Source organism: Loxodonta africana, chromosome 21 (genome assembly GCF_030014295.1).
Source record: "Loxodonta africana isolate mLoxAfr1 chromosome 21, mLoxAfr1.hap2, whole genome shotgun sequence".
Taxonomy (NCBI): Eukaryota; Metazoa; Chordata; class Mammalia; order Proboscidea; family Elephantidae; genus Loxodonta; species Loxodonta africana.
In genome coordinates, this window is record NC_087362.1 from 22,877,969 (window position 1) to 23,166,326 (window position 288,358).

Consider the following 288,358-nt stretch of genomic DNA (forward strand, 5'->3'; position numbering starts at 1 on the left):
AATACAGAGGGATCAATATAGAATGGGGACAGCTAGGAAAAGCATTAAGAGGTGCCTCCGTGTGTGTGTGTGTGTGTGTGTGTGTGTGTGTGTGTGTGTGTGTGTGTGCGCCCGCGCCTGTGTGTAGTGGGAGGGTTATGGAGGTGGGGGGCGGGGTGGGCAGGGAAGGGTGATGAGATACGATCAAAGCCTCTGAAATCATAGTTGTGAATCTGACATTCAACAAAATTAGGCAAACTATTTTATGGACATAACTACTCAAGCTTTAAAAAGAGAAGGTAAAGACAAAGAGATATTTGACAAATTAAGTAATTAAGAACTTGTCACCCTAATAGACTGAGAATCTGTTTTAAGAAAAGCTTTTAGATTCACAGAGAGTTTTCATGAAACATTAGCATCTTTGGAAGTGGTCAGGAAAGATAACGACCTCACACAGTTTTCTTGGTGCTGCTGTGAAAAACAGCTAACAGTGGCCCAAAGCCATCAGCTCCTCAGTATATGTTTGCGGACAATGGATGGGCTTGGAAGCCACGCTGACGCAGAAATTCATGTTTTCATCAGGTGAGTACAGGCTTTTTCTTTTTTTGATTAGATTCTTTATATTTCTACTCACAATGGAAAGTTCAACCAAGTATTAAGTATAGTTCTGTTTAACCTTTTAAGTTCCTCTTCGGACGAATAAATAGCTGGAAGAGCTAGATTATTTCTCTCAAACCTCACAATAACCTTGTAAGTGACATAAACACTACTGTTGTCATTTTAGAAAAGAGAAAATAAAGTCACAATGAGCGGCTGATAGAGGGGGCTGTAAACCCAGGACTGTCCGATTTCCATGCCTGTGGGCTTTCACCTACACCACACTGCTTTCTCCATAAACGAAGTGTGGTGAAGCCAGAGTTAGGACCCTTGAACCTTGACTCAAACTGTGGTTCCATTCCTCCATGTCGCCGCCCCTCCAACATGAGACAGTGGCAGCCATACAAGTCAGTAGGAGGCAATTTGCTTGCCAAACTGAAATACAGGCAGGCGTAGCATAGTGCTAGGTGATAGTATATTACCCTCATGCCCAACAATATAAGAAGTCTCAAAACTCAAAGATTAAAGCAGTTACAAGAAGTTGTACAGGTTGAAAAGTAACGTGATGTACGAGGCATGATCATGATAAAATGGAATATTCCAACACTTTCTTGAATATCTCCATAATATGTCATATTCTTGGGCAGCTTTCTCTCTACGTAAAGTTGCTGCGCACTATTTGTCTTGGTCAGCTTCCTGCAGCTGAAAGGAAAACCAATCATCTTTTTGAGGTGTGCAAGAAGCTGGCATTTGATTTTCATTGCAGTCATTTGATTTCCCAAGGTAATCGACTCAACGGCAGTGGGACTGAGTGGGCTAAGGTATTAACATCATAGGAAATCACTTTTCTCTCCTGAATATTATATGTGTGCTGAAGTAGACTTAAAATTATAGTACGGACGGTAACAATATAGACAGAAATAGGACCTACACTGAATATATACACATATAAAAACAAAAACCAAACCCGATTCCGACTCATAGCAACCCTATAGGACAGAGTAGAACTGCCCCATAGGGTTTCCAAGGAGCACCTGGTAGATTCGAACTTCTGACCCTTTGGTTAGCAGCTGTAGCACTTAACACTATGCCCCCAGGGTTTCCATATAGGCATACAGAATGCGAAAATCAGCAAATGGCTTATGCGACCTACAAGGAATTTGGTAAATGTGGTTGATGAGTGAAGAGGAAACTATGGTTGCTGCATCACGCCAAGGAAGGATTCCTGTAAAAGATGGAAGTGAAAGAGCTTGTTGACTAAGCAAAGCATTGAAGACATGGCGGGTAACCTGAGCGCGATGGCTAGAAGGAAGGCGGAAGCAATTTTGCTAATTAATTCACTTATTAGTAATCATATATTGAACACATATGACTGTGGCCCCCCACTGTGCTGGTCTGTGGAGGCATAAACACAAGTCAGGTCAGTCTCTGTCTCTAAGTGGGAACAGGCATAGGAACTCTTAAGTTCCTCTCTCTCAGTATTAAATATTAATCAGACAGCCATGTCTACGTGCCAAACAGCATGTACAGACAGGATGTACAATGAGCAACTCTGTTGTTTGAACTCTGCATGTTCCAGTCATGTGATCCCTTATCAGAGTTTATTTCTCCCCAGGTAACTGTGCAATGGAAACCCTGGTGGTGTAGTGGTTAAGTGCTATGGCTGCTAACCAAGAGGTCAGCAGTTTGAATCTGCCAGGTGTTCCTTGGAAACTCTGTGGGGCAGGTCTACTCTGTCCTGTAGGGTCACTATGAGTCGGAATCGACTGCAGAGCAGTGGGTTTGGTTTTTGGTTTTTTTTGAATTTTGCAAAGTTGGTCATGTTGGATGCTCTTTCAGTTATACCATTTGTCATTTTATAGAGATATTCAAGATTAATTCTAGGTAGGCAGGTTTTTAGGTAAGAAAGGAGGATCAATTTCTCATACTTACATATTTCAGGCGGTAACACATTTTACAACAGTGAGTCAAACTGGACAAAGTGTGGAAGTAGTGTTGAGGAAAGTATATTAAGACTTTGATATTATTTCTACCAAAACAGTGACCTAGTACTTTTATACTAGGCTCTGATTATGTGGACTGGTACCAATTTACATGAATGATTCTTTTTATAGCTTAAACATTAGTTTTGCATTCTCAGAAAACGGCATTGGGACTGTCTAAGTCAGCTTTGGAGATAAACATCAAAATGAAAAACTAAATTTTTCTATTATACTTTAATATTAGTTCTTTTTCTCTTTGGAATCTGTATTTTTACAAATGCTGTCATATTTCTGGGCATATATCTTCTTATATTTTTACCCAGTATATCTACTGAAATTTCCAAATGGAAAATCATGAAACTTGATTTTTCAGGAGGCATCTTTCACTCAATTGATCAATTTCAGACTGCAGAAGTTAGTAAAAATCTTCAGTTCCTTCATCTTTGGCCTTAGTGGTTGGTGTATAAATTTGAGTAACAATCTTATTAACTGGTCTCCCTTGTAGGCATATGCATACTATCCTACCACTGATAGTACTGTACTTCAGTACAGATCTTGGAATATTCTTTTTGGTGATGAATGCAATGCCATTCCTCTTCAATTTGTCATTTCCGGCATAGTAGACCATATGATTTTCCAATTTAAAATGGCCAATACCAGTCCGTTTCAGCTCACTAATGCCTACAATGGGGCCCTGGTGGAGCACTGCTTAAGAGCTGGGATGCTAACCAAAAAGTGAGCAGTCCAAATCCACCAGCCGCTTCTTGGAAACCCTATGGGGCAGTTCTACTCTGTCGTTTAGGATTGCTGTGAGTCAGAATCGACTCAACAGAAATGAGTTAAAGCAGTTAAAAAAAAAAAAAAGTACAAGAAATTACACCCATGGTGAGGAGGATGTGGGTATTCATAAATTTGCCGTGCCAATATAAAAATCACACCAAAAAATAATACTTAGAGCATTCCTTAAATTCTATTTGTACCTAGAAATGTCCACCTGAAAGAACTGTCAGCACCTACCTTCAACAACCCCAAGGAGTGACTGATGGATTTGAACTGCCGACATTTTGGTTAGCAGTCGAGCTCTTAACCACTGAATGCCAAGGCTCCTTAACAGCTTTATTGAGATATAATTCACATACCATACAATTCACCTACTTTAAGTGTTCAATCCATCGGCTTTTAGTATGTTCACAGAGTTGTGCATCCATCACCACAATTTTAAAATATTTTCATTACTCCAAAAATTAACCCTGGTTTCTTTAGTATCACCCTCCAATTCCACCACCCTTCCTATAAGCAACTACTAATCTACTTTCTGTCTATTTCAAACATTTCATATAAATGGAATCATACATTATGTTAGTCCTTTGCGACTGGCTTCTTTCACTTCACATAAGGTTCAAGTTTCATACATGCTGCAGCGTGTTGTCAGTACTTCATTTATTTTTATTACCTAATAATATTACATTATATCCCTGTATTAACTTTTTTAAATAATTTTTATTATGCTTTAAGTGAAAGTTTACAAATCAAGTCAGTCTGTTACATATAAGCTTATATACACCTTACTACATACTCCCATTTACTCTCCCTCTAATGAGTCAGCCCGCTCCCTCCTTCCCGTGTCCTTTCGTGACCGTTTCGCCACTTTCTAACCCTCTCTACCCTCCCATCTCTCCTCCAGACAGGAGATGCCAACACAGTCTCAAGTGTCCACCTGATACAAGTAGCTCACTCTTCATCAGCATCTCTCTCCAACCCATTGTCCAGTCCCTTCCATGTCTGATGAGTTGTCTTCGGGAATGGTTCCTGTCCTGGGCCAACAGAAGGTTTGGTGACCATGATCCCTGGGATTCTTCTAGTCTCAGTCAGACCATTAAGTCTGGTCTTTTTATGAGAATTTGGGGTCTGCATCCCACTGTTCTCCTGCTCCCTCAGGGGTTCTCTGTTGTGCTCCCTGTCAGGGCATTCATCGGTTGTGGCTGGGCACCATCTAGATCTTCTGGTCTCAGGCTGATGTAAGTCTCTAGTTCATGTGGCCCTTTCTGTCTCTTGGGCTCATAATTATCTTGTGACCTTGGTGTTCTTCATTCTCCTTTGATCCAGGTGGGTTGAGACCAATTGATGCATCTTAGATGGCTGCTTGTTAGCATTTAAGACCCCAGACGCAAAGGCTGTAATCTTTACAGAAGCAGATTGCCACATTTATCTCCTGCAGGGCAGCCGGTCGGTTCCAACCACCAACCTTTCAGTTAGCATCTGACCACTTAACTACTGTGCCACCAACCCAAAAAACCAAACCCATTACCGTTGAGTTGATTCCAACTCATAGCAACCCTATAGGACAGAGTAGAACTGCCCTATAGAGTTTCCAAGGAGTGCCTGGTGGATTTGAACTGCTGACCTTTTGCAGCCATTAGCAGCCAAAGCTCTTAACCACTATGCCACCAGGGTTTCCACCAGGACTCCCTATTTTGTTTGACAGGCCTCTTTTTTTTGAATACTAGTTATTATTGGGATTCCTGTTTGTCAGTTCTTTTCTTCTCTTTCTTACATTGTATGTTCTAATACTGACTTCTATTGTGAATAATAATTTCAAAAGTTTTAGTTATAAGTGATTTGAATACACCGTAATATGTTATAAATTTCTTGTCCCTTTTGCTGTACTATTATTTGGTTGTTTGTGTTTTATAGGTGTTGGTGTGTTAAACAACTTGTTTGCTGTAGGAGGTCATGATGGTCCTTTAGTATGAAAAAATGTTGAAGTGTATGATCCCACCACCAATGGATGAAGGCAGGTGGCAGATATGAACATGTTGGGAGACTTCAGTTAACTTATAATTTCTACTGATGACTACTTTTTATTGATGAATAGAGACTAATTAATTAGAGTAAAAAACCAATAACGTTGTAGTTGAGTCAATTCCGATTCATAGTGACCCTATAAGACAAAGTAGAACTGCCCCATAGAGTTTCCAAAGAGCAGCTGGTGGATTTGAACTGCCATCCTTTTGGTTTGCAGCTGTAGCTCACTGTAGCTCTTAACCACTGTGCCACCAGGGCTTCATTTAGGGTAATTCAATTTGATACTTGAATTTGTTCATTCTTAGCACACACATTTTTGAGTGCCTACTGTGTGTCATATACTTGAGATCACAGTTAGATAAGCTATGATCCCAGCTCTCAGGGCGTTTAGTCTAGTGGAGTAAATAACATGCCAGGTTAAAAAACTAGCTATTATCTGAATCTGGACAGGAAAGCCTGAGAAAGGTAGACCTGGTTTACACCATTCAAGATCTGCAGAAAATGGAAGAACTAAAGCAACAACAACAAAAAGATCTTAAGAAATCTCAACCAATATCAGGGGGAGCTCTGGAGCTGGGATACCCAATCACAGTAGTCCTAAACTAGGGTGAACGACTGGGCCTTTATTACAACTGCATCAACTAGTCACTGAACTCCACCTGGTCCCTGAAAAGAAGGAGTGGTCTGGGGAGAGGTGACTCTCTGCCAACACTTGGCAGGTGGAGGAATGCCCATTTCAGTCCCAAAGAGGGGAATCTGGGTGGTGCACTACGCATTCACCACCTGACATGACTCACATTCCTGCATGCACCTCCTGAATACTGAGGCCCCAGGGCCTCAAAGAATAGGTCCCATCTCTTTTCACTTAATGGGGCTTCTCTATCCTAATTTGTTACAAAGAATGTGTGCCAGCCACATGAGGCAGTTGGATGAATGAGTAGAGGTCACTTTTAACCTGACAAGAAGGGTACCTCCCTCAAGAGGGTCGTTCCTTAAGGAGACGGTATCTGAAGTGATGGGGAGGGATGGGCACGTGTGATTAAAACAAGTTTAAATGCCAATTTGAGCAAAGGCATGGAGGAGACAAATAACAGCAGAAACTACAAAGGACCTTCATCCTCAAAAGGGGCCCTTGTCCAAAGTTGCAAAAGGCACCCTGTTTCCTTAACTGAAAGTTTATATATTATTAAACTTTCTGAACCCCTGTACACAGTAGTTTAGTGTTGAGAGAAGGCGTGAGATGAGGCTAGACAAGAATAGAAGTGTGTTGACTCTTCCCTGACAGCAATCTTGGTGCTTACTGTTCAAACTGTCCAGCACAGAAACGGCAACACCTGGAAGGTCTCTAGGCCCGTGTGCTCTGTTAGGCCAGTGCCTTAACAGCCACAGGGGAGCACATTTAATGGCTCTGAGGTCCGTGCTGTCACCTTCTGTCTTAAGCTGGGTTCTCTAGAGAAAGAAAACCGGTAAAGTGTATAAATATATAGAGAGATTTATATTAAGGAAATGACTCAGGAGGTTGTAGAGGCTGGAATGTCCCAAGTCCATGGGTCAGGCTGGAGGCTTCTCCTGATTCACACAGCTGAAGGGGCAGGCAAATCCAAAACCAGCAAGCCAGATAGCAGGGCTCTGGCTCACAGACTGTGAACACCATCGAATCCCAAGACTGGCAGGCAAGATGGCAGGTAAGCTGCTAGCTAAGGTCTCAAGAACTGGATGGATGTCAGACAAACAGCAGCCAGCTACAGGATCCAGTGCAAATAAAAGCCCCGGAGCCTTACCAGAAAGTCTAACTATATTGGATGCAGGTCACACCCCAAGGAAACTCCCTTTCAACTGATCAGCTACTCACAGCAGATCCCATTGTGGAGGTGATCACATTACATCAAATCCCATTTAGGGGTGATCACATCATTATACAACTGCCAAACTACATCATAACTGCCAAACCACTGAGAATCATGGCTCAGCCAAGTTGACACGCAACCTTAACAATCACACTTCTCAACCTGCTGTTATGGCTTTAGAAACAATAAGACCTTAACAGTAAAACAGATCAACTACCTATTAAAAATGTGAGAGAAAGGTAGAAATTTACAAACTGTCAGTTCTACAGAAACTGTTCCAACTATTGCAAAGTGTTTTTTTTCCTCATATGCCATTCACAATCTGGTGATAAAAAATGTACAGTTGTACACAATACAGGTGAGGTCAGCACAACTGGACTAAACCAAAAGCAAAGAAGTTTCCTGAATAAAATGAATGCTTTGAAGGGCAGCATAGCAGGAGTGGGGGTTTGGGGACCACAGTTTCAGGGGACATCCAAGTCTATTGGCATAATAAAATCTATTAAGAAACCATTCTGCATCCCACTTTGAAGAGTGGCGTCTGGGGTCTTAAACGCTAGCCAGCAGCCATCTAAGATGCATCAGTTGGTCTCAACCCATCTGGACCAAAGGATAATGAAGAACACCAAGGACACAAGGTAATTACAAGCCCAAGAGACAGTAAGGGCCACATAAACCAGAAACTACATCAGCCTGAGACCAGAAGAACTAGATGGTGTCCAGCTACAACCAATGACTGCCCTGACAGGGAACACCACAGAGAACCCCTGAGGGAGCAGCAGAGCAGTGGGATGCAGACCCCAAGTTCTCATAAAAAGACCAGACTTAATGGTCTGACTGAGACTAGAAGGACCCTGGTGGTCATGGCCCCCAGACCTGCTGTTGGCTCAGGAGAGGAACCATTCCCAAAACCAACTCTTCAGACAGGGATTGGACTGGACAATGGGATGGAGGGATGCTGGTAAGAAGTGAGCTTCTTGGATCAGGTGGACACTTGAGACTATGTTGCCATCTCCTGCCTGGAGGGGAGATGAGAAGGTAGAGGGGGTTAGAAGCTGGGGAAATGGACATGAGGGAGGGAGTAGGCTCTCTCATTAGGGGGAGAGAATAATTTTTTTTTTTTTTTTTTTTTAGCAAGGGTCAGGGTAGCAAGGTGTACCTTTTGTGTGAGAGACTGACTTGATTTGTAAACTTTCACTTAAAGCACGATAAAATTTTTTTAAAAAATGTACAGTTGTTCTTCAAAGGTTATACAGTGGTGAAGAAAAACAAAGGGCACGCAATACATAAAATCCTAGAGATGAAGGTTTTGGAAAAAAGAAACTTTTAGGTTAAATATCTTAAAAAAAAAAAATTTTTTTTATCTACCATCTGTTACTTCAAAGTGACCAAGGTTCTTGGGAGAATAAGAAGAGAATTCTTCAGGGATCAATGAAGTTTGGTTACAAGCATCGCTGTGAGTCGGGATCGTCTGGACGGCAAAGGGTTTGGTTTTTGTGTTTTTGATTTAATGATAAAGGCACCCAAAAGTCTTGGAGCTCTGTCCAAGCTTCTGTGAAGTTATTTAATTTTAACAATGGTATCATTTTCTAAATTTCCCTGAGCTTCGCTTCCTCCTCTACCAAAGGAATAATAGCGAGTGCTTCTCTGGGTTGTTGCCGGGGTTACATTGCATTTGCAATCCTCCAACTTCCATATACAGGGGTTTATTAAAAGACACTAGGGCTCGGGGAGCAAAGGTAGCCTTCAGAATGATGTAAATCCAGGATAAACCAGACAGAGGTGGCCGCCTATAAACACAGAAAAAAACATTTCAAAACTCATTGACACTATTTTCATCCCAGGTTTTAGCTAAGTGGGGGCCACGGAGGTCACATCTTAGAGTAATCCTGGACTCCACCGTGCTACTTACTACTCACTTCCCCAGGCAGCGCGGGCGCGAGCAGGTCCCTTACCAGAAAGTGCAGTTGCCATGGCGACTGTTCGCCCTTGGCGCAGGGCTGACGACAGGGTCCGCCTCCTCACGCCGTCCTCGCCCTGGCGCTTCCCCGCCTCCAGGAGCCCTACAGCGTCGGCCATTGGCTGTGCGCCGGGGTCTCACTATCCTCACTCCATTCGCGGAGCCAATGGGAGAGGCCGTCAGAGGTTCGAGTCACACGTTGAGGGCAACAGCTTAGACCAATCACAGTGCCGTAAGGCCGGGGCCAACGTCCTCGTAGGCCAATAAGGGCAGGAGAAGCCTGCTCGCCTAACTCGGCTCCACCCACCAGCACGGAAAAGCAGGTTTTAAGGTCAAAGCACCTGACAAAATTCAGGTGCCGGTGGCTGTCAGTCCCCACGAAAAAGTCCAGGTGAGGCGGCCGGGCAAGTGTCTGTGCGCGAGGAAGAGGGAAGCGGGAGGGTTCGGAGCCTGTGCTCGGCGGGTGGGAGGGAGGCATGCTAGATGAGAAAGAAACGGATGAAAAGGGCTAAAACGCTTAAGTGACGAAATAGGACCCTTTAAGAGTTTACACTCATGGGGAGAAGAGGTATATTAGAAGACGGGCACAGCACAGTGATAGAATGGTGAAAGTTTTACAAAAACAAAATTACTACAGGGGAGATAACGTCATTTGCTATGTGCGTTTCGGGGAGTGGGGTTGGGGAGGACCTCTGAGAGAAGGTTGCTGCAGGATGGATAGGAGTTGGGTAGAAGGACGTTACCGGTGAGGGAAAGATGTTTTCATTGGCAGAGATAAACGAAGCAGCAGGAACAGTGAGCGGTCTAATATCATGAGAATGTGAAGTGCAAGCTGACGAGAGGCGAGGGGAACTCTGGCTGGGCGTCTCGGGAATCAGGGAGGAGCTTCGTCTTTATCCTCAGGGGAAACACTGCCGTGGACTTTGGGGTCTGAAGAAGGGGGTTAACTCTGCTGTTTAGATAGACAGGCATTGCTTCCTAGAGGTAACCAAAAAAAAAAAAAAATCGTTTTTTGGTGGTTTTCTAGAGGTACGTTTTGAGAAATACAATCTTGGAGGCAGGGCGACTAATGCAGGTGAGGGAACGTGTGCAATCTGGACTACCTAAGATAAAATGTCAAAGGACAGACACTGGCAGACAGTACACAAAGGGAATCCACAAATAACTACAGTTCTTATTTCTGAGGATCAGCTTAGCCAGAGCAGGTTGTCCAGACTTCTTTGATAGCTCCCAGTCTGTTAGGCTGCCCACAACAGAGAAAACGAAAAGTCACTTTTGGGAGAGTTTTTGTTTTTTTTCCCCTCCTCTGCTTTTCTCTTTAATTCCTATTTTTGACTTTGTTCAGTTGGCAACTCTCTATCCCCTTTTTCCCTTGTGTATGGAGACCAAGCTCCTGCATCTCAATTAAATGAAACATCTCTAAGTTATGTGAGAGTTTGAAGGCTTCTAATGGAGGAAGCAGAGATAGGGGACGGAGTGGGGGAGGGCGGCTCATTCTTTTTAACATTTCAGAACATTCTGCCTGAGATGACCAAGTAGATGATGATGCAGTTCAACAAGTTAGGAACTAAAGAAGGCAGAAATTATTAGGACAGGGATTGAGAGGAGCAGTTTTTCAATCGTTTGGACATGTTGAGTTTGACGTGCCTCTGAGCCGTCTAATTGGAGAAGGCCAGTAGACTGCTGGATAATCAGAATCTGGAGCTTAAGGGAGAGGGTTAGAAATAGAGATGGAGACACATCAGCATATTTTTAAAACAGAAAAGTGGTTAAGATCACTCAAGGAAATCTGGAATAGTTAGAGGGGAGTAAGGAGGGCACAGATAAGAAACTTTCTAGCCTCATTTCTCCAGTCTTCTCCAGGTCTATACCACAGACATACAGAATCATAAAGTGCTGTATCCTTTCTTATCTCCTGGTTGAGTTTTTGGACCTGCTCATCCTTTAGGTGAAACAATTACCATAGCCGTCCTAACATCACAAATCCTACTTTACCTCTTTTTAATCTGATCACCTCTCCCTCTTGCTTCAGGTCTCTGTTTAGATAGCATCCTCTAGAAACTTCTTCCTAGCCCACTGTGTTCTCATCCAGAAACCAAAACCTGTTGCCTTCAAGTCAATTCCAACTCATAGCGACCCTATAGGATAGAGTAGAACTGCCCTATACGGTTTCCAAGCAGCTGATGAATTTGAGCTGCCTGCCTTTTGGTTAGCAGCTGAGCTCTTAACCACTGCGCCTTCAGGGCTCCTGTGTTCTCATAAAACCCCATGCCATCGAGCCGATTCGGACTGACCTCAGAGGACAGAGTACACCTGCTCTATAGGGTTTCCAAGGAGCAGCTGGTGGATTTGAACTGCAGACCTTTTGTTTAGCAGCCATAACTCTTAACCACTGTGCCACCAGAGCTCCTTTTGCACTCTGTAATTCTCCCTTTAGTGCTTTTATCACATACTTTTGGTTTGGTTACTTTATATTCCTCATTAGAGTTTATGTTCTGTGAAGTCAGGGGTGAGGGTAGCAGACAGTGCAGTGGTGGTAGTAAGCACAAATTAAATAAATGTTGGAGTGAATACATGTGAATTTCAAGAACCAAGGAAGGAGAACATTTGAAGAAGAGAAGTGTCAAATCTTGCAGATGAGTGAAGTAAAATAAGCGGAGAGAATTTTTTTTTTTATTTGGCAGGTGATCCTTGGTGATTTTAGTAATACTAAATTCATTGCAGTGTTGGGAATAGAAACCCAATTGCAGTTGCAGTGAGTTGTGTGGTTGGGAGTTACGCAGTTAGAGACTTTGTGTAGATCTGTCCTTTGAGACAGAAGCTGGCTGGTTCAAAGAAAGAGAAATGGGATGGGGTTGGGGGGAGAGGTAATAAAGATTAGGGAAGCTTTTCTTAAGAAATGAAAATTCGAGTGCATTTTTAGACTTGAAGGGATAGGCTTGTGAAGAGGGAAAGATGAAAGTGAGAAAAGATAAGCGAAGGACGATATATTGATGAGGTAAGGCCAGATATGGGAGACATCAGTCTTAGAGGAGAGGATAAATGAACAAAGGGAGATCTTGAGGGTGGAGTGTCATGTGATGTAAAACTATAGCCTCCTTATGTAAGTCATTTCAGAATGAGTGGGACAGATGAATAAGGATGCAAAGTTAATCCAGAGACCTGAGGAAGTTGGCTAAGCTTCCCAGCATCCTCTCTGAGGAATGGGATGGGGGTCAGTAGGGGGATAGAGGGGAAAGGTGCATTTTAAGCACTATCGAGGACTCCCTGAGGCTTTGAAATATTTATTTTTAGAGTGGTCCATCATAATTCATAAATTAGATACAGCACTGAACATTTTTGAGAGGTGACATTATTTGTGTTTTTTTTAATTTGTAGACTATTAAGTTTATTTAATATGTTGCTAAAACATGCTTGTTAAAAAAAATTAAAATGGTACAGATGGTATAAAATAGAAAGTGAAATTTTTCTCCTGTCCTCCATAACCCTCGTCCTACACACATACACAAACACACACCTCTTAATCTCTTCCTAGGGGTCACCGCTCTAAATTGTTCCCTTTTTATCCCTCCATTTTTTTTTCTTTTTCAGTTTCAGTATGTGTCTGTACATGCCTGTGCCTGTAAGTGCATAAATAAAATATCCTTTCATAAAAACATAAGTGGGGCTGTTGCTTTACATATTATTCTACAACTTGCTATTGCACTTAACACTGTATCTTAGACATCTTTATATGTAGAACATACATTTTTCACATTCTTTTAAATGGCTGTATCATTATTTATATGGAAGGACTTTCCCTAATTTCCTCCCTTGTTGTTGGGCTTGCCTATTTAGGTTTTGTTTTTCTTTCCTTCTCTTTATTTTTGCTGTTACAAACAATGCCTCCTTTAGTCTTAGCATGCGTCTTTGTACACTTGAGAGGAAATTACTGGGTCATTCATTGTTAGTTGTGAATTTTCCCCGTTATGTAATTTTATCCCCCATCAGCAATGTGTGATGAAGCCTTTCTCCCCACAGCCATACCAGTACTGGATATTGGGCATTGCTAAACTTTCAAAGATTTGCTACTCAGGTAAAAAGAAATTCCTCTTTTAGGCTGCATTTCCTTGTTCTGTGAAGTTGAGTTTCTTACTTGTTTAGTGAGCATTTGCATTTATTTATCTGTGAACTGTCTGTGAATGACCTTTGTTGTTTTTTTATTGGGATTTTGTCCGTTTTCTCTAAAGCACACTGTGTAGCCTTTTTTTCATAAGCCCTTTGACATATTTTCCTAGTTTGTCATTTGAATTTTTATTTTGTTTATGGCTGTCTTTTTATTCCCCAGGTAGAAGTACTTAATTCTTATATAGCAAGTTTGGCATTTTTTCCTTATAGGTTCTTGTGGTTTTAAATGACACTTTTAAACTCAATTAGTATTCATTGAAATTAGAAGTTTCTTCCATGGAAACCACACTTAAAGTCCCTTTAAATTCAAAATTCATTATCCACCGTCATTCTTGTAGATAATGCTTTTAAAAGTATATGTGGCTTTTAAATCAAGATCCAGAAATGGAGGTGATGACATCTATGATTTTTTGTTTTAATCACATTTGGGATCTGAAAAATTGGTACTCCTCTAGTAGTTGTTATTTTTAAAATTATCAGAAGCTACATTCTTTTTTAACTATTGAAATGTCATTTTTACCTTATTTATTTATTTTTACAGAATTTTAAGGCTGCCCACAGAGATTTGGAAAATGGCAGCAAATGAAAATGTCAGCATCTTTAGTTCAGCATCCTTGGCTGTGGAGTACGTAGATTCACTCCTACCAGAGAATCCCCTGCAAGAACCATTTAAAAATGCTTGGAATTATATGTTGAATAATTACACAAAGTTCCAGATTGCGACATGGGGGTCCCTCATAGTTCATGAGGCTCTTTATTTCCTGTTCTGTTTACCTGGATTTTTGTTTCAATTTATACCTTACATGAAAAAGTACAAAATTCAGAAGGTGAGTGCCATGGACTTTAAAAGGAATATTATCATTAGTGTTGTTGAATATGTTTAAATGGAATATAACTTTGTTTTGAGAGATCTCTGGTGGTGTATTGGTTAAGAACTATGGCTGCAAACCAAAAGATTGGCAGTTCGAATCCACGAGGCACTCCTTAGAATCCCTATGAGGCAGTTCTACTCTGTCCTGTAGGGTCACTATGAGTCAGAATCAACTCAACAGCAATGAGTTTGGTTGGTTTTAAAGTTTTTTTCTTCAAGATATATTTTACATTATTATTCTCATCTTAAGTCTTTGAAATCTAGTATGTGTGTGTGTGTGACTCTTACATTCCATCTCAATTCAGACTAGCCATATATAAAATGTTTACAAGGTGTGGTTTGCTAGTGGCTACTGCATTGGACAGCACAACCCTATATCACCATTGATAATGTCTCAGAATAGTTTGTTAAATTGGACTTAAAGTAGATAAGATAGCTATCTAACTTGGGTTCATAAATTTTAGTCTTTAACCTAGCTAGAAGGAAAAAAAATGGGAATCTGTGGGTATTATTACAGTTTACCCAATCCCCTGGTATCCTAGCAAAGCTAAGTATATGTTAATACAATAAGACCCTGACCAGGGTTATGAAAGTTGTGTTTTCCCCCTAAATATATGGTGGGTAGTTGTGCAGCAGTCATGTCGTCCCTAATAAGGAGGTGATGCTCCTAGTTCCTAGGTATTTGATTCAATGCACTAAATATTTCTCAGGAGCCCAGTATGTATATGACAAGTGTTGAGGTATACAAAATGCCCCTTCTCGATTATAAACATAGGGAACACAGCAAACTCTGCTAGTGTGTATGCTAATGAGCTTGACATGATTTCCAGGAAAGCATCAGAATTCATTTATTATTTCTCAGCATTTGGTAAACCCATGATATTTCAAATGCTTCCTGTTTACCTTTCTAAAAATTCATGCCAAACTAAAACTCAGGGGCTCCAAGTGTTGCTAGAAAGTAGGCATATCAAGAGCGTTCATCACTGGAAAGTAATTTGCACTCACTGAGGAAACATCCGGGGGCCAGTCAGCGCGCACAGGCCCTCCTGTCAGTCTGTCAGCTTCACAGCCTCTCCCAGTGAGTCTCACTTTAAGCAAGTGCTGACACCGAGCCTCTACAGGGATGGTCCAGGAGGCGAGGTGATGTGGACTCTCAAGAGGAAGGAATAAAAAGAGTGGTGTCCCAAAGGAGAGTCTCTTGTCACTCTAAATTAAGGACACTGAAGTTCCAAAAATGATTTTTATGAAAAGGCCTGCTACAAAAAACAGTTCAGTTTGGATGTCTAATTTCTAATGTGTCTTTAGGCGGCCAGGTGTCACCTGTTGTTTATGTATAGGGCTGACTGGTTACATGACAAGGTAGACAGAAATGTCCTTTCCCTTCTTCCCTGTGCTTATGGGCGTTCCGTGCTGCAGAGGCCTCATTGGTCAGAGGGGGGACGACCTTGTTTCATTAAGAGTATGTGAGTGGCTTTAAAATAAAATGCGGCAAAAGAAAGGCGAAAACAGTATGCTAGTTGGTTACAACTGGTTGTTTAAAATCTGATATCAGAAGCATCAGAGATTGAAAAGCTGTGTAGTATGTATTTAAGTCTATGCTCAGCATATCTTTTGAGCTTCACGACCTTAAAGTCCATACTTTGAGTTTTTTTGATACTGAAATAAACTGTGGTGGTAAATCAGTACAAGTTTTCACAATGTAAAGGGATTTAGAAGTTGATGACCTTAATAAAGGGATTCCTTCATGTCAGAACCCAGTTATGTATAAAGAAGTAAAATATATTTAGGTGTGACTTTTTTATTATTCGCTGTCTTTAACTAATTTATGTATACTTCAAACAGTATACTACGATTTTACTATCTATAGTTGGTTACTTTCCATGATAATTCTGTAGCTGCGTGGGTATCAGGTCTAGCCAGGAGTTTCTGTAGGAAACAGTGCCTTCGTTAGCTCAAGCCTGAGTCTTCAGTTTATTTTGTTCCCAATCACAGACTGGAGGTCTGGAGGAGAGGCCTCAGATAATACTCGAAACAGAAGTAGAAGGACAATTATAAATATCTTGTCTAAACCCCTCATGTTATTGCCCAGGAAACTGAGTTATACTCATCACAGAGCTAGTTAACGGCTTAGTGGTGGCCTTGGGGTTGGAACCTGAGCCTCCAGATTGATTCCAAGTTCAATGTTTTCCTATTCCTGTCAGGAAAAATAATTCTTCATTTCAAAAATCAAACTGGGTCTAGAGACCTAGATTTTAGTTAGACCAAGTTCTGCTAAGAACTGCCAGTGTGATCCTGGGCAAGGTGGTGGACCTCTTTGGGCCTCTGTTGATGCACATTCCACATTTGGATGTTGTGGTTCAGTTAAAAAATTGATTTGGCAGCATTCTGAATTTTAAAAAGCACTTTTTTATTTTCCCATCACCAAAAAAGTCTAAGTATAGCCCTATAAGTTGAACAAATTTAGTTTTATTATATGGCTTGCTAAGCAAATCAGCATTCCGGTGAGGTTTTATGAACACTTCACCACATTGGTCTCACTTTTCACATTCTGACATTGATCTGTGAAGTCGATCATCTCTAGGCAGTAGCTCACCTTTTGGAATCACAGGACACGTCTCTGAAGTTCCTCAGCCCGAGAATTTATAATCCTGTCGCTGTATATGAACAAAAATGCACTTATAGGCAATCCTTGGGTTACGAACTTCCAGCTTACAAACAACTCGTGCTTAAGAACAGACTGCGTTTAAGCCTCTGATATTAGAAATTTGAGTTAAGTACAATGGTTGGTAATAACAAATGCAGGCACTACTTTGTGACACTCATGAAAATACTGCTTGGTTTGGAAGTGTTTCTTAAGTCTTTCATACGCATTGAAGGGTAAAATATATAGTATATATTAAGACAAACATTTGACTAGCTGATGGTGAATAAGAACCACATGTACCTGTTCTGACTTACCTACAAATTCATCTTAAAGAAAGAGTTAGGAACAAATCTCATTCATAACCCAGGATTTGCCTGTACTTTCTTGGAATGAGTGTCACAAAATGACCAGAAGCATCTGTTTACCTCTGTAATAAAGGCTTCCCATGTTAGTGTGTACGGCTCCTTCAGTAGCTGAGGGGGGCCTAAGTCTAATCTTACCATCACACATTCTTTCTTCTCTAAAACTTACAGTAAAAGATGTGAACGATCTGTGGGCAGCAAAGATTGGAGGGTTATTGATTCTGTAGTACTTCTTTGGTTTATATGAAAAGTCTTTATGCTTGGGTTTGTCTATTAAGTTTCTTCACCTTGTTAAAGTAGTCACAAGAGTTGTCAAGAATTTAGAAGAGAAGGTGGTTGTGATTCCTGGGCCTTAGAGTAACATAAAATTATAATCCCATATAAACATTAAATAAAAATCAGGAATCCACTTCTAATTGTCAAGCTAAACTACTGATAGCAGAGGTTAACATTAAAATTTTTGATTTCTCTCCACAGGATAAACCAGAGTCATTGGAAAATCAGTGGAAATGTTTTAAAGTGCTTCTGTTTAATCACTTTTGTATCCAGCTGCCTTTGATTTGCGGAACCTATTATTTCACAGAGTTTTTCAATATTCCTTATGACTGGGAAAAAATGCCAAGATGGTATGTACATTAAAATTTGGTTTTTATACTCAATCGTAGTTTATTGCTCAATTAAAATATAAACAGTAACCAATTGGTTATTACCATAACCAGTTACGATAACAGTGACAGTAAACCAATGACCAGTTGCCATCAAGTTAAGCTGACCCAACTCATGGCAGCCCCACATGTGTCAGAGTAGAACCGTGCTCCATAGGGTTTTCAATGGCTGCTTTTTCTGAAGTAGATTGCAAGTCTTTCTTCCAAGGTACCTCTGGGTGGACATGAACCACCAGCCTTTCAGTTAACACTGGCAATCTTAACTGTTTGTTTCACCCAGGGACTCCAATTAAAATATACATAATGTATATTTCTTTTTAATTTGATTAAGTTCTGTTTGATCTAAACTTTGGAAATAAATAAAACACGCATAGGTAAACCATAGTAGAAACTAAAAGTATTACCATTTTTATGTCTTTCTTTGTAAAATGTAATATTTTATTGGAAGGACAGTTTTTAGGATCGAAAGTTTCCATAGCGTCCTTTACACCATGACATACACATAGCATGCTTATATTGAACCGAAGATAACTGGTATAAAAAGATAGTGAGGAAAAACATTAAAGTCTAAAATGAATGAAAGAAATGAGAGAATATAAAAATTGTGCCTATAATGGGGGCAGTTCTACTCTGTCCTGCAGGGTCACTATAAGTCGGAATCAACTTGACGGCAGTGGGCAGTGGGTTATATAAACACAAATATATGTTATCCGAGTGCAAGTATTTGTAATCAAGTAATATTTGTATTCAGCTCTCTGTACCTGATATTACCTGAGTATAGACATACCAATTTATAAATACATATTTTTCCTATGTAATATATATTCAGCATATAATAGAATTTCTAGGTATGTGTGCATTTGTATAGAAAATAATTTTTTACCTATAGCACTTAAGTTATGTCTTTCACTTTGGTGGAAAAAGGATTTTACTATTTATTAATCTTAGTTCAAGCCCTTTATCAATATTATTTTTTTCCTGTAAGTTTTCAATTTTGTTTCTTAACTCTGATTTCATACCTGTGAATTTGTGTCCAAGTGAATTAGAATTGGTGTTATGTTCGGTCTGTGCCCTTCAGTTTGTATCAATGTAGCCATCTTGCATCTAGTAGTTTTGAGAAAAAGTTGATCGATATATGCAGTTAGTTCAGGCTGATAAGTGTGGGTATTTTGTTTTATGTAGTTTCTCAAGCCGTGATGTCACGTAAGAGTTTGAATTGTTTATGTAGAAATTATTTCATTCTCATTACTGTATTTTCACCTTAAAGGTACATGCTTCTGCTAAGATGCTTTGGCTGTGCCGTGATTGAGGATACCTGGCACTATTTCCTGCACAGACTCTTACACCACAAAAGAATATATAAATATATTCATAAAATTCATCATGAGTTTCAGGTATGTTAGAATTGTACTTAATACATTTTTTTTTATTAGACATAAAATGTCATTATTTTTACTGTGTAAGCATTTTTAAAAATAGTTAGTGATGTTTTTCTTTCTCCTTTGGCATGATTACTAGCAACATAACACATATGCACAGACAACCCAGTTCTATAGCTTTTCTTTAGTGTCTAAATTTCGTAGTAAATTGAGAACTGAAAAACAAAAAATTACATGAAATCGTTCAGTTTTCTCGTTTCTTTGGCCACAGTAGTATCCTGACACACACAGCTGGATATCTGACAATTTGATAGCAGCTGCAGTGATGCCTCAGTCATTCAGAAGGGCCCTAAATCAACCACCCTTTAATGGTGAAAGTTCTAAAACAGTTACCAGCTTATGTTTCACACATTTTCACTGCATTACTGACTGGTGCTAAAAGTGGTGATTTTAGATTTTATTTGAACTGCTTTGACTTGGCCTTGACAAATGGGCTGTGTCAGAATTTTCTGCGTTGATCCTGATTACCTGGTGTACTAACACTAAATCAAGCAGCCTTTTCTTCTTAGAGCAAATTCATTGGCAAAGATCAAAATCAGAATTCAAGTCAATTGTTAAATTTCTTATTTAAACCATCACAGAGAGTTATTAAGCTTTTATTAACAGCATCCTTATGCTGTTCCATGTTGGTGTATATGAAAGGCTATTTTTATTAAGAATTACTATTTTTATGTATGTATGGCTAGATATACTATTACATGTAGGAAGAAAATATTTTATAAAATTGTATGCATAAGTAAGTTTGAATGTATTAAGGAATTCTCACCTATTTGTTTTAGGCTCCATTTGGGATGGAAGCTGAATACGCACATCCTCTGGAAACCCTGATTCTTGGAACTGGATTTTTTATAGGAATCGTGCTTTTATGTGATCACGTAATTCTTCTTTGGGCATGGGTGACCGTTCGTTTGATAGAAACTATTGATGTCCATAGGTGAGTTATGGTTGCTAGTCAGGTGATTAGGTATCATAAAATATCTTTATTTTCAAAAAGATACTAATTGTTGGAAACCCTGGTGGCATAGTGGTTAGGAGCTACGGCTGCTAACCAAAAGGTCAGCAGTTCGAATCCACCAGGCACTCCTATGGGGGCAGTTCTACTCTGTCCTTTAGGGTCACTATGAGTCAGAATTGACTCGATGACAATGGGTTTAATCATTGGATAAAGTTCAAGTAATACAGATATTTTTATAATACAAGTAGACTTTTGCCCTATCTATCCTGTTACCGTTTTTATACTGCTGCAGTTGTTGTTGAGTGCCATCGAGTCAGTTCCAACTCGTAGTGACCCTATAGCAAGAGAATATATTTTTGCGTCATTTGGGCAAATAAAATTTTGATAGTTCCTGCCAGACTACCCTCTCAAAGGGTTCCTTCTACTTGCACTTCTACCATGAGAATGTTTTCCCTTTCCCAGCATCCTTCCAAACCTAGGTATTACACACTTGTAGATGTTTGTCAATAATAGGACAAAAAGAGCTTTCAGTTTTTACATCTCCATTTACTCAGTGATTAGTGAGGCTAACCATTTATTTGTATGTTTATTGACCAATATTACTTTTTCTTCTTTAAATTACCCCTTTATGTCCTTTGCCTGTTTTTCATTAGGTTATATGTCTTTTTCCTAATGGTTGTATAAGCTTTGTTTGTTTTATGTATATGTTGTAAGTATTTTCACCCTATCATTTGAATTTTAACTCTCGATGGTTTCTTCATGGTACTAACATTTTTAGTTTTCATGTAGTCAAATCTGTCAGTCGTTTCCTTTATGGCTTCTAGGTTTCATGCCTCCTTTAGAAAGGCCTTCCCTGAAAGATTAATGTTCAAATAAAAATATTTTTGTCATTTCTTAAAAATTTGGTTAAATACCAGAATTCAAGATTAGCAATTCCGTTATCCTTCTTTAATGAATCTAAAGCTGTCTCTTACTTGAAAAAAATATGGAAATGTTGAGCCTTCACTGAAGAAGAATATTTCTCATATCTTCTGCCCTGCAATTTTCTTTATTAATGACAAAAACACTCACTGGTAATATGTACATATTTCAGATGCTTCTTGTCTGTCTACTGGAAGATATTTTGTGGTACATTATTTATATATAATGACATTTTAAATGCCTAATAGCCTAATTTTTTTATTATTTTAAAATTATTAAATGCTCATGGCATCTGACTTGGGGCTTATGCCTGAAGGCATATTCTAAGAATTATTTTAAACCACTAAAGTAGCAAGATTAATGCTTCTCATCTTACCAAAAAAAAACCAAACCTAGTGCCATCGAGTCAATTCCGACTCAGAGTAGAACTGCCCCCATAGAGTTTCCAAGGAGCGCCTGGCGGATTCAAACTGCTGACCCTTTGGTTAGCAGCCATAGCACTTAACCACTACGCCACCAGGGTTTCCCTTCTCATCTTAGGCAGAGAATATTCTACAGATGAATTGTAACTAACTTATTAAACTCTCCTTTTCCTTCTACCTTTCATTCCATTTTTCATTCTTTTTCTCCCTCCCTCACCTCACCAAAAGGAGGGAAAGTTTGGGGTGATTCACACTGCTATTGTGCAGGCATCACTGGATATCAGATGTTAGATATTTTTTAGTCAGAAATAAAGGAAAATACTCCAAATGTGACTCTTTTCTGCCAGCTATAGAAAGCAAACTCATATTCTAATCAATCATGATATGTTTAATCTTGTTATGTCTTTTGTAAACATAACAGAAATAAAATGACTTGCAAAGTAGAGTGCTACTTGGATTAATCAGTAGGTGCTTATCAATGAAAATGTCACCTATTTGAGATATATTTATTTCCTTAATGATCTTTACCACTTTATTTCAGTGGTTATGATATTCCTCTCAACCCTTTAAACCTCATCCCTTTCTACGCTGGTTCACGGCATCATGATTTCCACCACATGAACTTCATTGGAAACTATGCTTCAACTTTTACATGGTGGGATAGAATTTTTGGAACAGACTCTCAGTTTAATGCCTACACTGAAAAGATGAAGAAATTGGAGAAAAAGACTGAGTAACCCTCTCTGTAAACCTTCTTGAAGATACACGTTTTTCGGGATTGAAACTAGTAGTAACATTGCTTCTGGGAGCAGAAATAAGCGCGTGTGTTGGCTACATAGTGATAAAAAGAACGTTAACAACCTTTATCTTCCTAGTGGGTACTTTTTCTACTTTACACACAAGTCCCATTTATGTACAAATAAAATGTACATTTAAATATGGTTTTTATAAGGAAATCTTAAAATGCCATTTTGTTAACCTTAAAAAAAGGTTTTAAGTACTGGAAGAAGTATTAATCTATCAGCTGGCCCCATGGTTAAGCGCTCGGCTACTACCTGAAAGGTCGGCAGTTCAAACCTACCAGCTGAGAAAGACGTGGCAATCTGCTTCCGTAGAGATTACAGCCTTGGAAACCTCATGGGGCAGTTCTACTCTGTCCTATAGGGTAATTATGAGTCATTATCAATTCGATGGCAGTGGGTCTGGTTTAATGCCATAGGTCAGAAGTTGAAACTGGTCTTTAATTCTTTTAAAAATGTAGTGCCCGTTTCAGAAGGCTCTTCATTGTGGTGTTGGCCTCATACTGAACTTTACACACTTTGTTGAATTTGCCTAAGGATCAAAATATCATGGGTTGAACCACAGAGACTAATACAGTGAGCAACTGAAGCTGTACTGAAGACTTTGCTGTAGCCTGGAGCTGACCATTTGAGGTAATTCTCCCTTTCTTTGGGGAGTTCTTTTTGATTCAGCGCACTACTGGCGTCTGTAAATTAGAGCTTTTTTGAACTGGTGTAAGTGGAATATTTTAGACTAAAGGTTCTCACAGTTACTTGAATTTTCTAAAACTCGAGGAGCTTTATTTCTGCTATTACACTTTCATTTTTGTATTTGAAGTTTTCATTGTACTTAAATCTGTATCTTGTAATTTTATGAACTGACTTGCTGTATTTGCACTTTGAGCTATGAAATAAATGTGATTTTTGTCTCATCTCGTTTCCATTTTTGAGCAGCATACCTTTCATTTTATTTTTTATATGAAAAATTACAGAAATCATGAAATTATTGTTTTATAGTAAAAGGAATATTCCTGCTTTAAAACTATTTCATTTGCTAAATTGGTTCCTGGAAGTTTCAAATGTAATTAGTAGGCTGCCTATTGTGAGAAAGTCCATTGACGTGATAAAGGAGAAGATACGAGCAGCTCTTTTCACTCCACAGGAAATTTGTTTTCTGCACAGATGAAAATACTGAGCTAAACATTTCTAGGGCTGATTAATCTCAAGTATCTAAATTCTAACTCAAATCAGGAGTTGATAATTAGTATTCCAACTCATGGTGACCTCATGTAGGTCAAGAGTAGAACTTTGCTTCAGAGGGTTTTTAGTGGCTGATTTTTTGGAAGTGTATTGCCAAGCCTGTCTTTCAAGGCACCTCAGTGTGGGCTCCAATCTTTTATCTTCTACCTTTCACTCCCTAATCATGGAATGCAGAGACATCTGAAGTGGCACAAACTGTTAACAAGCTCGGCTGTTAAGTGAAAGGTTGAAGGTTCGACTCCACACAGAGGATTCTCAGAAGAAAGGCCTGGCAGTCTACTTTCCCCCCAAAAAATCAGCTTGTTAAAACCCTATAGAGCGCAGTTCTATTTTGACGCACATGGGGTCACCCTGAGTCAGAGTCTACTCCATAGCAATTGGTACTGGTATTCAGCACTTAGGTAGAGAGTGACAGCTGCTGGACACTCAGCTAAACATGTGCTAACAATTTGGTACATTCGCATGCACTCTTCGTGCTAGTTAACACAGGGCAGGCAATTACTCTGTCACGGGCTCTCAGTGCATGCTGTCGTGTAATCTCGCTGACGTATATGACATGCCATTTCTCCGTTTCATAGTTGAAGGCTGAGAGGGATTAAGGTGCTCAAGATCACAGGGCTGGTCTTCAGAAGCTATCTCTAAAAATCACGGAATGCTTTCCAAAAATTTCCCCTCATTTTATTTACAACCTTTAGAAGTAAGTTATTTGAAAAGGAAGATGGTTCTGAACCAGTCTGGTTATTACCCAGACTGTAGTAATACTCATTCACAATCAGCTTAATACATAATAGATGTTAATAGAGTTTACTGGCAACACTTTTCCATTTAAAGTTATCTGGATTAAGCTTCTATCTTACGTCCTAGCACTTCACAATGAGTCCAAAAAAAAAAGGAACAAAGTTGAAGACTAGCATACAAAACCAAGATACATGATTGTGATTCTACTCTAGGAAATAAGTTCTTTCTTGGATTATCTATTTTGGATCATACTGAAGTAGTAGTTTGAAAGCTTAATATTGTCATCAAAAAATATGCTTATAGTTATCATGACAGTTAAATAGCATGTTTTCTACATATTCTGCTAAAGACATTTAGGCCTTTGGACATGATTTAAGAGAAAAAAAAATTTTTTTTTTAGGTCTGTGTTATTTAGTAAGAGATGCTCACCCCAACTGCCAATTCTCATGCTCTTAAATAAAACCCAAACCTATTAAATTCCATGTTCAAGTTCCACATCTCCATAGCTGAAGACAGTGTCTAAGCTCTTCATGAAGAGTCAGTAGTTGAGGATATTCATTTCTGAAGGTTTAGATCTTAATCTATTCTTCAAAAAGATTTGAATATTTTTAGCCAGTATTCAGAATGGTGATATGTTGTTGTTAGGTGCCATTGAGACAGTTCCGACTTATAGCGACCCCATGCACAACAGAACGAAACACTGCCCGGTCCTGAGCTATCCTTACAATCATTATGCTTGAGGTCATGGCTGCAGCCACTGTGTCAATCCACCTCGTTGAGGGTCTTCCTCTTTTCCACTGACCCTGTACTCTGCCAAGCATGATGTCCTTCTCCAGGGACTCATCCCTCCTGGCAACATGTCCAAAGTATGTAAGATACAGTCTCACCATCCTTGCTTCTAAGCAGCATTCTGGTTGTACTTCTTCTAAAACAGATTTGTTCGTTCTTTTGGCAGTCCATGGTATATTCAATATTCTTCGCCAACACCACAATTCGAAGGCGTCGATTCTTCTTTGGTCTTCCTTATTCATTGTCTAGCTTTCACATGCATATGATGTGATTGAAAATACCATGGCCTGGGTCAGGCGCACCTTAGTCTTCAGGCGACATCTTTGGTCTTCAACACTTTGAAGAGGTCCTTTGCAGCAGATTTACCCAATGCAATGTGTCTTTTGATTTCTTGACTGCTGCTTCCATGGCTGTTGATTGTGGATCCAAGAAAAATGAAATCCTTGACAACTTCGATCTTTTCTCCATTTAGCATGTTACTCAGTGGTCCAGTTGTGAGGATTTTTGTTTTCTTTATGTTGAGGTGCAATTCATACAGAAGGCTGCAGTCTTTGACCTTCATTAGTAAGTGCTTCAAGTCATCTTCACTTTCAGCAAGCAAGGTTGTGTCATCTGCATAATGCAGGTTGTTAATGAGTCTTCCTCCAATCCTGATGCCCTGTTCTTCTTCACATAGTCCAGCTTCTCGGATTAATTGCTCAGCATACAGATTGAATAGGTATGGTGAAAGAATACAACCCTGACGCACACCTTTCCTGACTTGAAACCAATCAGTATCCCCTTGTTCTGTCCAAACAACTGCCTCTTGATCTATGTAAAGGTTCCTCATGAGCACAATTAAGTGTTCTGGAATTCCCTTTCTTCACAGTGTTATCCATGGTTTGTTATGATCCACACAGTCAAATGCCTTTGCATAGTCAATAAAACACAGGTAAACATCCTTCTGGTATTCTCTGCTTTCAGCCAGGATCCATCTGACATCAGCAATGATATCCCTGGTTCCATGTTCTCTTCTGAAACCGGCCTGAATTTCTGGCAGTTTCCTGTCAATATACTGCTGCAGCCGTCTTTGAATGATCTTCAGCAAAATTTTGCTTGTGTGTGATATTAATGTTATTATTCTATAATTTCCATGTTCGGTTGGATCGCCTTTCTTGGGGATAGGCATAAATATGGAGCTTTTCCAGACAGGTGGCCAGGAAGCTGTCTTCCATATTTCTTGGCATAGACAAGTGAGCACCTCCACCACTGCATCTGTTTGTTGAAATATCTCACTTGATATTCCATCATTTCCTGGAGCCTTGTTTTTTGTTAATGCCTTTGGAGTAGCTTGGACTTCTTCCTTCAGTACCATCGGTTCCTGATCATATGCCACCTCTTGAAATGGTTGAACATCGACTAATTCTTTTTGGTACAATGACTCTGTGTATTCTTTCCAACTTCTTTTGATGCTTCCTGGGTCGTTTAAATATTTTCCCTATAGAATCCTTCACTATTGCAACTCGAGGCTTGAATTTTTCCTTCAGTTTTTTCAGCTTGAGAAACACCGAACGGGTTCTTCCCTTTTGGTTTTCCATCACCAGCCCTTTACACATGTCATTATAATATTTTGTCTTCTCGAGATGCCCTTCGAAATCTTCTGCTCAGTTCTTTCACTTCATCAATTCTTCCTTTTGCTTTAGCTGCTCAACGTCTGAGAGCAAGTTTCAGAGTCTCCTCTGACATCCATCTTGGTCTTTTCTTTCTTTCCTGTCTTTTCAATGACCTCTTGCTTTCTTCATGGATGATGTTCTTGATGCCATTCCACAACTCGTCTGGTCTTCGGTCACTAGCGTTCAATGCATCAAATCTATTCTTCAGATGGTCTCTAAATTCAGGCAGGATGTACTCAAGGTCACATTTTGGCTTTCGTGGACTTGCCCTGATTTTCTTCAGTTTCAGCTTGAACCTGCATATGAGCAATTAATTGATGGTCTGTTCCACAGTTGAACCCTGGCCTTGTTCTGACTGCTGATATTGAGCTTTTCCATCATCTGTTTCCACAGATGTAGTCAATTTGATTTCTATGTGTTCCACCTGGCGAGATCTATGTGTATAAACAAAAAAAAAAAAAAAAATGTGTATAGTCGCCGTTTATGTTGGTGAAAGAAGGTATTTGCAATGAAGAAGTCGTTGGTCTTGCAAAATTCTATCATTCGATCTCCGGCATTGTTTCCATCACCAAGGCCGTATTTTCCAACTACTGATCCTTCTTCTTTGTTTCCAACTTTCGCATTCCAATGGCCAGTAATTGTCAATGCATCTTGATTGCATGTTAGATCAATTTCAGACTGTGGCAGCTGATAAAAATCCTCTATTTCTTCATCTTTGGCCCTAGTGGTTGGTGTGTAAATTTGAATAATAGTCGTATTAACTGGCCTTCCTTGTAGGTGTATGCATATTATCCTATCACTGACAGCATTGTACTTCAGGATAGATCTTGAAATGTTCTTTTTGACGATGAATGCAACACCATTCCTCTTCGAGATGTCATTCCCAGCATAGTAGATTATATGATTGTCCAATTCAAAATGGCCAATACCAGTCCATTTCAGCTCATTACCCAGAACTAAAACCCAGTGCCGTCGAGTCGATTTCAGCTCACTAGTGCCTAGGATATCGATGTTTATGTGTTCCATTTCATATTTGATGATTTCCAATTTTCCTAGATTCATACTTTGTACATTCCAGGTTCTGATTATTAATGGATATTTGTAGCTGTTTCTTCTCATTTTGAGTTGTGCCACATCAGCGAATGAAGGTCCTGAGCTTTACTATATCCACGTCATTAAGGTCGGCTCTACTTTAAGGAGGCAGCTCTTCCCCAGTCATCTTTTGAGTGCCTTCCAACCTGGGGGGCTCATCTTCCAGCACTATATCAGACAATGTTCCACTGCTATTCATAAGGTTTTCACTGGCTAATGCTTTTCAGTAGACTGCTGTGTCCTTCCTCCTGGTCTGTCTTAGTCTGGAAGCTCAGCTGAAACTTGTCCTCCATGGGTGACCCTGCTGGTATCTGAATACCAGTGGCACAGCTTCCAGCATCACGGCAACACACAAGCCCCCACAGTACGACAAACTGACAGACACGTGGTGGAATGGTGATGTGCCCTGGTCAAATGAACGCCCTCTATGACTGGTAACCATCAAATGCTGACATTCTTATATAAAATCACTAGAGGGTCTTTGTAAAAAGACTTTAGGACATGTGCTTAGAACACTATTGTGTTCTGAATGTCTATAGAAAGAGAAAGCGTGAGGCTAGAGTCCAATATAGGAAATATTACCTTCAAACTTAAGCAATTTGCTCAAGGGACAGGTGCAGGCTCACTGTGCAATCACAAAGGAAGGGAGCTGGGACAAAATATGAACTGAGGATTACCAACCATACAGCTGCTCATGGGAGATTGAAACCAGCACTGTAGGGATGGTAGCCTCTTGCTCCATAGCTCAGGCATTATGATTGTGAGGATGGCACAGGACCAGTCACTATGTACAACAGAACTGCACCTAACAACAACAACCTATAACCAAAAGGTCAGCAGTTCGAATCCACCAGCCACTCCTTGGAAACCCTCTGAGGCAGTTCTACTCTGTCCTCTGGGGTCACTATGAGTCCGAATGGACTAGACAGCACACAACAACTTGTTTTGCTACCTCTCTTTAGTCAAATAGAAGCTCTGGTGGTGCAACGGTTAAGCATTGGTGGTGGATGGTTTGACTCCACCAGCTGCTCTATGGAAGAAAAGACCTAGGGATCTGCTCCCATAAAGATTACAGCCTAGGAAACCCTTCAGGACAGTTCTACTCTGTCAAGTGGGGTCATTTAAGGTTACTGAGTCATAATCAACTCAATGGCACACAACTTTAGTCAACAATTTTTATTTTGCAGTATGTATCGTCATTCTTCTCTACTTTTGCTCATATTTATCTCAGCCTGAAACCGAGGCTTGGTCAGGGTTATTAACGTGGTCAAAGTCATGCAAGTGGTGAGTAACAGAGCTGACTCCAGAGTTTGGATTTTCCTATTATATGTGTATTTTCTCACTTGTATACTTGTTGTGCCTTTTATATAGTAAAAAACAAAACACTAACCAGTTGCCCTCAGTCAATTCCTACTCATGGTGACCCCGTGTTTCAGAGTAGAACTATCCTCCGTAGGGTTTTCATGGTGATGACCTTTCAAAAGCAGATCACCAGGCCTTTCTTCTGAGGCTTTTCTGGGTGGGTTCAAACTGCCAACGTCTTGATTAGTAGCCCAACACTTAATCATTTGTGCCACCCAGGGAAGGAGCTCAATAAATGTCTGTTGATTAAAAAACAGAGTGAACATTACTGTAGTAGCATCTTAATGGTAGGATTTGGCAATTAAGTTGCCATTTTAACAATCAGTTCAGACAGTTTTAAGTAATAATAGCTTATGGTGTGCGGGTAATAGGCAAGGAGAAAAAAGGGCCTTGAAATGCATACCAAAGCCAGAGTCAGGTGTGGGGATGCTTGGCTCACCTGAAGTCTGACTATACTAACAATTTGGCATCTTAAAGTTTGATTTCAGTAGTGCAAATTCTTGTGTACTATACAGCTTGATATATTCTTTCAGGGAACAAATTAAATATTACAGTGCATTTGTGGCAACTTAACTGAACTAAAGACCTTATTCAACTACTTAAAAATAAATACTTAGTTTAGTCTTTAGGCAGATTTGATCAGACTTTTCATATTCCATGAAGGTTCTCTGAGTTTTCCTTTACTATAAAATAATGTATCTGATAAAAATGAAATATCATGATCATTTATAGAAGAAGAACTAAGAGCAAGGACTTCGTCCCTGCCCAGGAGTAGATAATGTACTCTTAACATACGAGAATGGGATTCTAAACTACTTAAATCTTGTGTTTCTATATCAAAGGAAAATGATCTTCCAGTTGGAAAAGGAAGCAAAAATAGTCCTTGTTATGGATTGAATTGTGTTCCCCAAGGATGTGTGTCAGCTTGGCTAGGCCATGATTCCCAGTGTTGTGTGACTGTCCACCTTTTGTCTTCTGATGTGATTTTCCTATGTGTTATAAATTCTGCCACTGTGATGTTAATGAGGCAGGATTAGAGTCAGTTAGGTTAATCAGGAAGGACTCATTCTACAAGATTAGGTTTTGAGATATAAAAGAGAGAAGTAAGCAGAGAGACGGGGGACTTCCTACCATCAAGAATGCAGAACCTGGAGGGGAGCATATCCTTTAGACCCAAGTTCCCTGCACTGAGAAGCTCCTAGGCCAAGAGAAGATTGATGACAAGAACTTTCCCCTGAGCCAACAGAGAAAGCCTTCGCCTGGAGCTGGTACCCTGAATTCAAACTTCTAGCCTCCTAAACTGTGAGAGAATAAATTCTCTTGTTAAAGCCATCCACTTGTGACATTTCTGTTACAGCAGCAGTACATAACTAAGACAGAATTTGATACCAGAAGTGGGGTGCTGCTCTAACAGATAACTAAAATGTGGAAGATGTTTTGAAACTGAATGGATAGAAGCTGGAAGAGTTTTAAAGCACCTAATAGTAAAAGCCTAGATTGCCCTGAAGAGTCTGTTGGTGGAATTCTAAGACAATTCTGGTGAGGACTCTGAAGGAAATGGGGAGAGCTGTTACACTGGAGACACAGCAGCACTAGATGACTAAGACAGTACTGTTAAGAGGAAACTGAATCCTAATATGGGGAAGGAGGTACTCAACCAAGTTTCTAATTGCTTTAAAATGAGTTTTAAAGTCTCCAAATTCAAATGAATTGTATTCTCGAGGACAGAGAGAATTTGCAAATGTGATTGTAAATCCATTTTAGATGACCAGGGAGCAAGTCAGCCTTTTCATCACAGGCTCCCCAGATGTGGAGAGCCAGAGGCTCTTTGGAAGACAGGCCTGGTGATCTGCTTCCAAAAGGTCACAGCCTTGAAAACCCTATGGAGTAGTACGATTATGCACACATCGGTCACCATAAATCAGAATAGACTCAACGGCAACTAACAACAACCACATGTGGGATGGGGGTCAGTTTCTCCAAAGAAGAATGTTCTAATCTCTGTCTGGGGGAGACTACGCCTAGATGCAGTCATTCTGGGAATCAAGTGTGGAAGGGAAACTGAGGATCCCAGTTCAGTGGGTGTCTTTCACAGAGTCCATCTGTTCTCAGCCATATGCCCACTTCATAAGGCTTTGCCTATGGTCTTGTCCTATTAAACATGTTTATCATTGACTTGGATAAAGCCACTGATGGCAAGCTTATCAAATTTATCACTGACACAAAGGAAAGAAGGAAGCCAACATTTGTTTCTACACGACAAGCTCAAGATCCAACAAAATTTTTGCCTTGATTTATGGTCCAGCTGTGCAAATGGAAGATGGGAGTTATAGACCTGGATTAACAGCAATATACGCCTCAAAGATTTAGGATTTTAGTAGATGGCAAGTGTTAATTCCTAAAAAGTTAAGACAATTTTTATTTTTTTAAGCTGAATGGTTCCATTTTACTGTGTTTTGGTTTGGCAAACATGGAAAAGCATGTTATATTTATGGAAAAGCATGTTATATTTAGTGCATCATATTTTGACTAAAATTCAAAAGAGAGTGGTAAAGGGTCTTTGAAGGTATAGCAATAATGACACAAAATAGTTTAAGAAAATATAGTTGCATAGCCTAGAGCAGCTCTGTCAACTACGGTAGCCACTAGTCATATGTGACAACTGACATATTTGACAGTACAGATTATACACAACTATTTCCGTCACTGCAGAAAGTTCTACTGGGCAGCACTGGTTAGGCAAAGGAGAACTAAATAGAAGTATCAGTTTTCTTCAGATATATAAAATGCTCTTGGGTAAAAGAGAGTGAGGTATTCTTTGTTTCCCCAGCGGGCATAATTTTACTAGGAAATAAAGTTATAGGAGGTATTTTTTAAAGCCAATTTTTGGAAGAACATTATAACAACTAGAGCTAGTCGACAAGCTACCTGATGGTTTAGACAAAGGCTAAACCTAAAACGTGTTGCCCTGGAGTCGATTCCAACTCCTGGGAACCCATGTGTTACACCGTAGAACTGCTCCATAGGGTTTTCTTGGCCGTAATGTTCATCGAAGCAGATTACCGGATTTTTCTTCCAATTTAGGTTAGCCAAATTTTAGGTTACAGGTTGAGCACAATACATTTGAGCCACCCAGGGACCTAGACAACAGCTACACGATCCTTAATCGGCATGTAACAGAGGAGAGTTCAGAAATGAGGGAGAGTTTGAGCTGAGTTATTTCTAGTGATGTTTCCACCTCTTAATGGTCCGTGGTTCTCATGCAGATATTTTATTGTTACAACTATTTTAGATATGGTTTACAAGCTTTTGCCTCGACCAACTGTATTTGTACCACTAGTTCAAGTAGCTTTCACCCTAAGCTTCTTTCTGTTCCTGGGAAGAGCATGTTCTGTCTTGCTTTTTGGCATTTGCACTTTCGTTTCCTGATGTGTATAACAATCTTTCCTCTCCAGGCACTTCTGCCCCCATCAACTGGCTAACTCCCACGCATTCTCCTGTCTGGGCTCAGGTATCACTTCTGGAAATCACTTGCTGACCTTTTCCTCAAGTCTGATTTAGGTGCTTCTCCAATGTACTCCCATATTACTATTTCTTCTATCATGAGACTTATCACAGTGGATTAAAAGATGAATTTGCCGTCTGAACCCCCTACTACGAACTGTCGTACTGTGTATCTTATTCACAGTACCTTCCCCAGCCTCTAGACAGTACCTAAGTATTTCTAGGAATGCTACAAAATAAAAATATGACTACTTTAAACTAAGACAAGAATAGGCTGATAAAAATGTCTAAAAGAAAAATAATTTCGAAGTAAACATTTATTGAATGAATAAACATTCCATCATTGTTGACCATGATCAGAATGACGAAAATCGAAAAACTTGGCAGTGATGAGAGAGAGAGGCAAAGAAAGAAAAGAAATAGCAATAGCTTAAAATTCAGTTAACTTTCATTCTATGGGGCCATACGTTCCTGATGCCAAAAAGCAGGTGAAGACATTACAAGAAAAATTACAAAAAACCGTATGGAGCCCAGTTCTACTTTGACATATATGGGGTCTCCATGAGTCTGAATTGAAGATAAGTGAGATTTTATTTCCTGAATTGCTTTCCTAGTATACTTCAAATGGACCAACAACAAATTAAATTCAAGAAAATGGAAAATTTGAGAGCCAGTGCAGATCCTTCCTGGAAACCCTGGTAGTGTAGTGGTTAAGTGCTATGGCTGCTAACCCAAAGTCGGCAGTTCGAATCTGCCAGGCGCTCCTTGGAAACTCTAGGGGGCAGTTCTACTCTGTCCTACAGTGTCGCTATGAGTCGAAATCGACTCGACTGCACTGGGTTTGGTTTTTTTTTTGGTTTTGCAGACCCTTGCACTGAAAATTATTATTTTTTTGACGTACATACCATTGATATGTACAGCTTTTACAAATCTTTCTCTATAAAAAGTCCCGTGTAGATATATTCAATAAACAAAAATAAATGGATATAATGGCACACATTTAAACTTAAAATAGCTATATATTCAACGTTTTATCACTTAGAGGATTTAAGAACAAAAACTTTTAAATTTTGTTTTCAGTTTGATGTGAAACTTTGCATTAAAATGCTTGTCAGTCATTTTATCTACCAGTCTTTCATAATTTAGTCCAAATGAATCATGTTTTATTTTGTAGCATCTCGTATAACACCTCAAAAATAAAAGTGATTTTCCTGTTGCAAGGAGTGCAGAGTTGGGTTGAAAGTTTAAAATAATGCAGGAACTTGATCATCCCTTAGACAATTTAATTAGCCAAAATAAAGGGTCTTTTCTGTGCTATTTTTATTCTATTCCAGTTTATTTCTAGTCAATGGTATTTTCTAGCTAGCTCCTGGTTACTCCATCAAGCTCACATATTAGAAAGAATTCCTTAGAAAAGACTGTGAGAATTGACTAAGAATTGTTCTCTGAAGTGCTAATTCAGTGCAGTGGAGATAAGCAACAAGGAAGCAACAGTATTGGGAGACTTCACTATTAAGAAATATCCCATTTTTTTTTAACATGGCAGCATGCCTGTTCTACAGCTTTAATCATTTATAGCCTGAAAAGACGCAGAATGAGAACTTGGCAATGACTAACATCTAATCTTGGCCAAGAGATGATTGGGAAAAGAGATTTTCTTCCAGAAACAAGGAGTGAGTTAGAAGTAAGACACAAAGCATTTTCTTGGCCTTTACCAAGATAACGAATATTGTTTAAAAGCACAACTCTAATCTAAGTAGTTATATAAAGAATTCCACAAAACAGGAACCATTCCTGAAGCCAACTCTTCAGACATGGATTGGACTGGACTATGGGTTGGAGAGGGAAGCTGGTGAGGAGTGAGCTTCTTGGATCAGGTGGACACTTGAGACTATGTTGGCATCTCCTGCCTGGAGGGGAGATGAGAAGGTAGAGGGGGTTAGAAGCTGGTGAAATGGACACGGAAAGAGAAAGAGGAGGGAGATAGCGGGCTGTCTCATTAGGGGGAGAGTAATTGGGAGTACGTAACAAGGTGTATTTAAGTTTTTGTGTGAGAGACTGACTTGATTTGTAAACTTTCACTTAAAGCACAATGAAAATTATATATATATAAAAAAAAGTCCACAAAGTCTGAAAACAGAGATAGTATTATTTTACTTACAGGCTGAATTTGTTCTTGATGATATTGTGTCTTTACCTGTGTTTCTAGTAGTACCCTGTAGATACTGGTGTTTGAAGTTTGCTTCCCCTTGCCTTTTAGAGCTCATATTTTAGGCTTAACCTATCATAACACCACATTTTCTTGCCTCCAGTGATTGGCTTGTGAGTAGACAACTCATCCAAGCCAGCCAGACTAATCCCACAACATTTCTTTGGGATTTTATGTATGGACATTGAGAGGGACACTTAAAGTGTCTACAGAAATTCCTGTAGGAAGTCTCTCCAAATTGAATAGAACGCAGAGACTAAAGCAAGAAAAGGACGAACAGATGGATATATGGATATTCGTGATGCTGAGGGAGTCTCTGGAAGAAGCTGGGGAGAGGCCAGTTCCAGTTATGAGAATTAACAATTTTTTTCTGTCTTTTATTAATCCCTTCTTCCCCCTTTTCTTCCCTCTCTCCTTCCCTCCCTTCTTTCCTTTCTTCCTTCCCCTCTCCCCTTTCTTCCTTCCTTTCTGCTTAAGCTATGCTGAACTCACTTTAGTTGCATAAAATCAAGTTCTCACAGGTTCCACTACTCAAGACTTCTGAGTCATGTTCCACTACTCAAGACTTCTAAGTCTTAGAGCTACATTCCAGGTTTCCCTTTGGTTACAACGGATATTTCCACATGAAGTGGCAGATGTAGGCAGCAGCGATGGGCTCCTCATCAAGCTCAGAACAATACTTCCCTCAGCTCTGCAAATGTCCAGAAGCACAGCCTTTTCCCGTAATTATGGAAGTCGTTGCAGCTTGCCGAATGTAGACGTTGAGCCAAGTATTTTGTACCGTTGAAGCTTGATTTAAATGGTGGGGTATCTGATATCAACTGATGAACATAGCTTGATCTCTTGAAGAATTTATATATTCATTCAGTCAATAAACAGTATCCAGTAATCCCACTTCTCAGAACATATCCTAGAGAAATAAGAGCCTTTACTCCAACAGATGTATGCACACCCATGTTCATTGCAACACTATTTACAATAGCAAAAAGATGGAAGCAAACAAGGTGCCCATCAACAGGTGAATGGATAAGTTATGGATATATTCACACAATGGAATGCTATGCATCAATAAAGAACAATGACGAATCCATGAAACATTTCATAACATAGAGGAATCTGGAATATGTTATGCTGAGTGAAATTAGACAGTTGTACAAGGACAAATATCGTACAAGACCCCTATTATAAGAACTCAAGAAATACTTTAAACAGAGAAGAAAATATTCTTTGATGGTTATAAGGGGAGGGGGAGGGATTTTCACTAATTAGATAGTAGATAGGAACTATATTAGCTGAAGGGAAAGACAACACACAATACAGGAGAGGTCAACACAACGGGACTAACCCAAAAGCAAAGAAGTTACCTGAATAAACTGAATGCTTCAAAGGGCAGCATAGCAGGGGCAGGGTTTGGAGACCATGGTTTCAGGGGACATCTAAGTCTATTGGCATAATAAAATCTATTAAGAAAACATTCTGCATCCCACTTTGGAGAGTGACGTCTGGGGTCTTGAATGCTAGCAAGCAGCCATCTAAGATGCATCAATTGGTCTCAACCCATCTGGAGCAAAGCAGCATGAAGAACACCAAAGACACAAGGTAATTACGAGCCCAAGAGACAGAAAGGTCCACATAAGCCAGAGACTACATCAGCCTGAGACCAGAAGAACTAAATGGTGCCCGGCCACAACCAATGACTGCCCTGACAGGGAACACAACAGAGAATTCCTGAGGGAGCAGAAGAGCAGTGGGATGCAGGCCCCAAATTCTCATAAAAAGACCGGACTTAATGGCCAGTCCCCAGAGGTCATGGTCTCCAGACCTTCTGTTAGCCCAAGACAGGAACCATTCCCAAAGCCAACTCTTCAGACAGGGATTGGACTGGACTATGGGATGGAAAGTGATACTGGTGAAGAACGAGCTTCCTGGGATCAAGTAGATGCATGAGACTATGTTGGCATCTCCTGTCTGGAGGGGAGATGAGAGGGCAGAGGGGGCCAGAAGCTGACAGAACAGACATGAGGAGAGAGAGTAGAGGGAAGGAATGTGCTGTCTCACTAGGGAGAGAGCAATTAGGAGTGTATAGCAAGGTGTATATAAATTTTTATATGAGAGACTGACTTGATTTGTAAACTTTCACTTAAAACACAATAAAAATTAATTAAAAAAAATTTACTTAGTTTCCATTATGTTGGTACTCTGCTAGGCATTGGGATACTCTAGTGGGCATAAGAGACATAATTCCTACCATGACACAATTTATAGTATAAAGGAGATTATGGTCAATTTATTATTTAAAAACTGAGAGAGGCACAAGGAACTTGAGGTTCAGATAACACCAGGATTTTTCTTGCCTGATAGAGGCTGTTAGGGAAGATCCGCATAGGAAATAATGTTTAATCTGAGACCTGAATGGCAACCAAATTTGCCAGAAATGGAGGGGAGTAGAAGAGGAAGAGTAATCCAAATAAAGGGAATGTGTGTGCCAATATCTGGTGGTAAGAGTGGCTGTGGAAAACACGAAGTACTGAAAGAAGGTCAGCATGATTCAAAGGAATGAGGGAGATGGTGAGAGGAGATTGGAGAAATGAACCAAATTAGCTCATGATGGAAACCCTGGTGGCGTAGTGGTTAAGTGCTACGGCTGCTAACCAAAGGGTTGGCAGTTTGAATCCATCAGGTGCTCCTTGGAAACCCTATGGGGCAGTTCTACTCTGTCTTATAGGGTCGCTGGTACTCCTTCGAGCTTGTTTCTGCAGGGTTTCAGACAAGGGAGCTTGCCATGCTGTGAGGCTGTGCACAAGAGGCTACTGAGGTAGAAGGGTGATCACGGGCTTTGCGGATCATTTCCTTTCATATAACCTTCACTTGGAAACCCTGGTGGTGTAGTGGTTAAGTGCTATGGCTGCTAACCAAAGGGTCGGCAGTTCAAATCCACCAGGTGCTCCTTGGAAACTCTACCGGGCAGTTCTACTCTGTGGCACTGGGTTAACCTTCACTTGCTTTCTATTTCCTCTGCTGCTTAAGCCCATCAATTCAAGGTACCATGTGAGCCTTTTCTCTGTGTGGTGTTGTTGCACCAGCCTGTTAGCTGTGCAGTCAAGCGTATCTATGGGTTAGTCATAAATATCTAGAAGAGGATGAATTCAATGAATAATGAAATAGCAGAGGTGCCCTGGTGGCAGTGGTTAAGAGCCACAGCTGCTAACCAAAAGGTCTGCTGTTCAAATCCAGCAGCCGCTCCTTGGAAACCCTATGGGGCAGCTCTACTCTATCCTATATGGTTGCTATGAATCAGAATCGACTTGATGTCAATATATTTGGTTTTTGGTTTGTTGGATTCTGACTCAATGGCCACTCAATGTGTCAAAGTGCTTCATAGGGTTTTCAATGGCTGATTTTTCAGAAATACAACATCATGCCCCTTTTTGCCAAGGTGTCTCTGGGTGGACTCAAACGTCCAACACACACACACACTCCTCACTTATTATCTCGTTACCTGTCTTAGTCGCTAGTGCTGCTATAACAGAAATACCACAAGTGGATAGCTTCAACAAAGAGAAATTTATTCTCTCACGGTCTCATAGGCTAGAAGTCCAAATTCAGGGTGTCATCTCCAGGGGAGGGCTTTCTCTGTTGGCTCTGGAGGAAGGTCCTTGTTATCAATCTTCCCCCAGACTTGGAGCTTCCTCACACAGGAAGCCCAGGTCCAAAGGACTTGCTCTGCCCCCTGGCACTGCTTTCTTGGTGGTATGAGGTCCCCACTCCCTACTTGTTTCCCTTTCCTTTAATCTCTCGTAAAATTAAGACAAAAGGTGGTGCAGGCTACACTCTAGGGAAACCCCCTTTACATCGGCTCAGGGATGTGACATCAGTAAGGGTATTACAATCCCACCCTAATCCTCTTTAACATAAAATTAAAATCACAAAATGGAGGACAAACACACTATACTAGGAATCATAAAAATCCTAGCCTAACCAAATTCACATGTATTTTGGGGGACACAATTCAATCCATGACATTACCTGATATTTTGCATTTACTAAAATATTAAAAAAAAAAATCCACTACCTATTTTGCACATTAACAATGTCCATCTGGCACTAATGAACGCTGAGGTGCGAGAAGAGAATAATACTGGCTGTGATAGTTAAGGTTATGTATCAACTTGGTTGGGGCAGGATTCTCAGTGGTTTGTAGTTATGTAATGATATAGTCAACCTCCATTTCCACATAATGCCAATTTTTGCATAACAATCTGGTCTTTGGAACCTAACTGTGTCAATAAGGGAGGAGAGGGTGTATCTCAGCCAGCTCTACTTCTCTACTTGTGTTTTCTTTTCCCACTGCCAGGTGAGCTCCTTGAGGGTAGTGACATTGTATGCCTCGTGTGCTGCTGTATCTGGAAAATAGCTCTTAAGAAGGATTTAATGAATATTTGTCTTATAATGACTTACATGTCTGTTAATAATAAGGAAACTGAGGCCCAATTTGACACAATGATTAAGTCATTATGAACAAACATATAAGACATTGATTCTTTCAACAAATATTTATTAAATCCCTTTTATGGGCTAGGTTCTGGTGACAGAGCAGCACACAAGGCAGACAAAGACATCTAACTATAAACTAGCTCAGACTTTATCTAACACAGAGAATGTAAATTTAAGTAATCTCCCTTGCTTCCTGAGAGATTATCTTTGGATTTCTCTAATTTTAAAAGCTCCAGACTACACTGAAGATTTGTGCAAATGAATGGGGACACCAGCCAGGCCGTAGACCACCAAGTAACCTAATGCCAGCTGATCTCAATAAGGGCGGAGGGGATGGCAATGGTTCCAACAATCATGTTAAGACTTGCCAGTGGTTGATTTTCTATTCTACTCTTGCCTTTTCTCTTTAAAAGTGTCATTGTAACTAACCTACATTGAGCCATTTGTTTTTCAGAAACAGAAACATATAGACTAAACGCCCAAATAAACCCTATGTTTTAATTGGTTTTATTTCTTCATAGGTCCTAACATTCTAGTTGGAAACCCTGGTGGCATAGTGGTTAAGTGCTACGGGTGCTGACCAAAGTGTCGGCAGTTTGAATCCACCAGGCGCTCCTTGGAAACTCTATGGGGGCAGTTCTACTCTGTCCTATAGGGTCGCTAGGAGTCGGAATTGACTTGACGGCACTGGGTTTGGTTTTTGGTTTTTAACATTCTAATTTAAATGCACATGAACTTCTCATCTTCAAAGAAATAATAAATCTATAATAAAAGAATACCATTCCTAGCAGCCTTTTTATTAAATACTTAAAAGAGGCACTGTACTAATCATTGGTTTTAATCTTCCACGCCCTTACCATCTTTTACAATTAATAAAACCAAGGCTAAAAAAAAAAAAAAAAAGAGGGGTCAAATAACTTGCACACGTTTATGTAAACAGGAAGTGATGAAGCCAGAATTGCGGAGAAAAACAGTATTATTTCCACAGTGTACTAAAGGGTTTTCAATTCATTCTTTCATTCAACGAACATTTACTTAGGACTTACTAGATGGAGCCCTAGTGGTACAGTGGTTAAACACTTGGCTGCTAACCAAAAGGCTGGTGGTTCTATCCAACCAACTTTTCCACGGGAAAAAGATGTGGCAGTCTGGTCCCCTAAAGATTTATGGCCTTGGAAACCCTATGGTGCAGAACTACTCTGTCCTAAAGGGTCACTACAAGTCCGAATGGACTCGACAACAAGTTTGGTTTGGTTTTGGATATGCCGAGGAAGGATCCCTGGTGCTGCAGCAGTTAATCGCTTGAATGCTAACCAAAAGACCAGCGGCTCGAACCTATCAGCCACTCTGTGGAGGAAAGATGTGGCAGTCTACTTCCATAAAGACTACAGCCTTAGAAACCCTATGGGGCAGTTCTACTCTCCTACAGGGTCACTATGAGTTGAAATTGACTCAATGGCAATGGGTTCATTTCTTTTTTAGTTAAATGCCAAGGTCCCCTGGGTGGCACAGTTAATTGCTTGAAGAGTGGCCGAAAGGTTGGTGGTTCAAACCTAACCAGGGGCACCTCAGAAGATAGGCCTGGCAATCTGCTTTCAAAAGGTCACAACACTGAAAATCCTATGAAGCATAGTTTTACTCTGACACACATGGAATAGCCAAAAGCTGGAACTGGCGGCAACTAATACTAACAACAATCACAACATTATATGCCAGGTACTGGGTAGTTAGTTATCGGGTAGGGTGTGGTCAGTGAGGAATGGAAAACTGATTAAGATGTGATGCAAACGGTTAATGCCATCACCTGCTAACCAAAAGGCTGGACGTACAAGTCCACCCAGACCTGACTCACAAGAAAGGCCTGGCAATCGAGAAAAATCAGCCACTGAAAACCCTATGAATAGAAATTGAAAAGAAGAGGCTCTGGATACTGATACTGTAGGGGATTTGGGTGAGTGGACACAGGGATTCCGTGAAAGGGAAATTCTACTAAAAGTCTAGAGTTCAATCTGAGGCCAACACCAAGATTAAGAGCTTTCTGAAATGGGCACTGCATATTTAAAAAATTTAAAGACCAATTTCCGCTTCAGATCTATGGCATTCCTGGAGGAAAAAAGATAGATTAATATGTCTTCCAGTACTTAAAACCTTTTTTGTAAGGTTAGCAAAATGGCATTTAAGATTTCCTCATGAAAATGACCCTTAAATATGTATTTATTTATTTGTACATAAACAGAATTTAGATGTAAAGTAGAAAATGTTCCCACTAGGAAGATAATTAAACATTGTTAATGTTCTTTTCAAGCCCCGTTAGTTCAGTGTTTAAGAGCTTTGCTGCTAACCAAAAGGTCGGCAGTTCGAACCCGCCAACTACTCCTTGAAACCCTATGGGGCAGTTCTACTCTGTCTTCAGGGACACTAAGAGTCAGAATCAACTCGACAGCAACAGATTGGGGTTTTTTAATCACATAGAACCCAAGACACATGCTTATTTTTGCTCCCCGAAGCAACTAGTTTCAACTTAGGAAAATGTGTATCTTCAAGTGAGTTTACAGGAGAGGTTTATTCCGTCTTTTTTTCCAATTTCTTCATCTTTTCAGTGTAGGCATTAAACTGAGAGTCTGTTCCAAAAATTCTATCCCACCATGTAAAAGTCGAAGCATAGTTTCCAGTGAAGTTCATGTGGTGGAAATCATGATGCCGTGAGCCAGCGTAGAAAGGGATGAGGTTTAAAGGGTTGAAAGGAATATCATAACCACTGAAATAAAACGGTAAAGATCATTAAGGAAATAAATACATCTCAAATAGGTAACAATTTCATTGATAAGTATGTGCTCATTAACTAATTCAAATAGCATTCTACTTTGCCTGAGTCATTTTATATCTATTATGTTTACAAAAGACAAAAATTTACAGAAAAGGGTACATATTTGTCATGGATTGAACTGTGTCCCCTCAAAATATGTGTCAATGTGGCTAGGCCATGATCCCCAGTATTGTGCGGTTGTCTTCCGTTTTGTGATCTGATAAAATTATTCTTCATTTTGTGATGTGTTGTAAATCCTAATCTCTACATGCTAATGAGGTAGAATCTTTATGGGATGTATCTTGAGTCATACCTTACAGATGGGTGTGACTTGATGACTCATACCTACAAGACATAAAAGGAGAGAGAAGAGAGCAGAGAGGAGAGGAGCCGACCTACCACCGAGAAAGAAGAGTCAGAAGAAAAGCGCATCCTTTGGACTCAAGGTCCCTGCACTGAGAACCTCCTACACCAACAGGAAGATGGATGCCAAGACACTTGGAGATCCCCAAGGAAGGCTGGGCAAACAGATGTTGAAAGGAGACAAGGGTCTTCCACCAGAGCTGACAGAGAGACAAAGCTTTCCCCTAGAGCTGGTGCCCTGAATGTGGACTTCTAAACTCCTAAACTGTGAAAGAATAAATTTCTGTTTGTCAAAGCCATCCACTCGGTATTTCCGTTATAGCAGCACTAGAGAGCTAATATTCTAGAAAACACAGTAAGAAAAAAAAAAAAAAGATCTATGGAAACTGTGTATTAACTACTTCAGGGGATGAAAGACAATAAATCTTTTGACATAGATTTTCAAAAACTGTTTTTCTTTTCCGTTTTAGAGGAGAGTTCTCACCACAGATTATAGCAGCTAAATAATGCCACAATACTACATATGCCTTTAATAAAGGTCATGTGAAATTAATATCAAGAATTAAAAAAGTTATATCAAGAATTACTGTGCAGCTACTTCTTTTATTTCCTTTATTTCTGACTGTATATCTAAAACCTGATACCCAGTTATGCTTGGCTACAATGAGAAGCATCAATCTTGCTACTTCAGTGGTTTAAAATAATTCTTAGAATATGCCTTTATGGGCAGAATAAGTCCCAAGTCAAATGCAATGAACATATAATAATTTTTTTGAAATAATAAAAAATTAGGACATTAAAAAAATTTTTTTTTTTTTAGGACATTAGGCATTAAAAAAGTCATTAAATATAAATAATGTGCTGCAAAAGGTCTTTCAATGGACAGAAAAGAAGCGTCTGAGATATGTACATATATAGGTCAGTGCCTCTGTCAATTAAAAAAAACAGCCACACAGAAAAAACGAGAAATGTTCTTCTTCAATGAAGCCTCACTGTTTCAATTTTTGTTTTTTTTTTTGAAAAAGAGATTGCTTTAGATTTATTAAAGAACGATAAAAGAATTGTTAATCTTGGATTACGGTATTTAACTAGATTTTTAAGAAATGACAAAAATATTTTTGCTTCAACATAATCTTTCAGGAAAGGTCTTTCTCAGCAAGGCACAAAACAAGAAAGCCACAAATGAAGTGACTCATATACTTGACTACATGAAAATTTAAGACTTTAGTGCCATGAAAAAGCCATCGAAAGCTAAAATTCAAATAACAGGGAGAAAATATTTATAACATATTTAAAAAAACAAAGCTTCTGCAACCAACAGGAAAAAGATGCATAACCTAACAGAAAAATGGGCAAAGAATATAGTAAGGTAACTTAAAGAAGAAAAAGGTAACACTGGTCAAAAAATAAACACACAAAAATAGACTTTAAAATTAAATCCACCAAAAAGGACAAGGAAAGACACTATACAATGGTTAAGAGGACAATATACCAGGAGGACATAACCATATTAAATATTTATGCAAACAATGACAGGGCTACAAGAAACTCTAACATCATTAAAAAGTGAGATAGACAGCTCCACAATTACAGTAGGAGACTTCGACACACCACTTTTGGTGAATGACAGGACATCCAGAAAGAAGCTCAATAAAGACACGGAAGATCCAAATGCCACAATCAACCAACTTGACCTCATAGACATATACAGAACACTCCACCCAACAGCTGCAAAGTATACTTTCTTTTCTAGTGCACCTGGAACAGTCTCTAGATAGGCCACATATAAAGCAAGACTTAGCAGGATCCAAACCATCAAAATATTACAAAGCATCTTTTCTGACCATCAGGCCATAAAAGTAGTTATCAATAACAGAAAAAGCAGGGAAAGAAATCGAACACTTGGAAACTGCACAATACCCTGCTCAAAAAACACTGGGTTATAGAAGACCTTAAAGATGAAATAAGGAAATTCACAGAATCCAATGAGAATGAAAACACTTCCTATCAGAACCTTTGGGACACAGCAAAAGCAGTGCTCAGAGGTCAATTTATACCAATAAATGCACACATCCAAAAAGAAGAATGGGCCAAAATCAAAGAATTATTCCTATAAATTGAATAAATAGAAAGAGAGCAACAAAAGCGTTTAAAAGAAACCTTCAGGCACCAGAAGAAAGCAAATAATAAAAATTAGAGCAGAATTAAATGAAATAGAAAACAGAAAAACAACTGAAAGAGTTAACAAGACCAAAAGCTGATTCTCTGACAAAATTTACAAAATTAATAAACCATTGGCCAAACTGACAAAAGAAAAACAGGAGAGGAAGCAAATAACCCAAATAAGAAATGAAATGGTTGATATTACAACAGACCCAACTGAAATTAAAAGAATCATATCATATTACTACGAAAAACTGTATTTTAACAAATTTGAAAACCTAGAAGAAATGGACGAATTCCTAGAAGCACAGTACCTACCTAAACTAACACAAACAGAGGTAGAACCACTAAATAGACCCATAACAAAAGAAGAGATTGAAAAGGTAATTTAAAAAACTAACAACAACAACAAAAAAAAAACCCTGGCTCAGATGACTTCACTGCAGAGTTCTACCAAACTTTCAGAGAAGAGTTAACACGACTACTACTAAGGGTATTTCAGAGCATACAAAAGGATGGAATACTACCAAACTCATTCTATGAAGCCACCGTATCCCTGATACCAAAACCAGGTAAAGACACCACAAGAAAAGAAAATTATAGACCTATATCCCTCATGAATGTAGATGCAAAAATCCTCAATAAAATTCTAGCCAATAGAATCCAACAACATATCAAAAAAATAACTCACCATGATCAAGTGGGATTCATACCAGGTATGCAGGGATGTTTCAACATTAGAAAAACAATTAATGTAAACCACCACATAAATAAAACAAAAGACAAGACTCATATGATTTTATCAGTTGATGCAGAAAAGGCATTTGACAAAGTTCAACACCCATTCATGATAAAAACTCTCAGCAAAATCGGAATAGAAGGAAAATTCCTCAACATAATAAAGGGCGTTTATACAAAGCCAACAGCCAACATCATCCTAAATGGAGAGAGTCTGAAAGCATTCCCCTTGAAATCGGGAACCAGACAAGGATGCGCTTTATCACCACGCTTATTCAACATTGTGCTGGAGGTCCTATCCAGAGCAATTAGGCTAGGTAAAGAAAAAAAGGGCATCCAGATTGGTAAGGAAGAAGTAAAAGTATCTCTGTTTACAGATGACATGATCTTATACAGAGAAAACCCTAAGGAATCCTCAAGAAAATGACTAAAACTAATAGAAGAGTTCAGCAGAGTATCAGGATACAAAATAAACTTAAAAAAATCAGCTGGATTCCTCTACACCAAGAAAAAGGACATCGAGGAGGAAACCACCAAATCGATACCATTTACAGCAGTCCCCAAGAAGACAAAATACTTAGGAATAAATCTTACCAGAGATGTAGAAGACCTATACAAAGAAAACTACAAGACACTACTGCAAGAAACCAAAAGAGACCTACATAGATTGGAACAACATACGTTGCACATGGATAGGAAGGCTTAACATTGTAAAAATGTCTATTCTACCAAAAGCCATCTATAGATACAACGCAATTCTGATGCAAATTCCAATGACATTTCTTAATGAGATGGAGAAAAAGATCACCAACTTCATATGGAAGGGAAAGAGGCCCCAGATAAGTAAAGCATTAGTGAAAAAGAAGAACAAACTGGGAGGCATCACGCTACCTAATTTTAGAACCTATTATACCACCACAGTACTCAAAACAGCCTGGTACTGGTACAACAACAGATACATAGCCCAATGGAACAGAGTTGAGAATCCAGGCAGAAATCTATCCACATGTGATCAGCTGATATTTGACAAAGGCCCAAAATCAGTTAAATGGGGAAAATACAGTCTTTTTAACAAATGGTGCTGACATAACTGGATCTCCATCTGCAAAAAAATGAAAAAAGACCCATACCTCATACCATGCACAAAAACTAACTCAAAATGGATCAAAGATCTAAATATCAAATCTAAAGCGATAAAGATCATGGAAGACAAAATAGGGGCAACGTTAGGAGCCCTAATACATGGCGTAAACAGTATACAAAACATTACTAACAATGCAGAAGAGAAAGTAGATAACTGCGAGCTCCTAAAAATCAAATGCCTATACTCTTATATTATTATTATACTCATCGAAAGACTTCACCAAAAGAGTAAAAAGATTATCTACAGTCTGGGAAAAGTTTTTTGCTATGACATTTCTGATCAGTGCCTAATCTCTAAAATCTACATGATAACTGCAAAAACTCAACTACAAAAAGACAAATAACCCAATTAAAAAAAGGGCAAAAGATATGAACAGACATTTCGCTAAAGAAGACATTCAGGTAGCTAACAGATACATGAGGAAATGCTTACAATCATTAGCCATTAGAGAAACGCAAATCAAAACTACAATGAGATTCCATCTCACTACAACAAAGGCTGCCGTTAATCCAAAAAAACAGAAAATAATAAATGTTGGAGAGGTTGTGGAGAGACTGGAACACTTATACTTTGCTGGTGGGAATGTCAAATGGTACAACAACTTTGGAAATCGATTTGGCGCTGCCTTAAAAAGCTAGAAATAGAACTACCACATGATCCAGCAATCCCACTCCTTGGAATATGTCCTAGAGAAATAAGAACCTTTGCATGAACAGATATATGCACACGCATGTTCATTGTAGCACCGTTTACAATAGCAAAAAGATGGAAACAACCAAAGTGCCTATCAATGGATGAACAGATAAATAAATTATGGTATATTCACACAATGGAATACTACGCATCGACAAAGAACAGTGACGAATCTGTGAAACATTTCATAACATGGAGGAATTTGGAAGGCATTATGCTGAGTGAAATTAGTCAGTTGCAAAAGGACAAATATTGTATAAGACCACTACTATAAGGACTCGAGAAATAGTTTAAACAGAGAAGATATTCTTTGATGGTTGAAGGGAAAGACAATACACAGTACAGGAGAGGTCAGCACAACTGGACTAAACCAAAAGCAGAGAAGTTTCCTGAATAAACTGAATGCTTCGAAGGCCAGCACAGCAGGGACAGGGGTTTGGGGACCATGGTTTCAGAGGACATCTAAGTCAATTGGCATAATAAAATCTATAAAGAAAACATTCTGCATCCCACTTTGGAGAGTGGCGTCTGGGGTCTTAAACATTAGCAACTGGCCATCTAAGATGCATCAATTGGTCTCAATCCACTGGGAACAAAGGAGCATGAGGAATACCAAGGACACAAGGTAATTATGGGCCCAAGAGACAGAAAGGGCCATATAAGCCAGGGACTACACCAGCCTGAGACCAGAAGAACTAGATGGTACCCAGCCACAACCAATGACTGCCTTGACAGGGAACACAACAGAGAACTCCTGAGGGAGCAGGAGAGCAGTGGGATGCAGACCCCAAATTCTCGTAAAAAGACCAGACGTAATGGTCTGACTGAGACTAGAAGGACCCCAGTGGTCATGGCCTCCAGACCTTCTGTTAGCCCAAGACAAGAACCATTCCCAAAGCCAACTCTTCAGACAGGGATTGGACTGGAGAATGGGATAGAAAAAGATGCTGGTGAAGAATGAGCTTCTTGGATCAAGTAGCCCCTGGAGACTATGTTGGCATCTCCTATCTGGAGGGGAGATAAGAGGGCAGAGGGGGTCAGAAGCTGGTGGAATGGACACGAAAAGAGAGAGTGGAGGGAAGGAGTGTGCTGTCTCATTAAAAAATTAGAGGGAGAGCAATTAGGAGTATACAGCAAGGTGTATATAAATTTTTGGGTGAGAGACTGACTTGAATTGTAAACTTTCAATTAAAGCACAAGAAAAATTAAAAATAAATATACAAATAGATGCTTAGGCTCAGGAGACACAGAAGAAATGCAGATGGAAAAACTGAAAGCACTTTCTACCAAATATTGAAAACATTTAAAAGAGTTTAATATGTAGATTTGGAAGGATGTTGGGAAAAGGGAAAACATTCTCATACATTCATGGTAGGAGTGTAAGTAGGGACCTCTATGGAGGGCAGTTTGGCAGTACCTATCAAAATCTTATTTGCTGGAATAGTAATGAATATATTTTCACTACATAAAGGATAACAGTATAGAGATGTATTATAAAAACATCTCTATTACTTGAACTTTTATCCAATGATAAGTCTTTTTTCTTTTAAATAATAACAGTTAACAAAATTTAATTTCTCCTGTTAGTCTACAGATAATCTTATGGGCATGAAAAATCAAGCTATTTCATGGTTTTAATTATCTGACTAGAAACCGTAACTTACCTATGGACATCAATAGCTCCTATCAAACGAAAGGTCAGCCATACCCATAGAAAAACTGCATGATCACATAAAAGCACGAATGCAAGAACAAATCCAGTTTCAAGAATTAAGAGATCCAAGGGATGTGCGTATTCAGCCTCCATTCCAAACGGAGCCTAAAACAAATGGATAAGGATGCTTTAATATATTCTGTTACTTATGCATATAGTTTTTAAAATATATATCAGTAATATATATTTAAAAAAAAAGTTGCAGTCGAGTCGATTCTGACTCACAGCGACCCTATAAGACAGAGCAGAACCGCCCCATAGAGTTTCCAAGGAGTGCCTGGTGGATTTGAACTGCCGACCTTTTAGTTAGCAGCCGTAGCAATTAACCACTGCGTCACCAGCATTTCCAATAATGTATATAGTCATATATAATAGTAATAATTCTTCATAAAAATATCCTTTTGTACACACCAAAAATCTAAAGATCTAGGGATGCCCTTAATAAAATCTTAATGTCTATCTTTCATGGTTTAAATGAAGGCATTTAACAACTGACTTGAACTCTAAGTTTGATCTTTGCCTTTCAATTTGCTCTAACAAGAAAGGCATGTTTGATTTAGTACTAGTACACCATGTAATCAGGATCAGTGCATAAAATTCTGACATAGCCAACTTGTCAGTGCCAAATCAATAAAATAATAAATAAAAATAAAATTTAGAAAAAATTTAAAAGTCATGACTTTTGTGGCAGTCAGTGGAAATGTGTTAAACGAGCTGATAATGTTTTAGAACTTAAAACATTAAGGGGTGGTTGTTTTGGGTCCCATCTGAATGACACTGGCATCCCTACAGCTGCTATCAAATTCTCAGATATCCAAATGTGTATGTCAGCATATTGCTCTGGCCATAAAAATGAGAAAAAAAGTATTTCATGTAATTTTTTTTTGTGCTTCGATTCTCAATTTACCATGAAATTTAGGCACTAAAGAAAATCTGTAGAGCTGGCTGTGTGTGTGTGCCTGTATTATGTGCTCAGCAATCATGTTAAAGGAGAAGGAAATGAAAACACCAACAATTTTTAAAAATGCTCACACAATAAAAATAATGACATTTCGTGTCTAATAAAAAATGTATTAAGTATAATTCTAACGTACCTCAAACTCATGATGAATTTTATGAATATATTTATATATTCTTTTGTGATGTAAGAGTCTGTGCAGGAAATAGTGCCAGGTATCCTCAATCACGGCACAGCCAAAGCATCTTAGCAAAAGCATGTACCTTTAAGGTGAAAATACTGTAAGGAGCACAAAATAATTTTTATGTGAACAATTCAAACTCTTACTTGAGATCACGGCTTGAGACGTTACAGAAAAGCAAACACCCACTTAACTTGACCTAATTGGATATACTGATCAACTAATTCTCAAAACCATTAGATAAAACATGTCTATATGATACAAATTAAAGTACAGAGATTTAACATAACACCAATTCTAATTCATAGGTATCAAATCAGAGTTAAACAAAATCGAAAACTTACGGGAAAAAAATAATATTGGTAAAGGGCTTGAACTAAGGTTAATAATAGTAACATCATCAAGTTTTTCAACCAAAGAGAAAGACACAACTTATGAGCTATGGGCAAAAAAATATTTTATATACAAATTTGCAGAAATTCTATTATATGTTGAACATATATTACTAAAAAAATACACATTTATAAGTCGGTATATCTACGTTGCTAGGTGCCATCAAGTCAGTTACACTCATTGCGACCGTGTGTACAAAAGAACAAAACACTGCCTGGTCCTGCGCCAATCTCATAATCATTGTTATGCTTGAGCCCATTACTGCAGCCACTACACCTTTAATTGAAGAAGGTTCTTGCCTTTCGCTGGTTAAGAACAAACAGGTGAGGCATGGAGAATTTTCCATAGGAACAAAGCTTTACTGAAGAGGCTTGCAAGCGGAGACAAGGAGAGCCTAGGCAACGCTTACCCCTGTCTCTCAGAGCAAAGAATTTCCATGGGTTTTTAAAGGTTTTTTTTTGGAGGGGGTAAGATTTATGTTTATTCATAGGTATAGACGAGGCTTTCTGGTAAATGGCCCATCTGGGCCGGGATTTGTTAACTACGGTGCACACCCAGCAGCTTTGTAAGATGGCTTTAAGATGGCTCCTGTCCCGGCTGCTTCTGGGATTTGGTGCAGACCTTATTATGGGGTGTTGCGTCTGCACAGTCTTTCCTGTGGTGCCTGGTTAATTCTTGTCTTGGGTATTTGCATCAGGCATAAGTCATCCGTCGGTCACCTTGCAGAGGTCTGCGCATGCTCCAGGGACCAGATCTGGTCAGTCCTTCTGAAAAAACATCTTACAAGGGAGTACATTGTTTGTTCTTTTCTTATTGCACATTCCAGGATGGGGGTTTTGCTTAGCCAAACACATAGTATTGTAAGTAAGTTGCAAGTTGCAGGTGTTGCAGGGCTCCTTGCCTAGGGGCTCGGTCCCTGTTTCTTTCCTATCTTAAATGCATCTCATGGGGAGTCCTCCTCTTTTTTCAATGATCTTCTTCTTTACCAAGCATCATGTCCTTCTCCAGAGACTGGTCCCTCCAGATAACATGTCCAAAGTATGTCAGACAAAGTCTCGCCATCCTTGCTTCTAAGGAGCATTGTAGCTGTGTTTCTTCCAGGACAGATTTGTTCGTTCTACCGGCAGTCCGTCGTATATCGTATATTCAATATTTTTTGCCAACGCCATAATTCAGAGCTGTCAATTCTTCAGACTTCCTCATTCATTGCCCAGCTTTCACATGCATATGAGCCAATTGAAAACACCATGGCTTAGGTCAGGCACACCTAAATCCTTAAAGTGACATCTTTGCTTTTCAATACTTTAAAGACGTCTTTTGCAGCAGATTTAACCAACACAACACGTTGTTTAATTTCTTGACTGCTGCTTCCATGGGTGTTGATTATGGATCCAAGTAAAGTGAAATCTTTGACAACTTCAATATTTTCTCCATTTATCATGACGTTGCTTCTTGGTGCAGTTGTGAGAATTTTTGTTGTCTTTATGTTGAGGTGTAACCATCCTGAAGGCTGTAGTCTTTGGTCTTCATCAGTAAGTGCTTCAAGTCCTCTTCACTTTTAGCAAGCAAGGTTGTATCGTCTGTATAATGCAGGTTATTAATGAGTCCTCCTCCAATCCTGATGCCCAGTTCTTCATATAGCATAGCTTCTCAGATTATTTGTTCAGCAAACAGATTGATTAAATATGGTGACAGGATACAACCCTGATGCACACCTTTCCTGACTTTAAACCATGCAGTATCCTCTTTTTCTGTTCAAATGATATGCCTATTGGTCTATGGACAGGTTCCTTATGAGCACAATTAAGTGTTCTGGAATTCCCACTCTTCAAAATGTTATCCATAATTTGTTATGAACCACACAACCTAATGCCTTCACAAAGTCAATAAAACACAGGTAAACATCTTTCTGGCATTCTCTGCTTTCAGCCAGGATCCATCTGACATCAGCAATGATAACCCTCATTCCACATCCTCCTGAATCCACCCTGAATTTCTGACAGTTCCCTGTCAATGTACTACCTCAACTCCTTTTGAATGATGTTCAGCAAAATTTTAATTGCATGTGATATTTATGATACTGTTCGATAATTTCCACTTTCTATTGGATCATAAGTCTTTGGAATAGGCATAAATATGCATCTCTCTAGTCAGCTGGCCAGGCAGCTGTCTTCCAAATTTCTTGGTACAGACAAATGAGCATTTCCAGCCCTGCATCTGTTTGCTGAAACATCTCAATTGGTATTCTGTCAATTCGTGGAGCCTTGTTTCTTTCCAGTGTCCTCAGAGCAGCTTGGACTTCTTCTTTCAGTAGTATTGGTTCTTGATTATATGTTACCTCCTGAAATGATTGAACATTGACCAATTTTTTTGGTATCATGACTGGATTTCTTCCATCTTCTTTTGATGCTTTCTGCATTGTTCAATATTTTGCCACTAGAATCCTTCAATATTGCAACTTGAAGGCTGAATTTTTTCTTCAGTTCTTTCAGATGCCATATACCCAAGGTCATACTTTGGCTCTCATGGACTTGCTCTAATTTTCTTCAGCTTCAATTTGAACCTGCATATGAGCAATCGATGGTGTGTTATGCAGTTGGCCCCTGCCTTGTTCTGACTGATGATACTGAGCTTTTCCATCATCTCCCTCCACATAGCCGATCTGATTCCTGAGTAGTCCATCTGGCGAGGTCCACATGTATAGTCACCATTTATGATGTTGAAAAAGGTATTTACAATGAAGAAGTCATTGGTCTTGCAAAATTCTATCATGTGATCTCTGGTATTGTTTCTATCACCAGGCCCATATTTTCCAACTACCGGTCCTTCTTTGTTTGCAACTTTCCCATTCCAATCACCATTAATTATCAGTGCATCTTGATTGCATGTTTGATCAATTTCAGACTGCAGAAGTTAGTAAAAATCTTCACCTTCTTCATCTTTGGCCTTAGTGGTTGGTGTATAAATTTGAATAACAGTTGTATTATTAACTGGTTGTCCTTACTGGCAATAATATGGATATTTTACCTCAGGGTATGTTTTGCAATATTCTTTTTGACTATGAATGCAACCCCATTCCTCTTCAATCTGTCAGGTTATGTTAAAGTTATATGTCAACTTGGCTGGGCCATGATTCTCAGTGGTTTGGGAGTTATGATATAGTTTGGCAGTCATATGATGATGTGATCACTTCCATGATGAGATCTGCTGTGAGGAGCCAATCATTTGAAAGGGAGTTTCCTTGGGGCTGTGACCTGCATCTAGTATAAGTGGACTTTCTGGCAAGGCTCAGGGGCTTTTTTGCTCACTCTGGATGCTGCAGCTGGCTCCTGTTCCTCTGACCTCTGGTTTTTGGGACCTGAGCTAGCAGCTTATCTGCTGTTTTGCCTGCTTATCTTGGGATTCATCAGTCTTTGCAGCCTGTGATCCAGAGCCCTGCTATCTGACTTGGCGATCTTGGGTTTCCAGCCCCTGGGGCTACGTGGGCTACATGAATCAGGAGAAGCCCACAGCCTGACCCATGTTTCAGCCTCTACAACCCCTTGAGCCATTTCCTTGATATAAATCTCTCTATAGATATATTTATACACTTGAATGGTTTTGCTTCTATAGAGAACCCGGCCTAAGACAGTAGACCATATGACTGTCTGATTCAAAATGGCCAATACCAGTCCAATTTCAGCTCACTGATGACTAGGATATTGATGTTTATGTGTTCCATTTCATTTTTGACAATTTCCAATTTTCCTAGGTTCATACTTCATACATTCGATGTTCCTATTATTAATGGATGTTTGTAGTTGTTTCTTCTCATTTTGAGTCATGCATACCAGCAAATGAAGGTCCTGAAAGTTTGACTCCATCCACATCATTAAGATCTACTCTACTTTGAGGTGGCAGCTAGCTCTTCCCCAGTTGTATTTTGAGTCCTATCCAACCTGAGGGGTTCATCTTGCGGCACTATATCAGACAACATTCTGCTGATAGTCATAAGGTTTTCACAGGCTAACTTTTTTCAGAAGTAAACCATCAACTCCTTCTTCGTAGTCTGTCTTAGCCTGGAAGCTCAGCTGAAACCTGCTGGTATTTGAATACTGGTGGCATAGCTTCCACCATCACAGCAACACACAAGCTACCACAGTATGACAAACTGACAGATGTGTGGGTAGTAAATCTATATTGAGATAATATAAGGTACAGAGAGTTGAATACAAATATTAGAACACAAATACTTGCATCCTCCTAGTATATATATTTGTGTTTATATGGGCACAATTTTTACACACCTCACAAATTATTCAATTCTTTCATTCATTTTAGCCTTAAAATTTAATGTTTTCCCTTATTACCAGTTCTCTTCTGTTCCATATAAGCATGTGTATGTGTATAAAATGATATAAAGGATGCTACAGAAATTTCTGGTGCTAAAAAATCTCCTTCTAATAAAATATTATATTAGAACAAAGAAAGATTTAAAAATGGAAATATTTTAAGTTTCTAGTATGTTTTATTTTTGTACATTGTATTTACTTCTAAAGTTTAGATCAAACAAGTCTTAATCAAATAAAAAAAGATACACATTATGTATTTGTTAATTGGAGTTCCTGGGTAGTACTAACAGTTAAGAGCTCCACTGCTAATCAAAAGTTTGGTGGTTCAAGTCTACCCAGAAGCACCCTGAAAAAGGGCCTGGCAATCTACTTCTGAAAAAATCAGCCACTGAAAACCCTACAGAGCACAGTTCTACTCTGATGCATTCCGGGTCACCATGAGGCGGGTCAACTTGACGGCAACTGATATACTCTTATTGCTATAGTAATAACTAATTGGTTACCGGTTATATTTTAATTGGGTAAAAAATTATGATTTAGTATAAAAATCAAATTTTTATTTACATACCATCTTGGCATTCTTTCCCAGTCATAAGGAATATTGAAATATTCTGTAAAATAAGAGAGTCCACAAATCAAAGGCAGCTGGATACAAAAGTGATTAAAAGATATCACTTTAAGACATTTCCACTTGTTTTCCAATGATTCTTGTTTATTCTGTGGAGAAAAATCCCAATACTTAGCATTAACCTCTGCTATCGGTAAAAAAAAAAAAAAAATTTTTTTTTTTAATCAGTAGTTTAGCTTGACAATTAGAAGTGAATTCCTAATTTTTATTTAATGCTTATATGGGATTATAATTCTATGTTACTCTAAGGCCCAGAAATCACAACAACCATCTCTTCTATATGCTTGACAACTATTATCACTACTTTAAAAAGATGAAGAAACTTAATAGACAAATCCAGCATAAAGATTTTCAAATAAACCACAAAAGTACTAGAGAATAAACAACTCCCCAATCTTTCCTGCCTACAGATCATTCATATCTTTTACTGTAAGTTTCAGAGAAGGACAAATGCATTTTGGTAAGATTATAGTTGCCCCCCTCAACTTTAAAGGAGTGGTGTACACAATAACACTGGGAGCTTCTATTACAGAGGAAAATTGATGCTTCCAGTTATTCAGTAACATTCATTTCAGAACATAAATACATTTTTGTTTATACAACGACAAGTTATAAACTCTCTGGGCTGAAGAACTCCAGAGATGTGTCCAGTGGTTCCCAAAGGATGGAACACTACTGCCTACAGATGATGAAGTTCACAGATCCTTGTACAAATGAGAAAAGTGAGATCAATGCAGTGAGGTGCTCATAAAATCACACTGGAGTGCTGATGTGCTCAGCAAGCAATATCATAAAATTAAATTCAGTTAAAGTGAGGAACATGCTCCTTAGTTCCGCCAAATATACAAGACCAAATGGGGAGCTCCTGCCCAAAAGCAAAAAGGGAAGGCAGGAAGGGACATGACTGAACAAATGGACATAGGGAAACCGGTGTGGAAAGGGTGAGAGTGCTGTCACATTGTGGGGATTGCTACCAATATCACAAAACATTACGTGTATAATTTTGGAATGAGAACCTAACTTCAACTGTAAACTTCTACCTAATGCACAAAAAAATTAAATAAATAAAGGGCTACACTCATACTTTTTTGGTGATAAGAAAACGTACTTTTCACCTTACAAAAAGATAGCAATAAATACTAGTTGTTGCTTGATTTTAAATGTCCTTACTTAAAAATTCAGAAAGCTGCCAAATTAATTTTTTTTTAACTGGACCACAATATCCAAACTGGGAAGCACTGTTCATCAACAGAGGCCCAAAGAGGTCCACCACTTTGCCAGGGATCACACAGGCAGTTATTAGTAGAACATGGTCTAACTAAAATCTAGGTCTCCAGACTGAGTGGGATTCTTGAAATGAAGAGTTTATTATTCCTGAAAAAAATCGGAAAACACTGACATGGGAATCAACCTGGAGACTCAGGTTCCAACCCCAAGGCCACCACTAAACAGTTACCTAGCTCTGTGATGCTTACAATTCAGTTTCCTGGACAATAACACAAGGTGTTTAGACAAGATATTTATAATTGTCCTTATCTTTCTATGATGAGTATTATCTGAACCTCCTCCTCCAAACCTCCAGTCTGCGACTGAGAACAAAATAAACTGAAGATTCGTGCTCTGGTCAACAATGGCACTATTTCAGATAGAAAACTATTGGCTAGAACCTGATAACTGTGCAGCTACAGAAATTACCACAAAAAATTAATCAGCTATGGACAATAAGGAGCCCTGGTGGCATAGTTAGTGGTTAAGAGCTACAGCTGCAAACCAAGAGGTCAGCAGTTTGAATCCACCAGCTGCTCCTTAGAAACCCTATGGGGCAGTTCTACTCTGTCTTATAGCATCACTATGAGTTGGAATTGACTCCATAGCAACAGGTTTTGGTTTCTGGTTTATGGATAATAAAATCACATAGTATAATGTTTAAAGTATACACAAATTAGTTAAAGACAGTGAAAAATAAAAGTCCCACATAATGCAATATAAGAGTTTATCATATTTTACTTCTTTATACATAACTGGGTTCTGATATGACGGAATACCTTTATTAGGGCCATCAACTTCCAAAAGAATGATTTTAGTACATGCACCTTTAAGAAAACATTTCTGGAGAATCAATCTATATGACTATTACTTCAGGAAAAAGATCCTTCAAGATCTCTTTTATCTTACTTTCATTCCTATAAATCTTCCCACTGTTAGTGAGCGTGCCCATTACCTGTCAAGTTGTCTATTCGCAAGCAGAAAGTTTTTACTATTATTTTATCACTACCACCAAGTTTTACACCTGCTTTGTTATTTCAGGTATTTGTCTTCCAAAAGCATAAACTCATAGTTAATATGTACTGACAGTTTTGTTTGCTTTTAAATCCCTTTTTATTGTGCAGACTTGTACTGAATTACCACGACAATTTATTTTTATCATCATAAAAGTTCAAACTATGGACTTTAAGGTTGTAAAGCCCAAAACATATGCTGAGTATAGACTTGAATCCATACCACCCAGCCTTTGAATCTCTGATGCTTCTGACATCAGATTATAAACAACTAATTCTAACCAACTTGGTTACTGTTTGTCCTTTCTTCTGCTGCGTTTTATTTTAAAGTCACTCACATATCTTTATCTGAAAAAGGGTTCTTGTCTCTCTGACTAGTGAGGCAACTGCAGGATCGAATGCACGTAAGGACAGTGAAGAAAGAAAACCACTTGTTCACCCTGTCATATAACGAATCAGCCCTATACATAAATATAGGTGACACCTGGCAACCAGAATCACCCTAAAGACACATTAGAACATAGACATTCAAACTGAATTGTCTTTCATAACAGACCTTTTCATAATAATCATTTTTGGAACTTCTGTGACCTTAGTGTAGGGTGACAGGAGACTCCTTCCTCTTCAGAGTCCACATCAACTGACCTACTGTACCATCCCTGTAGAGGCTCGATGTCAGCACTTGCTTAAAGTGAGACTCACTGGGAGAGGCCGTGAAGCTGACAGACTGACAGGAGGGCGTGTGCGCTGACCGGCCCCCTGATGTTTCCTCAGTGAGTGCAAATTACTTTCCAGTGATGAACACTCTTGATATATCTACTTTCTACCAGCACCTTGAGTTTTAGTTTGGCATGAATTTTCAGAGCTGTACAGGAAGTATTTGAAATTATCATTGGCTTATCAAGTACTGATAAATAATAAACAAATTCAGATTCTTTTCTGTGAAGCTCATTAGCATATGTATTAGTAGAGCTTACTATGTTCCCTATGTTTATAATTGAGAAGGGGCATTTTGTATACCTCAACACTTGTCACATACATAGTGGGCTACTCAGAAACATTTAGTGCATTGGATCAAATACCTAGGAACTAGGAGCATCACCTCCTTATTAGGGACGACATGACTGCTGCACAACTACCCACCATATATTTAGGGGAAAAACACGACTTTCATAGTCCTGCTTAGGGTCTTATATTAACACACACTTAAGATTTGCTAGGATGGAGTAAACTGAAATATTTATACCCACAAATCCCCATTCTTTTCCTTCCAGCTAGGTTAATAATTAAAATTTATGAATTCAAGTTAGATAAATATCGTATCTATTTTAGTCTAATTTAACAAATTATTCTTGAGACATTATCAATAATGATCAAGGGCTGTGCAGTCCAATACAGTAGCCATTAGCAAATTGTGCCTTGTAAACATTTTATATATGGCTAGTCTGAATTGAAATGGGCTACACGTGTAAATCACACACTGGATTTCAAAGATTTAATACGAAAATAAATCATTAAATTTTTAAAAAATTTTGATTACCTGTTGAAATGACAATAATTTAGACTTACTGGGTTAAAGTATATGAAAATTAATTTCACCTTTTTATTTTATGGATTCTACTAGAAAATTTAATTGTACATAAGTGGCTCACATTATATATTGGACAGCACTGATCTAGATCTCTAAAACAAAGTTATATTCAGTTTCAAAATATTTAACAACACTAATGATAATATGCCATTTAAAGTCCATTATACTCACCTTCTGAATTTTGTACTTTTTCATGTAGGGTATAAATTGAAACAAAAATCCAGGTAAAGAGAACAAGAGAAAAACAGCCTCGTGAAGTATAAAGGATCCCCATGTTGTAACCTGGGATTTTGTGTAATTATTCAACATACAATTCCAAGCATTTTTAAATGGTTCTTGCAGAGGATTCTCTGGTAGGAGTGAACCTACATACTCCACAGCCAAGGATGCTGAACTAATAAAGATGCTAACACTTCCACTCGTTGCCATTTTTCAAATCTCTGCCGACAGCCTTAAAATTCTCTAAAAAATAAATAAATGAATAGGGTAAAAATGAAATCATAATAGTTAAAAAATACATAGCTTTTGATAATTTCAAAAATAACAATTACTAAAGGAGTACTGATTTCTCAGATCCCAAACATGATTAAAATTCTAAATGTCATATCATCTCCATTTCTAGATACTGATTTAAAAGCTGCATATTACTTTTAAATGCATTATCTAAAAGAACAATAGTGGATAATGAATTTCAAATTATGTTTAAAGAGACTAAGTGTGGGCTTCATGGAAAAACTTCTAATTTAATGAATAATTATAAGGTTTAAAAGTGTCATTAAAAACCACAAAAACTTATAAAGAAAAAAAACCATACTTAACTAGGTAAGAATTAAATACTTCTACCTGGGGAATGGAAACCCTGGTGGTCTAGTGGTTAAGAGCTATGCCTGCTAACCAAAAGGTTGGCAGTTCAAATCCACCAGGTACTCCTTGGAAACCCTATGGGGCAGTTCTACTCTGTCCTATAGGGTTGCTATGAGTTGGAATTAACAAGAGGGCAAGGGTGTGATCTGATCTGACGACCTGGGGATAAAAAGACAACCATAGACAAAACCAAAGCTCAAATGACAAACTGGAAAAATACATCAAAAAGCTTAAGACAAAAGGCTACAAAGTGTGTTTAGAGAAAAAAGGCAAAACACAACAAAGGTCATTCACAGGTATTTCACAGAACAATCAATGCAAATTGTCACTAAAAAGTAAGAAATTCAACTTTATACAAGAAAATGCATCCAAAAAAGTAACCTGAGTAACAAATCTTTAAAAGTTTAAAAGTGGCCAATACCCAATTGGTAAGCATGGGGGAAAACAGGCTTCATCATATATTGTTGGTGGGAGTATAAATTATGTAACGTTGGAGGAAAAAATTCACAATTATGAATATACTCTTTGACCCTGCAATTTTCTCTCTAGTTTACAAAGAAGCATGCTAAGATGAAAGGAAGCACTGCTTAAAATTGGAAAAAAAAAAAAAGAAAACCAAATCGTAAATAAGCAAGCCTATCAACAAGAAAGGAGTTAAATTAGGGGAAGTCCATCCACACACACTTATATAACCATTTAACAGAATGAAGAAAATGTATGTTCTATGTATAAAGATGTCTAAGACACAGTGTTAAGTAAAATAGCAGGCTGCTGAATAATATGTATAGCAACAGCTCCACTTAGTTTTTGTGAAAAGGATATGTATTTTATTTATGCACTTACATGTGTTTATGTACTGACACACACACAAATGGAAAATGTATGGAAGGGCATAGAGGAACAATTTAGAGTGGCAACTGCTAACAAAAGAGATTAAAAGGTGTGTGTACGTGAGTCTGTGTATGTGTGTGTGTGCACCTGTGTGTAGGGGAAGGGTTAGGGAGAAAAATTTTTACTTTCCATTTTATACCTTCTGTACCATTTTAATTTTTCTTAACGAGCACGTTTAGTGACTTATTGAATAAACTTAAGAGTCACCAAATACAAAAAAAATAATGTCACTTTTCTAAAAATGTTCACTGCAATTATCTAATTTACGAATTATGATGGACCACTCTAAAAAAAATATTTTAAAGCCTCAGCAAAGTCATTAGCAGTGCTTAAAATGCACCCTCCCCAATGACCCCTCATCTGGGAAGCTTAGCCCACTTCTTCAGGTGTCTGGATTGACTTTGCATCATTACTCTTCTGTCCTACTCTTTGTCAAGCGACTTAAAACATGGAGTCTATAGTTTTCTGTCACATGCTACTCCACGTCAAAAATCTGCTTTGCTCTTTTGTCCTCTCCTCTAAGATTGACCAGTCCTCCCGTATCTTACCTTATGTCATCAAGATATTGTCCATCACTTATTCTTTCTCTTTCATCTTTCCCTCTTCACAAGTCTCTCCCTTCAAGTCTAAGAACACACTCAAGTCTTCCTTTCTTGAGAAAAGCTTCCCTAACCTCAATTACCTCTTCCCCCAGCCACTATCCCATTTCTTTGAACCAATCAGCTTCTTTCTCAAAGGAGAAATCTACAAAGCCTCTGACTGTATAACTCCCAACCACGTAACTCACTCATCCACATGCAATCGAACTCCCCACCACACCAAGATATCTTCAATGATCCTCTAAATTGCAAAATAAAACAACTTTCCCAATCCTCAGTTTTGGTGAAGTCATTATCAAATTTGGCAATGCTGAACCAATACCACTTACTAGCTGTGTGACATTGACCAAGTTATGTTGCCTCTCTGAGCCTCAGTTATATCATCTGCAAAATGTACATAACAATAATTCTTCCAATGAGTCCATGAGATAATGTGTGAGACATGCTTAACATAGTACCTGGCACATAGTGGCTACAAGAAGGTAACAATACTGAGCACTTTGTATATGAGAGGAAATGTGTTCTAAGAGTACTTACATTTTCTCTCTATATTAACAACTTTAACCCTTATCACACCTTCATGAGGTAGGAGGCACTTTTATTACCCCCATTTTATAGATGCAAAACTGGGGTGTAGTCAAGACTAAGCAACTCACCCAAAATTATGCAAATGATAAGTGAGGCTGCCCATGCTCTCATCCATTATGCTACACTGTAATAATAAATAAGCATGCAGTAAATATTACAGTAAGAGGGTGTCTAGTTATCTAGAGACGCTATGACAGAAATACAAGTAGGTGGCTTTCACAAACATAAGTTTATTGTCTCATGGTTTAGGGGGCTAGAAGTCTGAATTCAGTGTGCCGGCCCCAGGGGAAGACTTTCCTTCTCTGACAGCCCTGGAGGAAGGTCCTTGCTCCCTTGAGCTTCTGCTCCTGGTCAGTCTTCATGTGGCTTGGCATGTCTCTTTCCCTGTCTCTGTTTCTTTTGCTTGCTGTTATACGTCCAAAGAGACTGATTTAAGATGTATCCTCTATTAATCTTGTCTCGTTAATGTCACAAAGACAACCCATTCCTCAATGGGATTATAACCACAGGCATAGAGGTTAAGATTTGCAACACATATTGGTAGCAGACACAATTCAATCCATAACAAAAAAAAGCAAACAAACAAACCCACTGCTGTTGATTCCGACTCATAAAGGCCCATTAGGACAGAGTATAACTGTCCCATAGAGTTTTCAAGGAGCGCCTGGTGAATTTGAACTACCAACCTTTTGGTTAGCAGCCGTAGCTCTAAACCACTATGCCACCAGGGTTTCCAAATCCATAACAGAGGGTAATAAAGCTTTTAGTTTATTTAAGCCTCCTGAAAGACTATTCTACATTGGATGTCTTCATTGCCTCATTTTCCACTTATCCTCTAGCAACTGCAATCTAATTTCTATTCTCACCACCGTACTCTATTTACTTTTACTAAAATCATGAAAGACCGAAAAATTTCTCAACATTTTATTCTTCTCTTCTGGAAATATTCTCCTCCCTTGGTTCTTGAGATTCACATGTATCCACTATGACAAATATTTAATTTGTTCTTAGTGTGTGCAGCCACTGTGCTGGCTGCTACCTTCGCTCCTGCCTTCACAAAATAATAAATCTAGTGAAGAATACAAAGAAATAACCAAACTAAAAGCATGTGATAAAAAACACTACAGGGGGATTTATAGGGTACTACGGCTGCTAACCAAAGAGTCGGCAGTTTGAATCCGCCAGGCGCTCCTTGGAAACTCTATGGGGCAGTTCTACTCCATCATATAGGGTCGCTATGAGTCGGAATCGACTCGAGGGCACTGGGTATCTGGGATGAGAACACAGGAGCCTTGGTGGCACAGTAGTTAAGAGCGTGACTGCTGACCAAAAGGTCTGCAGCTCAAATCCACCAGGTGCTTCTACTCTGTTCTACAGGGGTGCTGTAAGTCGGAAGTGACTCAAAGGCAGTAGGTATGGTTTCTTTTTTTTTTTTTTTAATGAGAACACAGAGGACTAGGAAGACGTTACTAGAGGATGCAAGCAAAATTGAGACCTGAAGCAAGGAGAGGTAACCAGATAAGAGAGAGGTAAAATAGGGTTTGGGGTGGGAGGGTTAGGGTAAATGTTTCAGGTAGAGGGACAGTAGGTTCAAAGACTCAACCAGGAAATGAGAAAGGATACAGCACTTTCTGATTCTGTATGTCTGTGGTACAGATTTTGAGAAAACTGGAGGATTGAGGCTGGAAAGTTTCTCATCTGTGCCTTCCGTACCTCCTTCTAACTATTCCAGATTTCCTTGAGTGATCTTAACCACTTTCCTGTTTTAAAAATATGCTGATGTCTCTCCATTTCTATTTCAACCCTCTCTACTAAACTCCAGATTCTGATTACCCAAAACTCTACGGGCCATCTCTAATTCAATAGTTCAGAGGCGTATCAAACTCAACATGTCCAAAAGTTTCAGCAGCTGCTCCTCTCAACCCCTGTCCAAATACTTTCTGCCTTCTTTAGTCATCTACCTCGTCAACTCAGGTACAATGTTCTGAGATGTTCAAAGAATGACCCCTCCATCTCTGCTTCCTCCATTAGAAGCCTTCGAACTCTCATTCAACTTAGAGACATCTGGTTGAATTAACATGCAGAAGTTTGCTCTCCATAAACAAGGGAGAAAGGGGATACAGTGTTGCCAACTGAACAAAGTTAAAAATTGGAATTAAAAAGGAAAGCAGAAGAGAGGGAAAAAAAGTCTTTGAATTTTCTTTTTGTTTTCTCTTTCGTGTGCAACCTGATACATTGGAAGCTATCGAAGAACTCTGGACAGTCTACTCTGGCTAAGCAGATTCTCAGAAATAAGAAATTTACTTATTCGTGGATTCTCTGTGTATGTCAGCCAGTGTCTGTGCTTTGGCATTTTATCTTAGGATCTTGGATGAAAGCAGAGGATACCAGAAAGATGTTTACCTGTATTTTGTTCACTAAGCAAAGGCATTCAATTATGGGGATCATAAAAAATTATGGATAAGATCTTGAAGAATGAGAATTCCAGAACACTGAATTGTGTTCATGGGGAACCTATAATTAGACAAGAGCAGTCATTCACACAGAACAAGGAGATGTTGTGTGGTTTAAAATCAAGAAGTGTGCATGTGAGAGTTTTAACCTTTCACCATATTTGTTCATCTGTATGCTGAGCAAATAATCCGTGAAAGTGGACTATATGAAGAAGAACGTGGCATCAGGATTGGAGGAAGACTCACAAACAGTCTTCTATATACAGTTGACACAACCTTGCTTGCAGAAAGCGAAGAGCACTTAAAGCACTTATTGGTGTAGATCAAAGATTACAGTCCTCAGTTTGGAATACACCTCAACATAAAGAAAATGGAAATTGTCACAACTGGACCAATAAGCAACATCAAGATAAACAGAGAAAATACTGAAGTTGTCAAGGATTTCATTTATGTGGATCCACAATCAACGCCCATGGAAGCAGCACCCATGAAATTAAACTATGTATTGCATTGAGCAAATCTGCTTCAAAGGACCTCTTTAAAGTGTTAAAAAGCAAAGATGTCACTTTGAAGGCTGTCTTAGGTTGTGTTTTCCAGAGAAGCAAAACCAGTAAAGCATATAAATATATACATAGAGAGAGAGATTTGTATCAAAGAAGTGGTTCACGCAGTTTAGAGGCTGGAACGTCCCAAGTGTAGGGGTCAGGTCGAAGGCTTTTCCTGACTCGTGTAGCCCACGTAGCCTCAGAGGCTGGAAAACTCAAGATCGGCAAGTCAGACAGCAGGGCTCTGGCTCACAGGCTGCAAAGATAGATGAATCCCAATATTAGCAGGCAAAATGGAGATAAGCTGCTAGCCCAAGTCCCAGGAACCGGAGGTTAGAGGAACAGGAGCCAGCTGCAGAATCAAGTGAGCAAAAGCCCACGAGCCTTGCCAGAAAGTCCACTTATACTTGATGCAGGCCACATTACAAGAAAACTCCCATTCACCTGATTGGCTACGCACAGCAGATTCCATCATGGAGGTGATTACGTTATATCAAATTTTATCATGGAAGTGACCATATCCTTTAAGGGCTGACAAACTACATTGTAACAGCCAAATACTGAGAATCGTGGCCCAGCCAAGATGACACACAACCTTAAGAGCCACAAAAACTAAGGTGTGCCTGATCCAAGTTATGGCATTTTCAATTGCGTCATGTGCACACAAAAACTTGACAGTGAATAAGACCCAATAATTTATGACTGAATTATGGTGCTGCGCCACAATACCAAAAATACCATGGACTGCCAGAAGCATGAACAAATCTGTCTTGAAAGAAGGATAAACACAATGCTCCTTATAATTAAGGATGGCAAGACTTTGTCCCAGGTACTTTGGACGTATTATCAGGAGGGACCAGTACCCGGAGAAAGCCATCACGCTTGGTAGAGGCTCAATGAAAGAGAGGAAGACCCTCAGTGAGATAGCCTCAAACATAGCAATGATTGTGAGAATGGTACTGGACCAGCTACTGTTTCATTCTGTTGTGTATAGGGTCGCTACGAGTAGGAATCAACTCAATAGCACCTAACAAGAAGAACAATGAAGTCCAGATTGCACAAGTTCCCTCATCTGCAGAAGTTGCCTTGCATTTCTCAAACCTTATCTCTAGGAAGAAAGGCCAGAATCTATCTAAACAGCTGTGGGGGCATTTCCCCTAAATACTAAGCTCCTCCAGGACGCACAAAAGGTCTTGCCAGACTTCCCACCACTTGTCACTCTGCACTTCATATTCTCACAATATCTGACCACTCATTGTTCCTGCTGCTTTAGCTATCTCTGACAATGAAAACAGCTTTCCCTCACTGGTCATGTCCTTCGACCCAACTCTTATTCATCCTTCAGCAACCTTCTCTCAGAGGTCCTTCTCGACCCCACTCCCCCCAATGCAAATAGAAAAATGACCTTATCTTCCCTGAAGTGCTTGTTTTTGTAAAACTTTCATGATTCTATCACACTGTGCTGTGACTACCTTCTAATATATCCCTTCTCCTGATGATTGTAAACTCTTAAAGGATCCAGTTCCATTACTTAAGCATTTTAGCTCTTTTCATCCATTTCTTTCCCATCTATCATCTGCCCCCCTTACCCACACTAACCTGACTGGGGAATATCTCACACCAATTACATAGCAGTTCCCCCTCCCTCTACCTCTCACCTGTACTAACCTGATTGGAGACTCTTTCATACCAATTACACAACAGTCCACCCCGTCCTTTGCCTCTCACCCATACTAACCTGACTGGAGACTGTTTCACACCAATTACACAGCTGTTCTCCACCCTCTCACCTCCCACCTGCATTCACCTGACAGGAAACTCTCACACCAATTTCACAGCAGTCCCCCCATCATGTGCCACCCACACTCATCTGATTGGGCAGCCTCTCATACCAAGAGCCTCTCATACCAAGAACACAGCAGTCATCCCACACTCACCTGACTGAAGGATCTCTCACACCAACTACCCAGCAGTCCCCCTCTCACCTCCCACATGCATTCAACTGACTGGAATTTCTCTCACACCAATTACATCACAGCCCTTCCCTCATCTACCACCCAAACTCACCTGACTGGAGATTCATACCAATTAAACAGCAGTGCCCCCTCACCTCCCACTGGCATTCACCAGACTGGAGGCTCTCACGCCAATTACACAGCACTCTTCTCCTCACCATGGTTTCCAGTACCCATGTAACTGGGCTGTTAAAAGTCTTATTTTTTTCTAAAACTATGTCAACATTTGGGAGGTGACAGCACTGACCTCAAAGCCCTTAAACATGCTCCACTGTGGGTGTTAAGGCACTGGCCTAACCCAGCACATGGGCCTAGAGACCTTCCAGTTGCTGCTGTCACTGTGCTGGACAGTGAGAACAGTGAGCTCTGAGATCGGGTCGGGCAAGAGTTGACCCACTTTTATCCCTATCTAGCCTCATCTCACGCCACGCCGTCTCTCAACACTAAACTACTGTGTACAGGGGTTCAGAGGGTTTAATAATATACTAACTTCATCTTTCAATTAAAGAAATTGTGCAGATTCGCACAAGTGCCCCATTTGAGGGTGAAGGTCCTTTGAAGTTTCTGCTGGTGTTTCCTCCACACCTTTGCTCAAATTGGCTCTTTTACTTGTTTTAATCATCTAGCAGCTCCTTAGGGAAGTACCCTCTTGAGGGAGTTGTCCCTCTTGTTAAGGTTCACGGTGACCTTACTCATTCATCTAACTGCCTCATGTGTCTGCCACACATGGTAACACTTTTTTGATTAAATTCTTTGTATTTCCACTTACAACAGAAAGTTGAACTAAGTATTAAGTACAGTTCTGTGTTTAACCTTTTAAATTCCTCTTCTGATGAACAGTTGGAATACCCCATCACATCCTGCCTTTTCTGTGTCCTGAACATCGACTCTTCACCCCGCTCCTCTTTCTCCCATATTTCCTTGATCTCTTTACCTGGTACCAAAATTTATCTCTCAGCATAGAGTAGATATTTTTTTCTATGACTTTCTTTTTAGTTCATTGCTATCTGTTTTATCTTTCTTGGTGTCCTGCCAAACCATATTACGGACCAAGGAATACAAAATCTTTGAGTTTCATCGACCCTTGGGAGACTTTTCCTCAACCCCTTTCTCAAAGAAAAATTTTCAGTGATTTCAATTATTGATTTAACAGCCTTATTTTAAAGGTTCCTTCAGTAACAAATTAAAACTATAGATTTGTGAAGCTGGAAACACAAATATTACAAAAGAACAGAAAAACTAACCAGGTAACTTTCTTGACAGCAAATTAAAAAGATAAAAATCAAGAAGTTTGTGAAACAAATAATATACAAATTTTTATTCAAAGATAATTCAAGAAAGACATGTTCTGGTCATTTTAAAAGTGAGAATTAATTGAAGATCTCAGGGAAATTACATCTGATCAATGCACATGGCTACTCAGAAAGTTCTCTCTTCTTTAATACCAGCTAAATTTGTACACACAGAAAAAATTCTTAAAACCATGCAAATTAACTGAACTCCACACATTCATATATTTATCAAAAACCTGAAGTAATGTTCATGCCAATGTGTCACTTTGAAGAAAAAAAAATTAAAAATACACACCAAAACATGACCAAGATTAAACAAAATAATAAATAAGCATAATTTATATTTTATTCTAAAAAGTTTGGCATCACACATATTCAAGTGTGTTACACCATGTTCATTCCTTAGAAGTGGCATTTTAAAGTGTTAAGCATTGTTAAATATCAAAAAATACAACTCTGTTTTACAATGTAGTACTGGCATAATTCAAGTACTGTGCCAATTATTAACAGTATAATCAAGTTTCAAACATCTTTTCAAACATACTTAAAGGAAAGCATATAGACACACACTATATGCACACAATTTATGATACTCATGTAATCAAATATGTTTTATAAAAGCAGACAGTTTTATCCCTCAATTAGTTTGTATACTTACATAGATTTTAACACCTGTCCCAAGATTTTCGGTTCTTGGGTATACAGGTTTTCAGGAGCAGGAATAAAGATAAAATTTAATTTTACAAGAACACACATTACTTTATTCTCCTTCACAAAATAGTCCACAGTCATTCAAGGTTGGTAAGAACCAGTCTTTAGGAAGCAACTGTTGTCTAAAGACTACAGAGTCAGTGCTGCAGTCCAGGTTTCTTATTAAAATTCAGTCAGCTGCTGCTCATTGCAGAAAAAGCCTACACGGTGCTTCTACCAAAAATAATCTTCAGTATCCGAGGCCTATAAAGGCAGACGATCTTATCCTCTGCTGAGACTTAAAGTGCAGCTACAAGTGGAGAAGTGCTAGATTCTCAGTCACTTCTGAAATACTTGCTGAAGACTCTTTCTCCTGTATGAATACGCTGAAAATGTCCTTCAGGCTCATAATGGTTTATCAATAACTGTGACCCCTGAACAAAGAAATGAAAAAATAAAACACAAGTCATAGGCAGCATTCTGTATCTCCCAGAAAATACTGAATTCTTTGTTATTACTAAAGCAACAGGAACTGAACAAACCACAATGTTTCAAAATCTCTTTATTTAACCTTCATAGGACTATCATTTTCATCGAAATGACAGCGGAATCTGTTTTGTTATGGAGCAGGACTACTATTTCATCCAGAAGTAGTCTTTTGCCCTCTGTAGTTACAATCTAGGGAAAATAGTTTTATTCAGGAAATACCAAAATTCATCTAACACTCAAAGGGGTACAAGGAAACTTTTGGGGTGATGGATATGTTCATTATTTTGATCGCGGTGATGGTTTCAGAGATATATAGATACGTCAAAATTAATCAGATTGCATGCTTTAAACATACGCTGTTTATTCTATGTCAGTTATACCTCAGTAAAGCTGTTAAAAAAATTCACCTAATATTGAGCCTTGCTATTCTGGGATCCTACTATATACAGCTCTTCTACTGGGTGGTGTTTTGGAAGATGCATAAACAACAGTGATGGTTAAATAGTATAATTTTTTTCCCCTCCACTATTACATCAATTTTGTCACTAAAACATCCTAATTTTTAATGCAACATAAATAATAAACAAGCAGCATATGATTTTAAAGACTCGTCATTAATGTCTAATTTTTCACAACAATCCAGTTTTTATGTGTATTGAAGAGTACCATCATTTCTGTTACTAAGGGAATGGACCAGACGTGACATTATTCAACCAGTGCTGTGCTTAAGAAAGAAGTTATCCCGTAGCCTCACTCTAACACGGCCTCATGGAGCCCTGCCATGGGGTTGTCGAAGGGGTCACATTTCACGGCCCTCTGAATAATTAAAGCCTTGCCACATAGTAAGTTCCACTCCACTGCAAGCAGATTTTGGCCATATTTTACTTTACACTATGATTTTGCATTACAAAGATTTGGGATTTTGAACACAAATGACTGTAGAGTGACAAATGATACTGGTGCTTAATTTTGGGATATATAAATCTGATGTTAATTATTTTAAGAATAAAACAAATGTTCAGAAAAGACTTTCTTCTTCCAGTAGAAAAATTTTCATAATATAAAAGTCATAATGACGTAATCTTTTTTGTGGTACACTGGAAGACTGTAAGAAAATTAGACAAGTATTACCTGCATAGCTTCTGCCTGTGCTCATACAAGATGACACGACTGTCCATTTATCAGTTGTTGGGTTATAATACTCCACTGATGCCAAGTTACAGGAGCCATCATCCCCTCCAACTACATATAACAGACCATTAACTGCACAAACTCCTTTAAAAAAAAAATCACAGAGAGAAAACAATTACTTTAACGAATATAAATACGCTGCACATGTTTGGTGAGTGATCCAGAGGCACTTATCAGCATGAAAAAAGGCAAGAAGATGGTGAATATGTAAAGACTTCCTTTTATACATGGAAGCCCAATACCACTTCTAAGTTCCTACCATGCATCTGTTAAGCAATAATTGCTTTATGTAAGTATAATTTCACTTAATCTTCGTGATAACCGTATTTTATAGATTAGAATTATTTTCATCCTCACTTTATACAAGTTTTGTAATTTTTCCAAAGTCAGCTTTGTGGGAACCCTAAAAGAATTTACTAGCAGGAGGTAAAAATTATTCTTAATTTTAATTATTATACTGAATGGTTAACTATTTTATCTCCCTTAAAAGGGGGGAACAATACTATTTATTAGAATACTAGAAATAACTCATTTCTCATAAAAATTCCAAATGTCTAGAAAAGTATAAAGAAAAAAAAGATCACCTGTAATTCAATACAACTGAGAATAGCTTCCATTAAAATTTTCGTCTCTACTTTTTTCTTCTTTTTCTATGTATATATACTCTGATCCTTCTTTTTTCAATTCAAGGTGGCTCACTCTGCTCGTTATTTTATTACCCACCCACCTGCACCAATGTATCAGAGACATCTCTCCAAGTTAATAAATATAGATCTGTATCATTTTTAATGACTGAATGTATGATAATACAGTAATTTATTCAATCATATTTACTGAAGGACATTTATTTTCTATTTTTTTTTTCTCTCATCAATGATGTTGCAATGAACAGGATCACCCTGCAGACTTCCTTGCTTACTTATCCAACTATTTTCTTTACATAAATTTTTAGAAAACTGGTGAGTGAAAAGGTAGACATTTTTCAAAAGTTGCTTATTTCAATTTAATTTTGTTTACATCATACTTAATATTCTAAAAGTAGGTTTAGCATTATTATGAGCAGGTAACTGGAGGGCTTCAAAGAGTCCAGAAGAATACCGTCCACACGCTGGTTTTTAGATAAATCCACAGACGATATGCTAACATAATTCACAGTTGCTTGTAGATTTTTAACATACTAACAAAGTAATGAGCCTAAACCTCTACATAGCATTTAAAAGTGTACTAGCAATAACACTCTCTTCTGTGCAAATGGGGCGGATCTTCTCCATGTTACTCAAATTTAATCTGTGAAGAAATCAACATTCTAGTCGCTTCACAAGAAGCAAACTCCTATCACTTTAAAGTAGTTCAAATACTTGGGAAAAAAAAGAGCTCGATATTGCTGCCACACCACCTCCCCAAAGTAGTTGCTTATATGTGTATGTAAGCCTTGATCTTAACCCACTGGCAGACGAAACACAACTGCTTGGAGATAAGCCCCGGTGGCGCAGTGGTTAAGCACTTGGCTGCTAACCAAAAGGTCAGTTTGAACCCACCAGCTCCTCCACAGGAAAAACATGGCAGTCTAGTTTCGTGAAGATTACAGCCTTAGAAACTCCACTGGGCCGTTCTATGCTATCACATGGGATCACTCTGGGTCAAAATTGACTAGGTGGCAATGGTTTTTTTTTTTTTTGGCAGGGGGACTATGTTATCCTAAAAGACATTCCCAGTTAGATCTACTAGCGGCTCATACGTAAGAGTGTCCCACTGCAAAGGAAGAAGGCAGTCCGCACATCCTTTTGAATGCATGACATATATATTCAAAAGGCTTCAAATTTACGAATCACTTGATAACCTCCGGATTCCTTTTAGGCAAGAGGAAAAAGCCAAATCACTCTGCCAAAGGATGCACCTTCCTGCAAATAGTGTTTAGCTCAGTTTAGTTCATCACAATCAGACACATGTTGAGTACCCGTTATAGATGTGCTAAGCATTATAAGCTAGTCCAAATTTACTTCATTTTTCCTACACATTTGATGTCACAGTTTATCACACCTTTGCAAAATTCTGTAGATTCCTTGCTATTTCAACTTTATATGGACCTGGTCACTTTCCCCAATCAAAGCTGAACACATAGCCTCCTCTCCTTGCCAGCTTTGCCCCTTTTCTTCCCAATTTATGTACTTGTGTGAGGTCCTCATCCTAAGATATTAAAAAGGAAGAGCTGGATAGATCTTACCTGAAGCTTGTTTTACTTTTAAAATACTCTTTTATGAGTTTACATAAATAAAGCAAAAATAAGGTGTTCAGGATAGGATTATACTGTATGTTTTAAATTACAGAAGTGAATTATTCAAATTCCATTATTTACATAAAAATATAAATACTAAGTCTATTGAGGAAAAAAACAAACTACAGAGCATGCTTTCTTATTTTCTTCCTTTCGTGATGATTACCTAAATAAAAAGTTAACTGTTGTTCCAATCAAAGTATTAAATAACTTTTCGATGGAGACTTAGGGAAAGTTCCTTCCTAAATAACACCCTTCCCCACAATATTTTCAAAGAGCAAGACAACAATAGCTCCACATACACAAATTATCTCCTTATTCTCCTGGTTGGAAACCCTGGTGGTGTAGTGTTTAAGTGCTACAGCTGCTAACCAAAGGGTCAGCAGTTTGAATCCTCCAGGTGCTCCTTGGAAACTCTATGGGGCAGTTCTACTCTGTCCTATAGGGTCGCTATGAGTCGGAATCGAGTCGACAGCACTGGGTTTTTTGCGTTCTCCTTGTTAGAAGAGATAAGCTAATTTTGATTTGATAAGATTAGAACATACATAGAAAAAAAAATAAGATTACTCCAATCTTTGGGAAAATACTAATGAGGCTGAAGTTGTAAATGAGTTTCTTAATTCAGGGATATATACACACACAGTTCTACCCTGTCCTATAGGGTCGCTGTGAGTCGGAATCGACTTGAATATACACGCACAAATTCCTTTGCTTTCTTGACTCAATACGTACTGGAGTCACGCACTTATTCCACTTACGGCCAATTATTTGTAGGTCCTAGTATGGTTCTGACCTACCTACAGCTGAGAGGCTTTTAGTACCTTACGAATAAAACTGACTAAATGAGATGCAAGATCATGTAGAATTAGTGATAAATTCTGTTCTGTTTTTGACAGTTCTTGTGGTTCCACATACTTAGTATCACTTAGTCACTACATTTAAATTAAAGAGAAATTAAGAGAGTATTTTTTCATGCATCTTGCAACATCATCCAATGGTGCACAGTGAGTTTGAGAATCATCAGGAACGTATTTCGGATGATGGGAAATGGTGTCAAGATCATGGCATTTTAAAGACAACTAGCATTTCCTGAAAGACTAACTAGCTATGGTGAATCTATTTTCCAATTCTTTTTCCCTTCCATGGATCTTCTTTTCAAGTAGTTTGCTCCCTAACCTCGAAGACTTCTGCTTTCTTAAAATTATTTTGTTGTTGCTTTAGTTCTTCCATTTTCTGCAGATCTTGAACTGTATTAAGTTAGGGCTACCTTCCTCAGGCTTCCTCGTCCAGATTCAGGTAATAGCTAGCTTTGAACCTGGTACAATATTTACTCAAGTAAACTAAACTCCCTGAGAACTGGGATCACAGCTTACCAATGTCTGATCTCCAGTACATGACGCACGGTAGGCACTCAAAGACGTGTGTGGTAAGAATGAACATTTTCAAGTATCAAATAAAGAGGACTCTTACCCTACTTAATTAGTCCCTATTCATCAATAAAAAGTAGTCCCCAGTAGAAATTATAAGTTAACGGAAGTGTCCCAAAAGGCTGTTACATTGTAGTCACTATGCTAGGTGCTCACTACATAGAATTATTACAAGTTTCCACCTTTAAAGAGCTCAAAGTCTAACAGGGAGGCCAGATCAGTAAATTTAAACAAAATTCACTGTAAACTTCACAATCTTAAACTAGACAGATACCTGCATTTCTTCTACACATGTTCATATCTGCTACCTGCCTCCATCCATTGGTGGTGGGATCATAAACTTCAACACTTTTTCGTACTAAAGGACCATCATGACCTCCTACGGCATACAATAAGTTGTTTAACACACCAACACCTATAAAACACAAACAAGCAAACCGTAGTACAGCAAAAGGGACGAGAAATTTGTAACATATTAAGGTGTATTCATATCACTTATAACTAAAGCTTTCAAAATTATTACTCATAATAAAAGTAAGTCAATATCGGGGCACATAATTTAAGAAATAGAGAAGAAAAGAACTGACAAACAGGAATCTCAATAAGAACTATTATTCTAAAAAAAAGAGGCCTGTCAAACAAAACAAGGAGCCCTGGTGGCGCAGTAGTTAAGTGGTCGGCTGCTAACCGAAAGGTCAGTGGCTGGAACCCACCAGCTGCTCTGTGGGGAAAGAAATGGCAGTCTGCTTCTGTAAAGATTACAGCCTTGGAAACCCTGTGAGGCGGTTCTATTCTTCCTATAGTCTCTATGAGTTGGAACAGACTCTGCCGCAAGGGGTTTGGTTTGGGTTTTGGTGAAATGAAATAAAAATATGTAGGTGGAACACAGAGAAGGATAAAGTTCGTCAATATAATCTTTCTAAAAACAAGTTTTAAAATGATAAAAAGTAAAACAGTATTAAAAGCACAAAATTTCAAAGAAATGAAGATGAACCCAAAATATTACACAAGCTCCCCTGTAAGCACTAACACCAAAAATTGAAAAAGAATGCCAAACAATGTATTAGTGAAACAGAGAAGAAATCTTTTAATATAGTGCTTAGAAATTAAATTTTATGAAGTGAAATTTAAGTACAGCTACCTAACATTACCTGCATAATTCCACACATTTAAAACTGTCATTAAAATCAGCACGTATTTCCAGATAATACAGCGATGCCAAGGAATCATTTCACTTTTTTAAGGATCTGATCACTTTCCTGCTGCAATCGCTAAAAGGGGTTCACACTCACCTGCTCCACTCCGTCTGGTGCTCATTTCCGCTATATAGTTCCACTCGTTTGTTGTAGCATTATAGCATTCTACCGTGCTGAGACACTGACGTGAAGCTCCATCATAACCCCCGACAGCATACAGCAGACCTAAACATGGGATCACAAAGAAAGCCAAATTCATAAGAAGCTATTTTTCCAAATCAGGAAATAGTCATATATTTTCCTACATGGTAGAAATCTTCCTCTGGAAGTGATACTGATTTTTATGGCGTGTATTTAGACCTTGACTAATGCTGACAGGTGGCGTGAACGAGTTGTATTACGAAGAGCTGCAGGGCAGACATGATGGTGTTAAGTTACATTTTCATCAATAATCTGAGTGACAGAGCTGAAGTACATTCATTTATGTTTGGATAACACAATTTGGTAAGTGAATAACATTCTGGAAAACACTTAGGTATCAAAGTTATTTTAGTAAATTAAAAAAAAAGTAATACAGGGACACAATGAAATATTATTCAGCAATAAAAAGAACTGAAGTAGTGATAATATGCTACAGCATGGGTGAACTTTGAACCTTAAGCAGAGAGAAGGAAGCCAGTCACAAAGGACTGCATAGCGTACAATTCTATTTATATGAAATGTCCAAAAGAGGCAAATCCATAGAGACAGAATGTAGATTAGCAGTTGCCTATGCTGGGAAGGATGGGGGAACTGGAGAGTGACATTAAGGAAACCAGGGTTAATTTCTGGAATAATGAAAATATTTTGAAATTGACTGCAGTGATGGATGCACAACTCTGTGGCCATACTAAAAGCCAGTAGACTGTACACTTTGAATAGGTGAATTTTATGCTGCGTGAATTATATCTCAACAAAGCTGTTAAAAAAAGAGCACAGGAAACTACAACCATAGTGAGGAGGAGGTGGGAACTCTAACATTTGCCAAGCCAATATAAAAATCACCCCAAAAAATAATACTTAGAGCCTTCCTTAAATTCTATTTCAGGACAAAGTAGGATATAAATAAATAAGTGGGAATCCATCCCTTAAATGTAAACAGCGCTTCTTCATACATATACACATATATGTGTATGTATAGATATGTCATCTAATTTATTCACATACAAGTATATTAAAATCACCTGACTGCCTTGAATAGGACACACACACAGATAGAGAGAGCAGCTGGTAGATTCGAATCACCACACCTTTTCAATTAGCAGTTGAGCACTTAGCCACTGCGCCATCAGTTATATAGATAGGTAAGTTCATATGGGTAAGCCAATTTTCAAAACATTTCATGACAACCATTAGTTTCCTTTTTTTAAATGATCGTTTGCTTGCCCACTTGTAACATTACTGTTTAGATTATTGGAAGAACCCACTCCACTCCCAACTATCAAGAAGACATATGTACCTGGAAATGTTCACCTGCAAGGACTGCCTGCACCTACCTCCAACAACCCCTACGCCAACACTGCTCCTCCTTGTGTTCATTGGTGCTACATGAAACCACTCATTAGACTTTATGTTATATGCCTCCACAGATGAGAGACCTAAAATAAAGCACAGCACTCTTCATTTCCTCCTCTAAAAAGTTTAATTGCTCTTTTTTACATACATATTTGATTAAAGGAAAATACTTCAGGTATGTTAAATTGGGCTAAAATTACAAGAAGAAAATGGTGGAACGTAAAACATATCAATTTTATGGTAAATAGGAACAGCCTCTTTTCCAAAGTGCTCCTCCCAAGCTACTGACATTTATCAGCTTTTTAAAACTGGTGAGATGACTGACATTGATGTTAAGAAAGAAAACGTATATAATTTGGACTCTTACATCATTAAAGAATTCTTGATGCAATTTAAAAACTTATGTTTAAATATAATACCTGTTAAAATAGTCAAATGTCTCCAAATCTTGCCACGATTTGTTCCATAAGCGTGGTTACTGTGTTAGTGCTAAGAGCAGTATAAAAAAAAAATGAAAAGGAAATTACCTGTACTCCCATCAAAACCTCCCACAGCATACAATAATCCATTTAACACAGCGGCTCCCAAAGTGCTTCTCCGGTCTCGCATGTTAGCAACACTGGTCCACTGATCCTTCACAGGGTCATAGGAGTCTACAGTGCGGACTCTTAATGACCCATTAAAGCCACCAACAGCAAAAACAAGCCCAGCCATGTACACCATCCCTGTAAAATGAACACAGAGCTTCAATATAAATATGACACCGAACTACCACCACTATCTAAAGACTGCGGTCCAGTAAGTCCACAGGTGTTGTCAATGTAAGTTACTCTTGAAAGGATCCTGATTGAATAGGTCCTAAGAAAGGCTATTCATTTGCAATACATAACTACTAAATTGTATTTCTTTGTATGGCTCTTAAAATACCACGGTAAAGGTTCTCACAAGCCCTCAGAGGAGACAGGTCCAGCCATCCTGGAGGACTATCCAAAACACGATGCCAATCCTTCAGAGGAGGTGGCAGGGTGAACATACTTGGATGCTGTAGATTGGAGTCAGCATTGCAGGCAGAATGTGGACAGGTGAGAGGGGATGGATAGGTGGATGAAAGCCTACACCTCGTCCCTGAATCAGCCTATGGTAAATGTGAGGGAGAGTCAGCCAAAATCAATGTGTAAGCACCATTCTGGTAGCCCAATACCATGTAAACCCTTGGAAGAAATATCATAGCAGCAAGCAAGAGCAATCTTCTGACCAGGCCACCTTCCGGGAACCAGGCCCCAGGCACTGGGATTGTGAAAAAAAATCTCATAGGCATGAGTCCAGGAGGTCCTCAGGGCATCTGGTTGAATCCATACACAGAACAGTGGATCAAAGAGTAACTCAAAGAGGAGAAATGGGATGAGGCACCCTGCCTACCATCCTGCCTGGCAGATGGCACTGCTAGCCCCAGGCATGCCCAGGTACCAAAGGAGGACTTAAAAATGTCAAGGAAGTTACTCCAAAAAACGGGAACCTCTGAGGCACAGGGCAACAGCACGGGTCCCATTTGCCCAAGTCCAAGGACAATACTAGTTGTTGATCTTTAATAAACATACCCAAACTCCATCTGAGTGACTGCTTCCTGAGAACCCTGCTGTGACAATAATTGACTTGTGAAATTACTTATAATAACCAAAAGTTATTTGAATGAATAACAAAAGCAAAACTTGGAGGAAAAATGCTGTCACAGCCTGGAGTACCATTTTGACTCTTGGCCTTTTCAAATATTTATTTACAAGCTTAAGAAACGAGACCATATTTTCTAACTATTTGAATCTACAGAAATCTTTCATGGCTTTCAATTTTGAATTTTCTATTGAATGTTTTTAAATGAAACTCATATGTTTCTATTTATATATGGCCTATGAACTATGAATTATTTTTAATTTTTAAATGGTTGAATGAGAATCAAAAGAATATTTCACAACATGTAAAAAACTGTATGAAATGCAAATTTTAGCATCCATAAACAAAGTTTTATTGGAACCAGCCACACCCTTTCATTTACATATTGTCTATGGCTGTAGCAGAATCTGGCAGTTGCAACAGAGACCATATGGCCCATAAAGCCTACAATACTTACTCCCCGGCCATTTAAGAAAAAGGCTGCAAACACCTGAGCTGAAGAGAAGCTAGAGGGTCTCAGGATGGGAAATTAGATTGCTAGACTCAGGGTTTCAACCATCACTTCACTTTTCTGAACTTTTGTTCATGCCACTATACTGACCTGAGAAGCACCTCCCAACATCCACTCTGCTTTCTTGAACTGTCAAGCCCCCTCAAATTTCACATTCTGTATGAGGCCTCACCTGAGCCATTTTAGCCTGAAGGGATTCCTTCCAGCTCCTGAATCCCTACAGCAAATAACACCTATATAGTGCACCTGAGAGGTTACTAAATCTTGTATAGTCTGCAATATCACTGCTTTAAACTGTCCAAGTTTCTATTGTTTTTAATTCTGAACATAAACACTCTGCTTATGTCACTGCCCCAGGTAGATTATTAAACTACCTGAGGGCAGGCACTGCGCCTCCTATGTCTGTGAACTCCAGCAGAGAGAACTGAAACCACCAGCAGTAAGTGTTTGACGAGCTCAATGTTTTACATGGTGTTTGTACTTGGATGTCTTCAGGTGAGACATGTAGCCCCTCTCCCTACTGTTTTACACTCTGGGCTATAAATCCCCCTGGGCTATGAAAATATATGGATGTTCAGTCCTTTGTGAGCTATTGAGACCCTTCAGAAGTCAAATGAAGCTGGCTATGTAGAAAGCTGCGTATCAGGGTAAAGGAATAACTTTTCAATCCCTTGTTCAAACAGGAAATGAATACTCAAGCTACTTCCTGGTAAATCCAGATAGTCTGAAGAGAGCTGTAAGCAGTGGACTAGCAAATTATCAAAGGTAATCACTTGTTGTAATCACTAGATTTTCTGAGGGTCCCCTGCTGGCAGGGAATGTGGTAGGTCTTCTAGAAGGGCTTGAGGACCAGTGAGCAGTGACACAGCAGGAAGCATACTTCAGTGTGAAAAAAATCCTGTATTCAAAAATCAACAGTGACACTGGGAATGTTCACTGTGGGAATATGAACCAGAGCAATTTTCATTTTTCTTTCTCTAGAAACAAAACAAAAAACTATAATCTCTTAGGAATATTATAATATGCTTACAAAGTATTAGGGTATTTCAGGTGAAAGAGAAGAGAAATATGAATCAATTTGCAAAGTAAGCATTTTCCCCACCTTTCTGACTGGAGAGGGGGTTTGAACTAAAAGAAATGTGATAACCTCCAAAAGTTACTAGGGACCTAGAGTACCTAGAAGTTTAAGTAGTTGGCCATGATAATACAATTAGAGCTCTCTGGAAACCCTGGTGGCGTAGTGAGTGGTTAAGAGTTATGGCCACTAACCAAAAAGGTCTACAGTTTGAATCCACCAGGCTCTCCTTGGAAACCCTATGGGGCAGTTCTACCCTGTTCTTTAGGGTCGCTATGAGTCAGAATCAACTTGACAGCAACGGGTAATGGGGCTCATCTGAAGGAAACGGGGAGTAGGGTGAGAGAGAGGGAGAATGAGGGTACAAAGAGGGCAAAACTTACTCATGGTTAATCAGTAAGTAAACAGCACACTCTGGAATAAATCATGTCTAGTAACTTACAGCACAACGACAAGGAGATTGTTTCAGGAATCAGATGTGAATTAAGAAACCAGTTAGTAAATATATTGAAAAATTGCATTTCCAACAGTAACAATAAAGATAAAATGTCTAAGAATAAACTTGCCATGAAACATATAAAACCATATAAGGAAAATGTTAAACATGGGCAAAAAAGACATGAATAAATGGAAAGCTATAACTCGTTCTTAAATGAGAGTATTAGTATTATAAATGCGACAATTTGCCCTAAATTATTCCAGAGAAGCTAAGAAAACTCTGATTAAAAAGGAGTGATGAGGAAGGAACTAGTCCTATCATGCATTAAAAATATTATAAAACATAGTAATTAAAACTGCTTTGTTTTGATGCATTAACAGGCAAGACAAATCAATGGAAGGGAATAGGAAATTCAGAACAAAACCAAATAAATGTGGAAATTTAGTATATGATAAAGGCAGCATTTCAGATTAGTCAAAAAGGGTGTTGGACAACTAGCTAGCCATTAAAAAATATGAAGTCCAAGTATTTTAGGTATGAAAATAAAAATTACAACTATAAAGAACAGTAAAAATTCATGTTTTCAAGATAAAACTTTGTCACAAAGTGGAGAAACCAGACAAATAACACCGGAACCAAGTGACCAAGGCTGGCATCACCAGAAACAATCATGTTGCTACCGTGTATCCCGATATGATGCTCTAAAAAGGAAACATTACCTCTGTGGTTTTTCTTCCAAAAATCCAGCACCTCAATTTAATCCTGATGAAACATCAGACAAGCTCAAATTGACAGACATTTCCACAAATTACCTGATCAGTACTCTTCAAAAGAATCAAGGTCATGAAAGACAAGGGAAGACTAGGGAACTTCCATTGATCAGAAGAAGCTAAGAAGAAATGAGAACTAAATGCAATAAAGGATCCTGGAACAGATTAAGGACACTAACGGAAATGCTGGTAAAATCCAAGTAACACTGTAGTTTAGTTAGTTGTAATGCACCAATGCTAATTTCTTAGTTTTGGTAATTGTACCACAGTTAGCTAAGATGTTAACATTATGTAATGTTAGGTTATGTAATGAAGCTGTGAAGCTGGGTAAACAGTGTACCAGAACTCTTTGTACTATCTTTGTAACTCTTCCGTAAGTCTAAAATTATTTCAACATCGTAAGTAAAAAAACAAAAGTGTGTGTGTGTATAAAAAGTTAATACAAACAAAAGATTAACACAGATATTCATACCAGGTATGATAAACAAAAGGCTACTTTCTTTAATGTGATAGTTAATTTTATGAGTCAGCTTGGCTAGGCTATGGTGCCCAGTTGTTTGGTCACTCACCTAAATGTTGCTATGACATTGTTAAATGTGATTACCATCTAAATTATTGGCCTAAAGTAAAGCAGACTACTTTCCATAATGTGGGTGGGCCTCATTCAATCAACTGAAGGCCTTAATTTCCTTGGTAGAATTCTGCCTCCAGACCATAAACAGGCATTCTGACAGAACTCCTCTGCTCTTCTACCTACAGACCTCTGGACTTGGAATACAAGACTGACAGAATTTCCAGCTTGTTGCATGACCTACAAATTTTGGATTTGCCAGTACCCTATCACATGAGCCAATTCCTCAAAATATCTATGTATCTACCTACCGACCTACTACCTATCTAACTGGTTCTGTTTCTCTAGAGAGCCTAAGACACTTTATGTAAATACATCTGTCAAATTGAAGAAACAACACAATCCAAAATGGCAAAAATCATGAACTGACAATTTAGAGAGGAAGGTGTCAACTTTCCCCACAATTAAAGAAGGTCAAGATGAGACAGCTTATTTTACCTACAAACTTGGTAAAGCTCAAACTATTTAATTACAAGATGTTGTCAACAGTGTAGCGAAAACTGGCGTTCTTATCTTTTACTGTTACTGGGAATAATTAGAATATCCTTTAAATAGATAAATCCAATGCTACAAATTTTTTTTCGAGTTTGAGGTTGCTTTTTTATTCTAATTTAAAAAAATATTTTACTACATAAAGGTGACCTTTGAATTTCAATAAACTTAAATATGACACACTGATTCAGTTTTGCCAATTTCTCTAAGAACTTGTAACGAAAGGACCTAAATTGTTTGGAATTCACCTTCAATTTAAGGTTTAATAATAGAAAGATAATTAAGTAATATCTGCAAAATGATGTAGGGGTGATTTTGAAATTAATACTTTTATTGTCATAAAAATCCTCTGTTTTAGCACTTAGGCCATGCTGCTCCTGTCAAGAGTGATGGAAAAATCCAGAACGGTGATGGCTGAACAACACGTTTAATGTCACTGAATTGCACATGTGAAGATTGTTGAAATGGTGAATGTTTTGTTACCTATGTATTTAGCAAAATTTAAAAGAATCCTGTTTTAAGTACACACCAAAAAAAACTAAAAACCCGTTGCTGACAAGTCGATTCTGACTCATAGCAACCCTATACGACACTGCCCTGTAGAGTTTCCAAGGAGCAACCGGTGGATTTGAACTGCCGACCTTTTGGTTAGTAGCTGTAGCACTTAACCTTTACACCACCAGGGTTTTCTAAGTACACATACCTGCATATATTTGAACACGTACATAATGATGTATGTATAAAGAAATTCATTGCGGCATTGTCTCAGATTAACAAAAAAATTAATGTCCTTCAATTAAAAACTAGTAAACTCATACCACATCTGGACCAAAACAAGAGGACAGCTCTTATTAAAGAATGATGTACCTTGGATATGTTAACATGTTAATACACAGAAATGTTCTATTACACTTAGAACTCATTTTGCTATGAAAAATAGGAACTCAAAGAAATATGGATCCAAGTTTGGGTCCCAGGAAGAATCCAAAGAGTTTGCAACTGTCTCTGCTGATTGTCATTTTCACTAAATAAGGTCTGTCAAAAAAATCTGTAAAACAAATGCTTGAAAAAATGTGTTATGGATTAAACTGTATCCCCCCAAAATGTGTGTCAACTTAGCTAGGCCATGATTCCTAGTGTTGTGTGGCTGTCCTCCATTTGTAATCTGACGCAATTATCCTAAACCAAAAAACTCATTGCTGTGAAGTGGTTTAGAAAATCTCAGGTAAAATATTTGAGAATTATTTTACTTAAGACATGCAATAAAATATTTTTATTTTAAAAATTATCTATAAAAGGTATTTTTAACTAAGTTACTTACGTAAGTTCTTTAAAGTTACAAAGTTGTAGTTTAAAAATATTTTTTCTTTTTGCTTTTGACCAACCACCCCTTCATGAAAAAGGCTACCTTGTTTTATTTATTTATATTTAATTTTTTTATCGTGTTTTAGGTGAACGTTTAGAGAGCAAAGTAGTTTTTCATTAAACAGTCAATACAAAAATTGTTTTATGACAATGGCTGCCAACCCTGAGAAGTGTCAACACTCTCCCCTTCGCCAACCCAGGTTCCCTGTTTCCATTCGTCCTGTTTTCCTGTCCCTTCCTGTCTTCTCATCTTTGCTTTAGGGTTAGTGTGCCCATTAGTCTCATATACACGATTGAACTACAAAGCACATTCTTCATATGTGTTCTTGCCGGCTCTATAGGCCTGTTTAATCTTTAGCTGAAGGGTGAACCTCAGGAGTGACTTCAGTACTGAGTTAAAAGGGTGCTTGGTGGCCATACTCTCAGGGTTTCTTCAGTCTCTGTGGGACTAGTAAGTCTGGTCTTTTTCTGTGAGTTTGAATTTTATTTTACATTTTTCTCCAGTACACAGTTATTTTAACCAATACTTTCTAATAGAGACAGCCTTAATAAATAAAATAAGACCTGAAAGAGAAGTTCCTAAAGGCCCTGCAGTAGGGAACTGACCATAATGCATCACGCTTACCTGCCCTGCACCTCCTGGAAGGTAATTCTGCTACTTGGTGCCATCGTTCTTCTTTAAAGTCGTAGCATTCCACACTTCGGATAGCCTTTGGGGCTTGGCCTCCAACCACCACCATCAACTGGAATGGCAGAAATGTAAGCATTTGAACAAATGACTACTGCATATTCAGGGATGTAAAATGTCCTACAAAGACATTGGTGTGGAGAGTATTAGGGTGGAGATGGTAAGGTGAGCTGGGGAAAACAATCATCTAAACAAACAAAAAAAAAAACAAAAAAACCAAACCCAGTGCCGTCGAGTCGATTCCGACTCATAGCGACCCTATAGGACAGAGTAGAACTGCCCCATAGAGTTTCCAAGGAGCGCCTGGCGGATTTGAACTGCCGAACCTTTGGTTAGCAGCTGTGGCACTTAACCACCACGCCACCAGGGTTTCCAACAATCACCTAGACAACATTTAATAAACATCAACAAAGGGGGCACATGTTAGAACTAAAATTCCATTATCTAGCACATTTTGTCAAAAATAAGGATGTCAGAAACTAAAATAAGTTTCTGATCCTTCAAGCGAAAGCAGAATTTAAGCCAAAAAATAGCAGGCAGTCAGCACTGGCAAGGCTGTGGTATGTCATAGTGCTTGCTATAAAGTCAATCCTGATTTTGCAATGACCAGAGATTAAATCTCCAAAAACTAGGAGAGCAGGCTGAAATGAAATTTATATTAGTGGGTAGGTGAGGTGAAAAGGACAGTAAGGTATTCAAGAAAGATGAAAGAAGTGAGGGAAAGAAACCTATTGATAAAGGAGGAGTGATTGAATTCGAGTTCATAAGAAAGCACAGATTCCTTGATCTCAAGTAGAGACCTCCCTTGAAGCCCCACAAATAAAATAGCCAAATAGGAGACAGAAATCATAATGAACAAATGTACAATAGTCTAGTGCTGAGAATAAATGAAGTCTATGAGTTTCTTCAATTCAATTCAATCCAACAATTATTTACAAAGTGGCTACCATCTGCATCTGTACAGAACTGTGCTAGGTGCTGTACCCAAGAAATAGAAGACACAGTCTCTGCTCTCTCTGAAGTTATAGATCTCACTGAAGAGACAAGATCCATGAAGCAATTCAAGAATACACGATTATATCTGATCATAAGCCTATACGAACAGTTCATGAATGCTACTGATTTTCAGAAAATAGAAAGTTGCCATAATTTAATGAAAGAATTCTGGAGGGGGTGGAATCTAATCAAATGACTTGAGAGATGGACGGAATTTATACACCGACGTGTTTGTTTTTTACTGGGTGCATACGGGCACCCTCTGGCAACAGTGAAAACACAGATGTCAAATCAGAACATAAATGTTAATACTGTCTCATACGGAAAAACTGTAAAGAAAGGTAAGGATCTTTGGGGAAAGATGAGATGAAAGGAAAAACAGATGTTAAAAAGGAAAAAAAAAAATAAGAACAAACAGAACACAGAGTAATTCATACAAACAAAAAGGGGAGGTCTGCAACCCTGCCTGAGCAACGACCTACACGTGCTTACAACTATGAACATGGGTACACAGAACACATGATTCCTTAATCAGAGCAAATCCCAAGTTTCCAAAAAGAAATCTCTTCTAGTAGTTTAGTAACTGGGGAGTAGAATATTAAAGGTCTTAAAAAGAAGACTGAACATAGACCAAACATGGTATTTTTCAGTTCTGCATTCCTCTAGTATTGAATGCAAATGAATAAAAGGAAGAATTAACAAAGAAAACCCACAAGTACCAACCTTTCCTACCACCAAAGGGAAAAAAAGGAAGGGTTTAAGGTTGTAAAATCACACAGGGAGAAGGCACGGTGAGACCAATATTGTACTTGGCGGTTTTTGTAGGATCTGTGTTCAAAACTTCCAAACTCTCCCCAGCAGAGTTAGACACCAGTTGAAAGAGGCTCGGGATAATGTATCTGATGAGGAGCAATTAAATAAATCTCAGAAGAGAAACTTATAAAAAAATCTATGCAAAACAATACTGATTTACAGATTTCATTATTTTCAAAGTATGAATCTCATGATTTCCATGCAAAAGTTCACATTTGCACATCGAGGATGGAAAGGAAAATGTGCTCCTACATACAGAGAATCAGTAATATTTGTCCTTCACTCCCCAACAGAGGTACGATAGGTGGGGATTTGGGGCTTTAGGAACCAGGCGTAACAGGAAGAAGGTAGGATACACACAGGAAAACAAGGATATTTGTATGAGATCAAGGGACTGCTAAAAAAACACTGTCTGGCTACCACTGAAAGGGCTGCTCAAAACTCTATGTAATTTGTAAAAGCCACCTGATGTCATCTGAGACACACCATATTAATTATGTTAATATAAAAGATCTAGAAAAGTGGAAAGACGTTTTGTATGCAAAAGTCAAATGTGACATATTTGAGGAAGGCAAAGAGTGAGGAGTTAAGACATTTCAAGAGGGGCCGTGGTAGTTCAGTGGTAGAATTCTTGTCTTCCATGTGGGATATCAGGGTTTGGGTCCAGTGCATTTCATGAGCAGCTTGGGCGTTGCTACGATGCTAAACAGGTTTCAGCAGAGCCGCCAGACTAAGATGAACTAGGAAGAAAAGCCTGCTGGTGTACTTCCAAAAATCAGCCAGTGAAAACCCTATGGATCAGAACAGTCCTATTCCACTGCGCATGGGGCGCCATGAGTCGGGAGCCAGCCCTGTGGCAGCTAACAACATCCTGAAATGTAGACCAAGTACATTCTCAATGGGTAGGTAAAGATGAAGGAAAGATTTAATATCTCATGCTTACAGACTTCATACTTATTCACTTCAGTTTCTTCACCTATTAAATATTAGTCAAAAATTGCCTCCTGAAAAATCAAGTTTCATGATTTTCCATTTGGAAATTTCAGTAGAAATACTTGGTAAAAATATAGGCAGGTATATGCCTAGAAATATGACCAAAAAAAAAAAAAAAAACAACAACAGCAAAAAAAAACCAAACCCAGTGCTGTCGGGTTGATTCCAACTCATAGCGACCCTATAGGACAGACAGAACTGCCCCACAGAGTTTCCAAGAAGCGCCTGGCAGATTCGAACTGCTGACCCTTTGGTTAGCAGCCGTAGCACTTAACCACTACGCCACCAGGGTTTCCAAGAAATACGAGAGCATTTGTAAAAATAAAAGTTACAAAAATTACTAATATTAAAGTACAACAGAAAAATAGTTCTACATTATGTTTAAATCCAAAGGTGCCTTACTTTACTATTTATTGAGAACGCAAAAGTAATGTTTGAGTTATAAAAAGAATCATTCATGTGAATTAGTACCAGTCCACAGAATCAGAACCTAATATTAAAGTACTAAGTCACATTATGGTAGAAATATGATCAAAACCTTACGATACTTTGCTCAGCACTACTACCACACTTTGTCGAATTTGACTCACTGTTGTAAAAACACACCATTGCTACAAAATACGTAAGCATGAGAAATTAATCTGTCCTTCATTCTTATCTACCTACTTAGAATTAATCTTGAATATACCTCTCTAAAATGACAAATGCCATCATTGAAAGAGCATCTTAACATAAGCAACTTTGAGAAATTAAAAAAAAACGACTGCCATCGAGTCGAGAAATTACATGGGTATAAATAAACTCTGAAAAGGGATCATGAGAATGGATGGAACATGCAAAGTCAAAGCAACAGAGTTGCTCGTTGTTATTCACCAGGTCAGCTACCCCTCCTTCCTAGCCGTTCTGATAGAGTAGAATAAGAGAGAACTTCCATGAATCAGTACACTCATTATAAAAAAAAGAACCAAAAAACCCCAAAGTATAACATGGGTGGAAGGGCCACTCCAAGGTCACAACTAGAGAAGCCCAGAAACAATGTAAACTAAACAGACAACTGCAACTCTACAAAAGAGAGGAAATAAGATACTTGATAGGATTTTACCAAGAACTCTTCGGAAGGTTTTGAAAAATGGCATGCTTATTCCAGAAATTAGACATCAATTAGTTTTTACTGTAAAGGTCGGCAACAAAGTTAATGATAGCAATGCAAAAGATGCCAGAAGAGGGGTTATATAAGTTGAGATTTTTTTTTTTTACAAATGTGAAATGTTTAAAAAGTTATTAGAGATAAAACAAACCATTTAGAGAGAAATTAGAAAGACCAGCATAAGAGAAATGGTAACTTCAAGTTGGCCACGACTCTGGACATTTTTTATCAGTATATTATTTGTAAGAACAAAAACTGACAAAACAAATATGAAGTAATGAAGACTTATAAAGATGGCCACTTATGAAAGCAGGTGAAAGGGATTTGGGAAACATAACACTTATAAAATCAGCAGACCCAGATGGCATGCATACTAAGGTGTTAAGGGAACTAGCTAATGTACTTACTGAGCCACTTACAATTATTTTTGAAAAATCTTGGAGAACTGAGGAGAGATCAGAAAATTTAAAAAAGGCAAATACCAATTTTCAAAACAGGGTAGGAAGTGAATACCTTGTAAATACCTTTTGTTGAAGAACAATAATTCTCAGTAAGAACATAGAATATTTTGATAAAAGTATTCAAACCTCTAGGGGCCAACAAAATGGGAATATGCAGAGGGATGTTAGAAAAATCATGCCAAATATGAATCCATTTGATCTTGAATCTCACTGGATGCTATATGCCAAAATACTTATTTTTGGCTTGAATAATAAACATAATCATATGGACTGAAACCTTCTACAAATGGACTGTCAGTGGGTGGGTATTTCTAATAAGTGGTCACCAGAGGGAGCAGTGAGGTGCACTATCAAATATTTACTAATGATCTAGAAAAGAGAATGAATAGCCATTGGCAAAATCTGCAGCTGATTCTAAATTGAGAACTGTTGTCAACACAGGGCATAATGGGAAAACAACACCAATACAGGCTCGAAGCAATTATAAAAATGTGGACTCCAGAAATAAAACTTGGAAAAACATTAAATAAAAGTATTAAAGTGAAAGAATTTAAAAGACACCATTCAATGAAAAGGATAGGGAACAATAATTGAAGATGAAAGATATAAGAAAGCAATGGGTATCAGATTAATTCTCATTTTTTAACCCATCATTGCCTCAAACACACATAAGAGTAACCTAAAAAATAAAAGCGTTCTATAAGAAGTCATTCTGGTAAGACCACACACCAAGTGGTGCTTAAAGTGTTGGTCTTCTGGTACTCTACAGATGAAAACGGAGCAGAAAGAATTGCAAAGAGAGATACAGAAACGGGGGTATTTTGAAAGAAAAATTAAATCAGTAAAACAGGAATGGCTTCAACTAAAACGACAAAGGTGTGATACGAGCTTTAACACAGGAAAATAGGAACACTGGAGATATGGGAAGACGTGGGAAATCTATGCTGAAATGGCGACATATGATGCGTGGGTGAACCGTCAAGTATACAACAGGGAATAGCAAGATGAACTTAACAATCTATTTTATCATCCTTCGTTCTAATATGTAATTCTGGGAACCACTGTGTTTCCAGTTAAAACACCTAATTTATAAAAAAACCTTTTTACCTAATCTTTCTTCTTTCTATTACAACTAGAGAGTCCCTGGGTGGCACAATTGGTTGAGCATTCAACTACAACTTGAAACACTGGTGGTCTGAACACACTCAGAGGCGACTAAGAAAAAAGGCCTGGCCACCTGCTTTCAAAAGGTCACAGCCTTGGAAACCCTGTGGAGCAGTTCTACTCTGAACACATGGGGTCACCAGAGTCAGAACTGACTCAACAGCAACTTTTATTTTTCTTATAACTAGAAACAATAAGGAGCCCTGGTGGCACAGTGGTTAAGAGCTTGGTTGATAACCAAAAGGTAGGCAGTTCAAATGCACCAGCTGCTCCTTGGAAACTCTATGAGGCAGTTCTACTCTGTCCTATAGGGTCGCTGTAAGTCGGAATTGACTTCACAGCGACAGTTTGGTTTTTTTGTTGCTGTTGTTGTTTAGAAATAATAAAACTGATAAGGGACAAAAACCAGTCATTTTCTGTTTCAGAAAAGTGACATCTTGCAGTTTATAAATATTAAGTGAACCAAACAACTCCCACCCCCAACAAATATAACAGAGGTTGAATTATATAGACTACAATGAATTCTTAGGCACATTCTCTGTTGCAGTGAAACTAGACAATAAAACACAGAAACTCAGGCAAGTAAAAATATTAACAGTTAGCTTCACTACATGGGCCTCAGATGAGGAACGAGTATGAACAACAGCTCCTACTTTGGGAAGGTTCATGGGTGTCCTCAGTCGCGTCCGGACACTCTTCATTAACACACGCTGCTCTGTTGGTAGCAAATGATACTTCATCGCTTCAATGAGGTAATCTTTGCAGGCACTGCTGTTCTTGACCAAGGCTTCCTCTTCAACCCTCTGAAAGAAGAAATCAAACACACCCCATGAGGGAGCTGCTGTTTTATAGTAAAACTAACACTGAAACAGAAATAAAGAAGACAAAAAGAAAAAGCAATCACTATCCTTTCCAGTTCAGTCTAAAAGTAACAGAAATGATTATAAGTGACACCAGGAGAAAAACAAATTTTCAAACATCTCATGTATTTGGCCTACAGAGAAAAAAGATATTCAAGTAATAAAGAGAAGAACTGCAATGAAAATGATATACTTCAATGACAACTATAAAACAGGATAAACTCATTAGATAATACTGTAATTATATGTTTTTTATCCTTAACCATCAAGACAAACAGTAGGAAAAGAAAATTTAGATAATGAGTGCTTCAGGTGGCACAGACAGTAAAAACCAGCTGCCGTCAAGTCAAGTCCAACTCGGAGTCACCCCACGTGCATCCGAGGAGAGCTGTGCTCCACGGGGTTTCTGATGCCTGATGTTTCAGAAACAGGTTGTCAGGACTTTTCTTTTGAGGTTCCTCTGGGTGGATTCGAACCGCCAACCTTCAATTAACAGTCAAGCATATTAACTGTTTACACTACCCAGGAACTCCTCCTTATCAATTGAAAACACTTTTTCAAACACAAAAAAGGCAAACAAAGTATCCAGGGAATAGATACAAAAAAAAATTTTTTTTCCAAAATATTTTTAAGTAATGGTCCTACACTACAAGTAAGTCTTGTCCTTGCTATACCTGACCTCAAAAGCAAGAGTTTTTTTGTTAGTTCATTTTTTAACAGTACAGGAATGATTATTCAGATCACAACAAATAATGAAGAACAAGTAATCATAAAAAGCTCAGATCAAATCTCTTAATAAAGAAATGTTGCTTTAGATACAGCTTCAATTATAAAAATACTGAAATTTCCACAGTACGATGGTAAAATAAAACAGTAAATTTAAAATTGTCCTATGGGCTACTAAAGAACCACTTATTCCTATTTATTTCAAATGACTTAATATTCTTCAGTTTAGAAATAAAGATAAAGGAACAAATGTATGCCATTGTGAAATTACGAAGTAGAATTAAATAGCTGTTGTTGTTAGGTGCCATCAAGTTGGTTCCTACTCATAGCGACCCTACGTGCAACAGAACGAGACGCGGTCCTGCTCTGCGCCATCCTCAGGATCGTTGTGCTTGAGCCTACTGCTGCAGCCACTGTGTCAACCCATCTCATTGGAGGTCTTCCTCTTTTTCGATGACCCTCTACTTGCCCAAGCATGATGTCTTTCTCCAGGGACTGACTCCTCCTGATAACATGTTCCAAGTCTCACCATCCTTGCTTCTAAGGAGCATTCTGGCTATACTTCTTCCAAGACAGATTTTATTCCATTTTTCGGCAGTTCATGGTATATTCAATATTCTTCACCAACATCAAATTGAAAAGCATTAATTCTTCTTTAGTCTTCCTCACTCATTGCCCAGCTTTCGCATGCATATCAGGTGGCCTGAAAACACCATGGCTTGGGTCAGGCACACCTTAGTCCCTAAAGTAACATCTTTGCTTATTAACACTTTAAAGAGGTCTTTTGCAGCAGATTTGCCCAATGAGATGGGTCATTTGACTTCCTGACTGCTGCTTCCATGTGTGTTGGCTGTGGATCCAAGTAAAATGAAATCTTCTGCAACTTCAATCTTTTCTCCATTTATCATAAGGTTTTTTTATTGATCCACTTGTGAAAATTTTCATTTTCTTTATGTTGAGGTGCAATCCATACTGAAGGCTGTAGCCTCTGATCTTCATCAGCAAGTACTTCAAATCCTCTTCACTTTCAGGAAACAAGGCTGTGTCATCTGCATACTGCAGGTTGTTAATGAGTCTTCCTCCAATTTTGATCCCCATTCTTCTTCATATAGTCCAGCTTCTCAGATTATTTGCTCAGCATATAGACTGAGTATGGTGAAAGTTTACAATCCTGACGCACACCTTTCCTGACTTTAAACCACACAGTATCCCCTTATTCTGTTTGAACAACTGCCTCTTGATCTATGACAGTATTTGGATCAAATCTCCAAATTCCATTTCTGCAGGAGACTCAGAAGATACTATCAAAGGAAAATGTAGCAGAGATGCAGAGCCATAGGCACATTTATTTATGTGCAGTTAAATGATCACCAGAGTCCCTGTGGAGTACAAATGGTTAAGCACCTGGTTACTAACCAAAAGGTTGGCAGTTCGAATCCACCCAGAGACACCTTGGAAAAAAAGGCCTGGCGATCGACATCAGACAGATCACAGCCACTGAAAACCTTATGAAGCATTGGGTTACTCTAAAACACATGGGATCTCCATGAGTCAGAATCGATTCAACGAAACTAGCTAAACCACCACCACAAACACTGCCTGGATACGTTCTAATACTTGCTCACCCAAATCAGAAATAGAGGCTGCCAGCAAACCTCTAAGAATGGGGGGTGGCCTAAGACGGAGTAGCTGCCAAACACTGCAGGTGGCTTTACCGTTCTCGGTCTTGTACCCCTTGGACCTGTGTTCTGTAGCTCTGTGGGACAGGGGTCTCCATGCCGTTGGGGCTGCTGACACAGCGCTATGCACACTTGTGTGTTTCGCATCTAAGCTTACCTGAACTAAATATTCCCGAGGAAGCAGAGGTAACCGTACATGTTCCATTAGCCGAGCCATAAACTCTTGCCTTACATCCTTGTCGTGGTTCACCCAAGCTATTACTGCTTCAAACACCTTTCAGAAAATATGGGGAAAAGAAAAATAAGGAATGAGTTATGTACCAAGGCTTCTGGATAAATATATGAGACTATTTTTTACTTGCAACTAAGACGTCCAAATTTAACCTATGACTCAATTTTTTTTTCAAAATCCTGACTTGTGATATACTTACAAAGCCATTCACTCCCTTCCTTTCTTCTCCCTGCCCCGCCCCCCACCATTTGGTATTTAGCTAGTATATTTGGTATTTAATAAGCACTTGCCAAGTACATTACCTAATCTTCTTGAACTTGAGCGTAGTTTTGATAGTTTGATGATACATGATCTGTTTCACTGTTGGCAACCTTTTTAAAGTAAACTTAGTTTTACCTACCTGGGTTTAAATCTCAAGTCCTAGGGACAGTGAAACACCCAATATAATAAAACAAAATGATATTGTAGAATGAAAATCATGAACCCTTACAAACTCATTTTTGGCTTTTTCTTTAAGTTTACAAAAAATGTTGCACTATGCATCTATAAATTGAGGGTGTGAAGAGAGATTAACTCTGCATTTTCACAATACTAAGTATATTAAAATATTAAAATTCTGACTTTTTTTATAAACTAAATAAGCAGCACTACTTACAACATATATCTGTGAGAAATCAGACAAGCTAATATGAAGGCTGCATTTTACTAAATAATATCCTCCCAGACTGATAAATATATCATCTGATGATATTTAAAAGGCTGTCTTTTTTTTTTAGAAAACGTCTGACAATATATAAGTGGTTACAGTCATTTTGATGCAGGAATAGGGCAAGAAGCTAAAAATAATCCACATTATAATTCATATCCCTCTTTAAGTCATTCAGTCAACAAGTATTTATCGAAAGAAGTGAACTAAACAGACTGCATCCTGTCAATTCTACTATTTCTCAGTTCTGTCTCCTCCTCTTCACCCCTACTTCTACCATCCTACATCAGATCCTTACTGCTCACTGCTATGACTTCAGCAGCCTCCTATCGGGCCCTAGTATCCACTCCCAGTCCACTTCTAATCCATTCTACACACGACCAATACGAAGGCTAGTCTCTAAAGATGGCCCCCCTAAAATCACATCTCCCAATATTCACAGCTTTATGGAAGAACCTCTCACACTGAATATGACGTCTCCTGCAAAACCAATAAAATGTGGTGGAGGCAATGCTACATGACTTCTGAAGCTGAGTCATAAGAAGTCTTGTGGCTTCTACTTAGGTCTCTGGAACTGCTTGTTTGGGGGAAGCCGGATGTCATGAGGAAATCTGACTACCTTCAGACAACCATGCTATCAGAAATCCAACCTAGCTATATGGAGATGGAAAAAAGAGAGAAAGAGGTTGAGAGAGATGCCAAACAAACCAGCCCAGGATCTAGAAAAGTAAGTGGAGTAGTTATCCTGGACATTACGGACCCAGACGATGCCATGTGTAGAAGTGAAGCCCTAAATACATGGCTCCAGCAGAACCATCCCAGACATCTTCAGTCATTTGATTCCCACTCCACCTTGAAGAGAAACCCTGGTGGTGTAGTGGTTAAGAGCTACTACAGCTGCTAACCAAAAAGGTCGGCAGTTTGAATCCACCAGGCGCTCCTTGGAAACTCTATGGGGCAGGTTCTACTCTGTCCTACAGAGTCACTATGAGTCAGAATCGACTTGACAGCAGTGGGTTTGTTTGTCTGCGTGGCCACCTTGAAGTCTCAGACATGGCAGAGCTCAGACAAGCTGTCCCTATTATGCCTTGCCTGAAGTCTGGCCACAGAATTGTGGACATAATAAAACGGTTATTATGTTTTGCCACTAGATTTTGGGGTGGTTTATTAGAAACAATGGATAACCAGACCAGCCCTTGTAATATTTTTCTAACAGATCTGACATCACTCTTCTATTACTTAAAACTCTTTAGTGGCTCTTCATCATTAGGATGAAGTCAATCTGTATGGACCATGACTATGCCCCCACCCCAGAAGATATAAATCTGAGGGTTCCCTCAACCCCCTCAGGATAACAGCCTTAAACACAGGGATCCCTATTCCCACTTACTTCTGACCTGCTGGCTCCCATTACTCCCTTGAGTTCAACAACTGGCTATGGAACTCATGCAAAGTGCTATATGTACAATTACACTTTTATTATAGCAAAAAGGTTATAAATGAAGAGATGCACAGGGCAAGGTCTGGGAGGATTCCTAACACAGAGCTTCCACATCCCATAAAGGAACGGGCTAATACTCTCCCACATGAACCAATGTCTGTTAACTAGTCAGGAAGCCCAGGGAGCTTTCCTGCCCAGATCATTACTGGGGATCTTATTGCATAATTCAAACTCCAGTCCCTCTCCTCTGAGGTCAGTCAATAGCATGAGGTTGCATGAGGTTGATATCATGCAAAGGGTCTTTCTAGCATAGTCAGCCCCCACCCTACAAAAGTAATAAACCCTCAGGTGTGCTCTGGAGTTCTCATCAAAGACACTTCAATGATTAGGGAAATTCCAAAGGTTTTAGAGGTCATCTGTCAGGAACCAAGGACAAAGGCCAAATTCTTTTGGTAAAGTTAAGCCCCATACAATCTGATCTCCTGTCACTCTCCCAAACATATTCTAAGCTCCAAGCACAACAGACCCACAGAATGCAATTCCTTCTCTAGAATGCCTTTCCTATTCTCACCCTTCCTTATCTCTCTGGCAAACTCATATTTCTTTTTAAAGACTTAGATCATACATCTGAGGCTAGCTACAGCATTCTGTAATCATTTATTTACCCCACTGGCTATCACTCTAAGGAGCCCTGCTGACACAGTGGTTAAGTGCTTGGCTGCTAACCAAAAGGTCAGCAATTGGAACCCACCAGCCACTCCATGGGAGAAGGATGTAGCAGTTGTTTCCACAATGATTACAGCCTTGGAAACCCTATGGGACAGTTGTACTCTGTCCTATAGGGTCGCTATGAGTCAGAATTGACTCAATGGCAGTGGTTTGGTTTAGGTTTTGGGGACTAGTCCTTTAGTTTGAGTAAGAAATTTTGTTTTGCTAATCTTTTCGTATCTCGGGCTCATGACAGTGTCTGATACATAGTTGGCACTCGATACATGTTTACTAAATCTAAAAAGTAACGTCTTCCTCCTCTATTCTAGAGTGGTAAGATTATACGTCTTACAACTCCCTTTCACATATTTTCTTGTACTTTAAATATTAGAGTAAATGTGTCTTTTTACCCTCGAGTGGAGTAACTGTCCTTGAGGGAGAGAATCAGAGTTTATACAACTTTAAATGCAAAGCAAAGAAAATAGAAACTCAAGTCTCATTTCCTTTAAGAGCAGTGTTTTCACAAGCATTTGTGCCCTGATTCCCGCGTGCTACAAAATCCACCCAAAGAAAACAGCCAACTCAGAAAACCTTCTCTCTCCAACTATATGAAAAGTGCATGTGGCTGAGCAAGGCAAGCCAAACTATGAGGATAAAGAAGACTAAAAAAGACAAGCAGGGAACCAACCTAAGGAAAGAGAACAACGAAGGATATCCAGGCTGAAGTCAGCCAAACTTTGCCACCCTGGGAACTTCTCCCTACTCACAAGATAGTAAATGTCTTCGGTTTGAGAAATAACTACTTTCGGATCACAATTCTTATAGGCATCTTGCTGTGTGAAGAAACTCATTTGCAAAGAGGCAGCTGTTGCAGACAGTTTAATGTGTGTAAGCTCTTGCTGAGCAGGTCCAGCGCAAAGCTCTAATGTCTAACAATTCAGGGAAACCAACCTCCTGAGAACTGAAGAAACAGTAATCGACACAATCAACGAGTCAGCTGAGTTTCTTAACCTCTAGATCAAAGATCACAACCGACTATCACTATACATACAGGATCATCCGGTTACCAAAAAACTGAAATAAAGGGCAAATACTGTGTTACTGTATTCTGGGGCAAGAAAAATATATTTACCTTCTCTTCTGAGGAAATGGTAAGTTTGTCGCTTGAGATTAAGCTGCATACTTGTTCTATGCCAAGATTCAGGAACTCTTCACTGAGTACGACATCTGCAAAATGTTGTTCTGTTTGGGATTAAAAGGAAAATCCATTAATACCAAGATTCCATTATCAGAGTTTCAAAATCTGCTTAAAAAAAGAAGAGGCCACACAACCTAAGTATGAGAAAACCAACTGACTTCTACACAAGAACTAACAAAACAAACACAAACTCAAAGACACCTTATACTCTGGGGTGAAATAAGGGAAGTGATTTGTTTACAGTATGACAAAGCAGAAACACAGGTAGGAAAGTTGCCGTGATAGTTGAATCATTTCTGTTTTCCATAGTGACATTCTACAGTTAAATATCCATCCCTTATATAGTGACAAGAACATAAGCATTTAAGTTTGTAAAATCTTTTTTTAATTTTTAATTGTGGTAACTACATAGGTAATAAAACACATGACATTTCTACAATCTTCACCTGTACAGTTCATTGACAATTATGTTCATTCATCATGTTGTTCAACTATCACCATTAAATGTTCCTGAATTTTTCCATCAGCCAAAAAACTTTTTATTACATAAATCGAAAAAAGCACATGTGCCATACAGTCACATACTGGAATGTATTATTCATTATGGAGTTATGAAGAACACTCTGCTTTATTTGAAGAGCTAAAAAAAAATGTGTATAATAACCAACAATAATGTTAAGACTCATATTTTGAATTTTTCCTGAAGTCTCAGCATTTACTAAGTCTTTGATCTGAAAAATAGTAAAGTATCCATTTGTAAAACCAGGTACCTTTTCATTGAACCATCCAGAACTAAACAAAGAAACCTTAAATGGTCGCTATGAGTCGGAATTTACTCAATGGCAATGGGTTTGGACAATCTGAATATATGACTTTTACTTAAAAAAAAAAAAAAAAGAATAAGTTTATGATAAAGCTCTGAATTCTATGTAACCAGTTTACGTGGAATCAAATTACTTTATACCTTAATTGCTTTAAAGAAACTAGGAAAATTAGTATTCTTAAAATACTTAAACTTTGATTTCACAAACAATCTTAGGCAAGTTACTTGATTTTTCTAAGCCCTGGTTTCCTCATCTGTAAAATGAGGATAATAAAAATACCTTACCTAATTTTTTTTTAATAGGATTATGGGGAGAATTAAATAAGATAAAGTTCTATAAAGCACCCAGAAGTATGTCTGGTACACAGTAAGGACTAACAAATTCTGTGGGATGATCCCTAAATTCTAAAGTAAAAACTTGCTAGGAAATCCAGGTTTTTCTAAGGTGAAATAAAGGAGTCATTTCAAATATGTTTTAATATACCATAAAAAGGAATATAGCTGACTTCCCTTTCAGCAACACATAAAAATTAATATCTGCATTTACGCAAATCTCATAATTAACTTCACTCTACAAAAGATTCATCACAGGATGATTTTAAAAATGATAAGCAGCTCTAGGGTAATTATAAAATGATTGGATTGACAAAAATACAACTGACACACCATTTTTTTTTATGTAGGGTTACAGATTTTAAGAAACCACTGTGACTAATTGCAAAGGTCCTTTTTACAACTGAAAAATGACAGTTCTAATTTTCTCCTAAACCACTTGCTGTCAGTTTGTCGTACTGTGGTGGCTTCTGTGTTGCTGTGATGCTGGAAGCTATGCCACTGGTATTTCAAATACTAACAGGGTCACCCATGGTGGACAGGTTTCAGCAGAGCTTCCAGGCTAAGACAAACGAGGAAGAAAGACCTGGCAGTCTACTGAAAAAATCAGCCAATAAAAACCTTATGAATAGCCGCAGAACACTGTCCGATACAGTGCCAGAAGATAAGCCCCTCAGTTAAGAAGGCATTCAAATTGTGACTGGAGAAGAGCTGCCTCCTCAAAGTACAGTCGACCTTAATGAGGTGGATGGAGTCAAGCTTTTAGGACCTTCATTTGCTGATGTGGCATGACTCAAAATGAGACAAAACAGCTGCAAACATTCATTAATCATCAGAATACGGAATGTACGAAGAACGAATCTGGGAAAACAAGAAGTTGTCAAAAGTGAAATAGAATGCATAAACATCAGGTATTGGCCATTTTGAATTGAACAATCATATAGTCTTCTATGCCAAGAATGACAAATTCAAGAGGAATGGCATTGCATTCATCGTCAAAAAGAACATTTTGAGACTATCCTCAAGTACACCAATGTCAGTGATAGAATAATATCCATACGCCTTCAGGAAAGACCAGTTAACATGACCACTATTCAAATTTACACACTAACCACTAAGGTCAAAGATGAAGAAACTGAAGATTTTGACCAATTTCTGTAGTCTGAAATTGATCAAACATGCAATCAAAATGTATTGATAATTATTGGTGACTGGAATGAGAAAGTTGGAAACAAAGGAAGATCAGAAGTTGGAAAATATGGCCTTGGTGACAGAAATGATGCCAGAGATCACATAACAGAATTCTGCAAGACCTATGACTTATTTATTGCAAATATCTTTTTTTCAACAACATAAATGGTGACTATACACATGGACCCTGCCAGATGGAATACACAGGAATCAAACTGACTGCAACTGTGGAAAGAGACAATGGAAAAGCTTAATATCACCAGTCAGAACAAGGCCAGGGGCTGACTATGGGATAGACCATCAACTGCTCATATGCAAGTTCAAGTTGAAGCTGAATATAATTAGAACAAGTCTACCGGAGCCAAAGTACGACCTTGAGCATATCCAACCTGAATTTAGAGACCATCTCAAGAACAGATTTGAAGCACTGAAAACTAATGACCGAAGACCAGACAAGTTGTTGAATGTCATCAAGGACATACAGGAAGACAGAGGTCATTAGAAAGAAAGAAAAGACCAAAATGGACGTCAGAAGAGACTCTGAAAGTTGTTCTTAAATGTGGAGTGGCTAAAGCAAACAGAAGAAATGACCACGTAAAAGACTGAAGAAGACAAAGTATTATAATGACACGTGCAAAGACCTGGAGTCAGAAAATCAAAAGGCAAGAACACACTCAGCATTTCTCAGGCTAAAAGAACTGAAGACAAAATTCAAGCCTCGAGTGGCAATACTGAAGAATTCTATGGGAAAAATATTAAATGATACAGGAAGCATCAAAAGAAGATGGAAGGAATAAAGAGAGTCACTGTGTTAAAAAGAACTCTTCAGTGTTCTACCACTTCAGGAGGTAGCATAGGATCAATGTCTTAGGCTGGGTTTTCTAGAGAAACAAAACCAGTAATGCGTATAAATAGAGAGAGAGATTTATATTAAGGCAACAGCTCACGCGACTGTAGGGGTTGGAACATCCCAAGTCCTTGGATCAGGATAAGGTCCTTTCCCAATTCATGGAGCCACAGAAGCAGAACCCAGGATGAGCAGGTTGGAGAGCAGGGATCCCACTCACAGGTTGTGATGGTCGAGGAATCCCCAAGGTTGGCAGGCAGGGCCACAACGTTTCTCCTGAGTCACTTAGCTACAGAGGCTGGAGAATCGAAGACAGGCACGTTGGGGAGCAGGACCCTTGCTGGCAGCCAGGAAGATCAGCGAATCCCAAGATGGACAGATAACCTCCTGGCTCAAGTCTCAAGAACCAGAGGTCAGACAAGAGACAGCTGCTGGATCCAGAACAAGCCAACCTTTGCAAGGTGGTCAGGAAGCAAGTAGGCAGCCGAAGGCAGAGAGATGAAGGCTGAGGGGCTGGTGAACCGCTACAGACCCCACCCCTACCAGTACCCCTCAGCAGATTCCATCATAGGGGTGATCACATATCAAATTTCAACAAGAAAGTGATCACAACATTATACAACTGCCAAAACACTGAGAATCATGGCCCAGCCAAGGTGACACACAATCTTAACCATCACATTCAAGAACTGATGGCACTGAAGGAATAAGTCCAAGCTACACTAAAGGTATTGGCAAAAAAACAAGGCTCCAGGAATTGACAGAATACCAATTTAGATGTTTCAACAAATGGATGCAATACTGGAAGCACTCACTTGTCTATGCCAAGAAATTTGGAAGATAGCTACCTGTCCAACCACCTGGAAGAGATCCATATTTGTGCCCATTCCAAACAAAGGTGATCCAAGAGAATGTGGATATTATCAAAATCATTAACCTCGGAAACCCTGGTGGTATAGTGGTTAAGTGCTACGGCTGCTAACCTAAAAGTCGGCAGTTCAAATCCGCCAGGTGCTCCTTGGCAACTCCATGGGGCAGTTCAGCTCTGTCCTATAGGGTCGTTATAGGGTCGCTATGAGTTGGAATCGACTCGACGGCACGGGGTTGGTTTTTTTTTTTTTTTTTTTATCATTAACCTCACACGCAAGTAAAATTTTGCTGAAGATAATTCAGAAGTGGTTGCACCAGTACATTGACAGGGAGCTGTCAGGGATTCAGGCTGGATCCAGAAGAGGGCATGGAACAAGAGATACCATTGCTGATGTCAGACAGATCCTGGCTGAAAGCAGAGGATATCACAAAGATGTTTACCTGTGTTTTACTAACTATGCAAAGGCATTCAGCTATGTGGATCACAACAAATATGGATAACGCTGCAAAGAATGGGAATTCCAGAACACTTAATTGTGCTCATGAGGAACCTGTACATAGACCAAGAAGCAGTAGTTAGAACAGGACAAGGGGATACTGAGTGGTTTAAACTCAGGAAAGGTGTGCATCAGGGTTGTATCCTTGCACCACACTCATTCATTATCCATATGCTGAGCAAATAATCCAAGAAGCTGGACTATATGACTAAGAATAGGGCATCACAATTGGAGAAGACTCATTAACAACCTGCGATAGGCAGATGACACAACCTTGCCTGCTGAAAGCAAAGAGGACTTAAAGCACTACCTGATGAAGATCAAAGACTACAGCCTTAACTGGACCAATAAGCAACATCATGATAAACAGATAAAACAATGATCCATTTTACTTGGATCCACAATCAATACCCATGGAAACAGCAGTCAAGAAATCGGACGACGTATTGCATTGGCAAACCTGCTACAAAAGACCCCTTTAAAACGTTAAAAAGCAAATGTGTTACTTTGAGGACTAAGGACCCAAGCTATGGTATTTTCAATCACTGCATATGCATGTGAAAGCTAGACGATGAATAAGGAAAACCGAAGTAGAATTGATGGCTCTGAATTATGATGTTGGTGAAAAATACTCAATATACATACTACAGACTGCCAGAAGAATGAACAAATCTGTCCTGGAAGAAGTACAGCCAGAATGCTCCTTAGAAGCAAAGATGGTTACAGCATGCTTGGTAAAGTACAAGGTCAGCAAAAAAGAGGAAGACCTTCTACAAGATGGACTGACTCAGTCGCTGCCAAGAATGGGTTCAAACATAACAACAATTCTAAGGATGGCGCAGGAAAGGACGATGTTTCGTTCTGCTGTAGATAGGGTCTCTATGAGTCGGAATCAACTCCATGGCACCTAACAACAACCACAACAATATTCTCCTAACTTCAATACAAGTCTATAGAGAGAAATTATTTCAAAGGATTTTTTATACACTACGAAAATTTTTTTTTCAGTAATTTCCTTTGCTTAAATTCTAAAGAAATTTAAGAAATGCATAGATTTTTTTATATTAAAAGTTATAAAATATTGAGAAATAAATTCATCGTGATGAACATCTGGCAAACAGCACATACATTTTAAAATATTTATGTACACTGACTTGGAACTTCAAATAGGAAACACAATACCCGTTGAATAAAAGAGAAGTTATAAACGTCTTCCTCTCAGTCAAAAATATTTTTACTTCCAGAAATATATTTTGGACTAAGCTATTTATGTAAGTTTTAAGTTTGAATGAAAGTAAGCAAATGGGGGCCTCCTCATACTTTTCAAGGGAAGAAATACTCTCCAATGGTAACAAACATAAAAGAGAGAACAGAAGTTTTCTATACTGTGAGAATACATGTTGTCCCACTGTGGTTCACTGATCAGAAAAGATGACTTGCTAAAACACAGACTTGGTCTTTTTTTTTTTTTAATTTAATTACATAATTTAGAAGTAAGGGTATTAGTAAGCTATATGCAAAGTCAACTCTGAGACCTAAATTCATTGTTTCTCTTTACCAGTGTATTCAAAGAGGTTAAGAGAACATCAGTCCAACATCATCCTAAATGGAGAGAGCCTGAAAGCATTCCCACTGAGATTGGGAACCAGACAAGGATGCCCTTTATCACCGCTCTTATTCAACATTGTGTTGGAGGTCACAGCCAGAGCAATTAGGCTAGATAAAGAAATAAAGGGCATCCAAATTGGGAAGGAGTAAGTAAAATGATCTCCATTTGCAGATGACATGATCTTAGAAAACCTAAGGAATCCTCAAGAAAACTACTGAAACTAATAGAAGAGTTCAGCAGAGTATCGGGATACAAGATAAACATACAAAAATCACTTGGATTTCTCTAGACCAACAAAAAGAACATCGAAGAGGAAATCACCAAATCAATGCCATTTACAGTAGCCCCCAAGAAGATAAAATACTTAGGAATAAATCTGACCAGAGATCTAGAAGACTTATACAAAGAAAACTACAATACATTTCTGCAAGAAATCAAAAGGGACTTACGTAAGTGGAAAAACATACCTTGCTCGTAGATAGGAAGACTTAACATTATAAAAATGTCTATTCTACCAAAAGCGATCTAAACATTTAATGCAATCCTGATCCAAATCCCAACGACATCCCTTAATGAGATGGAGAAACAAATCACCAACTTCATATGGAAGAGAAAAAGGCCCCAGATAAGTAAGGCATTACTGAAAAAGAAGAACAAAGTGGGAGGCCTTACTTTACCTGATTTTAGAACCAATTATACTGCCACAGTACTCAAAACAGCCTGGTACTGGTACAACAACAGAAACATAGACCAGTGGAACAGAATTGAGAATCCAGACAGAAATCCATCCACATATGACCAGTTGATATTTGACAAAGGCCCCAAAACAGTTAAATGGGGAAAAGGCAGTCTTTTTAACAAATGGTGCTGGCATAACTGAATATCCATCTGCAAAAAAAATGAAACAAGACCCATTCCTCACTCCATGCACAAAAACAAACACAAAATGCATCAAAGACCTAAATATCAAATCTAAAATGATAAAGGTCGTGGATGAAAAAGTAGGGACAATGTTAGGAGCCCTAATACATGCCATAAACAGTATACAAAACACTATTAGCAACGCAGAAGAAAAACTAGATAACTGGGAGCTCCTAAAAATCAAACAGCTATGCTCATCCAAAGACTTCACCAAAAGAATAAAAAGGTTACCTACAGACGGGGAAAAAGTTTCTAGCTGTGACATTTCCGATCAGCACTTGATCTCTAAAATCTACATGATACTGCAAAAACTCAACTACAAAAGATAAAAAACCCAGTTAAAAAATGGGCAAAAGATATGAATAGACACTTCACTAAAGAAGACATTCATTTACCTAACAGATACATGAGGAAATGCTCACGATCATTAGCCATTAGAGAAATGCAAATCAAAACTACAATGAGATTTCATCTTACTCCAACAAGGCTGGCATTAATCCAAAAAACACAAAATAATAAATGTTGGAGAGGATGTGGAAAGATTTGAACACTTACACACTGCTGGTGGGAATGTAAAATGGTACAACCACTTTGGAAATCGATTTGGTGCTTCCTTAAAAAGCTAGAAATAGAACTACCACACGACCCAGCAATCCCACTCCTTGGAATATATCCTAGAGAAATAAGAGCCTTTACACGAACAGATATATGCACACCCATGTTTACTGCAGCACTGTTTACAACAACAAAAAAATGGAAGCAACCAAGGTGTCCATCAACAGATGAATGGATAAATAAATTATGGTATATTCACACCATGGAATACTACGCATTGATAAAAGAACAGTGAGGAATCTGTGAAACATTTCATAACATGGAGGAACCTGGAAGGCATTATGCTGAGTGAAATTAGATGCAAAAGGACAAATATTGTATAAGACCACTATTATAAGAACTTGAGAAATAGTTCAAACTGAGAAGAAAACACTCTTTTGTGGGTATGGGGTGGGGAGGGAGGGAGGGTGGGAAACAGGTATTCACTAATCAGATAGTAGATAAGAACTACTTTAGGTGAAAGGAAAGACAACACACAATACAGGAGAGGTCAGCACAATGGGACTAAACCAAAAGCAAAGCAGTTTCCTGAATAAACTGAATGCTTCGACGGGCAGTGCAGCAGGGGCAGGGGTTTGGGGACCATGGTTTCAGGGGACATCTAAGTCAACTGGCATAATAAAATCTGTTAAGAAAACATTCTGCATCCCACTTTAAAGAGTGGTGTCTGGGGTCTTAAACGCTACCAAGCGGCCATCTAAGATGCATCAATGAGTCTCATCCCACCTGGATCAAAGCAGAATGAAGAACACCAAGGACACAATGTAATTACGAGCCCAATAGACAGAAAGGGCCGCGTGAACCACAGACTACATCATCCTGAGACCAGAAGAACTAGATGGTGCCCGGCTACAACCGATGACTGCCCTGACAGGGAACACAACAGAGAACCCCTGACGGAGCAGGAGAGCAGTGGGATGCAGACCCCAAATTCTCATAAAAAGACCAGGCTTAATGGTCTGACTAAGACTAGAAGGACCCCGGTTGTCATGGCCCCCAGACCTTCTGTTGGCCCAGGACAGGAACCATTCCCGAAGCCAACTCTTCAGACATGGATTGGACTGGACAATGGGTTGGAGAGGGATGCTGGTGAGGAGTGGGCTTCTTGGATCAGGTGGACACTTGAGACTATGCTGGTATCTCCTGCCTGGAGGTGAGATGAGAGGGTAGAAGGGGTTAGAAGCGGACAAAATGGATACAAAAAGAGAGAGTGGAGGGAGGGTGTGGGCTGTATCATCAGGGGAAGAGTAACTGGGAGTATGTGGCAAGGTGTATATAGGTTTTTATGTGAGAGACTGACTTAATTTGTAAATTTTCCCTTAAAGCGCAATAAAAATTATTTAAAAAAAAAAAGAGAGAACATGAGTCAAGTAGTACGACCATACTGCCAAAACCATGACATACCCACTACTCAAATAAATGAGCCACCCCATCACCAAAGACAAAAAGTTGGACAAAAGGAAGAATGAAGAAGAAATGTTGAAAGTAACTTTCATTTCAGATATACATGTTTTTAAATATTCCCAGCTCTCACATACTTTCTACTTTGTAACTGCATAGTCTTTCTGTCTTAGTAAAATCTTTTAATATTGGTATATAATGTTTAAGAAAACAAAAAAAAACACCAAACCAGTTGCCCTGAAGCTGATTCCAACTCATGGTGACCCCACGTGTGCAGGGTAGAACTGTGATCCATAGGGTTTTCAAGGCTGTAACCTTTCAAAAGTAGTTCACCAGGCCTTTCTTGGAAGATGTTTCTGGGTGGGTTAGAACCACAAACCTTTCAGTTAGTAGCCAATTGAGTAACTATTTGCACCACCCAGGGACTCCTCTACTGTATTAACTAGTAGGAAATTTCATGAGATGGCTGCCTGTAACACATTCCCCAGGGATCTACCACGGTATCCCATACCCATAGTCAGGACATATGAAATGATAAGCTGAACCACTCTAAAGTATGCACCTGTTATGAACCAGGTACTATTCCAAACGGTTATGTGCTCAACTACTAGCCAAAATGTTGGCAGTCTGAACCCATACAGAGGTGCCTTGGAAGATAGTACTGGCGATCTGCTTCAGAAAGATCACATCCTTGAAAATCCTATGAAGAAGTTCTACTCTGCAAACAAGGGTCACCATGCCACCAACTCAACAACAACTAACAACTACTTACCTACAAGAATTCACACCATTTGTATGTCTTGACTCCAACCCATAGACCAGCATGACTTGTGGATGTCCTAGAGTCACTATCCCTGGCCCAACCCTCATTGCTTTGTGCTTTCACACTGTCCACAACGTGTCTGATGCCTCAGTTTGCAGTTCCCTTAGTTTCTTATCAAGAAACAAGCATGGAAACTGCATGATCCTGCCATCCCTAACACTTCAACCAATCTGCTTAGAATTAAACCAAAAACATTAAAATAGTATCCAAATCTATTACTGTATTTTCAAAGGTTATCTATCATCTTTTCTTCTTTCTAATCCTTCTGCTATAAGGGAAGAAAAAAAGAAAAGATTTAGTATGGAAACACTACTATTAAGTTTGGGGATTTAAGCTTCTAGCAAGCACTACTGAAAACTAGGAATAGAGGAGTGAATTAATTATTAACGAAATATTTTTGCTGAATGGCAAAGACTATAACACTTCTAACTCCTAAATAAGACTGCCATATAGTTAGTAAACCTATTACCTTTACAGTGATGATTTTCAAAGTTTATGGTGAATGTGATACAGACTGCTGCAATGAAACCATCCTGCTTTTTGGGCTAGAATGGAACTGCTGTGAGAAACTCAGACTAGTGTTATAAAACGGTTAAGAAGGGCAATAAGATTCATTATCAAGAGGAATCACTGCAGATTTGTATACATTTTAGTGTGTATAAACCAAAAACCAACCGCTTGAGTCGATTCCGACTACAGGGTCACTATGAGTCGGAATCAACTGGAAGGCAACGGGTTTGGTTTTTGGCTTATACACACCTAGTGTACAGACACGTGCATATTTAAATTGTTAGCCACATTTTACTTTGATTTACGTTCATGCCCTCTGGGGTAAAAAGAAGGGCAAACGGCTTTTTTGAAAGTATTTACAATTAATTCTCTTCAGCTAAAATACAACACATTTTGTCATTTGAAGGAAAAAGTTCAGTGTTACATTTATTAGGAAAAATTACTAACATAAAAATTTAAAGGCAAATAGAACTTTACAAAGGAACAAATAAAATCTAAAACACATTTCTAAAGGGAATCTCTCAGATTTTCAACTTTGGGTGAGATGAGATGACAAATTTTAGTCAATTTATGTGAGACATGGCCCATAAGGCAAGTCATATCTCAAAAAAGAAAAAGCATGACTTTCTAACAATATCCTTTTCTGAATAAATCAGCCAGCAAAATCTTGGGTCTGTTTTCAAAAAATGTTAAAATATCATGAATCTGGTAAGACTGATAAGGGCATTTGTCAATTCTAAGATTCCTACACATCTTCAAATTTCTAGTTACGAAAAGCAACTGAAAACATGTTTGGATAGAAATTGGTTCGCAGGAATTCTGTGAGAAGGCAAGAAGGTAGTGCTGCCCATCTGCTATTTGACATGTTCTTGATGCAAATTATTTCTCTCTCTGATATTTAGTTCCTGTTTTAGCTCTAGTATTATCGCTATTACTAATAAAAATTACATGAGATTCACATTTCTTCCCTGACCTCTAGCCACAAAACCATGAAGATTAAAGTTTAGAGGAAAAAAAAAAAACCTACTCTGAAACAGGGGACTCTCATACATTGCTGGTAGGAGTATTCATGTATACAGGCTCCACAGACAGCAATTCTGAACTTTCATCTACAAACACACTTTAGCACTCATGAAACAGCACATTCAAAGTTATTCACTGCACCATTGTTTTCAATATTGACAGAGAATTCATCAGTAGGCACTAGTTAAAATATGGGGCATCCACACAATGGAATATTCTTTAGCTGTGGGGAAAAAAAAAAACATGAGGATGCTCACGATATGAAAAAAGCTTCAGGAAATCTTGTCAGACACAGAACAGTCAGAACAGTGCACACAGCACGTTAACTACCTTTTGTATGAGAAAGGGGAGAGAGAAGGCTCTCAGATACGCTAGAAAGATACGCTAATAAAAACAGTTATGTATAAAGGGCATTAAGGGAGATGGCAAGTGGGACAAGTGTGTGAACAAGGTTTTTCCATGTATATACAGTTTTTTATATTGTTTTGTTATCTGAACCATGTGAAGGGATTACCTAGTCCCAAAAACAACTAAAAAACAAAACAAAAAATGGGAACTAATCAGTAATTATATTTGGGGAAGGGGAGGATAAAGGACAAGGGTGAAACAGAGACTTTTTCAATGTATATCTTTCAAATATGTTTTAAAAAATGTTCAACCATGTAAACATATTAGTGATTTTTTTTTTTTTTTTAAATTAGGTCCAACTAGCTTTCTTCCTCAGTGAGAAAGAAAAGCGTTGCTGTGGACATTCAATGCGTCTTATTACTTCCACTTCATGGATAAATATCCACTATTCTTAAAAAGACTACTGGCTTATCCTCCTGCCTTGGGCTACTGACCTACTTGACTGGCCTTTCTACCACACTCTTTGAAGTCAGATCTTACCAAAATCTCTGTATCCTGAGGCATACTCACACCTTTATCAGTTATAATATCACCTCTGTTACTTCATCTCCTGAAACTGTTCTTTGAAAGCCCTGTTCTTTGGACTAGTCCTTCCCAACTCCTCAGTAGTGTTTAACCCTAGAGACATTCTCTCCTCTCACTCTTACCAGTCTGAATTCCAAAATACCATGTTCTACCTTTCTGACAACTCAGAAAGTGTGGTTCTGCGCTCAGTCTTCTTTTCATTGTCTGCTTGTTCTCTTAACCATCCAGTTACCTTCAACCACCACCCCAGTATGGTTGCTCTCTGGACCCCACCTCTTTCGCGAACCCCAGTGTTTGAATTTCCAGGTGTCTGCTAGTCTCCATGTGGATTATGATCTGTCTAAGCCCCATGGGGAAACCCTGGTGGCATAGTGGTTAAGTTCTATGGCTGCTAACAACATGGTCGGCAGTTCGAATCCACCAGGCACTCCTTGGGAACTCTATGGGGCAGTTCTACTCTATCCTATAGGGTCGCTATGAGTTGGAATTGACTCGACGGCAATGGGTTTGGTTTTGGTTTTTTAACTCTCATCGCTTTTAAACAGGCAGATTCACCCCGTGCCATGCAACCAGCAACACATACAAATGGCCCTCTAACGCCCTCACACTGCTTATTACCTTATGCTCCTTACCATGCTCACTTTTCTTCATCGTTTATGGAGCTGATTCATTCCTTGCCCTGACGCTTGACAAACGTTCTCTGGCTGTGCTTTCTTCGGCTCTGCCAGCTAAGTGTCCTGCCCAGTCTGAGAGCCTCTAAACGGATTCTAACTGCTGGTTCTCCCGCCTGCATTTGCACCTTCATTGCCTTCTTTCCTACACCTGCTCAACCTCTATTGTGCCTTTGTGTTGTAATGGTTCCACTATCTACTCTCATGTTAAGGTTGGATGAAGTCTTAATCACAGTTGATTCCTGACTCCCTTTAAACTCTAAATAAATCATTTCCCAAATCCTGTGGATTCTCTCTCAGTAATACCACAGAAATAGTAAGATTTACTGGCATAAGGGATCTGAAAGGTCACCTGACACAATCTTCATTGTATGTATGAGTAGCCTCTAAAACGTTCATTATAAATGGCTATCTGATGACAGTTTGCAAACATCAAAAAGCAGTAACACTGAGGCAGAGCCAAGATGGCAGAATAGACAGATGCTTCCAGCGAGCCCTCTTACAACAAAGACCCCCCCACCAAAACGTGAAACGAGTATATTTAAGAAAAGCTAGGAGCCCTGAACATCAAGGGCAAGCTTACAAAACAAACTGAGGGGCAGGGGGAGGAGGAGACGGTTCAGAAGCAGAGAGGAGTTACCAGACTTGAATCACAGGGAGCCCTCAAGCACCATTCCCAGAACGGCGGCGGGCTGGTACTAGCATTCGGCTGCACTTTCCTCAGCGAGAAGCAGCCAGCCACACAGCCTACTCACACCTCCAGAACCAGAGAAGAACGGCACTCTCAGAAAAGCTAAGTACTTGCATATATTTTACCATGTGCCCTCCCACTCCCCAGCCGGCTTCAGCGGCTGAATTCCCTGGGCCTGAGATAGGCCCTATTGAGCACCTAGAGCCATCCTCCCAGCCTTGGAGAAGGAATAAAATTGCAACTGGGGGAAAAGATAATTTCCCAGCTTAACTAACAGGGGAAGCTCAGGACACAAGCAGCTCCTGTCTAGGCATAAACAGTCCATGGACTTTCAGTACCCTTCCCATCTGCATGGACCTATGTGGGCCTACTTCAGGAGAATAGGCCCTTCTTGGGGGACTCTAACCATTTCACCTGTGCACACTACCTACCTAAACTAACACAAACCGAGGTAGAACAACTAAATAGACCCATAATAAAAGAAGAGATTGAAAAGGTAATCAAAAAACTCCCAACAAAAAAAAGCTCTGGTCCGGACGGCTTCACTGACGAGTTCTACTAAACTTTCAGAGAAGAGTTAACACCACTACTACTAAAGGTATTTCCAAGCATAGACTAGGGCGGAATACTACCAAACTCATTGTATGAAGTCACCATATCCCTGATAGCAAAACGAGGTAAAGACACCAAAAAAAAATTAGAAACCTATATCCGTCATGAGCTTAGATGCAAAAATCCTCAACAAAATTCTAGCCAATAGAATTCAACAACATATCAAGAAAATAATTCACCACGACCAAGTGGGATTCATACCAGGTATGCAGGGATGGTTCAACATTAGAAAAACAGCTAATGTAATCCAACACATAAATAAAACAAAAGACAAGAATCACACGATTTTATCAATTCATGTAGAAAAGGCATTTGACAAAGTTCAACACCCATTCATGATAAAAACTCTCAGCAAAATAGGAATAGAGGGAAAATTCATCAACATCATAAAGGGCATTTCTACAAAGCCAACAATCAACATCATCCTAAATGGAGAGAGCCTGAAAGCATTACCAACATGCATTATGCAGATGACACAACCTTGTCTGCTAAAAGTGAAGAGGACTTGAAGCACTTACTGATGAAGATCAAAGACCACAGCCTTCAGTATGGATTATACCTCATCAAAAAGAAAACAAAAATCCTCACATCTGGACCAATAAAGAATCTTACAACAAATGGAGAAAAGACCGAAGTTGTCAAGGATTTCATCTTACTTGGATCCACAATCAACACCCACGGAAACAGCAGTCAAGAAATCAAAGGATACATTGCATTGGGCAAATCTGCTGCAAAAGGAATCTTTAAAGTGTTAAAAAGCAAAGATGTCACCTTGAAGACTAAGATATACCTGACCCAAGCCATGGTGTTCTCAATTGCCTCAAATGCATGCAAAAGCTGGACAATTAATAACAAAGACTGAAGTAGAATTGACGCCTCTGAATTGTGGTGTTGGTGAAGAATAATGAATATACCATGGACTGCCAAAAGAATGAACAATTCTGTCTTGGAAGAAGTACAACGAGAATGCTCCTTAGAACCCAAGATAGCAAGACTTCTCACATATTTTGGACATGTTATCAGGAAGGATCAGTCCCTGGAGAAGGACATCAAGCTTGGCAAAGTAGAGGGTCGGCAAAAAAGAGGAAAACCCTCAATAAGATAGACTGACATGGTGGCTGCAACAACGGGCTCAAGAATAACAACTGAGGATGGCACAGGACCGGGCAGTGTTTCATTATGTTGGATGGGGTCGCTATGAGTTGGAACCAACTTGATGGCACCTAACAACAACAACAATAACGCATTTACCTAAACATAATGCTAAAAGGCAGGGCTTCTCAAAGTTTAGTCAGCTTCTTCTATGCCTCATACTCTAGAGTTAGTTTCCATATTCACGATCTTCCTTTGACCATCTCCTCTCTATGTTCATCACTGCTACCCTAGGTCTCACTCTGTTACCAATTGCAACTATTGTTTCCAATCCTTTCACCCATATGCTGACAGATTAATCTGTGTATAGAACACAGCTTTCACTGACATTAATAGTTTGCCTTCAGAAGTCATCAAAGTCTACCGAATAAAGCCCAACCTAGTTACACTGGTATTCGATAATCAGTTCCTTCTGTCTGAGCTAATACTATAACTGCAGCAGGTCATAATTCTCAGTACTATAAACATACCATGACAACACAAAACAAAAAAGCCCAGGAATTTGCAATATACATGAAACATGTTGTATGTGTGTGTAAAACATGCAACATATATTCTTCCTTACACGTATTCTGTAAGGATTCTCCTCACTCTCCAGAGCAGCTGAACTTCCTGGTGGCTTCCCTCCAGCAAATAAAACAAGCTGCTCATCAAAACTGAAAGACAATCCCCAGAATCTGTCACACCAGGTCTACAGGCCACATCAGGTCAGGTCCCTCATCCCAAATTAAGTCCAAAGAAATCAAGAATATATAACTTGTTGATATATATATATAATAAGTACACATGCTATACATGCCTATCAATATACAACAAAGTTTTGCTCATTTGGTTTTATGCCTTTAATAAGCTACAAAGGGCCCTTGATTTCTAAACACCTTGCACCCTTTCTAGCAAAATTAAATACCATGAGAGGGTGCCTATAATTCCTCTGTATTCTACTTTGTACTGAATCCCATCTGAGAAGTAAGGGTACATGCGTGGGTAACGATCATATCTTAGACCCACAAACAGCCGACCCCTAACGCAAAGTGTTTTGGAAAAATAAAAGTACCTCTGGTTTTCATTCTCCCAATTTATAAAATGAGAGTGTCCGGCTAGATAACTGCTAGGGCTCTCTACAAGCGCTAAAACTCCATGATTCTTTGGTTCTGAATAATATTAGTCTCGGGGTGGGGGTGGTGGTGGGAATAGATTTATGAATATATGTATCTCCAGCAGTTACATTAGCATAGACAGTTTTTGGTGAAATCTGAAAACAGCTAACTTATCTCAGCTAGAAAAACTGTCAACAAAGCAGGGCTGAGAGATTGCATGCAGTTTATGAAGACATAAATGAAGGCTATAATGAGTGCAAGAATATAAAAATGATTATTTTAAGGAACGTCATTTAAGGCAGCATGAATTCAGGCAAGAAGTGCTGTATACAGTTCTCCAAAGGAAGAATCTGTATCAGTAAATTAACATTGCAACAGGCCCTCGAATCATTAGCATCTACTCTTTAGTATGCACAGCACATAGTTGAGGCTAGTAATACCATTATTAATATCACTGTCTTGATACAGATTTCTTTCAAGGGGGCAGCTTTCGAAATCATGGGCTTATTTTGACAGATGTTTACTCTGAGCAGTGATTCCTGGTCTAAATTATGCGAGGGTGGGTAAATGACTAAGTCAACTGATTACAGAAGAAAAGGCTACGGCAACCACTTTTACAGAAATAAGGCATAAGCTGAAATAATTTAGGTGCGAGTTTACCACTGTTGTTGTTGTCAGGTGCCATCAAGTTGGTTCTGATCATTATGACCCTATACATATAACACTGAACATAACACTGCCCAGTCCCCCACCATCCTCACCATTGTTGCTATATTTGAGCCCACTGTTACAGCCGCTGTGTCATTTCATCTCATTGAGGGTTTTTTCGCTGATCCTCTACTTTACTAAATATGATATCCTTCTCCAGGGACTGGTCTTACAAAATCTTTGTAAGCAGGGCCTAAAACTTATAGAGCCCATTATCAGTAGCAACGAGGTACAGAGGAAAAATACAATATAGGTCAAAGGTAGAAGTATGCCTGGAAGCCTACAGAAATAGTGGGCTGCAGAGAGAATGCTGTGGGCTGGCAGCCAGCCAATGCAGAACCGAGGTGGGTAACAGTGACAAAACAAGAGTCTAGAAATAGCACTCTTCTATTTACCTTTCCAGTGAGTTGGAGGAGTGGCCCTCAAAGAAGTTGGCCCCCAACATGCAGGCTTTTGGGGAAAACCAAGTTTCAGTTAAGACCTACTGAGCTGGGACACACATGAAAACAGTTAAGGATGTAACTGATCATTTCACAGGAAGGAGAAAGGCTAGGAGGGCAATGTGGGATACTGGAGATGCCTGGGTAAGGGTAGTTACTACCACTGGGCCTGGAATGTATAAAAATGCAGCAGCGTTAACCACAGGAACAGAATGGGAAAAAACTGGAAAGCATGTTTGTGACTGGGGAAGAAGAGGACTTCCTCATAGGTGGTCCTATTACTGATGGAGGTTGAGTGTTTACCAACCCCAGAATTTCAGCCAGAGTACCAGTTTGAAAACGATACTGCAAATTTCCTCCAAAGCTTAGTTAGAACTGGTGATAAGAAGCTTCTCAACTCTTCATCATGTGGGGTGGTAAGGCATGGAACAGCTAAGAATTGGCAATTATTTTTTCTCTTAAATTCGCTTAAAATTCTGGAAATTCAACTACGGGCAACTCTTGATTATCAACAAGGAAGGTGAAATGAAATCCATATTTTGATTTATAATTACACAATTTATAGCTATAATATAAATTGTACAATTTATATTTACAATTGAATTTCCAAAAGTCTTTACTGGGACTGTTGAATGCTGTTGAGTTCAATTTCTATCTCACCTATATTGTTGATTACAAAAAATGCAAAAAGCAAATCAATGATTTGGAAAATGGCTAAAATATGGACACCACTCCAACTTGAGAAGCAGAAGAGCCGACAACCAGCATTCTCTATAGAAGTCAGTGCACTTGTAGTTGTCAAAATTTGCAGTTTTAGGGATAAAGTAAAGAATAATTTCACACAGCTTTTCAGATAAGTAAATAATCATTCAAGAGTATAAGTAAGGCAGACTATAGTTCATAACACCACGCCCTGTGTGCAGGTCATTTAACCTGCTGGTCGAGTCACCCTCAGATGTTAACTGGCTTAAAGCCCTTCACTGCCACGCCTTGGAGAAGCAGCTGGGTCAGCGCGAAGGGCAACGGCTGCCAGTATCACGCTGCTGGAGTTAAGACAGCGCATCAGAGTGAGCAGGGTGATTCCACACCCTCCCCCATCAGCCTCTCTACCCGTCACCTCTTGGTTTCTCACATTTTTACTTCCTCTAAAAATGTTGACAATAGTAAGAATGAGTTCACTGAATAGATTTCCAGGCAGCACTTTTATTCTTTCATTGCACCTGTACAATTTAATTATAATAAACACTAGAAATCATATTTCCAATCTGCAAGAGAAAGGAATAAAGCTGATCCTAAGTCTAGAATCTCTGGTGAGTTCTTCAAGGATAAGGACTGCTCTGGGCACTGAAGTATAGTCATATCTTAGAACAGAAAGTACACGGAGACTATGAAGATTTATTCCCTTTCCCATCCTTGCTCTCCCTTAGCTCCTCCTCTTCCTTATGCCTTCTTCTTTCCTATGCATCTCCTCCTTTCCTTCTTTCATGCCTGGATAGGCCCTTCACAGGTCCTACTTAGACTAGTGCTTATAATAAAGAAAAGAAAACCTAAGGTATTATCTTCCTCTACTGTACTCATTTCGCTCTTCTAGATCTTTTCCCACGCTATATACCGTTTGGCTTGGGTAGATTTTTCTGGACACATTAAAAAAACCCATTGCCATCAAGTCCATTCCAACTCATAGTGACCTTATAGGACAGAGTAGAACTGCCTCATGGAGTTTCCAAGGAGCAGCTGGTGGATTCATACTGCCAACCATCTGGTTAGCAGCCGAGCTCTTAACCAATGCACCACCAGGGCTCCACGGTACTTGAATTATTAAAAATAGATAGATACATTCATACATACACAGACATATAGACACACACACAGACAAGGACACTAAAAAAGAATTGTTTGTTTATGGCAGAAAAACAGAGCTACAGCTATCTTCCCTCATGGACTCCTTACAACATCATCACCTATTTACTTAAGATATAAGCAGCAATCGGCTAGTTTTCATTATTAAGAACTTTTTTATTATTATACCAGATTATTTATTTTATAAACTTTGCTATAACTAGTTGTCAAAATACCAAAAACATGAGATTAGCTTCATTATATGAAGTTGGTCCCTGGAATTGTACAGGATGAAACAGTGACAGAATTTATTTCAAAATAAATTTATCGAGCTGTAGACTTAAGATTTGTACAATTTTTTCTACACGTATATTAAATTTCAATAAAATATTTACATATAAAAATAATAATAAGGAAGAAAGAAGTAGAGAGGGGTATAGCAGAAACAGTTAAAAACTGTTAAGGTTGGATGATGGGTACTATTCTAATTCTGGATATGTTTGCAATCTTCCATAAATAAAAAGTGTGTTTAAATGTTACCTATAAACCTAAGATACTTAAGGAATTATAAATTTCAGAACTATGGTATGAATGCAGTACTTCCTCTAAGACTAGATCCTGATTTAAAATACATTGAATTAAAAAAGAAGAATCAGTATTTCATCATAATTTGATGAAAGTGACAATTTCTCCATGAAAAACTCTTGGCATAATTATGAAAAAGAAATCTATAAACTAAGATATGGAGGTATTCTAATTCTGGTAGAAAATTGGTCATACTTTATACTATACTACAATAAATTTAAGATTTTAAATAAGAGAAAACAGTAAAAGAAAATCTATCACCTACCGGGGGGAAAAAACTAACAAGCTAGTGCTGATGTGAGTGAAACCAAGAGCTCTATTACATTACATGAAGTACGTTTGGACATCCTTCCCGTTAAACCTGCTTTGTTCATTCTCTCCCTCCCTGCTACTCTCTCTCTCTTAAGAGTCAGTAACTTTTATCAAGCACTATGGAGATGAATAAGGAGACCTGATGGTACAGTGGTTAAGCGTTTGGCTGCTAACTGAAAGGTCAGTGGTTCGAGCCCACCAGCCGCTCTTCCGGAGAAAGATGTGGTAATCTGCTTCTGTAATGATTTACAGCCTTGGAAACTCTATTGGGCAGTTCTACTCTGTCTTATAGGGTCGCTATGAATCAGAATCGACTCAATGGCAATGGAGTGTTTTTTGGTTATGGGGATGACTAGCAACCCAAAAAAGGCATTTTTGTTAAGCAGCAATTGCTACAGGCAAAAAAAAAAAAACTACCGAAAATACACAAGTCTATTTGTTGTTTTTCCTAATGTAAGCCACTTATAATAGGTTCATTATATATAGCAGTTAGTGGAGTTTGTATTTAGAAGAAATACTTCGTATTTAGCTGACGAACAGAATTGGTCGCATCGCAGAACACCAATGAATCCAAATTTGTCTTTGGTTCTTAAAGTGCCTCACTCCACTCAAAAGAAGTACATGAATACCATTACATATTATAGGCATTCCCCAGCTTACAAATGGGTTGTATTCTAATAGCTCATTCCCAAATCAGATTTCTGAAACTCAAATCACATTTTCTCTGAAACAAATTTATGAAGGGTAGTTGGACCATCAGGCCACCCCACAGAAATCTAAAAAACTCAAATTTATAGGGCTACTGGGTTTACTGAAGCACTGTGTTTTTTCAACAACCATAGGGACCTAAACCACCTTGTACCATTATTTCTTTGATAAAATCAATAGAGGTTCTAGAACTATTTCTCCTCCCCAGTGCTCTAAACCCAGCCACTTTCTAACAGAGGTCTGTTCTACTTGCCTGCATAGGTGTTGGCCTTGTTAAGGAGGTCTGTGCATGCGTGCATATCAGCAAAAGCCCGGATTCCTAAGCAGTTGACAGGGTGTAGCTGGGATTCCAAAAATTCACAGCAAGTCTTCTTTACATCCTGTAACTGTAACAGGCCAGCTGCTGGAAGAAGTACCTGCAACACAAAAGGAAGCTTGATTAGTCAATAGGCTCTTTACTGCTTCCAAAATAGGGCACAAGTCCAGCTACAGGTTATAACCTGTATCCAGCACCAAATATTCCATAGAAAAGAAATACAAAGATTTTCAAAACAGTGATGGTTCTGTTCATTCTTCATAATTTCCATGGAGTCTTTCCAAGGCACCATCTTCTTGGTCACAAGAATATAAAAGCTATGGGATCATATTACATTAACAGTCCTTTTTATAAGTATAAATAAAATGGTTTTTTGAATTTTAAAGACACAAACTATTAGGATGCTAGGGGGTGCTATGGTTCAAGCAGAATGGTTTTGTTTCCACAGTTCTAACAATCATGAGCTTCACTAATTTGTGGGGGAGCGCTGAGCTCAGGGTAATACAGACTACAATAAAGCTTCATTTTGCTGAAGGCCCCTTGTTATTCTACTGTCTGAATTACACAACACACTGCTTTCCTTCAGGGTAAAACAATTCTAAATACAACAGTCTCTAGCTACAAGTGGGCAATTTCTCTAGAATGTAATATATGTGCTAAAAAGGAAAGCATAAAAGTAAATTGCCCAATAATCACTTTTTACTTTGTATTTTTATTTGAGTAACTCAAGCAATTTTATATTAATTATAGGTTAGATTCTGTTAGATTTTGCACTGTTTTTCACTTGTAAGTGCTCTATTCAACACTACAACTGCTTTTCAAACAGGTCAGTAATGGAAATTTTTTTCCTTTGTGAGTTGGTAAGGTGCTATGTAGAGAACCGTATTAGAAAGTCAAATCATGGAGGAAAATTTTATAAAAAAGAACTTACTGAACATCTGCTGTTCTTTTATAAAGCCAAAGGGAGGCCTCTCAACTATTAGAACGGTCAATTTTAGAAAAGATCACATTAGCATAAAAACATAAATAAAACTGTTTAAGTTTCTTCAGGAATTGACTTTCATAAATGCACAGCTACAGCAGAGAAAATAAATACTGGTTTATAAGTATCTTTTATAATTTTTATAAATCTATTTAATAAGTCTTCAATGAGAAAGACTGTTCATGTCCTTCTATAACATAAATGACTCTGTTTTCTTAAAAAAAAGCCCAGAAGCTTTAGCTCTCAGAGTAAAGGGTATGAGTACGTGTGTGTGTACACACAATCAACTAATAATGGGCACCATTAAGGACATGGAGGATCACTTCTTGTATCTTAGCTCAATTCCACCAACTAATATCAGTTTTCTCCGGAAAAATGGATACAATATCTAGGGAAAAAATTAAAAAAAAAAACAAAAACATAATGCAAAAGATGTTATTATAGTCAAATCTTTTCCATAATATGTGGAGTGTGTTTCATTATGAGAATGATTCTCCACGGAAGGCTTTAATTTGTTGGTAATGTGCAAATTGGAGGTTTTTCTACACTGGTAAAATTGTGCTCTGAAGCAACATAAAATAAATTCTAAGATGTTTAACAGTGCAGCCATTTAATTCAGCAAATACAGAGTTTAGAAAGTAGTCTTCAGTGTAATATTCAATCTCTGAAATTTGCACAAATAGTAACGATCCGCCGTCCAGTCAGCGCTTTCCCAGAGACTACAGTGTTGTATTGTTGTTGTTGTTAGGTGTCACGTCTTGGCCGTGGTTAACTAAAAGGTCTGGAGAATAAATTTAAGTCTTTCAGGGGCATTCCAGCCTATTATATTATAGACATAGCAGATGTGAATCTGCTTAACCAGAAGTGTACAAAATGGGCAAATTAATTTAGGAAAAGTGAACAAAATGGGAAAAAACTTTGAATATGGATACACTTAGCTATAAGAATATTAATTAATGTTAATTAATTATAATGCTGTTTAAAATATCAAAAATTGGACAGAACCCAAATGTCCAATAACAAGAGACATATCAAATAAATTCTATAATATCAATAAAGTTGAATATTTTGTAGCTATTAAGATACAGAGTAGATAAATATTTAATGACTTGGAAAAATGTTCCTAATATATCAAGTATAAAAAACTAATTTCTAAACAGAATATACAGTATAATCTCTTTTTTTGTAAATACACATACACATAAATTGAGAAAAACAGTACTAGGAGAATATACCCCAAATGTAAATGTGGCTTATCTCTGCTTAGTGGTAGTATGAAGGCTTTCTATTTTCCTTCTTGTTAAGTATGTGTATTTTAAAGTTTTCTATAATGAATATGCATCATTTATATGGTTACATATTATTTAAAAGAACAGAGAGGGAGAAGCACGTAAAGGAATGCTTTCTGAATGGGTAAAGCCAGCTGCCATCCCGTCGATTCCACAATCCCTTGTGTGTCAGAGAAATTATCTCCACAGGGCTTTCAAAGGCTGATTTTTCACAAGTAAATTGCCAGGCCTTTCTTCTGAGGTGCCTCTGGGTGGACTCAAACCTCTTAACCTTTTGGCTAGCAGCCAAGGGTGTTAACCATTTGTACCACCCAGAGATATAACAATGGATACTCATTGCTGTCCAGTTGATTCCAACTCATAGTGACCCTACAGGACAGAGTAGAACTGCTCCATAGGGCTTCTAAGGAGCACCTGGTGGATCTGAACTGTTGACCTTTTGGTTAGCAGCTGAGCTCTTAACCACTGTGCCACCAAGGCTCCTAGCAATGGTTAAAAAAAAAAAAAAATAGAGGGAACTATTTATGGGATGTGGCTTTTCCAGTAATTATCATCCGCAACCCACTGGCGACTGCTTCACTTCAGCCTGTCCTCTGAGTACCATGAGTCTCAAAGGCCTCTGACCATCAAGCTAGTGTTTTGTAGGTTCTACATATTATTCCTTCTCATGCGAATAGCAGTATCTTTAAATGTCAGGAGAAACACGAAGTTAAAAACAAAAATCATGATCAGCTGATTAAATAAACTCAACTCCAAATGCTATCATTTTGTAAAATTGAAAAAAAAATTTTTTTTCATCCATATTATATTGATTTCTAACATATGGAGACACATGAAAGACTAACCATTTTATACCGTGGAGATGCTTTCTGCAGTGAACAAAGAAGTGGAGGGGAAAGCTACTACTGATTAGTGAAGACAAGCAGAACACTGGACATGGAAGACGCTCTAGCCAAACCATCAGCATCCGTCTAACACTCTCACACCAGCTGCACACTTTAAAGTGAGATACTGTCATCCTACTTCATGTTACTCGACAAGCCAAATTACACACAGACGTTTCACTGAGACAAGTATACTCCTCCTGCTTGGCTATTAAGATCTGTAGTTTATTTTCAGCTTGGGCATTCACTCCATGGGAGAAATAATTTAGGTAGTAAATCTTCTAAATTCAGAGCCATTAACAGTGTATTTATCAGAAGAGTCTACCAAGAGGTCTGATTCCTCTTACTTATAAAAGAAGACTCCCAGATGTCTATGAAAACATGGAAATATGAAGCTCACATCTCACTGTTAACGTTATAGTAACTACACTGCTAAAAGCAGATATTTTATTAAGCTCCAAGTCATGTTATATCTTATCAGAAACACCTACGTAAGTGCAAGGGCCTTGCATTCCAGAAAGAACTTAAAAACAAAAAGGAAACAGCCGTCCAAAGGGCTTGAGCAGAGGAAAGAAGTTATCTGCAAACATAAAGAAGCTGTATGTTGTTGGACGGAAAAGAAATTCTATAAAATAGCATATATCTCTTTGATTAGCACACATCTTCTAAAATCTGCATTCAGTCCCCAATTTATAAGTAAGCCATGATCCACAAGTTTATTTTTTCAGTTGGCGGATTGGCACTGCACATTCACTTGCAGAAGTAGTACTGTAAGTGGTTATAAGTTGCATTATCGATGAGCATAATATCACTACTACCTGACTGCTATGACCTCAGGAGGTGTGGGGTGTAGGAAAGGAGGAAGAAGAAAGTTTCCTTCCTCTTTCTGGGATGAAGGTAGGGCTGGCCCAGAGCAGACTTTTGAAATAGGAAACGTTTGTCCTTGGCAGCCTGCCACCCCCTTATTTACACTTCCATATCTCAAGGCTCCAGGCCTAAGCCACCCAGAGCCAGCCCTCTGCTCTACCCACCTATGACTCTCCACCCAGATCTGCCCTTCCTGACTGCTAAGTGTTTCAGTCTCTAAACACGCCTACCTCACCTCTCTCTTCCCAACACACCCCAACCCAAGTTTCATCCCTCAGGACAGCTACTGCTAAAACTGCTAAGCAGAGTCAAAAGGAAAGCTGTCTACTTGTTAACGCACATTATGGGTTAATAATGCAAGATCTTCCAGAACAAACCCCTTCCAGAGATATTTAAAATTTTAAGAGGGGCTGCCTCTTAAGCGAATGCATCTCTCATTGGTAGGGTTCCAATGGGGAAGTACGTAGAAAAGCACAGAAAGTATGGAAGGAAAGGAGAAACCTGGGGATAGTGCAGCTTCCAAGGAGGCTTCCTGAGGGCCTATCCTTCCAGTCACCTCTCCTACACTGTCTGTTCTTTTTACAATTTCATCTTCTATTACCTTTAACTCAGTGCTTCTCTAAAATCTCCAAATTATTTGAGTGGCTCAAATGTAAAGACAACATCTACCTGGTAGTGTTGCTTAAATTAAACAAGCTGGTCAGCAGTGCTTGGCATGTGACTGGTGTAACACATTAGCTCAAATTCAAGACTTTTTTTCTTGGGCTGCATTGAATATTCAACCCAGGACAACGGAATGCCAGTATTTCCAAGTTGACGTTCTATCCCGGATCGCTCACAATAAGTATACTTTTTTTTTCTGATCAAATATTTCAAAAGTAAAAGACAAGCAGGGATAATTTACAGAAGAAGAACCACAATTATTTGATACCTTATTAGTTATCAAATAAACAAATTAAAACAATCAAAGAGCATTTTATAACTATTGATATAAGGTTTTTTTTTTAAAAAAAAATAACATTCAGATTAAGGTATAGTAAGCCTTAGTCCCTGGCACAATTTTGTAGTCAACCCTCTTACAAAGCAAATGGATAATATTCACCAAGAGCTACCAAAAATAATAAAGTTCAAAAGAAATCAACTTGACAACACATAACAAAAACATCTCCCAACTTTGTTTCTCAAGTCAAATGCTTCAGGTGAAACAGAGATTGTAAGACAAAATCAAATCACTGCTAGAGAAATAAAAAGAGAGAAAATACGTAATAGAGCGTATGTTAAGCAAAAACATCAAATTCCATCTATAAGCCAAGGAAATAACTTAATCAATCATGATAGCCTATCCCTAGCCCGAACTATAGTTTAACTATACAGTATGCATTATTCTCAATGTTTGCTATCAAAGTGCTTTAAGCCGTATTCATAACAGCCAAAAATTTAAACATACATGTTCATTAATAAGATAAAACCAAAAACTAGACCTGTTGCCGTCAAGTCAATTCCAACTCACAGTAACCCTATAGGACAGAGTAGAACTGCCCCATAGGGTTTCCAAGGAGCAGCTGGTAGATTCGAACTGCCGACCTTGTGGTTAGCAGCCAAGCTCTTAACCACTGTATCACCAGGGCTCCATCGATAAGATAAACAGTGGTAAATCCATACAATGAAATACTCAGCAACTAAGAGGAACAAACTACTGAAACATGCAACACAGACCAATCTCACAAATGCTATGTTACACAAAACAAAGCAGCCTCAAAAAACATATTCGCACAGACTCTTTATGTGAAGTTCAAAAATGGGCAAAATAAATCTATTGTGATCGAAATCATATCAGCAGTGCCTGGGATCAGGACTGGGACCCTTACTGGGAAGGGGTATGAGATTATAAATTGATTTGGGTGTGGGTTAAATGGTACATGCATTTGTTAAAACTTACCAAACTGAACAGTTAAGATCTATGGTATGTAAGTTATACCCAACCAAAAAAGAAAAAAACTGTCTTAAACTCACACTAAAAGATTCCCCAAAGGTCAATGGAAAGCATTTACTATTAAAAAAAATTTTTAATGGAAAATAGTAATCGATCCAAAATAAGAAAGTAGACAATAAAAAATTTTAACTAAGTTACCAAATTTCTACATTACCATTCATAAACTTAATTTTAAAACAACAGCTTATACATATAAATTAGTGATAAAGCTATATTATACTTTCACAAGAAATATAAAATTTTCATAAATTATATATTTTAAGGAAAGCCACAAGTACACTTATACCAGAAGATCGGAAGCACACTAATTTAGAAAATACCGAATGTTGGCGAGGATGTGGGGCAACTGGAACCCTTATCCATTGCTGGTGGAAATGCAAAATGGTGAAACCATTGTGTTTCTAAGATCTTGCTTAGAAATCTCATCAGCCAGATATTCAAGTTTATCACTTACAAGTTCTACCTTCCACCAAACGTTTGAACACAATTAAGACAAGTTAGTTTTTTGCCACTGCAATAGACTCAACAGAAGCACATTTAATGTACACATTCTAGCAACATTCTATTGTTAGTGCCATATGTATTCTCTAAGATGACAAATACTTTCTCTATAGCTCTCTTTACTTCCTTCTGAACCCTCACCACAATTGCCTTTAACATCCATAATTCCACCAACAGTCTCTTCAAGGCAATCGAGGTAGTGTATTAAAAAAAAAAATTTTTTTTTTTTTTTTTTTAGTGTATTAGGCACCTTAAAACTCTTCCATCCTATACCCATTACCCAATTCCAAAGCCGCTTCCACATTTTAGGTATCTGTTAAAGCTGCACTCCACTTCTTGGTACCATAACATTTGAGCATTATGCTTTTCTAAGAATTATCTAGATGGGATCAAAAAACCTTAGGGGGCAGTAAGTATATGTTAACGGGGGACGAACATCTCGGAAAAGGAGCATGAGAATGGCTGTATAACTCGCAGAATATAATCCACGTCACTGAACTATACGTGCAGAAATGGTTGAATTGGTGTATGTTTTGTTTGTGTATATTCTCAACAACAAAAAAAATAAAATTCAAAAAAAAAAGAGAAAAAAAGTAGCACATTAATTTTACTAACTTAAAACTTAGATTAAGACATTAAGGTCCAAAAGGTAATATTTTTTAAAATAATATATCAGTACTTCTAGAGTTTATACAACCTTTGGCTGATCTCAAACCAAACATGCAGAACCACAGATAGTCTAACAACTGTAGACCCTCACCACCTAAACTGGTTTGTCTAGCCATTTTTTTAGGTCCTTGGAAAGAGGTACTCTGAATACCTGCAACAAGCCTGATATAAATGCACTCTCCCCCACCACGGATTCCATATGGAAACATGAGGCAAACATCAAAAGTCAAGGGAAAAAAACTCCAATAAAAACTTTGAATTATTCCTAACTTTTCAGATTCCTATTCAAATTACTAGGACATTGCTATATGATGCTAAGTCATAATCAGGATGGAGTCTCTTTTTGTTTGTTTTTATTGTTGTAAAAATATAGATAATATAAAAAAACAAAACACAACCCGTTGTCGTTGAGTCTATTGCCACTGCAATAGTCAATTCTGGCTCATAGAGACCACATAGGACAGAGCAGAACTGCCCCGTAGAGTTTCTAAGGGGTACCTGATGGATTCGAACTGCTGACCTTTTGGTTAGCAGACACAGCTCTTAACCACTACGCCACCAGGGTTTCCACAGATAATATCCCAATACCAGTGCCGTCGAGTCAATCCCGACTCATAGTGACTCTATAGAACAGAGTAGAACTGCCCCACAGAGCTTCCAAGGAGCGCCTGGCGGATTTAAACTGCTGACCCCTTGGTTAGCAGCCGTAGCACTTAACCACTATGCCACCAGGGTTTCCGTAGATAATACAGTATCTGCCAATTCAACATTCATTATCAACTTACATCAATCATGTTGTGTAACCATCACCAACATCCCTTTTCATAGGATGGAGTCATTTTTGTTCAGCAAGATAAATGCCTTTTATGTACGACATGAAGCTATTTAAAACACAAATTGCAAAATGACTCAACTGTGTGGATGTCTTCAAAGATTACGTATTTTAATGATTTAAAGCCATATTAACTTAATTACTAATGCCTTTAGAGTAGTTAGCTTTTTCTCAAGCAAAAAACTTTAAAAAACCACTTCAAATTTGATGTCTATCTAGCTTTATAAGATGTTCTTATAATAAGGTTTCTAGGTTTTCTTGAACTAGCTGACCTAAATTCTAATAAATAATAAGCTGTTCATTTGTTCTGTACTCTTATACAGAGTAAAATGTAATTTAACTGGCATGTTTGTTGAAAGGAAATTCTACTTGCTCAAATATCTGGACTAAAATTATGCAGATTTTCAAATTTCAAAGACGAAGTATAATAAAATACATTAACATCAAAACTCAATTATAATTTAAAATTTAGAGTAATTACCAATGTAAAAGATATCCATCATTTTGTGCCTCTGGATAATAACAGTATGCTTAAACTATGACTATCCTGGAAATGTGATAAAATTCTAGGCCGACAGATTTCTGGGTATCAGAAGGCCACACGAATTCACTGCAATAATAAGACTTCCCACTGTTTTTATACCATGAACAGCCACTAGCCATGAAGGTTTGATTCCAGGGATTTCCTGTGTATTTTTTCAGTTTTAACTTGTGTATTCCAAGCACATCTTCCGTTAAATTTTTTTCTTTTTCCTTTTAAAGGATTTACTCTCTATTGTAAGAGAAACAGAACACGAATGCACAAGCAATAAGCTGTCTATAGGCTCTGCTGAAAGACACATCGCTTTTCCTCCCCCAGCCACCATGTCAGACCAACGAACAAGGGTTGTTATAAACGAAAGATACAGAAAGGTACTGCCCCCATCCCAGACTGCTGACTCTACACTAACCCAAATACACGATACTCCTTGCATGGAAAGAAATCTATGGCAAATTAATAATCCTTTTTGTCACAAATATACGTCCTGATTCAGAATACAAAGAAAGGTTACATGAGCCATTTTCTACCCAGTGATCCCAAAACATCTTAACGACTTATTATTCTTCTTCCTCATGGCTTCAAGTCTTTACTGCCATCCCATTTCTTAGTTCTGTTCAACATTAACAGAGTGCTTTAATGTTTTTACGAGCTTTACCTGTATATTTCACAGCATTTCTATGAGATGTCAGAGCATTATTAGTCTCATTTAATAGCTGAGAAATGGGCAGAAAGGTTAATGTCTTGCTCAAGGCCATTCTTGAAGTAAATGGTAAATTCAAAATGTGAGTATCTGAATTCTAATATAATTGGCCAGAGGCCACTAGACCATGAAGTTTTTTTTACAGATAGTCCTGTAGGGTTCCTTTTTATTATCTTCTGAGTTGTTCAACAGTAATTTAAGTATATGGTATAATACACTTAATTTAGATGATTTTATCCTAAAGATACCACTAAGAACATTTATAAAACTCTCCAGTACATGTCTTTGTTGACCTTGAAGATGAGCCTTCTACTGAACTCCTTTGGTACTTGGGCAGCTTCTAGGCATGTGGCTGAGAACGGAGAATGGGCATCCAACCGAGATGACTGAAGGGCACTGATGGAGGAGCAGAGATCTGGAACGAAACTATAAACTTAAAACATAATCAAGTGTACAGTCTCTGTACACGTTTAATAAAATAGCCCATGTTATCAAATCTTCACATGGAGATCAATGAGAATTCAAAATACCCAGGCCCCCTGCTCTTTATTTCAATGAGCCAGAAGACAGTTTCTGAGTTCCATTTGAAGTAAACCGTTGACCTTTCTTTCCTCCAATTCTATGCTCACCAAATGATCCTGTGCTTACGAATTCTTTTACATACCTGGATCCTCAGAAGGGTGCACCTAGAATAATGTACACTGGGATACGATCACTAGAAACACCTATTATACCAGTAAAAATCAGTTTAAGACCATTAGGGTTCACATATCAGCTTTTTGGGTTTGGATAGTCTGAGCCATTCCCCAAGAGTTTGATCAGTTCTGAAGGAGCTGGCAAAATAGTTTCTAGACCTGAAAAGCCAAGTCCAGCCACCCTCTGCTCTGACATCACTCTCATCATACCCGCTTCCTAAGGGGTCCATCTGTATCTCATTACACTGTTTCCGGGGCTGCACCTGTTAAGCCAGAACAGGTAACAAGCATACTTCTTGGATTATTACTGCATAGATATGTCTTCCTGATATTCAAGTAGTCAGCATTTATTAGTCACCTATTGGGCTCTTCTGTGTTAGAAATGTGTCCTAAAGAATACAATCTAGGAAAAAAAAAGGAATCAAAAACACATAAAGAAGCAACCAAGATAGCCCTCAATAGGTGAATGGATAAACGTTGGCACATCCATGCAACGGAATATTGCCCACTGCCGTCGAGTTGATTCCGACTCAAAGCGACCCTGTAAGACACAGTAGAACTGCCCCATAGAGTTTCCAAGGAGTGCCTGGCGGATCTGAACTGCTGACCTCTTGGTTAGCAGCCGTAGCACTTAACCACTATGCCACCAGGGTTTCCAATGGAATATTATTCCAATGAATAATTCCAGCAATACAAAGAAATGAGCTATAAAACCACAAAAGACATGCAGTATCCTTAAATTCATATTGCTAAGTGAAAGAAGCCAGTCTGAAAAGGCTACATACTGTATGATTCGAACTATATGACATTCGGGAAAGGTCAAAACTATGTTGTTGTTATTGTTATTAGGCACCGTTGAGTCGGTTCCGACTCATAGCAACCCTATGCACAACAGAACAAAACACTGCCCAGTCCTACGCCATCCTTACAATCCTTGTCATGCTTGAGCTCATTGTTCCAGCCACTGTGTCAATCCACCTTGTTCAGGGTCTTCCTCTTTTCCACTGACCCTGTACTCTGCCAAGCATGATGTCCTTCTCCAGGGACTCATCCCTCCTGACAACATGTCCAAAGTGTATAAGATGCAGTCTCACCATCCTTGCCTCTAAGGAGCATTCTGGTCGCACTTCTTCCAAGACAGATTTGTTCGTTCTTCTGGCAGTCCATGGTATATTCAATATTCTTTGCCAACACCACAATTCGAAGGTGTCAATGCTTCTTCCATCTTCCTTATTCATTGTCCAGCTTTCACATGCATATGATGTGACTGAAAATACCATGGCCTGGGTCAGGCGCACCTTAGTCTTCAGGCGACATCTTTGGTCTTCAACACTTTGAAGAGGTCCTTTGCAGCAGATTTACCCAACGCAATGCGTCTTTTGATTTCTTGACTACTGCTTCCATGGCTGTTGTTTGTGGATCCAAGTAAAATGAAATCCTTGACAACTTCAATCTTTTCTCCATTTATCATGATGTTGATCATTGGTCCAGTTGTGAGGATGTTTGTTTTATGTTGAGGTGCAATCCATACTGAAGGCTGTGGTCTTTGATCTTCATCAGTAAGAGTTTCAAGTCCTCTTAGTTCTCAGCAACCGTATGGATATTATCTTATTGCTGACAGTGCTGTACTTCAGGATAGATCTTGAAACATTCTTTTTGACGATGAATGCAACACCATTCCTCTTTGAGTTCTCATTCCCAGCATAGTAGACTATATGATTGTCCGATTCAAAATGGCCAATACCAGTCCATTTCAGCTCACTAATGCCTAGGATACTGATGTCTATGCGTTCCCTTTCATTTTTGACGATTTCCAATTTTCCTAGATTCATACTTTGTACATTCCAGGTTCCGATTATTCATGGATGTTTGCAGCTGTTTCTTCTCATTTTGAGTCATGCCACATTAACAAATGAAGGTCCCGAAAGCTTGACTCCATCCACGTCATTAAGGTCAACTCTACTTTGAGGAGGCAGCTCTTCCCTAGTCATCTTTTGAGTGCCTTCCAACCTGGGGGCTCATCTTCCAGCACTATATCAGACAATGTTCCGCTGCTATTCATAAGGTTTTCACTGGCTAATGCTTTTCAGAAGTAGACTGCTGGGTCCTTCTTCCTAGTCTGTCTTAGTCTGGAAGCTCAGCTGAAACCTGTCCTCCACAGGTGAACCTCATGGTATCTGAATACCAGTGGCATAGCTTCCAGCATCACAGCAACACACAAGCCCCCACAGTACAACAAACTGACAGACACATGGGGGATCGTGGTGGTAGTGGTTGTAAACTATACAGACAAGAAAAAGATCAGTGGTTGCCAGAAGGATGGAGGAATGAACAGGTGAAGTATAGGGGATTTTTAGGGCGGTGTGACTATTCTGTATGAACTGTAATGGCAGATACATGACATTATGCATTTGTCAAAAGCCCCAGAATTAGATAACACAAAAAGTGGACCCTAATGTAAACCATGAACTTTAGTTGATAACAGTATGTCAATATTGGCTCATCAGTTATAACACATGTATCACAGTAATGCTAATACTATCTGCTCAATTTATCTGTGAACCTAAAACTGTTCTAAAAATGAAAGTTCATTACTTAAACACAACACAAAAACCAACATACTCATGAATAACCAATAACACATACATATTCATTCACATACCTACTGTGTATAAAAGCATGGCAATTTTTTTCTCCCACATTCTGGGAATCTTACGGCCAAAATTTCAAACATTTTTACCACAATCCACAGTAAGAAGTACTTTTTATATCACATCCTGCATCTCTAAGTTTCACAAAACACAGATTGTTGCTAGGATCTGCTATTTTTCTATTCGAGATTCTATTTTTTTTTTTCTTAAACGCTAATAATGGCTGGCTAAATTTATTTCTTGCTCCACTAATTGATCACCACCCACACCTGGAAGACAAAAATACTACTTTAAGGCATAGAAATGTAGCTCCACACTGCTACTTCCCTTCTCTTTCCACCAAAAATCACAGCTCCTTAGAAGCACAGGTCCCCTCTTCAGTCTCCTTGTTGGGATTATCTAGCGACATTTCAGTCACTCCCACTAATTTCCAGATGACTTTTTAAAACCAAAGTCACCGTTCTTCTCTCCATCATAATTTCCGGTGACCTTCAACATCTACACACAACTCAGTTCCTGGAGTTTCAATAAGCTCTTCCTCCACCTCTCTTCAACTACTCACTCATGCTTCCTAGCTTTAAACTGTGTCATCCCAGGAGGATGAAAGAAACGTGGAGCAGAGCCAACCACCCAGTCAAGTCCAGCCTAGATTAGTCAACCCTCAGCCAGTCTGCAGATGCTTAAATTATTGTTTTAAGCCACTGAGCTCTGGCATAATTTATTGTGCAGCATTTTTGTCGCATCTCCATGTCTATATGTAAGTGGCTGAAAATGGCTGAAGGAAAGGACACAACCATTCTCCCTGTACCACTAGACTCAAATTTATGACCACAAATCTCAACTGAGCTCTCCACATGGAGTGACAATTTTAACACACTGCACTAGTAAATTTACCTTGGTCCTTTCAAAGACAATGATTTTACACCTTTATTCTCTTCTCAAATCTCTAACATCCCCCTTTCTCACCTCCTTCTTGACTGATGACTTGCCACAGGCAGTCAGGCCAACAGAAAACTACCCAACCTTTCCTGCTAACCTACTTTTATCTGTAAACGTATGCTGTCTTTCCTCCTCCAGTTAACAATGGGAAAAGCTTCCCTGCTCCTGTCTAAGGTAAATTTTGTTTTAGATCCCAATTCCTCTTGCTTTAACAAAAACTTATCTCATTCTTTCTGCCTTTATTGCATCAACTTCTGCTTCTCTACTGAGTCAGTCTGATTGGCACGTAAACATGTTTTATTACCAGCCAAAACAGTAACAATAAAATCCCACAACAAAAAACCTCCCTGGACCCCATGAACCCCTTCACTTAACACCACATTTCTCTGCCCTTTTATAGCAAAATGCTGTGAACGTGCTGTCTGTACTCTTTACCCCCTTCCTCTCCTCAATCCACCCCAATCCAGTTTTCCTTTAATTCACATCAGCACATCTAAACAACTACTGTCAAGGTCGACCACACAATTTATCATTTACACTGGATAATTTCTGAATAAATAGCACTAACCAGACAGGATCCCAGGATAATAGGTATAAAATGGGACTATCCCAGACAAAATGGGAAGTAAGGACACCTAATACTGATGTCACTTACCACAGTCAATGGTCAGTTCACTCCATTGACTTTCTTCACCTATCAGAAACACCTGACACAGCTGACCAGCCCCTTCTTCTTGAACCACTTTCGTCTCCAGAACTAGAGTTCTGTGATATAAAAATAAGCGGTCTTCTTGCTATATTTCTAGTCTCCCTCATCTGAATTCTGGAATTCGCGAACTGTGTCTTTGACCTTCTTTCCTTCTCTATCTACACTACCACTCAAAGTGATCACATACAATTTAATGATACCTTTCTAAGCTGGCCCTTTACCATCACAAAGCCAAATGCCTACTCAACATCTCCACTTACATGTTCAAGAGGCAAAAGTAAACGCGACCAAAATAGAACAACTCACCAACCCAAAAAGGTGGCCTCATCAAATGTCTTCACCAACTCGACAATAGCATCATTACCCGCTGAGTTGCTCAGGCCAAATATACATAAGTCATCCTTGATAATCTCCTTCCTACACCCTCTCATGCAAGTCCAAATTCTGCTGGGCCCTATCCCCAAATATATCCCCAGTGTGCCTGCTGCTCACTATCTCATGCCAACAACCCAGGTCCAAGCACAGCATCACCTCACTTAGCCCACCACAACAGAAACCTAAATGGCTTCCCCACTTCTACTATTGCCCACAACAGTCCATCCCACACACAGCAGCTGTTGGGGGGCCCATCTGTCTAAAACAAAACCAGTAAGTAACCAGTTGCTGTGAAGTCAACTGCAACTCATGGCAACCTCATGTATGTCAGAGGAAAACTGTGCTCCATGACTGATTTTTCAGTAGATCCCCAGGCCTTTCTTCCAAGGCACCCCTAGGTGGACTCAAACTTCCATCTATCAGATATCAGCTGAGCACATCAACCATTTGTGTCAACCATTTGCATCAACGAGGGATTCCTCTAAACTATAAATCCTGTTAAAACCCTTGTTGTTGTCGCTGGGTGCTGTCAAGCTGGTTCTGACTCATAGCAACACGAAGTGCAGCAAAACTAAACAATGCCCGGTCCTGTATCACCCTCAAAAATCCTTGCTACATTTGAGCCCATTGTTGCTGCCATTGTGTCAATCCATCTCACGGAAGGTCTTCCTTTTTATGGCTGGCCCTCTGCTTTAAAAAGCAGAATGTCCTTCTTCAGGGACTGGTCCCTCCTGATAACACGTCCAAAGCACTTGAGGCAAAGTCTCACCATCCTCGCTTTTAAGAACCATTCTGGCTATACTCCTTCCAATATTTGTTCATTCTTCTGGTAGTCCATGGTATATTCAATATTCTTTGCCAATACCATAATGCAAATGTATCAATTCTTCTTCAGTCTTCCTTATCTCCATTGTCCAGCTATCACATGTATATGGGGAGACTGAAAATACCATGGCTTGGGTCAGGCACACCTTAGTCCTCAAGGTGACATCTTTCCTTTTTCAACACATCAAAGAAGTCTTTTGCATCAGATTTGCTAAATGCACTATGTCATCTGATTTCCTGGCTGCTGCTTCCCTGGGCAATGATTGCAGATCCAAGTAAACTGAAATTCTTGACAATTTCAATATTTTCTCCATTGATCATGGTATGTTGCTTATTTGTTCAAATGTGAGGATTTCTGTTTTCTTAATGTTGAGGTGTAACCCATACCGAAGGCTGTAGTCTTTGATCTTCATTAGTAGATCAAAGTCCTCTTCACTTTCAGCAAACAAGGTTGTGTCATCTGCATATTGCAGGTTGTTAAAGAGCATTCCTCCAATCTTGATGCTGTGTTCTTCTTCATATAGTCCAGCTTCTCAGATTATTTACTCAACATACAGATTGGGTAAGTATGGTGAAAAGATACAACCCTGACACATATCTGTCCCAATCCCAAACCACCCCTTGTTCTGGTCAAACAACTAACTGGTCTATGTACAGGTTCTGCATGAGCTTACAGTTAAGTGTTCTGGAATACTCATTCGTCACAATGTTATCCATAATTTGGTATGATCCACATAGTCAAATGCCTTTGCACAGTCAATAAAACACAGGGAAACATCTTTCTGGTATTCTCTGCTTTCAGCCAATATCTATCTGACATCCATGTCCTCTTCTGAATCCAACCTGCATCTCTGTCAATGTACTGCTGCAACCGTTTTTGAACAATCTTCAGCAAAATTTTACTTGTTTGTGATATTAATGACATTGTTTGATAATTTACACATTCTGTTGGATCAATCACCTTTCTCTGGAATGGGCACAAATATGGATCTCTTCCAGTTGGTTGGCCAGGTAGATGTCCTCCAAATTTCTTGGCACATAAGAGTGAGTGCTTCCACTGTTGCATCCGTTTGTTGCAATATCTCAGTTGGCACTCTGTCAATTCCTGAAGCCTTGTTTTTTCATCGATGCGTTCAGTGCAGCTTGGTCTTCTTTCTTCAGTACCATCGGTCCTTGATCATATGCTACCTCCTGAAATGGATGAACATCTATCAGTTCTTTTTGGTACAGTGACTCTTTTGATGTTTCCTGCGTCATTCAGTATTTTATCCATACGCTCCTTCAATACTGCAACTTGAGGCTTGAATTTTTTCTTCAGTTCTTTCAGCTTGGGAAATGCTGAGCATGTTCTTCCCTTGGGGTTTTCTAAATTCAGGTCTTTGCACATTATCATTATAATACTTTGTCTGTTCAAGGTGTCCTTTGAAATCTTCTGTTCAGCTCTTTGACTTCATCATCTTTTCGTTTCGCTTTAGTTATTCTATATTCAAGAGCAACTTTCAGAATCTCTTCTGACATCCAATTTGGTCTTTTCTGTTTTTCTTTTTTTAATGATCTTTTCATGTGTGATGTCCTTGATGTCATCCTACAACTTGTCTGCTCTTCAGTCATTAATGTTCAATGCATCAAATCTATTCTTGAGATGGTCTCTAAATATAGCTGGGATACACTCAAGATTGTATTTTGGCTCTCATGGACTTGTTTTAATTATATTCAGCTTCACCTTAAACTTGCAAATGAACAATTGATGGTCTGTTCTGCACTCAGCCCCTGGCCTTCTCCTGCCTAATGATGCTGAGCTTCTCCACTGTCTCTTTCCACAGATGCAGTCGATTTGATTCCTATGTATTCCACCTGGTGAGGTCTATGTGTATAGACACCCTTTGTGTTGTTGCAAAAAGTTATTTCCAATGAATAAGTCATTGGTCTTGCAAAATTCTATCATGGGTTCTCTGTCATCTTTCTATCACCACGGACACATTTTCCAAACACCAATCTTTCTAGTTTTTTCAATTTTCACGTTCCAATCACCCGTAATTATCAATGCATCCTGACTGCATGTTTGATCAATTTCAGACTGCAGAAGTTGGTAAAAATCTTCAATTTTCTCCATCTTTGGCATTAGTGATTGGTGCATAAATCTGAATAATAATCATATTAACTGGTATTGTGTGCAGGTGCGTGGATATTATCCTATCACTGACAGCACTGTACTTCAGGATAAATCTTCAAATGTTCTTTTGACAATGAATGTGACACTGTTCCTCTTCAATTTGTCATTCCGGGTATAAGCCTTATGATTGTCTGGTTCAAAATGGCCAATACCAGGCCATTTCAGCTCACGAATACCTAGAATATCGATCTTCAAGCATTCCAATTCATTTTTGACAACTTCCAATTTTCCTAGATTCTTACTGTATACATTCCGCATTCCAATTACTAATGGATGTTTACAACTATTTCTTTTCATTTTGAGTCAAGCTGCATTAGCAAAGCAAGGTTCTGAAAGCTTTACTCCAAACACATTATTAATGTCGACTCTACCTTGAGGAAGCAGCTCTTCCCCGGTTGTATTTTGAGTGCCTTCCAATCTGAGGGGCTTATCTTCCAGCACTGTATCAGACAACGTTCCGCTGCTATTCTTATTGTTTTCGCTGGCCAATATTTTTTACAAATAGATCGCGAGGTCCTTCTTCCCAATCTGTCTTAGTCTGTAAACTCCTGAAACCTATCCACCATGGGTGACCCTGCTGGCATTTGAAATACCTATGGCACGGCTGCCTGCATTACAGCAACATGCGAGCCACCACAGTATGACAATTGACAGGCAAGTTTTGGCCTTCAGAGAGTAATAATGTAAAATCGTTCTTTTTACTTATTTATGTGTTTATTACTTGTCTCATCCCCCTCCCTTTCCACAATGTAAAGACTTTCAGGACAGGGACCTTATCTGTCTTGCAATGAGAATACAGACTCTCCACAATCCCAAACTGATTTGGCTGTGGTCTTCACAAATGCCCCCAAGTCGCCTTCTAGACAAGATGGAACATAGGAGCCGAAGTCTGTGTTCACCCCCGGCAGCTCCTCTGGATCAAAGACATTGTCACCAGCCTAATAGCAAGCGGCAGCACCAGCAGCAGCAGCAGCACAAGATTCCTGCTGCTGTGCCTCCTGTAGCACCTCACTCAGACCTGAGTAGTCACTCACTCTGAACATTTTAATTTGCACTGCATGCTACCCTCAGTTTAATAAATATTTACTGAGTGCTTGCTATGACTACATGCCAGGTTTACACCCAGGTCAGCATCCCTATTCCTGACCCATTCATTTCTGGCCCAAGCCTCGCTCCCAATCAACATCTCTCGCCTATACATAAACCAGAGATCTAATGACTAATGTTCCACAAGCTCTTATATAAGGAAGAACAGCGTTAACCCCCTTTTATAAACGGGAAAACGAGGTTCAGAGAGGTTAAGGAATTTGAACAAGATTACGTAACATTTAAATGACAAAGTCATGATCCAAACCCAGACAAAATCTATTCTTTATTATGCTTTGCTTCCTTGTTCATTTTTTGTTGTGTCAAGACCTAGCAAAGGACCTAGTACTTAGCAAGTACTCCACCAATGTCTACTTAACTGATAAAACCGAAAAACCAAACCTGCTGCTGTCAAGTCGGTTCCACCTCATACGACCTATAGGACACAGTAGAACTGCCCCACATGGCTCCAAGGAGTGCCTGGTGGATTTGAACTGCCGACTTTTTGGTTAGCAGCCATACCCCTTAACCACTACCCCACCAGGGTATCTTAAATATCCGTTTTCTTAATAAAATTAATGGGGATTTCATTTCAGTGTTTACCTACTCAATGCAGAAATATACACAGCAAAAGCACTCTTTACTGGTTTAAACACAGAAGAAAACATTCTTTGATGGTTACGAGGGTGGGGAGGGAGGGAATGGGGAATTCACTAACTAGAGAGGAGACAAGAATTATCTTCGGTGAAGAGAAGAACAACACACAATACAGGAGAAGTCAGCACCACTGGATTAAACCAAAAGCTAAGAAGTTTCCTGAACACAACCAAACACTTTAAGGGATGGTGTAGCAGAAACGGGGGTCCAGGGACCATAGTTTCAGGGGACATCTAGGTCAACTGGCATAACAAAGTTTATTAAGAAAATGTTCTGCATCCTACTTTGGTGAGTGGCATCTAGTGTCTCAAAAGCTAGAGAGAGTCCATCTAAGATGCATCACTTGGTCCCAACCAATATGGAGCAAAGGAGAACGAAGAACACAAGAAAAATATTAGCCCAAGAGACAAAATGGGTCACATAAATCAGAGAGTCCATCAGCCTGAGACCAGAAGAACTAGGTGGTGCCCAGTTACCACCAATGATCGCCCTGACAGGGAACACAACAGAGAATCCCTAACGGAGCAGGAGAAATGTGGGGTGCAGAACTCAAATTCTAGTAAAAAGACCAGACTTAATGGTCTGATTGAGACTAGAGAAATCCCAGAAGACATGGCCTCCTGACTCTCTGTTAACGCAGAACTAAAACCATTCTTGAAGGCAACTCTTCAGACAAAGAATAGACCAAACTTTAAGACACAAAATGATACTCAGAAGACTGTGTTTCTTAGTTCAAGCAGATACACGAGACTAAATGGGCAGCTCCTGTTCTGAGGCGATACAAGAAGGCAGAAAGAGCTGGTTGAGTGGACACGGGAAATCCGGGTGGAAAGGAGGAATGTGCAGTCGCATTACAGGTATAGCAACTAGGGTCATATAACATAAAAATTTCTACACATGTGTGTATGAATTTTTGTATGAGAAACTAACTTGAGCTGTAAATTTTCAGCTAAAGCAACAACCTCCACTTATCCTGCTTACCTGATTAACCATCCTCCTCACACCCTCTGTGAAGTGTACTCTCTAATATGCTCACACACTTCTGCCTCTCCAAATAAGCTGCATTTTACTAACTCATGCATTTTGGACTTGCTACCAAATCTTTTTTTTTTCTTTTTTCTCACCAAATCTGTGTATGACACTTAAACGTGTTACTGAAATAACGTTATTTAAATAAATATATGTAAATCCAAGAAAATGTTTGAGTGCAAAAAGAAAATTAGGTTGAATGTTTTAGAACGAATTAATTATTCAACATATTACTACAAAAATACTTTTTAATCAAATAAGTCATGGAAGACAACTGTGTAGGAAGGGAAGAGAAACTATAATTTGAGGAAGATTCTGAACTGAGGTTTCTTTTCAATTGTCTCAGTTCTTGCTGCACTTTTAAAAAGCCTGAAAATTTTGGTTGATATATCATGGTGTGGTTTGTGCAAGAAAGAATATGTGGCTTCCCAAATAACTGACCATATCTAATCTTACAGAAAAGGCTGGCACACAATTATACAATTACAGGTTTAAAATATTTAGGACATATATGTACCTTTTTTTTTTTTTAATGATTTCCCTACTTAGTAGCCTTTTTTTTCGTTAAGTAGTCAACTATGCCAACAGGCTTCGTACTTCTTAAGTCCGTCCTTGTGATGATCATCTTTTAGGAATGCCTCATGGATAAAACACTATCAAAACAACATACTTCTAATTATTGTTAGCTGCCATCGAGTCAATTCTAACTTATGGAGACTCCATGTATGCAGAGTAGAACTGCTCCAAAAACAACCCACCATACCCCATCAATAAAATGGACACATGCTGTTGTCTACTGTACTGATGTTGTATCAAACATTCTTTTGTTTATTACCAACTGATTTGAAATGACACTTGAAAATTTTTGACTTAAATTCCTTTTTTAAAGGGATGAGATGTTTCTGTCTCAAATTTCAATTTATGCAACATATGAAGTTCATGAACCCACTAAAACACCCACTGCCGTCAAGTCGAAAGTTCATGAGCTACTTAAAATCCATCCATTCAAAATTATCAGATGCTTCTTAAATTCCTCCAAGATGACAACAGTTCTAATGTAAACAGAATTTGTGGCTACACACTCATATTAATTTGGGACTGAGAGCATTTACTTATATTGGCATCATCTATTAACAATCCTTATCTTTTTCACACTTACATCAAGTGAAAAACGGACCTACTTTTGGCAAGCCAAAACAAATACCCAAAAGCTGAGGAATCAAAATGCATGTAATAAAACTAAATTTAGCAATGAAGTAAATGTTTTAAAAATTCCAGATCTTTTAGGATTCTACAAAAATGTAAATCAGCACACCTAATAAAGAAGCGTAAATCTTGAAAAAACCTCAGAAAATGAAAAAATTATTTTTCAGTTATAGAGGTATTTGTATTTTTCAATACATGAATTTTCTTTGTAAACAGTGTTAGTTAATGACTGAGTTCCTAAACCTACTATATCCACTCCTCACTTATTGGCTCCCTTGTTATACATTTCACATTTATACCAATAGTAAAAAACCTACTATCCAACTATTTTGTGCATTAACAACATACATCCGGCAGTAATGAATGCTGAGGTACAAAGTGAGAGTGACACTGGCTCTGATGGTTAAGGTTATGCACCAACTTGGCTGAGCCAAGATTCTCAGTGGTTTGGCAGTTATGTAATGATGTAGGCATCCTCCATTTTGTGATATGACATGGTCATCCTCGATTTTCACATAATGCCAATTTTCACATAATGACCTGCACTTTGGAACCTAAACATGTCAATAAGTGAGGAGTGGGTTATCAAAAGCACCATGAGAAAACTAGAAAGGAAACAGATTTTGGAACCAAATATGGTTCAGATCCAAACTCCTAGAACTTAATAGTTGCTGTGTGGCACTGAACAAATTCTTTAACCTGCCTGAGTCTACTTCCTCGCTTGCAAAAATGGGGATAATATCTACTTTATATGGTGGTGAAAACATAAACGAGATATATGTAAAATGTCCAGCACGTAGCTGGAGATAAACCCACATGAAAACTCTTAAATTATATATGTAACAAAAATATACTTGCATACACACACACATATAGATATATAAACATCTAAAGCTAATTATTTTTTAATTTTGGGAGAAGGGAGACGCACATGAATTCTCTGAAAGTGTATGAAAAACTCCGTGTACATAAGCTTATGTACACTTGGGAAAGGATACACGTTTTTCATAAGATTTTTCAATGGTGTTCATAACCACAGAAAATTTTAAAAAACACTTTAGAATAGCCTTTGCTTGATTTTCTCTGTTCCCCAGATTTATAAAGTTCGTTTGGAAACTCTAGGTTAACTCACTCAAACAGCAACAACATGAAAGTTGAATTAAAATATGTGTTCTTTTATGAGATTATATGGGCAGCTTCTGTCTGGAGGGGAGATGAGAAGGCAGAGGGGACAGGAGCTGGCTGAATGGACATGAGGGAATACAGGGTGGAGAGAAGGAGTGTGCTGTCTCATTAGGGTGAGGCCAACTAGGGGTACACCAAACCAAACCTGTTGCTGTCGAGTCGATTCCGACTCATACCGACCGCATAGTGGTTAAGAGCTATGGCTGCTAACCAAAAGGTCAACGGTTCAAATACACCAGGTACTCCTCGGAAACCGTATGGGCCAGTTCTACTCTGTCCTATAGGGTCGCTACAAGTAGGGGTACACAGCAAGGTGTATATAAATTTTTGTACGAGAGATAGACTTGATTTGTAAACTTTCACTTAAAAAAAAAAAAGCACGATTAAAAAAAATGTTGTTTTATCGCTTTTTTTAAAATGAGCATAAATTCACTTCTCTAAAACCATGGCCCAACTTTAAATATATATATATATATAAATCAATAGCTAAACTCAAAATCAGTTTCAAAACCTAAACAAACAAAAAAAAAACAGCAAAAAGAATTAGGGAAACCTGAAATAGACAAGAATTAAAACCCTACTGCTTCGGAGTTAATTTGTCAAATTACTTCATTCCCTCGTTCTGACTCAAAGTTAACAAGCTTCATTTCAAACAGCTATTACATACACATTTTTAAATGTGTGTACTAAGGAGATGGTACAGTATCATGGAAGGGACCTTAAGCTGTTGTTGTTTGTTGTTAGGTGCTGTCGAGTCAGGTCTGACTCATAGCGACCCTATGCACAACAGAACGAAACACTGCCCAGTCCTGAGCCATCCTTACAATCGTTGTTATGCTTGAGCCCATTGTTGCAGCCACTGTGTCAATCCCCCTCGTTCAGGGTCTTCCTCTTTTCCGCTGACCCTGTACTCTGCCAAGCATGATGTCCTTCTCCAGGGACTCATCCCTCCTGACAACATGTTCAAAGTATGTAAGACGCAGTCTTGCCACCCTTGCTTCTAAGGAGCATTCTGGTTGTACTTCTTCCAAGGCACGTTTGTTTGTTCTTTCGGCAGTCCACGGTATATTCAATATTCTTCACAAACACCACAATTCAAAGGCGTCAATTCTTCTTCAGTCTTCCTTATTCATTGTCCAGCTTTCACATGCATATGATGCGATTGAAAATACCATGGCTTGGGTCAAGCCCACCTTAGTCTTCAGGGTGGCATCTTTGCTCTTCAACACTGAAGAAGTCCTTTGCATCAGCTTTACCCAATGCGATGCGTCTTTTGATTTCTTGACTGCTGCTTCCACGGCTGTTGATTGTGGAGCCAAGGAAAATGAAATCCTTGACAACTTCAATCTTTTCTCCGTTTATCATAATGTTGCTCATTGGTCCGGTTGTGAGGATTTTTGTTTTATGTTGAGGTGCAATCCATTCTGAACGCTGTGGTCTTTGATCTTTATTAGTAAGTGCTTCGAGTCCTCTTCACTTTCAGCAAGCAAGGTTGTGTCATCTCCATAATGCAGGTTGTTAATGAGTCTTCCTCCAATCCTGACGCCCCGTTCTTCTTCACGTAGTCCAGCTTCTCAGGTTATTTGCTCAGTATATAGATTGAATAGCCATGGTGAAAGAATACAACCCTGACGCACACCTTTCCTGACTTTAAACCAATCAGTATCCCCGTGTTCTGTCCCAAAAACTGCCTCTTGATCTATGTAAAGGCTCCTCATGAGCACAATTAAGTGTTCTGGAATTCCCATTCTTCTCAACATTATCCATAATTTGTTATGATCCACATAGTTGAAAGCCTTTAAATAGTCAATAAAACACAGGTAAACATCCTTCTTCTATTCTCTGCTTTCAGCCAAGATCCATCTGACACCAGCAATGATATCCCTGGTTCCACGTCTTCTTCTGAAACCGGCCTGAATTTCTGACAGTTCCCTGTCAATATATTGTTGCAGCCGTTTTGGAATGATCTTCAGCAAAATTTTGCTTGCGTATGATATTAATGATATTGTTCTATAATTTTTACATTCAATTCGATCACCTTTCTTGGGAATAGGCATAAATATGGATCTCTTCCAGTCAGTTGGCCAGGAAGCTGTCTTCCATATTTCTTGGCATAGACGAGTGAGCACCTCCAGCGCTGCATCTGTTTGTTGAAACATCTCACTTGATATTCCATCAATTCTGGAGCCTTGTTTTTCACCAATGCCTTCAGAGCAGTTTGGGCTTCTTCCTTCAGTACCATCGGTTCCTGATCATATGCCACCTCTTGAAATGGCTGAACATCGACTAATTCTTTTTGGTATGATGACTCTGTGTATTCCTTCCATCTTCTTCTGATGCTTCCTGCGTCATTTAATATTTTCCCCATAGAACCCTTCACTACTGCAACTCGAGACTTGAATTTTTTCTCCAGTTCTTTCAGCTTGAGAAATGCCAAGCATGTTCTTCCCTTTTGGTTTTCCATCTCCAGCTCTTTGCACATGTCATTAAATGCTTTACTCTGTCTTCTGGAGATGCCCTTTGAAATCATCCGTTCAGTTATTTTACTTCATCAATTCTTCCTTTTGCTTTAGCTGCTCGAGGTTTGAGAGCAAGTTTCAGAGTCTCCTCTGACACCCATCTTGGTCTTTTCTTTCCCTCCTGTCTTTTCAATGACCTCTTACTTTCTTCATGGATGATGTCCTTGATGTCATTTCACAAGTCATCTGGTCTTCAGTCACTAATGTTCAATGCATCAATTCTATTCTTCACATGGTCTCTAAATTCAGGTGGGATATACTCAAGGTCATATTTTGACTCTCGTGGACCTGCTCCAATTTTCTTCAGTTTCAGCTTAAACTTGCATATGAGCAATTGATGGTCTGTTCCACAGTCGGCCCCTGGCCTTGTCCTGACTGAGGATATTGAGCTTTTCTATCATCTCTTTCCACAGATGTAGTCAATTTGATTTCTGTGTGTTCCATCTGGTGAGGTCCATGTGTATAGTTGTCGTTTATGTTAGTAAAAGAAGGTATTTGCAATGAAGAAGTCGTTGGTCTTGCAAAATTCTAGCATTCCATCTCCAGCATTGTTTCTATCACCAAGGCCATATTTTCCAACTACTGATCCTTCTTCGTTTCCAACTTTTGCATTCCAATCGCCAGTAATTATCAATGCATCTTGATTGCATGTTTGATCAATTTCAGACTGCAGCAGCTGATAAAAATCCTCTGTATCTTCATCTTTGGCCCTAGTGGTTGGTGTGTAAATTTGAATAATAGTCATATTAACTGGTCTTCCTTGTAGGCGTATGGATATTATCCTATCACTGACAGCGTTGTACTTCAGGACAGATCTTGAAATGTTCTTTTTGACAATGAATGCGACACCATTCCTCCTTAAGTTGTCATTCCCAGCATAGTAGACTATATGATTGTTCGATTCAAAATGGCAAATACCAGTCCACTTCAGCTCACTAATGCCTAGGATATCGATGTTTATGCGTTCCATTTCATTTTTGACGATTTCCAATTTTCCTAGATTCATACTTTGTACATTCCAGGTTCCGATTATTCATGGATGTTTGCAGCTGTTTCTTCTCATTTTGAGTTGTGCCACATCAGCAAATAAAGGTCCGAAAAGCTTGACTCCATCCACGTCATTAAGGTCAACTCTACTTTAAGGAGGCAGCTCTTCCCTAGTCATCTTTTGAGTGCCTTCCAACCTGGGGGCTCATCTTTCAGCACTATATCAGACAATGTTCCACTGCTATTCATAAGGTTTTCACTGGCTACTATTTTTCAGAAGTAGACTGCCGGCTCCTTCTTCCTAGTCTGTCTTAGTCTGGAAGCTCAGCTGAAACCTATACTCCATGGATGACCCTGCTGGTATCTGAATACCCGTGGCATAGCTTCCAGCATCACAGCAACATGCAAGCCCCCAAAGTACGACAAACTGACAGAAACGTCGGGGGACCTTAAGCTAGGGATCAGGATACCACGCTTATAGCCTGTTCTGTCCCCGAATGACTCTAAGACAATGGCACTATAATTTTACATCAAAACATTGAATCCTAAAATAGATTACTAACACACCTGTTATCCTAATCTTATACTTTATTACTAAAACAAACACTTACAAAAGGGAGGTCACCTGACAAGAGACTTGATTCTAAGTCTAATGAGAAAACATACCTGCAACAATAAACATGTGAATTACAAAAAATTCTGTCCCTACTGTTGGCACTCTGTGGTTAAGTGTAGTCCAGGCAAGTCTGACATGGTGACCTCACGTGGCAGAGTAGAACCGCCTCATAGCATTCTCTAGGCTGTACTATTTATAAGATTAGATTGCCAGCTCTTTCTCCTGTGGAGCTGCTGGGTGGGTTCGAACCGCCAACCTTCTGGTGAGCAACACAGCGCTTAATTGTTGTGCCACCAGAGCTCCTTGTCAGCACTCTAAAAGCAGATACACTCACAGCAGGACTTAGCCTAACAAGAACACCAGAACACCACCATATGATCTTTTTCTTAAGGTGGAGAGCAGCTACAGGGAAGATTTAACAAAATTTATATAAACAAGAACACACAGAACAGAGGAAAGAGCAGTTTGGTGTATCTATTTTTAAGTCTATTTTAATTCTAAACTGCCTTTTCCAAAATAAGTGTCTTTCAATGGAATATAAAATAAGGCTTTACATACAAGGATACTCCTATCCTGAAGAGATCCCAAACAAAACAAAAACAAAAAAACTATACAAATGTTAAGCGGTTAATAAGTCTGCCAAAAGTAACTCTGAATGTGTTCCTGTAAGAGCTGAGCAATACACACAAAAGAAATTGGCAAGGCAAGAGGTTTTCTGAAAGGCTGTGATGACTAATATTTCAGGACTGGAACGTGATGGTTCTTTTAATAACTTAATGAAAGAAACATGAGAGGCGTTCTCCCAGTTCCTAAAAGGCCAATGTCCCCACAGCAAGAACTACTACAAACAACACTCAGGGCTGAGCTCACACAGTCTAGTCTCTTTGGCCTAAATCATCTTTTACAATTTCCCCCCATGTGGCCCATTATGTGAAATCAAAGAAACTAATCTGTAAACCATTTGTTAAAGGTCAGACACAGGGTACAATTAGGCCCACGCAGCAAATGGATAAAAAGAGGAAGCGGACAGAAATCCAAGATACACTCTTGTTGAAATTAATGTCCCAGAATCCAGCAAACAGTGTAACTGTACAGCATAGGGTGGGGGCAGCGGTGGTTCAGCAGTAGAATTTCCCCCCTTCCATGCAGGAGACCTAGGTTCGATTCCTGGCCAGTGCACCTCAAGTGCAGCCGCCACCTGTCTGTCAGTAGAGGCTTGATGTTGCCATGATGCTGAACAGGTTTCAGTGGAGCTTCCAAACCGAGAATGACTAAGAAGAAAGGGCTGGTGATCTACTTCCGGGAATCAGCCAGTGAAAACCCTGCGAATCACAATGATTTGATTCCACTGGGTCACTGTGAGTTGGGGGCCAACTCAACAGCAGGTAACAAGAACAACAACACGAAAAGAGCAGAACTGGTAATGTTATCTCAGGACACAGACCACACACTGTCTTCCATGTTAAAAAATGATCATCTAGCATCTGATTTGCTATCTTTATATACAATCCCAAACCTAACCAAGGCTTTTCAAATGCTTAAGTCATACACAGACCTTCCAGGCAAAGGCTAATGAGGTCATCTGGGAGAAATCACCAGAAGGTCTTACTACTGCCAATATTTGATATAAAAATCAACAGCATTTCTTAAGTTAAAAGTATAAAGATTTCAGTCTTCAAATTCAAATGTTTTGTAGCATATTTCAACTAATGACAAGAGACAAAAGACTAGACCCACAATTTCATATTTGTGCAGGTAGAATTCAGAGATTATTTCTTAAGTATTTAGTCCTAGTTCTTTCTGTTGTCTAGTGTTCCTGCTGGAAGGAATATTAACGAATAAAAATTTTAGACGGCAACTTGGCATATCTATCAAAAATTAAAACGTTCACATACTCTCTGATCCACCAATTTCATCTTGAGAAATCTATCCTATGGAAGTAATGATGCAAATATAAAAATGTCCACTGCAGCATTTTTGTAAAGGTGAAAAATTATAGTGCTGGTGAAAACATGGAAGCCCACACCAGAGAATAAGCTGGACTCATACGTATTGATGTCTAAAGAACTTCAAGACATCTTGTTCGGTAAAAACACAAGCAGCAGAATCACATATACAGTATAGATGAATCTATGTAAAGAAAAGTGTGTGTCTGTATGTGTGAATACATAAAAAATGGTCTGCAAGAATTCATATCAAGAGTAGCAGCTTTGAGCACCTATGTTTGGACAACATTTGACAGAGGTTATGGAAAAGGAAAATGGATCCATGTGTGTGCATGGGTGGGGAAGGAGAAGAGCAGTTTTACTTTCCTACTTTCTTACTCCATATGTTGTTGTTGTGTGCCGTCAAGTTGATTCTGACCCATACTAACCCTAAACATCTGTATTACTTAGATATTTACATCACATATACATATATATATATATAAAATTGTTCTCTATAGAGAGAAAGATGCAACGTGACATTTTAGCTAAACCCTACAATCATTTATGGAGGATGCTTTAAACAGTAAAAGAAGTAAAGGCCGTTGGCAGTCAAAAACATCCTTTGTACCTCTGTAGACTTTACCCTTCAAAGGAATAAAGAAAAACTGTGGGCAGCATCAGTCAGTAATTTGAAATGAACATGACAGTGTTTTCACGAAAGAACAAGCATTGTTCAAAGAACTAAGGGATTTGTATCTCAGAACTTCAAGAATATAAAAGATTGAAATCAGAAACGTTAGAAAGACGTCATCATTTCAAACAGTCCTTCAAAATACAATTTTAACAACAAATCCTATGACTCTGGTACAAAATGAATACTGTGTGGGTAGGTTTGTCTATTTGTTTTAATTTTTAAAAATGGCATGTATAAAGAGTTACAGGGTGTGAAGTGTTGACACCTACCTGTACATTTTCTTCTGTGACCTGAATTTCTGCAGTGTAAACATAATCAATGAGCATCCTCAGGGTCCAGCCATCGACCTCTTTTATTCGAACTCTCTTTGCTCGGCTCTCACTCATCTCACCTAAAAAAAAGAATAAGAGTAAAGCTACAGCAAGGAACTGTTGAGAAAATACCAGCGCCAAGTTAAGGTAACCCATCTTTGTGCCACTCACTATACGCAGCAGGAAACTTCATCAGCCACTTTTTAAAGGCCTAAAACCCTCCCCTATCTCCCACCAAAACTTAGCTGAGCATACTGTAAAATTTATCTTTTGTCCTCCACTTGTAGCTGAAAATCACATCACACAATGAATATATGTGTCTAGCTGCAAGAAATACAATACCTGGGCCTGTAAGATCTGCCCATGCTTTTGAGCAGGGCACTTCCCACCCCCCACTCCCTTTATGGATTTCTACTCATGACTTGAAGAGTAACGATATTACCACCTTTGGCTAATGGCAAGGAGCACCTGCTGAAAAAGACCCACCTGGCTGGCATCATTCATTCCACAAGCACTGGAATGCTTGGCAGAAGGACACAACCCTCATGCAGGAAACAATTAACAAATTATATAAGATGATGAGGGAGCAAGGTAAAAGAGGAATCAGAAAAGGATTAGTCAATGGCAGAGGCTTGTTACAGAAATCTTCTAGCCCAAGTTCAGTTCCTGTTTGTCATCTGTGGTAACCTCATCCTGAAGTCATCACCAGACCACCACTTATTACTAAAGCTGGGTACAGTACCCTTCTATAGCACTGCTTCCTAAAAACTGCCACAAGACCTCATTGCTAACACCCACTGAGCTAACTTCGCGTTCAGGGATCATAAATAAGATCCTGTCTCATGGAAAGAGGTAGGAAAGCAGAAAAGACAAGGGATAGCTCCTAGACCAAAGAGGGTGGAAAGAGTAGCGTCTCTGAGCGCACCTATGTTTGGACAACATAAAATGCATCAAGATATAGGGGACATAAGCAACCAAATGGTGGGGAAAGAAAAGAAAACCTTAATTAACTAAAACCAACAGAACCAGTTGCTGTCAAGTCGATTCCTCTCATGGGAACCCCACGTGTGTCAGAGCAGAGCTGTGCTCCGTAAGGTTTTCAACGGCTGATTTTTTCAGAAGTAGATCAGCAGCCTTCCCTCCGAGGCACCTCTGGGTAGACTTGAACCTCCAAGCTTTCAGTGAGCAGACAAGCACATTAACTGTTTGTTCTAGCTGGGGAGGAGGGTCCAAAAATTATGTTGAGTGCCATAGGACACTCTTAGCAAAAAAAGGTTTGGGTCTAGAATTCATTAGGATTCAAAATAAAATAAGCACGAAAAATTATGCCACCATCCATCACTTTTGCCTTAATCCAGCATCTCCTATTATAAACAATGACAAAATGTCCTCAAGACTTCAAGGACACTCATTTCTTTTTCAGATACCATGCACTGTCAGCAACCATAAACCATCAAAAAAGCTTATGGGGATCCATAATTACACAAAATTCCTTTGCAAACACAAACCCTGGGAGGAGAGAAATGATAACGGTGATGTACATTTAACTACCTGCTTCCCTGGAGGTTATCTCTGACAAGATCGCAGAAAGAAGTTGCTTTTCTAAGAGCCAAAATATCTCAAAATGCAACCCTGCTACTTCCCAGAGGGAGAAAAAACATTCATCTGTATTATAAGAGAAGGGGGAGAACTCATGAGAAGAGGAACACGATGCCTAGCTAGCAGGAAGAAACAGAACTCAATTATGCGTTTATTGCTACAGCAAAAATTTCTTCCCCTCTTAAAGTAAGGGAAAAGAGGAGCATCAAGGTTGAAAAACAATTCTTCATCTGCTTGGAAGGCACCTTTCTGTATCCCACTCTCTGGAGCCTGCAGGTGGTTACACGAGTTTGTGGATAGACTCTACAAATCTGTCCGTGGCGCTCAAAACCCTTCAGCTGTTCCCCATTACCTGGGCATCAAGTGAAAACATGCACAGACCTTCCAGGCCTGGCCCCTGCTCTCCTGTCTAGCCTCATCTCTCTCTCCCACTTCTAGCCTTAAAATATATTAATAAGGAACTTTTTCTAGCTTTCCACAAACACCAAGCAACTTCGTACCTTGAGGCTCTTACTGAGCTTTGTCCATTTTGTCCCCCACTTCCCAGTGTAATCCCCACACATTCTTCAAGATTCAGCTGGAACCTCTCCAGGATGCCTTAGCTGTTGCGACCCAAGGCTGGGTTAGGCTCTCACTCTGAATATGTGCAAATTTCACTCTGTCATTATCAACTGCAGGAATCAAGTCTTTCTAATCACTGTATCCCACAATGCCTGGTATTTAGTGGATACCCAAAAAATATTTGTTGGATGAATGCTTAGATAAACGAAAAGTAAAAGCAAGCGTCAATTTAAAATGTTAATGTCTTAACATTATGACTAAAACTTAGTCTTGAGCATGAGCATTCTAGCAATGAAGAATTTAGGCCAACAAACATTTACTGGACATCGTTATACACTGCAGGCTAAGCCAAGCACTTTTATTAGTAAATACCACACCATGTCTACTCTTCTTGAGAAAGAAATGAAGTCCTCCAAACTTTAAGAGCTTAAGGACATATGTGTAGCTAGAAACATTTCTACCTCAAGGACCTTTAATTAGGGCTCCTGAAGTCCGGCACACACTGATAGCTTCATTTATCCTCTCTGAAGTTCTAAAACGTGATAGGTTTAAGATGGTAAACCCTAGCATCCATTTTAATTAAAAAATTCTCTTTGTTTCTAATCGCAGTTATCATTCAGCATGTAAAAACATTTGAAAAAATTAAGATATCATGCAGAAGCCTTTACTAAAATCCTGAAAGTGACAAATTTACAGCTACTTTTAATAATTAAATTTGATTCCACTGCTTTTCAAGTTCCACTCATCATCTACTCTAATCATTACTGCCCTTTTTGTTCATTATTACTGTTGGATTATGGAGAAGCTACCAACACATACAGGCGCTTTCAATGTGGCAATGCCCCCACCAGCCATTCTCTGTGCTGGTCATGATAGGTAACTGCCCAATTTTATAACTAATCAAAGGCAAACCCGGTAACTGCATTCTCTAACAGGTTTTGGTCTGGGTTTGGATAACTTCTGGGAAAGGTTTCCTACCTCCTACAAGAGAGCAAAAAAGAAAGACAGTCCTCTTCTTCCTCAAGATGTTGGGTCCATTCCCGTAGGCATCTTGCATCTAGGAGGGGAATCTGCTTCAGGATAAAATTTTTACTAAGGATGTGTAAAAAGACCATGGGAGCGGTAACTGACCTCCTCCAATCCCACAAGCAGGAAGAAGAGCCAAAATCAAAAAGCACAAGGCTGACTTCCATGAGGCGGAGGCCAGGCAAGCCTCCTCTCTCCATCTTCTTTACCAAACCCTTCTCCAGGGACTGGTCCCTCCTGATAACCTGTCCAAATTACATGAGATGAAGTCTCACTTCTAAAGAGCTACTTTCTTCGTAGCATTCATCAATATCACAAATTATCTCTTCTTTACGTGCTCACTGTCTCTCTAATCTTTCCTCCTCTCTCCTTGAGGACATGGACTTGTCTGTCTTGTTCACCTTTTATTTCCCAAAGCCTAGGACAATGCCTGACACATAGAAGATGCTTAGTAAATATTTCTTTACGAATGAAAGCATGAATCTTAGACAAACATAATCATGCATACAACTTAAAAAAAAATGACTTCTTAATCATTCAAATAATAATCTATCTTTTCCTGGTCTAATTTACCTTACTGAACCACATTTAATATGACAAAAGAATCATCAAAAAGTACAAAAGAAGACAGAAAAATAAAAACTTCATATTTCTTACCAGATTTAGGACAATTTAGTCTGTGGCACTAAATAAGCCTCAAATATATCTGTTAAGCAAATGTTAACAAAATTTTAAGGCCACATTTTCAATGGCTTTTTAAATGCCACATTTATAACAAATGAGTAATCTAAAAACACAAGAATCCAATTCGACAAGTTCTTTCTCAAGTAAAACAACTTGGTCTTACACTAAGTAGGCTTATACTTCACAAAGCAAAAAGGCGTAACTACATCAAAGAATCACTTTTCACCTCCCCTTCTCTGCTCTAGTACTTGCAACTATGATGCGAAACAGAATTCTCTCTTAGGTGATATAATCTGAATGAAAAATTTACCTGCAATTTAAGAGAGATTAAAAACAAGAGCCAAGAAAGAATATCTGAATATTCTCCATTTCCTAACAAGTGAGTCATGGGGAAACAAAAGAAGAGAAGGGTAACACTTTGCCACTGCCAACACTTATCCAAGGAGCAAGACACTATAAATACACGTGGTGTTTGATGGAATGGAAGTATCAAGGTCTACTCGTTGGCTTCACTGTATTTTTTATAATAAAGTTTAACTGGACTTCAGACCAAGACAAACAGATAAAGAAATAATTAACTCGTATCTGGCAAATCCTTAAATACTTACACTAAACCACCTAGACTGTATCTTCTTATCTTCTTTACCTAATCTCTGCCAAATCGTTGACTATACAGTGAATTCGAAAGCACAAAACAGTACAAAGATTGCCAGAAAGGTAAACAGTATCTATTGCTGAAGAACCGTAAAAGTTTAGCCTAACTAATAAGCACAGAAAAGACGCTCAAAAGTCATGAGGGAAATGCAAATTAAAATCACGATTAGCTGTCATTTCACACCCATAGGATTAGCCATAATAAAAACACAGACAGTAACAAGGGTTGGCAGAGATGTGGAGAAATGGGAGCCTTCATACATTGCTGGTGGGAATGTAAAATGGTGCTGCCATTTTGGAAAACAGTTTAGCAGTTCTTCAAAAAGTTAAATATAAATTTACCATATGACCTAGCAATCCCACTCTTAGCTATCTACCCAAGAGAAATAGAAATATATGTCCACACAAAGACTTGCATGCAAAGTTCGTAGCAGCATTATTCATAATGGCCAAACACTGGGAACAACCCAAATGTCCACCAATTGGTGAATGTACAGTCAAAATGTGGCATATCCATAAAATGAAATATTATTCGGCAATAAAAAAGCACATACAATGATCCATACCCCAACACGGATGAATCTCAAAAGCATTAAATAAAAAAAAAAAAACCCAAACCCATTGTTGTAGAGTCGATTCAGACTCATAGCAACCCTATAGCATTATGTGAGGATACAAATGCTCTAAAACTAATTTATGGTAATGGTTGTACCCTCAGTAAATTTATTAAAAATCTTTGAATTGTGTACTTGAAATGATCAAATTTTATTATTTGTAAAATATGCCTCAATAAAGTTGTAAAAAGTACAATTTAGGTACTCAAAGTAATTCACATTTTATATGCATTAAAAATTAACATAGTATCCCTGTTTTGCATCTACCTTACCAAATAGCAATCTAAAATCTGACCAAATATAGAATGTGTATTCTCAGGTAGAACGAGCTGAAGTACAGTTAACTACTACCAGTTAAATGAGATACACTAGAAATACTTATGAAACTACAATGTCTCCAGGGCCCCATTTCCTTCATTAGGAAAACTCAGCATATATATTTTTTTTTATTAACTTTTATTGAGCTTCAAGTGAACGTTTACAAATCAAGTCAATCTGTCACATATAAGTTTACATACATCTTACTCCGTACGCCCACTTGCTCTCCCCCTAATGAGTCAGCCCTTCCAGTCTCTCCTTTCTTGACAATTTTGCCAGCTTCCCACTCTCTCTATCCTCCCATCCCCCCTCCAGACAGGAGATGCCAACACAATCTCAAGTGTCCACCTGATATAATTAGCTCACTCTTCATCAGCATCTCTCTCCCATCCACTGTTCAGTCCCTTTCATGTCTGATGAGTTTCTTCGGGGATGGTTCCTGTCCTGTGCCAACAGAAAGTCTGGGGATCATGGCCACCGGGATTCCTCTAGTCTCAGTCAGACCATTAAGTCTGGTCTTTTTATGAGAATTTGGGGTCTGTATCCCACTGATCTCCTGCTCCCTCAGGGGTTCTCTGTTGTGCTCCCTGTCAGGGCAGTCATCGATTGTGGCCGGGCACCAACTAGTTCTTCTGGTCTCAGGATGATGTAGGTCTCTGGTTCATGTGGCCCTTTCTGTCTCTTGGGCTCTTAGTTGTCATGTGACCTTGGTGTTCTTCATTCTCCTTTGCTCCAGGTGAGATGAGACCAATTGATGCATCTTAGATGGCCGCTTGTTAGCCTTTAAGACCCCAGATGCCACATTTCAAAGTGGGATGCAGAATGTTTTCATAATAGAATTATTTTGCCAATTGACTTAGAAGTCCCCTTAAACCATGGTCCCCAAACCCCCGCCCTAGCTCCGCTGACCTTTGAAGCGTTCATTTTATCCCGGAAACTTCTTTGCTTTTGGTCCAGTTCAACTGAGCTGACCTTTCATGTACTGAGTGTTGTCTTTCCCTTCACCTAAAGCAGTTCTTATCTACTAATTAATCAATAAAAAACCCTCTCCCTCCCTCCCTCCCTCCCCGCCTCATAACCAGAAAAGTATGTGTTCTTCTCAGTAGGAAAACTCAGCATATTTATAAATTGAATGGCAGCTAGAATATGAAGGGTAGAGAACGGATAAAAAAAGAAGGAAACTGAAATTTAGTTTAGATTGTAAAGTACACAGAAAAGCAAGCTAAAGACATGACAAGCTTTCCTGTCTCTCTCTAGCATCTATTTCTCTGGATGTCTAAGGCTTGGGGGTTTAGAGAATCTAAGTGCTGCCTTTTGAGGGGCAAGAAAACTATCCCTGATCTTGTTATTCAAAGTTAATCACTGTATTTTTGTTATTTGTCAAACATAAAACATTTACTCAAATTGGGGGGAAAAAAAAAACCCTAAGCTTTCTCAATCTCCTATTCTTACAGAACAAAGAGGAAAGCAGTTAAGAATTTGCAGTAAAAAAAATAGTAACAATGATGATGAAAATTACTGTCAACATAATTGAGCATTTTCTATGTGTCAAGTAAAGTACTAAGAAATTCGTATCTATGAGCTCGTCACAAAATCCTACGAAGTGGATAATATTATCATTCCCATTTCCAAATGGGGAAACTCAGGCACAGATTGTCAAGTGAGTTTCTCAAAGGTCTAGTGGTTCTGACAAGGAGATAGCAATAGCAGTGTCATCTGAGGAGACATCTAAAGGGGACAGCACTTCACTAGGAAATGCCTGATATATTCCAGATCAGGTCCTCTTTTTAAGGGCCTAAAGCCTCTCTCTGGGAGTCCTAGTGGCATAGTGACTAAGTGCTACCGCTGCTAACCAAAAGGTTGGTAGTTCAAATGCACCAGCCACTCCTTGGAAACCCTATGGGGCAGTTCTACTCTGTCCTATTGGGTCACTATGAGTTAGAATCAACTCGATGGCAATAGGTTTGGTTTTGCATTTAGAGCCTCTCTCTAGACAGCGTCCAGGGTAATAAATAAGATATAAACCATGAGACTGAAGTGAATACCAGGACATAAAACTCTGCCTGGCCCTACTTTATTAGTACGACTTTTCAAATCAGCCTCAGCCAATGGCACCCTCCCAAGAAACTTCGGCAAACTTAGTTCACAACCCCTCTGGCATCCTTGCTACATTCCTGATTATTTAACTCTCTTCGAGAATACCAGGACTGCAATGAGCTAAAAAGTGAGGGAGGTTCCAGTCCCCTCTCTACTCCGGAGGCACACCATGGAAAGCTCTTACTAAGCCCATTCTCACCACATGGGCTTCTGTAGTCACCTTCATCTGAGTACACCCTTTACATCCACTAGGCTTCAGGAAATGTCAGACCTCCTTCTTGTGGCACTCTCTCTAACAGCCAGGGTTCTCAATGCTTTCACACACTCTCTGCCCACCACAGCTACCCCAGTCTCCACCACTGCTTTTGGCACACAATCTCCCATACACTACTACTCACTTAAAGTGTGCATATCTCACCTCCCCAACTACACAATAAGCTACTGGGGCCAGGGAGCATGCTCACATTGCTTTTGTATTCCCCGCAGTACCTAAAAAAACGTTAGGTACAGGAGGCACATAATAGTTCCTTATGAACAGCTTTGTATTTTTGTATAATTACATTTGTATTTATTGGTATTTTCTGTTTATCTGACCAATACTCTTAAGATTATAAACTCACTGATGGAAGAGATGATAACTTCATTTCTCTGTACGTTATTATATATTTAATTTTACAAAAAAAGAGGTTAGGATGGACTTTGCCAGGCACATTTACAGATAAACAGAAGCTTAGGGAATTTGCAAAAACTACAAGAAATACTAAAGGGAATTCTCTGGTTAGAAAATCAATAATATCAGATATCAACCCAACACTAGGACACAGAACAGAGCAACCAGATATCAACTCAGATAGGGAAATTGCAAAAATAAATCAATATAAAAAAAACACTCAAAACAGGGAATCAGTGATGTCATTACATAAAAGATGACATTAAATCAATAAAGAGGGACTAAATAAAGTAGGCAAAGATGTTCCACATGGAGAGGAAATCAAGGTGATATAGGGAGATACAAGTTAGGTTCAAACTTAGAACAATAGCTGTAAATATTAAGGTAACCACAAAGAAGACTAACAATCCTACACTTCAAAATAAAAAAACAAGATAAACATAAAGACTCAGCAAAACCAATTCAACTACAATGAAAAAAAGAAACATACAATTTACAAAGAAAAACTTCTCAGCACAAAAAAGTCAGTGGAAAAATGAAACTTGTCAACAACACACCAAAAAAGGCATCAAAATGATAGCACTAAACTCATACCTATCTATAATCACACTGAATGTAAATGGATTAAATGCACCGAGAAGAGACAGAGAGTTGCAGAATGGATTAAAAAACACGATCCAGCTATATGCTGCCTACAAGAGACAAGCCTTAGACTTAACAACACAAACTAAAATTCAAAGGATGGAAAAACACACATCAAGCAAACAACAATCAAAAAAGAGCAAGAATGGCTATAAAAAAAAAAAAATTTTTTTTTTTTATACTGTCTGACAAAACAGACTTCAAACTTAAATCTACCAGAAAGGATAAGGAAGGACACTATATAACGATTAAAGGGAGAATATACCAGGAGGGGAAACCCTGGTGGAGTAGTGGTTAAGTGCTACGGCTGCTAACCAAAGGGTTGGCAGTTCAAATCTGCCAGGCATTCCTTGGAAACCCTATGGGACACTACTACTTTGTCTTATAGGGTCGCTATGAGTCGGAACCAACTCGACGGCACTGGGTATGCCAGGAGGATATTACCATATTAAATATTTACGCACCCAACGACAGGGCTGCAAGATACATAAAACAAACTCTAACAGCATTGAAAAGAGAGATAGACAGCTCCACAATAATAGCAGAAGACCTCAACACACCACTTTCAGCGAAGGACAGAACATCCAGAAAGCAGCTCAATAAAGACACGGAAAAGCTAAATGTCACAATTAACCAACCTGACCTCACAGACATATACTCAACACTCCACCTGACAGCATCCAAGTGTACTTTCTTTTCCAACGTACATGGAACATTCTCTAGAATAGACCACGTATTAGGACATAAAGCAAGCCTTAACAGAATCCAATACATCAAAATATTACAAAGCATCTCCTCTGACCATAAAGCCATAAACTAGAAGTCAATAACTGAAAAATTGGGGAAAAGAAATCAAACACAGAAATTGAACAACACTTTGCTCAAAAACAATTGGACTACAGAACAAATTAAGGACGGAATAAAGAAATTTATAGAATCCAATGAGAACGAAAACACTTCCTACCAGAACCTTTGGGATATAGCAAAAGCAGTGTTCAGAGGTCAATTGATATCTATAAATGCACACATCCAAAAAGAAGAAAGGGCCAAAATCAAAGAACTATACCTACAACTTAAACAAAAAATGAGGATGGAAGCTTGAAATGTAATGGACATAAATTACTTTTCTCAGAAATACAAAAACCAGTTTGCATATTTTTACAGTTGCCTAAAATCTAAGCATGTCAATAAACCACCCTATTTTCTTATATTTCGAAATCAAGAAGATTAAATAAATATTCCTTTGTTCACTATAAACAGTGAATGAAGAAAAGTGAAATTCGTCAGAAAAATGTAAAATACTAAAAGTGCTTTCTTTTTGTCAAAACAGGAACTTGTCAAAAGCTGTTATAAATGACGGAGAGGTGAACTGAGCAAATATATGTAAATATAAGGGGAGAAAGTTGAGCAAATAATTGTGTGTGTATATATATACATATTCACTGATCACAACACTGAAAAACAAAGACAAGGGGGAATTTAGAAGGAAACAAGACTATTTTCTTCCATTACAATGCCTAATCTCATGATAAACAAAATGTTAATAACAAAAGAAAACGTGATAAGAAAATAAAAGATCAGATCTATATACATTAAAAAACAATGCCCATAGCTAAAATATTTCATACCTGTAAACATGGCGTGAAAATAAGGACTACAGGCAGCCAGCACCACTCTATGAGCAGAGATTTCCATGTCTTCGGCCACAATTGTGACATCGCACAGCAAATTCTGACTGTTTACAAATTAAAGAAGAAAAAAAATTAAGATAATACCAATAATAAACGTACGGAACACCCTGTGCAAAAATATTACAGTAAAAGCTTGCTATTTAGAAGTTGAGACTTACTTAATAAAACTGTCATCCATTAGAACAGGGTCCCTAAACAAGAAGTATGAAGAATACAGTCATGACAAAGGCCCAACACACACGGGGCCCTCCCTCAGAATCTTGCCTTCACTTAATAGAGAAATCTTCCCAAAATTGATTATTGCTTTATCAACCTAAAGGAAATTACTGGCAGCAAACCATCGGTAGGCTGTAAAAGTGGAGGTTGAATTTAGAACAATAACGACACAAGTGGCAGATGACAGTCTGACACTAAGATGAAAAGAAAATAAAACACATGCAGAAAACTAAATTGTATCAAAGTACAAAAAAGAAAGAAATTTAAAATGACCCTAGGCCATCAAATAAAGGCAAAATTATACTCATTACCTGCTGCTTAAAAGAGATTTGGGCATTTGAAGCTTAACTTCATGAGAACATTTTACCAAACCAAAATATCTCATTCCTCAAGGATAGAAAATAATCCCATGTGTAAAATTAAAAAGCATTTTTTTCCATCCAACATCAGAAGAATACACATACTTCTCAGTACACATGGATCATTTTCCAGGATAGGCCACATGCCAGGTCACGAAAAAAATCTCAATAAATTTTAAAAGATTCAAATTACATAAAGTATCTTTATAGGCTATAATAGAATGAAACTAGAAATTCATAACAGAAGGAAAACTGGAAAATACACAAATATGTAGAAATTAAGCAATACACTATTACATCCAATGGTTCAATGAAAAAAATCAGGGAAGAAATCAGAAAATACTTAAGAGTCAAATGAAAATGAAATCACAAAATATCAAAACTTCTGGGATGAAGTGCAGGCAGTGCTCAGAGGGAAATTTTGTAACGGTAAACCCTAGATTAGGAGAGAACAATCTCCAATCAAGAATGTAACTTTACAACTTACCTACCCACCTGTTGCCATCGAGTTGATTCCAACTCATAGCGACTCTAAAGGGCAGAGTAGAACTGCCCCATAGGGTTTCCAAGGAGCGGCTGGTGGATTCAAACTGCCAACCTTTTGGTTAGCAGCTGAGCTTCTAACAACTGCACCACCAGGGCTCCGAAGGAAATTAAAGAAGACCTAAATAAGTGAAAAGACACCCCGTGTTCTGAGTTGGAAGACTTAACACAGTTAAAATGTCAATACTACTCAAAGTAATCTAAGGCAAAATCCCAACAGCCATTTTTACAGAAATGGAAAAGTTTGTTCTCAAATTGCAACGTCATTTGGAATCGCAAGGGCCCTAAATGGGCTTTCTTCTGGGTTAAATAGCCAAAGCAATTCTGAAAAAAAAACAAAGTAGGAGAACTCATACTTCCCAAGTTCAAAATGTACTATAAAATACAGTAAGCAAAACCATCTGGTACTGGTATAAGGACAGACACGTAGACCCATGGAACAGAAGTGAAAGTCCAGAAATAAACCTACAAACCTACGGTAAATTGATTTTTGACAAGGGTGCCAAGTCCATTCAACAGGAAAAGAACAGTGCCTTCAATAATGGTGCTGGTACAACTGGATCTCCACATGCAAAAGAAAGAAAGTTGGACCTATATGTCTCACCATATAAGAAAATTAACTCAAAACTGATCAAGGATCTAAACATAAGAACTAAAATTCTTAGAGCAAAACACAGGAGTAATGTTTTGGGGCCCAGTTTTTGACAATGGATTCTTAGATAGGATGCCAAAAGCACAAGCAGTAAGACAAAATAGATAAATTGAACTTCATCAAAATTAAAAACTTCCATGCATCAAAGGATTTTATCAACCAAGTAAAGAGACAATCTATAGAATGGGAGAAAATATTTGGGAATCATATATCTGATAATAACCCACTGCCACTAAGTCAATTCCGACTCACAGTGATGCTACAGGACAGAGTAGAACTGCCCCACAGGGTTTCCAAAGAGTGGCTAGTGGATTCAAACTGTCGACCTTTTGGCTGGCAGCCTGTGCTCTTATCCACTGCACCACCAGGGCTCCTATATCTGATAAGGGTTTATTATCTGGACTACATAAAGAACTCCTACAACTCTACAACAAAAAAGACAGCCTAATAAAAAAAAAATGGGCAAAAGACTTGAATAAATATTTCACCGAAGAAGGTATACAAATGGCTAACAGCACAAGAAATGCTGTTCCATGTCATTACTCTTCAGGAAAAAGCAAATGAAACCCACAATGAGATACCACTTCACTCCACAAGAATGGCTATTATCAGAAACATGAAAAATAACAAGTTTTGGTGAGTATGTAGATAAACTGGAACCCTGATCCATTGCTGGTGGGAATTTAAAATGGTGCAATCACTGTGGAAAAGTCTGGGAGTTCCTCAAAAAGTTAAATCTATCATTACCATAAAACCAAAAAACCAAACCCGATGCCATCGAGTTGATTCCAACTCATAGCGGCCCTATAGGACAGAGTAGAACTGCCCCACAGAGTTTCCAAGGAGTGGCTGGTGAATTCAAACTTTTTGGTTAGCGGCTGAGCTCTTAACCACTGCAAAACCAGTGTCCCAGAATTACCATAAATAAAAAAAAAAAACCAAACCCAATGCCGTCGAGTCGATTCCGACTCAAAGCGACCCTATAGGACAGAGTAGAACTGTCCCATAGTGTTTCCAAGGTGCGCCTGGTGGATTCAAACTGCCGACCCTTTGGTTAGCAGCCATAGCACTTAGCCACACCACCACCAGGGTTTCCAGAATTACCATATGACCCAATAATTCCACTACTATATATATATGCAAAAGAAGTGCCGTCAGGGACTCCAACAGATACTTGGATACCAATGTTCACTGCAGTATATGTATAGTATACATAGTTCATAGTTGCCCCCACCCTCATTATTCTGCTTATTTCCTACTGGGGACCTGTCTGCTTCTGTAACCTTCTAGTTGCTTACGAGCCACATTTTCACACAAGATTCATCAAGTCCTTGAAGTTACCCACTTGTCCACACTGCTTACAAACTTGTTCCCACTGAATTCTCACCAAAATTTTCCGGAGCGCCTACTGACATCTATCCTACCCCCGGTCTAGGAGAAACTGTCAGAAAAAAAGAGTACTGCGGCCTCAGTGATGACTGCATTCCAGGGCCTTAATACTGATGAGTTTGCTATGCCATCTGGACAGAAGCATCGTTCATGGAAGAAGCCCTGGTGGCATAGTGGTTAAAGCGCTCGGCTGCTAACAGAAAGGTCAATGGTTCAAACCCACCAGCCCCTCTGCAAGAGAAAGATGAGGCAGTCTGTTTCTGTAAAGACTGAACACCAAAAAACCAAACCTGTTGGCGTCGAGCAGATTCTGACTCATAGCCACCCTACAGGACGGAGCAGAACTGCCCCACAGGGTTTCCAAGGAGTGGGTGGTAGATTCTAACTGCCAACTTTTGGGTGGACAGCCAAGCTCTTAGCCACTGTGCCACCAGGCCTCCTATAAAGACTACAGGCTTGTAGCAGTGCTACTCTGTCCTACAAGGTTGCTATGGGTTGGGATCAATGGGCAGTAGTGATATGGTTCATGGGTGAAGCTGATTTAATGGCTCACAATGCTATATGAGATACCAGGCAGGTCCTATCTTAGAGTCATGCAATGGGGCACAATGTCACTAATTCATAATTCCTTCAGATCAGTGTGGAGAACTGACAAAGTCTACCGCCTGCTCTGAGAATATCAAACTACTCTGCAATTTCATGAATTCCATGGGTTCACAAACAACTAGGGTGGGAAAAGTCAGTGGTGGTTACAAGACGGTACCATGCAAGATCTTTAGGTATGGGTATCATTTCATTTAATCCTCACCACAACCTATTGTTATTATTATCCCCCAATTTATGGCTGGGGAAACCAAAGTTAAAGATAAATAACCAGGCTAATGTTCCCCAACTAGTATCAGATCCAGGATTCAAATCCACAGAGTCTGACTGCAGAGCCTCTTAACCGCTATGCAAAACTACCTGAAGCTGTGTGATTATACGATTTGTTAAAGCTTGAATAAAACACAGAATAGCAATTATAAATAACAACTATCAGTTAACATACTATATACTAGAACTTTTTTTTTTTTTAAGTTCCATATACAGCTTATAAAGGCCTAATTTTAGTGGACCCATACAAAATATTTAGAAAAATGAAGTTTTAACAAAGCAGAGCAAAACTACCTCTGCCCTTAAGGAAACTAGTAGAAAGGCCTGGCAACACAATGATTCCAGGACACAGTAGAAAACACTGTACTAAAGATGTTATAGGAGTAAGGGAGCATCTGAATCAGACTGGAGGTCAGAAAAGACCTCCTGCTGCTACCGACCTTAAGCTAAGTTTTAAAAACAAGTAAAAGTTTGCTGGACCATGAAAGGGCAAGAGAACGCTGAGCTGAGGGAACAGTGTGTGCTATGGTCTGGAGACCTGAAGCAGCAAAGAGAAGGGTGTGAGTGAAGGAGGGGAGGAAGTAAGTCAGATATCAGTTGAGTTAGCATGGAGTCTCTCTAGAACAGGCCCATCTGGGTTTTGCTATCATGGCCAGGGGATGCGGACACAACTTAAAAATAAGCCAAGTGCACCTTTACGCTTATTTTCCTTTCATTGGTAATCGTTCCTAGTACTCTAGTTTTGTGATGGAACTTAAGTGGAATTACACTTGAACACCTCAAAATCACATAATTAATTACATCCAGCTTCACTGACAATTACTCATTGATCCAAACTGTTTTAACATAACACCGGCTGGCTATCACTTACATAATTAGCTTACTGGCTTATCAGTTGATGTTAGTTAACCAATTAAGTTAAAACACTGTCAAAATTATTATGCAGCCACACCCTGGGTTAATTCACACTGACTCTATGGGCTACAGTACAAATGAAAAACATACTTGGTTTTGGTGTTCATTTTTTTTATCTGTTTGTCTCTAGCAGTAACATCTTTTAAAACAGCACACAAAGACGAGATCTGACCAACCTTTTAGCCAATGTGTGTACGCTACATCTGGCCCTTACATCTTTTCAAATGTGCATGCTTAGAAGGTGAATGGCTTTTGGGTGAGATGGAGAGTGCTAAGAATGAAAATCCGGCAACTTAAATAAAAGAAACTTGTTTTAGCAGTCTATGCTCAGAGTCTTAGGTGGTGAGTGTCTGGGTTTATGTTCCTATTATTTGAAATCTAGTGAAGGAATGGACTATAGAAAAAAAGTTCTCAGAATAATGGAATAAATAAAAGTTGTTACTTACAAAATTTCCATTTATTCATTCACCAAGTATTCAGAGTGCCTTGTAGTTGTTGCTAGGTGCCTCTGAGTGGATTCCAACTCACAGTGACCCTACAGGGACAGAGCAGAGCTGCTCCTAGGGTTTCCTCAGCTGGAATATTTACAGGAGCAGATTGCCAGGTCTCTTCTCCAGCAGAGTGACTGATGGGTTCGAACTGCCGACCCTTCAGTTGGCAGCCGAGCACTTAACCATTTTACCCCACCAGGGCTCCATTATCCAGAGTGCCTACTAGGTGCCAAGTACTCTATCAGGTACCGTGATAGCACAATAAGTAAGATAACATCACTGATAGAAAGGAGCTTACGGCCCAGCAGGGGAGAGAGACAAGGTAACAGGCAAGCGCAAAATGGAGCTATGATTATTAAATTGAGACCAGTGCAGGGTGTTTGAGAACACAAAGGAGAGGCAAAGCCCAAACTAAATGGATGGCTTTGGAAAGAAAGTTGCTTCTAAGCTCATATCTAAAGGGAGAAGAACAAGAGTTACATCGGCCTTATGTAAAAGTCAAATGGCACAGAAAAAAGGGCACTCCATCTCCTAAATAAAGCAATACCATGAAAACTGGTCCTTTTCAGGAAAAAAAACTACTTTGAAAATGAATGAAACCTATGACTGAACATACCAAAACAACCTTTGGTTTTCTGATATAAAACTAATGAATTCCTAAGACTAGAAAAATTATCACTGCTTTTAAGATACAGTGTGTATCTTCTTAAAGTAAAATGTGCCATCAGCGCTGAGATATAAAAATAGCTGCTGGTTATACGAAATAAGAATTTACTTTCTACAGGGTGGATAGAGTGTAGAGATTATATGGCATCTGTCCACCTTTCTTCCTCAGTTTCCAGGGAAAATGTGGAGGGCTTTCCTGCCACATGGAGCAGAATGAGAATACCATCCAAGGTGCCAGGTGGGTGAGACGAGTTGTAAGCCACAGCCCACGGGTGAAACATGTAGCGTAGCCTAGGAATGGGCCCAAAAGTTGGTACCAGGGAACAGTATCAGGTGTTAGGCCAAAAAAAGAAGTGCAAGACAAAAAGAAATGATGCAGAAGGCCAGAAGCCAAGGAAATTAGAAACTGATTAGGAAGCAGAGGGCTGAGGCCAGATGTGGAGATGCTGTTCAGGACACAGCTGTATCACAAAGCATGGGCTACTTAGCACAAAGGGTAAAGAGATGAGCTGTTTTAAAGGTGAAAGGCTTCCCGATAGTGAATTTAAATTGGTTACATTTAATCCAACCTCTTCTAACTGACAATGTCATCTAATAGACAAGGCAGATGCAACCTGGCTAAAATGTCAGCAACCTCAAAGAACCACAGACCTCCATGAAAAGTGTCACTGCTGTCTTGTTTTTCTTCTTAGAACCATGATGCTAAGTAGCATCTTTAAATTTTGGTGGCAGGTAAACACAGGGAAAACCTGGATGTTGAGTTTAATAAGACTAAACACCACAATCAGTACTGAAAAACACCAAAGCCCCCTCAATAGATTTATACTTGCTGAGATTTTCTAACAGGAAGACGAGACAGTCAACTTGGAAAGTCATAGAAAACCCTACTAAAGTCAATGACTCAGAAACTGCTTTAAACCAGTCAAGGGTCCCAGAAACAGAGAATTTAGCGTTCTTTTCGGATAGAATTAAGATGGGAGAATAACAGTGAAAAATGACAAAACAGAGCCACAAGAACACACTGGAGAAAGCATGTCAATGAATCGGAAGAGAAGGGAAGGTCGTATCTCCAGATTTAAGAACTGTCAAGAAAACCTGGTCAGAGGAGAAGATGAAGAAAATAATCCTAAGTAAAGTGAACAAAGGGACAAGGAACAGATGGACAGGGAAAAGATGGTGGGGAGAGGGCAGAGTAGCGAGATGAAGATGCTCAAGGATTCCAGAGGGGGAAAAAGTAATGCAGAGGTGAGTTTCTGAGCGTGCGGGTAAAAAACTTGATTTCGTGGGTATTTAGACGGGTAAGATATATAAGATGTTCAAAGGAAATTTCCCTGTTAAAAAAGTATCACTTCGTAAAATAAGTCATAAGAGGTAGATACTCTTAGCCATAACAATTTACAAGAAAATCACCAAAGTAAGAAGTATCTCATTAATAGGGGATAAACCCAATGAAACCAAACTCAGTGCCAACAAGTCGATTCCAACTCATAGCGACCCTACAGGACAGAGTAGAGCCACCCCACAGGGTTTCCAAGGAGCGCCTGGCGGATTTGAACTGCCGACCCTTTGGTTAGCAGCCGTAGCACTTAACCACTAGGCAACCAGGGTTTCCTAATAGGGGATAAAAAAAAATTTTTTTTTTTTTTTTTATACTGAAGGTAAATTCGGAAGTAGCACAGAATCTCACACGTGGTAGGTATCCAGGAACCTGGGTGAAAGGGAAGAAGAAAAGGAGGCTGGATTAGTACATTCATTTACTACCAGCCATTCTTTTCTTCACGTTCTATGAAATGTTTAATGTTCCTATCCAAGCTCAATACGTACAACTTAAAAAGAAATCAATTGCAAGTGCTTATGAAACACTGAAGAATATTACCAATTCAACTGAGACTGTTGGCTTCAAAATGACACTTTAACTTTCTTAAACAAGTTTGCTTTATTTTGGGGATCTTCCTAAATGCTCTGTCCTTCAAGAATTGTTTTATGTTCTACTCGAGTACAACATGAGAACAAAAGAATCTGACAATGTGCTACGCTGCAGAAAAGAAAAATATATATATTCACAACAACTAAAAAAAATTCACACCGTATGTAATTTCCTAAAATTCCCCTTTTAAAGAAAAAAAAAAGTGACATAAAGCTATGAAGGGAAGGGCAGGCTCACTTGAAATTCATTATTTAAATCACCTGCCATCTAAGCAATAAAATACAAATTAACAAAGAACAGCCACAACTAAAATTTTTCAAGGATGCACAACAGATAATCTAATCCCAGCAGTAACCCTAACAGTGATCTGGGTCTATGAGTCTAGAAGTCCTGGGAGGGTTAATACAGTGACTACTCCTCCAAGAGAGAGCTTCAGGCTTTTGTGTTAAAATATCTCCTGGAATGTAAGAACTGCTGTTATTACTGAATAAATATTCATGGCTCGTGTGTGGTATAAAGGAGAACATTTGAGTTGTTTCTTATGATTTTCCCTGAAATACAACTTAAAGATCAAAATTATCTCCCTTTTAAATACATGCAAAACTAAATAGGTTGGCTCCTACTAATACTCATTAAAATTTTTAATGTTCAAGCATGGTTTATCCCATAGCCTAAAAAGCAGGTGTTTATTATTTTTTTTTATTTATTTTAAAGGCTAAAATGCTATCATTTGACCGTTTCTTTTTAAACCACCTCAAAAATCTCACAGTCTAATTTTCTCAATGCAGCTTGTGTCTAGGATACAGTCTGTTCTTTTGTCTCCTCCATGGACCCAATTCAATGTGCTGTGCATAATAAGCGCTCTGTAAAGAACTACTGGTTTGATTTCGAAGACGGTGTTCTGAAAAACTTCCCTACACCCATGCTCGAGAAATTTAAAGTTAAGAACTAAATTTCTGCCAGAGATTTGCTGCTGTAGTGTTGTTACCAGTAGCTGTTGTTAGTTGTGGTAGGTTGGCCCCCAACTCATGGTGATCCCAAGCACAGTGGAATGAAACTCTGCCCAGTCCTATACCATCCATCAACATGATCATTGCTGACTGAACCACTGTGATCTATAGGGTTTCCACTGGCTGATTTTTGGCAGTAGATTGCCAGGCCTTTTTTTCTAGTCTGTCTTAGTCTAGAAGCTCCACTGAAGCCTGTTCAGCATCATAGTAACTTGCAAGCCTCCAGTGGCAGAAGGGTGGTGGTTGCACACAAGGTGCACTGGCCGGGAATTGAACCCAGGTCTTCCACATGGAAGGCAAAAATTCTACTACTACACCACCAGACCCATCCTTTGACATCCCAAATTTTTCCTCCATTATCATTAATCTTACAATGCTACTCCCTTTCTCAAAAACCTTCACTAATTCCCAAAGCCCAGAAGATGAAGTCCAAAATCATCATGGTATTTACGCTGCCACAATTCTGCCCCCTCTTACCTCCTATGCGGTTCTACAGACCCCCCAGCATAAACCCTTTATTCACTTTATCCAACAGGCTCCCTTCCCCCTGCTCCTAGATCATGCAGTTATCCAGACCAGAAACTACTTCCCCTCTCCCGTTCCCTATCCAGATCCTACTGCCCTCTTTTCAGGGCCCAGCTGAAGCCACCCCAGGCCGTGCTGATTTCTCCGGTGAGAATGCTTTTTGGTATCCACATTTTGCACACAATCTTCCACAACCTCCTCCTCTTCTCTAAACTCCATTAGCTGTCTATAAACACTTGAAGGGCCTAGGCCAAGTCTGATACTGTTTTTCAGACAGCCTTTTTTTTTGGGCATGCTAGCTGATTTCAAAGGAAAGGCAGGTGCTTACTAACACTTGTTCAAAAAACTGTTAAAACTCACCACACGGTTTAATCGAACATACACTTTAAATTTAAAGCAAGTAATTTCAAATTACTCCAGCTCACACTGGGCTGGGATATAGAGCTAGGCCTCTGGGCCTCCCATCTAAAAAAATGAGACAGAAAAGAAAGTGTCACATACCTTTAGTACAAAACGATTTTAATTCTACACCCTAAATCTTACAAAATTCCTATCTCCACACCTCCCCAAGTACACCTCACGTGCTATAAATGGAAGAAAAGTGACTTTTACTTCTAAAATTTTGTGTCCATCAGCAAACGGTTCACAAAAACACCTTAATGCATAGCTGATATTCTACCTCTTACAGAGCTCGAGAGCAGAGTGCTGAAAACAAGGAAGTTCTCCCTTCCCAGAAGTCAGGAAACCACTCTCAGCTACCCTTTCTGGGCAGCGGGAAGTTGATGCAAGGACAGGAAATAATGATTTTCAGCCTCTTCAGAGATTGTTTTTCTTTAAGAATTACTCAAATTGGCTATGAGGGGTAGAAAGAAAGAGACTAACATTTCTGAAAAAAGATTCTGATGAACCCAAAAGACAGTTCATTTTTTAAAACACTGTTGGCTGTGACTTCATTACAGCAATCCTGGTTAACAGACCAGGCAGTCAACACTCTGGCTATGCAAAGGTCATTCGTTGTTCTGAAAATCAGCATCAGCATGTGAAATGGTGCAACACAAAGAATAAGAAGGCATTATTATTTCACAGCAACACCTAAAATGTGACAAACAGATGAATGAAGGTCAGAGCTAAATAATCCCTAGAAAAAGGCTAGGATACTTCAAGACTTGCAGCAGATAAGCAAGGGGAAATCTCACAAGCTCAGAGAATGTCCAAGCAGCAACGAACCTCAGAAACAAGGCTGTCCACTCCCCTTTTTATAGTTAAAAAAAAAAAAAAAAAAATTTTTTTTTTTTTTTTTTTTTTTTTTAAGGCTAAAATAATTAAAACTATCGGCCCAAGGACAAAGAGTTTGTCCCAAAACTCAGGTCATTCACCTCAGGGGAAAAAGCACTAGGAGCTACCTTCCCTGAAGCTTAATGAGTCGTGCTCAGGTCAACAAAGACCCACTCACACAACACAAGTGGAAAGCCAAGGTACCTGTGCACTCTGGGGTGAGAAAAATACGTGAATACTCAGTCTTTCTCAACTTTTCAAAGAAAAAAGTCATGAGAGATCCCAGTCTTAAAATAACCAGAGTATTTTTCTTACTTGTCTTTCAGTTCCACTTAGTACCACTGAAAAAAAACCAAACCAAACCAAACCCACTGCCGTCGAGTCAATTCCAACTCATAGCGACCCCACCGTCGAGTCAATTCCAACTCATAGCGACCCCATAGGACAGAGTAGAACTGCCCCACAGAGTTTCCAAGGAGCGCCTGGCGGATTCTAACCGCCAACCTCTTGGTTAGCAGCCATAGCACTTAACCACACTACACCACCAGGGTTTCCACTACACTTTATAATTCTAATAACTATTGTCACAACAGGATTAAAAAACTGAAACAGTACGGCCAGACGAGTGGATTATTCCAGCATTATAAACTCCCGAAGAATAAATGAAAATGCACATTTTTAAAGTGTTGTCAGTGTAGAAAGCAAATCAAATAATCCAATATTCAGTTTAACTTTTTCTCATCCCTTTCCAAACCATTCTCCACCCAGCAGCCAGTGTGTTCTTTTCAAAACAAATCTAATCATGTCGTATCTCTGCCTAAAACTCTTCTTCAATGAGTTCCTGTCATGATAACACCAAACACTGTTGTTGCTCTTGTTATCTGGTGCCATCTAATCAGTTCCAACTCATAGTGACCCTATGTACAATCTCATGAAATACCACACAGTCCTGCACCATCTTCACAATTGTTGCTATATTTGAGCCCACTGTTGCAGCCACTGTGTCAATCCATCTCACTGAGGGTCGTCTTCTTTTCTGCCAACCCTCTACTTTACCAAGCATGATGTCCTTCTCCAGGTAATGGTCCCTACTGACAACATGTACAAAGTATGTGAGGGAAGGTCTCGCCATTCTCGCTAAGAAGCAGTCTGGCTGTGCTTCTTCCAAGATAGATTTATTCCTTCTTCTGGCAGTACATGGAATATTCAATTTTTTTTGCCAACACCATAATTCAAAGTTATCAATTCTCCTTCGGTCTTTCCTTATTCATTTTCCAGCTTTCGCATGCATATGACGCAATTGAAAATACCATGCCATGGGACAGGCGCACCTTAGTCCTCAAAGTGACATCTTTGCTTTTTAACAGGTCAAAGAGGTCTTTTGCAGTACATCTGTCCAATGCAATATGTCCTCTGATTTCTTGACTGCTGCTTCCATGGGTGTTGACTGTGGACTCAGATAAAATTAAATCCTTGACAACGTTATTTTTTGTCTGTTTATCATGATGTTGCTTATTTGTCCAGTTGTGAGGATTTTTGTTTTCTTTATGTTAATATGTAATCTGATACTGGATGCTGTGATCTTTGATCTTCATCAGTAAGTGCTTCAAGTCTTCTTCACTTTCAGCAAAGTTGTGCTATCTAAATAGAGAAGGTTGTTAACGAGTCTTCTTCCAATTCTGATACCCCGCTCTTCTTCATGTAGTTCAGCTTCTCAGATTATTTGCTCAGCATGCAGATTGAATAACTCTTACGCACACCTTTCCTAACTTTAAACCACACAGTATCCCCTTATTCTATTTGAACACCTGTCCCTTACTCTATATACAGATTCTGCATGAGCACAAGTGTTCTGAAATACCCATTATTTGCAATGTTATTCATAATTTGTTATGATCCAGTCGAATGTCTCTGCATAGTCAATAAAACACAAGTACACATCTTTCTGGTATTCTCCGCTTTCAGCCAAGCCCATCTGACATTATCGATGATATCCCTCGTTCCATACCCTCTTCTGAATATGGCTTGGATTTCTGGCAGTCTCCTTCTGATGTAAAGCTGCAACCGTTTTTGAATTGTCTTCAACAGTATTTTACTTGTGTGATAGTACTGATATTGTTCAATAATTTCTGCATTCTGTTGCCTCACCTTTCTTTGGAATGGGCACGAATATGGATCTCTTCCGATCAGTTGGCCAGGTAGCTGTCTTCCAAACTTCTTGGTGTAGACAAGTGAGTGTTTCCAGCATTGCATCTGTTTGTTGAAACATTTCAACTGGTATTGTCAGTGGCTAGAGCCTTGTTTTTCACCAATGCCTTCACTGCAGCTTGGACTTAATCCTTCAATACCACTGGTTCTTGATCATATGCTACTTCCTGAAATGGCTATATAACGACCAGTTCTTTTGGGTACTGTGACTCTGTGTATTCCTCCCACCTTCTTTTGATGCTTCCTGTATTGTTCAACACTTTGCCCACAGAATCCTCCAATACTACAACTCGAGGATTGAATTTTTTCTTCAGTTCTTTCAGCTTCAGAAATGCCAAACGTGTTCTTCCCTTTTGGTTTTCTAAGTCCAGGTCTCTACGTATGTCATTATAATACTTTATCTTCTCAAGCTGCCCTTCGAAATCTTCTGTTCAGGTTTTTTACTTCATCATTTCTTCCATTCACTTTAGCTACTATACATTCAAAAGTAAGTTTCAGAGTCTTTTCTGACATCCAGTTAGGTCTTTTCTTTCTTTCTTTACTGTTTTTTAAATGACATTTTGCATTCTTCATGTATGATGTCCTTAATGTCATCCCACAACTCATCTAGTCTTTGGTCATTAGTGGTCAATGCATTAATCTACTCTTGAGATGGTCTCTAACTTCAGGTAGAATATACTCAAGGTTGTACTCTGGCTCTCATAGACTCATTTCAATCAGCTTCAACTTGAACTTGCGTATGAGCAATTGATGGTCTGTTCCACATCAGTCCCTGGCCTTGCTCTAATGACATTGAGCTCCTCCATGTCCTCCTCCTCCTTTCCACAGATGTAGTCGATTTGATTCCTGTGTATTCCATCCTGTGAGGTCTACCTGAATAGCTGCTGTTTATGTTGTTGAAAAATGGTTATTTGTAATGAGTAAGTCATTGGTCTTACAAAATTCTATCACATGATCTCACGTCTAAGTCTCCATCACCAAGGCTTATTTTCCAACTATCAATCCTTCTTTGCCTCCAACTTTCATATTCCAATCACTAGTAATTACCAACGCATCTTGACTGCATGTTTGATCAATTTCAGACTGCAAAAGTTAGTAAAAATCTTCAATTTCTTCATCTTTGGTATTAGTAATTAGTGTATAAATTTGAGTAATAGTCATATTAACTGATCTTCCTTGTAGGCCTATGGAGATTATGTTATCACTGACAGCACCATACTTCAGATCTTCAAATGTTCTTTTTGACAATGATTGCACCGCCTTGCCTCTTCATCATTCCCAGCATAGACCATATCATTGTCCAATTCAAAACAGCCAACACCAGTCCATTTCATCTCACTAATGCCTAGTATATTGATCTTTATGTGTTTCACTTCATTTCTGACAACACCCAATCTTCCTAGTTCATACTTTACACATTCCATGTTCCAATTATTAATGGATGTTCGCAGCTGTTTCTTCTCATTCTGTGTCATGTCACATCAACAAATGAAGCTTTACTCCATCCCCGTCATTAAGGTTGACTCCACTTTGAGGAGGCAGCTCTTCCCCGGTCATATTTTGAGTGCCTTCCAACCTTAGGAGCTCATCTTCCAGCTCTATGTCCAACAATGTTCCACTGCTATTCACCAAATATACAGGACTCTAAAGAGGCTGGCGCTCACCTATATCCCCTCCAGCCTCCTCTTACCCTGATCCCACTTTACTCCCCTTTCGGTTCCTCCTATGAGGCCAGCTCTTGCCCACCACAAGACTTCAGCACTGCTGCTATGCCTGCAACACTCTACTTTAATCTCTCCCAACTTCTTCCTAATTTTATGTTATCTCTATTTTCCTATCAGGTCCCAGCACAATTATTCCTTTTTTTCTCAGGGAAGCCTTCCCTGACTACTCTTATCCACCTTCACAGCATCAGGTAGCCCTCCTTTGTAGCACTGCCATTAAAATTTACAGTTACATGCGTGATTCTTTGATTAAGGTCTGCTTCCTGCAATGAACCATAAGCCACACTGGGGTAGCAACCAACTGTTTTTGTTCACCATTATATCTCCAGCACTTAGCAGATAAATATTTACTGAACGTTTAATTAAAGAAGAAATGAACAAACAAGTGATAGACTAAAACGGTGGGCTTATAGGAAGACACAGCACAGAGAGGCTAGGGGAAACGTTAAACCAATTCCTTCTTAGCCCAAGCTTTCAACATTACAGGGAGACACATGTGGTGTACTTTCACAAGAAGAATAACAGAAAAAATGTTATTCATAAAATGCTAAAAAAACAACTAAAACTGTTAATATATAATTGGCCTTTTAATTAAAAAAAAAAAAGTTACTCATTTCTCAAATCAACTTTTAAAGTCACTCTTGATTGCAGTAGCTCCTAACATACTTGAGAACTACCATCTTAGCAACGAAGCAGGTCGCTAATCCCCAAAACAACTACCACCACCCACCAAAAAAGAGAAATACATTTTTCTCTGTCCAAGAGTCTTTCCATATTCTTTGTGCTGATAAGTTAGAAGCCCTAGACCAGCACTGTCCAATACGAGTATAATGTAAGTCACAAATGCCAGCCATATATGTAGTGTTAAATTTTCTAGAAGTCACATTAAAAAAGTAAAACACAAGTGAAGTTAATTTTAGCAATATATTTAGCTGAAAATATCCCAAATATCATTTTGACATGGACTCAATATTTTAAAAAATTATTAATAAAAAGTTATACATTATTTTTTCACAGTAAGTCTTAGAAATCGGTGTTTTCCACTTACAAAACATCCCATTTAGACCAGCCACATTTCAAGAACTCAGGAGCCACATGTGGCTGGTGGCTACCATATTGGACAGAACGGAACTACTCTCCAACCACACTTCTGACAAATGATTTGCAGTCTCCCTTCCTTTAATAAAAGATCACAAAAAAGGATTTTAACGTTCTCTGTTTCAAAAGAAACAACCACTGGTGGGTGTATTCACTACAAACAACTGAAAGATAAAGAGAAGGGGCCCATAGTTACATGTACATTAATGTAACGATACCTTCTTAATTCGTTCATGACTTTAAAAGCTTTCTTCATGTGCCAAGGATTCACTGTCACTGGGCAGTGTTTTTCGGTATTATCATCTTTTGAATCGAGAGGCTTCTGATGACTCTGCTTTGTGCATCTGTACGTAAAAGAAAAGAACAAAAAGCAGAAAAAGACCTTATTAAAGATAATTTTGTTACGGCTTCTCAGGCTACAAGAGGCACAATAAAATGCTTCCCCCGCTCACTGGGAGGAAATTACACTTACAGTGTATCCCATCCTAAGATTAAAACACATTTCAGAACACCTTCTGATGGTCACTACGGTTTCAACAAAAAAGTGGGTAATTACTTCCATGGTGTCAAAGATGTCAAAGATGAGCAGAGAAAATTCAGTCAAGTGATGTTGCAGATACCTCCAAATAAAAATGCTGGGGAACAATTTTCTCTGTTGGAAATTAACTCGCTCTTCCGATCTCTCATACATTATTTACAAACCAAGACAAGAGCAGGATTACATTTTGTACAATCTTCAAAAGCCTAGAATCGGATTTGAATTTTGCTCTCTGACTGCAAGGATATTGATCCCCATGTATTTTAGACCTACTCTAAAAGAGATTAATCATGTTAGCTAATGTTTGTGGAGTATTTACTACATGGTAGCCACTGTGCCGCAAGGAGATTACTTTTATTATTTGGTAAATCATCATAATAACTCTCTGATCTAATTACTACTATTATTACCCATTAAACAGATGAAGAAATTCAGGCAAAACAGTTTGGGTAATTTGGTAAATGGTAGAGCTGGATAAGAATGCAGCCAGTGTAAGTCTCAATCTCGTTCTTTTAACTAATGTTCAATATTATTTCCTACATTAACCAATGGATATTTAATTTTAAACTTAAAATTTTTAGGAGCACAAAGCTATATTACTACTGCTTATGAATTATTCTTTCGAGACATAGAGGCCAAAAATTATTGAATAAAATCAGGATAACACAGGAGGTGACAGAGATTAACTGCAAAGGAACCCAATGGAACTATCTGGGATGATGGTTGCACAATTCTATAAATTTACTAAAAATCACTAACTTGTACAATTACAAATGATAAATTTTATGGTATGTAAATTATACCTCAACAAAGTGATTAAATAAAAAACTCAGGTTACCAAACTAAGCCTAAAAAAAACCTATATAAGTACATATATATACATATATATATATAAACACAAAGAACGGCAAGCAAACATCCATGTTTATTGTTGCATTTTTCATACATCTTCTTCTACTTACTCATTTCTGAAAGGATGATTCATTTTAAAAACACTACCACTCATAAATTCATTCAGCAAAGATTTTTTGAGGGCCAAATATGTACCAAGCATTATTGGAATACATCAGTAAACACAACAAATATCCCTACGCTCACAAAGCTTTGAGTCTAGTGGGGTGAAAATACAGGTAGTCCCCAACTTAAGATGGGGTTCTGTTCTGATCACTCTGTCATAAGCCGGTTCTGACGTTAAGTCAAGTGGATACCTCGTCATTTTTTTTTTTTTTTAGTTTTCATTATTATTGCCTTTTATTATCAGTATCTTTATAAATCTCACCTGTATGTCTTTGGGGGTTGGCATGAGAACGATGACATCAGCAAAGTATGTGCTACAACACTGTATGCAGTAGGTATTACTAACAATAAGGTGTACCAAAAAAAGAGACGGCTGCGGTTCATCATAACTCAAATGTGTGTAAGTCAAGACTACCTGCACAACAAATACAATGTTAATGAAGTAGAGGACATATTAGAAAATAAGTGCTATGGAGAAAAGAAAAAGCAGGGTAGGGTAAAGAGAGACAGAAGGGAGGGGTGATTGACAGTGGTAGAGGGTATTAAATAGGGTGGTCAGGGAGGGCCCAATTGAGAATTGAGTTTTGAACAAACATTAGGAGGTAAGAGAGTTATCCAAAAAGATACCCTGAAGAACATCCCGAGAAAAGGAATAGCTAGAGCACAGGCTAGTAGGTGCCTGGTGTGTTCCAGGAACTGTGAGACTAGTGTGGCTGAAGCAAAGAGCTATGGCTGAGGGTGGCTGGGTGCAGATCACATAGGACATTGTCAGAACTTTCGCTTTTACTCTGAATGAAAAGGAGATGTACTGCAGAGGAGTGACATAATCTGACTTACATTTTAAAAGGATCACTTTGCTCACCTGTTGAGAATAGTCTATATAAGTCAAAGATGAAAAGGGGGAAATTAGGAGCATATTGCAGTAATGCAGTGGGAGAGCAGGGTAGTAGGAATAGAGGTGATAAGAAGTGTCTGGGTTCTGGATATATTTTGAAGGTACAGCCAACAGGATTTGTTGACAGAATGGTTGTGGGATGTCAAAGAAGTGAGGATGACTTCAAGTTTTTTGGCCTGAGCAATTGAAGGATTGAGTTTTCATTAACTGAGATCAAGAAGGCTGCTGGTCACCTGCAGATATTCGACAACGGTCAAAAGTCCGTTAAATGGGGAAAAGACAGTCTTTTTAACAAATGATGCTGGCAAAACTGGATGTCCATTTGTAAAAAAATGAAACTGGTCCCATGCCTCACACCATACACAAAAACTAATTCAAAATAGGTCAAAGAACTAAATATAAAACCAAAAACCATAAAGACCATGGAAGAAAAAATAGGGTCAACATTAGAGGCTCTAATATATGGCTTAAAAAGGATACAAACCATAATTAACAATACACAAACACCAGAAGATAAGCTAGATAAATGGGATTTTCCAAGAATTAAACACTTATGCTCACCAAAAGACTTCACCAAAAGAATGAAAAGAGAACCTACAAACTGGGAGAAATTTTTGCCTATGACATATCTGACAAAGGTCTAATTTCTAAAATCTATAGGAAGATCCAACATGTCTACAATAAAAAGAAATAATCCAATTAAAAAACGGGCAAAGAATATGGACAGATACTTCACCAAAGAAGACATTCAGGCAGCTAATGGACACGTGAGGAAACGGTCGCAATCGCTAGCCATTACACAGATCCAGCGCCATCAAGTCGATTCCGACTCACAGCTAGCCATTACAGGAATGCAAATCAAAACTACAATGAGATAACATCTAAATGAATAATTTCTTTTATAAGGATCAGCACAAAGCTGGTTCCTATTAGGCGGAGGTTAGAGCTGTCCCAAATGTCCAACTTTTCCAAGCTGCTGTACCGCTCCATCACCTCTAACATCACTACTTACTCCTTCTCCTCTCCATACTCTCCCTCCTGTCTTTGGGTTCCCTAATTCGCTGTAACATCTCACAGAACTCACAAACCATATAAAGGAAATGGTTCTCAAGGTTGTGGAGGCTGGCAAGTCCCAAATTCTGAGTCAGGTATAGGCTTCTCACTGGCCCTTAGTCTCTGCCCAAAGGCACTCAGCTTTCCAGCTCTGCGGGCCAGGAAATTCACTGTGCTGTCTCCTGCCAGTCTCTCCTTCCTTGGTAGTGGTCGGGTCCTCCTCTCTGCCCTGGAACTGGCTCTTTTTTAAGGCAAAACTGACCAATACCCTTGATAGGCCACAATTACCCTATCACACAGTATGGCCCAATCACCTGGGTGGGAGTTACAAGACCTTAGCTGTCACCTGGGTGGGAGTTACAAGACCTTGGCTAGAAAGGCCACACACAAATGTAATCACACCGTACCATCTCACTCTGACATTACCAGCACAAATCAAAAAAACAGAAAATAAGAAATGTTAGAGGGGTTATCAGGAGACTGGGAACTCTTATGCACTGCTGGTGGGAATGCAAAACGGTACAGCCATTTTGGAAAACAATATAGCACTTCCTTAAAAAGCTAGAAATAGAAATACCATACGATAAAGCAATCCCACTCCTAGGAGTATATCCTAGAGAAATAAGAGCCATCACACAAATAGGCATATGCACACCCATGTTCACTGCAGTGTTATTCACAACGGAAACAACTTAAGTGTCCATCAAAAGATGAATGGATAAATGAACTACAGTACATACACACAATACTACACAACAATAAAGAACAATGATGAATCTGCAAAACATCTCACAACATGGATGAATCTAGAAGGCACTATGCTGAATGAAACAGGTCAACCACAAGAGGACAAATATTGTATGAGACCACTATTATAAAAACACATGAAAATGCTTAAATACATAAGCAATCTTTGACGGCTATGAGGGAGAGAAGAGGTGGAGAGGGAAAAACACTAAATAAATAGGTAACAGATAAGTGGTAAGGGTAAGGCAGTACACAATATTGGAGATGTCAGCATAAATTGGCACAGGCAAAGTCACAGAAGCTTCACAGACACATCCAAACACCCTGAAGGACTGAATTACTGAGCTAAGGGCTGAAGACCATGGCCTTGGGGGATATCTAGCTCAATCCGCATAACAGTCTATAAAAAAAATGCTCTACATCCGACTATGGCGACTAGCATTTGGGGTCTTTTCTTTTTTTAATTTTTATTGTCCTTTAAGTGAAAGTTTACAAATCAAGTCAGTCTCTCACACAAAAAGACATACACACCCTGCTACACACTACCAATTACTCTCCCCACAGTGAGACAGCCCGCTCTCTGCCTACACTCTCCCCCTTTTGTGCCCGTTTCGCCAGCCTCCAACCCCCTCCACCCTCCCATCTCCCCTCCAGGCAGGAGATGCCAACATAGTCTCAAGTGTCCACCTGATCCAAGAAGCTCACTCCTCACCAGCATCCCCCTCCAACCCACTGTCCAGTCCAATCCATGTCTGAAGAGTTGGCTTCAGGAAGGGTTCCTGTACTGGGCCAAAAGAAGGTCTGGGGGCCATGACCAGCGGGGTCCCTCCAGTCTCAGTCAGACCATTAAGTCTGGTCTTATGAGAATTTGGGGTCGGCATCCCACTGCTCTCCTGCTTCCTCAGGGGTTCTCTGTTGTGTTCCCTGTCAGGGCAGTCATTGGTTGTAGCTGGGCACCATCTAGTTCTTCTGGTCTCAGGATGATGTAGTCTCTGGTTCATGTGGTCCTTTCTATCTCTTGGGCTCGTAATCGCCTTGTGTCCTTGGCGTTCTTCATTCGGCTTTGATCCAGGTGGGTTGAGACCAATTGATGCATCTTAGATGGCTGCTTGCTAGCGTTTAAGACGCGTCTGGGGTCTTAAAAGCCTGACAGCACCTGCCTAAGATACATCTACTGGTCCCATTCCAGCTAGAGCAAAGGAGAATGAAGAAGACCAAAGACACAAGGAAAAGATTAGTCCAAAGGACTAAATCACCACAACTACCACAACTGCCACCAGACAACTAGATGGTGGCCGGTCACCACTGACTGCTCTGACAGGGATCGAAATAAAGGGTCTCAGACAGAGCGGGAGAAAAATGTAGAACAAAATTCAAATTCACCAAAAAAAAAAAAAACAGGCCTGCTGTTCTGATACAGACTGGAGAAACTCTGAGAGTATGGTACCCGGACACCCTTTAACTCAGTACTGAAGTCACTCCTGAGGCTTACCCTTCAACCAAAGATTAGACAGGTCTACAGAGCCAACAACAACACACATCAGGAACGTGCTTCATAGTCAATCATGTATATGAGACTAATGGGCACACCAACCCAAAAGCAAAGAAGAGAAGGCAGGAAAGGACAGGAAAACTGGAAAAACAGAAACAGGGAACTCAGGATAGAAAAGGGGAGAGTGTTGACACATTGCAGGGTCGGCAACCAATTTTACAAAACAATTTGTATATTAACTGTTCAATGAGAAGCTAATTTGCTCTCTAAATTTTCATCTAAAGCACAATTAAAAAAAAAAAAAGGCTGCAGGTGGAACCAGTTTGGGGATAAGAAAAGCCACAGCTCAGTTCTGTACACGTCGATTTTAAGGTATCAGACATTCAAGTGAAGATGTCAAATCGGCAGTTGAATATTCAAGTGGAAACGGACAGAAAGGTCTAGTTGGAAATACAGATTTAGGCATCACTGGTTATACGGATGATATATGAAGATGAATCTTAGTAAGATCACAAAGATAGAGACTGTAGATTGAGAAGACAGCCAAAGACTGAGACCTGGGGCATTCCAACATTAACCATGAGAGCCATCCCTGTTCCTCTCCCCATCCTCCAAAACCAACACTAGCTGAGGTACTAGATTCCTCAAAGGACTTGCCCATTGAAATGGACATCAGCCCTGCTCCTCCACTTGTTGAGAATATTTAAAGGGGCCTTACAAATGAAGTTGGAAACCCTGGTGGCAGGAAACCCCGGTGGCGTAGTAACCAAATGTTCAGCTGCTAACCAAATGTTCAGCAGTTCGAATCCACCAGGGCTCCTTGGAAACCCTATGGGGCAGTTCTACTCTGTTCTATAGGGTCACTCTGAGTTGGAAATGACTTGACGGCAACAGGTTTTGGTACAAATGAAGTTAAGAGGCCCGGTGGCACAAAATTAAGTACTTGGCTGCTAACCATAAAGGTTGGCAACTTGAACCCACCTAGCAGCTCCATGGAAGAGGAACCTGACAATCTGCTCCTGTAAAGACTACAGCCTAGAAAACCCTATGAGGCCCTTCTACTATGTCACATAGGGTCACTATGAGTCAGAACTTACTAGATAGCACCAAACAACAAAAATGAAGTAGCCCAAGGCACTCCTCCAGGGGAAAAGTCCAAAGCTTAAAAAATTAGGAATTAAAACCTCCTGCAGTTGAAAATTAACTTTAAGACAGCTATCATGGAATGATCAATGTTCATATTGGTGCTTCCTTAAAGGTATATTCAGCTCCTGCTTTTTCTGATATACTCCTTCGTGGGGCAAGGAAAACACCTGAGAGACCAGAAATTCTGCAAAGAAAAGGCTTTATTCAAAAGGCTGAAAGAAATAACACTGAATTAAAAGAAAAAGAGTGTTCTCTGTACTAAGAGCCACTTACAAATACAAATACAGCACAGGTCTATTTTCAACACTAATGCCCTTTCCATAACTTTCCATTTCCTATGTGGCTTTGTGTTGCACAAACGGTCTCTCATTCAGAAGCAGAACTGAGTAACAGAAAATGACGCATTAAAAAAAAAAAAAGCTATAGATGTGGAAAATGTACATATACTAGGAATGAGCAACTAAGTGACAGGTGAAGGTTTACGCTTCAAGTTATACCATGTTAAGTTCGGATTTACACCTTGTCCCTGCTTCCCTTCAGGAGCATAAAGCCAGCCTTTTCCAGAAGAGCTTCTCATCCTGAGAACTGCCTGCTTTAAAAGTTCTGAAGGAGATACTTTTTCAAGGTCTTATTTCACTTTATCTTTCCCGAGCTTTACATGCCACAACCAGTCTAACAATTATCCAATAGCCTCTTGCTATCAAAACAAACTCTAAATAGTTGAGGTTTCAAAGGATTTGGATTCCGGTATAATAAGTAATCCTAAAGTCCTCCTTCAATGACTGACCCTTCTGCAAATTCCCAGCTATGGGTAAGGTTGGCTTCTTAGACAAGGTAACTTTCTGACTCTCCCTAAGAACACACCACTGACAACAACTATTCTCAGATAGGAAGAAAATAAAGCACTCTAATGGAGCTGCCTCCCCCAAATAGTCAGGATTCCATAACCAAGAAAAGTTTTAAACCTACTCAATTCTGAAGACACTTTAGAAATGAGGTATAATTTTTTTTAGATATGTATCATTTGCTTTGGAACAGTGATTTTCCGTGGAGGCTGGGAAAAGGAGCAGAATGATCTGAGTAATTTTCCCAAACTACGTATGACCACCCCTCTCACTGTGGAGTTTCAGGCAGGCCCTTTTTAGGATTGGGTATACCAGGATGACAGCATCCCCTGGGTTAGGGGTGAAAGAAAGGCTGCCATGTATGATTCCAAACAAACAAACAAAGGTGGTTGTAATATGCTCTGCCACCCACTTACCATTCCTCCCCACCCCAGATTGACAGAGAGCATGAGGAGATACGGCCTATGTTTTTAGTGTTTTCTGGTGAAGACAATGCTGTAACTCAAGCGAATGATGCAGCTGCAAAGTTTAGCACAGACCAAAGACATTTTCGCATTCAGGACACAAATACTTGGCCCCTGGGTGGTCACCATCTCTACTTTTCCCCCCTCCTCCCCTCTGCCTGTTCACCTCAAAAGCTGCAAGACTCCCTTGCTTGCAATGAGTCACCCACCATTACTCACAAATTTCTGCCAAGTTCAAGCCAGCAGCTGTTGTTTTCAAAGTTACCATCCATGCTGCACTGCTTTCAAGTTTCTCTACTACTGTATAACTTTTTTTTATTTTCTCTGCTGTCTTTCTATTTAAACCTACACTGCAGAAGCCTGTATCTTATTAACATTGCTCCCATAAACAAGTCCAGACTACTCGAATAAGAAATTCAGCCAAACTAATACTTGTTACCTCACTCTATGGTTCCCAACAAAACATTCTCACATCCTTCACCTCACCCAAATAACCGCCCTATTACTTAGAAGCTGTGAAAGCAGAGGGCTTTCTCCACTGGAAAGGTGTTTTGGTTTGTGGTAGGGTTGAGGTTTCAGTTTGCGTAATTAGCTAAAGGCAAAGAGACACACTCTGCAAATTCTGTTCAAGTGTCTGGAATTTAAACTTTTACGGGGTACAGAAAGGCAGTAGACTAACTGTAATCTATAAACATATGGTCACCTTACCAAGTAAAGTTTTAAAAAAAAGTTAATGTTTGCTCCATAGACGTACAAGAATTTGGATGGATCCTTCAGCATGTAGACCCTTAGAACTGAATATGAAGCATCTTGTGAGGTGAAAACTCCTATCCAGCATCAAGTCACAGAGCATCTTACAGGCATCATAAAAAATGCCACTGAATACATTAGCTGTAATACACGCATTGCTGAAAAATTATATTCTCAATTTCCCAAAGCTGGAAAGGCAGCATGTAGAAAAGCTGGAAACCCCAATTTTACTGAAATGAATTAGCAGTTAAAAAGCAGAACACTCTACCTACTGGAAAACAAGGGAGGTATTATATACTCTCCTTTCCCACCCAGGACTTGGTTGTGTGACTTTACATTAAACGTGTGGGGTAGCACTGGCAGGAGGAGGTGGTTGGGATGTCGGAGGTGGAGAGGTTGATGGAAGTTGGAGTATAATTGCTCTCTGATAGTAGAACAATAGAGCTGTAAAAAGCTCTGCTTCAGCTCAGCTCAGCTCTCTCTCCTTTCCCTCCCACCTACATGACAAACAGAGCACAATCAGGCACTTTTTGTCCCTGACAGTGACTATTACAGGAAAGAGACTGGGGTAAAAGCATGTCTTATGCAAGATCAATCTTTTAAAGAACATTTCACAAACAATTAACGAAGCATTTGTCAGTGTAAGGCGCTAAAATAGGGAGAAGGGGGTTGATGATCCACTCCTAGACTTCCATGTCTTCTATCACTTATATTTCTGACCTTTCCTTTCCCAATGCTCCTAGTATTGGGAAGTGAGGGTGGCAGGATGACTTGGCAATTCAGGTGACTGGACTACATCTTCTAGCACTTGAGTAAAAAAGCACTAGAAGAGGACCAGAAGGAGGCAGAAGAAATGAATGTGAGTCCTGCCTATGCCAAACACTAATCAAGTGACCCTGGATTAGTAGTTTAGTCTCTCTGGGCTTCAAACCATTTACTTTTAAAATAAATTTCTGTTATTCCACAAATATGTCTAATGTGATATGTGACATAAAAGTCAAAAACAGTAACACCTCATCTACTTATCTCTGGGAGCTGTACAAGCACTAAACACGATAACCAGCCAAAAAAAAAAAAACACTGCCCTCGAGCCAATTCTGACTCACAAGGAGCCTATAGGACAGCACAGAACTGCCCTAATAGTGTTTCCAAGGAGCAACTGGTGGATTCCAACTACTGACCTTCTGGTTAGCAGCCAAGCTCTGAACCACTGCGCCACATTCTCAGATGCTCACATCCCTTATATAAAATGGTGTAGTATTTGCATATAACCTACACACATCCTCCCACATTAAATCGTCTCTAGATAACTTACAATACCTAATACAATGTAAACACTACGTAAACAGTTGTTAATGCTTACGCTTAACACTGCTTTCTCAGTCTTTGCAAGCTCAAACAGAGTGCTAGATAGAGACTTAGGATCTGTGAGATGGAGGGAGGCTACAGCAGGGTACCCTAAAACCCAGTGCCGTTGAGTGGATTCCGACTCATAGCAACCCTATGGGACAGAGTAGAACTGCCCCCATAGAGTTTCCAAGGAACGCTTGGCAGATTTGAACGGCAGTCCCTTTGGTTAGCAAGGTTTCCAACTCACAGCACTATATTTGCATGGCTTCAGTGTAGTGCTCGGCACATGGCAAACTCAAGTTGTGCTTTTTGGAACCTTTTTTTTTTTTTTGTAGTATTTTCAACTCAAGGTTTACTGAATCCGTGATTGTGCGAACCCTGTGGACAATGGAGGGCTGACTGTAGTCCATACGACCATAACCCAAAAAACCAAACCCGGTGCCGTCGAGTCGATTCCAACTCATAGCGACCCTACAGGACAGAGCAGAACTGCCTCAGAGTTTCCAAGGAGCACCTGGCAGATTCGCACTGCCGACTCTTTGGTTCGCAGCCATAGCACTTAACCACTATGCCATATGACCACAGCTGTTAATATATCAAGTATGTAAGCACTGCCTAGATGCTCACTGCATGTCCTGCACTAAACAGAGCGAGGCACATAAAAGAGGCTGAACAAAGGACCCTTCTCCAGTTACCATCTAACTGGGGAAGCACATCTGAAACCCCTAGGGAATAGCACAAGTACACAGGTGCAAGATTACACGCTACGGATTATAAATATTATAGGAATGCAACAATACGCTGGAGTGAGTTGGTGTAAATAGGGAATTTTCTGGTTTAGGAGCTGGGGCTCAGACTGGGCCCTGGAGCAACACCAGTTTTAACACAGAGCAACACGATGGGAGCACTGGAAAAGGCTGGTGAATTGTGGTTCATGACAGAGCAGAGTTTATGCTGGAAGGCTAAAGAACACAATAATTTTCAACACAAAAGATAAGGTCAAAATGATGAAAAGCTGTGACTGCTCAGCTGAGATATCTGGATTTGATAAGTCATTTGCTGTGACCCTAAGATGAAAGTAGTAGGTGGAAGCCTGAAACCAGAAGAACTAGATGGTGCCTGACTACTACCACCAGCCACTCTGACAGGGATCACAATAGAGGGTCAAGGACAGAGTGAGGGAAAATGTAGAACAAAATTCATACTCACAAAAAAGGCCAGACTTACTGGTCTGACAGAGAATGGAGGAACCCCCAAGACTATGGCCACCCTCACTCAGAACTGAAGCCACACCCGAACTCCACCTTTCCGCCAAAGATTAGGCCTATAAAAGAAACAATAACATAGGTAAGGAGTGCTTCTTAGGTCAATCAAATATATGAGACCAAACGGGCAACACCTGCCCAAAAGCAAAGACAAGAAGGTAGGAAGGGGCAGGGAAACTGAATAAATGAAAACGAGGAGTTCGGGGCAGAAAGGGGGAGAGTGCTAACACATTACAGGGATTGCAGCCAACGTCACAAAACAATTTGTGTATAACTTTTTGAATAAGAACCTAATTTGCTTTGTAAACTTTCACCTGAAACACCATTTAAAAAAAAAAATTAGTAGTATATGGATTTAAAAGGTGGGTAAAGAACACACAGGGTTCAGTAGGAGACTACTGAAAAAATTCAGGTATCAAGTAATAAAATCTGTTCATCAGAATACTGGTAGACAGAATGGACACTTGAAACCAAGACTCTGCAGTGCCTGGGGACTGAAAAGATACGGAAGATGAAGAAAGAGAGAAATCAAAGACTACTGCAAGTTTTAAGCCATCAGGGACCAGGAGAATAACCACATACTAAATAACTGGAGATGCCATAAAGGGAAGTCAGTTTGAGAACAAACATTATAAACTCAATTTTAGACATTTTGAGTTGAGGTACGAGCTAAGAGGAAATATTTCGTTAAGAACCTAAAAAATTCAGGACGGAAGCACAGATCCAAAACTGATGCTGACGATACATATGGGGCCATAACTCAGAGACTAACGGTTGTAAAGAAGTGTTGACCCAGGCCTGAGTCTGTGAGAATAGCCACTGCCAACAAACAGTAATGGAAGAGAAGTCGTGTAAGACAACAGGAAAAAAGTAACCGATGGAGACAGATTAAAACCCCAGTTTTTCTACTTGGTGAGCTTGGGAAAGTAATTTAACCTCTATTTCCTTATCTGAAAAGAAAAGGAAATGAAGACCTCAACTACAAGCTTGTTGACAAGATTATCTGAAATAAAATAACAAAGTATGAGACTCACATTTGGCAAACTGTAAAAACTAAAGGAGAAAACCAAGGGAAAGAGTCATGGAAAGCAAAGGCTTGTTTTTCAAAGTAGGGTCAAAGAAAAAAAACTGGTCAAAAGTGTACTTTAGAAAATGCCAACAGTCAGCAATGTGAGAAAGTACAGAGAGTATCCTGACTCACTACAGTTTTGTGGACATGAATCACCTCAGTGGGGAGAGAAGACAAGAATGCCTTTGCACTTAACTGTTCTCTCCGCCTGGAATGCCCTTCCCTCTTCTGAACTCTGCTCAAATTATCACCTCATGGACCGGAAGAACTAGATAGTGGCCAGCTATCCCCAATAACCACTCTGACAGGGAACACAACAGACAGTCCCTGCTGGATTGGGAGAAAAGTGGGGTACAGAACTCAAATTCTACTAAAAAGGCCAGACTTGATGGTTTGATTGAGACTGGAGGGTCTGACTGAGGCTGGACTCTCGATCAGCCCAGAACTAAAACCATTCCCAAAAAGCCAGCTCTTCAGACAAAGAATTAGACTGGACTAGGAAACCCTGGTGGCATAGTGGTTAAGTGCTATGGCTGCTAACCAAGAGGTCAGCAGTTTGAATCCACCAGGCGCTCCTTGGAAACTCTATGGGACAGTTCTACTCTGTCCTATAGGGTTGCTAGGAGTTGGAATAGACTCGACGGCAGTGGGTTTGGTTTTTTTGGTATAAGACATAAAACGATACTGGTGAAGAGTGTGCTTCTCGGCTCAAGTAGATCCAGGAGAGTAAATGGGCAACTCCTGTCCGGAGGCAAGATACAAAAGCAGAAGGGGACAGCAGCTGGTTAACTGCACACAGGAAATACAGGGTGGAGAGAAGTGTGCTGTCACATTGTAGGGAGAGCAACTAGGATCATATAACAATGTGTGTACAAGTTGTTGTTTGAGAAACTGACTTGAATCATGAACTTTCACTTAAAGCACAATAAAAATAAAAAAAATTATCACCTCATGGCTCAGTGGTAAAGAGCTCAGCTGCTAACCAAAAGGCTGGCAGTTCAAATCCACTAGCTGGTCCTTGGAAACGCTATGGGGCATTCTACTCTGTCCTATAGAGTCGCTGGGAGATGAAACTGACTCGACAGCAACGGGTAACCCTACCTGAAACAGCACTCCCCAGTCCTCATCATTGTCTACTCCCTTTACCTGCTTTGATTTTTCTTCATAATACTTGCCACTACCGAAATTACATATTCACTTACGATCAGTTTCTCAACCAGGAGGAAAAGAACATTGTTTTGTTTCCTGAGATATAGCCAAAGCCTAGCCATAGTAGGTACTCGATAAATATGATTAAGAGAATTCCACATGCCTAATTACAAAGAGTAAATGCATTTGGAATTTGGTAGAATATAACAGAAGAGCATCTGAAAAACAATTCTCATTCTCTGTACTGCCTTGAAAGAGCCTTCTGCCTGACCTTAGGAGAAAAGTTCAATGGTTTTCATAACACTCCTGGTGCAGTTCCATAACAGGCAGAGATAAGCAAATCTCCAGTCATCTTCACAAATGCACATTTATTAATATTTATTGAATGCCTACTATGTGCATTAGAAAATGTGAACTATAAACGTAGTGCTTTTTTTGGTGGGGTGGGATGATTTCCAGCATCAGAAATTTTTAAGACTACTACTGACAAAATACTGAAGTTGTCAAGGATTTCATTTAATTGGGTCCACAATCAACGCCCCTGGAAGCAGCAATCAAGAAACTCTTTAAAGTGCTGAAAAGCAAATAAGTCACCTTGAAGACTAAGATGCGCCTGGCCCAAGCCATGGTGTTTTCAATCACCTCATATGCATGTGAAAGTTGGCCAATGAATAAGGAAGACTGAAGAAGAACTGACGCCTTTGAATTGTGGTGCTGCCAAAGAATACTGAATATACCATGGGCTGCCAGAACAAGGAACAAATCTGTCTTGGAAGACGTACAGCCAGAATGCTCCTTAGAAGCAAGGACAGCAAGACTACGTCTCACATATTTTGGACATGTTGTCAGGAGGGATCAGTCCCTGGAGAAGAACATGATGCTTTGTAAAGTAGAGGGTCAGTGAAAAAGAGGAAGACCCTCAATGAGACGGGCTGACAGTAGCTGCAAGAATGGACTCAAGCATAACAAGGACTGTGAGGATGGTGCAGGACCTGGCACTGTTTCCTTCTGTTGTACGTAGGGTCGCTATGAGTCGGAATCAACTCGACAGCACGTAACAACAACTACCTAAATTCTACCTATTTCTAAAATCCATTTATGCTCCCAAATGCACCTCAAATTTTACCTTATATATGACACTTTCTTCAACACACGTTGATCCGTTTGTCTTCTTTCAACATTATCTTGTAGATCATTATAGCTCCTAAATATTTTAAACATCTTTGTCTGTCTGAGGAAATTCAACTATGATCTGAGAGAAACCCAACTTACAGTTAGGACTAGCTAAACAAAAACAAGAATACATTCCAACGTGCTAGAAAAGACAAATGAACGAACACTGAGGTAACCTGCAGCAAGGTTCCAAATACACAGTAATTGAATCTTAAAATTAGAAAGAACATTAAAGGTCATCTGGTTCATGGATCACAAATGTCAGGCTTTGATGAACTTTTCACTGGTCTGTAACAAAATGAGGACAATGTAATGTGTCTGAATAAAATTAAACTTACTCCATTTATGGTTTATCCTTTAGTCTGGGATGATGTCCTTCCATGTATTTGGGGTGGGGCATTAACATACTTTTTTTTTTTTTTTTTACAAAAAGATGAATGATAGCAGTTGGTAATTATTGTTTTATCAATAATTATTTTACTTGGCAAAATTAAAAAGCTGGCAATTCTATGTTAGACTCCAATTTTTTTTTTTTTTTCATTTCACAGGTCAGTAAAATCCCACAACCTGGGAACCTCTGATCTTATCCAACCCATCTTCTGATGCCTAAATCCCTTAGAACACAGTCAACAAGATATCTGTCTGCCTTTGCTTGGACACCTCTAACGACAGTCTCAGGTGATGTGGAATCACTGACTGAAAAAAAGATGTAGTTGAATCCAAGGCACGTTTGCTTTTTGAGAAGGAAAAAGCAAGGCCTCCATGTAAAAAAAGGAGCCAATATGTAAAAGAGGAGTCAGTGGGAAAATGAGAGCCAGGAAAACGGTTCAGTGAGGGATGATCAAAAGGGTATACTCAGTTCTATACCTTGTATCTTCCTTCAACTTAACAACTATGAAAATCCTTTACAATAAGTATAAAAGCTAGAATGCACAAAACATTCCTGAGGTCAGAGCTCATCAGTCTACATTTTCTTCTGCACATCTCAGTTTACTACCTGAAATTCCTTTACAACTTTACATCTAGTTTCCAGTTGCATGCCTTTCAGGTTCAGTCAGAGGCAAATGTCACACAGTCTTATTATCATCCAGACTCCAAAATGCAAGGGGAGTTAAATGGAGAATGGAAAAAACAATCAGCAGAGACATAGAGCCCATTGACAACCTATGTGAAAATCAAAAAGGATGAAAGAGAACTTGGTGGCAAGGAGTAGAAAGAGTACAGGAGACCAAAATCTAATTTCAGTGAGGCCATCCCGAAGGAAATAGGGAACCTGGGCACAGATGCCTGCCATCCTGCCAAGACAATGTGCTAACAGACCAAATAGGAGCAAAGTGGGATTTGTGAACATAAACCTGGCTGTTAAAAGAGAAGCGTGAGCAAAAGCACGACACACAGTACCAGGGAAACACTGACGTCCAAACATTTCCAGAACGAATGAATTGATAAATAAACAGAGACTCTCACAAAGAAGATCTGAGTCGCTGCTTCAAGCCACATCATCCCAAACACTTTAAATCCAGGTCAAACATCTTTCTTTGCTTTAAAGCTTAGGCTATAAATCAAACCTTATGAAAAGCTGAGCCCTTCCAATAACTTCCACTGGTCTCTGTCCTAGCCCAGCTCCAGCGCAGTAGAGTTCCACAAAGCCTTCTCCCAAAGGCACTGCTTTCATTTCTCCAATCGGGCACCCATGCTCCAATGCGGAAAGAAAAACGAGTTAATGGAAGTGGAGGCAAACAGGTCCAGAAACGGGAAAGAAAAAAAATCTACAGAAAGGTAAATAACACTATAATGAATTTCGGAATTAAAGTTAACCCTAGATAAACCAAGAGAAAACAAAACCTGTTTATAGTTATAATCAAATGGACAGAAACAACGAAAAAGTCCTGCCAACTTTAGCCACCCATGACTGAAAGAAGTTTTAACGATTCTTTGATCCACGCTGGCATTCCAGGCTTCCTGTTACAGCTAAGCATCTCACTGTTGCACCACTACTGATGTGGTCTCAAAGAACTGTGCTGGACACTGAAGTTTTTAGCTGATCTGTCCTAAATTCAGCTTACCAATATTTTCATGCCCACATCTGTCTCATTTTTAATTATTTCAATTTAACTCATGTTCTACGACTCTACTACCCCCATCCAGAGCCTGCTTTTCTACACCCTTCTTTTCATCTGCATTCCAAGATCACTTTGTCCTTTCCTTTAGCTCCTTCTGCTCCAAAATTAAAAAGGGATTGCAGAGAACTGATATGAACGAAGCAGGTTTACTACAGAAAACATACCCGCATCGTATATGGCATACTCTATATGCTATCTATATACAGGTAGCATAGCCTGTCTTACATGCCACTGAGCCTGGACAGAACCCTCACCTGCTGGTCCTGTGCTAAGGCTGCTGATGATAACAACCCACCATCATGTTTCCTGGGGATTCAGGAGCCTTCCTGAACCTACTTCAGAACAGGACCAGATCACAGAGCCCTCAAAGTCACAGCGATCAAGGAGCAGCTGAGGCCCTGCTTCTATCACACCAGGAGGATCAATTCAAGAGTCTTATCATCTGCTTCTTAGCTCCCCAAGACCTGTTCCACTCAAGCTAAAAACGCTGGAAGGCACTTTTAGAAATTGTAGTCCCAGAATCCTATTAGCTCTCCTAAAAGGACTCAGCATCAAAAAAAACTATTTAACCCAAGCCAAATATTCACATTCTGGCTGGAATTTTGCCAAATAACCACAAGAAGCTGGGAGTGCCATGGAGTGAAGCTAGCCAAATCTAACTGAAAAATGGTCAGGCTCTATGAAAAGGTACACGGTTCTTCAGAATGATCGTTTGCCTGAGGTTTGAAAAGTCAAATTCAACCAGCTCTCGTTCCTTCATAAAGGTTAAACTGAAGAAAGCAAATATAAACTCAAAATTTCAAAACTCCTGGGGAGTTCACTTTTAGCAAGATGCTTAAAAAAACTAACAACAACAAAAAAAAAACCTTGCACCAAATAATGCAACGACATTTTCCACCAAGAATCTTGCACTAAATAATGCAATAACATCTTCCACATAATTTTTCTGCTGTTACGATTTCTGGAAAGTAAAATTTTGTTGCATGTAATCTTGGATGTATTTGGGTATCAAGTGGGGGGAAAAAAAAAAAAACTGTGACCGGGAAGGTCGATATACTCCTAATTTGCCCAGAGTACCAAGGAAACAGGAGATGCTCTCTGATTTCTGGATAAAATTTTCTGCAGTGCCAGGTAAAAGAGGTCACATGTTCAGAACTGCCGCGACTCATTTAGAGCGATGTAAAAGCTTCTCAGATATTGTGTTAAAAATTCGAAGAAGCAAAAAACCTTAAGATCAATTCACTTGGACACCGGGCTCCTGGTACTTTCCCGTTCCCCACTCCCCCCACCCCAACGGATTCCCGTGCATCCCATCACTATCCCTTAGAAACCGGTCGGCAAGCGGGGTACCAGCGGGGCAAGCATTTCAGGCAGGTATGCACAGACGGGCAGAGTCCCCATGCACAGCCCCGGTCCGAATTCCCCGTTCGCCTGGGACTGGGGAGACCTCGGGAAACGCCGGGCAGCGTTTTCAGTCGCTGCCTAGCCAAGCTGAGTTTCCGTCCGCCTCGGGACTGCGGGCATCCGCGCCTCGTCACGCCCCGCATCTCCCACCTCCTGCTGCCCCCGGGCGCCCGCTCCCCCGCGGCACCGGCGGCCGTCCCCGGGCAGCGCCCGAGCCGGCGACACACGCCGCAGCGGCGCGCTTATCATCAGCGGCGCAGCCCGCCCGCCCGCCGGCTCACTCACGCGGGAGGCAGCGGCGGCGTCTCCATTGTGGCTCCTCTCGGGCTTCAGAACGCAGGCACCGACCGCCGCCGCCAGCACCATTCCAGCCGCGGACACCGGCACTGCCCGCCCACCAAGCCGCGTTCCATCCGCCCCGGAGAGGGCGCGCCGCGCTCGCTTCACCGCGCGCCACCACCTGCAGCGGCGGCACCCGCGGCCATGGCCCGCTCGGCTGGGCGCGCTCCTCTGCCTGCGCGGCTCCCGCGCTCGCACGGGTGCGGGGCGGTGGCGGGACCGGCGGGCGCGCCGGCTGGGCCACTTCCGGGTTCAGCCCCAGCCGGCGCCGGCGCCGTGACGGGACGGCGGTGCGGCCTCCCGCGCGGCGAGGACCCTCCCTCGGCACCGCCCCTTCCTCCTGCCGCCGCGGCTACCTCTGCTGGTGGAGGCGGGCGGGTCCGGAGCGGCTCGGGGTGCCCAGACGGCGGCCCGCGGTGTGCTGTGGGTCACTAGGGCGGCGGAGCCACAGGACGGGAAGGGGGTTTCCCGTGCAGGGAAGGGGCGCCCGAGCGCACAGCCTAACACTCTGCTTCACGGGCGCGCTCACGTTATTCTCTATTGATTTCAGCCTGTGCCCAGGGAGATGGGACGTGTAGGCATCGTCCACCACTTCCTTTACAGATGGTGAAACTGAGGCAAAACGAAATGAATTTGTCCTCCCTCCTTACTATACTATCCATTCGTTAGACAAGCGAACTGAGCACCTACTAGGCGAAGTTGTGGTGGGAAGACGACAGAGCAAAAACCAAGTCTCTGTGCTTGTGGAGCAGTCGATCTAGGCGGGGAGAAAAACAAACGATGCCAGCTACGAAGAAAAATCAATCCGGGTGAGGGGAGGGGTTGCTCTTTTAGACAGCGTGGTTAGGGAAGCTTTCTCAAAAGGTATCTTCTAAAAAGAGACGAATAAGATGAACCGTGAGTAATCCACAGAGTACCCAGGGCAGAGGGAAGGGCAGTGCACAGACCCCTATGCAAGATCCTGGATGACTTATTGTGGAACTGTAAGGAGAACCATGTAGCTAGGTGGTTCTTGAAGAATCCCCACTGGACGGGAGCAACACCTAAAAAACAAACCTGTTGTTGTGGAGTGGTTCTGACTCAGCGTGACCCCACGTGTTGCGGAGTAGAACTGCCCCATAGGGTTTTCTTGGCTGTAATCGTTACAGAAACAGAACGCAGGCCTGTCACCGTGCCGCTGGGTGGCTTGGATCCTCCAGCTTTTTTTAGGTCAGTAGGAGATGCATTCACCACCCAGTAACCTGGGAACTTGTTAGAAATACTACTTCTAGAGCACCGACTTCAGACCAACTGAATCAGAAACTCAGGGGAGGGGCCCAGCAATCTGTGTTTTAATAAGGCCTCTGGTTGATGCTTTTGTTGTTGTGTGTCCTCTAGTCCATTCTGATTCATAATGACCCTATAGCGATCCTGGTGGTGCAGTGGTTAAGAGCTACATCTGCTACAAAAAGTTGGCAGTTCAAGTCTACCAGGTGCTCCTTAGAAATCCTTTGGAACAAATCTTGGTCTTGTAGGGTCGCTATGAGTTGGAATCGACTGGATGGCAACAGGTTGTTTTGTTGTTGTTCCAGTTGACGCGGTTGCCTGCTGTCTTAGTTATCTAGGGCTCCTATAACAGAAATACCACAAGTGGATGACTTTAGCAAAGAGAAATTTATTCTCTCATACTTTAGGAGGCTAGAAGTCCAAATTCAGGGTGTCAGCTCTAGGGGAAGTCTTTCTCTCTGTATCGGTTCTGGAGGAATGTCCTTGTCATGAGTCTTCCCTTGATCTGGGAATTCCTCAGTGCAGGAATCCCAGGTCCAAAAGATACACACTGCTCCTGGTACTGCTTTTTTAGTGGTTTGAGGTCCACCTGTCTGTCTGCTTGCTTCTTTCTTTTATATCTCAAAAGAGATTGATTTAAGACACAACCTAATCTTGTAGATGGAGTCCTGCCTCATTAACATAACTGCTTCTAATCTTGCCTCGTCAGTGTCCTAGAGGTAGGATTCACAACACATAGGAAAATAAGATCCAATGACAAAATGGTGAACAATCACACAACACGGGGAATCGTGGCCTAGCCAAACTGACACACATTTTTGGGAGACACAATTCAATCCATAATACCCACTAAGGTATCAGAACCACCTGAAGCTGAGTGAATACAGGGGACAGTGGTCGGATGGGGTGGGAGAAGTATGACAAATCACATAAGCCTTGTAGTCTATCAGAAAGGATTTGGCTTTTCCTCTGACTGAGATGGGAAGAAACTGGAAAGCTGTGAGCAGCTTGTTCTGATAATCAGAAGAATGACTTTGCTGGGGTTTGTTTTAAAATACCACACCAAAAAAGGGGTCAAGGGGATGGATGAAACAAGATAGTCATAACGTGAATTTTTGAGTCTGAGTGATGGCTGCATGGATTTTCTCTATGTGCGTATTTGAAAAAAGTTCATAATACAAAACTTCTTTCTAAAAGATGACCAGTTACTAGATGGGTTGTTGTTGTTGTTATTAGGTGCCCTCAAGTCAGTTCCAATTCATAGTGACCCTACATACAACAGAAAAAAACACTGCCTGGTTCTGCACCGTCTTCACAATCCTTGCGATGTTTAAGCCCATTGTTGCAGCCACCGTGTGAATCCATCTCGTTAAGGGGCTTCCTCTTTTCCCTGATCCTTTATTGTACCAAGCATGATGTCCTTCTCCAGGGACTAGACCTAACTGATAACATATCCAAAGCATGTGAGATTAAGTATCGCCATCCTCATTTCCAGGGAGCATTTCAGCTGTACTTCTTCCAAGATATATTTGTTCCTTCTTCTAGCACTCCACAGTGCAATCAATATTCTTCAGCAGTGCCAAAATTCGAAGGCATCAATTCTTCTTTGATCTTCCTTATTCATTGTCCAACTTTCGCACGCATATGAGGCAATTAAAAATACCATGGTTTGGGCCCTTTGCACCTTAGTCCTCAATGTGACATCTTTGCTTTTTAACACTTTAAAGAGGTCTTTGCAGCAGATTTGCCCACTGCAACACATCGTTTAGTTTTTTGACTGCTGCTTCTGTGGGTATTGATTGTGGAACCAAGTAAAATGAAATCCCTGACAACATCAATATATTCTTTGTTTATTATGATGTTGCTTATTGGTCCAGTTGTGAGGATTTTTGTTTTCTTTATGTTAAGACATAATTCATAATGAAGGCTGTGGTCTTTAATCTTCATCAATAAGTGCTTCAAGTCCTCTTTACTTTCAGCAAGCAAGGTTGTGTCATCTGCATATCAGTGATTGTTAATAAGTCTTTCTCCAATTCTGATGCCATGTGCTTCTTCACATAGTTCAGTTTGTTGGTTCTTTGCTCAACACACAGATTCAATAAGTATGGTTAAAGGATACAACCCTGACACACACTTTTCCTGATTTGAAACCATGCAATATCAACTTGTTCTGTTCGAATGACTGCCTATTGATCTAAGTACAGTTTCCAAATATGCATAATTAAGTGTTCTGGAATTCCCATTTTTTGCAATATTATCTATAATTTCTTATGACCCACACAGTCCAATGCCTTTATATGGCCGATAAAACACAGGTAAACATCTTTGTGGTATTCCCTGTGTCTTAGTCACCTAGTGCTGCTATAACAGAAATACCACAAGTGAATGACTTTAACAAAGAGAAATTTATTTTCTCACAGTCTAGTAGGCTAGAAGTCCAAATTCAAGGTGTCAGCTCCAGGGGAGGGTTTTCTGTCTCTTGTGGCCTTCTCATCAATCTTCCCCCCAGAATAGGAGCTTCTCAGGCTCAGGGTCCTTGGGCCCAAAGGACACGCTCTGCTCCCAGTGCTGCTTTCTTGGTGGTATGAGGTCCCCCACTCTGTCTGCTTCCCTTTCCCTTTAACTCTTGTAAGATAAAAGGTGATGCAGGCCACACCCCAGGGAAACTCCCTTTACATTGGATCAGGGATGTGACTTTTAGTAAGGGTGTTACAGTCCCACCCTAATTTTCTTTAACATAAAATTACAATCACAAAATGGAGGACAATCACACAATACTGGGAATCATGGCACAGCCAAATTGATATACACATGTTTGGGAGGACATAATTCAATCCATGACACTCTGCTTTCAGCCAAGACCCATCTGACACCAGCAATGATATTACTTGTTCCACATCCTCTTCTCAATCCGGTTTGAATTTCTGGCAGTTCCCTGTTGATGTACTGCTGCAGTTGTTTTTGAATTATCTTCAGCAAAACTCTACTTTCATGTGATATTAATGATATTGTTCGATAATTTCCACATTCTGTTTAAGTACCTTTCTTTGGAATGGCCACAAAAATTGATCTCTTCCAGTCTGTTAGCCAGGTAACTGTCTTACAAATTTGTTGGCATAGACAAATAAGTGATTCCAGCATTGCATCTGCTTGTTGAAACATCTCATTTGGTATTCTGTCACTTCCTGGAGCCTTGTTTTTCCCCAATGCCTTCAGTACAGCTTGGACTTCTTTCAATACCAAAGGTTCTTGATCACATGCTACCTCCTGAAATGGATGAACACCAACAAATTCTTTTTTGTAGAGTGACTCTGTGTATTTCTTCCAGCTTTCTTTGATGCTTACTGCATCATTTAATATCTTTTGTTCAATATCTTTCCAATAGAATCCTTCAGTACTGCAACTCCAGGCTTGAATTTTTCCTTCAATTCTTTCAACTTGAGAAATGCTGAACATGTTCTTCCCTTTTGGTTTTCTAACTCCACGCCTTTGCACATTTCATTATAATACTTTGTCTTCTCGAGCTGCCCTTTGAAATCTTCTATTCAGCTCTTTTACGTAATCATTTCTTCCATTAATGTTAGCTACTCTATGTTCAAGAGCTAGCTTCAAAGTCTCTTCTGACATCTGTTTGGTCTTTTGTTTCTTTCTGGTCTTATTAATGACCTTTTGCTCTCTTCATGTATGATATCCTTGATGTCATTCCACAATTTGTCTGGTCTTCCGTCATTAGTGTTCAATGCACCAAATCTACTCTTGAGATGGTCTCTAAATTCAGGGGGGATACTTTCAACTTTGTACTTTAGTTCTCTTGGACTTGTTTTAATTTTCCTCAGCTTCAGCTTGAACTTGCACATGAGCAATTGATGATGGCCTGTTCCAAAGTCAGCCCCTAGCCTTGTTCTGACTGATGATATTGAGCTTCTCCATCGTCTCTTTCCACAGATGCAGTCGATTTGATTTCTGTGCATACCATCTGGTGAGGTCCATGTGTATAGTTGCCATTTATGTTGTTGAAAAAGGTTTTCCAACTACTGATCCTTCTTCTTTGTTTCCAGCTTTTGAATTCCAATCACCGGTAATTATCAGTGCATCTTGATTGCATGTTTGATCAATTTCAGGCTGCAGAAGTTGGTAAAAATTTTCCATTTCTTCATCTTTAACCTTAGTACTTGGTGTGTAAATTTGAGTAATAGTAGTATTAACTGGCCTTCCTTGTAGACATATGGATATTATCTATCACTGACAGCATTGTACTTCAGGATAGATCTTGAAATGTTCTTTCTGACAATGAATGCAATACCATTCCTCTTCAAGTTGTTATTCCCGGCATAGTAGACCATATGATTATCCAATTCAGAATGGCCAATACCAGTCAATTTCACCCAATTAATGCCTAAGGTGTCAATCTTTGTGCGTTCCATTTCATTTTTGATGACTTCCAATTTTCCTTGATTCGTAATTCATGCATTCCGTGTTGCAAATGTTAATGGATATTTTCTGCTGGTTCTTCTTGTTTTGAATTGTGCCACATCTGCAAATGAAGGCCCAGAACCTGTACTCTATCCACGTGGTTAAGACCGACTCTACTTTGCGGAGACAGCTCTTCCTCATGGGTGTTTTGAGTAGGATTGACTTAAGACACACCCTACACTAATACTGTATCATTAAAATAATACAACCAATTCCCAAATGGGATTATAACCACAGGCATAGATTTAGGATTTACAACACTTTTTTTTTTTTTAAAAATTCAATCCATAACAACTTCCTTCTTCTGTATACTAGCTGTGTGATCAGCCATTTCAGAAGCTCTTCCAGGAAAAAAAAAAAAAAAAACTCTTCTATTGCTTTTGTATTCTCCCACTCAAAATAGTGTTATGTGTACAAGTAAATACTAAAAATGAGGACGTATCCCTCTGACAAGAATACACACAACTCCAAACCACAACCTCTTGCACATCGGCCTCTGAATTAACCTTGTTTCTTACAGCTTTCTACTTCTTAAGCAGTCCAGCTTATCACCTAGCATGCTAGATGTCTACCAAAACCTTTTCTTTTTACTCCCCTTTCCCCTGCCCCTCTCCAAATTAGCAGGTTTTAAAAGTGGAGTCAGAAAAATTGTTTTTTCACCCACATGCAGTCCAACCTTGTTAAGAGTTAAATGTCAACCCACAAGTTCAAACATCCTAATGTGATGGCACCACGTAGATTTGAAAACAACCCTTGTTTCTAATCCAAGTCTCTACCCTGGGCCCTAGTCCCTGAAGAGAAGAAGGAGAGCTGAACCCACAAGTCAGACCCTGAAATCTAGATTAGGCTAGTATTTAATCAAGCATCTCATCTAAGAATCTTGAGGCAATTTGAAAAACTAATTAATCCATACTAAACCTTTTTTGCTTTCTGAAAAGTCAATGATGGAATCCTTGGCTTTGGGACGTAAGAGATCAGCAACAATTTAAGAGGACAAATTTTGATTTTCATCTTTATGTGGGCCAAGCAACATAACAAAGCTGGTGCTCGGCCAGAAGAAGCCTCTTCACTTAACTCTGACTCACCATTCATGAGAAAAGTGAACAAAAATGCCAGAGAGGATGAACACAAGTCATTACTACTGTGGGGGAAAAATTTTAATACTTCTTTGTATATGTCACTTTCACCATCTTCTCAAGTAAAGGACACAAAGGATTAGGAAAAAGCTACCCAGGACCACCAAAGACTTCTCATTTCCACATCCCTTGGCAGAAAAGCTGACTAGATGTGCAGAGGTATTTGACCTCTTGCAGCTTAGGTTATTAGCTGCATCCACCTTCAGATCGTTCTTTAGATGAACCCTTCACCCCACATGTGGATGAGATCTTATAAAATTCCATCCATTTGTTACACTGTTTGTCTTAGGCTGGGTTCTCTAGAGAAGCAAAATCAGTGAAGCACATACATATATATATAATACACACATACACAGATAGAGAGAAAGATTGATTTATCTCAAGGAAATGGTTCACACATTTGTAGAGGCTGGCAAGTCCCACCCCTCTAGCCTGGGTGAAGTGTCAGGCTAGAGGCTTCTCCTGACTCACCTAGCTTCAGGGGCTAAACAAACCCAAGATCAGCAGATCAGGCTCCAGGCCTCCAGCTCACAGGCTGTGGAGGCCAGTGAGTCCCAAGATCAGCAGGTAAGCTGCTAGTGAAAGTCCCAAGAACTGGAGGTCAGATGACGACAAACTGGGTGCAGGATCCAGAGCAAGAGCCTTGCTGGAACATCCATTTATATACTGGAGGCAGGAAACTCACTTTCAACTAAGTGGCTGCTCACAGCAGGTCCCATCAGGGAGTTGATTATATCATTACATAACTGCCAAATTACATTATAACTGCCAAACCACTGAGAATAATGGCCCAGCCAAGTTGACACATAACTTTAACCATCACACTGTTGAAATATAACAATTTCTTAGCCATATTAAAACAACCATAATCTAAAACTAATATATGTTATCAGAATATATCACTTGCAAAGAAGTAACCACACAGAAGAGCCACGTCTGGTGGCAAAAATGATTTAGATTAAGTTGAAATTAGATGTTGCAGTAGAATGAATGACAGAAATGACAGGCACAAAAGTGTCATATTACTGAGAAAAATCAGGGGGTGTTTGTGGTGGTAACAATCACATGGCAACCATCTGGGAACTGCCAGTTGTTCCTGTAAATAAAAAGACTTAATTTTACCAAAGAATATAAAGCCATAAAAGCCAAAAACCAAACCTGTTGCCATGGAGTCAATTCCCACTCATAGTGACCCTGCAGAACAGAGTAGAACTGTCCCACAGGGTTTCCAAGGAATGGCTGGAGGATTTGAACTGCTGACTTTTGGGTTAGCAGTCGAGGTTTTTACCACTGCACCACTAGGGCCCCTTAAAGCCATAAGATCCTATTTTTATAAATCCTTCCAGTGTATAAAAGTTGAAAGTACAAAAAGGATCAATGATTCAAAAATAGGATACTAAAGACGATAGAGATGTTCAAAAAAAAACTTATTTTCTGTGCTAAAGAGCCTAAAAAGCATTACATGAGTTGTTTTTCTACCTGTGAATTTGGGTTTTTGTCTTATTCTTGATTTGGAAGCAGCTTAATGTATATATTACAAAACAATTCAAAATATTCTTGTGAGATTTTGCTATTTATCAAAAGGATTTGTCAATACATCAATGTATTTATTACAAGTTCGTGATATCAAATGGGGTGGTGTGGATCTCCTGCTCCAGACCAATAGGAAATCTCTAATTGAAGGAGCCCTACATTTCTGAGTTCTATTTGCTCTACCAATGCTTGCTTCATTGTTTTCATGTTACTTCCAGCACACCTGCCCATTATCCTGTATGAGTTTTGTGGAGAAATGAAAGCAAATTCTTTGATGCAGAGTTTAATTGTAAATCTGCTGTGATGGGTACAGGAAATACCCAAAAATTGATTTCACACAGCTGTATATCAGGTAAACAGTTTCTCTGTGCTTTTTTAAGAAAAGGAACTTAATTTTTACATCTATTTATGTAGCCTGATGATGTAATAAATAGATACCATATAACTATATACATGTAAAAATAAAGTTCCTTTTCTTAAAAAAGCACAGAGAAACTGTTTACCTGATGATATACAGCAAAGTGAAATAGAAACCGTGGTGGCATGGCGGTTAAGAGCTACAGCCACATGACCAAAAGTTAAGAAGTTCGAATCCACCAGGAGCTCCTTGGAAACTCTATAGGGCAGTTCTACTCTGTCCTATAGGGTTGCTATGAGTCAGAATCGACTCGACAGAGGTGGGTTTAGTTTAGTTTTTTTTTTTTTTAAGTGGGTGATGTAATAACCTCATGATATAATTATCTGGAACTAAGCATCGTTCCACACAGTCAGCAATGTTGGAGAGTGGAAGAAAGCAAGCAAAAATTCTTGATAAATTATGTGAAGCATTATTTTGTTGTTGTCATTCAACACAAGTTATGCATATGCACACCCAAAAAACTTGTGTTTGTCCAGGCACAACTAACTGTTAATAGTACAAGACCTAAGCAAAATTGTGAAGTAAGTTTGTCTTTGACATTTTCATCTTCCCTATTCTATTCCTATTAGCATCAATACATCTGTCACCCATGACTGTCACCATCTGCTGGTCCCCAGTGTCCTCTCTCCACCTCTGATCAAACTTAAAAATTATCTGATATCCGTCAATTAACGGACTGATTACCTAATTTCACTTAAATATAAATGGTTTTTAGACATGGGCTAACTTCATATTGGTGTTATTTTAACTAAATAATATCTTTATACCCTATCTCCTATTCTCTTCTTCCTAGAAGGTATTGCAATGCCTTCTATATTATTTTAATCACACAATTTTTTTACAACAAAGTGTGAGGTTGAAATATGTCTTTTTATATTAATAGAGATATCACAATATAGCACTGCAAAAGGAATGCTGTACTTTAATAAGGGACAGCCCTCAGTAGAGGAAATGAAAAACATTCTTCTTAAACTTTAGACCTTTTGAGACCAAACCTCTGAATGTTTGTATTATTTGTTCAAATGGTAATGTAACAAGATAAGTCTTAAGTTTCCACATAAATCCTAAAATTTGAGCTCAGCTCAAGCCTTGGAATTATTTTTGCAAGTAAGGATCCTTTGCCAAGAAATCCTTTCTATCTCCTAATCTGGTACTAGTCAGTTTCTGGATACAGAGAGGCATGTTTAATGCAGGATATAAGTGGTTAGTCAATTCCTAAGGCATCCATATTTCTTCCTTTTCCTTGTTAAGATCTTGGTAATAATCCAACCCAAGAAATAAAATTGAATCCAGGCTGCATATGTATGAGAACTATTCTTCACTGAACTAAAAATGAACCTAAACTACCATTTCGAAGTCTTTGTTAAAAGCCAACTAAAATTAAATCATGAGAAAAATATTCCTAGTCATATTTTCTAAGACAAACTGTTCAAAACAATTTTAATTATATTATACTTACGTATTATATCAACTCGACGAATAGCCAGATTGAGAAAATACTGACAACCCTATTTTAATTTGCAGCTACCCTCCACACCCCCTATACTCTACACGCTCCTTTTCTGATTTTTCCCCCACAGCACTTATTACAATCCAACAAACTATATGCTTTACTTATATATTTCATTTATTACTGTCCTGTAAGTTGTATGAAGACATGGATTTTAGTCCGTTTGATTGCTGCCGTATGTTTGTTGTTATTATTGTTGTGTTCCATTGTGTCAATTCCAACTCTTAGTGACCCTATAGGTTAGAGTAGAACTGCCCTATAGGGTTTCCTAGGCTGTAATCTTTATGGGAGCAAATCACCAGGTCTTGTTTCCCATGGACCTGCTGGCGGATTCAGATGCCTGCCTTTTGGTTAGCAGCTGTAGCTCTTAACCACTGTGCCACAAGGGCTCTGTAACAGGCATATACTACATCTATATATTAAATTTTCATCTCTTGATTTTTAATCTTTTTTACTTTTGGAAGCACATAAGCAATGTTCCCCAGAAATAAATAGGTGCAGAGAAACTTCCTTTGATTTCAGTCAGTCCTTTAACACTTATCGAACAATGTGATAGGTATCAGACAGAGTGGTAGGAATAATATAAAGCTTAAGGCAAAGATTATTCCCTTAAGAAATTTGCAATAAAATTGAGAATAAAGAAGTGAATCTAATGTATTAAATAAAGCTAATTAAACAATACCAGATAACTAAGTCTTTACAAGTAAGATGAATATTGACTTGAGCACTTAAGAAAAGGAAAAGTATATAGTGGGAAAAGGGAATGTATTCAGAGGACGGTAAAGGGGGGTTTTATACAAATGATTCGGAGAATGGAGTATTGAGAAATAAAGCCGAGTTCTTAAAGTCAGAGTCCATGGATCCTTGAATGAATTTTAGGTTTTGTATGAAGAAGCCAATCTTTGGAGGACAGAGAGTGTATGTCTGCGTGTGTGTGTGCGCGTGCATACGCACATACACATTTTATTCAGGTAGCAGAATAAACAATCTCTACTATACAATTTTTGATCTGGCACTGATGTACAAAAATTAATGACAGAAGAGAGATACTGGTCTGGAAGTAAGAAGATTAGTTGGACAACTATTACGATAGTTCACGTGTGAGATGATAAAAGCTTGAAGTCAAGTAAACCAAAACCAATAACCAAACCCATTGCCATGGAGTAGATTCCTACTCACAGTGACTCCATAGGACAGAGTAGAACTGACCCATAGGGCTTCCAAGGAGCGGTAAGTGGATTCGAACTGCCGACCTTTTGGTTAGCAGCCAAGCCCTTAACCGCTGAGCCACCAGGGTCAAGTAGTGCAGCATAACTGAAAAGAGAAGGACAAATGGGAAAAGCGGAATATCGGTAAGCAAGACTTGGTGACTGACTGGATAAAGGCAGCAAGGAAGATCAAGTAGCCAAATATTCCAAGGTGTTGAGCCTGAGAATATGGTGATAGAATTGATAAACAATTTTTAAAAATCACATGGGATAGATAATGCCGTGTGTAGTTTCAGGCCTGCCGAGTTTGCAGTAATAGCAAGATATTTAAGTAAAATGTTCAGTAGGAAGTTGTAGATAAGCCAGGACATAGACACTTGATACAAAGAAAGAATCAATCTTGCAAAGTTACTGACCCCTGAAGAAACTGATAATGCAACTTTCTGTGGTGAGATACTTTATTACAAGAAATAAACCTTCCTGCATGTTTTTCACATTTCTCTCTATATAGGTTGGCATCCCAATGTTGCTTTCTTGTTAATTTTTTTTTTTTTAATTAGGCAAAGAGTACATGATTTCATCCTCACAGTAAAAATTCAAACCATAGGTGAAAGTTCCCATTGACCTCTCCCCCAAACCCCTCCTTGGCAGTAACATGTTAACCATTTTATGTGTCATTTCAAACATTTTCCAATGCAGTTACATACATATGTGGTGAATTTAGAATATATGGGTTTCTGGTTGTTTGTTTTACATAAGTGAAAGCATGCTGTCTGGTACCATAAGCCTGTTAGCAGCTGCTAAAGAAGCTTTACTGCCAATTTGCTATAGCCGTGGGGAACCTAGGCAGGGAAACTCAGCTGCCAGTTGCCAATACTTCCAGGATTTAAATTGCTACTGATTTCAGGGGAGATTTTGAACATCAGAAGGTTGGCTAATGCATTAGATTAAAAAGTACACTGCCAGGTTGATACTCCACCGCATCTTCATACCATGGACACCGTCTCCCTCCTGTCACCAGAACACACACTCTCTTTTGGAAATTTTATTTTTGCTCCAATCCTTATGGAGCTAGATTCGAAGCCACTGCTTCTCCAATATAGATGGTTGTTGTTATTTTTGTCGTTAGCTGCTTACCAATCAGTCCCCAATTCATGATGACCCTGTGATAGAATTGCCTCAGATAGTTTTCTTTGCTATAATCTTTATGAAACCAGTTTTCCAGGCTTTTCTTCCTCGGAAAACTGGGTGGGTTCAAAATGCCAACCAACATTTAGGCTACCAGCTGATCACAAACCACTCGCACCACTCAAGTCCTTCAATAAAGATTAGTTGTTTTTTTTTTTTTTTTTAAGAAATATTGGATTTTACATTACCGCAAATCCTTAGTATGTCTAGATTCTCTATTTATATTTTTCGTATCTTTTGTTCCAATCTGTGCTTTTTTTCCTCCATAAATTTTCACTCCAATTACCTTGTCTAAGAAGGATTTAAAGATGGCACAGGACCTGGCAATGCTCTGTTCTGTTATACATAATGTCGCTGTGAGTCAGAACGGGCTCAACAGCAACTAAGAATAACAACAAGGCTTTCTCTTTAAAACTCAGAATATGAGGAAGATCTTGCATGACGGGTTAGGAGAGCTGAGGAATGGTGGATGTCTGTTCATTGTTATGTCTGTCAAGATATGCTGAAATTTTATTGTTTTGTGCTGTAGTTCCTTGGTTAAACCTCTCAAAAACCATAGTAATTACATGCCTACTTATAATAATGATTTACTTTAAAGCATGTTTAAATATTGCATCAACATGCATCTTATTTAGCTCAACCCATTTTTAAAGTTCCAACTGTGGAAAGCTATATATGTTCATAATCACAGTTTACTTGACTATGTAGTATTTTTGGAACAGTGAAGTACCATACTTTAGGGGGGCAGAATGAAAATAATTTATGTATTTTTAAATGAATTAAGGTTTTTTTTAAATGTTCAGTATCTAGGGTAATTTTAAAATTCATTGGATCTGTTTTATATCATAAGCTATGAATAAATATGTCTTCAAACAGTGGAGCCTCACTAATGTGGTTTTCAAAATTTATGTGATGTGACCACCACTAACTACTTTGGTAATTAGGATGATTAAATCATACTTGAGAGATTTTTCCCTTATATTGAATTCCATACTAAATAATTTTTGACAAGGGAAGGTACAGCTGAAAATTATTTATAATATTTTAGTAATAACTTATTATAATCATATTCTTAGAAACATTTAGCTAAAAGCTATTTTCAGAACTCATCTAGTCCATCCACCTGATTTTGCGGGGGAGGGAGTTTGACCTATTTTAAAGGCATTTAGGGAATATTCCAGAGCTTTCCCCAGTACCTTATTCCACAATTTACAGCCCTTTTCAAGCAAGGTTCAGTACCTACCACTGTGTTTGCTGTGGAGACATTCAAATTATAAGCCATCCAGGAAGAGTTTGCCCACTCTAAGGAAATTTTTTAAGGAAAGGAGATACACATACCTAAACATACAGAGGACTATGGTTCATGAATGAAAGGGTCATGTCGGGTGGGATCACCCAAGAAACACTTCCTGGAAGAGGTAAAATTTGATCTGGGCTTTGAGGAATGTATGGAATTTAGATCGATAGAGAAGCAAAGGATACAAGTTACTCATGTCCAGATGGAGAAAAACAAAACAGTGGACCTGGCAGTAGTTGTAGACCTGCCCTAACTGGCGTGGAAGATTAATAAATGAGGTTGGACAGGTAAGGCAAAATGGTTCCCCAGGCGACCCCCAAAGCATGGATGATGGTGTGACGGGTGACTTGAAATTGACCTAATAAGCTAGGAGGAACTAAGTCTTTTTAACAACAAAGTAAAGTATGCAAGCATTGTTTTAGAGAGACTTATCTGGATGAAGGGTACAAACTTATTTGGAGTTTGAAGACTTTAGAAGGAAGGGTGTTAATTAAGGAGACATTACATATGCATCAAAAGTTTTAGCAAATAAGTGCACCCTTTGACATGGCAATTCTACTGCTAAGAATTTATCCTAAAGAAGTAATCATATATACACATGATGAATCAGCTACCAGAATGTATAATGCAGCATATTTACATAACAATAAATTGAAAACAACCCAAATTCTCTAATAGACAACTGGCTAAATAGAATGTTGTTATTGTTGTTAGGTGCCATCAAGTAGGTTCCAACTCATAGCGACCTCATGTACAACAGAAAGAAACACTGCCCGGTCCTGCGCCATCCTCACAACCATTGTTATGCTTGAGTCCACTGTTGCAGCCACTGTGTCAATTCATCGCGTTGAGGGTCTTCTTCTTTTTAGCTGACCCTCTACTTTACCAAGCATGATGTCCTTCTTCAGGGATTGCTTCATCCTGATAACATATCCAAAGTATGTGAGATGAAGTCTCACCATCCTTGCTTCCTAGAAGCATGCCAGCTGTACTTCTTTCAAGACAGATTTGTTCGTTCTTCTGGCAGTCCATGGTATAGCCAATATTCTTCACTAACACCATAATTCAAAAGTGTCAGTTCTTCTTTGGTCTTCCTTATTCATTGCCCAGCTTTCGCATGCATATGAGGCGATTGAAAACACCACGGCTTGGGTCAAGCACACCTTAGTCCTTAAAGTGACATCTTTGCTTTTGAACAATTTAAAGAGGTCTTTTGCAGCAGATTTGCTTAGGCAATGTGCTGTTTCATTTCTTAACTGCTGTTTCCATGGGTGTTGATTATGGATCCAAGTAAAATGAAACCCTTGACAACTTCAGGTTTTTCTCTGTTTGTCATGGCATTGCTTATTGGTCCATTTGTGAGGCTTTTTGTTTTCTTTACATTGATGTATAATCCATAATGAAGGCTGTGGTCTTTCTTTGATCTTCATCAGTAAGTGCTTCAAGTCCTCTTCACTTTCAGCAAGCAAGGTTGTGTCATCTGCATAACGAAGGTTGTTAATGACTGTTCCTCCAATCGTGATGTCCCATTCTTCTTCATATAGTCCAGCTTCTCCAATTATTTGCTCAGCATATAGATTGAAAAAGTATGGTGAAAGGGTGTAACCCTGGCGCACACTTTTCTTGACTTTAAACCATGCAGCATTCCCTTGTTTTGTTCAAACAATTGCCTTTTGGTCTACATACAGGTTCCTTATGAGTACAATTAAGTGTTCTGGAATTTCCATTCTTGGCAATGTTATCCATAATTTGTTATGATCCACACCGTTGAATGACTTCGCATAATAAATAAAATACAGGTAAACATCTTTCTGGTATTCTCTGCTTTCAACCATGATCCATCTGACACCAGCAATGATATCCCCTGTTCCAAGTCCTCTTCTGAATCTGGCCTGAATTGCTGGAAATTCCCTGTTGATGTACTGCTGCAACTGCTTTTGAATGATCTTCAGCAACATTTTACTTATGTGTGATATTAATGGTATTTTTCAGTAATTTCTGCATTCTGTTGGATCATCTTTCTTTGGAATGGGTACAAATAACGGATCTCTTCCAGTCGGTTGGCCAGGTAGCTGTCTTCCAAGTTTCTTGGCATAGACAAGTGAGTACTTTCAGGGCTGCAACTGCTTTTTTGAAGCACCTCAAATGTTATTCTGTCCATTTCTGCAGCTTTGTTTTTCGACAGTGCTTTCAATGAAGCTTGGACCTCTTCCTTCAATACCATTAGTTGTTGATCATATGGTACCTCCTCAAATGATTGAATGTTGACCAATTCTTTTTGGCATAGTGACTCCGTGTATTCCTTCCACCTTCTTTTGATGCTTCCTGTGTCTTTTAGCATTTTCCCTGTAGAAACCTTCAACAGTGCAACTCAAGCCTTCAATTTTTTCTTCACTTCTCTCAGCTTGAGAAGCGCCAAGTATGTTCTTCCCTTTTGGTTTTCTAACTCCAGGTCTTTGCATATTTCATTATAATACTTCACTTTGTCTTTTCCAGCTGCCCTTTGAAATCCCTCCTGTTCAGTGCTTTTACTTCATTATTTCTGCCTTTTGCTTTAGCTACTCCATGTTCAAGAGCAACTTTCAGAGTCTTTTCTGACATCCATTTTGGCCTTTTCTTTCTTTCCTGTCTTTTTAATCACCTCTTGCTTTCTTCATGTATGATGTCTTTGATGTCATTCCACAGCTTGTCTAGTCTTCAGTGTCCAGTGCATCAAATCTCTTCTTGAGACTGTCTCTAAATTCTGGTGGGATATACTCAAGATCATACTTTCACTCTCGTGGACTTGTTCTCATTTTCTTCGGCTTCAACTTGAACCTGCATATGAGCAATTGATGGTCTGTTCCACAGTTGCCCCTGGCCTTATTCTGTCTGAGGATATTAAGTTTTCCATTGTCTCTTTCCACAGATGTAGTTGATTTGATTCCTGTGTATTTCATCTAGCGAAGTACACGTATATAGTCGCTGTTTCTGTTGTTCAGAAAAGGTATTTGCAATGAAGAAGTCATTCATTGGTCTTGCAAAATTCCATCATGTGATCTCATCATTTCTATTGTCAAGGCCATATTTCCCAACTACCATTCATTCTTCTTTGTTTCCGGCTCTTGCATTCCAATCACCAGTAATTATCTATGTATCTTGATTGAAAGTTTGATCAATTTCAGACTGCAGAAGTTGGTAAAAATCTTCAGTTTCTTCATTTTTGCCCTTAGTGGTTGGTGTATAAATTTGAATGATAGTAGTATTAGCTGGTCTTACTTGTAGGCGTATGGATATTATCCTATCACTGACCAGGATGTTCTTCAGGATAGATTTTAAAATATTCTTTTTGACAATGGACATAACACCATTCGTCTTTAATTTGTTACTCCTAGCATAGTAGACCAAGTGAGTACTGGCCAACACCAGTACATTTCAGCTCAGTAATGCCTAAGATATCAATCTTTATGTGTTCCATTTCATTTTTGATGATTTCCAATTTTCCTAGACTCACACTTTGTATATTTGTAAATATAATACCACCATATAGTGGAAGAAGAATTGATGCCTTTGAATTATGGTGTTGATAAAGAATATTGAATATACCATGAACTGCCAGAAGTCTGAACAAACCTGCCTTGGAAGAAGTACAGCCAGAATGCTCTATAGAAGCAGGGATGGCAAGACTTAGTCTCATGTACTTTGGACAGGTTATCAAGAGGGACCAAACCCTGAAGAAGGACATCGTGTCTGGTAAAGTATAGGGTCAGTGAAAGAGAGGAAGACCTTCAACAAGATGGTTTGACACAGTGGTTATAACAATGGGCTCAAATGTAGTAACGATCATGAGGATGGCACAGGACCGGGCAGTGTTTTGTTCTGTTGTACATAGGCTTGCTATGTGTCTGATGGCACCTAACAACAGCAATGAGATCATTAAAATTGATAGAATATGAAAATACTTAATGTCATCAAAAGGTGGCAGATTGTTGGATAGAAAAAGCAAGTTACAAAGTACTGTGTAAAGTATGATCCCATGTACATAAAAGGAAAAAAAGTACTTGTGTGTGCATTTCTGTGTGTGACTGGTAAGTTGAACAAATATGACACATTATGATTGTGTGGAAAATGCAATTTTATTTTTGTCTTCCACTGTCTCTTTAAACATTTATTCGTTGATGTGGCATTTTCCTGCCCTTAGACAAAGTATTGAGCAGGCTCAAGACTCTTAGATAATAGAAAGTCCTCTATGCAATCACAGTCCTAGAAAGCCACAACTCAGTCCTAAAAGAAAGTCAAAATTCTACGCTTAACTTTGTGTTAATTTTTCCATTTTCCCCAATCCTTGACCTAGCTTAAGCAGCAATCTTGCAGTGGGAAGTGTGAAGGGAAGAGGGGTGAGATCCCTCTGCAATGCTCTTTAGATTTAGGATAACCAATCAGGAAATTTGAATTCTAGAACCACCTTTACACTTTGGACCAGTAAATTAACCACTTTACTATTTTCATTATCTCATGTGAAAAATGGAGGTAATAATATTTTGCCTACCTACTTCTAAGATTTATTGCAAACATCAAATTATATCATAGAAGCAGAGTTATTTTGAGGAGTTAAGAAGTATCTTAGTAGTGTATTATCAAATAGGAAACCCTGGTGGCATAGTGGTTAAGTACTACAGCTGCTAACCAAAGGGTCAGCAGTTTGAATTTACCAGGCGCTCCTTGGAAACTCTATGGGGCAGTTCTACCCTGTCCTATAGGGTCACTATGAGTCGGAATTGACTTGACAGCAATGGGTTTGGTTTTGGTTTACTATCAAATACAATTCACTAGACTAGGAATCCAGAACCCAAATGCCTGCAGGAGGCTAGGAAGGTAGTCTTAATGACTAAATCAGGCCAGGTGTAAGTTGATAAATAACAACTGACACCCCACCTTAATGCTGGGAAGCAGTACATAGTGGTAGGGAATATGGTAGAGTTGGAGAGTTCACAGCCAGTCAGAAGAGAGGTCTCAGGCCCAATCTTCTTATGCCATGTAGAAATACGTGGTCTTCTGATATTTCAAGGGAAGCCAGAAACTCTGATTTTTATGTGAAATATCATAATTTTCCAATGTTGACAACTGATTTAAATATCAAAGTCACATGGACCAACAATGTGTGAACTAACCTAATGAATGAAGACTAGATTCAGTCATTCACCTCATAATTCTGCACTAGACTATAAGCAACTCGAAGGCAGAGACTTGGACTTTATCTCTGGGGTTTCAGAACTTTTACCGTATCTGACATGTTAGGCGTTTAATAAATGTTGGTCAAATGAATGGATGTATGCTGCTGAATTGAAAGACCATTTCTGCAGGTGAAGATGTCAAACAACTCAACACTGGATTTTTTTGCATAAGAGTTCTTGATATAAGTAAATTTAATTGTAAAACATCCTTTTATTTTTCCCAAGAGCTTGCAGTAGAGTGAAGGAAGGAAGTTAAAGAAACAGATGCAAAATAAGCGACTAAAGTGAGTAACCAGATAAATGGTAGAGGAGAAGACGGGCAACACCTGACTTATGGGATGTGAATGTCTGTTGTGGGGATAGCAGGTAGTCAGAGAAGACTTCCTGAAGATGTGATACTGCTATTTAATTAAACAAATATCTATTGAATGTTTCCTATGGAATGCATTAGTGAACAAAACAAAAACTTTCAACCCTCATGGAACTTGTATTTTAGTGGGGGGAGAGAGACCACAGACATAATAAATTAGAAAATTACACAGTATGTTAAAAAGTGTGATGGTGACTTTATGTGTCAACTTGGCTAGGCTATCAAAAAAAATGTGTTGCCATGGAGTTGATTCTGACTCATAGCAACCTTATAGGACAGAGTAGAACTGCCCCATAGAGTTTCAAAGGATGTAATCTTTACAGAAACAGACTGCCACATCTTTTTCACATGGAGTGGCTGATGGGTTTGAACCACCGACCTTTTGGTTAACAGCTGAGCATTTAATCACTGCGCCACCAGGGCCTCTTGACTAGGTTTAGTCTCTATTTATTGAAACTTTAATCTAGGTGTTGTTGTGAAGGTTATCCTAGATAATCCAGCTGGGCCTGATTCAATAAGATGAAAGCAGGGCTTCCAACCAGTTCTTCCCTATTCAGTCATGGCCGATGAAGTGAAATCGCCAAAAGACTTGAATTTTTAAATGTGGCTGAATCAGGACAATAAACAGAATGGGAAAAATTATAGGTTGAAGCCTTGCTAGAAACTTAATCTCTCTCTTGGAAAACAGGGCAGCATGTGCATTGAGTACCAACCAAATCTCTTGACCAGTAAAGTAGGAAACAGCACTGCCTGACTGAAACATGGCAGCCAACCACCTCACTTTGGATGTGTGTCACTCTCCACAGTCTTGCCAGTAATCCAATCTCCTGCATCAGGCTCCTGAAAGGGCTCACTAAGCCTCCTCTGAGTCTCCCATTCCAGGGCTTCTCCTGTAATTTTTTCCATTCTGGTTTACCCACATTTTAAAAATTGAGGTCCGTTGCAATTTCACTTTCTCAGCATGATTGAACTGGTTTGAATCCTGAATGAAGGGCCTTAATAATCATAAACAACTACTGACATCAAGTATATACCACACGCCAGACACTTCTATAAATATAAAAGGTATCTGTCTTTGTGTCAGTTAACTATTGCTGCATCACAAACCACCCCAAAACTTAATGACTTTGTCTCCACATATTTGCTCAAGATTCTGTGAGTTGGCAATTTGGGCCGGGTTTAACTGGGACAGCTCATCTCTACTCCATGTAATGTCACTCATGTGTTTGCAATTGTCAAGTTATCTGGGACTGGCTAGTCCTAGATGGCCTCACTCACATGACTAGCGGTTAGCTGATGTCGTGGGGTCAACTGGGACAGGTGTCTCTCATCATCCAGCAGGCTAGCCCAGGCTTCTTCACATCGCGGCTGGGTTCCAGAAGCAGCAAGCAGGAAAGTGAAAATCTCAATGTGCGAAGACTTATCAAGCCTCTGCTTGTGCCACTAGCCAAAGCAGGCCTCGTGGCCAAGGCCAAAATTAACATGGCAGGAGACTTCACAAGGGCATGGGTGCAGAGAGGCATGATTAATTTGGTTTGCCATTACTGTAGCAAGCGCAATAAAGTCATTGCTGCAACAGCCCACTACAGTCTTTATGAAAACTTTTTGAAGTAGTACTGTTATTATTCCCATTTTTTAATAATTTTTATTGTGCTCTAAGTGAAAGTTTACAAATCAAGTCAGCCTCTTACACGAAAACCCATATACACCTTGACACACACTCCCAATTACTCTCCCCCTAATGAGACTGCCTGCTCTCTCCCTCCACTCTCTCTTTTTGTGTCCATTTTGCCAGCTTCTAACCCCCTCCACCCTTTCATCTGCCCTCCAGGCAGCAGATGCCAACATAGTCTCAGGTGTCCACCTGATCCAAGAAGCTCACTCCTCACCAGCATCCCTCTCCAACCTATTGTCCAGCCCAAACCATGTCTGAAGAGTTGGTTTCAGGGATGGCTCCTGTCCTGGGCCAACAGGAGGTCTGGGGGCCATGACCACTGGGGTCCTTCCAGTCTCAGTCAGACCCTTAAGTCTGGTCTTATGAGAATTTGTATTATCCCCATTTTTTAGGTGAGGAAACTGAAGCCCAACAAGGTGTTAAGTAACTCATAGATCGTTGTTAGCTGCCATCAAGTTGTCCCCAACACATGGCAACCCCATGATCAACAGAATGAAGTGCTACCCTGTCCTGCAGCATCCCCATGATCAGTTGCAGACTGAACCAGTGTAATCCATAAGGTTTTCATTGGCTGACTTTCAGAGGTAGATTGCCAGACCTATCTTCCTAGTCCATCTTAGTATGGAAGCTCCTCTGCAGCCTGTTCAACATCTTAGCAACACACAGCCTTCACTGACCGACGGGTGATGGCTGAGCATGCATTGGCTGTGAATCAAACCAGGGTATCCTGCATGGAAAAATGAGAATTCTACCACTGAATTACCAACGCCCTAACCCGTACCTGGGAAGAGGCAAAGCCAAGATTTGGACCCAGGCGGTTCGGTTCCAGAGACCGTGCTCTTAACCACTATGCTATACATGAGGAAAAGTCATGGGAGGAGAAACCAGAGAGGTGAGTGAGGGTAGAACATGAAGGGTTCGAGTACGGTCAAAGTCCCATCCTTCCGACCAGTGCAGACTGTAAGGGCAGGGTACAGGCAGCAGGGAGTAGGGTGCTTGTGAGTTGAAATTCACGGAAAAAAAGGAGAGAGAAAAGCTTTCACCGAAAAATGGAGTCAGAGTCACAGACTGGGAGAAAATGCACCCTGTATCAAACTGTAGAAGGCAGACAGAGGCATAAAAAGAAGTCAGCATCTTGGAAGTCAATACTGCAAAAGGTCAAGAGAATGGAGGGAAAACAGAATGTTTTACCCATTGCTGCTTAAAAACCAGAATTTTGCATCTTTGCGGTGAGGTAAAAATGATATCTAGTTTTGTAGCAATTTATCTTGAATCGTGGTCATCATAGCAGAAATAAAATTCAGTTTTACTCCTTTTTGTGAGGGTGCGGGTATATATAAGAACTGGAGATAGTGAATGTGCTGAAATAACAGTGAGCAGCTTTGAGCAGCCTCTGAGTGTATTTATAGATATCAAGCACACGAAACACGCCCACATCATACACCCTCTTCCCAGGAATCCAGGATGTATGAAGAATAATACAAGGTGTACATTTGGCAGTCTGTACCACACACGGGATGCACTGGGCGTAACAGCTTAAAAAATCCTTTGAAGTACTAGTGCTTTATCAAGGTTATAAAATCAATTATTGGAAGGCACTTAGAATTCTTTTGAAAGTAAGTGTGATGATTAACGTTTTGGGTGAACTTGGCTAGGCCGTGATTCTCAGTATTATGTAATTATCCTCCATTTTGTGGTCTGATGTAAGGGGAGTTTCCTTGGGGGCGTGGCCTGCATCAATATACACCTGCTCCTCACTTATAGACTATCTTATTATCTGACATTTCACATTTATGACAACAGTAAAAAATCTACTGACTATTTTGCACATTAACCCTGCAAGGAGAAGTGTGCCACCCCCGGGGTATTAAACCCAGTCTGGAATCCAACGGGTGCCTGATGCTGTGGCTCCTCCTGGGTCCCACCTCGCCTCTTTCCTCTCAGCTCTCTCCTGGGGTGCCTCACCCTGCACCCCACACTTGCCTCACACACACAGGGGCTTATGGGCGCTGGAAGTGGGGCATGGGTGGTGGAGGCCAGTTGACTCTGTGGAGCTGATCCCTGGTTGAGGCTGCTGCCCATGGTCCATCCTGTGCCACCCCGCTTCCCCTGCCGAATGCACTGTGGAGCCTGATCTGAAGTCGGGCAGCTGAGGATGCTCAACCAGCAGCCTGCAGCATGGATTCAAATTCTGGTGAGCAGAGCAAGGGGTAGCCCATGACCAACCACAGGTACAGAGAGGCCACAGCTGCACAGCTGAGAGAGCTGGGACAGGGGCCAGGGAGGAGGAGAGGCCAGGGCAGGAAATCACAAGTATTTTACATAACGCTGATTTTCACACACTGACCTGGTCTTTGGAACTTAACAATGATAATACGTGAGGAGTGGGTGTATATCAATGTTCTGGAAAATCTCTCTCTCTCTCTCGATCTTGCATCTGACTCATCATCATCTGACCTCTGGTTCTTGGGACATGAGCCAGCAGCCTGCCACCTGACCTGCAGATTTGGGGTTTGTCAGCCCCTGCAACCACGTGAGTCAGGAGAAGCCTCCAGTCTGACACCTGACCCATGGATTTAGAACTTGCCAGCCTCCACAATTGTGTGAGCCATTTCCTTGAAATAAATCTCTCTGTATATATTTATACATATACAGTTCTCTTGTTTTTCTCCTTTAGAGAACCTTGCCTAAGACAGTAAGATCTTCTGGTTTTGAAATGTTAGCGCTGATAAAATTTGCCTGAATTTCTCAAGGTCAAGACATGTCAACTGTGACTTCAGGTGAATGGACTGACAGTGAGAACTCTTAATTTTTGCTCTATAGTGGTCTCTACTATCACATTTCTTTCTTTTCCCTTTTTTAAAAACAGTCTTATTGAGATATAATGTATTTTATACAAATAACACACGCCTTCTATGTTTGTTTGCCAGCCATGCCCTCCTCCAGAAAGATAATTTCATAAGCAGCACTATGCCAACTTTCTTACATGATTCTATAAAAAGAAAAAATTAGCAAAGCAAGCTTATGAAAATACCCTATGGGGGAAGGAGCAGCTGGCAAACAAATGTAGAAGGTGTGCTTATATGCATAAAATTTGGTAATTTGCTCATTTAAAGTGTGCAATTTAGTAATTTTTAATATACTCACAGATATATGCATCCATCACCACAGTCAATTTGAGAACATTTCTATCACCTTCCAAAGAAACCCTGTACCCTTTGGCCCTCATCTGCTACCTTCCCAGCTACCTACTCCTAGTGCTAAGCAATCCCTAATCTACTTTTCCTAATCTGTAGATTTCCAGGTTCTCGGTATTTAAAAGAATGGAATCATATTATTTGTGGCTTTCGTGACTAGCTTCTTCTACTTAGCTTAATGTTTTCAAGGTTCATCCATGTTGTAACATGTATCAGTACTTCATTCCTTTTCATGGCAACCCTAAGTGCTTCTAAATAGAACATGCCCCATAGATGTTCAATGGGTGATTTTTTAGGAGTAGGTCACTGAACCTTTCTTCTGAGGCATCTGTAGGTGAACTTGAATCTCTGACCTTTCAATCAGCAGTCAAGCATATTAACTGCTTGCATCATTCAGGGAAATCTATGGTTGAATAACATTTCACTATGTGGATATTAAAGATAAAGATGGAAATCAATTTGGCACTTCCTTAAAAAGCTAGAAATAGAACTACCATACGATCCAGCAATCTCACTACTTGGAATATATCCTAGAGAAATAAGAGCCTTTACATGAACAGATATATGCACACCCATGTTCATTACAGCACTGTTTACAATAGCAAAAAGATGGAAGCAACCAAGGTGCCCATCAATGGATGAATGGATAAATAAATTATGGTATATTCACACAATGGAATACTATGCATCGATAAAGAACAATGATGAATCTGTGAAACATTTCATAACATGGAGGAATTTGGAAGGCATCATGCTGAGTGAAATCAGTCAGTTGCAAAAGGACAAATATTGTATAAGACCTCTATTACAAGAACTTGAGAAATAGTTTAAACAGAGAAGAAAATATTCTTTGATGGTTACGAGAGGGGGGAGGGACGGCGAGTGGGAGAGGGGTATTCATTAATTAGACAGTAGATAAGAACTACTTCAGGTGAAGGGAAAGACAACACACAATACAGGAAAGGTCAGCACAACTGGACTAAACCAAAAGCAAAGAAGTTTCCGGAATAAACTGAGTGCTTCGAAGGCCAGTGTAGCAGGGGCAGGGGTTTGGGACAATGGTTTCAGGGGTCATCTAAGTCAATTGGCATAACAAAATCTATTAAGAAAACATTCTGCATCCTACTTTGAAGAGTGGCTTCTGGGGTCTTAAATGTTGGCAAGTGGCCATCTTAGATGCATCAATTGGTCTCAACTCACCTGGATCAAAGGAGAATGAGGAACACCAAGGACACAAGGTAATTATGAGCCCAAGAGACAGAAAGGTCCACATAAACCAGAGACTACATCATCCTGAGACCAGAAGAAGTAGATGGTGCCTGGCTACAACCGATGACTGCGCTAACAGGGGACACAACGGAGAACCTCTGAAGGAGCAGGAGAGCAGGGGATGCAGACCCCAAATTCTTGTAAAAAGGCCAGACTTAATGGTCTGACTGAGACTAGAAGGACCCCAGTGGTCATGGCCCCCAGACCTTCTGTTAGCCCAAGACAGGAACCATTCCCAAAGTCAACTCTTCAGACAAGGATTGGACTGGACAGTGGGATAGAAAACGATGCTGGTGAAGAATGAGCTTCTTGGATCAAGTAGACACTTGAGACTATGTTGGCATCTTCTATCTGGAGGGGAGATGAGAGGGCAGAGGGGGTCAGAAGCTGGCAGAATGGACAAGAAAAGAGAGAGTAGAGGGAAGGAGCAGGCTGTCTCATTAGGGGGAGAGCAATTAGGAGTATATAGCAAGTTGCTGGGTTCCAGGTTTAGCAAGGCGTATATAAATATTTGTACGAGAGACTGACTTGATTTGTAAACTTTCACTTAAAGCACAATAAAAATTTTTTTAAAAAATAAAGAAAAGTACAATTAAAAAAAATAAAATAAAGACTAAAGATGTGACTTTGAGAACTAAGGTGAACCTGACCCACGCCATGTTATGTTCAATTGCCTCATATGCATGCAAATGCTGCATAATGAAAAGGGAAGACCAAAGATGAATTAATGCATATAAGCTATGGTGTTAGCAAAAAATATTGAATAAACAGTGAACTGCCAGAAGAATGAACAAATCTGTCTTGGGAGAAGTACAGCCAGAATGCTCCTTACAAACAAGGATGTCGAGACCTTGTCTTTCTTAATTTGGACATATTATCAGGAAGGACTGATGCCTGGAGAAGGACATCATGCTTGGTAAAGTAAGCGGTCAGCGAAAAAGAGGTAGACCTTAATGAGATGGATTGACACAGTGGCTGCAACAACGGGCTCAAATGTCACTACTATTGTAAGGGTGGCACAAGACCGGGCAACATTTCGTTAAACGTAGTCTCTCTGAGCCCTGACTCAACAGCACCTAGGAACAACAATAACAAAATATTTTATTCTTCTTAATACTACTATAAAAGGAATGTTGTATTAATTTTATTTTTGGATCCTACTATCACTTTTTAACAATAAATATGGATTGCTTTTTTTTTTTAATAATTTTTATTGGGCTTTAAGTGAAAGTTTATGAATCAAGTCAATCTGTCACGTATAAGCTTATATACACCTTACTCCATACTCCCACTTACACTCCCCCTAATGAGTCAGCCCGCTTCCTCCTTCCAGTCTCTCCTTTCCTGAGGATTTTGCCAGTTTCTAACCCTCTCTACCCTCCTATCTCCCCTCCAGACAGGAGATGTCAACAGTCTCAAGTGTCCACCTGATACAAGTAGCTCACTCTTCATCAGCATCTCTCTCCAACCCATCGTCCAGTCCTTTCCATGTCTGATGACTTGTCTTCGGGAATGGTTCCTGTGCTGGGCCAACAGAAGGTTTGGGGAACACGACCACCAGGATTCCTCTAGCCTCAGTCAGACCATTAAGTCTGGTCTTTTTATGAGAATTTGGGGTCTGCATCCCACTATTCTCCTGCTCCCTCAGGGGTTGTCTGTTGTGCTCCCTGCCAGGGCAGTCATCGGTTGTGGCAGGGCACCATCTAGTTCTTCTGGTCTCAGGTGATGTAAGTCTCTGGTTCATGTGGCCCTTTCTGTCTCTTGGGCTCTTAGTTATTGTGTGACCTTGGTGTTCTTCAGTCTCCTTTGATCCAGGTGGATTGAGATCAATTGATGCATCTTAGATGGCCGCTTGTTAGCATTTAAGGCCACAGACTCCACACTTCAAAGTGGGATGCAGAATGTTTTCATAATAGAATTATTTTGCCAATTGACTTAGAAGTTGCCTTAAGCCATAGTCCCCAAACCCCCGCCCTTGCTCAGCTGACCTTCGAAGCATTCAGTTTATCCCGGAAACTTTGCTTTTGGTCCAGTCCAGTTGAGCTGACCTTCCATGTATTGAGTATTGTCCTTCCCTTCACCTAAAGTAGTTCTTATCTACTAACTAATCAGTAAATAGCCCTCTCCCACCGTCTCTCCCTCCCCCACTCGTAACCACAAATGTATGTGTTCTTCTCAGTTTATACTATTTCTCAAGATCTTATAATAGTGGTCTTATACAATATTTGTCCTTTTGCCTCAGACTAATTTCACTTAGCATAATGCCTTCCAGATTCCTCCATGTTATGAAATGTTTCACAGATTCGTCACTGTTCTTTATCGATGCGTAGTATTCCATTGTGTGAATATACCACAATTTATTTAACCATTCATCCGTTGATGGACATCTTGGTTGCTTCCAGCTTTTTGCTATTGTAAACAGAGCTGCAATAAACATGGGTGTGCCTATATCTGTTCGTGTAAAGGCTCTTATTTATCTAGGGTATATTCTGAGGAGTGGGATTTCTGGGTTGTATGGTAGTTCTATTTCTAACGTTTTAAGAAAACGCCAGATAGATTTCCAAAGTGGTTGTACCATTTTACATTCCCACCAGCAGTGTATGAGAGTTCCAATCTCTCCGTAGCCTCTCCAACATTTATTATTTTGTGTTTTTTGGATTAATGCCAGCCTTGTTGGAGTGAGATGGAATCTCATTGTAGTTTTAATTTGCATTTCTCTAATGGCTAATGATTGAGAGCATTTTCTCATGTATCTGTCAGCTGCCTGAATATCTTCTTTAGTGAAGTGTGTGTTCATATCCTTTGCCCACTTTTTGATTGGGTTGTTTGTCTTTTTGTGGTTTTTTTTTTTTTTTAATTTTATTTCATTTTTTAAATTTTTACTGTGATTTTTTTTTAATTAATTTTTATTAAGCTTCAAGTGAACATGTAGGTTTACATACATCTTACTCCCTTCTCCCACTTGCTCTCCCCCTATTGAGTCAACCCTTTCAGTCTCTCGTTTCGTGCCAATTTTGCCATCTTCCCTCTCTCTCTATCTTCCCATACCCCCTCCAGTCAAGAGTTGCCTACACACTCTCCAGTGTCCACCTGATTTAATTAGCTCACTCTTCATCAGCATCTCTCTCCCCCCCACTGACCAGTCCTTTTCATGCCTGATGATTTGTCTTCAGGGATGGTTCCTGTCCTGTGCCATCAGAAGTTCTGGGGAGCATTGTCTCTGGGATTCCTCTAGTCGCAGTCATACCATTAGGTATGGTCTTTTTATGAGAATTTGGGGTCTGTATCCCATTGGTCTCCTGCTCCCTCAGGAGTTGTCTGTTGTGCTCCCTGTCAGGGCAGACATCGATTGTGGCCAGGCACCAACTAGTTCTTCTGGTCTCAGGATAATGCAGGTCTCTGGTTCACGTGGCCCTTTCTGTCTCTTGGGTTCTTAGTTGTCGTGTGACCTTGGTGTTCTTCCTTTGCCTTTGCTCCAGGTGGGCTGAGACCAATTGATGTATCTTAGATGGCCGCTTGTTGGCATTTAGGACCCCAGGTGCCACAATTCAAAGTGGGATGCAGAGTGTTTTCATAATAGAATTATTTTGCCCATTGACTTAGAAGTCCCCTCAAACCAAGTTCCCCAGACCCCAGCCCCTGCTCCGCTGACCTTTGAAGCTTTCATTTTATCCCGGAAACCTCTTTGCTTTTAGTCCAGTCCAATTAGGCTGACCTTCCTTGTATTGAGTGTTGTCTTTCCCTTCACCCAAAGCAGTTCTTATCTACAGATTGATCAATAAAAAGCCCTCCCCCTCCCTCCCTCCCCTCTTTGTAACCACAAAAGTATGTGTTCTTCTCCGTTTTTTCTATTTCTCAAGATCTTATAATAGTGGTCTTATACAATATTTGTCCTTTTGTAACTGACTCATTTCGCTCAGCATAATGCCTTCCAGATTCCTCCATGTTATGAAATGTTTCACAGATTCGTCACTGTTCTTTATCGATGCGTAGTATTCCATTGTGTGAATATACCACAATTTATTTACCCATTCATCCGTTGACGGACATCTTGGTTGCTTCCAGCTTTTTGCTATTGTAAACAGAGCTGCAATAAACATGGGTGTGCATATATCTGTTTGTGTGAAGGCTCTTGTATCTCTAGGGTATATTCCGAGGAGTGGGATTTCTGGGTTGTATGGTAGTTCTATTTCTAACTGTTTAAGATAATGCCAGATGGATTTCCAAAGTGGTTGTACCATTTTACAATCCCACCAGCAGTGTATGGGAGTTCCAATCTCTCCGCAGCCTCTCCAACATTTATTATTTTGTGTTTTTTGGATTAATGCCAGTCTAGTTGGTGTGAGATGGAATCTCATTGTAGTTTTAATTTGCATTTCTCTAATGGCTAATGATCGGGAGCATTTTCTCATGTATCTGTTGGCTGCCTGAATATCTTCTTTAGTGAAATGTGTGTTCATCTCCTTTGCCCACTTCTTGATTGGGTTGTTTGTCTTTTTGTGGTTGAGTTTTGACAGAACCATGTAGATTTTAGAGATCAGGTGCTGATCTGAGATGTCATAGCTGAATATTCTTTCCCAGTCTGTAGGTGGTCTTTTTACTCTTTTGGTGAAGTCTTTAGATGAGCATACGTGTTTGATTTTTAGGAGCTCCCAGATATCCGGTTTCTCTTCATCATTTTTGGTAATGTTTTGTATTCTGTTTATGCCCTGTATTAGGGCTCCTAGGGTAGATCCTATTTTTTCTTCCATGATCTTTATCGTTTTAGTCTTTATGTTTAGGTCTTTGATCCACTTGGAGTTAGTTTTTGTGCATGGTGTGAGGTATGGGTCCTGTTTCATTCTTTTGCAAATGGATATCCAGTTATGCCAGCACCATTTGTTAAAAAGACTATCATTTCCCCAATTGACTGACACCGGGCCTTTGTCAAATATCAGCTGCTCATACGTGGATGGATTTATATCTGGGTTCTCAATTCTGTTCCATTGGTCTATGTGCCTGTTGTTGTACCAGTACCAGGCTGTTTTGACTACTGTAGCTGTATAATAGGTTCTGAAATCAGGTAGAGTGAGGCCTCCCACTTTCTTCTTCTTTTTCAGTAATGCTTTGCTTATCTGGGGGTTCTTTCCCTTCCATATGAAATTAGTGATTTGTTTCTCTATCCCCTTAAAATATGACATTGGTATTTGGATTGGAAGTGCGTTATATGTATAAATGGCTTTTGGTAGAATAGATATTTTTACTATGTTAAGTCTTCCTATCCATGAGCAGGGTATGTTTTTCCACTTAAGTATGTCCTTTTGAATTTCTTGTAGCAGAGTTTTATAGTTTTCTTTGTATAGGTCTTTTACATCCTTGGTAAGATTTATTCCTAAGTATTTTATCTTCTTGGGGGCTACTGTGAATGGTATTGATTTGGTTATTTCCCCTTCGGTGTTCTTTTTGTTGATGTAGAGGAATCCAAGTGATTTTTGTATGTTTATTTTATATCCTGAGACTCTTCCAAACTCTTCTATTAGTTTCAGTAGTTTTCTGGAGGATTCCTTAGGGTTTTCAGTGTATAAGATCATGTCATCTGCAAATAGTGATAGCTTTAACTCCTCCTTACCAATCTGGATACCCTTTATTTCTTTGTCTAGCCTAATTGCCCTGCCTAGGACTTCAAGTACGATGTTGAATAAGAACGGTGATAAAGGGCATCCTTGTCTGGTTCCCGTTCTCAAGGGAAATGCTTTCAGGTTCTCTCCATTTAGAGTGATATTGGCTGTTGGCTTTGCATAAAAAAAAAATAGATGCCCTTTATTATGTTGAGGAATTTTCCTTCAATTCCTATTTTGGTAAGAGTTTTTATCATAAATGGGTGTTGAACTTTGTCAAATGCCTTTTCTGCATCAATTGATAAGATCATGTGGTTTTTATCTTTTGTTTTATTTATGTGATGGATTACATTAATGGTTTTTCTGATATTAAACCAGCCTTGCATACCTGGTATAAATCCCACTTGATCAGGGTGAATTATTTTTTTGATGTGTTGTTGGATTCTATTGGCTAGAATTTTGTTGAGGATTTTTGCATCTATGTTCATGAGGGATATAGGTCTAAAATTTTCTTTTTTTGTAATGTCTTTACCTGGTTTGGTATCAGGGAGATGGTAGCTTCATAGAATGAGTTGGGTAGTATTCCGTCTTTTTCTATGCTTTGAAATACCTTCAGTAGTAATGGTGTTAAGTCTTCTCTGAAGGTTTGTTAGAACTCTGCAGTGAAGCCGTCTGGGCCAGGACTTTTTTTTGTTGGAAGTTTTTTGATTACCGTTTCAATCTCTTTTTTTGTTATGGGTCTATTCAGTTGTTCTCCTTCTGAATGTGTTAGTTTAGGTAGGTAGTATTGTTCCAAGAATTTATCCATTTCTTCTAGGTTTTCAAATTTGTTAGAGTACAATTTTACGTAGTAATCTGAAGTGATTCTTTTAATTTCATTTGGCTCTGTTGTGATGTGGTCCTTCTCGTTTCTTATTCGGGTTATTTGTTTCCTTTCCTGTTTTTCTTTAGTCAGTCTAGCCAATGGTTTATCAATTTTGTTAATTTTTTCAAAGAACCAGCTTTTGGCTTTGTTAATTCTTTCAATTGTTTTTCTGTTCTCTAATTCATTTAGTTCAGCTCTAATTTTTATTATGTGTTTTCTTCTGGTGCCTAATGGGTTCTTTTGTTGCTCACTTTCTATTTGTTCAAGTTGTCGGGACAGTTCTCTGCTTTTGGCTCTTTCTTCTTTTTGTATGTGTGCATTTATCGATATAAATTGGCCTCTGAGCACTGCTTTTGCTGTGTCCCAGAGGTTTTGATAGGAAGTATTTTCATTCTCGTTGCTTTCTAAGAATTTCCTTATTCCCTCCTTGATGTCTTCTATAACCAGTCTTTTTTCAGGAGGGTATTGTTCATTTTCCAAGTATTTGATTTCTTTTCCCTGGTTTTCCTGTTATTGATTTCTAGCTTCATTGCCTTGTGGTCTGAGAAGATGCTTTGTAATATTTCAATGTTTTGGATTCTGCAAAGATTTGTTTTATGACCTAATATGTGGTCTATTCTAGAGAATGTTCCATGTGCGCTAGAAAAAAAAGTATATTTTGCAGCAGTTGGGTGGAGAGTTCTGTATAAGTCAATGAGGTCAAGTTGGTTGATTGTTGTAAGTAGGTCTTCCGTGTCTCTATTGAGCTTCTTACTGGATGTCCTGTCCTTCTCCGAAAGTGGTGTGTTGAAGTCTCCTACTATAAATATGGAGGTGTCTATCTCACTTTTCAATTCTGTTAAAATTTGATTTATGTATCTTGCAGCCCTGTCATTGGGTGCGTAAATATTTAATATGGTTATGTCTTCCTGATCAATTGTCCCTTTTATCATTATATAATGTCCTTCTTTGTCCTTTGTGGCGGACTTAAGTCTAAAGTCTATTTTGTCAGAAATTAATATTGCTACTCCTCTTCTTTTTTGCTTATTGTTTGCTTGATATACTTTTTTCCATCCTTTGAGTTTTAGTTTGTTTGTGTCTCTAAGTCTAAGGTGTGTCTCTTGTAGGCAGCATATAGATGGATCGTGTTTCTTTATCCAGTCCGTGACTCTCTGTCTCTTTATTGGTGCATTTAGTCCATTTACATTCAGGGTAATTATAGATAAATAAGTTTTTAGTGTTGTCATTTTGATGCCTTCTCATGTGTGTTGTTGGCCATTTCATTTTTCCACTTGCTTTTTTGTGCTGAGACGTTTTTCTTAGTAGCTTGTGAGATCCTCATTTTCGTAATGTTTAACTTTGTGTTTGTTGAGTCGTTACGTTTTTCTTGGCTTTTTTTTTGAGTTATGGAATTGATATTCCTTTTTGTGGTTACCTTATTATTTACCCCTATTTTTCTAAGTAAAAACCTAACGTGTATCGTTCTATATCGCCTTGTATCACTCTCCATCTGGCAGTTCAATGCCTCCTATATTTAGTCCCTCTTTTTGATTATTGTGATCGTTTATCTACTGATTTCCATGATTTCCTGTTATGTGTATTATTTTGTTTATTTATTTATTTTTTAGAATTAGTCTTAATTTGTTTGTTTTTGTGCTTTCCCTATTTGAGTTGCGTTGACATCAGGACGTTCTGTTTTGTGACCTTGTATTGTGCTGGTACCTGATATTATTGGTCATCAGGCCAAACAATCTCCTTTAGCATTTCTTGCAGTCTTGGTTTAGTTTTTGCAAATTCTCTAAACTTGTGTTTATCTGTAAATATCTTAATTTTGCCTTCATATTTCAGAGAGAGTTTTGCTGGATATATGATCCTTGGTTGGCAGTTTTTCTCGTTCAGTGCTCTGTATATGTCGTCCCATTCCCTTCTTGCCTGCATGGTTTCTGCTGGGTAGTCTGAACTTATTCTTATTGATTCTCCCTTGAAGGAAACCTTTCTTTTCTCCCTGGCTGCTTTTAAAATTTTCTGTTTATCTTTGGTTTTGGTGAGTTTGATGATAATATGTCTTGGTGTTTTTCTTTTTGGATCAATCTTAAATGGGGTTCGATGAGCATCTTGGATAGATATCCTTTCGTCTTTCATGATGTCAGGGAAGTTTTGTGTCAGGAGTTCTTCAACTATTTTCTCTGTGTTTTCTGTCTCCCCTCCCTGTTCTGGGACTCCAATCACTCGCAAGTTATCCTTCTTAATAGAGTCCCACATGATTCTTAGGGTTTCTTCATTTTTTTTAATTCTTTTATCTGATTTTTTTTCAGCTATGTTGGTGTTGTTTCCCTGGTCCTCCAGAAGTCCCAGTCTACATTCTAATTGCTCGAGTCTGCTCCTCTGACTTTCTATTGCGTTGTCAAATTCTGTAATTTTATTGTTAATCTTCTGGATTTCTACATGCTGTCTCTCTATGGATTCTTGCAACTTATTAATTTTTCCACTATGTTCTTGAATAATCTTTTTGAGTTCTTCAACAGTTTTATCAGTGTGTTCCTTGGCTTTTTCTGCATTTATCCTAATTTCATTTGTGATATCTTTAAGCATTCTGTAAATTAGTTTTTTTATATTCTGTGTCTGATAATTCCAGGATTGTATCTTCATTTGGGAAAGATTTTGATTCTTTTGTTTGGGGGGTTGGAGAAGCTGTCATAGTCTGTTTCTTTATGTGGTTTGATATGGACTGCTGTCTCCGAGCCATTACTGGGAAACTAGATTTTCCAGGTAATCAGCTAAAAAAAATGCAGTCAAATCCCTATCTGAATTCTCCCTCTGGCTCCAGGTATTCGGATGTTAATGGAGCCGCCTGGGGAGGGTGGGGGAGGGATCAGAGAGCTAGGAGTGTAGCTCCACAGAATATAGAGCTGATCACCGCGTTCACGCTCCACCCCCGTCCGCCAACATCCGGGCGGGACGGCTCCCCAGTTGGGACGCTACTCTCCCCACTCCGAGACCCGTCACTTCCTCCCGGGGACTCCTCCCTCCGGTGCACCGCACCGCTCGCGAGTACTGGGTGGGCGTCACCGACACGACCAGGTAGGCCAGCCCCCTGGGTCAATTCAGGGGAATATAATTGGACCCCGTGCTCATGCCCCACCCGCTTTCGCCAAAATCCTAGCGGGACGGCTCCCCGGCTGGGACACTGCTCTCCCCGCTCCAAGACCAGTCACTTTCTCCCAGGGACTTCTCCCTCTGGTGCGCCGCTCCACCTTCGCGAAGTGGGTGGGCGTCCCCCCGCACGAACGTGGGGCCCCGCCCAGGGGTCGCTTTAGGGAAATATAGCTGACCCCCCCCCGCTCGCGCCCCGCCCGGTTCTCGCCAAACTCCCGACGGGACGGCTCCCCGGCTGGGATGCTGCTCTTCCCGCTCCAAGATCAGTCACTGCCTCCCGGGTGCTTCTCCCTCCGGCTGCGCCGCTACGCCGCCCGCGCCAACCAGATAGACTCTCTCCTGGGATGGGTCGGGGGGGTAGGGCTGGGCCCCTTGTCTGTGCCGTCTGCCCCCCTGGGCACTGCCCCAGATCAGGCTCCGAAGGTCACCTGCCTGGTACGCTGGCTCCCAGTTCTGAAAACGGTCGCTGTCTGCCTGTATTTGTTCGTTTTCCATCTCTAAGTCTGTGCTTGTTGTTCAGAGTTCGTAGATTGTTATGTATGTGATCGATTCACTTGTTTTTCCGAGTCTTTGTTGCAAGAGGGATCCGCGGTAGCGTCCACCTAGTCCGCCATCTTGGCCCCGCCTCCTCTGTGGTTGAGTTTTAACAGAATCATATAGATTTTAGAGATCAGGCACTGGTCGGAGATGTCATAGCTGAAAATTTTTTCCCAATCTGTAGGTGGTCTTTTTACTCTTTTGGTGAAGCCTTTAGATGAGCATAGGTGTTTGATTTTTAGGAGCTCCCAGCTACCTGGTTTCTCTTCGTCATTTTTGGTGATGTTTTGTATTCTGTTTATGCCTTGTATTAGGGCTCCTAATGTTGTCCCTATTTTTTCTTCCATGATCTTTATCGTTTTAGTCTTTATGTTTAGGTCTTTGATCCACTTGGAGTTAGTTTTTGTGCATGGTGTGAGGTATGGGTCCTGTTTCATTTTTTTGCAGATGGATATCCAGTTATGCCAGCACCATTTGTTAAAAAGACTATCATTTCCCCAGTTGACTGACACTGGGCCTTTGTCAAATATCAGCTGCTCATATGTGGATGGATTTATATCTGGGTTCTCAATTCTGTTCCATTGGTCTATGTGCCTGTTGTTGTACCAGTACCAGGCTGTTTTGACTACTGTAGCTGTATAATAGGTTCTGAAATCAGGTAGAGTGAGGCCTCCCACTTTCTTCTTCTTTTTCAGTAATGCTTTACTTAATCGGGGCTTCTTTCCCTTCCATATGAAGTTGGCGATTTGTTTCTCCATCACATTAAAAAATGTCATTGGAATTTGGATCGGAAGTGCATTGTATGTATAGATGGCTTTTGGTAGAATAGACATTTTTACTATGTTAAGTCTTCCTATCCGTGAGCAAGATATGTTTTTCCACTTAAGTAGGCCCTTTTTAGTTTCTTGCACTAGTACTTTGTAGTTTTCTTTGTATAGGTGTTTTACATCTTTGGTAAGATTTATTCCTAAGTATTTTATCTTCTTGGGGGCTACTGTGAATGGTATTGATTTGGTGATTTCCTCTTCGATGTTCTTTTTGTTGATGTAGAGGAATCCAAGTGATTTTTGTATTGTTTATCTTATAATCTGAGACTCTGCCGAACTCTTCTACTAGTGTCAGTAGTTTTCTGGAGGATTCCTTAGGGTTTTCTGTGTATAAGATCATGTCATCTGCAAATAGAGATAATTTTACTTCCCCTTGCCAATCTGGATGCCCTTTATTTCTTTGTCTAGCCTAATTGCTCTGGCTAGGACCTCTAGCACAATGTTGAATAAGAACGGTGATAAAGGGCATCCTTGTCTGGTTCCCGTTCTCAAGGGAAATGCTTTCAGGCTCTCTCCATTTAGGGTGATGTTGGCTGTTGGCTTTGCATAGATGCCCTTTACTATGTTGAGGAATTTTCCTTCAATTCCTATTTTGCTGAGAGTTTTTATCATGAACGGGTGTTGGACTTTGTCAAATGCCTTTTCTGCATCAATTGATAAGATCATGTGGTTTTTGTCTTTCGTTTTATTTATATGGTGAATTACATTAATGGTTTTTCTAATATTAAACGAACCTTGCTTAAAAATACCTGGTATAAATCCCACTTGGTCGTGGTGGATTACTTTTTTGATATATTGTTGAATTCTATTGGCTAGAATTTTGTGGAGGATTTTTGCATCTATGTTCATGAGGGATATAGGTCTGTAATTTTCTTTTTTTTTTTGGTGTCTTTACGTGGTTTTGGTATCAGGGATATGGTGGCTTCATAGAATGAGTTAGGTAGTATTCCGTCATTTTCTATGCTTTGAAATACCTTTAGTAGTAATGGTGTTAACTCTTCTCTGAAGGTTTGGTAGAACTCTGCAGTGAAGCCATCTGGGCCAGGGCTTTTTTTTGTTGGGAGTTTTTTGATTACCTTTTCAATCTCTTTTTTTGTTATGGGTCTGTTTAGTTGTTCTACTTCTGATTGTGTTAGCTTAGGTAGGTAGTGTTTTTCTAGGAATTCATCCATTTCTCCAAGGCTTGCAAATTTGTTAGAGTACAATTTTTTGTAATAATCTGATATGATTCTTTTAATTTCAGTTGGGTCTGTTGTGATGTGGCCCATCTCGTTTTTTATTCGGGTAAATATGGATTACTTTTATCATTAAAAAACTTCAAGATTGTTCTAGGCTCTCTAGACAGAGCTGTCTGGTTCTGCTAGTGCTGAAACACAGAGGGAACTATGAGGGAAAATAAGGGGGGCAAGCACCTCAGTCCCAGGTGAACTCACCCCCAAAATTTGTGAATAAAATTATTAAACGCTAAGACCAAATTCCAACCAGTAATAATTTCTAGGCCTGAAAAATAATGGCCCTGGTAGCCTTTTTTTTGTCATCTTTAGGGACAGAGGAAACATGTATCATTTACCAGAAAAGTCATCACTTCTTTCCTCTTCTCCCCAATATGGGAAAGAAAGTACTGTGAGACCTAGGCTTAGAACAGATAGTGCAAATGATTGAGGGCATCTGCTTCCCTGCCACCAATTTGGTGAAGTGCAAAGAACAGAAAAAATTGGCAGAGACTCAGAAATGCTTCAGATGAAAGATAGCATAGACACATGCTTGCCTTTTCTGTACCAAGTGAGCCTCAAAAGTTTTTAATGCAACAAGCATTTACTAAGCACCTACTCTGTGCTGCTGAGTGCTACAGGGAGCTCACGGATAGATAAAATACAGCTTCTGCCTTCAAGGAGTTTGTAATTTGACCATGCACTTTGCTTTCCAGGACTTTGCACCACTTAAGACACTCTCCCTATTCCTTGGAATTGGATCAGATTGCTTGTTTTATTTTGGTTTGGTCTCATCATTGTTTCTCTCACTAGTTTCTCCAGATATTTGATGGGTGGTGGATTTTATTTTTTACTTCTTGTTTCTCACCTCTGATTTCACAGGAGAAGGAAAGACAGATTAACAATATGTTATCTGTTGGGAGGTTTTCACCGCCTCGTTGCTGGGCTCATTCACAAGGACTCACTGACACGAGAAAACATCTCTTTCACTGAGCTGTTAATGCCTCCTCAAGTTAATTCCTCCATTTTTCTCTTTTAACATAATTTTATGATTTGCTCTTTTAGCATGATAGTAGCAGCAAAAATTATTAATTCATTTTTTCTTACTTTTAATTGATCAGTTATTTACTATTCATCTGACTGGTTTGTCAGCTCTGTGACACCTGTTATTTTTAGTTAGGTAGTTATTTAATCGCTAGTTGTTGTCATAGCAACCTTATATATGTTGTTGTCGGGTGCCACGGAGCCAATTCCGACTCAGTGACTGAATGTGACAGAGTAAAGCCGCCTCAAAGCGAATTACCAGGTCTTTCTCCCACAGAGCCACTGGGTGCATTCAAACTGCGTAACAGAACAAAATATGCTGGTCTTGTGCCATCTTCATGAGCCTTTGTAGGTTTGAGGCCATTGTTGTGGTTATTGTGTCAGTGCATCTCTTTGAGGGTTTCCCTCGTTTTGGCAACATTTCGCAGCATTAAACTGACCAGGCTCCAGCTGCATCCATTACTACGTGGCTAACTATAGCTCAAAGGACAAAGAAGAGAAAAGCTGGTCATCTGACCACTGGTCTACCAAAGATTCCTAGCATTTCTTTTTTTCTTCCTTTTTGAATCATAGCATGAAGTGAATAAAATACTCCAAGGGAAAACCTTAAATAATCTAGTGCCTGGGTTCATGGGAACAGCGAGAAATAAAGCAAGTAGAATTTATGAAGGTCATTGATTGAAAAGAAGGAAGAAAGGATGAAGGCAGGGCGTATTTCGTGTTTTTTGCCAGTTCCTTTCCCCCCAGCAAGAGAACACTCTATGCAGAACGTCCTCCCCAGCTTGGGAATTCATCAGTGATGCCCTGCAGGCTGAGGCTCTCTCTTCAAGCTCTAGCAGGGTTTTGCTGAGAAGTAGTACAGGATAGGGGAATGATAGTAAGCCAGAGGCGGGGGTGTGGGGAGTAGTTTCTTTTACATTTAGACACACAGTTAAGGAATCTGTTTAAAAGCTTGGAAATCATTCACCTATTCATTTCAACAAAGATTTATTATTGGTATGTACAAGGCACCCTTTTAGGCAGCCTGAAGACTATGGGAGTTAAGATATACGCATACAAGTATCCAAAATACAAGTAGAAAGCATTATATGACTAAAATCCGTAGAAATTCAGAGGCAAAGAGATCACTTCTAGTGAGGAAAGCTGAAACAGAAACCAAAAAACCCATTGCCGTCGAGTCAATTCCGACTCATAGAGACCCTACAGGACCGAGTAGAACTGCGCCATAGGGTTACCATGGAGCATCTGGTAGATTTGAACTGCCAACCTTTTGGTTAGCAGCTGTAGCTCTTAACCACTACGGCCACCAGGGCTGGGGTGGCTTTTGCATTGAGCCTTGAAAGATGGTAGGATTTTCACAGCAGAAACGATGAATGAGGGAAAATAATGATCGGCTTCTTCCATGATGTGACCTTGTAACTCAAATCTCCTCTGAGATTCAAAATCTTACCCTACAAAATGAGACTTTGAAAATCTGGAGGTTTTCCCATCCCATCTCTTTTTCTAGCATGCGACACAGACTTAAAATGAACTTTGACTAATATTTGCCTGAGTCTTGACCGACATATTTCCTGCTCAGCTTCTGTTCTATGCCACTTCTTTTTCTTTCCTCCCTTTTATCCTCTTTACGTTTATAATGACATTACCACAGCTTATATAAGTGTACTTGTCAGCCATTGTCATGATTAAGCTGCATATAAACCACCTCACTCATTAGTAATTTACAATATTAATTCTCATGCTCCCAGGTTTCTGGGATAGCTGACACAGACTGGACATCCTGGCGCTGCTTCCACCTCTCATCTTTTTTTTTTTTTTAAGCTACTAGATGCTATTTTATTAGGAAGATTGGAATTAAATGCCAAACAATAGGTTCGTTAACTAAGCTATTATATATCCATGCAAGGGAATATTGTGCAAACGTTTAAGATTATGTTGTGGAAGTATATTTACTGGCATGCACAGAGGTTCGTATCATAATATGAACAGAGGCTCTGTTGTTAGTGAATAAAACTGGTTATAAAACTGTATGTTCATCAAAATCTCATTAAAAAAAATTTTTTAATTGTGCTTTCAGTGAAAGTTTACAGCACAAATTAGTTTCTCATTCAAAAATTTATACACAAATTGTTTTGTGACATTGGTTGCAATCTCTGCAATGTGTCAGCATTCTCCCTCTTTCCACCCTGGGTTCCTCATGTTCATTTGTCCAGTTTTCCTGTCCCTTCCTGCCTTCTTGTTTTTGCTTTTGGGTAGGTGTTGCCCATTTGGTCTGGTATATTTGATTGATCTAAGAAGCACGTTCCTCACGTGTGTTATTGTTTGTTTTATAGGCCTGTCTAATCTTTGCCTGAGAGGTGGACTTCAGTTCTGAGTAAGCGAGTGTCTGCGGGATTCCTCCAGTGTCTGTTTTGTGTGTGTGTGTGTGTGTGAATTTGAATTTTCTACATTTTTCTCTCACTCTGTCTGGGACCCTCTATTGTGATCCCTATCAGATCAGTCAGGGTGGTAGCTGGGCACCATCTAGTTCTTCTGGGCTCAGGTTGGTGGAGGCTGTGGTTCATGTGGTCCACTAGTCCTCTAGACTAATATTTTCCTTGTGTCTTTGGTTTTCTTCATTCTCCTTTGCTTTGGATGGAGTGGGACCAATAGGTGTATCTTAGATGCCTGCTCAAAAGGTTTTTAGATCCCACAAGCTATTCACCGAAGTACTTTACTACAGCCAAATCTGGATGTTGAACATTTTCTTTATGAACTTTGATATGCCAATTGACCCAGATGACTGCTGTGACCATGGTTCCCAGACTCAGCCCCAGTAACAGTCCCTCAGGGTATTTGGATGTGTCTATGAAACTTCTGTGACTTTGCCTTGGCCAAGTTGTGCTGACTTCCCCTATATTGCGTACTGTTTTTCACTTCACCAAAGTTACCACTGATCTACTATCTATAGTTAATGATTTCCCTTCCCCAGCTCTCCCCTCCTTCATCACCATCAAAGATTGTTTCTTTCTGTGTGGAAACATTTTAGTGAGTTTTTATAATAGTGGTCTCATAGAGTATTTGTCCTTTTGTGATTGACTTATTTCACTCAGCATAATGCCCTCCAGACTCATCCATGTCGTGAGATGTTTCCCAGATTCATCATTGTTCTTTATCGTTGTATAGTATTCCATTGTGTGTATTTACCATAATTTGTTTAACCATTCATCTGTTGATAGACATTAGATTGCTTCCATCTTTTTGCTATTGTGAATAATGCTGCAATGAACATGGGTGTGCATATGTCTATTTATGTGATGGCTTTTATTTCTCTAGGATATATTCCTGGTAGTGGGATTGCTGGATCATATGGCATTTCTCTTTCTAGCTTTTTAGGGAGGTGCCATACCGTTTTCCATAGTGGTTGTACCATTTTACATTTTTACCAGCAGCGCATAAGAGTTCCAATCTCCTTGCAACTTCCCCAACATTTGTTATATTCTGTTTTTTTTTTTTTTAATTAGTGCCAGTAACATTGGGCTGAGATGGTATCTCTTTGCAGTTTTAATTTGCATTTCTCTAATGGTTAATGATTCCAAGCATTTCCTCATGTGTCTGTTATCCACCTGAATGTATTCTTTGGTGAAGTGTTTGTTCCTATCCTTTGCCAATTTTTAAATATGATTATTTGTCTTTTTGTTGTTGAGGTGCTGAAGTATTCTCTAGATTTTGGAGATTAGAACCTTGTCAGATATGTACTACCCCTGATTTTTTCCCAGTCTGTAGGTTCTCTTTTTATGAAGTCTTTTGATGAGCATAGGTGTTTAATTTTTAGGGACTCCCGGTTATCTTTTAGTATTTATTCATTTTTAGGTATGGTTTGCTTTGTATTTATGCCAGGTATTAGGTGCCCTAGCATTTTCCTTATTTTTTCTTTCACCATCTTTATCACTTTAGGTTTTATACTTAGGTCTTTGATCCATTCAACCTCTAATCTTAGTGCGCTCTAGCTTGTTGTCATTATCAACCAATGTTCTGAATCCTTTCCTTTGTAAATTATACCTGAAACTATTACCCTAAGCTATACCATCTCCCAACACATTATGAGGAAAAATATAAACATTCATCAGATAAATCAACACAAAATATTCCAGAATCCTGTTTAATGATTCAATGAATGTCCTAGAAATAGCTAAAATCGAACCATAAGGAATTGCCTTCTGGACTGTTTTCCACACAGTTTAATTACATGACACAGTTACTATTCTTATGTGATAAAAGTAATCATGAGGATCACAGTAATATCTCATTAAATTAACCTAATGTTTAAGAAGCTGGAATAATTCTAGCATGGCAAGATCATGGCCTTCATACATTTTCTGAAGAAAATACTTGCTAAATAAATTATTAATGAAAAAAATTCCAGAGGGAACTATTTGCCTTTCTTAGGAAATCCTTTCAAGCACTCTTGAAATTCTATTGCAGTATTTATTTGCATATGCATGATGAATTAATCAGAAATGATTTTAATCTGCTTGTTAAAGCAGGTCCAAAAAGAGCACTCCTTGAAAATTTGTGAGAATTAGCCATTGTTCCAGGAAAGCTTTAAGATACATATGTGTAGATTTCAAAAAGAGCTTCATAAATTAGACTTTAACGTATTAACTTGAGCCCTTCAGATAATTATTCTGAATTAGAGTTTTCACTGTGTTGAACAATTTTACCCACCTCTGATAACTTGTAACAAAGCATTTTAGGAGGGATAGCAAATTGAGAATTACTTTGGATATTTTAACCAAATAAGTCAGCCCAGGGAAACCCTGATGGCATAGTGGTTAAGCACTACAACTGCTAACCAAAAGGCTGGTGGTTCGTATCCACCAGGCTCTCCTTGGAAACTCTATGGGGCAGTTCCAGTCTGTCCTATAGGGTCCCTATGAGTCGGAATTGACTCAACGGCAACAGGTTAAGTCAGCCCAGACAAACCTTTTTGCGTGGTGTGGGGACTAATTGCACCATACTACTTGAAAAGAAAGATTGTGAAGAACACACAAAAAAAACACAAGCATTATCTTCCCAGAAGCACCTCTGCTTATATTTTAAAATAAGTCTTTCTCCGTGGGTTACAGGATTAGTCAATCTGCAAAAATTTAATAAAAATTCTAAAGAGTAAGTAGTTACTCTTGCAGATATTCTGATATGTATGTCTCTGTTTATTCTCTAGGGAATGTATTTCTCTAATAATTCAGCTTAATTTTTGTGAAGCAAATGGGCTTGAATATAAAACACGTAAGTTTGCTATGCTATTGTCTCCAAATAACACATGATCTTGACTACTATTTTCTAAATCAAGTTTCTGGCACCAATAGACTTGTTACCCTAAAACGCTAAATCCCTGTGCATTGCATCAAGTGGCTCTTTTTACTTCTTCCTGTATATTAACTTTATGGTGATTTATTGTGATTCCGTGTTTTTCAGAAATGTAAAAGTCAAGTAAAATCTTAATTTCTCTCTCTCCCTCTCTTCTCAGCCCTCTTTTCGTTTCTTATTATCAGGTCTCTCCCTCTTTACTTTCCCAACCACCTCCATCCCAATCAAAAATCTTAAATTTTTGAAATTGCCATTTGTCAGGGGTCATGTTTATCTGTTTCCGTTCTGAAATGCACAGAGCCAAAGATTTCAACTTAACTCAGCCTTTAATCGTGATGATCAAGTCACACATGAAGCTGTCCAAATTCACAGCTTGCTCATGAACTAGACAAGTATGGCATGGGGGAGGAACCTGGAACACTGGGTACTGCATAATCCTCCCCGTCCCTCTGTCGCCTCTTTTACCAAGAAAATTTTCTTAAGTTCCCAGCTAAATGATCAGCTGTTTTCAAATGTCCTCTCTTTACAGTGATTTTTAGTATTTGTTAGTATCTCTCAATCTTTTTTATCCTATGTACCTACTTTTTCCCAGAGTTTTCCTTTCTGTAGTTTTATTAGAAAAATCAGAGCATTTTCCCCCAAATATAAAATTATAGTATTGATTTCCTTTTCACACCTAGAGGTTCTCATCCACCCCTGAGTGAGGAGTGGAGGGGCATGGGGTTGCTTCTCCACTCTCCCACGTGACCCTCTTTGAGAATCACTGGCCCAACTGTACTGCTTCTTGGACCTTGGCTACTCAGTCTGCCAAAACGAAATAAAAATTCCCAAGAGCAGGTAGTTATTGTTGTCGATATTCCAAAGTGCATTTAACCATGAGTTTGAGCTACACATAGGGATTTAGCTGGTCCCTGGGGAAAATACTCACTTTCCTAAGAGGTTCTACAGTTGGTACTAGAACCTTGTAATAATGACCTTAGATTTTGCAACTAATAAAAACTAGCAGGCCACAATAATCCTTGCACTTCCAATTGTCTTAAAGGGATTTTTGAAAATTGCATGATTAGTATAATTGACTTTTCTGTTTTCCAAAATATGTGATTCTGTTTTTATACAAATTTGGCTTATGTACATTTTTGAACAAATGAGGTTCAGAAGTTACTGGCTGACTAATGGATAAGGCTGAACAACATCGGAACAATGTGGTAAGCTTGCATTCTGTTAGCTTTTCTCTGACCTTGGGAACTTGTGTTTTTCTAAAACTGAGTTTTTTGGGGTTTTTTTTTAACCTTTTTTGGCAAGGCACTGAGTTCGAACTAGTCTATGAATGAGAAATAGTGAAAATATTTAAGTTTACATGTGCTTTTTGTTTGTGGGACCTACATTTTGTCATTTAGGTATCTACATGCAATAAGTGTATCCATAGCTTTTTTCTTCTGTGTTAAAAATGATTTATCAATATTATCTCTTTAACCCTTACTGCCACCCCATGGAATGGCATGGATTGGCCAAAGCTTCTAGTAATAAAGAAGTTTGTTGAAGCTGAACAGTGTAACATTGCTGGAACTGGAAATAAAATTCAAAACTGTAGGCTCTAAGTTTTCTCAATGATGTTTTAATAAAATATAAAATTTGACTGAATATATCTATATATATAGTTTCAAAGAAACTTAGTTAAGGCAAAGATGTCTTTAGAGGGTCCCTATTGGCACCATTACAAGAAAACATAAACTCCCAAATAAATATACATGAAGCTTAATAAGAAACACAAAACAAAGCATGAGCATACTGCTCTCAGCATTATGGAAATCTTTCCTAATAGTTGCTGGTGTTCAGAAATGCTTCAGGTGAGGGAAAGGAAGATTAAATCTATTTCTAAATCAACCCCATTCCCTCTGGGACATAATACCCTCTGGAAATATATTTGATAGTTCAATTACCAATTCTTGTTTCTTGCCAGAAATATGTTTCTGGCAATGATGTGTAATATACTTGGCCTTGTCTTGATACTATTTTTGGCTTCTGACAGCAAATGTAAGTTTCCTTCAAGGGAATGTTTACAATGATGCTTTTCTTGTCATTCCACCAAAGGAACGTGTACAAATCAAGAAAATTAAGTTTCTGAACACTGAATGTCATTTTTGAGTATAAATGTGATGTTTGCAGGTAGAATGTTTTAAAAGGATATGCAGTGCAATTGATTACTTTTGTGTGACTTTTCTAGCCATGATCTTATAACTCCCACCCAAGTGATTGGGCAGGACTGTGCAGATATGGTAATTGTGGCCCCACCAAAAGGACTGGTCAATTTTGAATTTTTTTTTCAGCTGGGCTTAAGGCTAGCCATCCCAGAGGCGGGAGAGAGAGAAGAGTCCACGACTACCAAGAAAGGAGAGACTGGCAGGACAGACCTGCAGGAGATGGTGTGGTGGGCTTCCCAGCCCACAGAGCAGGAAAGCTGAGTGCCTGTGAGCAGCCCTGAGGGCCAGGGAGAGGTGCACCTGAGAGCGTGGCTGGGAAGAGGCTGTCCTAATGGAAGAACTGTATCCTTGGGTGTTCCTGAGCCTGAATTATAAACTGTTACTTCCCTAATAAGCCCCATAATCATGAGTATGGTCTGTGAGTTCTGTGTGGCCATTGCAATGAATTCTCAAACCCAGCAGAAAAGTAGAGAGTGATGCGGGAGGGACAGCTGGTGTCAGAATTGGTAAAGATGGTAGAGAGAAGAGGCTTGTCTGGCCTCCGTCTCATAGGAATCAGCTTCAGGCTGTTGATCTTGATTCTCCTTCCCCCTTGTAAAGTTAGAAGAGGTCAGACACTGCTCCCAAACCATTTTTACAGGATACATGGAAGCTATATGAATTTTTTTTTAACTGTGGTGAAAACATACATAACAATACATATGCCATCCCAACAATTTCTGCACGTATAAGACTGATTACATTCTTCAAGTTGTGCCACCATTCTCACTAACCTTATCCAAACCATTGACATAAACTCAGTGCCCCCTGAGCAAGAACTCTCTTTCCCCCCACCCTTCTTCCCACCTCTGGTTGTTGTTCTGTGCCACTGAGTAGATTCTGACTCAGAGTGACTCTATAGCGACCCTATAAGACAGAGTTGAACAACTATACAGGAGCAGCTGGTGGGTTTGAAGCTTTTCTCATCATGCCACCAGGGATCCTTCCCCACCCCTGGTAACCACTAACAATCTTTGGTTTCTATATATTTGCTTATTTCATATAAGGGAGATCTTTGCTCTTTTGCAATATTTGCTCTTTTGCAACTGGCTTATTTCATTTAGCATGATGGCTTTAAGATTCATCCATGTCGTGGCATGCATCACGACTTCATTTCTCTTTATGGCTGAGTACAGGATTTTTTTTTTTTAATTGTGCTTTAGGTAAAAGTTTGCAGCTCAAATTAGTTTCTCAAGCAAAAATTTATACACGCATTGTTATGCGACCCTAGTTGCCATCCCTGTAACGTGACAGCACACTCCTCCTTTCCACCCTGGATTTGTATGTGTTATAAAATGGAACTACTATTAAGTGTGATTTCACCCTAGTGAGTAAAATAGTCTATATTAATTTGCTTAAGCAATAGTTTAATTACATTAAAAAGTTGAAATTACAAGTATATGCATAAGAAACTTGAATCAGATGTGTCCACGCGAAAACGTGTATACAAGTATTCATTGCAGTACTCTTAATAGCTGAAATTTGGAAATAACCCAAATGTTCATCAGCTAATGACTGGTGTGATCATTAAGGTTGTGTGTGGTCATTAAGCTTGGCTGGGCCATGAGTCTCAGTGGTTTGCTGGTTATGATGTAGTTTGGCAGTCATATGATGTTGTGATCACCTCCCAGATGAGATCTGCTTTGAATAGCCAATCAGTTAAAAGGGATTTTCCTGGAGGGTGTGGCCTGCATCCAATATAGGTAGACTTTCTGGCAAGGCTCATGGGCTTTTTCTCTCTCTGGGTCCTGCAGCTGGCTCCTATATGTCTGATCGTTGGTTCTTGGGACCTGAGCTAGCAGCTTACTTGCCATCTTGCCTGTCAATCCTGGGATTCATCTGTCTTTGCAGCTTGTGAGCCAGACCCCTGTTGTCTGACTTGCTGGCCTTGGGTTCACCAGCCTCTGTGGCTACTTGAATCAAGAGAAGCCTCCAGCTTGACCCATGGACTTGGGACGTTCCAGCCTCTACAATTGCATGAGCCATTTCCTTAATATAAATCTCTCTCTATACATATTTATATGCGTTACTGGTTTTGCTTCTCTAGAGAACCCAGGCTAAGACAAATAGATATATCCATACAGTGGAATATTATTCCGAAAAAAAAGAGAAAGATTGAGGCACTGATACATGCTACAACATGAATGAACACCTTGAAAACATTATGTTAAGTAAAAAAAGCTGTTTACAAAAGGTCACATATTATATGATTCCATTTATATGAAATATCCAGAATAGGCAAATACATGGAGACAGAAAGTAGATTTGTGGTTTTTAGGGGATGCGGGGAAAGGGAATGAAGAGTGACTGCTAATGGGTACGAAGTTTCTTTTTGGGGTGATGAAAATGTTCTGAAAATAGTAGTGATGATTGTACAACTTTGTGAATATACTAAAACCCAAAGAATTATACACTTTAAAAGCCTAAGTTTGATGATAAGTGAGTTATATCTCAATAAAGCTGTTATTAAAAAAGAGAATTATATGAAGAAAAATGTTAAAGTCACAGATGGGAAGAAATTATTTACTCCTGTTTATTTCTCTCTCTTTCTAAAGGCTAGCCTAGAAATACACACAGACACACACACAAGTATATATAAAATTAAAAACTGAAGCTTTGCTGCAAGAAGAGAAAAGAACACTCTAAAATTCTGACTAGCACAGACTGAGTAATATATGAGATTCCCAACCACAAATCATAGACCAGAGCTAGAAAACTATGGACTAGTTTCCTGGATCTATAAAATTTTGTGAACAAAGAGCTTTACATTTAAAAAGATGTAAGCTTAAAACACAATTGCATAAATTCAGTTGGCTTTCTGCATCTTTTTTCTTTTACTACAAAGGGAGTGACAAAATGCTAAAATGCTGGAAGTGGGTTGGTGGGTGGGTGAGTGGGGTGGGGGGAAGATCTACAAAGGGCAAGAAGAATGTAGAACAATGACATGCTGGTCAGAGAAAGGTGCTGCAATCCATTAAAACAGCAGTGGGTTTGTTTTTTTTTTGGGGCGGGGTGGGGGAAAGCTATAATCTCTGTCGTCAGACCCCAGAACCATTCTGTGGCACCTGGTCCTTACTGCAATCCCTAAAGATCATGTCAACTCATGAGAAGCTTCAATCAAAACTGAAGCTATCATTTTTGTTGTTTTGTAAAGAATCACATTGCTTCAGGCAGTCAGTCAGATTCTGGTCTAGGTATCTTTTAGGAGAATATAATCAAGTCTCTCTCTAACACTTAATTCCCAATTCTGTAGGGTGTGTTAATGAATACTGACTAATTTGGAAATTATAGTACTGTAGGGTGCAGTAGCACTGATTTCATTTCTCACACAGGAAAAATTCCATCTCTCTGTTTGCCCTTACCTGCAATAACTGTATATGCAGCCATATGTCTTTGAGAAACTTGGATTTCATTTTAAAAATACTATTTTAAGGATTTTTATTATCTGATCCTTATTAAGAATGGGTACCTGCCTCACAGGCTTACTTTTTTTTTTTAAAGCATAAAATTAATTTATTGGAAAGATTTAAGGTAGCTCACAGAATCACCAGGAAGACTGAAGAAAACAAGTAAATAAAACAAACAGAAACAAGAGAGATTTTATAGCCAAAACCACTGCCAAAATCACCCTGCAGAGCTACTTTGATGATCACACCACTGACTCCACAGATGAACACAAGTGTCAGCAGCATATCCTGCCAAAACGGCCAGTACCGGACACTGGAGACTACCTCCAGTACACCGGCCACTGCTGCCACCACTGCTGCTGGCTCCAGCATGGAGCCCCCACTCGCCCTGATTCTCTATGTTACCATTTCCAAATTCTAAGTACGGATGTGCCTGACTGACTGTGTGGACAAACTATGAGATGGCCTCCATGATCCCTGCCCGTTGGTGTTTGTGACTTGGTTTAATCCCCTCCCCTTGAGTGTGGGCTGGACCTAATGACTCACTTCTAATTAACAGAATATGGCAAAAGTGATGGGATGTGTATGATTACTTACACACAATCACGTTACGTAAGATTGTAATGTCTGTCTTTTGAGGAGAAATGCTCCTTTGCTGATTTTGGAGAAAGAAGCAGCCATTTGGGAAGGTCCACTTGGCAAGGAACTGAGGGTGGCCTGGAGCCAACAGTCAGCAAGAAACTGAGATCTTCCGTCCAGCAATCAACCAAGAACCAAGTGCTACCAAGAACCACATCAGCATGGAAACATATCCTTCCCATTTGAGTCTCAAATGAGACTGCAGCCCTGGCTGACCCCTTGATTTCAGCTTCGTAAGAACCTGAAGTACAGGCTGAGCCACCAAATCTTTGCAATAATAAATGAGTCCCTGGCACAAACTTTTCCTGACTTTAAACCATGCAGTACCCCCCTGTTCTGTTCAAACAACTGTCTCTTGGTCTATGTACAGGTTTCTCATGAGAAAAATTAAGTGTTCTGGAATTCTCATTTTTCGTAATGGTATCCATAATTTGTTATGATCCACACAATTGAATGCCTTTGCAGAGTCAATAAAACACAGGTAAACATCTTTCTGGTATTCTCTGCTTTCACCCAGAATCCATCTGACATCAGCAATGACAACCCTCATTTCATATCCTCTTTTGAATCTGGCTTGAACTTCTGGCAGTTCCCTGCTGTTGTACTGCTACAACCGCTTTTGAGTGATCTTCAGCAAAATTTTACTTCTGTGTGATATTAATGATATTGTTTAGTAATTTCTGCATTTTGTTGGATCACCTTTCTTTGGAATGGGTACAAAAATGGATTTCTTCCAGTCGGTTGGCCAAAGAGCTGTCTTCCAAGTTTCTTGATCTATACGAGTGAGAGGTGATTAATTTTTACTGACCTAATATCACTTTCTCACCAAGATTTTCTCATAAAGGAAATATTTATGTGACAGATGTGACAAATAAAATTTGTATATATATGTCCTTAGCCAGAACTGAGTCACATGCACACCCTTACCTGAAACGGATTAGCTGAGAAGATCAGGGTTGTTGTTTAGGTTGGGTCAGCCAGTCAACAGTATTGGCCTCACCATCTCTTTCTTCAATACCTTCCTAATAATGGAACATTAAAGCTCAGTGGCAGGGGAAAGCATAAAGATGATTTGAGGGTCATAAATAGGGAAAGGTGTCTGTTTCAAAATTACCTACTTCAACTTGAACTTGCATATGAGTAATTGATGTCTTTACCATAGTCAGTCCCTGGCCTTGTTCTGACTGATGATATTGAGCTTCTTCGTTGTTGCTTTCCACAGATGTAGCGGATTTGATTCCTGTATTTTCTATCCAGTGAGGTCCACAGGTATAGAGGCCATTTACATTGTTGGAAAAAGGTATTTGCAATGAAGAAGTTGTTGATACTGCAAAATTCAATCATGCAATCTCCAACATCATTCCTATCATCAATGCCGTGTTTTCCAACTACCAACCCTTCTTTGTTTCCAACTTTTGCACTGCAATCCCCAGTAATTATTGATGCATCTTGATTACATGGTTGATCAATTTCAGACTGCAGAAGTTGGTAAAAAATCTTCAATTTCCTCATCTTTGGCATTGGTGGTTGGTGCATAAAATTTGAATAATAATTGTATTAACTGGTCTTCTTTGTAGGCTTAAGTATATTATCCTATCACTGACAGCATTGTACTTCAGGATAGATCTTGAAATGTTCTTTTTGATTATGAATGCCACGCCATTCCTCTTCAATTTGTCATTGGCATAGTAGACCATATTATTGTCTAATTCAAAATGGCCAATACCAGTCCATTTCAGTTCATTAATACTTAGGATATCCACCATTATTATTCAATTTCAGTTTTGACTATTTCTAATTTTCCTAGATTCATACTTTGTACATTCCATGTTCTGATTATTAATGAGTGTTTGCCTCTGTTTCATCTCATTTTGAGTCATGACACCTCAGCAAATGAAGGTCCTGAAAGTTTTACTCCATCCACATCATTAAGGTCAACTCTACTACTGGTAATATTAATAATGTAGTGTTAGACACGTTGTCCTTGGCTAGTAAACTTAAACAAAAAAGGATGACTGGTAATCAATCAAATAAAGGGTAGCTGAAGCATTTATTATGTTATAAAATATGTCTTCATGAATGAAGATGTTACAGTTTTTTCACTATTCCAAACCAAAATCAAACTCATTGCCATGGTATCTATTTAGACTCACAGTGACCCTACAGGACAGAGTAGAACTGCCCCATAGAGTTTCCAAGGAGCACCTGGTGGATCTTATCTGTTGACCTTTTGGTTAGCGGCTGTAGCACTTAACCACTACACCATCAGGGTCCCCATATTCACTATTAGCAGGCATAAATTTTAAGATTTTTCCTATAGAGGTGATTAATTTTTACTGACCTAATATCACTTTCTCACCAAGATTTTCTCATAAAGGAAATATTTATGTGACAGATGTGACAAATAAAATTTGTATATATATATATCCTTAGCCAGAACTGAGTCACATGCACACCCTTACCTGAAAGGGATTAGCTGAGAAGATCAGGGTTGTTGTTCAGGTTGGGTCAGCCAGTCAACAGTATTGGCCTCACCATCTCTTTCTTCAATACCTTCCTAATAATGGAACATTAAAGCTCAGTGGCAGGGGAAAGCATAAAGATGATTTGAGGGTCATAAATAGGGAAAGGTGTCTGTTTCAAAATTACCTACTAATTAGTTTTTTCTTATCAAAGCTTCACGGTTTGAAGAATAAGTTTAAATGATTTCTATTATCTGATTTCAAGACTTGCTATAATGCTACAGTAATTAAGAGAGTGTAGTGTTGAAATACAGAGAGACATATATTTCAATGGAACAAAACAGAAAAATCTAGAAATAGACATATATAGTCAACTGATAATCAATGAAGGTGCCAAGGCCATTCAACTGATAAAAGGTGGTCTTTTCAACAAAAGGTACTAGAAAAGTTAGGGCTTTCTATGTATAAAAAAGTGAACCATTCACAGCATACACAAATAATAACTTGAATTAATGTAAGAGATAAGACTCATGGAAAAAAACGTGGGAGAAAATCTTTGTGACCTTAAGTTAGGCAAAGATTTCTTAGAGTATACAAAGAGCACAGATCATAAAAGAAGAAAAAAAAGATAAACTGTATTCTTCAACATTAAAAACCTTTGATCTTCAAAAGACATAGTTTGGAAAATACAAATGCAAGATACAGATTGGGACGAAATATTTGCCCAACATACATGTGACAAAGAACTTAAATTTAGAATATATAAAAACCTTTCACAACTTCATAATACTAAGACAACCAATCCAATCTAAAAGTGAGCAAAAGATTTTAACAAACATTTCACCAAATAGAACATAAAAATGTCCAATAAACAAATGAAAAATACTCAATTAATCATCAGGAAAAGGCAAATTAAACCTATAATGAATTACCAGTACACCTCACTAGAGCAAAATAAATTATAAAGACCAGCAAAACCAAATTTTGCTGAGGACATGGAGCAACTGAAACTCTCATTTGTTTCTGGTGCAAATTAAAAATGGTAGAGTCATTTTGAAAAACAGTTTGGCAGTTTCTTATAAAATTAAACCTATACTTGTGTATGTTAAACATACACTTGTTTATATTCCTTGGTTAAGTATTTATTTTGGTTAGTTTTAACTTGGGTTGGTTATCTTATTATTATCAAGTTGTAATAGTTCTTTATATATATATTACCATATGACCCAGCCATTCTCCTCCTAGGTATATGTCCAAGATAAATAAAAACTTATGTCCACACAAACTCTTGCACATTAATGTTCATAGCAACTTCATTCATAACAGCTGAAAACTGGAATCAACCCAAAGTTGATCAACTGGTAAAAGGATAAATAAATTATGACAGATCCTGCATGATGTAGAATCATTTTACTAAAACAAAAACAAAAACAATTTGGCCTTTTGATCCTTGTTCCAAAGCTCTGCCTGGTCTTACTTTTACAAGGATTGGCTGGGGAGCTCTGAAAACCAAAGCCCAGATTAGCTAGGGGCCATTCCCGGTAACCAGTCTTTACCTGAATTTGCTGGGGACCCCCACCCAGGAATTGACTTTATCCAGATTAGCTGGGATGGGAAGAGAGGAGGGCAGGTTCCCATCCATTAGTGGACCTTTACCTGAATTAACTGGTGGGCCACATCAGTCTGACCTTTACTGGGATTGGCTGGGTGGGCCCCACCTTGTAGTTGGCTGTGGGGTGGGGAGTTCTGCCCAGTAATGGATAGAAACCGTGGAACACAGAACTCACGTGGGGCTTCGTTTTTTTTTTTTTTAATTTTTATTGTGCTTTAAGTGAAAGTTTATGAATTAAGTTGGACTCTCATACCAAAATTTTTAAACACCTTGCTATATACTCCTAATTGCTCTCCCCCTAATAAGACAGCACACTCCTTCCTTCCATTCTCTATTTTCGTGTACATTCGGCCAGCTTCTGACCCTCTCTACCCTCTCATCTCCCCTTCAAACAGGAGATGCCAACATAGCTTCATGTGTCTACTTGATCCCGGAAGCTGATTCTTCACAAGTATCATTGTCTATTTCATAGTCCAGTCTAGTCATTGTCTGAAGAGTTAGCTTTAGGAATGGTTCCTGTCTTGGGCTAACAGAAGTTCTGGGGACCATGACCTCCAGGGTCATTCTAGTTCCAGTCAAACCATTAAGTCTGGTCTTTTTACGAGAATTTGGGATCTGCATCCCAGGTGGGGCTTCTTGATGGACAAAACCCTGACAAGACCTAGGAGAGAAGCATGTCCTGTGGCCACTGGGCACTGCAGTATGATGCTTCCAGATGGAGTAAACCTATGATAGCGATGGAGGTAGCAGCTGCAACAGTACCAGAAGAAGGAAAAACAATGAGCAGACCCAGATAATAGCAGCAGACCCAGCACGGGCTGAGAGGGAGAGTAGTGACCAATAGCAGAATCTGCCAAGCAGGAGACTGAGTTTACTTTGTAAAAGTTTCCTGATGGGTGAGAATGAACACTGATTCTCCAAAAGTGTAAGCGGACCCCCTTTGAGATGTAAGTGGGTGTTCTTTTAGACTTTGAGGCCCTGTGCAGGGACCCCTCCTGAACCTCAACTTTTGCATGTCATCATTTTTTTTTACATCCTTTTCTGTTATTGAAGTTGTTATTGCAGTTATGTTTCCATGAGTTCTCCATGGTTGTTCGAATGAATTGTCAAGCCCAATAAAGAGTGTCATGGGGAGAACAGCTGATGTCAGAAATGGTAGATGCTGGGGAACAGAAGTGTATTTTACATCTGCAACTAGCTTCTGCTGATTCTTATGGTCAGTGTTGTCCTTTCAGTTGGCGTCCAAAAAAGTTCTCCCATTCACAGATCCATACAATGACATTCTTCTCAACAATAAAAAATGTAAAACTATTGATGCATGCAGCTATGTAGGTGTATCTCAGAAACATCATGCCAAGTGAAACAAACCAGACACAAAGCACTATATGCATTATGATTCCATTTTCAGGAAATTCTAAAAAAAGTAAAGATTTAAAAAAGATCATTATTTGCCTGTGGCTGAGGACAGAGGGAGGAGAATGGCTGCAAAAACTCATGAAGGAACTTCTTGTGTTGCTGGAAATGTCCTGTAACTCAACTTAGATAATAGTTACACGACTGTATATTTGTCAAAACTCATCAAACCATGTACTTTAAAATGAGTGAATTTTATTGTATATAAATTATTCCTTAATAAATTAAAAAAAATCTTGGAGTGACATCAGCAAATTGGCAAAGTAGGCAGCTCCAAACTTCCATATCCCCATAAAACCAAAAAATAGCAACATCAAAAAACAAAGTTTCAGAACCAGGATTGTCAGAACTCTAAAAAATAGTGAAAGTTTTATAATAACCAAGTGAGCACTGTATCAATAAAAAGACAACTCAAAAACACAAGAAGGATTTATGGCATTTTTACTTGCCCTTGCCCTATTTCCATCCCAGGCAGTAGTCTTAAAGATGTCAAACTAGATTCCCAATGTGGTACCCTGATCCCTGGTTCAGGGGGGAGCATAGCAGACCTAATTCATAAGTTATTGTGTATGACTGTTCTAAACTGCCTGAGGCTTCCTGAAGGACTGATGCAAGGCACGCATCTCTGTTTTGCCTAAATTGAAACTCACCCAGGCCAGGGCAGTGGCAGGCATTGCTGAAAACATTGTAAGGTGAACGAACAGCCTGCAGCCCCCTTGAGCAAATGACTATGGTTGAGACATACAATAGACTGCCTAACACCAGGGAGGTAAAGCCAGAGAGAGAGTTTCTTTGGGAAATTAGGGCATTCAAAAGCACCCATGTATACTGGAGAACTTATGAAGCCAAGTGCAAGGCTTGGACTCAGAGAAGATCTGAGAAGACCCTAAGCTTTCACCTCAGGCTGACTCCTAGGCTCAGTGCAAGCCAGGCTAAGTGTGGAAGTGGGCCCAGCACAGAATCAATCTACAAAGACTGAAAGACGTGGTTTTGTTTTGTAGCTTCTGGTATTCAATAAAATCTCTGTCAAAACACTAGCTGAAAACAAACTGAGCAACAGAAACTTCAGTGACCATATCCAACAAAGAATACATTCTCTGGAAAAAGTTACTAAACAAACAGACTACTACAGCTTTAAAAAAATCATCTCTGGAAAGGGAGAAAATATGATTCTAGAGTTACCACATTGTGGTATTCAACTGTCCAGTGTCCAACAAAAAAAATCACAAGGCTCACAAAGAAATAGAAGAGTGTAGCCCATCAGAGAAATGAAATAAATTGGCAGAAATCATCCTTGAAGAAGTCCAGACGTTGTACTTACCACAAAAGCTTTAAAAATAACTGTCTTAAATATGCACAAAACATGGGCAAAGAACTAAAGGACATTAGGAAAACAGTCTATGAACAAAATGAGAATATCAATAAAGAGATAGAAATTATGGAAAGGAAACAAACAGAAATTCTGGAACTGAGAAGTATAATAACTGAAATGAAAAATTTACTAGAGGAGTACAATAGAGCAGATTTGAGCAGGCAGAAGACTGAATCAATGAACTTGAGGATAGGACAATAAAAATTATTTAGTCTGAGGCACAGAAAGAAAAAAGAGTGAAGAAAGATGAACATAGCATAAGTGTCCCTCTGGGACACTATCAAGCAGGCTAACGTAAGCATTACATGACTCCCAGAAGAAGAGAGAGAGGAAGGGGCAGAAAGAATATTTGAAAAAATAATGGCTAAAAATGTCCCAGATTTGACGAAAAACATGAACGTACACATCAGCAAAACTCAACAAACTCCAAGTAGAATAAACTCTACAAGATTCACGTAGAGACACATTATAATTAAACTGTTGAAAGACAAAAAAGAACCCTTAAAGGAGCAACAGAGAAATGAATCATTACCTACAAGGAATTTTTAATAAGATTAACAGCTGGTTTCTCATCAGAAACCACAGAGGCCAGAAGACAGTGGGTTGGCATACTTAAAGTGCTGGAAGAAAAAGAAAAAAAAAAAGAAACCTGTTGATCAAGAATCCTATGTTCAGCAAAACTATCCTAAAAGGAAGGAGAAATTAAGCCACTCCCATGTAAACAAAAGCTGAAAGCATTTGTTACGAACTAGACCTGCCCTACAAGAAATGCTAAAGGAAATCATTCAGATGGAAATCAAAGAAAACTATACAGTAACTCAAAGCCATTCTATAGGGGCAAATATAAAAATTATTTTTGTTATTTTGGTGTGTAATTCCACTTTTTATGTCTGTAATGGTTAATGTTATGTGTCACCTTGGCTAGGCTATGATTCTCAGTGGTTTGGCAGACATTAGACTGCTTTTCCATAATGTAATATAATGCAATAACTTCCATGATGTGATCTTATGTGATCAGCCAATCTGTTGAAAGGGGAGCTTCATTGGAGGTGTGGCCTGCCTCCAGTATAAATGGATGTTCCAAAAATGTTTGCCCTCTCTCTTGAACCCGCACTCTTCTTGTCACCTGACCTATGGTTCTTGGAATGTAAGCCTGCAGAAGTCTTCAGCCTATCTCACCTGACCTGTAGATTTTGGATTTGCCAGCCCCTGCAGCCCCATGAGCCTGCAGAGGCCTCCAGCCTGCTGCCTGACCTGTAGATTTTTATTTCATCAACCCCATGCAACCACATGAGCCAGCAGAAGTCCTCAGCCTGCCACCTTACCCACAAGTTTGGAACTTGCCAGCCCCAAATGTGTGAGCCATTTCTTTGAAGTAAATCTCTGATTTTATATATACCCTTTGCTGGTTTTGCTTCTCTAGATAACCCAGACTAAGACAATGCCCTACATGATTTAAAAGACAAATGCACTAAAATAACGATAAACCTATGTTATTGGCCACACAATGTATAATGATGTAATTTATGACAACAACAACACAAAGACGGGGCAGAACTGTATAGGAGCAGAGTTTTTGTATGCTAGTGAAGTTCAGTTGGTTATCAATTCAAATTATACCTTTATAGACTCTGGATGGTAAATATAATCCCCATGGTAATCACAACAAACATAAATAAAAAATACGCAACAGAAAGTGAAAAGAGAATCAAAACGTTCACTACAAAAAAATTCAGCTAACCATGAAAGAGGCAGCAATGGAGGAAATAAAGGACAAAAAAGGTATAAGATATACAGAAATCAAGTAGCAAAACGTCAGAATAAGCCCTTCCTTAGGAGTATTACTTTAAATGTGAGTAGATTAAACTCTCCATTCAAAAGGTAAAGATTGGTAGAGTGAATAAAGAAAAATGATCCAACTATGTGCTGTCTACAAGAGACTCACTTTAGATCCAAAGACATAAGTAGGTTGAAAGTGAAAGAATGGAAAAAGATATTCCATGCAAATAATAACAAGAAGAGAGCTGGGGTGGCTATATTGACATCAGAAAAAAACAGACTTTAAGTGAAAAATTGTTACAAAAGACAGGGAAAGACATCATGCACCGATAAAGGTGTCAATTCATCACAGATACGTAACAATCATAAACTTATATGCACCAAATAACAATGCTTCAAAATACATGAAGCAAACATTCACAGAGTTGAAAGGAGAAATTGGCAGGTCTATAATAATATCTGGAGACTTCAATACATTACTTTCAATAATGGATAGACAGAAGAACATACGGAAATAAGTGACCTGAACAACACTATATACCAACTAGATCTAAAAGACATATGTAGAACACTCCACCCAAAACAGTAGAATATACATCTTCTCCTTACTTCTAACTTATTATCTGACATTTTGCATTTATGACAATAGTAAAAAATTGTTATCTGTCTATTCTGTGCATCACGATGTACACCTGGCAGTAATGAAAGTGCCAAAGTGCGAGGTGAGAGTAACACTGGCTTTGGTGGTTAAAGTTACATGTCAGCTTGGCTGGGGCCATGATTCTCAGTGGTTCGGCAGTTATGTAATGATGTAATCTGGCAGTTACATAATGATGTAGTCATCCTCTATTTTGTGATCTGATGTGGTCATCCTCCATTTTCCCATAACTCCAAATTTGCATAACTACCTGGTATTTGGAACCTAACCATGCCAATAAGTGAGGAAAAGGTTTACATTATTCTCAAGTGCACATGGAACATTCTCCAGGATATACCGTAATGTGTTAGGCCAAAAAACAAGTCTCAGTAAATTTTAGAAGATTGAAATTATATAAACTGAGGCAGAGATGTTAAGAAACTTTCCCAAAGCGACACATGTAGTAAATGGCAAAGCAAGGATTCAAATGTAAGCTTCACGGTCCATGTTCTTAGCTATAATGCTATAGTTGTATATGTGAATTAGAAATATAAAACTATTAGCTGAAAATGGTGGTTACCTCTATGGTCAGAAGAAGACAAATAGAACTGAGAAGAGGAACATGGGATTTCAATATTACCTCTAAAGTTTTATTTATTAAAAAAAAAATTTTTTTTCATCTGACAGAAATGAAGCTATTTGGGGTAGCAACAACCTGGGTATTGGCTATTTTATCTTTTGTACAATTCTGTATTTTTAAATATGTTAATAATCAAAAAGGCAGCCCAAACAATATTTTTTCAATTTATTTTGCTGTATTTACTAATGCTACATTCCTTGCATGTGTTTGTATATTCTCATCTTCCTTAATAGAAAATTGATGCTCATATAGCAAAATTTCTTCAATATAGGAGAAATTTTACTTAATTCTGAGTCCATAAAATGGCATGTTCTTTCTTACATTACTTCCTAGGCATCTTCATTTAATTATTTACTAAATTATATTTTTAAGCTTGTCAGTTTTTTTTTTTTTTTTAACATTACCGCCCAATGAGATGGGTACAGATTTGGATAAGGTGAATAATATCATTCTGGATTTACTTGGATATATACTTTTTCAGCACACAGGGAAAGCATATCAAACAGTTGCTCATACTCTTTCATGATGCAAATAAGAATTACCTGTGGGAGCTTGTTAAAATGCATAGTCCTGAGCCTGGGCAGAGGTTCAGGTTCAGATAATCTAGGGTTGAGCCCAGAAATCCTCATTTTTAAAAGCAGGCATAGGTGGCTTTAACACATTTTGAAAAGAAAAGAAGTATGCTAATTGTCACTAACTATAAATGCTCACATTTAAGCATTCTCAACATGCTTTTACTTGTTCAGAATCCAGGGAGTGAAAATGTCACTTTTGAATGCCTACTATGTCCCAGGCATTCAACATGATTTGCCCACTGAAAATATTTGTGTCCTTCTCACATACTTGAGCAACTTTTACCACTCTTGCATCAAAAAATGCTCAATAAAAACTTATAACACATTATCTCTGTGTCATATATTGAATCGTGTCTCCCCAAAATATGTGTCAATTTGGCTCGGCCATGATTCCCAGTATTGTGTGGTTGTCCACCATTTTGTGATCTGATTATCCTACCCAGAGCCCAGTACGTTGAGTCAGTTCCGACTCATAGCGACCCTACAGGACAGAGTAGAGCTGTCCCACAGAGTTTCCAAGGAGCACCTCGTGGATTCAAACTGCCGACCCTTTGGTTAGTAGCGTAGCACTTATAACCACTACACCACCTGATTATCCTATGTGTTATAAATCCTAACCTCTATGATGTTAATAAGACAGGATTAGAGGCAGCTGTGTTGAGGCAGGACTCAATCTACAGGATTAGGTTGTATCTTGAGATACAAAAGAGATTAGTGACCAGAGAGAAGAGGGACCTCCTACCACCAAGAAATAAGAGCCAGGAGCAGAGGTTGTCTTTTGGACTCAGGTCCCCGTGCTGAGAAGCTCCTAGATCAGGCAAAGATTGATGACAAAGACCAGAGCCAACACAGAGAGAAAGCCTTCCCCTGGAACAAAAATTTATGCTCTTACAGTTCCAGAGGCTGGGAGTCTGAAATCAAGGTGTTGGCAGGGTCATGCTCTCTCAGAAGATGTCAGGCAGGAGACTTCCTTGCCTCCTAGCTCCTGGTGAATCCTGGCAATCCTTAGCATTCCTTGACTGGCGAATGCACTACTGCGATCTCTGCTCCATCTTCACATGGCCTTCTCTGTCTGTCCATGTGCCTCTGTGTCCAAATTTCCCCTTTTTATAAGAATACCAGTTATTGGGTTAAGAAATAGGACCCACCAAATTCAGTATGACCTCGGTTTAACTCCATTGCATCTGCAAAGACCCTATACCAAATAAAAAAATTTAAGGTCACTCATATTCATAGCTTACAAGCTAACAAGGGTTAGGATTTTAATATAATTGAGGAGCAAGGGCACAATTCAACCCACAACACTCAGCTTACACTTTAAGAGAAGTTTAAAGAGATTCTAGGTAGGCCTAGAAATGAATATGCACAGGGCTAATTAGAATGTTTGTGTGTATATTTAGAAAGCATAGTTCTTTCTGGCCTCTGCCTAGTTTTCTGACCATAGTTACATGTCCCTGCCCCTCTGATCCGTGAAAGTCCTGAGCACATTACTTGTCATACAACAAACTAGAATTCAGGTACTTTTGTTGAAATGTGCATATCACATGACTGATCTACAACACTTATTTTCTTGATTTTTAAAGCCAGATGTATTATTTATATGATACTTTAAAACAACTAAAAAATTTATTAAATAAAAAATTTTAAAACCCAGCAAAATCTCTGATAGATTTACTCAGTAAACAATAACCAAGGATTTTTCCAAGGGAAAAATACCCTAATTAGGAGGAGAGAATGAAAAAGTGCTTCAATTTCATGAATGTATTATTGGAATTTATATATACATATATGATTTGTAACAATATATAGGTATATGATTTATATATGTTTATGAAATGAGATAATTTATTTTGCAAGACACACATCTGCAACACCTCTCAAGGGCAGAGATGATGTGAAATAACACAACCGTGAGAATGGCATTTGTGTGTTCTCTTTTGGGTTAATGTGCCACAGTTTTACTCAGTCTGTTCATGTATTTAATTGCCTTCTGTTATTATTTTTATGCAGGAAATCTAGCCAGATACCAGTGAATTGAAGCAATTATGTTTGGCTTCCATTCCTTCAAATGAGAACAGATCCTACTAATTACGTGAAGTGCCCCCTTCACCCACTAGCCTCATCTACATCTCCACTTTCACAGCTCTGCCTCAGACTGTTTACACAGCCGAACGGAGGACTTAGGGCATCGCACTGGTAAACTAAGCCCCTGCAAAATAATCTGGGGGAAAATCATACATTTTCTAAAATACAGTATGGTCACTAATTTGCACAGATTGGTTTTAAATATGCACTTCATTCAGTGAAGAACAATTGTATGGCACTTCTCTTCGCTTAGACAAGTAGGTAATAAATGGCGTGTGATACTAATTACGAAAATGAAAATGATGGCTAGAACTACATGGAAAAGATTGAATCAAATTTAACTTGGTCTTAGTATTTGGTCTTAACCATTGTAATGGTTTTGAGCAGCTGGACCACTATTTTCATGTGACTGCTAAATAGTATGGAGATGTAAATACACTGCAGCCAAACTTACAAAACAAACATTTTAGTGTTTGCAATTTTATCTTGTTCCCACAGATGCAGCCTTTGTGTGGAAAACTAGAATGGAGATCATTTCCCCTGGTGTTTGTCGAGACTAGATATTATGTTCTTTTTTTTTTTTCTCTATCTTTCCAGTGTTTAACATTGATGGATATAAAGACATGGCAGCTCTTGTTACGCTTCTCCATACCGGTGTACTGCTTTCGTTGGACACTGCCCAGATCAGCTCATACGGGGCTCCAGGGGAGGGATTTTAGGTGGGTCTAGAAATGAATATACATACATCTTCTCCCCGGTTCAGTTTCTTCTCAGTGATACAGGCAAGTCAGTGGCAGAGGTGAGGAGGTGTGGCTCAGGAACTGTACTTACCTGACCAGGGTCAGAAGGATAACTGTAGGTCTGTAGCCCCCAGAAATTTTCAGACAAACATTGAGAACTGCTTGGATTTGTTCATTTGCACGAAAACGAAAACGCTTGTTCTCTTGTTTTCCTTTAGGTGTTTAGTAGCTCCTTTGGGTATTCAATACCACTTTCATTTATTTATTTTTTTTAGATATATATATATTACCTTTTTTTAAAATTGCACTTCAGATGAAAGTTTACAGAACAAACTAAGTTTTCACTAAACAACTAGTACATATATTGTTTTGTCACATTGGCAGGCAGCCCCATGACATGCCAACGTTCTCCCCTTTTTCGACCTTGAGTTCCCTATTACCAGCTTTCTCGTCCCCTCCTGCCTTCTCGTCCTTGCCCCTGCGCTGGTGTGCCCATTTAGTCTTGTTTTGTTTTATGGGCCTGTCTAATCTTTGGCTGAAGGGTGAACCTCAGGAGTGTGTTTAGTACTGAGCTAAAAGAGTGCCTGGGGGCCATACCCTCAGGGTTTCTCCAGTCTCTGTCAGACCAGTAAGTCTGGTCTTTTTTTGTGTGTGTGTGAGTTAGAATTTTGTTCTACATTTTTCTCCAGCTCTGCCTGGGACCCTCTATTGTTATCCCTGTCAGAGCAGTCGGTGGTAGTAGCCGGGCACCATCTAGTTGTACTGGACTCAGGCTAGCAGAGGCTGTAGTACTTGTGGTCCATTAGTCACTTGGACTAATCTTTCCCTTGTGTCATTTGTTTTCTTCATTCTCCCTTGCTTCAGGCAGGGTGAGACCAGTGGAGTATGTTAGATGGCCACTCACAAGGTTTTAAGACCCTGGACGCTATTCACCAAAGCAGAATATGAAACATTTCCTTTATAAACTATGTTATGCCAATTGAGCTAGATGTTCCTGAGACCATGGTCCTCACTGCCCTCAGTCCAGTAATCGGGTCCCTCAGGGAGTTTGGAAGTGTCTATGGAGCTTCCATGATCTTGCCTTGGACAAGTTGCGCTGGCTTCCCCAGTATTGTGTACTGTCTTACCTTTTATCAAGAGCAGCCCAGGAATGCTGCCTGATTAGGCCTGCACAACCACCGCCCTTTTTCCGTGGCATTACAATACAGGGGTTACCTTTTAGGTACCTGTGCAGTTCTTCCTTGGTGACCACCCTTATGCTAGTAGGTTTTCTGAAAGTATGTGCAAATAATATTAGCTTACATAATAAAATTTTGGAAAGATCGCGAAGTTTTCTTTTGGTTATGCCTTCTATCAGTTGGTGTTTAACCAATTTGGCAGTTTTCTTCACTGTTTAATTCTGATTGTTTTTTTCCTCATTGTGTTTTCCCTCAATTGTTAAGTACATTTATTTCTCAAATACTACTTATACTTTAACACTGTCAGTTTTACTGTTAGTTTTACCTTATCATTTAACCCCCTTTTCCATCAATTCCTAAAATTTCCTATTTAATGTAACTGTTGTAGCTGAGAAAAATGCTGTTTCAGAGTAAAACAAAGAGGTTTATTAAGGGTTTAAAGTGTCCAAGATTACAGTTGGAATTGGGAAGAGCACAACCCACTGAGCAGAGACAGTGGCGTCGAAAGAGGGAGTCTGAATCAGGGTTACTTATGCTATTACACCAGGCTTCAGCCACAGGTTATTCTTGATTGGTGCATCTTGGATTAGGGAAGTGGGAGGGAGGAGCTTGTGAGGCGGAGGAGAAAGGCACCTTATTGGTTCAAAGAGATATCTGCAAAACTCTGATTGACTACCATTTATTAATAGCTATAATTAGAGATTACACATAGTCTCACAGGATGCTCAGATAGTGATCACAAGATAGTTGCATGTATTTTCTAGGGTTGCTGGGGGTCGGAAGCAACTTGACAGCAAATTTTTTTTTCTTAATCTTGCAAAAAAAATTTTGCTGGCAACAGCAACCAGGCAACACTCTTCCTGAGTATGGAGAGTATGTGTATTTTGAGAGATGCAGATGGAGGCTTGGTCAAGACCCCTGGGGCCACATAGTTTCACATCCTGGTTTTGACCACAGAGGAAAAACATGTTTTTCTCAAAAACATAGCTGTTAGAGTAGAAATCCAAATTAAAATCAGATAGCATGGTAAGCATATTATGCCTGTCTCTCTGACTGCACTGAAGGTCCTCCCACCCCAGCCCCCTGCCCTGGTTAATTTTATCTCCTTGTAAAAAGGGATCCATTTTAGATTTACATTATTATCAAAACATGATTTCCTCCTTTTCTGTTACTTTGTCTCATTTTACCTTATTTTTCTTATTTTTTATTTAGATTTACTTCCCCAGCCTCCAGAATATCTTTTTCTCAGTTTAATAATGCCTTAGCTACATCTTTCCATTCAGTTCTTTCTAGTTCACTCCTTCCTTCTTTCTGTAGTATATTCTCACTTTTTGTGTGTGTCTTTTACATATTTTTATCTCTGTAAGAAAAGAAGCTCACCTTTGCACTTTTAACCTGGAGGTTAGCCAATCTCGCATAATTTGGATTGTTCAATTCTCAGTTGTTTTTTTCTAGCCAATACAGGAAATATGAAAGCATTACAATGACCTTTTAGTACGCTTTGTTTTCCTTGCTCTTTTTAATTATCAACAGAGAGGCAATGCTCTTCTACCAAACTTGGCTTGTAGAGTTGGGATTCAGCTCTAAAGCTATCTTAAAATAAATGAATATGCAAAGAAACAATGGCACAAGTATGAGGAAAACTTATAAAAGAAAAATCAGCTCAAAATAAGGCTAGAGAAGCACTGCTTGAAAAAACATTGAGACCTATAATTTGTCTGTCTGAGTTTACTATCCTCAATTAAGTGTCTATTGACTCTCTTTATCATGCTAGGTGCTCATATTTGATTTGTGGTTGTGTTCTTGAGGGAGGCTCATCTGGGCCTACATATGTTGGAGATGATTTTAGAATGCCTGAGCTGAGGATACTCTCAAATAGTTTTTAAAAATTTAGGGGGCACCACATTAACTAAGAGGGATGGTAATTGATGGTAATTGTGGCTTCTTTTCTTGGTGCTCAAGTTGTCACTGAAAGCTCTTGCTTCAAACTGGCGTCTTTACCTATTTAACATCCAGGTGTCTCTGAAAGTATCTTTGCTTTCTGGAAAAAAAAAAAAAAAGAATTTCAGGCTCATCTTGATTATTCCTGCACCAAGACATAGGGTCAGATTATTTTGAAAAGCCCTGATTCTTTTTAACTGAGAACAGTATTGGAGAAAAAATAAAACTGGGCATGGAAGTGTATGCTGGATTGTTTTATGTGATTGTGGAAGGTGGCAGGATGACATCAGAGAAGACACTACTCAGATTACTGTGGTAACGGCAACAATCTAAAAAACAAGGAGTGAATTCATGTTAATTCTTCCAATTTCTCCTACTTTCTTTAAGTCCCTTTTGTCTTGCTCTATAAAGAGAGCTTATTTTCCACTTTAGTTACTAGCTTTTTCTATTCTACATTAACTTTAACATGCTGTACTACATACCATAATGCCAAACCATGTGTCTTAATTATTGTGTTATTCCTTAAAATTTTGAATTCTTATAGCTCTTTGGATGTTCAACCCAGGTATTCTGGAATTGCCTTCACTATATACAAGTCCAGATGTACACCCCCAATCCCTTTTTTCAGCATCACTAGAAAATCCAGCCATCTTAAAAAGATAGAGAAACCCTGCCCTCCTCTGGGAATACAACTACAAATCCAACAAAGACATCCAGCACGATAAGTAGAATCAATAGACACTTAACTGAAGATAATAATATCAGATGGGCAAATTATTGGTTCTCAACTTTGGTTTTTTTTTTTTTAACCATGTTTCTCTAACCTTCTTTTGCACTGATTTTTCCTTTATGTTTTTTTCTTTTATTTGTGCCATTGCTTGTTTACGTATTCATTTATTTTAAGGCAATTCAAGGGTTGAATTCCAATTTCAGAAGCCCCTGGATACATAACTATTATCTCAATGTTGCATGACCCCTATTATCCAAACCAAGCCAAAAAGAAAATCAGAAAATAAAAACTAAATTATAATCAAGATCATTAAAAAAATATATTAAACAGAATAGTTTGAGAATGCTCTTCCTAGAGAGTTTATTTTGAACAACTTCTGCTTCATTTTTGACTCTGCTGTGCTCCATAAGAGCCATCTCATGAAAGACAGAAGCTTAACTGGAATATAAAACGTTTTTACATTCAACCTACTTTTAGATATTCTTCTAATAACACTACATGCAATTTCCAGACACCTTGTCCCACCTACAGAGACTTAATTCTGCAAATTATAGTTATAGAAAGTTTTAACGCAGTATATCCCAATTCTTGATGGATTAAAACATTCCATGCCTATAACCCACTACTGCAGTCTTTGATAAATGCCCAGTCACAACAGACAGAAAGCACCAATTTATATGTACAGGTTATAGTCCACGTAAAAGAATCCAATTGCACTGAAAATTTTAAGAAAAAGAAGAAAAGAAAGAAAAAAATGATTCCCATTTCAATTAGAAACATAGATAGGGAAATCTCACAACTATGAAATATTAACTTCTTCAGTTTTATTGTAACATTCATCTTTTTTTTTGGTAGGAAAGCCATTTACCCCTTTGTAACCAGATAAGAAGGAAAAAATGAGAAAGCATATAAAAAACCAAAACCGAACCCACTGCCGTTGAGTCAATTTTGGGTCATAGCGACCCTATAGGACAGAGTAGAACTGCCCCATAGAGTTGAGAGATCATACAGCCAGGCTTAAAATTTTGGTGTCAACAAGATGGTTAAGTCTGATAGTTTCTGTTTCTGTTTTCTCAGAGAAATTACAAGTTTTGGACATCGTCTTGAGAATGAGCATGCAGGAGGGGTGGAGGAGGTTTAAAGGTGAGATTAAAAAAAAAACAAAAAAAACCAAACCCATTGCCTTTGAGTCAATTCCAACTCATAGTGACCCTATAGGTCAGAGTAGAACTGCCCCATGGAGTTTCTTTCCAAGGATGAGCCTGGTGGATTTGAACTTCTGACTTTTTGGTTACCAGCTATAGCACTTAACCACTATGCCACCAGGGTTTCCAAGGTGGGAGTAGGAGATACAAAATAGTCATCTTAAGGAGTGGAACAGTTGGCCAGGAGGAAACACAGTGGGGTTGATGGACAGAACTGAATGTTTATATGAGGTCTGTGACCACTGATTTAAAGTGCAAATGGGTAAATACGAAGGGTGAGAATGGAGAAAGAAAGGGAAATTAGATTATATACTAGTGAGTTATTAAAATCTAGACCATGGAATATAGACTGGCAAGGACGGAAATGAGACCAGAGGGACCTGACACTATGGTATGGTCAAGAGACTGGATGCTTTCATGAGGCTGAAGAGTAGTGGTTATGTGAGCAACTAAGCTAAAAGAATAGGAGGTGGTGGTTGGAGAAATGGGTGTCTGAAAACAAATTTCAGGAGTAGTGATCTCTTTGGAGTGATCTTGGTTGTGACCACGGTAAGTGGTTGCCATAATCAAGTAGAAGAAAAAAAAGATAATTAAAGATGTTGCCGATCCTTCTTAGCCTTTTATTTTCTAGTTGATTATAGTGGTGTTTAAAAACAATGTTGATTTTTGTATTTGTGTCTTGTATATGATGACCTTGCTAAACAATTTAACTGATTCTAATTATTTTAAAGTTGATTCTCTTGGATCGTAGGGAGATACTTACTTGCAAATAGGGACAAGTATGTCTCTCCCTTTTCAATAATTTTGCATCACTTATTCTTCTTGTCTTCTTGAACTGGGTAGAATAGCCAATAAAATGTTGAATAGTACTGGTGATTTCCAGCGCTCATTTTGGTTCTTGACTTTAACAAGAGTACCTCTACTATTCACTACGAAATACGGTGTTTGATACGGTTTTCTTGTATATCATCTTTACCAAACTAAGAAATTTCCTTCTAGTTCTAATGTATTAAGTTTTTTTTTATTTAAAACTGGGAATGTGTGTTACATTGTATCAAACAAATTTTCACCATTTATGAAGGTAAATATATATTTTTCTCCCTTAATATCTTAACATAATAGATCATATTTAAAATACAGGTATAATTTCCTTCAATTCACCAAATAGTTTTTGGGTGCCTGCTATATGCAGGCCCTATTTAGATACTGGGTATTTATTCAGCAGTAAAGGAGCCCTGGTAATGCAGTGGTTAAGTGCTCAGGTGGCTGCTAACTGAAAGGGCGACTCTTGAACCTGCCAGCAGCTCTGAGGGAGAAAGATGTGCAGTGTGCTTCCATAAAGATTACAGCCTTGGAAAACTTGATGGGGCAGTTCTACTCTGTGCCACAGGGTCACTATGGTTCAAAATTGACTCTATGGCATTGGGTAACCAGCAGTAAACAATAACAACAAAAAATCCCTGCCCTTATCAAATTTATATTCTAATGGATCCATCTAACCCAGCAATTCCACTTCTAGGAATTTATTGTACAGAGAAATGCTTAAGTGTGTGTAGATAAGGGACTGTATATTAGAGCAGTTTCCTATGTTGAAGAACACCCAACACAGGTAAGTGATAAAGGAATGATGCCTTAACATAGTGGAAATGTTAAGAGGGTGGGTAAAATGACCCAGCCAATTATAGATATGTAAAGCTTCAGGTGTCAGCAGTCAAGTGAAATTCTTTTATGAATAAGTTGCCAGTCACTGAATTGTACATGCAGAAATTGCTGAGTTGGTGTATATTTGGTTATGTATATTTTCACCACACACAAAAAAGTTGGTAATATAAATCTGAAGAAAAGTGAGAAATGAGTATCAGAACTTTATATCCAAAAGCCATTTATTTAATTAGGTGGTCATTACAATTACCTACCTATAGAAAGCTCTGGAGTTGTCTACATATAAGAAGCTCTTCAGAGGCCTACCCAGTGTTCATATATAGAACACTGTAGTCATTAAAAGAATGAGGTAAACACATATGTACTGACATGAAAAAGTTCATTATGACAGATTAAATTTCTTAAAAAAAAAAAAGCAAGTCGCAGATCCATTGTGTAAAACATGCATATGTCCATAATATAAATACACAGAAAAAAAAAAAGTGAAGGATACCCATCATATTGTAACATTGATGGTTCTCTCTTGGGAGGAATTAGGAATGGGAGTGAGGTGAACAGGAATTCTGTTATGTTGCTCTATCAACTTCTGTCTTGCTTGAACCATTTGGAGTGAGAATTTATTCATGTAACTCTGAAAAGAGAGAGAAATAGCACAGAACTGCAGTGAAAGCAGCAAAATATTGACAGATGGTCTGTCAGAACAACCAGGAAAAAAAAAAAAATACAAGGTTTGGGAAAGTAACAGGAAAAAAAAAAATAGCGGGTGATATCCTCAGTTAATTAACGAAAAGGAGTAATCTAAATAATTAGAATTTAAAATGAAAGTAGGAGATCTGAGAGATCTTGAGGAGCTGTTAACTATGACAACAGCCCATTACATCTGTGAGTTATGAAGATCATTTTGTCAAAATGAGAGCATCCCGAGCCTTTCTTGCAGCTCTATACCAGAAAGGCTGGAAGGCATCATTTTATTTCAACACCCAAGAGGAAATGATCATGAGCCAGGAGAAGATTTAAATATCCTCTGAGACAATAGTTTTTCTTGCCAACTTTGAGAAGCCAGGATTTACTTGTCATGATGAACCAAGACGCTGAGCAGAGAACAGATTCTCAAGAAACAGGCAGGGACCGAGCACAGTGACATCTGCAAGTCAGATGTTTTTACTCAAGAGTTCTGTTTTTTTTTAATTTGGGAGAGTAGGTGGGATGATTCTCCAGCCAAAACTAGATCACATCAAAGGGAAGACCCTAGGAGCTTTCTATATATTTAGTTTTCTACTTCACTGAGTTCCCTTACTCTTGTATATTGCCTACTGGTTTATAAAACAATTTCTCATACATTATCTCTGGTAATTTTCACCACACACCTAGGGGTGGTACTATTGATCTTATTTTATAAGTGAGGAAACTGAGCTCAAAGGAGTAACTTCAACAAGGTCACAACAAGTAAATGGCATAGCTGAGATGCAAATCTATGTTTGCTGGCTTCAGTGTTCCCAGCACAACAATTGCCCAGGCAGAGATCACCAATGAATTTCATCCTCATTTGAACAATATTGTGTATAGTGCAAGAGAAGGTACGTGGATAGTTTTGAATGGAATGGAAGAACTGAGACAAAAAATAATATTAAATCAGCTCAGGGAAGCATGTATAAAGGAGGAAGTGAAAGAACAGTCTTGATTTAGTTGGAGGGTTCTTTATCTGTTATGATTAGGCGTGCCAATGCCACTGCAGAGCTTTGAAAAGGAAAATGCCATAATGAAAGCTGTGTTAAAGGAAAACTATTTGAAGAATCAAGCATAAGAGAAAATGGTAGAACAAAGAGATCAGGGCCACATAGCCAGAGATGTTGAGAACCTGAAATATCAAGCACAGGGAAAATTCTTAGGCCCCTGGGTAGGAGAACCATTCTAACTTTAAATGAAGAATGAGTCAAAAGATGTATGCTGAGGCTATACATCAAGTACACCAGACTGATAGTGATGCTAGTAACTAGTGGAAATGTTAAGAGGATGGGTAAAGATGATCCCATCAATTATTGGTATGTCAAAACTTCAGGTATCAGTAATCAAATGAAATTCTTTTATAAATAAGTTGGCAGCCACTGAATTGTACGTGAAGAAATTGCTCAGTTGGTGTATGTTAGTTATGTGTATTTTTACCACACACACAAAAAAAGTTGACAATATAAATCTGAAGAAAAGTGAGAAATGAGTGTGAGAACTTTATATCTGAAAGCCATTTATTTAACTAGGTGATCATTACAATCACCTACATATAAAAAGCTCTGGAATTGTCTACATATATGAAGCTCTGGGGCGGACCAGCCAGTAGTAGCCAGAAAGGGATCTCCAGTGAAATGGGAGGAATCTAGCGGAAAGTGAAAATCTCAACAAGCAGAGCATCAGCTAAAGTTGGGAGAAGAAAAAGGAATCCTAAATTCTCCCAGCAAGATCTGAGATTCTGCTAATACCATGGAACATGGCAGGTGAACTCTGTTTTCACAGCAGTTGTACACAAATGAACATCCTTTTTGCTTTTGCCAACTTATTGAGTGTAGGCAGCCCTAGGCTGTAAGTACTCACTATGTCTATGAAGCAGTCATTGGAGAAAGGCAGAGTGTTGAAATTACCTAATCCCAATGGTGATTATAAAACAGATGAAAACCAAAACCAAAGACCAAATTTAATAGATAATGCATAATTAAGGAACAAGAGTAATTTTAGTGAAGGAGAAAGAGAAAGGAAGGTAAAAAGGAGGAGGAAAAGTGAAAACAATAGTACCCCAGATCTCAGGGTAAGGTAAAGTGAGAAGGTAGAAGTGCTGTTAAATATAGCTAAAAGATTAAAAAGGTTGAGAACATGTCAAGAAATGATTTCAATTATTTGATAATCATTGGTAATGAGAAAGGGTATATTTAGTGAAGATGTAAAGATGGGTGCCAAATTGCAGAGAAGAAAAGGTGGTTAGTAAAAAAATGAAGATCATAGGGAAAGAGTAGCCCAGCAAGATAATAAAATAATGGAATCAGTTGTAGAGGAGGAAGACTGAATTAATTGAAGGAAAAGTTAAGGAATAATTTACTATGTGCATAGCATCAGATTAGGTGCAAAAAAAAAAGTTTTAAGAATCAAGGAGACAGTCGAAGGAAAGTAAGAAAGGATAGGGAAGATGGCCCAAGCACGGTAAGCGCCAAGAGGCTGACTGACGAAACCCATAAAGAGTGATAGACTGTCAGCTAGCTACTCAGGTACGGTAGAGGCAGAGTGGAGGGTAAGCTAGGGTAAACAAGCAGCGGGAGCAGAGGTAAACTCATTGTGGAAGTGCCACCTTAAAAAAAAAAGGGGGGGTTGGTAGTTAGAAATTGGAGTCCCTGGGTGGTGCAGTTAATGTATTGGCTGCTAAATGAAAGGTTGGAGGTTTGAGTCCACCCAGAGGCTCCTTAGAGGACAGGCCTGGTAATTTACTTCTGAAAAATTAACCACTGAAAACCTTATGGAGCACAGTTGTACACTGATTCACATGCAGTCACCACGAGATAGAATCCACCTGATGGCAACCAGTCTTTTTTTTTTTTAATTACTAATCAGAGGTAGAATTGTCACCTTCAATCCCAGAGACCCAGGCTCAATTCCCAGGCAATGTACCTCATGTACAGCCACTACCTGTTCTGCCAGGGGGGGTTGCATGTTGCTCTGATGCTGAACAGGTTTCAGCAGAGCTTCCAGACTAAGCTAGACTAGGAGGAAAGGCCTGACTACCTACTTCCAAAAAGCAGCCAATAAAAACCCCATGGGTCACAAAGGTCGATCTGCAACCAATCACTGGGATGGCAAAGGACCAGTCAGCAGGACCTGGCAGCATTTGTTCTATGGTGCATGCGGTCTCCACAAGTCTGGTCTGCCATGAGTTGGGGGCAGACTCAATGGCAGCTAAAAACAATATATTATTAATCAAGTCCAAAATTGTCAACTCTACTCAAATTATCGGTAAAAGTGAGGGGAAGAGGTAGGAGAAGTGGTCATATGAATGGTCTTCACAATGAAAGAGCAGGAAGTGGTCAAATGTTAGGGGCAGACCAGATCATATACAGTAGTGGCACATGGGTTTTGAAGTCAAAACAGACCTGGATTTCAAATCTGGTCCTATTGGCTTCTAGTTGTGTGATCTTCAGGAATTTACTTAATTTTTTGGATCTCCAATTTTCCCTTCTATAAATAACTCTTTCATAGTGTTATTGTAAACATTATATTAGCTAATGTCTGTAAAAGCATTATCAGTAAGTCTATACAATAAGTACTCAATAAATAGCTAAGATTATCCGTATAAAGTATATAAGGACATAAACTTGGGTATGGGCGTACAGGATAAGATTACCTCTGGACATTAAGGTGTCATGGTTCTGAGGGAATGAGGTAACAAAAGCAGGAATGAAGAAATGTCGAAACTCAACACTTAGGCAGAAAAGGACTGAGAAGATAACGTTTGACGTTTTAAAAGATACCATCAACCATCAATAGCGGTTATAAAAGAGGACTACTCTACTCTTAGAGAATAGCTGTGTACCATTTTAATTATAATACCATATTTATTATAAAATTAATACAGATGATCTATATACAAAACTAGAAAACCCAGTACATATAGAGAATGACCTAAAAAAAAAAAAAAAAAAAACTAATGTAATCCCATATAAGGGAGATAATCACTGTTAAAACAGGGGGGGTAATTCCTTCGGGTTTTTTTTTTTTAATTGTGCTTTAAGTGAAAGTTTACAAACCAAGTCAGTCTTTCATACAAAAACTTATACACACCTTGCTATATACTCCTAGCTGCTCTCCCTCTAATGATACAGCACACTCCTTCCCTCCGCTATTTTCGTGTCCATTCAACCAGCTTCTGACTCCCTCTGGCCTCTCATCTCTTCTCCAGACAGGAGCTGCCCACATAGTCTCATGTGTCTACTTGATCTAAGAAGCTCACTCTTCACCAGTATACTTTTCTATCCTATAGTCCAGTCCAATCACTGTCTGAAGAGTTGGCTTTGAGAATGGTTCCTGTCTTGGGCTAACAGAAGGTCTGGGGACCATGACCACTGGGGTCCTTCTAGTCTCAGTCAGACCCTTAAGTCTGGTCTTTTTACAAGAATTTGGGGTTTACATCCCACTGCTCTCCTGCCCCTTCAGGGATTCTCTGTTATGTTCCCTGTCAGGGCAGTCTTCGGTTATAGCCAGGCACCATTTAGTTCTTCTGGTCTCAAGCTGATGTAGTCTCTGGTTTATGTGGCCCTTTCTGTCCCTTGGGTTCATAATTACCTGTGTCTTTGGTGTTCTTCATTCTCCTTTGCTCCAGATGGGTTGAGACCAATTGATGCATCTTAGATGGCCACTTGCTGTTGTTTAAGACCCCAGGTGCCTCTCTCCAAAGTGGGATGCAGAATGTTTTCTTAATAGATTTTATTATGCCAGTTGACTTAGATGTCCCCTGAAGCCTTGGTCCTCAAATCCTTGCCCCTGCTAAGCTGGCCTTCGAAGCATTCAGTTTATTCAGGAAACTTCAATGCTTTTGGTTTAGCCCAGTTGTGCTGACCTCTCCTGTATTGTGTGTTGTCTTTCCCTTCACCTAAGAGTTCTTATCTACTATCTAATTAGCGAAAACCCCTCTTCTTCCCTCCCTCCCCCCCTCATAACCATCAAAGAATATTTTCTTCTCTGTTTAAGCTATTTTTTGAATTCTTATAATACTTTTTTTTTTATAATAGTGGTCTTATACAATATTTGTCCTTTTGCAACTGAAAATTTCACTCAATGTAATGCCTTCCAGATTCCTCCATGTTATGAAATGTTTCATGGATTCTTCGTTGTTCTTTATCGATGGGTAGAGTTCCACTGTGTGAATATACCATAATTTATTCATCCATTCATCTGTCCATGGGAACCTTGGTTGCTTCCATCTTTTTGCTATTGTAAACAATGCTGCAATGAACATGGATGTTCATGTAAAGGCTCTTATTTCTCTAGGATATATTCCAAGGAGTGGGATTGCTGGATAGTATCGTAGTTCTATTTCTTAGCTTTTTAAGGAAGCACCGTATTGATTTCCAAAGTGGTTGTACCATTTTACATTCCCACCAGCAGTGTATAAGTGCTCCAGTCTCTCCACAACCCCTCCAACATTTATTATTTTGTGTTTTTTGGATTAATGTTGGGCTTGCTGGAGTGAGATGGAATCTCATTGTAGTTTTGATTTGCATTTCTCTGATGGATAATGATCGTGAGCATATCCTCATGTATCTGTTAGCTACCTGAATGTCTTCTTCAGTGAAGTGCCTGTTCATATCCTTTCCCCATTTTTTAATTGGGTTATTGGTCTTTTTATAGTTAAGTTTTTGCAGTATCATGTAGATTTTAGAGACCAGACACTGATCAGAAATGTCAAAGCTAAAAACTTTTTCCCAGTCTGTAGGTAACCTCTTCAGTCTTCTGGTGAAGTCTTTGCATGAGCATAGGTGTCTGAGTTTTAGAAGCTCCCTGTTATCTAGTTTATCTTCTGCATTGTTAGTAATGTTTTGTATACTGTTAATGCCATGTATTTATTAGGGCTACTAATGTTGTGCCTATTTTTTCTTCCATGATCTTTATTGTTTTAGACTTTATATTTAGGTCTTTGATCCATTTTGAGTTCGATTTTGTGCATGGTGTGAGGTATGGGTCTTGTTTCATTTTTTTGCAGATAGATACCAGTTATACCAGCACCATTTGTCAAACAGACCGTCTTTTCCCCATTTCACTGACTTTGGGCTTTTGTCAAATATCAGCTGCTCATAAGTGCATGGATTTATGTCTGGATTCTCAATTCTGTTCCATTGGGCTATATATCTGTTGTTGTACCAGTACCAGGCTGTTTTGACTTCTGTGGTGGTATAATAGGTTCTAAAATCAGGTAAAGTAAGGCCTCCCACTTTGTTCCTCCTTTTCAGTAATGCTTTACTTTTCTGGGACCTCTTTCCCTTCCATATGAAGTTGATAATTTTTTTCTCCATCTCATTAAGGAATGTCATTGGAATTTGGATCGGAATTGCATTAAATGTCTAGATCACTTTTGGTAGAACAGACATTTTTATGATGTTAAGTCTTCCTAACCATGAGCAAGCTATGTTTTTCCACTTATGTAGGTCTCTTTTGGTTTCTTGCAGTAGTGTCTTGTAGTTTTCTTTGTATAAGTCTTTTACATCTCTAGTCAGATTTATTCCTAAGTATTTTATCTTCTTGGAGGCTGCTGTAAATGGTATTGATTGGGTGATTTCCTCTTCGATGTTCTTTTTGTTGGTGTAGAGGAATCCAACTGATTTTTGTATGTTTATCTTGTATCCCGATACTCTGCTGAACTCTTCTATTAGTTTCAGTAGTTTTCTTGAGGGTTCCTTAGGGTTTTCTGTGTATAAGATCATGTCATCTGCAGAGATACTTTTACTTCTTCCTTATCAATCTGGGTGCCCTTTATTTCTTTATCTAGCCTAATTGCTCTGGCTAGGACCACCAGCACAACGTTGAGTAAGAGTGGTGATAAAGGGCATCCTTGTCTGCTTCCTGATCTCAGTGGGAATGCTTTCAGACTCTTTCCATTTAGGATGATGTTGGCTATTGACTTTGTATAAATGCCCTTTGTTATGTTGATGAATTTTCCTTCTATTTCTATTTTGCTGAGAGCTTTCATCATGAAAGTGTGTTGAACTTTGTCAAATGCCTTTTCTACATCAATTGATAAGATCATGTGGTTCTTGTCTTTTGTTTTATTTATATGCTGGATTACATTAATTTTTTGTGTGTGTGTGTTGAACCATCCCTGCATACCTGGTATGAATCCCACTTGGTCATGGTGAATTATTTTTTTGATATGTTGTTGAATTCTATTGGCTAGAATCTTGTTGAGGATTTTTGCATCTACGTTCATGAGGGATATAGGTCTGTAATTTTCCCTTTTTGTGGTGTCTTTACCTGGTTTTGGTATCAGGGATAGGCTGGCTTCATAGAAAGAGTTTAGGGGCATTCCGTCCTTTTCTGTGCTCTGAAATACCTTTAGTAGTAGTGGTGTTAACTCTTCTCTGAAAGTTCAGTAGAACTCTACAGTGAAGCCATATGTGCCAGGGCTTTTTTTTTGTTGGGAGTTTTTTAAATACATTTTCAATCTCTTCTTTTGTTATGAATTTATTTAGTTGTTCTACCTCTGTTTGTGTTAGTTTAGGTAGGTAGTGTGTTTCTAGGAATTTATTTCTTCTAGGTTTTCAAATTTGTTAAGGTACAATTTTTCATAGTAATCTGATGTGATTCTTTAATTTCGGTTGGGTGTGTTGTACTATAACCCATGTCATTTCTTATTCTGATTATGTGCTTCCTCTCTTGTTTTTCCTTTGTCAGTTTGGCCAATGGTTTATCAATTTTGTTAATTTTTTCAAGGAACCAGCTTTTGGTCTTGTTAATTCTTTCAATTGTTCCTCTGTTCTCTGTTTCATTTAATTCTGCTCTAACTTTTATTATCTGCTTTCTTCTGGTGCCTGAGGGTTTCTGTTGTTGCTCTCTTTCTATTTGTTCAAGTTGTAGGGATAATTCTTTGATTTGGGCCCTTTCTTCTTTTTGGATGTGTGCATTTATTGATATAAATTGACCTCGGAGCACCGCTTTCACTGTGTCCCAAAGGTTCTACTAGGAAGTGTTTTCATTCTCATTGGATTCTACGAATTTCTTTATTCCATCTTTGATGTCCTGTATAACCCAGTCATTTTTAAGCAGGGTATTATTCAGTTTCCAAGTGTTCGATTTCTTTTCCCTGCCTTCTCTGTTACTGATTTCTACTTTTATGGCCCTTATGGTCAGAGAAGATGCTTTGTAATATTTCAGTATTTTGGATTCTGCTAAGGCTTGCTTTATGACCTAGAGACTGTTCCATGTGCATTGGAAAAGAAAGTATACTTGGTTGCTGTCGGATGGAGTGTTCTGTATATGTCACGAAGTCAGGTTGGTTGATTGTGCCACTTAGATCTTCCGTATCTTTATTGAGCTTCTTTCTGGATGTTCTGTCCTTCACCAAAAGTGGTGTGTTGAAGTCTCCTACTATAATTGTGGAGCTGTCTATCTCACTTTTCAATGCTATTAGAGTTTGTTTTATGTATCTTACAGCCTTGTCATTGCATGCATAACTATTTAATGTGGTTATATCCTCCTGGTATGTTGTCCCGTTAATCATTTTATAGTGTCCTTCCTCATCCTTTGTGGTGGATTTAACTTTAAAGTCTATTTTGTCAGAAATTCATATTGCCACTCCTGATCTTTTTTGATTGTTGTTTGCTTGATATATTTTTTTTTCCATCCTTTGAGTTTTAGTTTGTTTGTGTCTCTAAGTCCAAGGTGTGTCCTTTGAAGGCAGCATATAGACGGATCGTGTTTTTAATCCATTCTGCCACTCTGTCTCTTTATTGGTACATTTAGTCCATTTACATTCAGCGTAATTATGGATAGGCATGAGTTCAGTGCTATCATTTTGATGTCTTTTTTGTGTGTGTGTTGTTGACAGTTTGTTTGTCCCACTTAAGTTTTTTGTGCTCATTAGTTTATATATTATCTTTTCCTCTCATCCATTGTTGATTTTGTTTCTGCTGAGTCTCTATTTTTGTCTTGTTTTTATTTTGATGAGTAAGATTGTTAGTCTGCTTTGTGGTTCCCTTAATGTTTGCTGCTATTTTTCTAAATTTAAGCCTAAATTTTATTTCTTTATGTCACCTAGTCTTCCGTTCCATATGAAAGATATATGACTACATATCTTAAAAAAAAAAAAAAAATTTTTATATCTTAGTCCCTCTTTATTGTTTTAATGGTCTCTTCTTTTACATAGTAATATTGCTGTTTTCCTGTTTTGAGTGTTTTTTTATCTTTATTTTTGTGATTTTGGGTTGACATCTGATTGCTCTGTCCAGTGTTCAGTCTTGGGTTGATAACTGATATCATTGATTTTCTAACCAGAGAACTCCCTGTAGCATTTCTTGTAGTTTTGGTTTGGTTTTTTACAAATTCCCTAAACTTCCGTTTATCTGAAAATGTCCTAATTTTGCCTTCTTATTTGAGAGAGTTTTGTTGGATATATGATTCCTGGCTGGCAATTTTTTTCCTTCAGTGTTTTATATAAGTCATCTCACTGCCTTCTAGCCTGCATGGTTTCTGCGGAGTAGTCTGAGCTTATTCTTATTGATTCTCCTTTGTAGGTGAGTTTTTATTTATCTCTAGCTCCTCCTAAAATTCTCTCTTTATCTTTGGTTTTGGCAAATATGTCTTGGTGACTTTCTTTTAAGATCTACCTTAAATGAAGTTTGATGAGCATCTTGGATAGGTATGTTCTCATCTTTCATGATATCAGGGAAGTTTTCTGTTTCCCCTCCCTGTTCTGGTACTCCAATCACTAGTAGGTTATTTCTCTTGATAGAGTCCCATATGATTCTTAGGGTTTCTTTATTTTTTAAATTCTTTTATCTGATTTTTCTTCAAATATATTGGTGCCAACTGTTTTATCTTCTAGTTTGAAATCCTGCCTTCCACTTGCTCAATTCTGCTCCTCTGCCTTTCTATTGAGTTGTCTACTTCTGTAATTTTATTGTTAATCTTCTGAATTTCTGATTGCTGTCTCTCTATGGGTTCTTGCAGCTTATTAAATTTTTCGTGATGTTCTTAATAACCTTTTAAATTTCTCCAACTGTTTTATCTGTGTGTTCCTTGGCTTGTTCTGCATATTGCCTGATCTCCTTCCTGATTTCGTTCCTGATGCCTTGAAGAGTCCTGTATATTAATCTTTTGTATTCTGCTTCCAGTAATTCCAGGAAAGCACCTTCATCCAGAAGATCCCTTGATTCCTTGTTTTGAGAGCTTGTTGAAGCAATCACGGTCTGCTTCTTTATGTGATTTGATATTGACTGTTGTCTCCAAGCCATCTATAAGTTATTGTATTAGTTTATGTTTGTTTACTATACCCTAGCTTCTTGCTTTGTTTTGTTTTGATAGGCCCAAATAGGTTATTCTCACCCTTGAAGCTCTAACATCCTGTCACCAGATGGCTACAGCTATTACCAGCTATACGAGCCTAGGAGTCCATTCACTTTTCTTGTATGGATTCAGTTCAGGTGTCCAAGTAGTTGGTTATCAAATGTGTGGTACAGGCTCTGTCCTACAGTCTTAGAGGGGCAGGGGTGATTGGTGTAGGTACCGGTAACTGGTTGCAGCAGCAGGTCACACTCTGAACAAGGCAGGGGGCTGACAACCATCCCCCGAGTGTCTGTGCAGAGAGCACGACCCTGTTTCCTAGAGCACACAGGTGGGTGGGTTCTGCAGATCAACCATGGGCACCCAGTGATTTTGGTTTTAAGGACTGGGAGTTACTGGTTATCCTTGGACCCCTTTTGCAGGTGGCTGGGCAACCTGAGTGGAACCACTAGTCCTTAGGCCCCTGATGTAGGTAGGTGAGGACCCTGTTCAATAGGCAAAATGGTGTCAAACATCAAACACCCACCTCTCCATCGCACAGCTGAAACAGCTGCAGTTTGCCAACAAGGGCCTATTCTCCTGATACGGGTCCATGCAGGGGGAAAGGTATTCAAAGTCCATGGACCGTTTATGCCTGGACAGGAGCCACTTCTATCCTGAGCTCCCCAGGTTAGTGGAGCTGGCAGGTTACCTTTTCTCCCAATATTGAATTTATTCCTTCTCCAAGCCAGGATGGCTCAGGACATGCAACAGAACCTATCTCAGGCTCAGGGAAATCAAAAGCCACTGAGGACAGCTTGGAGGCTGGGGGCGCGGTAAAATATATGCAAATACTTAGCTTTTGGCAAGAGCACCGTTCCTCTGTGGTTCTGGAGGTGTGAGTAGGCTTTGCAGCTGGGTGTTTCTGCCTGAGGATATTGTGGCCAAACAAATGCTACCACCAGGCCGCCACAGATGCTTCTGGGAATGGTGCCTGAGGGATCCCGGCGATTCAGGTCCGGCAGCTCCTCTCCGCTTCTGAACTGTCTCTCCCTCCCCCTGGCGCTCAGTCCATTTTCTAACTTTGCCTTCGATGTTCAGGGCTTCTAACTTGTCATAAAGTAATCGTTTCACTGTTTTTTTTTTAATCTCTGCTGTAAGAGGGTTCACCAGAAGCACCTGACTACTCCACCATCTTGGCCCTGCCTCCCTAATTCCTTCGTTTTGTTTGATATATACAAGTGTATGTGTGGGTAACAAATTGAATCCTACTTTTTTCACTTAACATTATGTCATCGCTATTCTCTATGCTCCATCATACGGATACACTATAATTCTTTATTAAATCGCTCACTATTGGGCATTTGAGCATTTGCAATTTATATTGCAATTTGCAATAAATACTAGAGTGAAAGTAGTATTTTTGCATCATTTAAAACAGTTGCATTGTAATCTATTTTGTTGCTAGGTCTTAAGTTTCTTAGTTATCTAGACCCCTCATTTTGATATTTTTTCTTTTTAACCTTTGTTATTGAAATAGTATAATTTTTATGCACAGTTTTGTGTGTGTGCATGTATGTGTTTTCCTGGGATAAATTTTTTTGTTTTTTTTTAATTCTTTTTTTTTTTTTTTTTTTCAGAAGAACAAAAATTTACTTTCCCACAGTTGTGGAGGCTATAAGTCCAGATCAGGCACTAACTGTGTTGATTTCTTCGGAGGCTCTGAGGGAGAAACTGCTCCTCCCTGTCTCCTACCTCTGGTGGCTCCAGGTGTTCCTTGGCTGCAGCTGCAGTGTCACATGGCCTCCTTCCTCTCCTGCTACACTTCTTCCTGTTGTTGTTGTTGTTAGGTGCCATTGAGTGGGTTCCAACTCATAGCGACCGTATGCACAACAGAACGAAACACTGCCCGGTCCTGCACCGTCATTATAATTGTTGTTATGCTTGAGCCCATCGTTGCAGCCACTGTGTCAATCCATCTCATTGACTGTCTTCCTCTTTTCTGCTGGCCCTGTAGTTTACCAAGCATGATGTCCTTCTCCAGGGACTGATCCCTCCTGACGACATGTTCAAAGTATGTGAGACAAAGTCTCACCATCCTTGCTTCTAAGGAGCATTCTGTGGTGCTAACATTTTCTTTGTTCCTCTTACTGTCCTGTGCTGAGTTCCTTTTGTTTGTGGATTCCTTTTTCATTTTGTTTGTTTTCATAGATGTTTTTATTGAGACTTTGTTTTTCTTCTTTATTTTGATGAGTAGGTTTTTTAACTTACCTTTGTGGTTGCCTTGAAATTTGCCCTTATCTTCCTAGGTTTGAACCAGTCTATTATTACTTGGTATCTCCTTGCATTCCTCTCCATTAGAAAGTTCTATACCTATATCATTTATTTGCTCTTATATTTTTCTGACTTTGTTGTGATTTACAGATTAACCTCTCTGGTTCCCTGTAGCAATCATTTCGGTTTTGGGTAGTTCTTGAGAGTTCATTTCCTAGGTTGGTATCTGGCTGGTACAATCCTGTGTCCTAGATTCAAGCTGTGGTCTGATGTTGTTTGTTCTCAGATTAAAGGACTCCCTTTAATAATTCTTCCAAGTTTGGTTTGGTTTTTACATATTCCCTGTAATTTCTATTTATCTGGAAATGTCCTAATTTCACCATCATATATGAACAAAGTTTTGCAGGATATATTATTCTTGGTTGGCCATTTTTTTTCTTTCAAGGTTTTTGTATACGCCATTCCGTTGCCTTCTTGCCTGAGTGGTTTCTGCTGAATAATCAGAGCTTAGTCTTATTGTTTTTCCTCTGTATGTGACTTTTTGTTTTTCTCAAGCTGCTCACAGGATTTTTTCTTTGTCTTTGGTTTTAGCAAGTGTGATTATGATATGCCTTGCTGTTTTTGTTTTGGAGTCTATCTTATACGGGGTTCGTTGAGCTTCTTGGATGGTCAGCTTTTCTTCATTCGTGATATTAGGGAAGTTTTCTGTCAGCAATTCTTCAACGATCCTTTCTGTGTTTTCAGTTTTCTCTTCCTATTCTGAAACTCCAATCACTCATAGATTTTTGCTTTTGATTGTATCCCACGCAAGCCTCAGGGTTTTTTCATTTTTCTTCTTTCTTTTTTCTGGTTTTTCCTCAGACAGAGTTGTATCGAGGATTTCTCTTCAATTTCACTGATTCTGTCTTCCGTCATTTCAAACCTGCTCCTCAGCCCTTCTATGACTCTGTCCATTTCTGAAATCTTGTTGTTTATCTTTTGGATTTATAATTGTTGTTTTTGAATGATTTCCAGCTGTGAATTTATTTTGGTATTTTGTCCCTGTATTACTTTCCTTAATTGTTCTGTTTTTTTGTCTGTATTTTCCATGAATTTGTCTGCCTTTTCCAAAAATTTGTCTTTTTTTTTTTTTTTTATCATTTTTGTCTCGTCTCTTGTATTGCTCTGAGATCTGAATTTCCTGTCAGGTAGCTCTAGTGCCTTTTCTTCTACTGGAAGTTCATCTGGTGTTTTATTTTGGACACCTACTAGACTCATCCTGTCCTATTATTTAATATGTTTGATATCGTCTGCTGTCTTTGGGACATTCAGTAGTTATTTTCTTTGTTTCTTGACTGTAGATTTGTTTGTTTTGTCCTGGTTTTTTGTTTTATTTGGTTATGTCTGAGCAAGCGAGCTGTGCGTTCTTTGTTGTTTGCTCATGTGTAGTCATGATACTTTTCACCTCCTTGTCCAATGGGCAAGGCCAGTGATTCAGCTATGGTGCAGCAGGGAAGGTCCAGCTGAAGCAGAAGGGCTGGGATGGGTTGTTTGTGGCACATACAAGGGCCGATAGAGTGGGCCAGGAATAAGTGCTAGGCAGGTTCCAGTAGGCCGTGCCTGTGCTCCTCTGGGGTGTGGTGTTCAGTGCACAGTGCAGGTAGGCAGGAAAGAGAGGGGAGGTTGTGATGTGCAGAGCTAACAGGGGTATGGGAAAGAGAAGAGAGAGGAAAGAGAAAAAGGAGCCAAAAACAAAAAAGTAAACAAAGAAACTGAGGGGAAAAAAAAGAGTGCTAAGGGAGCTTGCCATTGGAATGGAGAGATGAGATACCAAGAAATGGAGAAAAGCAAAAAGGAAGGGAAAAAAAAAGAAAGAAAGAAAAGAGGGAAAAAGAAAGAAAAAATAACTAAATAAAAAATTGGAAAAGAAAAAAAGCAAAGAAAAGCCCCCAGGAGTCCTAGGGCCCCACTGGTGGGGCTGCCAAGCCCAGGGAAAAGGCTAACAGTCTGTGCAGTATAGCCTGGCTAGAGGGGGTATAGGTGTCACACAGCACCAGGTATTCAGGAGACAGGAAAAGAAGATAAGTGTAGAGAGACGAGAACTGAGACATGAAGATAGACAGAAACGGAAAAAGAAAGAGAAAAGAAGAAAGAAAAAGAGAAATGCCCAGATTGGAGGAGTGGCTCCTAAGCTGTGCAGTGCAGCCCGAAGACAAGGGACTTCTAAGCTGTGAAAAGGAAAAGAAAACAAACAAACAAAACAGAACAGAACAAAGCAAAACAAGGAAAAAAAAAATCCAGGGATCCCACCTACATGGTGTAGCAGGCCAGGGGAGTGGTTCCCCAGTCAAGCATGGCTTCACAGCCTTTCAAGAAGAAGGAAAGATGGCATAAGGAGCCAGATGTTCCAGAGAAAGGAGGGGGAGGTGGTAGGAGGTACAGAAGAAACCAAAAGAGACAGAAGGAAGCAATACCAGCTCAGGGGCCCAGGCAGTGTGGGCAGGGTGAATCTAAGCAGCGTGAGGCCAAAGCAGTTGCCTCCTGGCCAAGAGACTGTGGCTGACAGGAAGCAGAGGAAACCGAGGGGGGGCGGTTAGAAAGCGTATATCACTCATTACCGAGTGGTCTGTCTCCTGCTGGAATCTTCATGAAGCTGCTTTCCTGTACTCCCGGTCCATTGATCTCTGTTGTGAGTGGGGTAAATCCAAGTGGCACTTCCTGGCCAGCTGAGCCACCATAGCCAGCCAGGAAGCTCAGAGGTAGAGCAGCAGGGAGAGAATGGGGGGCGGAAAAGCATGTATCGCTGGTTACTCTGTCTCCTGCTGGGCGTTCCATGAAGCTGCTTTCCCATGCTCCCTGTCTGCCATCCCCAACTGGAGTCCAAGATGGTGGATCTGTGCTGTGTCAGCTGATGGGGCCCTCTGCATGTATCTCTCCTCACTCTCCGTCCTCTGTCAGTTTCTTACTCCATTCAATGCTTGGCTGAGTTCTCTGTCTTTTCATTTGGCACTTCAGATTCCAGGAATGACCTTTGTCTGTGTTTTACTTAGTTTTTTGGGTCTTTACTGTAGATGGAAGTCATAGTGCTTCTATCTATGGCACCATGTTGGCCGGAAGTCCTCATTTTTTTTTTTTTTAATTCTTGCTACAACAGCTAAAGTTTCCTCTAGAAAGTTTGTGCCAATTCTAACCCTCATCAGCATAACCTAAAAGTACCCAATTCAACATATTCTCATCAATAATGAATAATGATAATTATTTTAAATTTATTTAAATTACTGATCAACCAATGTTTTTTCCTTATTTTTCATTTATTTGATTGTTAATGATATTGCACACCTTAAAGTTTTCATAGAATATTTTTAAAAACCCTTTTTAAGGCAAAATATGACAAACACAGAAGTTGCTGCTGAGTCGATTCTAATTCATGGAGCCCCCATGTGTGCTGGAGTAGAACTGTGCTCCCTAGGGTTTCCAATGGCTGATTTTTTGGAAATAGATCACCAGGCCTTTTTTTCTGAGCAACTCTGGTTGGACTTGAACCACCAACCTTTTGGTTAACAGCAGAGCACATTAACCATTTGCACCATACAGGGACTTCTTTAAGTACCATTACTAGAACCTCAGGAATCATGCTCTCTAAAAACTCTCTAAGAGGGCTTTGTTCTGTTTTCTTCTAAGTTTATAGTCTGGGAGCATTTGGCTTCAACTCCTACTAGCGCTTCATTATTTAAATGGTGCGGTGGAAAACTCCAGTGGATATCTGAGACTGTCAGTAGCAGAGCCTTTGTTATCTTTTCTCCTGAGTGCTATTTCCTAGTGAGTATTTATCACAGTTCACTCAAAGGCTAAGTTTAATAGACTATATATTATCTATTTTTCTACTTATAAGATTGAGCTCCCTCAGTTTCTTAAAGTTTGAAAGAAGACATTAGACATTAGTAGTGTTTATTTCAATTAATTTTCAATGAGGCAGCAGAAGACACATTTATTTTTCACGGCCAGTGGTGATAAAAGTAGAGAGCTGTAAAAATTTCAAACAGAATCCATTGTATTTAGATGGACGAGATAAAAAAGATCACTGTAGTAAAAACCTTTTTAATTTCCTAAATTTCTCTTCTTCTGTGAACTTTCTTACTCTTCTTACCCCCAAAGTCTGTCTAAATTATTGCCAGTGGATTAGTCTTGCTGTGGATACTATTCCAAACTAAGTCGATCCCAATCCTTGGGAATTGGAAAATTCTCCCACAGGGTGGTTGAACTTACTATTAAAGACATGAGAAGTTTTGGCAGCCAGGTTTTCTGCCATGTCACTTGGGAAACAGAGAAAGTTGGTCAGCAGCTAAAGACAAGGCAGCAGATGAGAAATGATGAAAAACATTCCCTTGGTTCATTACATTGCTTCAGGGTCTAGTTCCAATCCATTCCTGGCATTTCTGCCTATATCCTTGTAATAAATTCTTTCTCTTCTCTCACTCATTTAGTGCTGGACTGGTTTCTACTGCTTGCAGCCAAGATAGTTCTAAATAATACAACCACCCAACTCCCTTCTTCTTCCACTGTACCTGAAAATAAAGAACATGCTAACTATTTCAAACCGGTGAGAAGAAGATACATTTTCTCCCCTTCTGCCTTTATCCTACCTGTTCCCTTTTCTTTAGCAGAGCAAAATACTTGCAAACCATTTATTTTCACAGCGTTCTTGTAAATGTAATCAATTTAATTGTAAATTTAATCAATTTAATTGTAGGAAGATGTTATTGTGTGATTGTCTTGGCTATTCCTTAGTCAGAAGAATTCTAAATCTTCTCAAAGGTATTCCAACCTATTTTTCATAGCTTTATAGGATCACTGTGAGTCATAATTGACTTGATGACAACGGGTTTGGCTTTTGGTTTGGTTAGGCACAGTCTTATAAAGCAAAGTAGGTGTGTTTTGAGACCTACTGTTGCAAGATTATCCTATTCAAAAATTCCTCCCCATTTGAGGTGATGAAAATGTTCTGGAATTAGATAGTGTCGATGGTTACACAACCTTGGAAATACATTAAAAAACGAAACACTGAATTGCATACTTTAAAAGAGTGAATTTTATGTTATTGAATTATATCTCAGTAAAAATGCCTGGATACAAATGAGTAATGCATGTTTAAATTAGAATATTGGGCCACAAAAGTATATCTGTTGATGATATAATACAGCAAAAGAAAAAAAATTTCTCTGCCTGGCATGCCAAAATATCACTAATTCTATTGGAAAAATTGATCCTTTAGTTAAGGCATTGGCAGTCTCAGAAACCCTATTAATAAGCAAATACATATTTGTAAGGTAATGTATAATATAATAACAATATATATTGAGCCTTTCCCTCCGTTACTTATCTGTTGAGCAGCAGTCACCTATTAGGGCCTTGAGGGGAGAAAATAAGATGGAAAAGTATGATGAAAAGGTGGGAAATGGTCAAAGAATGGGGTATGTCATGCTGAGTTCAGAACAACTAGAGAGTAGCATTAGTGTTTGGGGTCTATGATAGGGTCATAGGGGATTGGATCTTGGAGGAGGAATAAGAAAGAAGAGCAGAAGGGCGGCACCAAAAAAAAAAAAAAAAAAGAACCCTTGGGGGTTAGGAAAGCACTCAAGCCACACTTTAGCTCCCTTAGAACTGCGTTCTAGTGGATCCACCTGTTATCCTCCTTCCTAAAAGCCTGTGCTTCCCATGGAAATACATGTCAAAGACAAATCTCAGAACAAAACTAAATTCTTAATGGCCCCAAATCAAAATGGACCTTTTATTTCTCTGACAACACACTTGTTCTTTTATGCTTGTTCACTGCCGATCACACAGCTTACATTTCTCTTGGCTTTCCTGGCGTTTAATGAAGAACTTTTCAAATTCTTGCCCTGTAATAGAATGATGGGGTTGGGTTTCCTGAATGGTGTGAGGGCTAATCTTAGTTACAAAAGCAGCTTAGTACTAAAGTTTTCACTAAGTCAGCCATAATCCAAACAAAGAATCTCTTGAGAAAACATAAGGAAGATATTTACTCATCTTAAAAACATAATTAAAATAGTATCAATGATCCAGATTTAGAGGGATATGTTCTTAATAGGCGAAAAATGAAACAGTAATTCTTTTAAACAGTAATTTTGTAATTCAGTATGTGCATAAAAAAAAAAGGATAGTTTAAATAACATGTTATGAAAATTAACTTCCTTCTCAAAATGTTTTGGGATAAATTATCCTAGCCTTTATTTTTGTTCATGTAAATAACTGCCTAGGGAGCCCTGGTGGCGCAGCAGTTAAGAACTCAGCTGCTAACCAAAATGTTGGTGGTTCGATCTCACCAACGGCTCTGTGAAAGATGTGGCAGTCTGCTTCCATAAAGATTACAGCCTTGGAATCTCTATGGGGAAGTTCTACCTTGTCCTACAGGGTTGCTATTGGTTGGAATCAACTCAGTGACAATGGGTTTGGTATTTTTGGTAAATAACTGCCTATGCTAAATGGTAGGTAATTGGAAGTAGCTACTGCTTGAGATAAAAACCACTACTGTCTTTCAATTTCTTGTACCATCGAAGCCGTCAACTAATAGGTTTTTGTCAAGCAGACTAGTGAACTGAAATCAGCCAGACTCAGGGTTGGAAGAACAGAAAGTTTTGTCGACAGTTTGTAAACTGGGAGGCAGGCAGGGTCTCGTGACCTAAGGCTGCCAGCTCCCTGAACTGGGGCAGCTTTGTTCCTTTTATAGGGAGTGACATACATATATATGAACAGGAGAGGATCTCTAGCCTTGTGATACACACACAGTCCACATAATTTTGGTGAATGAGTTTTCGCTCACGGCTCTAAAAATATTGCACACAGCCCTAAAAAATGGCAGCGGCTCACTACTACTACCCCAGGAAAGTCATATAACAGGTAGATCTGCAGTTAGTGTACCCGCGCCTTGGCCTCTTGCCAGGAGAAGAGAAGAAACCTGGGGACTCAACCAGTCATGGTGAAGTGCTGTAAATGTTGTAACAAAAATGTAGCAAGAGTAGACTTTTCTGAAACCCAACTATTATGAGGTGGCTAATAACCCTTTCATGACTGTGTGTTACTATGATGCTCAAAGGTATGCCACTAGTATCTGAAATACCAGCAGGGCCACCCAAGGTGAACAGGTTTCACCAGAACTGCCAGACTAAGACAGACTAGGATGAAAGGCCTGGCAATCTATTTCTAAACATTAGCTAAAGAAAGCCCTTTGGATCACAGAAGACTATGGTCCAATATAGTGGTAGAAAATGAGACTCTCTAGATTGGAAGACACTGAAAATACACACTGGCTACAGCAACGGACTTGAACATACCAACGGTCGTGAAGATGGCGCAGGACCAGGCAACACTTCATTCTGTTGTATGTGGGGTCACCATGAGTTGCAGCCAACTTGATATCACCTAACAACAACTAAGGTGAGAACAATTATATTACGTGAATGCTATCCCATATTTTTACCCAAATAACGTAAACTTTCTACATTTGTTTGCCAACTACTCCCTCCCCTGCAAGATATTTTTATAAGTGCACTATGCTAATTTTTCTTTTTTATGGAAACATGTAAAAAAAATTGGCATAGTGGTGCTTATAAAAATACCTCACGGGAGGAAGGAGCGGTTGGCAAACAAACATAGAAGGTGCATGTCATTTACGTAAAATATGGTTCTTATGGTTAGACCCTAACATACAGTTGTTCTAATAATAATAGCTAAAATGTACAAATTGCTTACTGTGTACCAAGATTAGTTCTAAGCTTTTGGAACATACCAACTCATACAGTCCTATGAGATAGGTACTGATAGTAACTTCATTCACAAAATGAGGAAACTAAGGTAGCAACCTGGTGATGGCAGCAGTAAAAAAATGGAAGAAGATTTCACATTCAAAGTAAAACTCATGAAGGAGATATGTTTAATTACTCCCTCTCCCTAGGGAGTCGCCTTCTAGTGTTAAAACTTAGAGGTTCTAGGCTTTGTCTCATTATGTCAGTTCGAAGGCGCGTTACCTTCAATGTCTTGCCCAAATGTCCTAGGACTACAAGCGTCGTGTATGAATTCTGTGGGTGGAGATCTAGATTCTCTCAGACTAAAGTGAACCTTAGTGGTCTGCTCTCATTACCTTAACAGCCATGTTAAGGACTTCCGATTTTATTCAGAGTGAGATGGCAAATCATTTGAGCATTTTGAGCAGAAGAATGCCATGATTTGGTTTTTGCTTTTCACAGATCACTCTGGCTGAAATATGCAGAAAATAGATTAGGATGAGGTAAGGACTGAAACAGAGAAACCAATTAGAAGCCATAGAAATTGTCCAAGTGAGAACTATTAATAGTCAGATTAGGGAGGTAGTAGAAGAGGTAATTGGAAATATAATTTTAAAAATATATTTTACAAGGACAGCCATTGGGATTTGCTGTTGGTTTGAAAGTGGGCTACCTCCAGGTTTTTGGCCTTAGAAACTGGTTGAATGGTGTTTTTCTATTCAATGCTATGGAGAAATCCATGGAGGAGAGGGGTAGAAAATCAAAAGTGCTTTTTTGGACATTTTAATTTTGGAGTGGCACAAACAAGTGCTCAACTACTAGCCAAAAGGTTGGTGGCTCAAACCCACCCAGAGGCACCTGAGGAGACAGGCTTAGTGATCTGCTTCCAAAAGGTCATGGCTTTGAAAACCCTATGGAACACAGTTCTGCTGACATACGTGGGGTCACCATCAGTTTGTATTGACTCAACAGCAGCAATTAGACATTCAAGTAGCAATATTATGTAGCATTTTTAAATATGAGTCTTTAATTTAGAAGAGTGGTATCTCCATTTTTTTTTTTTTCCGGCTCCCCACCATGCTCTCAGGGAAAGATTTAACAAAATAACTCATATTGTTGTTGTTTTGTGCTGTTGAGTCAATTCCAACTTATAGCGACCCTATACCACAGAGCAGAACTGCCACATAGGGTTTCCTAAGCCTTAGGAGCAGGAGCAAATCTCCAGGTCTTTTTCCCATGGAGTGGCCGGTGGGTTTGAACCTCCAGACTTTCAGTTAGCAGCTGAGCACTTAACCATTGCACCACCAGGGCTCCTTAAACTAACTCATATGAAGCTATAAATTACAGATGGAAATTTCATGTATATTTCCATTAGAAGTAGTCTAATTTTCGCAAGGGACAAAATGTTACACCACTTTCTGATGGCGAAATTTCAGTCATTCAGATCACTCCATTTTGGAGTGAATAGAAAGGGGTGTAGTGCTGCTTAGGCTGTATAATGTAAGTAGCTATTTAGAGTATTGGTATGGTCAGATCTCATGGTAATCTCAATGGTCAAAAAACAGACATCCTTAAAGGAATGTCAATGAGTGTCTGAACATTTCACCACTTTGCAAAAAAATTTCTTAGATTAAACAGATAGTTGGTAAGATTTTTCTTAGAATATTGGTTCTTGAATAAACTCCCTCCCTTTTGGTCAATGAATGATACTAGTATTTTAGTATGAATGAGGAGAAGCA

At 39.2% G+C, this 288,358-nt stretch overlaps 3 protein-coding genes across 8 annotated transcripts; 1 reads left to right on the forward strand and 2 right to left on the reverse strand.

Annotated features, from left to right (window-relative positions):
* Nucleotides 1–9,430: 9,430 nt before the first annotated feature.
* Nucleotides 9,431–23,327, forward strand: MSMO1 (methylsterol monooxygenase 1). 3 transcript variants are annotated; one of them, XM_023554964.2, is made up of 7 exons: nucleotides 9,493–9,561; nucleotides 13,191–13,245; nucleotides 13,879–14,164; nucleotides 17,692–17,840; nucleotides 19,147–19,273; nucleotides 20,098–20,252; nucleotides 22,158–23,327. In XM_023554964.2, the coding sequence occupies exons 3-7, from the start codon at nucleotides 13,910–13,912 to the stop codon at nucleotides 22,351–22,353; spliced, it is 882 nt and encodes a 293-aa protein (XP_023410732.1). In that variant the 5' UTR covers nucleotides 9,493–9,561; nucleotides 13,191–13,245; nucleotides 13,879–13,909; the 3' UTR covers nucleotides 22,354–23,327. The 3 variants fall into 3 exon arrangements, with proteins under 3 accessions (XP_003415842.1, XP_023410733.1, XP_023410732.1); XM_003415794.4 differs by lacking the exon at nucleotides 13,191–13,245 and having other exon boundaries at nucleotides 9,431–9,561; XM_023554965.2 differs by lacking the exons at nucleotides 13,191–13,245; nucleotides 13,879–14,164 and having other exon boundaries at nucleotides 9,477–9,561.
* An 18,498-nt stretch (nucleotides 23,328–41,825) lies between these two features.
* On the reverse strand, nucleotides 41,826–55,558 carry LOC100673111 (methylsterol monooxygenase 1-like). Its single transcript, XM_003415793.3, has 4 exons — nucleotides 55,548–55,558; nucleotides 50,211–50,337; nucleotides 49,067–49,221; nucleotides 41,826–42,253 (listed from the first exon to the last, which is right to left on the reverse strand). Exons 1-4 carry the CDS (start codon nucleotides 55,556–55,558, stop codon nucleotides 42,058–42,060), a joined length of 489 nt encoding a protein of 162 aa, XP_003415841.2. The 3' UTR covers nucleotides 41,826–42,057.
* Nucleotides 55,559–64,131: 8,573 nt separating this feature from the next.
* Nucleotides 64,132–195,023, reverse strand: KLHL2 (kelch like family member 2). Of its 4 annotated transcripts, XM_064273597.1 has the most exons (16): nucleotides 194,872–195,023; nucleotides 176,325–176,450; nucleotides 160,394–160,426; nucleotides 160,173–160,279; nucleotides 149,638–149,759; nucleotides 119,774–119,936; nucleotides 98,244–98,353; nucleotides 94,182–94,298; nucleotides 91,413–91,562; nucleotides 85,123–85,240; nucleotides 78,074–78,271; nucleotides 77,528–77,629; nucleotides 76,089–76,217; nucleotides 75,071–75,211; nucleotides 71,035–71,178; nucleotides 64,132–69,848 (listed from the first exon to the last, which is right to left on the reverse strand). In XM_064273597.1, exons 1-16 carry the CDS (start codon nucleotides 194,895–194,897, stop codon nucleotides 69,820–69,822), a joined length of 1,815 nt encoding a protein of 604 aa, XP_064129667.1. In that variant the 5' UTR covers nucleotides 194,898–195,023; the 3' UTR covers nucleotides 64,132–69,819. The 4 variants fall into 4 exon arrangements, with proteins under 4 accessions (XP_064129667.1, XP_010593899.1, XP_010593903.2 ...); XM_010595597.2 differs by lacking the exon at nucleotides 160,394–160,426; XM_010595601.3 differs by lacking the exons at nucleotides 160,394–160,426; nucleotides 176,325–176,450; nucleotides 194,872–195,023 and adding an exon at nucleotides 152,818–152,909.
* Nucleotides 195,024–288,358: the final 93,335 nt, after the last annotated feature.

Coding starts and splice junctions, on each gene's coding strand:
- KLHL2 (XM_064273597.1), bottom strand. CDS start 194,897: ATGGAGACGCCGCCGCTGCCTCCCGC. Junction 91,563..94,181: donor CTCGGGAATATTTAGTTCAG/GTAAGCTTAGAT, acceptor TTCTTCTTTCAG/AGGGTTGAAGAGGAAGCCTT. Junction 75,212..76,088: donor CACCAGACGGAGTGGAGCAG/GTGAGTGTGAAC, acceptor TGTGTTTTATAG/GTGTTGGTGTGTTAAACAAC.
- MSMO1 (XM_003415794.4), top strand. CDS start 13,910: ATGGCAGCAAATGAAAATGTCAGCATCTTTAGTTCAGCATCCTTGGCT. Junction 14,165..17,691: donor AAAAGTACAAAATTCAGAAG/GTGAGTGCCATG, acceptor TTCTCTCCACAG/GATAAACCAGAGTCATTGGA. Junction 19,274..20,097: donor AAATTCATCATGAGTTTCAG/GTATGTTAGAAT, acceptor TATTTGTTTTAG/GCTCCATTTGGGATGGAAGC.
- LOC100673111 (XM_003415793.3), bottom strand. Junction 49,222..50,210: donor AAATTCATCATGAGTTTGAG/GTACGTTAGAAT, acceptor CATTTGTTTTAG/GCTCCGTTTGGAATGGAGGC. Junction 42,254..49,066: donor GGAGCTATTGATGTCCATAG/GTAAGTTACGGT, acceptor GTTTTATTTCAG/TGGTTATGATATTCCTTTCA.